General features: G+C 39.7%; 2 protein-coding genes across 8 annotated transcripts in view; one reads left to right on the top strand and one right to left on the bottom strand.

Moving 5' to 3' along the window:
• Positions 1–43,861: 43,861 nt before the first annotated feature.
• Positions 43,862–161,144, bottom strand: cdk8 (cyclin dependent kinase 8). Of its 6 annotated transcripts, none has more exons than XM_063052878.1 (13): positions 160,759–161,144; positions 129,087–129,162; positions 123,609–123,719; positions 116,066–116,206; positions 76,118–76,175; positions 73,616–73,747; positions 69,144–69,287; positions 62,232–62,301; positions 52,689–52,761; positions 50,763–50,860; positions 49,186–49,264; positions 48,678–48,836; positions 43,862–45,857 (listed from the first exon to the last, which is right to left on the bottom strand). In XM_063052878.1, the coding sequence occupies exons 1-13, from the start codon at positions 160,884–160,886 to the stop codon at positions 45,732–45,734; spliced, it is 1,395 nt and encodes a 464-aa protein (XP_062908948.1). In that variant the 5' UTR covers positions 160,887–161,144; the 3' UTR covers positions 43,862–45,731. The 6 variants fall into 6 exon arrangements, with proteins under 6 accessions (XP_062908948.1, XP_062908949.1, XP_062908950.1 ...); XM_063052879.1 differs by having other exon boundaries at positions 48,678–48,833; XM_063052880.1 differs by lacking the exon at positions 116,066–116,206.
• A 26,140-nt stretch (positions 161,145–187,284) lies between these two features.
• atp8a2 (ATPase phospholipid transporting 8A2) overlaps positions 187,285–219,258 on the top strand; it is a 589,180-nt gene continuing 557,206 nt past the window's right edge. For both annotated transcript variants that reach the window (XM_063054225.1, XM_063054228.1), the window contains exon 1: positions 187,285–187,353. The gene's annotated coding sequence lies outside the window, so the exon portion shown is untranslated. The remainder of the gene's footprint in view (positions 187,354–219,258) is intronic.

The raw sequence follows: 219,258 nt of genomic DNA, 5'->3' as shown, positions 1-219,258 counted from the left end.
AATCTCTGGATTGCTGTCTGTGCCACGCATCAGTGAGGGTAAGAATAGCATGATTTGCTAGATAAATGCATTGCTAAGGAACTTGTTCAGGGGTAGGGGGTTCAGATTTATGGATCATTGAGATCTCCTGGGGAAGGTACAACCTGTACAAAAGGGATGGGCTACACCTGAACCTGAGGTGGACCAATATCCTTGCAGGCAGGTTTGCTAGAGCTATTCCAGAGGGTTTAAACTAATTTGGCAGGGGGATGAGAAACGGAGTGATAGTGCTGAGAATGAAGTAGTTGGTTTACAAATAGAGGCAGTGTGTAGTGAGACCGATAACAATGAGAGGCTGATGATAGGGCAAAAGTGCAGTCAACAGGATGAGTTGCAATGTAAAAGGCAGACAAAATTGAAAAGGGTGATGACAGGACTGAAGGTGTTAGATTTGAATACATGCAGTATGCTGAATAAGATAGATTAATTTGTAGCACAGTTACAGATTGGCATGTATGACATTATGGGCATCACTGAAGGATATTTAACGGGGAGCTTAATGCCCAAGGATACACATTGTATTGCAAGGACAGACAGGTAGGAAGAAGGGATAGTGTGGCTCTGTTGGTAAAAAACAATGAAGTCAAATCATTGGAAAGAGGTGACATAAGATCGGAAGGTGTTGAGTCATTGTGGGTAGAGCTAAGGAACTGCTCAGGGGAAAAAGCCCCTGATAGGAGTTATATAGAGACCCTCAAACAGTAGTAATGATGTGGTCTACATATTACAATAGGAAAATGTACATCAAAGAGGCAATGTTACATTAGTCATGGGGGATTGGTGGTAGATTGGGAAAATCAGGTTGGTGCTGGATCTCAGGAGAAGGAATTTCTAGAATGCCTTCAAGATGGCTTTTTAGAGCAGCTCATGATTGCACCCACTAGGGGATCAGCTATTCTGGATTGGGTGTTGTGCAATGAACCGGAACTGATTAGAGCACTTGAGGTAAAGGAACTCTTAAGGGCCAGTGATCATAATATGAAAGAATTTATCCTGCAATTTGAAAAGCAGAAGCTAAAATCAGATCAGTATTCCAGTGGAGTAAAGGGAAGAATTATTTGGAAAAGAACACTGTAGAGATGACAGCAGAGCAGCAGTGGCTGGAATTTCTGGGAGCAACTCAGAAGGCACAAAATATATACATCCCAAAGTGGAAGAAATTCTAAAGCCAGAATGTTACAACCATGACTGAGAAGAGAAGTCAAAGCCAACAGAAAAGCCAAAGAGAGAGCATATAATAGAGCAAAAATCAGTGGTTAGTTAGAGGATTTGGAAGCTTTTAAAAACCAAAAGAAGGCAGCTAAAAAGTAATAAAGAAGGAAAAGATAGAATATGAAGGTAAGCTATCCAATAATAGTAAAGAGTATACCAAAAGTTTCTTCAGATACATAAAGTGTAAAAGAGATGCGAGAGTAGATATCACACTGCTGGAAAATGATGCTAGAGAGGTAGTAATGGGGGATAAGAAAATAACAGACAAACAGAATAACTATTTTGCCCCAGTCTTCACTGTAAAAGGCACTAACACTATGCTGGAAGTTCAAGAGTGTCAGAGGGCAGAAGTGTATGAAGTTGCTATTGCTAGAGAGAAGGTTCTTGGGAAACTGAAATGTCTGAAAGTAGGTAAGTCACCCAGACCAGATGGTATACACCCCATGTTCTGAAAGAGGTGACTGAAGAGATTGTGGAAGCATTAGTAATAATCTTTCAAAATCAGTTGATTCTGGCGTAGTTCCAGTGGACTGGAAAATTGCAAATGTCACTCCACTCTCCAAGAAGGGAGAAGGGCAGAAGAAACAAAATTATAGGCCAGTTAGTCTGATCTCGGTGATTTGGAAGACATTGGAGTCGATTGTTAAAGGTGCGATTTTGGGGTATTTGGAGGCACATGATAAAATAAGCCATAGTGAGCCTGGTTTCCTTAAGGGAAGGTCTTTCATGAGAAGGCTGTTGGAATTCCTTGAAGAAATAACCAGCAGGATAGACAAAGGAGAATCAGTGGATGTTGTGTAGTTGGATTTTCAGAAGCCCTCTGACAATATGTCATACCTGAGGCTGCTTAACAAGTTAAGAGCCCAAGGTTACAAGAAAGATACTAGCATAGATAGAGCATTGGCTGATTGGCAGGTGGCAAAGATTGGGAATAAAGGGAGCCTTTCCTGGCTGGACGCTGATGACTAGTGGTGTTTCACAGGTATCTGTGTTGGGACCACTTCTTTATACGTCATATGTCAATGATTTGGATGGCAGAATTGGTGACTTTGTGTCCAAGTTTGCGATGATATGTAGATAGGTGGAGGGCAGGTAGTTTTGAGGACGTTGAGAGGCTGCAGAAGAACTTAGACTGATTAGGAGAATGGGCAAAGAAGTGACCAGTGTCAGGAAGTATATGGTCATTCACTTTGGTAGAAGAAATAAAAGCTAATACTATTTTATAACTGGAGAGAAAATTCAAAAAACTGAGGTGCAAAGAATTGAATTGACTTTATTACTTACATCCTTCATATACATGAGGAGGAGAAATATTTACGTTATGTCTCCATCTAAATGGCAGTGTGCAATTTGTAGTAATTTATAATAAATAGTATGTATAGCAAGATAGTCAATATAACATAGAAGTACAGTTGTGTCATCATGAGTTAAGCAGTTTGACAGCCTGGTGGAAGAAGCTGTCTCGGAGTGTCTTGGTCCTGGCTTTCATGCTGCAGTACTGTTTCCCAGATGGTAGCAGCTGGAACAGTTTGTGGTTGGGGTAACTCTGGTCCCCAATGATCCTGTGGGCCCTTTTCACACACCTGTCTTTATAAACATCCTGAATAGTGGGAAATTCACATCTACAGATGAGCTGAGCTGTCTGCACCACTCTCTGCAGAGTCCTGCGATTGAGGAAAGTACAGTTCCCATACCAGGCGGTGATGTAGCCAGTCAGGACGCTCTCAGTCGTGCCCCTATAGAAAGTTCTTAGGATTTGGGGGCCCACACCAAACTTCTTCAACCATCTCAGGTGAAAGAGGCGCTGTTGTGCCTTTTTCATCACACAGCCGGTATGTACAGACCACGTAAGATCCTCGGTGATGTTTATGCCGAGGAACTTAAAGCTGTTCACCCTCTCAACCCCAGATCCATTCATGTCAATAGGGGTTAGGGGTTATCCATTCCTCCTGTAGCCCACAAACAGCTCCTTTGGTTTTGTGACATTGAGGGTGAGGTTGTTTTCTTGACACCACTGTGTCAAGGTGATGACTTTTTCTCTGTAGGCTGCCTCATTATTATTTGAGATTAGATCAATCAGTGTAGTATCGTTAGCAAATTTAATTAGCAGATTGGAGCTGTGGGTGGCAACACAATCATGGGTATACAGAGAGTAAAGGAGGGGGCTTAGGACATAGCCCTGAGGGGCACCTGTGTTGAGGGTCAGAGGGGCAGAGGTGAGGGAGCCCAAGCTTACCACCTGCCGGCGATCTGACAGGAAGTCCAGAATCTAGTTGCACAAGGCAGGATGAAGGCCAAGGTCTCTGAGATTCTTGTCGTGCCTGGAGGGAATTATGGTGTTGAATGCTGAACTGTAGTCCAAGAACAGCATTCTCACATAAGCATCCCTCTTCTCCGGATGTGTAAGGACAGTATGTAGGGCTGTGGCTATTGCATCATCTGTCAATCGGTTGTGTTGGTAGGCGAATTGTAGGGGATCCAGTGTGAATGGTAGCAAGCTGCAGATATAGTCCTTGACCAGCCTCTCAAAGCATTTGCTTATTATTGAAGTGATTGCGCAGGACGCCAGTCATTTAGACATGTTACCTTGGTCTTTTTAGTTACAGGAACAATGGTGGGTTTTTTTGAAGCAGGAGGGCACTCTACACTGGGAGAGGGAGAGATTAAAAATGTCTGTAAACACACCTGCCAGTTGTGCCATGCTCTGAGTACCGGCCCTGTGATGCAGTCCGGTCCTGCAGCCTTGCGACTGTCCACTTGGAACTTGGGAGTCCATGTGCTGGATTCCCTAAAGGTTAATGTGCAGGTTGAGTCGATAGTGAGGAAGACAAATGTGATGTTAGCATTCATTTTGAGAGGATTAGGATATAAAAGCAAGGATGTAATGTTGAAGCTTTATAAAGCCTTGGCGAGGCCTCACTTGGAGTATTGAGAGCTGTTTTGGGCCCCTTATCTAAGAGGGGATTTGCTGACATTGGAGAGGGTTCAAAGGAAGTTCACGAAAATGATTCTGGGATTGAAAGGCTTGTCAAATGAGGGGCGTTTAATGGCTCTCGGCCTCTAGTCACTGGAATTCAGAAGAAATGGGGTGACCTCATTAAAACCTATCGAATGTTGAAAGGCCTCAAAAGAGTGGATATGGAGAGGAAGTTTCCTAGGGTGGGAGGAGTCTAAGGCCAGAGGACACAACCTCAGAACAGAGGCACAGCCTTTTAGAATGGAGATGAGGAGTAATTTATTTAGTCAGAAAGTGGTGAATCTGTGGAACTTGTTGCCACAGGTGGCTGTGGGTATGGAGGACAAGTCATTGGGTATATTTAAGGCAGAGGTTGATAAATTTTTGATTAGTCAAGATATGAAGGGATACAAGGAGAAGGCAGGAGTCTGGGGCTGAGAGGAGAGTAAATGTAGCCATAATGAAATGGTGGAGCAGACGTGCTGGGCAAATGGCTTAATTCTGCTCCTATACCTTATGGTCTTATAGTCAACAAGATAAAGGAGATAGTCATCGTCTTCAGAAGAACTCGCACCACTCGCACCTGTCTTGACATCAGTGGAACAGCAGTGGAAACTCCTGCATTGGCCCAGTTTCAAACTCCTTGGAGTGCACATTTCGCCCAGGATCTCATGGCCCTAAAACAGATTCTACAGATTCAGGAAAGCTCACTAATGCCTCTGCTTTCTGAGGAAGCTGAAGAGAGCAGGACTATGCATGGCTATACTAATGTCATTCTACAGATGTACAGCTGAGAGCATCCTAACAAGCTGCATGTCTGCATGATATGGAAACTTCACTACTGCACCACAAAGGCTGTGCAACGGGTAGTCAAACTGCCCAACGCATCACCAGCACCAGGCTACCTGCCATCAAGGATATATATACAGAAAGGTGCCTGAAAAGAGCCGGTAACATCACGCTACCCACCATGCTCATAGACTGTTTGCCCCACTCCCATCAGGAAGGAGGCTACATAGCATCCATACCCGGACCTTCAGCCTCAAAAACAGTTAAATCTTGAAGGGAATCTTGGTAGTGACTATCCCTGGAAGTGAAACCAAGAGGCCTTTCATAGGTGTCAGTTATGTTGGACATCAGGGAATTCACATGCACTGGGCATTCTGCTGCTCCTGCTGGTTGGGAGATGACAGATAAAGTCCATGAGGAACTATCTTGTGGGAGTCTGATCTCCTCAATGCCTGCTGACCTACAGTAGCTCCCAGTCAAATAACACCTTGATTTCTAAAACATTATGTTCCAGTTTCTAGAATCCTCCAATGCCTGTCCGTCAGTATCTCTGTAATCTCCCACAATCCTTTAATATAGCAAGATGTCTAATCCTAGCCTATATTTAATTGCTTTACAATCAGCTGTCCAGACCCTGTGTTGTGGAATTCCCTGCTTAAACATTTTTACCTCTTAACGTTTCTTTCCTTTTTGTATGACAGTCGCCTACATCTGCTTCTTCAAGTAAGTTTCTAATTTGATAACTTGTGAGACATGTCTTAAAGTGTTTTTGTTATATAAAAGGCCCTGTACAAGTACATGTTAGTTGAAATGTACCTGTAACAGTGATTCATGTTTGCTTGTTGTTTCATCCAAGTACTATGATGTGGTCTTGCCCAGATTACACTTCCATCTTAGTTGAAATCACACTGTTAATGGGAGTTTTTGGGTGGGAAACTTATAACATTTAAAAGTAAGTGATTTCCATGCTTTGGAAGTTTGTGAATCTCAAATTAAAACAATGTTTTATTCTACTTTCATTTAAGGTGACTGAATTCATGCTAAAATTGAATTTAGTTTAGATATTCCTCTCTGTTGAATTTCTAATTCATTTTGTGTATTACTAGAAGAGGGTTCTATTCACTTTTCCTGCTTCTTTCAAATTATTGCAGAACCTAAAATTGTCATAAATAGAAATAGTCTTGGTTATTGCAGGAAACCAAGTATTCACACAAACAATCTTAACATTCTCACTGCTCATTAAAAGACTGTTGACCCACTCTATTCATGACACCAGGCAATGTTGCTAGCAAGTGCTGAAATAACCCATATGCATGATGTTCAAAGGTTCATTTATTATCAAAGTATACAACTCTGAAATTCTTCGATTCTCTGGGCAGCCATGAAACTAAGAAAAAAAGAAAGGCAGCGCGATCATCAACCCCCAAATCCAACCTCCCTGCAAAAAAAAAACAAAAACGGAACAGGACTTCAACCCCCAATACCCCTCCTCCCACAAAAACTGAGCAAAACAAATCAGGCTCATCAAGCTCCCAAATTTGTTCTCTCGCACAAAAAAAAAGAACAGAACAGATCATGCACATCGACTCCCCCCACCCCCACCCCCACCCCCAATCTGACATCTACTGAAATCTTGATGTCAGTAATAACCTGCACTTTGGAGAAATTCATAACAAACAAAAAAATGCAATGCTTCCTTGAATTGCTACTGTTTCCCATGGGAAAATTAACAATTAATTGTAAATTAATTCCTACTGGATATCTACTAATCAAGGTCACTTCAACACAGTTTTGTAAATCAAGCATTGAAATGTGTCAATTATTAATAGAAAATGCATGGAATACTCCACCCATAAGTTAGTATTGACCCTAAAATGCCAAAATCAATAACCCAATTTCTTGGAATTAGAACTGTATATTTTATTAGGTAAGAGAGCATCTAGGTGTCTAGAGTACTATTTTACACTGAATTGCATAAGGGATCCAAAAGCACTAAGGCCATCTACTTAACAAATGCATTCTTTTCAACTCTTCAGGTATAGGTATGATCAATCTTCACACAGGCAAGCCTTAAGTAATGTTTGTCATGTGGTGTCACATAATGCATGATGCAGCTCTAGCATTTGGAACTATTGAATGTTGCAAATATAAATCTAAATAACGCTTCTATGATGAAGAATGAAGGGCAAGCAGAAAAGGATTCCATCTTGAGTGAAGCACAAAGAGATCTAGTGCATGAATCTCAAAAAATCAGCAGGCAAGGCAGCAAGTAGTTAAGAGGGCCAACGGTATTTTGACCTTTATTGTAACGGATCGGCAGTTTACAAGTAGGGAAGTTGTGTTTCAATTGTTCAGGAAGCTGGTGAAGCTACATCTGGAGTACTGTTCCTCTTTCCCAAAAGAGTAGTCTTGGAGCAGTTCAGAAGTGATTCTTCAGGCTAAGTCCTAGGGTTGGAAGATCTATCAGGAGAGATTAAACAGGTTGAATCTATATTATTTGGAATCTGAAACATACAAGATCTTAAGGGAGTATGATAAGGTAGATGTCGGAATGTTCTCACTAGTGGAAGGCCACAAATAAGGAGACACGATAAGTGGCAGGTTCTTTCAAATGGAGGTGTAAAAATAATTTTCAGAGAAGGTTTTTTGATCTTTGGAATTGAACAGAGGGTATAGAGACTGGGTCATTAGAAATATATAAAGTAGAGATAGTTAATATTTGAAAGATCAAGGAATTGAGGGTTATGGTGAGCTGGCAGAGTGAGGAATTGATGTCAACATAGATTAGCCATGATCATATTGAATGGTGGGGCAGGCATGAGGAGCACGGTGGCCTACTCCTGTTCCTATTTTGTTTTGTATTCATAGAAACATAGAAAACCTACAGCACAATACAGGCCCTTCGGCGCACAAAGTTGTGCCGAACATGTCCTTACCTTAGAAATTACCTAGGGTTACCCATAGCCCTCTATTTTTCTAAGCTCCATATACCTATCCAGGAGACTCTTAAAAGACCTTATCCTTTCCACCTCCACCACCATCACTGGCAGCCCATTCCACACACTCACCACTTTCTGCATAAAGAATGTACCCCTGACAACTCCTCTGTACCTACTTCCAAACACCTTAAAACTGTGCTTTCTTGTGCTAGCCATTTCAGCCCTGGAAAAAAGCCTATGATCAATGCCTCTCATCATCTTATACACTTCTATCAGGTCACCTTTCATCCTCTGTCACTCCAAGGAGAAAAGGCCAAGTTCACTCAACCTATACTCATAAGGCATGCTCCCCAATCCAGGCAACATCCTTATAAATCTCCTCTGCACCCTTTCCATGGTTTCCACATCCTTCCTGTAGTGAGGCAACCGGAAGTGGGGTCTGACCAGAGTCCTATATAGCTGCAACATTACCTCTCGGCTCCCAAACTCAATCCCACAATTGATGAAATATTCCTGTGAAGAAATATTTGATGAGCATCAGGACTTGTTGTTTGGAGATATGTAGGATATGAGTGGCATTTGTATATGTTCCCTAATGTGTTAGTAATCATTTCCCAGAGAAAATAATAGTTGCTTCAGCTGCAATTAAAAATTTTGCAAGTTGTTGATAATAATGTGTTTGGACTATTGAAGAAATGAAATCTAACTACCTACGATTTTGGAAAATGACAAACGGGTTTTGTAAACAGCTACAATTGTGTAAATTCCAATTTCAAAAATATGAAGACATATTACCCAATCCAGTGTATTGATTTCCAAAGAAGAACGGTTTTTAGAAGAGGCAGGAGATACTATTTTCTCATATTATCAGTATAGTATTTTCCCCTTCTGTCAGTATGTGAAAGAGATCATTGTTAGCATAAACTTTGAAAAGAATTCACTCATCAAGTACATACAAGTGCTTTTGAATCTTTTAAGCACTCATGGTTCATTTTCATTTATATGTCCGATCATTGAATAATACTTATCAATAATTTTAAATGAAGACACGAGGATGATGGACTGGTTTAAATTAGTTGCTTTTTTGCCAAATCCAATTTTTGTCAGTAAATTTTCAGCTTGGCTTTTGCCTTGATTCTTGATACTGTCAACTGTCTAAATCCTGAATATAACATAATTTAAGCAAGCAATCAATATTCCTAATAAAGTTGCGGTAGAGAATAGTAGAAAGAAAGTCCAATTTTGCACCCAACTTTTTGGACTAACTTTTGAACCTGTTTTGGTTCCAAATTGAAGTAATCAAATTCCATTTATGCACTATAATGCTTCCAGCAGAAGGAAAATCCAAGGGTAGAATGGCATTAGTAGAACAGTTACCAATATCATGAGCAATGGTTTTTAGCTGCTGGGACACCAATGTCTTCTCAAGGTCAATAAATGCTGACCTTGCTAGTGACACCCAGATCATGTAGAATGAATTAATTAAAAAATAATCAGAGTCAGATAATATTGGGGATATAATTGGAACACTGCCCAACTTGGAACCGTATTTATTTTGATTGAAATTATTCAACGTAATAGACAGTGATTGAAGAGAAGTTAACAAGCCCATTCAACTCCCTCCTTACATCCATTGAGGGCCCTAAGCACTCCTTCCAGGTGAGCAACACTTCACCTGCAAATTTGTTGGGGTCATCTATTGTACCTGGTGCAGCCTCCCTGATATTAGTGAGACCCAATGTAAATTGGGGGACCGCTTTGTCAGCCACCTCTGCTCCATCTGCCAAAAGTGTAATTTCTCAGCAGCCAAGTATTTGAATTCCTATCCCCATTCCTATTCCAGCATGTCAGTCTATGGCCTCCTCTTTTGTCACAATGAGGCCACTCTCAGGGTGGAGGATCAATGCCTCATATTCCGCCTAGGTAGACTCCAACTAGTTCCGCTTACCTCTTCTCCTCACCTGCCTATTACCTCCACCAAGTGCACCTCCTTCTTCCCTTTCTCCCATGGTCCACTCTCCTCTCCTATCAGATTCCTTCATCTCCAGCTCTTTACCTTTCCCACCCACCTGGCTTCACCTATAAACCTTCCAGCTATCTTTCTTCCCCTTCCCCACCTTTTTATTCTGGCATCTTCCCTCTTCCTTTCCAGCCCTGAAACATCGACTGCTTGTTCATTTCCATTGATGCTGCCTGACCTGCTGAGTTCCTCCAACACTTTGTGTGTCTTTCTCTTGATTTCCAGCATCTGGAGAATCTCTTGTGTTTAAGATTTTAAGAACTTGCTTTAACTAACATATTAAGGTTTGTTTTTAAAAAGAGAAGGTTAATGAAAATTGACTGAACACCTCATATAGAGGAATTTGTTTTGATGTTAAAATAATTACTTTCAAATCATGTTTCAGTGTGGCGAAGCACAGCTCCAATGCCATATTCAAGTTTGCTGTTGACAGCACTGAAAATCCTACAAAAAGTAGTGGATACGGCCCAGTCCATCATGGGTAAAGCCCCCTCCCCGCCCACCATCGACCACACCTACATGAAACGCTGTTGCAGGAAAGCAGCATCCATTGTCAGGAACCCCCACTTAACCAGGATATGCTCTCTTCTCACTGCTGCCACCAGGAAGAAGGTACAGGAGCCTCGGGATTCACACCACAAGGTTCTGGAACAATAACTAATCCTGAACCATCAGGCTTTTGAAACAAAGGGGATAACTACACTCAACTTCACTTGCCCAATCATTGAAAGTGAACCAATTCACTTTCAAGGACTCTTACTCTGACCCATCTGCCTGATGTCCTGATTACAGAACATTCAATTAACAGTCACAATTAAAACGCATCTCAAATCGGCTTAAATAATTAATGTGTGTGGAATGGGCTGATGGCGACGGTGGTGGAGGCGGATACAATAGGGTCTTTAAAGAGACTCCTGGACAGGTACATGGAGCTTAGAAAAATAGAGGGCTATGGGTAACCCTAGGTAATTTCTAAGGTAAGGACATATTCGGCACAGCTTTGTGAGCCGAAGGGCCTGTATTGTGCTATAGATTTTCTATGTTTCTAATTAAAAAGAAACAAAAGATACTTTAAAGAACCAAACACAAGGCAAAATAACCCATGACATTTTTACTTAAAGCTGGCAACTCCATTCCGATGGATGGGGTTGTGGAACTTACCCTTGTCACGTCAAGTACAAGGGAGGATGCACAATACAACTGGCCCCTCAGCACAGTACATTATGCGCTGTGCTGGACATTTGACCTTCAGATCATCTGAATTCCACATTTCAATGCACATATCTGGAAATCAAATGAGCCAACTGTAAAGGAGGACATGACTGGCAGTTCTCCAATGAACTGCTCCGCAGTATTAAGTACTATTTATTTCAATATGAGAAATGGGTTCACAAGAAGCAACTTACCCTGCCAAATGCATCCAGTTAAATTACATTTTAATATAAAATGGAGTCAATGCAGGAATCACAAAGATTTTTCCTGGTCAAGCAGCCAATTACCCTACAATAACAAAGTGAATACATAATTAATTGTGGAAGCAGTCCATTGTACCCCATATGTTCAATGGTGCAATAACAAAAGTGTTGCTTGATTACACCTTTCTTGAACAGTGCCCTTAGACATTACAGTGAATAACAGATTGTCATGGTTGACTCCAAAGCTGTCAACACAACTGAGCAACAGGCACTTTGAAACAAGTTTCCATTATAGCCTGCCTAGTTTCAACTAAAAGCTATGTACAGCTTCTTTTCATTTTCTCTTATCATTGCTCTCTGCCCTTTCATTTTCAGATTGTCTTATTCAGTTAAATGGGTTTGGGGCTTCCCTTTCATTTCTTCTTTGTATTGATAAAATTGTTCATCTATTTTTGTGTTAACTTCCTTCTACTTTCCATCTTCTTTGGAACGGATGCCCTTGGTGCTTTGTGACTGGTCCTCATGCAGAGATCATAACATACTGATCTCTGGGGCTACCAAAAGATTTATTTCTTAAGAGATCCTAATGATTACAATTGAAAATTCCACAATTGGTCAGTCATGCCACAGGTCTCAGCTTTGCTCTGATTAAAATATCAGACTGTCTCCACTGCTTGCAATCTTCACTCTGGATCAAAAATCAATGGTTCAAATCCCATAATGTACTTAATCACATGTAGTTTACAGTATTACTTCATTGCAATTCTGAAGTGCTGCTTTGTTAGAGATATCTGTATTCTTTGTGGCTTTATGTTGGGGCGAGGGCAGCATTGGTTTTGGTGATGCAAAAAGACTAAATAAATTCATCAAAAAGGCTGAATCCGTAGTTGGCTACAATCCAGACTCTTTTGGAGTTAGTGGTGGAGAGAGGGTCACTAAACAAACTGTTATGCATTTTGGACAATCAGGCACATCTGATCTACTGAATAAGCAGTGGAGCACCTTTTCAAACAGACTCATTCAGCTCTGCTGTAACAAGGATCATTACAGAAAATCTGTCCCACCAAATGCAATAGACATATACAACAGTTCATCTCTGTGCAGCCGGAGTACACACATCATAGTACAATTTCCTCTGTTTTATTATTTCATACATTATTATTGCACATTGGTTCATTATTATTGTGTATATTATATTATTATTAGTTAAGTCTGACACTGGTAAGTGTGTTTTTAAATGTTTCTGCTGTAATGAAAGAATCTCCCACTCGGGATCAATAGAGTACATAATTATTATCATTCGTATGAAAAAATTATTTTTCAGTAAACTCTTTAAAACAAGACATTGAAAAGATGAAACCAAGATCAAAATAGAAATACAAAATTCTAGAGACACTCTGTAGATAAGGCACTATCTATGGAACTAGAAATCGATCTATTGAGAAGTCACTGACCCAAAACGTTAGCTCTCTCCCTCTGTAAATATCACCTGATCTATTGAGTATCTCTGGCATTTGCTAGTTTTATTTCAGATTTCCAGTATCTGCAAGTTTTTGATTCTCATTTGAAAAGAAATTCTCCTCAGACCTGATGCAGACACTTGACCTAAAATGTCCGTTACCCTCTTGCTCTACAGATGCTGTTTGACCCACTGAGTTCCTTCAGCAATTTGTATTTTGCTCCAGATCCCTGCATCTGCAGACTTGTGGCTCCATAACTGCAAATTCTCTTCAAGGAATGCTAATACTGAAGAAGTCTGCTTCCACTCTTCAATGGGAGCTCTGTGGATCCCTCGCTCACTGTTCCGCCACTGTTGTTTCTCCTACTTGAATTCTGATGGAGGGTTTCAACCTGAAACATGGAACATCTCCTTTGCCTCTGCAGATGCAAAGTTCTTCCAGCAATTTGTGTTTAGCTTCAAATTTCAGCATCTGCTGTTTCTTGTTTCTCCATTATTCTCCTGGTGTCCTTATCAAACATAATTTTTTCTACCAGGTACACTGATCTTGAAAGTTTGGCATAGCAATGACCTGATGAACATTCCATCATTTTTATGAGAAAATCACCGTGAAATTAATTTATCCTTATATTAGAAGGGAATAGTCAAAGGCAAAGTAAGGAGCACTTCCTGATGCAGTAAGATGCAGTTACCAGTAGTGAGGTGATCAGATTGAGAATCCACAAGAGATAGGAGAGTGTAGTCTTGAGTGTCTATCTCTGAGCAATCTTCCTATTGTATATTTCTTCAATCCCTCAAGCATCTTGTACATTGTTGTGAGCCACCTTGTTCTCTTTATTTACAGTAAGTACAGTCAAGAAGTTAATATACATCTTCAAAAAGTCCCACCATCCAGGCCATCACACACAAAATGCTGGAGGAACTCAACAGGCCAGACAGCATCTAGGAAAAGGGTACATTCAATGTTTTGGGCCAAAACCCTTCAGCAGGACTGGAGAAAAACACAGAGGAGTAGATTTATAAGGTGGGGGGAGGCGAGATAGAAACACAGGGTGATAGGTGAAACCTGGAGGGGAGGGATGAAGCAAAGAGCTGGGAAGTTGATTGGTGAAAGAGACAGAAGGCCATGGAAGAAAGAAAAGGAGGGAGGGGCACCAGAGGGAGGCAATGGGCGGGCAAGGAGATAAGGTGAGAGGGAAAAGGGTGTTGGGAAATAGTGAAGGAAGGGGAGGGGTGGGGAGCATTACTCGAAGTTAGAGAAAATGATGTTCATGCCATTGAGTTAGAGGCTACCCAAACGGAATATAAGGTGTTGTTCCTTTAACCTAAGTGTGGCCTCATCACAACAGTGGGGGAGGCCATGGATGGACATATTGGAATGGGAACGGGTAGCCACTGGGGGATCCCACTTTTTCTGGTGGATGGAGCGTAGGTGGTTGACGAAGCGGTCTCCCAGTCTACGTTGGATCTCACCGATTTACAGGAGGCCATACCAGGAGCACTAAATACAGTAAATAACCCCAACAGACTCACAGGTGAAGTGTCGCCTCACCTGGAAGGACTGATTAAGGCCCTGAATGGTAGTGAGGGAGGAGGTGTAGCACTTGTTCTGCTTGCAAGGATATGTGCCAGGAGGGAGATCAGTGGGGAGGGATGAATGGACAAGGGAATTCCATAATGAGCGATCCCTGCAGAAAGCAGAAAGTGGGGGGATCTTGTTGGAGGTGTCCGAAGCTTTGGAGAATTATGTGCTGGACGTGGAGGGTGGTGGGGTGGTAGGTGAGGACGAGAGGAACCCTATCCCTGGTAGGGTGGTGGGAGGATGGGGTAAGAGCAGATATGCGTGAAGTGGAGGAGATGTGGTTGAGGGCAGTGTTGATGGTGGGGGAAGGGAAGTCCCTTTCTTTGAAAAAGGAGGACGCCATCCAGGCCATGCCATCTTTTCGCAGCTACCATCAGGCAGGAAGTACAGAAGCCCGAAGTCCCACACCAGGTTCAAGAGCAGCTACTTCCATTCAACCATGCCAGGTAGTGTAGCGGTTAGTGCAACACAGTTACAGCTCGGGGCCCCGGAGTTCATTTCTGATGCTGCCTGTAAGGAGTCTGTGATATGCATGGGTTTCCTCTGGGGGCCCCAGCTTTCCCCCCACATTCCAAAGACACGCCAGTCAGGTTAATTAGCCATTGTGAATTCTCCGGCATTTAGGCTAGGGTTACCTAGGTGGTTGCTAAGCAACGTGGCTCATTGGGCCAGAAGGGCCTATTCCACGATCTATCCCTAAATCAAGTAAAAGTAAACTTTTTGGTTCTTGAGCCAACTAGCACAACTCCAATCACTTCAGTTGGATACTTTAATCATTTTTCACTGAAATGGACCTTTTTGTTAGGTTTTGTAACTTCAAAACATTAAACTAATCCAAAGGAAGATATAAGAATCTGAAATGTGACTCAAAGTTCATGTATGCCTTAAGTGAGGCATGCATGTATCACGTGGTAGAGGGATGACACAAGCAATTCTACTTTCAGTACTGGGTTGATGGTGATCTTAAAATCACCACAGATCCTGACAGACCCATCCTTTTTGGCTAATGGGACCACTGGCATTGCCTACAGCCTCCACTCAACCTTCAGCCTCCGTACAATCTAGATTGCAGGCTACTTTAACACAGATGGCAAAAGGAACCGGGCAGCTTTGCAAAACTTGGGTGCAGCATTCTCATTTAACACTATTTTACCCTTGATATGTTTGAATTTTCCAGTGCCATCCTTGAACACTGCTGTGGCATCATCCAATATCTTTCTCAATTCACCTTCAGTTGGCTTTATTGCAGGGAATGTGGCATGCAAATGGTGGATGGATCTCCAATCAAGTTGCAGTTGTCTCAGCCAATCAGATCCCCACAATGCTGGTCCTCCTGTTTATACCACATACAAGCTCAGTGCTGGGCTGCATATTTTGCTCACTGTGCTTCAACAGATTGGTAGCCATCTCAGGGTTCATTTTAAAAATACCTCGTCACCACTGGTATATTTTGTAACTTCAAAACATTAAGCTAATTCAAAGGAAGTCACAGGAGACTGAAATGTGAGTCAATCTTCAAGTTTACTTTAAGCAGGGCAGGCATGCATCAGGTGGTACATGATAATGTATGTAATTCAGGTATAGAACATAGAATAGTACAGCACAGTACAGGCCCTTCAGCCCACAATGTTGTGCTGACCCTCAAACCCTGCCTCCCATATAAGCCCCCACCTAAAGTTCCTCCATATACCTGTCTAGTAGTCTCTTAAACTTCACTAATGTATCTGCCTCCACCACTGACTCAGGCAGTGCATTCCACGCACCAACCACTCTCTGAGTAAAAAACCTTCCTCTAATATCCCCCTTGAACTTCCCACCCCATACCTTAAAGCCATGTCCTCTTGTATTGAGCAGTGGTGCCCTGGGAAGAGGCGCTGGCTATCCACTCTATCTATTCCTCTTATTATCTTGTACACCTCTATCATGTCTCCTCTCATCCTCCTTCTCTCCAAAGAGTAAAGCCCTAGCTCCTTTAATCTCTGATCATAATGCATACTCTCTAAACCAGGCAGCATCCTGGTAAATCTCCTCTGTACCCTTTCCAATGCTTCCACATCCTTCCTATAGCAAGGTGACCAAAACTGGACACAGTACTCCAAGTGTGGCCTAACCAGAGTTTTATACAGCTGCATCATTACATCGCGACTCTTAAACTCTATCCCTCGACTTATGAAAGCTAACACCCCATAAGCTTTCTTAACTATCCTATCCACCTGTGAGGCAACTTTCAGGGATCTGTGGACCTGTACCCCCAGATCCCTCTGCTCCTCCAGACTACCAAGTATCCTGCCATTTACTTTGTACTCTGCCTTGGAGTTTGTCCTTCCAAAGTGTACTACCTCACACTTCTCCGGGTTGAACTCCATCTGCCACTTCCCAGCCCACTTCTGCATCCTATCAATGTCTCTCTGCAATCTTTGACAATCCTCTACACTATCTACAACACCACCAACCTTTGTGTCATCTGCAAACTTGCCAACCCACCCTCCTACCCCCACATCCAGGTTGTTAATAAAAATCACGAAAAGTAGAGGTCCCAGAACAGATCCTTGTGGGACAGCACTAGTCACAATCCTCCAATCTGAATGTACTCCCTCCACCACGACTCTCTGCCTTCTGCAGGCAAGCCAATTCTGAATCCACCTGGCCAAACTTCCCTAGATCCCATGCCTTCCGACTTTCTGAATAAGCCTACTGTGTGGAACCTTGTCAAATGCCTTACTAAAATCCATATAGATCACATCCACTGCACTACCCTCATCTATATGCCTGGTCACCTCCTCAAAGAATTATATCAGGCTTGTTAGACACGATCTGCCCTTCACAAAGCCATGCTGACTGTCCCTGATCAGACCATGATTCTCTAAATGCCCAGAGATCCTATCTCTAAGAATCTTTTCCAATAGCTTTCCCACCACAGATGTAAGGCTCACTGGTCTATAATTACCTGGACTATCCCTACTACCTTTTTTGAACAAGGGGACAACATTCGCCTCCGTCCAATCCTCCGGTACCATTCCCGTGGACAACGAGGACATAAAGATCCTAGCCAGAGGCTCAGCAATCTCTTCCCTCGCCTCGTGGAGCAGCCTGGGGAATATTCCGTCAGGCCCCAGGGACTTATCCATCCTAATGAATTTTAACAACTCCAACACCTCCTCTCCCTTAATATCAACATGCTCCAGAACATCAACCTCACTCATCTTGTCCTCACCATCATCAAGTTCCCTCTCATTGGTGAATACTGAAGAGAAGTATTCATTGAGGACCTCGCTCACTTCCACAGCCTCCAGGCATATCTTCCCACCTTTATCTCTAATCGGTCCTACCTTCACTCCTGTCATCCTTTTTTTCTTCACATAATTGAAGAATGCCTTGGGGTTTTCCTTTACCCTAGTCGCCAAGGCCTTCTCAGCCCCTTCTTAAGCTCCTTTCTTCCTTCCCTATATTCCTCAATAGACCCATCTGATCCCTAAACCTCATGTATGCTGCCTTCTTCCACCTGACTAGATTTTCCACCTCACTTGTCACCCATGGTTCCTTCACCCGACCATTCTTTACCTTCCTCACCAGGACAAATTTATCCCTAACATCCTGCAAGAGATCTTTAAACATCGACCACATGTCCAGAGTACATTTCCGTGTAAAAACATCATCCCAATTCACACCCGCAAGTTCTAGCCTTATAGCCTCATAATTTGCCCTTCCCCAATTAAAAATTTTCCTGTCCTCTCTGATTCTATCCTTTTCCATGATAATGCTAAAGGCCTGGGAGTGGTGGTCACTGTCCCCCAGATGCTCACCCACTGAGAGATTTGTGACCTGGCCCAGTTCATTACCTAATAGTAGATCTAGTATGGCATTCCCCCTAGTCAGCCAGTCAACATACTGGACAGGAATCCGTCCTGGACACACTTAACAAACTCTGCCCCATCTAAACCCTTGGAAGTAATCAGGTGCCAATCAATATTAGGGAAGTTAAAGTCACCCATGATAACAACCCTGTTATTTTTGCACCTTTCCAAAATCTGCCTCCCAATCTGCTCCTCGGTATCTCTGCTGCTACCAGGGGGCCTATAGAACACCCCCAATAGAATAACAGCTCCCTTCCTGTTCCTGACTTCTACCCATACTGACTCAAAAGAGGATCCTGCTACATTACCCACCCTTTCTGTATCTGTAATAGTATCCCTGACAAGTAATGCCACCTCTCCTCCCCTTTTTCCACCCTCTCTATCCCTTTTAAAGCACTGAAATCCAGGAATGTTGAGAATCCATTCCTGCCCTGGTGCCAGCCAAGTCTCTGTAATGGCCACTACATCATAATTCCATGTATGTATCCAACCTCTCAGTTCATCACGTTTGTTCTTGATGCTTCTTGCATTGAGGTACACATATTTCAGCCCTTCTACCTTACTGTCTTTACACCGTTTATTCTGCTTCTCTTTCCTCAAAGCCTCTCTATATGTTAGAACTGGCTTTACTCCATGCACTTCTTTCACTGCTCTATCGCTCTGGGTCCCATCCCCCTTGCAAATTAGTTTAAACCCTCCCGAACCATGCCAGCGAACCTACCTGCAAGGATATTGCTCCCCCTTGAGTTCAGGTGCAACCCATCCAATCTGTACAGGTCCCACCTTCCCCAGAAGAGATCTCAATGATCCAAAAATTCAAAACCCTGCTCCCTGCACCAACTCCTCAGCCACGCATTCAACTGCCATCTCCTCCAATTCCTACCATCACTGTCACGTAGCACTGGCAGCAATCCTGAGAACGCCACACTTGAGGTCCTGTTCTTCAGCCTTCTGCCTAGTTCCCAAAACTCACACTTCAGGACCTCATCCCTCTTCCTGCCTATATCATTGGTCCCAACATGTATCACGACTTCTGGTTGCTTTCCCTCTCGTACCAGGATGTCGTGCACCTGGTCAGAGGCATCCCGGACCCTGGCACCCAGGAGGCAACAAACCATGTGGGTGTCCTTCTCACGTCCATGTATCATGACTTCTGGTTGCTTTCCCTCTCGTACCAGGATGTCGTGCACCTGGTCAGAGGCATCCCGGACCCTGGCACCCGGGAGGCAACAAACCATGTGGGTGTCCTTCTCACGTCCACAAAATCTCCTGCCTGCTCCCTTGACTATAGAGTCTCCAATGACGACAGCTCTCCTCTTCTCCATCCCACCCTTCTGCACCACAGGGTCAGACTCAGTGCTGGAGGCCCTGCCACCGTGGCTCACACCTGGTCGGTCATCCCCGCCAACAATATCCAGGACGGTAAACTTATTATTCAGGGGAATGGCTACAGGGGTGCTCTGCACTACCTGTCTGCTCACCTTCGCTTTCCCCCCTCTGACTGTCACCCAACGACCTGCTTCCGACAGCCTAGGTGTGACTACCTCCCTGTAGCTCTCATCTATGACTGCCTCATTCTCCCTTATGATTCGAAGGTCATCCAGCTGCTGCTCCAGATTCCTTACACGGTCTTCCAGATCACCCAGCCGCATGCACTTCTGGCAGATGGGACTCTGCGGGAGAGGGGCGTTTCCCCCAAGACTGCCACATCTCACATGAGAGGCACATCACGGTCTCAGGAGACATTGTAAAAACTAACTGCGAGCTAGCTCGTCCTCCGCCTCTTCTCATCGAAGCCTCAAAGCTCGATTCCTTCACTGGCCCACTGGCCGCTTTCCCCAGGCCGCTCTGCTTGGGCTATCCCTCTATTTACCTGTTTGAGCTTTTCAAAATGCTTGGTCACCTGACCTCGATTGCCCAATCAGCTGCTTTCTGCTGAGTCTGCGCTATTCAAATCTTGATTGTCTAATCAATGGCTTTCTGCTGATCTATTCAAATCTTGATTGACTTGATTGCACAGACCAACTGCCAAAACTGCCAGAATCTCTCGAGTCAAAGCCTCAAAGCTCCACTCCTTCACTGGCCCACTCACTCACTGGCCACTTTCCACAATAGCTCCTGGAAGCTATGCAGGTGCATGAGAGCCTTACTCCATGAAAATCTGGGCATGGTAAAACAAAAACATCAGCACGTTTATGATGCTGCCAGATTACACTTAAAAATCCGGCTGATTCACCTACTGGTGAATGTATTTTTACATAAGACTTATAATGAACTATTTAAAGGAACAAGAATGCGTAATCAAAAGAATATATACAAGATTACTCAAATACTACTGAAATATTAAATACTCAATACTTTTTGGTCTAATTGTGTTCTTTCTTGTAAAAATTGTGTATAATTTGTTTAACTTATGTTTCTCTTGTGAGTGCTGTTTATGTAATACTATGTGCCTGTGATGTTGCTACAAGTAACCTTTTCATTGCAGCTGTGCATTTTGTACGTGTACTTTAGCGTATGATAAACTCAACACTGACATTGACTTTGACATAAGTGGAAAAAGTTATTTATCAAGATGAAGTATTGACACTAAATATATGCCATAACATATAATGGACATATTATGTTCTTGCTCATACTTGGTGTTAGTATTTACATAATCATAGGACTTTTCTCAACAATTATGGAAATTGAAAATTACCAGCTTTTAAAAATGCCAAAAAAAGGTACAAAATTAAACATTAATTATATATCTGTCATCGAGCACGGCTACCTCACGCTACCCAATACCAGCCCTGGAGATTGGAAGGGCAGGGTACTGGCTGATTTGAACACAGAATAAGTAGGCAGTGTGGTTCACTGGAGCAAGCGATCTTTGTGGGGACATGCACATGGTGTTGATCAACAGTAGAGATACTTAGGACTTGCTGCAGAAAATTTAAAGAGCAAAGATAATTATTCATTTTTGAAGGACTATCCTCATCTTAAGCAGTCCCTTAAGATTGAGGATGACTTGCTTCCACTCCAGTTTTGTGGGTTCTGAGGTAAATGATGAGGCCGTAAAAGAATCAAGGATTCTCCACATATGGGGCAAGAAGTGCCTGATGGGACAGGTGCATCAGTAGTATGTGAGGTGGTGCGCTCCTTTTGCTGTTTTCACAGGGCTTGTGTGTGCTCTTGATATATGGATTCAAGATTCTCAATAAGATACTGAATGCCCTTCTCCACTTTGAACAGTCATGGTCCGTGGATTCTGAAAATTCAGTGGGGGTATTGCATTTCTTTTCAGGAAGCTTTGAGCACACCCTTAAATCTTCTTCATTATCTTCCTGGTAATCTTCTCAAGTGGTAGTGCTCAGAAAAGAAAGTCTCTTTTGGACGTCCAATGTCAGGTATGCAAATGTTGTAGCCTATTATACACAGCTAACTTAGTGTAATTAGGGTATCATCACTTTGATACTGGCAGAGGGCATTGAGATCAGTTCAATTATTCTTCCAATAAATTCAAAGTGAATGTATTAGTGTTATTTTTTCATATGCATCTTATAAGTAGTCTAGGGCTCATAAGCATAAAAGGAAGCAGGAATCAAGAGACTGGGGCAGGTTTTGACCACTGTTTAAGGGCAGAATAGTGCAGCAAGGGCAGGTTGGTAGAAGACTTGGAGTATCGTCAACAGTTTTGGGCCCCTTATCTCAGAAAGGATGTATTGTCATTGGAGAGAGTCCAGAGGAGGTTCACAGTAATTATTCTGAGAATGAAGGGTTAATATATCAGCAGTGACAGGCAGCTTTGGGCCAGTACTCACTGGAATTTGGGGGATTCATTGAAATCTACCGAATGTTGAAAGGACTAGATAAGGTGGATGTGGAGAGGATGTTTCCTCTGCTGGGGGTATCCAGAACTAGAGGACACACCCTCAAAATTGAGGGTCTACCTTTTGGAACAGAAGTAAGGAGGAAGTTTTCTAGCCAAAGAGAGATGAATCTGTGGAATGCTGTGCCACAAACTGTGGTGGAGGCCAAGTCCGTGGGTATATTTAAAGCAGAAGTTGATAGTTTTCTGATTGGTCAGGGCATCAGAGGGTATGGTGAGAAGGCAGGTGCATGGGTTGAGTGGGATCTAGGATCAGCCATGATGAAATGGTGGAGCAGACTCAGTGGGCTGATTGGCCTAATTTTGCTCCTATGTCTTATGGTCTCAGACCTTTGTCTGGTTGAGTAGAAGGCCTGTCCTGTCAAATGTTTCAATGAATGAGTTAATCTTGCTTCAGAGCTCACAGTCCTATCATGCTTAGACTTGAGCAGCATCTGTAAGTTTTGGTTCTCATACTGAGGTCACCAAGGAAATGCCATATTAAGAAAAAGCTCACAGCAGAACATGCAGAGAACACAAGCCACCAATTGTTCAACAGCAGTCACTAAGGAATCCTTCCATTGAGAAGCTTTAAATTCCTTGCAGAATATTAAGCCTTGAGACTGTGCACAAATGAGAGCTGAATTTCTATAATTGGTTGATGCTGTCAAACCACTTGTGTTTTGATGGAGGATCTCTTCATTTATTCATTTTATTGGGATCTTGAGTTCCATCAAGGTCGGCGTTATTTCCCATCCCTGAATGGGGATGAGCCATTCCTTGTACTGCAGAACACCTAACAGTGAAACTACTCCTAAAGTGCTGTTGCATAGTGTGTTTCAGGGTTTAGACCCAGTGATAATGAAGAACCAGCAATATCTTTTCAAATTGAGATGATTTGCAAATTGGAGACACAGCCTTGTTGATGATGCCTGATACTTCTGTGGCTCAGATGTTACTGTCACCTGTCAGAGTGTCATTGCCAGATGCAGTATAGAAGTAGGCCCTTTGACCTATCAAGTCCATGCTGACCATCTACTACCTGCTTATATTAATCCCACATTAGTCCCATTTTTATGTCTATATTTATATCAGCACATGCCTGAATGTTTTGTAGGTCTTGCTGCGTGTGGGCATGGAACTGCTTTATTTGCTGAGGAATTGTGATTACAGTGGAACATGATGCCATCATCAGTCAATATTCCTTCTTCTGACTATGATGGAACGAAGGGCAACGATGAAGAATCTAAAAATGGGTGAGCTCTGGATGCTGGAATGAGCAACTCCTGGAACTATGTACTGAGCCTAGGATATCTAAACTCCAAAAACCACAACTGTCATCTTTTGTACAAGGTAGGACTCCAATATTAGAGTATTTTTCTATTGATGCCCATTGACTTCCATCTCACCAGGGTTCTTTAATGCCACACTTACATATTTTTGCTCTATATCTGGTGTAGCATGGTTCTCATGAAACCCCAAAGGGGCATCAATGAGCAGCTGATTAGTGAGTTGGACATTATTGGGGATGAGGATGTTCCTGGAGCCTCTTCCTCCTCCCAGTGTCTGTTTAATTGTCCACTATCATCAATGATTAGGTGTGACAGAGTGCAGAGCTTGGATTTAATCTGTTGTTAATGAGATTGTTTAGCTCTGCCAATTGTTTGCTGCTTTTATGATTTATCCTTCTCTGAGGATCGTCACCTTATTGCAATTGAGAGGCTCGTGAGTTCCTGAGATCCCAAGTGCAATGCAGTCTGGAGTTTAGCCTCCTGGCACTTAGGTCCTGGTAGGGTAACCTAAGGTGGTAAGGTCAAGGGGGAGGTTCCAGGCAGAGAGCGATTCCAACCAAGACCTCAACACTGAAGCTGGCAGATGATGACACATAACAATGGCAGTGAAGGCGGAGGAAGCAGTGAGGGGTCCCCAGTCATCTTGCACCCCATGCCAATGGGCTGTGACCCCCATCTGACAAGGGTGGTGAGGTGGCTGCCCATGCAATGGTCTCCCCACATTAAACAAAGTCACACACAGCTGTTCTCCATTAAGGGAATCCACCCGTATTCTATACTATTTATCATGCGTGTCGCTCTGCATTGGAGCTACCAGCTAATATCTGCAGGGTAGTTTCCCGGCACAAGTTAGGCCTGGCACCAATTCAGTGACTCTATTAAGAGGATTGGCTGTGAGGGAAAGAAGTAAGTTACAGGTAATTTATTTTCTACTTAATTGAGGTAATTTAAATATACTTAATTCAAATGTTTTAAATATGTATGAAAATCTTAATAGTTGGTTTAATTTGTAATAATTCTTGAGTGTTTTTGAAAGATCACACATATTTTTGTGGAACTGTCCATGAGTGAGAATAACATTGCCCAGTCAGCTCAGAGCTGGCTTTTTTGCAGGAGGTCATGTCAGTGGATCTAATCCAATTAAGAGTTGGCAAGCAAACAGGAACCATGGGAAGCAAGCTGATATATGTCAGTACTGAATTATTGAAATGATGCACTTGCTTCTTTCGGTAGAAATTACAGCTTACTATTTAGAGTCTCATTTGAGTGGCCAGTATTTGCATTGGAATTGGAATTGGTTTATTACTGTCACATGTACCAAGATACAGTGAAAATTCTCACCTAGCATACTGTTCAAAAGTGCACTGAGCTGGTACAACACAGAAAATATTGTAAACACAATAACAGAATGCAGAATAAAGTGAAACTGCTACAGGGTAAATGCAGAACAGATGGGCAATAAGATACAAGGTCATAACAAAGTCAAGAGTCCATCTTATTGTACTGGGGAGTCATTCAATTATAGCGACATGTTCATAAGCCTGGTGGTACAGTCTTTCAGGCTTTTGTACCTTCTGTCTGATGGGAGAAGGGAGCGGAAAGAGTATCCAGGGTAAGTGTGGTCTTTGCTTATGTTGACTGTTTTACTGAGGCAGCAAGAATGGACAGACTCCATGGAAGAGAGGACTGGTTTCCGTGATGTGCTGTGTCCACAACCCTCTGCAGAGCAGTTACCATATGAAGCCATGATGCATCTGATAGGATGCTTTCTATGGTGCAACATTAAAAAATATTAGTTGGATGTGCCAAGTTTCTTTAGCCTCATGATGAAGTAGAGGGGTGTTGAACTTTCTTAGCTGTGAAGTCTACATGGTTGGACCAGGACAAGCATTGGTGATGTTCACTCCTCAGAACTTGAAACTCTCAACCTCAGCACCATTGATGAAAATAGAACACATACACCATGGCTCCCTCCCTCCCAAAGTCAATGACCAACTCTTTTGTTTTGCTGATTTTGAGAGTAAAATTGTTGTCATAACCCTATGTTACTAGATTCATTATCTTCTTCCTATATCCCATAGAAACTACAGCACAGAAACAGGCCTTTTGGCCCTTCTTGGCTGTGCCGAACCATTTTCTGCCTAGTCCCACTGACCTGCACACTGACCATATCCCTCCATACACCTCCCATCCATGTACTGTCCAATGTATTCTTAAATGTTAAAAAAGAACCCACATTTACCACCTCGTCTGGCAGCTCATTCCATACTCCCACCACTCTCTGTGTGAAGAAGCCCCCCCTAATATTCCCTTTAAACTTTTCCCCCCCTCACCCTTAACCCATGTCCTCTGGTTTTTTTCTCCCCTTGCCTCAGTGGAAAAAGCCTGCTTGCATTCACTCTATCTATACCCATCACAATTTTATATACTATCAAATCTCCCCTCATTCTTCTACGCTCCAGGGAATAAAGTCCTAACCTATTCAACCTTTCTCTGTAACTGAGTTTCTCAAGTCCCGGCAACATCCTTGTGAACCTTCTCTGCACTCTTTCAACCTTATTTATATCCTTCCTGTAATTTGGTGACCAAAACTGAACACAATACTCCAGATTCGGCCTCACCAATGCCTTATACAACCTCATCATAACATTCCAGCTCTTATACTCAATACTTTGATTAATAAAGGCCAATGTACCAAAAGCTCTCTTTTCGACCCTGTCTACTTATGACGCCACTTTTAGGGAATTTTGTATCTGTATTCCCAGATCCCTCTGTTCCACTGCACTCCTCAGTGCCTTACCATTAACCCTGTATGTTCTACCTTGGTTTGTCCTTCCAACGTGCAATACCTCACACTTGTCTGTATTAAACTCCATCTGCCATTTTTCAGCCCCTTTTTCCAACTGGTCCAAGTCCCTCTGCAGGCTCTGAAAACCTTCCTCACTGTCTACTAAACCTCCAATCTTTGTATCATCAGCAAATTTGCTGATCCAATTTACCACATTATCATCCAGATCATTGATATAGATGACAAATAACAATGGACCCAGCACTGATCCCTGTGGTACACCACTAGTCATAGGCCTCCACTCAGAGAAGCAATTCTCTACTACCACTCTTTGGCTTCTTCCATTGAGCCAATGTCTAATCCAATTTACCACCTCTCCATGTATACCTAGCGACTGAATTTTCCTAACTAATCTCCCATGCGGGATCTTGTCAAAGGCCTTACTGAAGTCCATGTAGACAATATCCACCGCCTTCCCTTCATCCACTTTCCTGGTAACCTCCTCGAAAAGCTCCAATAGATTGGTCAAACATGACCTACCACTGCATCATTATCCCAATGCATCATTATTTGAGACATGGCCCACATCGGTAGTATCACTGTAAACTTGTAGACAACCAGAGCAGAATCTACATGTTTTTGCCTTTTATAAATTTTCTTGTATAATGGCAAGTTAATAAGTGAAATTTGCATATAATGCAAATCGTAGTAATTTCAGTATCAGGGCAGAGCTGAGGGGAATGCGATGAGAATAAAAACTGAGATTAATGTAGGATACTTCAAATGAATAGTTAATGGTTGGTGAAATCTCTGGGCTGAAGAGACGATTTCTATGCTGTATTTTTCTATAATTCTGTGACTCTGAGGTTATGCTGTGAACAAATTACGGACATTTAGTAGGGAATAACCATTCAGTAGGGAATTTATTTTTACTAACAACTGAATATTTTGTTCTGTATGAGTGACTAATGTGAATTAGAAATGTCAAATTAATAATTTAAATGACAGAATATTCTATGTTAAAGATGCACTATTTATTGTTGCTCATTGTTTTATTCTGTGATTTAGTACTTTCTCATGTGCACAATAATTTCAAAAAAAATCCTTCATTGCAATGTTAATATTATCTTCAATTATGTCTGGTTATTTTTCTTTTATTAAGTTTAGCAATGGTGTTCAAAAATTTTGTTTCCTTCCTTGAACACAACCTTGACTTCAAAAATGATATACGTCAATGTTACTTAGTAAAGGTGTAGTAGTCCAAACATTGACTTCACACCGTTTTGATTTTTGTTATAATTCATATTTGCCTTGAAATTGACTACTCCCTTTAAATTTTCTTCACTTTATTCTTCTGTTTCAGAATATAGTTTTCCAGAGAACATCATAATTGCAAAAGTAACTCAGTTGAAAATACTAAATGATAATTTATTGTCTGGCATTAATACATTTTCTAATGTGGCTGAAGAATTGATTCCATAACATGACCTATATACAGTATGACTACTCATTAAAGTGGCTGCTGGATTGATTCAATAATTCTCCAAAGTCCCTCATCATGAATGATTTAGTGAGTGGTTGAGACAGGAAGAGATGTCAAGCAGGACCAGATTTTTTCCCTTGAGTGTAAGTGAAGGCAAGATTGTAAATAACAAAGATCACGCTATCTCTATTTTCCATCTCTGAGTTTGAAAATTAAAATTCCTCAGCTTTCACTTTCTTTCTACTAATTCTTTGTGACAGTGCACAAAGTGAGGGTAGGTGGGTCTTCAACTACAACATAAAATATGAAAGAAGAAATTACTTTTGGCCTAATATTACCCTACTTATGCCCCTCATATAAAATACACTCTTTGGTGAATGCCACACCCATCTCTTAATTCTGTGGTTCCTTCTGTTTTCTTTCCTTTTGTCTATTTCTTGAAAACACTTACCATTTACAGCAGTGAATCAGATCAGAGACCTGCTCTTCAGAAAACCATGCCCAGTTATGATGGAGGAAAACTATTTGCAGCAATTATCTGATTTTTCCTGATTCTTATGCCAAAATATTCATGGATGCTTTAGAAACTACCTTGGAAACATCACCTCACTACCTCCTTACTTCACCCAATCAATGTTTGGTATATCAGCCAAACTACTGATTTGATTTCAGGAGATGTTCAGACTAGAGACCCACCTACCCTCACTTTGTGCACTGTCACAAAGAATTAGTAGAAAGAAAGTGAAAGCTAAGGAATTTTAATTCACTTTATCTCTTAGCCAAAGATACATATATGTCACCATATACAACCCTGAGATTTGGCTTCTTGTGGGCATTCTCAATAAATCCATAACCACAATAGAATCAATGAAAGATGGCACCGACAGAGTGGACAACCAGTGTGCACTCATTGCATTTGGAGGCTTGTAATTTGCATTCCAGCTGATTCATACATTTAGGCAACTTCTAAACTAAAAGGACAACTTCAATATTATATTTCCTTCCAATAATTTTCTTGAATCTGATCCAGTGATTTCAATTTTTTCTATCTAGTGCAAGAACAGCCAGTACAGCCTGTTCAAACAATGTATTAAGTCCATCTTGCAGAACAATGGGTATATAGGAAAACATACCAGGCATATCCAATACATATGTAAACAGTGTAATAACTTCATTACAATTGTAATTTATCTTAATCTAACCTTGGTGGTGTGTTGGTATTGCCGTGCAGTTTCCTTTGCTTGCACTTTATTCATTGTAGCTCAGAAAGATCCCACCACAACTTTAGGTCCAAACACTTGCGGATGATGACACCTCATCTACAGGCTCACAAGCTTTTTAAAATGTAATGGAGGTTTCTGTCTTTGCCATTCTTTCAGACAATCAATTAGAGATCCTGCCACTCTGGCTAAAATGACTGTTCCTTCCTCAACTTCACTGAATTTTCAGCTAACTACTTCAAATCAATCCCTCCTAGACAGTTCCTATACTTCTTAAGAGAAATAGATCCTGTTCTTGTGAAAAACATGGCTGAGGCAGTCTCTCCTCAGTATCAAGTATGATCAATTAACACAAACTGTCCTATTAAGTCAATTCTCCTCCAAGTAAACAACTCTTATGCAATCACATTCTTCCAATGATGTGATCAAACCTGCACGTAATCCTCTAGCTATGGTCCAATTGTGTTTAAAAGAATTCAATCATACATTCAATCCTCTTATATTCTGCAATGCAATTGATAAAATATCCCATTTACTTACTCAGTTTATCTCCCTGTCCAGTTACCTTCAGGGATCTGTGACTTGAATTTAAGTTTCCTCTGTTAATCAGTGCTTCTCAAAATTTGACATTTTGAGGACACAGTCTATAGAAGTGAGGCAAAGCGCCATCAACTTCATTCACCCTGTATAGATTACAGAGAAGGAGGTGTTTGCTATGCTGAGGCAAATCAGGGTGAATAAATCCCCATAGCCTGACTAGGTGTTCCCTCAGTCCCTATGGGAGGCAAGTGCACAAATTGCTGGTACTCTAGCAGAGATTCAGTGCCTATAAAAAATATTCACCCCCCCCCCCCCCCGACTCTTGGAAGCTTTCTTGTTTTCACATTGAATCATAGTGGATTTAATCTGGCTTTTTTTGATACTGATCAACAGAAAAAGACTCTTCTGTGTCAAAATGAAAACAAATCTCTACAAAGTGATCTAAATTAATTACAAATATAAAACACAAAATAATTGATTGCCCAAGTCTTCACACCTCACCGGTGCAGCCAATTGGTTTTAGAAGTCACATAATTAGTTAAATGGAGATCACCTGTGTGCAGTCAAGGTGTTTAAATTGATTGTAGTAAAAATACACTTGTATCTGGAAGGTCTAATTGCTGGTGAGTCAGTATCCTGGCAAAAACTACACCATGAAGACAAAAGAACACTCCAAGCAACTCCATGAAAAGGTTATTGAAAATCACAAGTCCAGAAAATTTCCAAGGCACTGAATATCCTTTGGACTACAGTTAAGTCAATCATCAAGAAATGGAAATAAAATGGGAGAGCTGTAAAACTGCCTAGAGCAGGCTGTCCTCAAAAGCTGAGTCCCTGTGCAAGAAGGTGACTAGTGAGGGAGGCAAACGAGAACTATGACAACTCTGGAGGAGTTACAATGTTCAGTGGCTTAGAAGGGAGAAGCCGTATACAACAACCATTCCCCAGGTGCTTCACCAATCGCAGTTTTATGGGAGAGTGGCAAAGAGAAAGCTGCTGTTGGAAAAAAAACTCATGTGAAACCTTGGTTAGAGTTTGCCAGAAGGCATATGGAAGACCCTGAAGTCAGCTGGAAGAAAGTTCTATGGTCTGATGAAACCAAAATTGAGCTTTTAGGTCAACAGACTAAACGCTATGTTTGTCATAAGCCAAACACCACCCCTACTGTGAAGCATGGTGGTGACTGTATCATGTTGTGGGGTGCTTTACTGCAGCAGCCCTGGAAGGCTTGTGAAGGTAGAGGGTAAAATAAATGCAGTGGGAAATCCTGGAGAAAAACTAATGCAGTCTGCAAGAGAACCGTGACTTGGGAGAAGATTTGTTTTCCAACAAGACAATGACCCCAAGCACTTTTACAAGAAAGAATCTTCTGTTGATGAGTGTCAAAAAAAGCCAAATTAATCCACTGTGATTCAATGTTGTAAAACAACATAACGTGAGCACTTCCTGGGAGGGGGGTGACTACTTTTTACAGGCACTGAATTTAAATCATCCTTAGCGACAGCAGAGGATTGTTCTGCTGCTTAAAAGAGGCTTTAAATATAAACCAGGAAACTAGGTCAATGAGTCTGACATCAGTTATGGGCAAGTTATTGGAAGGTATTCTAAGGGACCAGATATATAACTATTTGGGTAGACCTAGATAGTCAGCTTAGCTTTATATGTGGTAAATCATGTCTAACCAATCTTGTAGAGCTTTTCGAAGAAGTTGCTAGGAAAGTAGATGTTGTCTACACGGACTTTAGCAAGGCACTTGACAAAGTCCCGCATGGGAGGTTGGTCAAGAAGGTTCAGTCTTTCGGGATTCAAGAATGAGGTAGTAAATCGGATTAGACATTGGCTTTGTGGGAGAAGCCAGAGAGTGATAGCAGATGATTGCCACTGTGACTAATGATGCGCCGCAGGGATCAGTGCTGTGTCCTTTGTTGTTTGTATCAATGATCTGGATGATAATGTGGTTAACTGGATCAGCACATTTACAGATGACACCAAGATTGGGGGTGTAGTGGACAGTGTGGAAGGCTATCATGACTTGCAGAAAGATCTGCATCAGTTGGAAAAATGGGCTGAAAAATGGCAGATGGAATTTGATCTGGACAAATGCGAGGTTTTCCACTTTGGTAGGACTAACCAGGGTAGGTCTTGCACAGTGAACGGTAGGGCACTGAGGAGTGTGGTAGGACAAAGGGATCTGGGAATACAAGTCCACAATTCATTGTAAGTGTTGTCACAGGTAGATAGAGTTGTAAAGAAAGCTTTTGATACATTGGCCTTCATAAATCAAAGTATTGAGTACGAGATGGGATGTTTTGTTGAAGGTTGTACAAGCCAGTGAGGCCTAATTTGGAATATTGTCTGCAGATATGTTGCTGGGTCTGGAGGACCTGAGTTATAAAGTAAGATTGAATAGGTTAGGACTATATTCCTTTGAACATAGAATTTTGAGAAGAGATTTGATAGAGGTATGCAAAATCATGAGTGGTATAGATTGGGTAAATGCAAGCACTGAGGTTGGGTGGGACTACAACCAGGTGTCATGGGTTAAGGGTGAAAGGTCAAGGGCAACATGAGGGGAAAATGTCTTCACTCAGAGGGTTGTGAGAGTGTGAAACGAGCTGCCAACACAAGTGGTTTGGATAGGTACATGGATAGTTGGGATATGAAGGGTAATGGTCCCAGTGCAAGTGTGCAAGTCAATGGGAGTAGGCAGTTTAAATGGTTTTGGCATGAACTGAATAGGCTGAAGGGCCTGTTTCTGTGCTGTACTTCTCTATGACTCCAAACTCTAATTATTGTATGTTCCTTCCCTTAAACCAGTCATTGGCCTTTTGCTGTATATCTCCTTTTTAAAAAAAAACTGGTGTCAAATCAGACTTGTGGACAGTAAATGCAATATGTTCTTTGGTTATTGTTTAAAACTGTGCTAACAGGTATTTTTTTTAATCTTAAGCATAAAAGATAAATAAGGTGCAGTATTAAAAGAAACCTGCCAGTCCATTTCATGTTCTTCCTGAACATTCAATTTAAATTATGATTTTGTAATTGTATCATCTGTAACCAAGGAGACAATAGATTGCAGATGGTGGAATCTGGAGTAAAAATTAAACTGCTGGAGGAAGTCAGTGGGTTAGGCAGCAATTGTCAAAGCAAAGTGATGGCTGATGTTTCTTGTTGAGATCCTGCATTAGGACATGCTGTTACTGACTCCAGCAAGTGAACATTTGAATATTCCTTTTTAATTACTGCACAAGGATTTGATTACTAGTTTTTCCTGCAACTTTCAATATTTATGCCAAGTCTTAACTGTGAACACGAGGAAATCTGCAGATGCTAGAAATTCAAGCAATATACACAAAAAATGCTGGTGAACACAGCAGGTCAGGCAGCATCTATAGGAAGGGGTACAGTCAATGTATCAGGCCAGGACCCTTTGTTAGTCCTGATGAAGGATCCCGGCCCAAAACGTCAACTTGTACCTCTTCCTATAGATGCTGCTTGACCTACTGCGTTCACCTGCATTTTTTGTGTGTTGCTTAACTGTGAAGACCATTTGTCCTCCATTGTATCTGAATTTCAAAATTATTAGAAAGTTTAGACATGTGACTAGCTCAAAACAATTAGATTTGAAAACAAACAAAAAGAACATACAAACATATAGAATAAAATCCAGATCAGATTAAACCCACAGTTTAATTTATTCATTCCAGGATTGTGGAAGCAAATGGGAAGAAAATCTTTTTATCTCATGTAGTGGTGGTTATCAACCACTTGTACGGTGAATATACTTCCTTGCTGGGAGGTAAAAGTTCTGAGATTTTGACCTCGTGATGATGAAGGTACATTGACATGTCACGATGATGTGTAATTTGGAAGGAACTTGAAAGAGATGATGTTCTTTTGAGGCCACTTCCTTTGAGATGCATGAGCTTTGTGGTTTGGATGGTGGTGTTGAAAATGATGAGAAAATTCCTCTGCTTGTTAATGGTACAACCTACAGCCAAGTTGCCCATTTGATTGAGTGACTGAATGTTTAATTAGATATTTGGTTGCTCATTAAGTGGGCTTTTCTGAACTGGTTGCTGTTAAACTTTATGTTGGAGAGATTGTCATCTAAGTAAGTGATGAGAATTCAATCACATTCTAGGCTCTGCTGTTTAAGTGTGGAGAAGGTTTTGGGGCGAACTATGTTCAAAGATATTCAACCTCTGAGTATCCCTCCATCCCTGAGTATTAATCACTGTGTATTCAATAACAACATACTAGTAAAATTCAAGGAGATATGGCTTGACTTTCTCTATTTAGATATGGTCATTGCCTCATGTTTTTTGTATGGCAGAGTATTTACTGTTTTATCAATACTAATTGAATGTTGTTCAAATCTAGCTACAGCTTGTCCAAAGGTTCCCTTGATGTCACTGACATATTACTTCTGAAATTTGGTCCTTTTATCCGTGTTTGGAGCAACAATGTAGTGAGATTGAAAGCCAATTATTCCAGGCAGAACCCAATCTGAGCATCAATGATCTGCTGGCAAATGAAAATAAAAACCACTGAAGATGCTGCAAATCTGAAACAAAAGCAGAAAATGCTGGTAACACTCACCAGGTCAGGTGCAATCCATAGAACATCTTGGGTCTTAGACTTGGTTTCGCTCTTTCCTAATTCTAACAAAAGGTCTTCAATCTGAAATGTTATCTCCATTTCTCTTTCCACAGATACTGCCTAACTTGTTGAGTGCTGCTACCAATCTCTGCACTTACAGCAGTGATAGTGTTACTGGCGAATATGTGCCAGGACATAGAAGATGCTGATTCTGCTGGGCAGAAGGCGATCTTCCCTATGTTTGACCTGATGCCATGACACTTCATGAAGTCCAGAGTCAATGTATCTCCTAAAGTTGTACTTTCTCAACCACTTTTTCCACCGTACAGCCACCAGTTATTTGTTGAGTATTGTTTCTATTTCACAGGCATATAGCCTTAGAGACATAATCTTCACAGAAAAAAACATAAATTATCCAACAGGGGGGAGGGAGGGGGAAACAATCCATTGTAGTGCAAAGTGACCATAGTGTTCCTGTACTGAGATGGTGAATAGGGTTGTACAAGTTTGTTTGTGAACCAAATAGTTGAATGGAAGTTCTTGAACTTATGGTGTGGGACTTCAGGCTTCTATATTTTCTGCTTGATGATAGCAGTGAGAAGATAGCATAGCTTCCTTGCTGGGGTTCTTTGATGGGTGCTGGTTTTCTGAGGCAAACCCATGATTTATTGGGCTGGATCCAGTACTCTCTGCAACTTTTGTTTTTCATTGTTGCATCAAATGCACAGTCCCTGTCAAAGTTCGTTGAAAGTATTCAGTGACATGTTAAGTTGCCTTAATCTTCTAAGAAAGTAAAATTGCCAGCATGTATTTCTTGTATTTGAATCTACTGTATGTGCTGGGTCCAGGACAGCTTATCAGATATGCCCAAGAATTTAAAGCTGAGGACTTTTCCCATGACTTTGACTTTGGTGAGATTTGAACTTGGGATATTGAAGTTTGATGATAAGTTGTCTTTCTTGGGTTTCAAGATATTGAGAGTGTTTAAATTCAGAAATGTTATTTATAATTAAAAATCTAAAATAATCCATAGTGATTATAATTTGTATAAACTTGTTTGGTTCACTAATTTCCTTAGGGAATGAAATTTATTGATCTCACTCACTGTTTTGAATTTAGACTATAGCAAAGTGATTTGTTCTTGATGTAACTCTGAAATATCCCAACAGATGAATCAGCCAAAGGGCCACTATGACAGACTGTAAATAATGCAGAGAAAATCCCTAGATCTCTAAATCTGAAACAAAAGCATGGAGTGCTGGAAGTAATCAGTGAGTCAGACAGCATTAGTGGGGGAGAGAAACCGAGTCAAAGGTTCAGATCTTCAACACCCAATATCAGAACGGGAGAAGTGAGAATTCATGTAAGTTTAAGTCAGGTTGAATGCAGAGAAGAAGGAATGTCTGTGATACAGTGCAGACCGAAGGTAACTACTGTAAACAGTGCCATTGGAGACAAAATATGAAACAAATTGAAATAAAGTAGTCATTTGTGTAAAGAGGGTGTTACAGTAACTGAAATTGTTAAATTCAGTGTTAACTGCAGAGAATTTCAGTGTACCCAGAGAAACAAATCCAGGTGTGTTCCTTCATTGAGAAACATTGGCACAGTGAAGATGGATGACTGTGGAGAGATCAGTGTGAGATGGGATGTGCACTTAAAGTAACAAGCAACTGGAAGCTCAGGGTTACCCTTGGGGATTGGACTGAGGTGTTATGCAAAGCAGTTACCCAGTCTGTACTTGGTCCAACAATGTAGAATAGTTCTCATTGTGAGTACTGAATGCATCTCACTAAATTGGAAGGAAGTACAGGTGAACTGCTGCTTCACTTGGTAGGACTGTTTAGGTTATCTGGATAGTGGAAATAGGGTGTTGCATTTCTACTGGTTAAATGGGTTAGTGCTGCAAGGAACTGGTAGATTTGGAAGAGTGAATTTGAGAATTCCACAGAGAAGTCTCCCTTTCAATTGCTGAAAAGGAAAGGGATGAAAATATGGTGGATTACCTTTAGAGGTGACAGAAACTATGGAAGATGATTGGTTAAATGTGGCTGGTGAGGTGGAAGGTGAGGATAGCAGCAACACTATCTTTGTTCTGGCTGAGAAGGATGTGAGCAAATGTACAAGAAGATGGGGAGCCCTGTCAATTACCATAGAGGAAGCCATGGTAAAAAGATTTTTAAAAATCCTAAAGGCACAAGCATTTCCCCCCGTTTTCACCACTCATTTCCCTCTTGAACATATCTATTTTCTCTCACTTCCCATTCTGTTAGGATTTTTGACCTGAAATGTCGACACATTTTCTCCCCGAGTAAATACAGTGGATTCCATTTAATTGGGGCTGCTTATTATTTGGGATGACTCTTAAAGAACAAAATCTAATTGGGGAAAATAGTTTGGATTCCCTTTGTTTATCTGGGACACTATGCTGCTTAATTGGGCCAGAAGACTGTTGCCAGTTTCTAATCAGCATCAGACACACACATTTGTGTGGCTGTGCTTAGAGTGAACAATTTTTAAATATTGTAAGTTGTGTGTGCTACTTTACCATTTCCTCCAGCAGCTCATCTATCCCTCAACTCCTTGGAGCCATTCATCTGCACAAAGCACTTCTTGCAATGGAGACTCCCCTTTCCCACGGCATTCTGTGGCATTTTTCCTTCTGTTCTGCTCCACAGCTCCCGCCAAAAGACCCCAAGCCGCCACACTGTCCTTCAGAAAACTCTTTGCCACTGCTCTCTAGAAACTTCTCTCGCATGCCACAATTCTGATTGGCTGACTTGCATTCCTAAGATGGGCAACATGGGTCAAAATGCATTTTCCAGCATGGCACACTGCTTTTTACAGAAAACTAGTATAAGCTACCTCACAGCATAGCAGTGGAAATTTTAACCAGGGCATTACGTAACCAATATCAACCAACCTCCAGTGTGAGACCTTGTCCAAGTACATCACATCCACTGGTTCTCCCTTAGATTCAAGCAGTCCAGATTCTTAGACAAATTGATTTCTCTTTCATACCTCCATGCCAACCAACTGCTCGTTCCCTTTATCATTGTTTTTGCATACTTCCTATAGATTGCCACATTTTCTCTGCTACCGATCAGAATCAGATTTCATGTCAGACTTGTTTGATATTTGTTGATTTGTGGCAGCAGTACATAGCAATACATCATTAAGAAACTCTAAATATGTATCTATAAGACTATAATTTAAGTATATTTAAAAAATAAGTAGTGCAAAGTGAGAGCAAAATAAAAAAAATACAATATTTAGGCAGTGTACATGAGGTCCTTGTCCATTTGGTAATCTGACAGTGGAGGGGAGGAAGCTGTTCCTAAAACATTGAATGTGTGTCTTCAGGCTTCTCTAGCACCACCTTGCTGGTAGCAATGAGAAGAGGGCACGTCTTGGGTGATCGGAGTCCTTAACGATGGATGCAGCCTTTTAGCTGTTAAACTAGCAGATCAATAGATCCCTATATTCTTTCTCCCAACTTTCTAAAATGCTGGATTAGAAGAATTCTAATTCAGTCATAATTATACAGCACAGAAACAAGTCTTTGGCCCATCTAGTCTATGCTAACCAAATGCCTCCTGAGCTTGTCTCACTTGTCCATATCAATGTTTCCTATCCATAAATCAGTCTTTTAAACATCGTAGCTACTTTACCACTTCCTCTAGCAACTCATTCCACAAACCCACCTTCTTTGGTGCAGAAAAATGTGATCTCAGGTCTCCAAGTCTCTTCCCTCACCTTAAACTTAATCACTCCAGTTTAGGTTTCCTTACCCTAGGGAAAGTGTCTGCGACTATCCATTTTATCAATGTCCCTTTTGATTTTATAGACCTCTATAGATCACCCCTTAGCAGCCTCTGTTCCAGGAAACAGTCACAGCTTTTCAAGCCTCTACCCATAACTCAAACCTTCAATTACTGCACATCCTTGTGAATTTCTAACAATCCCTTCACTAACTTAATCACATCTTCCGATAGTATAGTAACAAGTAATTATATATGCTGTTCTGAACCACAGTGTTATCTTAATTGTTGATAAATAATTGGATAATTTCAGGTATAAAATTAATTTTTCTCTGTAGTCTAGCCATCTGATTTTAATTTTTTTTTTGCCTGGATACACTTAGGAGCCTATGAAGTGAGCTATTGCAATGTTTGGTGGTCACTCTGAAGCACATAGGTGAGAATAACTGTGCTACATCCTGTCCTCATACCTTGCTACTTCAAAACCAGAGAGATTTGTTTATAAGAATCTCCAACCTATGATTCCAAAGCAAAATGGAGCAAAACTGGTTGCTAAATAGTAATTTATTTTACAAAAAATGTATTTTTCAGTACAAGGTTCTAAAGTGAAAATCTGGATTTAACATTTGAACAATACAAATGATTTTAGTGATAGCATGGTTAACTTAATAGACAACCAGTCCCAGACTTCAGGACCTTGCATCTTGAGACATGGCTTCCCATCTCACCATGGCAGCTGTGTAAATTTAAATTCAAACAAAAATTGTAAAAATCAGGATCATCTTTTAAAATAAAGGATAGTCTCACTATTAGCAACACTGAAACTACCACATTATGATAATAACCCACGTGGTTTACTAATTTGCTATCATCAGTCTGACCTAAACATGATTCCAGCTTTACTAATGTATTTGACTTTTAAATGCCTTTTCAGTCCAAAGACTATTGGGGATGGACATTAGATGCTGGCACTGCCATGCGGTGGCCATGTTCTGTGAACAAACTTGAAACAGAACAGGTGAGCTTTTATTATTTGTGGCATGGTTTTAACAGCTTCTTGAGATAACAAAAGGCTCTTGGATATTTATTCACAGGTACGATGTCATCAGGCACTATCAGGACAACATGACTTTCCTATTACAGTGGGATGTACATGTGTTGGGCCAGGGAATTATTTACCTTGATCCACTTCACAGTTAAGGAAGAATTGAACTTTAAGTAGCTAAGATGTTATGGCACTGCCATTGCACTACAGCCTCTGAAGATGTGTATTTATTTGTACTATACTTGACATTATAAAGAGATTAATGAATCATTGAATTTGCCAAAACAGTAAAAACAGGAATACAGCAGTGAATATTTCTTCAGTAGGATTTGCTGAAGTGCTAGAGCAATTATATTTCTGCATGCCATGGATCAAATTATGAACATCTCCTATTTAGGGATACTTCATGACGGACAAAGAAATATGAAGTTTTACGTTTTAACAATTTCAAAACCACTTGAATTACATTATAAAAATTGTTAATACTTCTGTGACATTTAATATCCACACTACATTTAAGGAATTCACTTTGCCAACCACTTACCTGCTTGTTAAAAACATCAAGAATATTTTTCCAAAGTGAAATCAAATACAAATGCATGGCAGAGACACTATATGAATGAATACATGAGATACAGATGATGCTGGGATTAAGTGATTAACATAAAGCCAGGAGTGTTCAACAGCCTAATATGCTTGTATGGCTATTTATAAAGCTAATCACATGTATAGAAGAATTGAAAGGTTGAGATACATTTTAAATACTGTGGCTAACTAGAATTCTTTAAACCCAACAGGGTGTAAAACATATATATGAAATAAATCACATTATATTTTAGAATGCTTGAAGCAGCTTTACTATTATGTGCATTGTTAAGTTCTTGCCCTTTCAGTTTAATTTTTATTTGAAATCTGGTTTCTAGGTGTTGGTTTCTTTACTTTTGGTACAAATGAACAATTTTCCTCAAATCAGATGTTTGGTTTCCTTTCCACCATCTATTGTCCTAAGGCAGATACATCTGTTCTAAGGATCTAAATAATCAAAGTCTCCTATTTGTTTAATCCCACTTCGTACTACATTTCATTACATTTACACTGCTCTTGAAGTACTTTCACTTACTGATGCGCATCGAAATCAATAGAAAACTGGCCTCCTTTATAAGAAACTTTTTCAAATGGTATTATGGTACCAACATTTGATTTTTAAAAAATCTTCAGATGCCTTGATCGATGAAAACACCTAAGCATAACAGGAATGTTATACCTGCGGAGTAAACTGTTGCAGTAAAAGCCTAATGATAAAATGGTCTAATAAAGGATTAACCTACAGTGCTATTGTTTTATTCCCTGCTCTTTCCCGTTTTTCATCTTCAAACAAGGAAGAGGATGTATTTATATTTCTCAAGATAGATTACAGATTATTTAATAGTACCATAAAACCTACATTATGAAGGAAACCCTTGCTTATTAAGCTTTTTGAGCATTATCAAGGATTATTTAGCAGATTATAAATTCAAATACAGTATAAGAAAAGCTCTTGGGTTAATTCCGGGGGATACTACTGACATTTATAGAAGTTGTGTTAACATTCAATAGAACCTTGGTCCCACTGCACATGCTTTGAGGGGTTCTGGTCTGTCAAATTTGGCTGCAAAATCCTTGTTGTTTACTGCTATAGGTGATCATTTGCTTCCAATTGTTGTTCAACTTGGCCGGTGCATATTAGTAATGTGAGATCCATCAAATGGCACCTTGAAATGGATTCTTAAGTATGCTACATTATGATGTATTGGAAATGTGCAGGGCAAGCAGAAGATAACATCAGTCAGCAGCTGTCTCACTTAGTGTGTGAAGAGCCTCTAGCCATTGTGCAAAACAACATTACTTCCCTCTTCCCCACCAAGGCTACCTACAGCATCTACTTAAGGTTGAAGTCCACACTCTTCTAGGTGCTGTGTCCAACTGGGTTGTAATCACCTGACTGACTTCCACCATCTGCTTATCCACAAAGCACTTTCTTTTTAAGTACAGATTGATTTTAAGCAATGGAAGGCAGCTGAATGTGGTGCCAGCTATTTACAAAACCTGGCTTCTTGCTGATGAGCTAAGACAATCAGCTGCACAATTAATGCTGACTGAATGCCTAAATATTGATAATTAGCAGGTAGAATTAATCTGATACACTGCCTCCACTAAGTGTTAATTGTGTCAATTTGTAAAAAAAATAATTTCTGAAGTAAACTGTATTTTCCACTTTAATTTTGACTTTAAAATTATGCTTATCTACTGCTGCCCATTAAAAAAGAACATTGCTTTTAGTTTAATGTACAAGGGATTAAGAAGCTGTTAATCAACAGTACTGTAAAATGCATGCAACAGATTTCCTGTACCAACGCTGTACCTGCTGCAGGTCTTAATCCTATTAGTGAAAATGAATACATTTTAAGACTCAGTGTATTTACCCCATAAATTGGGAAAAAGAACAAGATTTACAATAGGATCAGTAAAATGGGCATGCATCATTTGGTTCAAGAGAAAAAGGTCAAATCAGCTAATGCAATTTAACTGAAATGGAACTGTAAGAGTCATAGAAAATGTATTATGTAGGAAGCCATTTAGTCCCATCATGTCTGTATCAAATGAAAAGGAGCTAGCCAGTCTAATCCCACCTTCCAGCACTAAGTTCATGGACCTGCCAATCACAGCTCAGTATACATCCAAGTACTTTTTAAATATCATTATGGTTTCCACTTAATGTCATGTAGAATGTTCCAGGCCCCTCTAGCTGAAAACTGATTTCATCATCTCCCTTCCATCAATTACTTTATGTCAATGCCCCCTGGTTTTTGACACTATCAGCAATGGGCAATATATCTTCCCTATTTACTTTACAGGGGTTCCTCAATAAAGTCTTCACTAAGCTGACTGTCCCTCTCAATTAAAAAAAAACTGGCCAGTCGCTCCACAGAGCAAAACTTTCTCAGTCTTGGCAACATCTCTACAGATTTCCTCAGCACCCTCTCTGGTGTAGCCACATCTTTCAAGTAATGCAGTGACCAGAATGGTTATAGAGTCATGGAGTTACATAGCACAGAAACAGGCCCTTTAGCCCTTGCTGACCAAGATGTCTTTTGCCTACATTTGGCCCATATCCCTCTAAACCTTTTTCTATTCAAGAACCTGTTGAAGTGTCTTTTAAATGTTGTAGCTGTACCAGCATCTACCACTTCCTCTGACACTGTTCCACATACCCACCACACTGTGTGAGAAAGCCCTCTAAATCTTTCCCCTTTTTTCATCTGAAAATCCTCTAATTTCAGACTACCCTGTGGTGGTGAAAAACCTTGTTCATACCCATCATGGTTTTATAAACCTCTGAAGTCTCCCCTCAGCCTCAATTGTTCCATGGACAACAGCGCAGGTTTATCCGATCTCTCCTTTTAATTCAATCCCCCAGTCTCAGTAACAACCTCATGAATGTCTTCTGTACCCTTTCCAGCTAAATGACATCCTCCCAACTACAACTGTGTACTGTACTCCAAGTAGTCTCACTAAGTGACATCCTCCCAACTAGAACTGTGTACTGTACTCCAAGTAGTCTCACTAAGTAGTGACGTCCCAACTCCTGCACTCAATGCTGACCAATGAAGGTAAGTGTACCAAATGTCTCTTTACTATTCAGCCTAACTGTATTGCCACTTTCAAAAAAACTATACCGTAACCCCTTGGTGTCTCAGTTCTACAAAACTCCCCTGGACCCCACTTTTACTGAGCATGATCTGTCCTAATTTCACAAAAAATGCCAGGTCATATTAAACCTGACAATGAACTGCCCAAGATCCATCCATCCTTCCTCGCACCCTTAACTCTTGGTGGAGTCCCCGGGGTGCCATCATGACAAGCTTTGCACCAGTCTGTTCCATCTGTCGCGGTTGTATGTCAGAGCCTGGGTCACCGCAAATGTTTTCCCTGTCCATTCTTTAATGTTGTCTGTCCATCTTTTCCTCTGTCTACCTCTTCTTTTCCTCTCCACAGTTCCTTGTAGAACGGTCTTTGCAAGGCCACTGGATCTTGTTACGTGGCCGTACCATCTCAGCTTTCTTTTCTTCACTGTTGTGAGAATGTCTTCATGGGGGCCAATGTGGTGCTGAATGGTCTTGTGGACCTGCTCATTTGTGATGTGGTCTGAGTATGAGATGCCCAAGATGTTGCGATAGCATCTCATTTCCAATGCCTGTATCTTCCTCTGTAGCTCTGCTGTGAGGGTCCATGTCTCGCATGCGTACAGGAAGATGGAGAATACCTATGCACGCAGGAGTCTGATCTTGTACTTCATGGTGATGTTGCTGTCCCTCCATATTGTCTTGAGTTTGGATAGTGCAGTTATTGTCTGTGCTGTTCTTGCCATGACTTCTGGTCTTGATCCATCATCACTGATGATTGCCCCCAGATATTTCAACTGCTGCACCATCTAAGGTTTCTGACCATGGACTGCGATGTCCGTTGTGATGGTAAAAATGTAACGTGTCATAATTGTCCAAGTTAAATTCAAACTGCCATTCTGGATCCTGTTGTAACCTTAGAAAATTGGACCTTCATTGTCCAATTTAGGTGCCATCTGCAAATTTATTTACCATGTTAATATCATCATCCACATCATTAATGCAGATAACAAACAGTTGATGCAGTACCAATCCCTGTGATACACAACCGATCATGGGCCTCCAATCTCATAACCCTTTATTATCACCCTCTGTCTCTGTCCACCAAGCCAATTTGGTATTCAATTGGCTAGCTTCTCCTGGATCCCATGTCATCTAATCTTCCAGACTGGAATCTCACCTTGTCAAAGGCCTTGCTGAAGTCAATAAAGTTCTCAACCAAAAGCACAACATTAGCAATTAAAGGGTGCAGGAGCTGGGGGGAGGGCAGGCGGGAAGCGGGAATGAGAGAAGACGGAGAATCCGTGAGAAAAATGAAAAATGTTGATACAATTTTATTTAGTTCACAAATGATTTTTAATAAATATTTTAACACTTAAAATTTGCACATTCAAGCCATCTTCAACCCAGACAGCATCAATGCTGTTCCTTCATTGATCCACTAAGAGGCACCCTTGAGCTACCCACAGGTGAATCTAAGACAAACTTTCAGGGTTAGTGTACATTCTGCATCTCATCTATTCACTATCCCTTCAATTTGTTTTTTTTAAATCATTGTGGTAGTAAGAAAGCTGTGAAAGCATAACATTACAGAAATAGGCTTTTTTAAAGCAGAATATGGCTGCCTGGCTACATAATTAAACTGGAAATCCCAATTTAGAATAAAAAAGTAAAGTGCTTAGGCAAGCTATGTTATAAGCAAACTCATGATTAAGGCAATAACTATAAAAAGGGGACATTAGAAATCAGTCTGGAATACTGAAACTAATGCTTAAAAATATTATCCACCAAATAAGAGTATTCACAAAATTACTTATGACTGCTGAGATATGTAAACCAATCAAATGTATTTGTTGAAGTGACGAATGGAAAGTTTTCACATTTTTAAACAGCTGGGAAAACCAACAGCAGTGCAAAATGTAATGAAAACTATACAGTACAACTATCCAGCTTAAAGTTCCAGCCATCCATGTAAACAGATACGCAGCAAGCTAGATTCAAATTTTTCCAGTATTCTCTTGTTTCCAAGTCTGAATTCCATCATAATATTTTACTTTTGTAAGCTGGTATCTATGGAATTTTCATTCAAAACATAACACCGTCCAAAGTACTTAATAAAATTTTAGTAGTAAAGTTACTACCATAATTTTCAAAATTTATTTTCAGAATACTTGCTTCATGTAAAATGGTACAATACAATTGTTACATTTTTAAATGAATTCTAAGGCTCTTCTACATCTCACACTCATCTTAAGGGCACTCAATAAAAGCATTTACATTATTTTTAAAAATTGACCCAACAAAAAGAAAATCCACTACACAAACCCAGCTTTATAAACTCATGACAAAATATTTGAGCTGAAGCTGAAAACATGGAGACACCACATGCTTTTTGTTTGCTCACAAGTCAGCAACACATACAAAAAAAAATAAACACTGTCCAAGGTAATTCTCCCTTGAAAATCTGGATAAACATCACAGATGCAATACTCAGTACAGTTCATCTACTGTTGGTAAAATTAAGGGTAGCAGCTGTTTTAAGTCAAAGTCAGTTTGTAAATATGGGGGTAGAATCAGGTGAAGGTATGTTTGAACAATGTAAATGCAAAGTTCATAAACTGCCAGGCTGGAGTCCTTTGGAGGGTATAATCAGTTGATAAATTATGAAGCTTACATACTGCAGTTTGGTGCTGCAAACACATTAAAAAGGTAAAACACTGAAAGACGTGACCAACCACAAAATACAGCCAGATGTGAAATTTGTACCATATAAAGTACATTATGCATAATGAATACCTTGACCATCAAACGTAACTGCTCTTCAAGTACCATTTTAGAAGAATTTTTTCTTGCTATGGTAGAACATTGATAAGCAGCAAGAACATTCACCACCAAAGTTAGAAATCATTGTTGTACATTCACTGTTTAAACTGCTACAATTTGTAACCATAAAAGGGGAAAAAGTAATTGGTCTTAAAAAGCAGGTCAAGTAAACTATAGAAGCAGCATGTCAATAAACACAAACTGTGCTAGAGCTCTCCTTTCAAGTCTATCCCAAGTACTTTACATTGTGGATACACTACTCCATCTGTGGAAACAAAAGGAGTTGGCTAATGTGGTTATACAGTACATTCTTGGGATCTGAGCCACACCAAGGCTGCCAGCCATATGTTCAGTCTATAGCCACAGCGAGGGCCATGATCTTGGGAATAACTACAGCTCAGTACCGGTGTGCCTGGTGTGAGTACTGTGGAGGCTGCTGGGAGGTAGTTGAATATCCCATGCTGCTTTGTGGTTGTGATGTGCTTGGTCCAGGATTCTGATATGCAGCATGTGGATTGGATCGCTTTAAAAAGAAAAATAACAAAATATGTTTTAATACTTAGGGGAAAAAAGCAGAATTAAGTACTATAGTGAAAAACAGATCAATTTGAACTGCTTAAATGATCTAACAGATCGACAAATATTATCTCAACTAAATCCATGTCTTACTGCACAGAAATTTTATTTAAAATACAGGTTCGTCTCAGCTTACAACCACCTGACTTGTGTATAGCTCATAAATATAAATGAGCATTTTGGATTTGCTGACTGTACCTCTTCTGCCATATGGGAACTGGATTCATGGCTGCATTTCCAAGTTGCGAACTGTTAAAGTTATGAAATATTCACAGGAACAGAACCCCGGCATATTCTGGGAACCTGTACATCACTCCATCTACTCACATTTTTTAAAGCAAAGCAGATATCGCATGTTCAATGGAAAACTAACAATGAGAGATTAATAAAATTTGCATGGGAATAAATCATTGTCAATCTTATCTGATGAAACTCCTGAATTGGGAAAAAAAAGTACTAAAAATTAACAATTTGGAAGTATAAAAGGAAGTATACAAAAAAAGTGATATTTTTACAACTTTTTATATCATGTATCTTTAAGGATCTTGCTTTAAAGAAGTACATTCAGACTTTTAAAATCTATGAAAGAACACAAGTGGAGACACCAAGATTGGGGGTGCAATGGACAGTGAGGAAGGCGATGAAAGCTTGCAGTGGGATCTGCACCAGCTGGGAAAATGGGATGAAAAATGGCAGATGGAATTTAATGCAGACAAACATGACATAATGCACTTTTGGAGAACAAATTACAGTAATAGTGGACAAATTGAAAGAGCACAGAGAAAATTTACAAGGATATTTCCGGGACTTGAGAACCTGAGTTAGGGAAAGGCTGAATCAGTTAGGACTTCATTCCCTGGAGTGAGGAGACATTGAGTAGAGATATACAAAATTGTGAACTGTACAGATAGGGTTAATACAAGCAGGCTTTCTCTACTGAGGTTGGGTGAGACTAGAAGGTGAAATGTTTAAAGGGAACATTGGGGAGAACTTCTTCACTCAAGGTGGTGAGAGTGTGGAATGAGCTGCTAGAAGTGGTGGATGGGGGATAGGAGGGGTATGGAGGACTATGGTTCAGGTACAGGTTGATAGGACAAGGCAGATTAATAGATCGGCACAGACTAGATGGGCTGAAAAGCCTTTTTCTGTACTGTAGTGTTCTATGACTATAAAACTATTCAAGAAAATTAACAAGACAGTGAAATCTAATTTTGTTGATTAAAAAAATTCTTCACCTTATTTTGAAAGTTGTTACTCTTTTTGTTTTATTTCAGTTAAGTATGTCAAAAACGAAATGTTAAAGAAATATGGAAATATAGAAACATAGAAAATAGGGCAGGAGTAGGCCATTCGGCCCTTTGAGCCTGCACCGCCATTTATTATGATCATGGCTGATCATCCAACTCAGAACCCCGCCCCAGCCTTCCCTCCATACCCCTTGACCCCTGTAGCCACAAGGGCCATATCTAACTCCCTCTTAAACATAGCCAATGAACTGGCCTCAACAGTTTCCTGTGGCAGAGAATTCCACAGATTCACCACTCTCTGTGTGAAGTAGTTTTTCCTAATCTCGGTCCTAAATGGCTTCCCCTCTATCCTCAAACTGTGACCCCTCGTTCTGGACTTCCCCAACATCGGGAACAATCTTCCTGCATCTAGCCTGTCCAATCCCTTTAGGATCTTATACGTTTCAATCAGATCCCCCCTCAATCTTCTAAATTCCAACGAGTACAAGCCCCGTTCATCCAGTCTTTCTTCATATGAAAGTCCTGCCATCCCAGGAATCAATCTGGTGAACCTTCTTTATACTCCCTCTATGGCAAAGATGTCTTTCCTCAGATTAGGGGACCAAAGCTGCACACAATACTCCAGGTGTGGTCTCACCAAGGCCTTGTACAACTGCAGTAGTACCTCCCTGCTCCTGTACTCGAATCCTCTCGCTATAAATGCCAGCATACCGTTCGCCTTTTTCACCGCCTGCTGTACCTGCATGCCCACTTTCAATGACTGGTGTATAATGACACCCAGGTCTCGTTGCACCTCCCCTTTTCCTAATCGGCCACCATTCAGATAATAATCTGTTTTCCTATTTTTGCCACCAAAGTGGATAACTTCACATTTATCCACATTAAATTGCATCTGCCATGAGTTTGCCCACTCACCCAACCTATCCAAGTCACTCTGCATCCTCTTAGCATCCTCCTCACAGCTAACACTGCCACCCAGCTTCGTGTCATCCGCAAACTTGGAGATGCTGCACTTAATTCCCTCATCCAAGTCATTAATATATATTGTAAACAACTGGGGTCCCAGCACTGAGCCTTGCGGTACCCCACTAGTCACCGCCTGCCATTCTGAAAAGGTCCCGTTTATTCCCTTATATGCGCTTAAAATTTTACATTAAGTACTCCTTTACAATGCTCAAGTTTGATTTTTAAAAAATAGCCAGATTTACTAGTTTTAGGAAAAAAATAGAGAACAAGTGACTATAAACAAGCAGAAGCACAAGAAATTCTATAGATGCTGGAAATGTTCAGTAACAGACCCAAAGTGCTGGAGGAATTCCGCAAAGCAGCATCTACGGAGGGGAATAAACAGCCGACATTTTGAAATGAGACCTTTCTAGTCCTTATGAATGGAATCGGCCTGAAATGTTGACTGTTTATTTCCTTGCATAGATGCTGCCCGATTTGCTGAAATTCACCGACGTGTAATGTGTGTTGCTATAAACAACCAAAGCTTTTAAAAGCAATAGTGAGTTCTGTACCTGGTAATCTGAGGTCATGATAAGTCCACCTGAGGTAGTGGTAGGGGGGACAACTCGGACTTTCTTGAGAGGGGGTCCTTGTGTGTGACTGTTGTCTTGGTTCCCTGGATGGCCACCTCCATTAGTGTGATTATTGCCTTGTTGTTGCTGTTGGTTCTTCTCAATTTATGAAGATAAAATAAAGAGAAATCTGAACCAGCATATTCTAATATTCACAATTATGATTCTATTTGCTGAGCAAAATCTTAAGTAGAAAATTTTACAATTTATTGGACATTAATGCAAGCTTCTTTGCTGTACCAAAAATAAATACTCAGTCAAAAAAAGGCAATTACCTTAAGTTGCCTTTATATCAGAGCTAAATAATATCTACGATACTACATGCTGTCACAGTGCAATTTTATTCGTTGAACTGCAAATACATCAATACATCAATTTAATTCTGTTTCATTTCAAGGAACCAATGATATACAGAAACTTATTCAAATGTTTTGTTCTTTACACCTACCTTTTCTCCTTTATCATCAGGTTCATCTTCTGTAAGAAATTCTCGTTTTGGATAGGGAATCTGACAACCAGCAAATACACTGCAAAATTGAACAGACAAAATACACTGAGGTTCATAATTATACCCAGCAACTTATCTCAATGTGTTTTTTTTATATCTACAGGGAAAGGAAGACAAGAAAATATTATTTCCAATCCCATAATAGAATTTTCTACTGGAGAACTGATACTGTATGTCAGTACAAACCGATTGATGAGGAGGCAAAACAAACTGGTCACTTAATGCAAATTGTTTTTTTTATTGGCAAGGCAATAGAGAGCTGCGGTATTGTTATATATAAATGTTGGCTGTGGAAATTAGTACTCCAAAAAGAGTATGTTTTGTAAATATTAAAAGGCTAGGAATAAAACCTTATGTCGATGAATATTTTTCATCACTTCAGAAAATTACCTATATGATCTATATTAATTATGTAAGTTAACCGATACACCAAACCGACAATAGAATGGCGTAAACAACAGGAATTCTGCAGATGCTGGAAATTCAAGCAACACACATCAAAGTTGCTGGTGAACGCAGCAGGCCAGGCAGCATCTCTAGGAAGAGGTACAGTCGACGTTTCAGGCCGAGTCCTGACGAAGGGTCTTGGCCTGAAACGTCGACTGTACCTCTTCCTAGAGATGCTGCCTGGCCTGCTGCGTTCACCAGCAACTTTGATGTGTGTTAATAGAATGGCGTAGACATTTATTTCATTAAATGGGTTTGGATGCATTGTTTGGGTAGAATGAGCACTTCCATATTTTAAAGACATCTACGATCAGAGTCTTTATTCAGATTGCCATCTCTGAACCTGCAACTTGATGCTCTTCTAGCTGGCCTACCATCTCTGCTGTGTACAGATTTCAGCTCCAACTCTGCTGCGTCTATTCCATTTCCCACCTGCTCAGATATCTTTTATGTCTTTGTTGACCTGTGTTGACTTATTTCTATCAATGCCTCCAATTTAAAAGATCCTCATCTCTCCCCATTTCTAATCTACTCTACCCCTGGCATTTAGGCCCCGAGCTACAGAATTCCTTGATCAACTTGCTCACCACCACCTTTTTATTTATTTAGAGATACAGTGTAGAATGGGCCCTTTGAACTACACTTCCCTAGCAACCACTAGCCTAATCACAGGACAATTTACAATGACCAATTAACTTGTACATCTTTGGACCATGGGAGGAAACTGGAGTAGTCAAAGAAAACCAATGCTTTCCACGGGTAGAAGTATAAGCTCCTTACAGAGGATGCTGGGATTGAACTTTGAGCTCCAACACTCCAGGCTGTAATGGTGTCGCGCTAACTGCTACACTTTAGTGGCACCTAACTTGGTCCATTTTCCCCCCCAAATTTTCATTAAAAAAACCATTGGCGAAAGCTTTTGGCCATATTTCCATCCATTTCTTTGGCTCAGCGTCCATTTATTCTGATTATACCTCTATTAAGCATCTTGGGAAGTTAATCTACATTAAAGGTGTATACAAGTATAAGTTGTTGTTAAAAGGTTTTTGTAACAAATGGAGTCAACATACTCTGATTTTGGGAGTGGGTCTTCAAGGAAGTAGGGGTCCTGCATAGCCTGTTCTGAGGTAATTCTCTTGGTTGGGTCCATTGTGAGTAACTTCTGAAGCTGAAATTGAGTAGAGATTACAAGAAAAACTATTAATTGTGATGGTAGTCACCAAAATTAATGATGACTATGGCATCATTTTTCATACCACCTCCCTCCCCTCTCACTACAGCCAGTTCAAATCATTACATTTGGGAATCATATAGCCAGAAAAGCAGGTGGATTGCTTGATATTTTTCGGACATTCAAATTGATATATGGAGAAAAGTGCAATTGTAATGCAATAGAGTCTAGTTTTTTAAAAAAGATCAGTTGTCAAATATTTAAAGACAACATATGGAAATTATATTAAAATTAAAGTTGCTATCAAAAGTACCATTTATATGACAATGAATTATTATTTAAGTAGAGTTCTCCAAGTGATTAAAATATCTTGAGATGTTAGACAGGGTCTGCATTTAAATCCATGATGCTACTACAATTACGTCAACAATGCAGTTCAACATTCTTGTACAAGGTTTAGCTTAGACCTGCTGACTGTTTCCATTATTTTCTCCGATGTATTTGTTTGACTTGTTTACAATTTTCAGAAACTCCAATTTCTTTATTTGTTTGTTAAACATTAAAATGGTTAATCCATTATGGTTCTTAAATGAGAATCTGCCAGAAAGTGATTTTTTTGTTTGTTTTAGCCAAAGCTCCTTTTAATATTAACAAAACAAATAATAGAATCTCAACAACAACTTAATCATGTGGCACCTTTAATGCAGTAAAATATCATAATGTGATTATTTGACATTGAGCCACATAAGGAGGTGCAAGTGGAGGTGACAGAAAAAGAAATGAATTGGATCAAACAAATGTATTAAAGGAAGAAAAGCGAAGAGACTGAGGAAAGGCTTTCCAAAGCCTTTGGCCCTTGCAGCTGTAAGTAATTGTTCAATGTGTATTATGATTTAAATCAGGGATGTTCTTGAGGGCAAAACTGGAAGAACTTACACACTCAGTGGCCACTTTATTAGGTATATCTGGTCGTAAATGCAAGTATCCAATTAGCTAATCATGTGGCAACACCACAATGCATAAAAGCATGCAGACATGGTCAAGAATTTCAGCTGTTATTCAGATCACGCATTAGAATGGAAAACACGTGATCGAAGTGGCTTTGACCATGGAATGATTGTTGGTGCCTAACAGGGTGATTTGAGTATCTCAGACACTACCGATTGCCTGGGACTTTCACACACAACCTTCTCTGGAGTTTAAAGAGAATGGCGTGAAAAACAAAATATCCAGTGAGCAGTTGTTCTGTGGGCGAAGAAGTCTTGTTAATGAGGAGCTGAGGGGAAAACTGGTTCAAGATGACAGGGAAGTGACGGTAACTCAAATAACTACATGTTACAACAGTGGTGTACAAAAGAACATCTCTGAATGCACAACACATTGAACCTTGAAGTGGATGGGCTACAGCAGCAGAAGACCACAAATATACACTCTATGTTCTTTAAAATTACTTTTTATTCTTAATGACCACCTTTTCCTTATCTCACATGGCAGCATGACAGGATAATCATCTGAAGCCATGCTGCATCCTAATTTTTATTCAACACTACTGGAAAATGCACACTCTGCAAATATTTTAGATTATTCTGCACCTCATTAATGAATAATGATTTACTCCAAATCATTACTCTGCTTGTTTATTTTTATTTGGTTATTTAATATGTTGGATGTACTATAAAGAGAGTAAAATTATGGTGCGTAATAAGTTTACATTATGTTGTACCTTTATAGGTAACATAGGCACGTAATTAATTTGTTTTGCATCTTGAATTTCTTTCTACAACTGTGCATACAATGAGTATATAAAGTTAAATTGGAGACTTACCAAATGAAAAGCTTTGCTATCTGGCTTTACTTTATGTTTCTCCATATATTTGATAAGGCTGCAGTTAGTATAACTGGAAACAAAAAAAAAACACAAATCATTACCACTTTGAAACACTGAGTTACACAAAGAAAAAAAACGTCCTTTTTTTCTATGGGAAGTTAGCATTAGTTTTCCTCACATTTGTATCCACCATAATGGGTTCAGTGGTTTTCGGGAATTAGTGAAATTCTTCATAGGCCAATGAATCAAGAAATTTGGTCAGAAGTGAAAAATTAAAAGGGCTCTTTTAGAAGGGATGCTGGGAACAGGAACCCTGGTGATTGGAAAGCAATAACCAGAACAGGGGCTCCAGTAAATGGAGAGGGAGTGTGTTGCATATAGTTTCTTGTGATCCAGATGCCAAATGATTCGGATTTCTGAATGGTCAGATCATGGATCATCACAGTTTTGCTGTATGTTCCCCAGTTCAATGAAACTGCTAGAATATGAAGCAATTTTAACGTTCTAATAAATAGTGAGAGGAATATGGTTTTAATAAGAATTCTTAGCCACAAATAATCTTGAAATGTAGTTATTTGAATGGTTTGAATGAGATTCTATTATGAAGAAAACTAGTGCTACAGTCTTACGTGGCTGACTTGTCTATTTCTTTTTGTATCACTCCGAATCTCTCTCTCTCTCTCTCTGCCAATGAATCTCACCTCCACACATTTAAATTCTGCAGGAAGCGACCATGGTTTATAAACATAACCACACCTCAGTTCAGATAATACTGTTTCTTACCACTTTCACCTCCACAAATAGAAATATATCAATGCATCTTGTCTACTGCACTTCAATCACTCTGTCTATAACCTTTCTTTTATGGTTTAAACTTTGCATGGTAGATTGTTATAAGACCATAAGACATAGGAGCAGAATTAGGTCATCTGACCCATTGAGTCTACTCCACCATTCGATCATGGCTGATCCCTTTTTTTCTTCTCCTCCTCAGCCCCAGTTCCCAGCCTTCTCCCCATAATCTTAGATGTCATGTCCAATCAAAAAAACCTATCAATCTCTGCCTTAAATACACCAATGACCTGGCCTCCACAGCTGCATGTGGCAACAAATTCCACAAATTCACCACACTTTGGCTAAAGATATTTTTCCACATCTCTGTTTTCAAAGGGCGCCCCTCTGAGGCTGTGCCCTCTTGTCCTAGACTCTCCCGCCACGGGAAACATCCTTTCCACATCTACTCATCTAGGCCTTTTAGCATTCAAAAGGTTTCAATGAGATACCCCCTCATCCTTCTGAATTCCAGCAAGTACAGACCCAGAGCCATCAAATGTATCACTCGTATGATAACCCTTTCATTCCTGGAATCATCCTTCCGAACCTCTTCTGGACCATCTCCAATGCCAGCACATCTTTTCTAAGATGAGGGGCCAAAAACTGTTCACAATACTCAAGGTGAGGCCTCATCAATGCCTTATAAAGCCTCAGCATCACATCCTTGCTCTTGTATTCTAGACCTCTTGAAATGAATGCTAACATGGCATTTGCCTTCATCACCACTGACTCAACCTGCAAGTTAACCTTCAGGGTGTTCTGCACAAGGACTCCCAAGTCCCCCTGCATCTCAGATTCCTGGATTTCTCCGTTTAGAAAATAGTCACACATTTATTTCTACTACCAAAGTGCATGGCCATGCCTTTTCCAACATTGCATTTCATTTGCCACTTTCTTGCCCATTCTCCTAATCTGTCTAAGTCCTTCTGTATCCCATCTGTTTCCTCAACACTACCTGCCCCTTCACCAATCTTCATATCTTCTGCAAACTTGGCAACAAAGCCATCTATTCCATCATCTAAATCATTTAACTACAGCATAAAAAAAAGTGGTCCCAACACCGACCCCTGCAGAACACCACTAATCACTGGCAGCCAACCAGACCAGGTTCCTTTTATTCCCATTCACTGCCTCCTACCAATCAGCCAGTGCTCTAACCATCTTAGTAACTTTCCTGTTATACCATGGGCTCTCAACTTGGTAAGCAGCCTCATGCGTGGCACCTTGTCAAAGGCCTTCTGAAAGTCCAAATATACAACATTCACTGCATCCCCTTTATCTATCCTACTTGTAATCTCCTCAAAGAATTCCAACAGGTTCGTCAGGCAGGATTCTCCCTGAAGGAAACCATGCTGACTTTGTCCTATCTTATACTGTGTCTCCAAGTCCAAGTACTCCAAAATCTCATCCTTAAAAATTGACTTCAATATCTTCCCAATCACTGAAATCAGATTAACTGGACTATAATTTCCTCCCTGCTGCCTTCCTTCTTTCTTAAAGAGTGGAATGAAATTTGCAATTTTCTACTCCTCTGGCACCATGCTAGAGTCCAATGATTTTTGAAAGATCATTACTAATGCCTTCCCAATCTCTGTTGCTACCTCTTTTAGAACCCTAGGGTGAAGTTTATCTGGTCCGAGTGACTTATGTACTCTTAGGACTTTCAGCTTTTTGAGCACCCTCTCCCTTGTAATAGTAACTGCACTCACTTCTCTTCCCTCACAACTTTCAACATCAGGCACACTGCTAGTGTCTTCCACAGTGAAGACTGATGCAAAATACTCAGTTAGTTCATTGGCCATCTCCTTGTTCCTCGTTATTATTTCTCTGGCATCATTTTCTGGTGGTCCTATGTCCACTCTCATCTCTTGAAAAAGCTCTTACCATCCACTTTGATATTGTTTGCTACCTTACTTTCATATTCATCTTTACCCTCCTAATGATTCTTTCAGTTGCTTGCAGTAGGTTTTTAAAAACTTCCTAATCCTCTAACTTCCCAATAATTTTTGGTTTGTTGTATGCCCTTTCTTTTGCTTTTACAATAGCTTTGACTTCCCTTGTCAGCCACAGTTGTACTACTTTACCATTTGAGTATTTCTTCATTTTTGGAATAATTGCGTCCTGCGCCTTGATCATTTTTCCCCGAAACACACACCATTGCCGCTCTGCTGACATCCCTGCCAGCATCTCTTTCCAATTTACTTTGGCCAACTCCTCTCTCATACCACTGTAATTCCCTTACTCCACTGAAATACTGTTATATCAGGCTTTACTTTCTCCCTATCAAATTTCAAGTTGAACTCAAATCATATTGTGATCACTGGTTCCAAAGGGTTCTTTTACCTTACGCACCCTAATCGCCTCCAGTTCAAAAGAACATAAGAGCATAAGAAATAGGAGCAGGAGTAGGCCATGTGGCCCATCGAGCCTGCCCCACCATTCAATAAGATCATGGCTGATCTGTCCATAAACACAGCTTCATCTACCTGCCTTTTCCCCATGACCCTTAATTCCCCTACTATGTAAAAATCTATCTAACTGCATCTTAAATATATTTAGTGAAGAAGCCTCAGCTGCTTCCCTGGGCAGAGAATTCCACAGATTCACCACTCTCTGGGAAAAACAGTTTCTCCTCATCTCCATCCTAAATCTTCTCCCCTGAATCTTGAGGCAATGTCCCCTAGTTCTAGTCTCACCTACCAATGGAAACAACTTTCCTACTTCTATCTTATCTACCCCTTTCAAAATTCTGTCTGTTTCTATAAGATCCCCTCTCATTCTTCTGAACTCCAGAGAGTATAGTCTCAGGCGACTCAATCTCTCCTCATAGGTTAACCCCCTCATCCTTGGAATCAACCTGGTGAACCTCCTCTGCACTGCCTCTAAAGCCAGTATATCCTTCCTCAAGTATGGAGACCAGAACTGCACACAGTACTCCAGGTGCGGCCTCACCAGTACCTTGTATAGTTGCAGCATGACCTCCCTGCTCTTGAATTCAATCCCTCTAGCAATGAAGGCCAACATCCTGTTTGCTTTCTTAATAACCTGTTGTACTTGCAAGCCAACTTTTTGTGATTCATGAACAAGCACTCCCAAGTCCCTCTGCACAACAGCATGCTGCAATCTATCACCATTTAAATAATAATCTGCTCTTCTGTTATTCCTTCCAAAGTGGATGATCTTGCATTTACCAACACTGTATTCCATCTGCCAGACCTTGGCCCACTCACTTAACCTATCTATATCCCTCTGCAGACTCTCCACATCCTCTGTACAATTTGCTTTTCCACTTAGTTTAGAGTCATCAGCAAATTTTGCTACACTACACTCAGTCCCCTCTTCCAAATGATCAATGTAAATGGTAAACAGCTGTGGGCCCAGCACCGACCCCTGCGGCACCCCACTCACCATTGACGGCCAACCAGAGAAATACCCATTTATACCAACTCTCTGTCTTCTACTGGTTAACCAATTCACTATCAATGCCAATACACTTCCTCCAACTCCATGCATCCCTGTCTTATTTATAAGTCTCGTGTGGCATCTTATCGAGCGCCTTCTGGAAATCCAAGTATACGACATCCACTAGTTCCCCTCTATCCACTGCACTCATTATGTCCTCAAAGAACTCCAGTAAGTTTGTCAAACAGGACCTGTCCTTTCTGAATCCATGCTGCGTCTGTCTAATGGAACCACTCCTTTCTAAATGTTTCGCTATTTCTTCCTTAATGACAGCTTCAAGCATTTTCCGACTACAGTCGTTAAGCTAACTGGCCTATAGTTGCCCGTCTTTTGCCTACATCCTTTTTTTAAATAGTGGCATGACATTTGCAGTCTTCCAATCCGCCGGGACCTGCCCAGAGTCTAGAGAGTTTTGGTAAATGATTACCAACGTGTCTACTATAACCGTCGCCAAAACCTTGGGATGCATCCCATCAGAGCCAGGGGACTTATCTACCTTCAGGCCCTCTAGTTTGCTCATCACTATCTTTTTAGTGACAGTGATTTTATCAAGGTCCTCACCTCCCATTTCGTTACATTACATAACATCCAATCCAGTACAGCTGATCCCCTAGTAGGCTCAACGACAAACTGTTCTACAAAGCAATCTCTTAGGTATTCAACATACTCACTCTCTTGAGATCCATTACCAACCTGATCTTCCCAATCGACCTACATGTTAAAATCTCCCATTACTACCATAACATTGCCCTTTTGATTCGCCATTTCTATTTCCTGTTGTAACCTGTGGTCCATTTTCCAGCCACTGTTGGGAGGCCTGTATATAACTGCCATCAACATCCTTTTACCCTTCCAGTTTCTTAACTCAACCCACAAGGATTCAACATCTTCCGATCCTATGTCACATCTCTCTACTGATTTGATGCCATTCTTAACCAGTAGAGCCACACCACCCCCTCTGCCTACTTCCCTATTCCTCCGATATAATGTGTAACCTTGGACATTCAGCTCCCAACTACAACCATCCTTCAGCCACAATTCAGTGATGGCCACAACATCATATCTGGAAATCTGTAATAGTGCAACAAGATCATCCACCTTATTTCTTATACGACACGCATTTAGATACAACAGCTTGAGTACCATATTTGCTAGCCTTTCTGAATCGGTATCCCTAATGACTTGATACTTAGCCTGTTATTTTGTTATCACAAAATAATGCACATATAGTAAAGAATTTCAAAAATCAACTGCACAAAATGAGTTTGTTTGCAGATCCTTAAATTAAGTACCAAAGATTTAACGCCCTCTGCTCACTCTACTTTCATATTAAAAACTCTTAATCCAAAGACGCCTGGAAGAATAAAGGGAAACAGCAAGTCCAAGTCAAATTTGTTCAGGAAGTAACACAAATTCTCAAGTATGACAGAGCAATAATATCCACTTGGGAAAGAGGTGCCAAAGGTGACCAGTATGGTCTGATGGTGACAAGGAGGCATGAGAAAGATTGGCTGTTGAGTAGTGTTGCAAGGCCAATGAATTGATCATGGACTTCAGGAAGAGGAAGTCAGCAGAACACACACCAGTCTTCATTGAGGGACAGTAGTGGAAAGGATGATCAGCTCCAAGTATCTGGGCATCAACACCTAAGAGGAACCATCCTGGGCTCAACACATTGATTAATCATGAAGAAGTCACACCAGCAGCTCTACTTCATTAGAAGTTTGATGCGATATGGTATATCACTAAAGACTAACAAATTTCTACAGCTGTAGAAATTATGACTTGTTGCTTTGCCACTGGTATGGAGGCTCCAAAGTGCAGGATCACAAGAGACTGCCAGGGGTTGCACACTCAGCCAACTTTATCACAAGCACAACCGTCCCCACTATAGAGCCCTCTTCTCATTACCACCATTGGGTGAACATGCTGGAGCACGAAGAACCAAACTATGTTTTAGGAACAGCTTCTTCCCCTCCACCATGAGATTTCTGAATGGTGCACCAAAATTGCCTCATTATTCCTTTTTTACATTACTTATAGTAACTTTTATGTCTTGCACTTCATTGCTACCACAAAACAAAAAATTTTATGACTTTATGTCAGTGATAATAAAAACACAATCTATTAATCGATAAATTCTTCTTGAGTACACCAAAATGCTCATTACCTTATGTCAATAAATCAATCTAAAACAATTAAATCATGCTTTATTCAACTTTTCTCAGTCCCCTTTATTGATACTCAGGAAAGCGCCATTTTATACTGCAGCGATATCAAAATCAACAAAAGGGTACATATTTATCTTCTGCAACTGGCATAATCTCCCTTACAGGCAATGAAACCAGTCTAGATAATGAAAACATTAACCTTTCCACCTTTATAGTTTATTGCCATGAATTTGTCATTTTAATTCAAACTGAAATTATTTATTGACCATAAGCAATCCATCCAGGATTAACATAACGGTGTGTTAAACAGAGATAGTATTAAAATTCAATGATAAGGTTATTACTAAAAATACAGAGATTCATGGACTATATTTTCCTTTACTACTTGGTCTTTGTTTTCTTTATGGGATGTACATGCTGCTGACCACGCACGTCAGCACACCAGAGGAAGAATTACTTCTCTATACTGGGTGCAGAGAAAACTCACAAATGTGTTACCTGGGTGGAAAATTTGAGGGGCCGAATAAGGTGGATTTGTTTTCCTTGCAATGGAGAAGAGGTATGGCCTAACAAGTATACAAAATTACGAACGGCATAGATAGTATAGTTAGTAAGAAACATTTCCTATAACCAAAGATGACAACGACTAGAGAACGGGGATAAGAGATTTAAAGGGAATTGGAGGAAGAATTTTTCACCAAGGCTGGTGGAATCTGGAATGCACTCTCTGAATGGAGGTAATTAGTCTCTCAATATTGAAGACTCTCAATATCTTTAGGTGAGCACTTAAAATGCCATGCCATAGAAGGCTGCAGACCGGGTATTACAAAATAGGATTAATATACATATTTAATGGCTGCCACAGACAATTGAGGCTGAACTGCAGTTGCCTTGTTGTTTGATTGTGACTCTGACTTGTTGGGTTATGTGAGAAATAGAAACTTCCCTAGAAGATGTTTGCAAAATCAGCTGATTTTATGGAAATTAATGAAAGAATGGAATTAATGAAATTATTTACTATTCTTTGTGGAGGTGTGTGACCAGTGGCACTCAGTGAGGGTCAGTGCTGGGACTTCTATTGTTTGTGATATATGTAAATCATTCCGATGAAAATGTAGGTGGGCTGATGAGTAAATTTGCAGACGATGCAAAAATTAGAAGCAGAGAAGATTATCAAAGGGTGTATAAGTATATCGACCAGTTGGTAACGTGGGCAGAAAACTGGCAAATGGAGTTTAATACAAACAAGTCTGAGGTGTGCTCTTGAAGGTCAACACAACAGGAAATTGTATAGTAAATGGCAGGACCCTAAGAACCACCAATGTCCAGAAGAGTCTTGGTGTGCAAGTTTAAAGCTCTCTAAAAGTAGCAGACACAAGGAGATAGGGTGGTAATCATGCTATATAGCATACTTGCTTTTATAAGTTGGGATGTTGAGTATAAAAGTCAGGAAGTCATGCTGCAGCTGTATAAAAGATTGATCACATTAAATTTGACTTATTGGATATGCAGGCTATGAAGTGACACAGAAAACGTTCACCAGGTTGTTGCCAGTATTAGCTGTACAGAGAAATTTCAGCAGTGAATGCCCACAAGTAAATAACTCTTGGGGTAGTATATGGTAACATATATGTACTTTGATAATAAATTCACTTTGAACCTTAAACTTTGAGATTGGACAAACTTCAAAGTTTGTCTTCTGGAGTGTCCAAGAAGTATATAAAGTTAAGAAAGGGATGGACAGGGTAGATAGATACTTTTCTCAAGATGGAAATGTCAAGTACCACAAGTCATAGATTTAAGATGAGAGGGGAAAGTTTAAAGACTGTGGCAAGATTTTTTAAACATACATAGAGAATGTTAATGTGTCCGCGTACAAGTTCTTCTTTGCACCCCTGCATACATTACTTGTGTATGAGACAATAAACTTGACTGCCAAGGGAGGAAGTGGATACAAATATGATAGCAATACTTAAGCAGCAGTTAGACAAGCACATGAAGAGGCAATGAACTACCTGCAGGTAGATGTGTGGTTTTAACTGGCATCACGTTTGGCATGGACATTGTGGGCCTACAAAATATTATGGGTTACACAGAATGCAGCAGCACAGGAACAGGCCCATTGACCCACGATGTCTATGTCAAACAGAATGCCAAATGTAACTAAATCCCTTCCGCCTGCACGTGATCCAAATCCTTTCATTCCCTGCATATTTATGCATCTATCTAATAGCCTCTTAAATGCCACTATTGTTATCTGTTTCTACCACTAACCTGACAGCCTGTTCCAGACACACCACTCTCGGTATAAAAAAACTTGCCCCACGCATCTCCTTTAAACTTCTCACTTCTCACCTTAAGTGCATGTCCCCCAGTATTTGACATTACTATCCTGTGAAAGAGATTCTCACTATCTGCCCTATCTATGCCTCTCATAATTTGATAAACTTCAAGACGGTTTCCCCTCAGCCAAGTTTTTTCCAGCTTCTCCTTATAGCTCACACATTCTAATCCAAGCAGTGTCCTGGTAAACTTCTTTTGTACCCTTTCCAAAGTCTCCATATTCTTCAGTAATGAGATGAGCAGAATTGCACCCAGCACTCTTTGTGCAGTATGACTTACTTGTATACTCAATGCCCTGACCAATGAAGGCAACCGTGCCAATAATCACCTTATAAACCTGCATGGTCACTTTCAGGAAGTTATGGACTTGAACCTCCCCATCCCAACCTCAAATTCCTCTGTACATCAAGGCTAAGGACCCTGCCATTAACCATATACTTTTCTCTTATATTTGACCTTCCAAAGTGTAAACCTTACATTTGCTTGGATTAATCCCTTCAAGAGATGGAGAGCACAGTTCTGCCAGAATTTCCTTTCTGTCCTTTAGTCCTAGTGCTCAATGTAACACCCTGTTATTAATCACATCCAACAGAAAGTGGCTCCAAAAGACACAATGGTTTATGTCTGGTATGAAGTCTCATTATGAAAGACAATTTCAGAACAGTACCTAATTTTATAGTATGCTATTTTTGTATGCATATTAATCAGAAGAAGCAAAATTAAGACTCACGTATTTCTTCTGAAATCTTTCATTAACGTTGAATGTTCTGGCATCTTTTTAATATCTTCCCAATCTTTATCTGGAAAAAGATAAAATGTAAGTTAAATTGCATTGCTGAATAGCTTTTGGAAGTATTCAATACATTTCTCATATATTCCATCTAGAAAAGTGCTTGAAACACATGGACAGCATTGTAATATATGTGTGGCATGGTAGCATCTGGGCGACACTGTAGTGAAGTGGTTAGCACAATTGCTTTACAGTGCCGGCAATCACATTTGGGATTCAATTCCCACTGCTGTCTGTGAGTTTGTAATTTCTCCCCATGACCACTAGGTTTCCTTCAGCTGCTCCGGTTTCCTCCCACATTTCAAAGATATACGGGTTAGAGTTAGTCGTTGTTGGCGTGCTATATTGGTGCTGGAAGCATGGTGATATTTGTGGACTGCCCCCAGCAAATCCTTGGACAGTGTTGGTCATTGACAGAGAAATCTCATTTCACTGCATGCTTCAATGTACATCAGACAAATAAAGCTAATCTTTAAGCTTTAATTCTTTACTATTATAACATTTAAGGTGAAGACCTAAACAGTATGTTTGTTTGATCTATGTTGGGATGAACAATGAAGTATTGTTTCATTTTAACATTTAATATTGATATCAAGAAATGACATTACAGCAAACTAGTTGCAACTAAACTTCCTTTACACTTCCATATCACCAAACTATTTGCCTCCTTTTGGAACCAGAAAAAATCCACAGACAATTCACAATCTACTCAACATCTTATCATAATTTGGGCTAGATTGTAATATAGTGGTGCTAGGAAGTTTGTGAACCCTGTAGAATTTTCTCTATTTTTGCATGAATATGACCTAAAATGTGACCAGATCTTCATGCAAGTTCTAAAACTAGATAAAGAGAACCCAGTTAAATAAATGACACCAAAACATTATATTTGTTAATTTTATTTATTGAGAGAAGTGATCCAGTATTATATGTATTTGTTATAAAAAGTATATGAATCTCTGGGGCACTGCCTTCTACAAAAGCTATTTGGAGTCAGGTGTTCCAATCAATGAGATGAGAGTGGAGATGTGGGTTGTCGAGGTGCCCTACCCTATATAAAAAAAGACACACAAGTTCAAGTTACTGACAGAGTCTGCTCTTCTCAAGAAAGATCTGTTTATGTGTACCATGCCTCAATCAAAACAACTTTTAGAGGACCTTAGAAAATGAATTGTAGAGATACACAAAGCTGGAAAAGGCTACAAAAGCACTTCTAAAGACCTGAGTATTCATCAGTCCACAGTAAGAGAAATTGTCTACAAATGGAAGAAACTCAGTACTGTTGCTACCCTCCCGAGGAGTGGGCATCCTGCAAAGATCACACCAAAAGCGCAATGTGCAATGCTGAAGGAGGTGAAAAAGAACCCAAGGGTCACAGCAAAAGACTTGCAGAAATCTCTAGAACTCGCTGAAGTCTCTATTCGTGTGTCCACTATAATAAAAACACTGAACGAGAATGGTATTCTTGGAAGGAAACCATGGACGATACCACTGCTCTCCAAAAGACATGGCTGCATGTCTCATATTTGCAAAAGACTACTGGATGTTTTACAATATTTCTAGGACAATGTTCTGTGGCCAGATAAGACAAAAGTTGAACTTTTTGGCAGAAATGCACAATGCTTTGCTTAGAGAGAAAAGGGCACTGCACAGCAACACCAAAACCTCATCCCAACTGTGAAGCATGGTCGAAGGAGCACCATGGTTTGGGGCTGTTTTGTTGCCTGGACAGCTTGCATTCGCTGAGGGAACAATGAATTCAAAATTGTACCATAACATTTTACAGGAGAATGTCAAGGTAGCAGTCCGTCACCTGAAGCTGAAGAGAAGTTGGATGATGCAACAAAACAATGATCCGAAAGACAAGAATAAATCAACAACAGAACGGTTTAAGAAGAAGAACATTGTGAAAGCATTCAAAATTAGGCAGTAAATTACTTCTCAATTTTTTTTAATCCTCGGATGGATTCAAGTATATTGCACTGACAAAATTGTTGGGAATACTGCAAGTCCAGAGTCTATTTTATGATTCAATATTGTTATAAAATTGTTTTCCATATGAATAATTTATAACAAAAAATAGTGGAGGGGTTTCTAAAAAGAATTGAGCTAGGATGCATGGTGAATGAAATAAACCAATGTGTTCCCCATATCCATCTGTTAAATTCCTGTCTGAAAAGACTTGAAGTAGAATGTCTGCATAGGAAGTCAGGAGTACTCAGAGTACAGTAGTGAACTAAGTGCAGCTCACATCAGTAAATCTTATCGTTGAAACAGGGACACCATCTCCCTGGTCCGATGCCAATTCCTGGAACATCCGGACAATAAAGACACCTTCACCAGACTATTGTTTATTTGACTACAATTCTGCCTTCAATACTATTATTACGAGCAAACCCATCGCTAAAACTCCAGACCCTGACAGTAAAGGCCTTCCTCTGCAACTAGATCCTCAACTTCCCGACCAACAGACTGCAATCAGCAAGGATAGGCAGCAAAAGCTCTGCCATGACTATTCTATACACCGGTGTTCACTGTGTGTCCGTAGCACCCTACTCTACTCCCTGTACACTCATGTCTGTGGCGAGATTCTGCTCTAACTCCATCTACAAGTTGGCAGAAGATACTATGTAGTGGGTCTCATCTCAAACATTCAGAGTTCAAAGTAAATTCATTATCAAAGTATATTTATGTCACCGTATACAACTCTGAGATTCATTTTCTTGCAGGCATACTCAATAAATTAAATAACCATAATAGAATCTATGGAAGGCTGAACCAATAGGGCGGATAACCAATGTGCAACAGACAATAAACTGTGCAAATACAAAAATAAAGAAAATAAATGCATAAACAAACAATAGATATCAAGAATATGAGATAAAGAGTTCTTGAAAGTGAGTTGTGGGAACAGTTCAGTGATGAGGCAAGTAAAGTTGAATAAAGTTATTCCTTTGGTTCAAGAGCCTGATAGCTGAGGGGTGATAATTACTCCTGAACTTGGTGGTGTGAGTCCTGAGGCTCTTGTAGCTTCTTCCCGATAACAGTAGTGAGAAGAGAGCATGACCTGGGTAATGGAGGTTCTTATGATGGATGCTCCTTTCCTGCAACAATGTTCTGTGTAGATGAGCTCAATGATGGGGAGGGCATTACCTGTGATGGACTGGGCTGTATCCATTACCTTTTGCAGGATTTTCAGTTCAAGGGCATTGATGTTTCCACAACAGAGATGTAATAAAGCCAGTCAGTATACTCTCCATCACGTATCTATAGAAGTTAGTCAAAGTTATAGATGCCAAACCTTCACAAACTCCTAAGGAAGTAGAGGCATTGCTGTGCTTTCTTCATAATTGCATTTACATGCTGGGCCCAAGACAGGTCCTCTGAAATTGTAACACCAAGGAAGTTAAAGCTGCTGACCCTCTCCACCTCTGATTCCCCATTGTGGACTGGCTCATGGTCCTCCAGTTAATAATTATCTCCTTGGTCTTGCTGACATTGGTAAGAGGTTGTTGTTGTGGGACCACTCAGCCAGATTTTTAATCTCCTTCCTATATGTTGATTCATCACCACCTTTGATTCAGCCAACGACAGTGGTGTCATCAGCAAACTTAAATATGGCAATGGAGCTGTGCTTAGCCACACAATCATAAGTGTAAAATAAGTCTCAAACAACAATGAGTCAGAGTACAGGAAGGAAATAGAGAGCTACTGACATGGTAGCATAACAACAACCTTTCCCTTAACGTCAACAAAACAGCTGGTCACTGACTTCAGGAAGGAGGGGAGGTGGGTGGCGAGCACTTGCTACTGCCTGTATCAACGGTGTTAAGGTTGAAAGTGTTGAAAGCTTCAAATTCCTAGGAGTGAACTTCACCAACAGCCAAGAAAGCTCACCAATGCCTCTACTTCCTCAGGAGGCTAAATAAATTTGGCATGATCCAGTCAACCTTTACCAATATTTATCAATGTACCATAAAATGCATTTTGTCTGCATGCATAAAGGCATGGTATTGCAACTGGATTGCAAATGACCATTAAAAAAAACTGCAATAAGTTGTGGACACAGATCAGCACATCATAGGAACTAGCCTGCCCTCTGTCAACGCTGCCTATACTTCTCACTTCCTCAGTAAAGCAGCCAGCTTTAAAGAAAATTTACAAGGATGTTGCTGGGACTGGAGGAAAGAAAAGAATTAGGCCCATCGAGTCTGCTCTATTAAACTCATCAGTTAATAACTCATCAGGGGTGATTGATACGTTCGTGACCTAAGGTAGAAGGAGATGAGTTACTAACTTCAAACTTTCTGCATAATCACCCGAAGAGTTGACCTGCATGTGCATGTAAAGAAAGCTGTATAACTCATCTCCTTCTACCTTAGGCCACAAACTTATCAATCACCCATCTGTGGACACTTTCTGGATGTCCAAGATCCGTATGTTCCACGACTGCTGGAATAAGTGTGTAAATGTAGGAGAGGACTATGTTGAAAAATAAATTACTAGGTTTTCTAAAATTGACTCCTTCTACCTTAGGCCACGAACTTATCAATCACCCCTCATACAATTTCAGACCACTAGTATCATACAGGAATTTGGAGAAACAAAAATTTAGCTTTTATTGAATACAATGCATTTAATTGCATAAAGAGTACTGATACTTTGAAATAGTTCAATTAAGCTAAAAATGTTTTGTTGATTTTTGTTTGTCTCAGTGTCTGAGGCTTCTCGTTTAAGTGCCCAACAATAATCAGCCAGCATTGATGGATTGTAGTTGGTCTGATACTTCTTCTCCATGACTGCAATGTCCTTTCACCATGCTCATCACTGACAGTACCAAGATTTGCAGGGAAGGTCTAAATGGGAATGCAGTTCATGATTTTGTATGCTTGAAGCATGTTGTCAACCAACTGTATATAGTTTGGTGCTCTGTAATTGCTAAGAAATTTTTCAATGTCCTTGAATGCCTTCCATGTGATTTTCTCCGGTCCCAAGGTTCAAGGTTCATTTTATTATTAAAGTATGCATGAACAATACAACTCTCATATTTGTCTTCTTCAGATAGCCACGAAATACACATGAAAAACTAAAAGAAACACAACTCGCAGAACCCAGAATCCCCTACAGAAAAAACAGCGACAATAGCATCTGATCTCACCCCTCTCCGCAGAAAATGTACAGCGACAACTATCCTCAATTCCCCTCCACTGCAGAAAAAAGCAGCAAATCCTTGACCCCCCCTCCCTGTAGAAAAAAACAGCAACAATATAATCCCTGGCCCACTCCCCGCAGAAAAAAACAGCATTACAATCTGACCCCTCCCCCGCAGAAAAAAAATACAGTTACAATATCAACACCTTCCCAATCCCTCCCCTGCAGGGGAAGCAAGTGACCAACCCCCTCACTAGAAGTTCTTTGAAATGCTCATCATTGATAACTTGTTAGATTTGTGGACCAACAAAAATGCCTTCCTTAAACTTGGCATCAGTTATTTTGAATTAAGTTATGAATTGAAATAACAAACATAAGCGACTTCTTAAAAAAGTGCATGACAGGGAAATTTCATGGTGATTTTTCATGATCAGCAGCCCAAAATCCATAAGAAACACCAAAAAATATTGAGGAAGCAAAATCTTTGTTGTCCAGTGTAATTAATATGGAAATGTTCAGATTTTTCATAGCTGTCTTTTCTGGTGGAGATGCAAGGTTAAAGCCATTCACCACTGCCAATCTAAAAGGGAGACCCTGCTGTCACAAAGATGCTGTATGTCACTAAATAATGAAATAAAGGAAACATTCAAAATGCATGAATGAGATTTAATCATGTGATGACCACATCAATTAAGGCAAAGAGCAGTGCACTTTGCACCAACAATTTATTAAGTTATGGGCAGATGTCCCAGCATATTTGTCATGACCACTGCACTCATATTCTTGTATAGCACAAAATAATCTGTATAGGGTCCATGAACTTGCTGCTGTTTTGCCTCACATCTAAGCTTTCTCTGTCTGTTTACCAAAGAAATACTAATGCAAAAAAAAATCCATTTAAGGTCTCCCCAGTCACTTTTAGCTTCATGCATAGATTACCATTCTGATCTTTCAGAGGACTAATTTTGTCCCTTGCAATCCTTTTGCTTTTAACATATCTGTAGAATCCCTTAGGATTCTTTTTCACCTTGTCTGCTAGGGCAACCTCATGCCTTCTTTTAGCCATCCCAACTTCTTTATTAAGTGTTCTCTTACATTTCTTATAGTCCGGAAGTACCTAATTTGTTCCTTCCTGCCTGTACCTGCTCTGCATCTCCTTTTTTTTCATAACTAGGCCCTCAACATATCTTGAAAACCAAGGTTCCTCATTGTGCTAACCACTATGCTACTGTGGAGCCTACGGTAGTATTATATTACAAGTTGTATGAAGATTAAGAATAAATAATGGGTGGCCATTCACACTGAAGAATTACTACAAAACAATGTTTTATGCTTTCTTACAAATAATGGGTGGCCATTCACACTGAAGAATTACTACAAAACAATGTTTTATGCTTTCTTACAACAGAACACCAGGTTATTCTGTAGCAAATTCACATTATTTCCTTAAAAAAATTAGGTTTCTACTTTTCAGGCGTTATAATTTAAGATAGGACATTTACTTTTCCCTTCACCATTGCTGGTTTAGTCAACTAAGTGATACCTATCATAACACAAACTACAAAATAGTGTTTTTTTAAAGATGTGGAGCAATCATAATAATTCTGCTAATCCACAACTACTTCTATATGGAGATTACAGAATAATAAATAAAAGCATATTAACATGGGGAGATCAGTTCAGTGAAGATTCAAGACTCACCTGCTGGAAATCCCATGACATTGAATATTCTATCCAGTTGATCATGATGATAAGGATTACTAGTCTTGATATCTTCTTGACGACAGTGAAAAATAGGCTCAGATGTTAATAGCTCAGCAAATATACAACCAATAGCCCAAATATCTAATAAAATAGGAGAAGTAAAGACAAGTTAGTGGTACAAAGTTCAACATTTTTCATTTTCCAATGCACATCAGATTACTCTTTCCTTTGCTTCTGATATATTTAATGTAAATGCACATCACTGAAATCCAACAAGTCAAATCATTTTCATTCTTTTTCGTGTGGCAATCTTGCTTTGCCTAATTACGTATTTAAACTGTGAAGGATTGCAATTTATAAAGTAAATTATGCATAATTCATCAAAGCAGTATAACTATTTATTTATTTATTTGTTTGTTCCTTCGGAGATGCAGTATGAAACAGGCTCTTCCAGCCTAAAGAGCCACACTGCCCAGCAACCCACCTATTTAACCCCAGCCTAGGACAATTTACAATACAATGACCAATTAACCTAACCCGTACAGCTTTGGACCGTGGGAGGAAACAGGAGCACCCGGAGGAAACCCATGCGTTCATGGGGAGGATGTACAACTCCTCGTTGTGCTAACCACTATGCTACTGTGGAGCCTACGGTAGTATTATATTACAAGTTGTATGAAGATTAAGAAAATGCCAGTTAAATACACAGGAAGTAGTCTTAAATTAAATTTGACACATTTCGGCAGTTTAAAATCGAAATTCAAATTAAATCATTATATATGTTAAGAGTTCAGTATATTATATCTAAACAAAATTTTAATAAGTATTAACAATATAATGTAATACTTGACCACTGAGCAAGAAGGTCAGGAATCACAACACTCAGCACAGTGTCACTAATGTTCTGAGCTGTGTACATTTCAATGCAAGTATTGTAGGAAAGGCAGATGAATTCACAGCATGGAAATATGATATTGTAGCCATTACTGAGGCTTGGTTCCAGGAGGGGCAAGACTGGCAGCTCAGTATCCTGGGGTTCTGTTATTTTTGACATGACCGAGGATTAAAAGGCGAGGGGTGGTGGAACTAGTCAAGGAAAATGCCACAGCAGTGCTCAGTCAGGACAGACTGGAGAACTTGTCTAGTGAGGCTTTATTGATGGAACTGAGGAATAAGAAAGTTATCACCGCATTAATGGGGCTATATTATAGACCACTAACAGGCGGCAGGATTTAAAGGAGCAAATTTGTAGAAAGATGCAGAGTGCTGCAGGAAATATAAGGTTGTGATAGTAAGTGATTTTAACTTTCCGTACATTGACTTGGACTCCCATATTGTAAAAGGACTAGATGGGATACAGTTTGTCAAAAGTGTTCATGAAAGTTTCCTTCATCAGTACATCGAAGTCCCAGTGAGGGAGTCTGCAAAACTTGATCTCCTATTAGGGGATGAGACAGGACAGGTGATAGGAGCTTGTGTAGGGAAATACTTTGCATCTAGTGATCATAATGCCATTAGTTTCAAAGTAAATATGGAAAAGGCTAGGTCTGGTCTGCAGGCTGAGATTCTAAATTGGAGAAAGGCCAATTTTGATGGTATCAGAAAGGATCTGGCAAGTGTGGAATGGGTCAGGCTGTTTTCTGGCAAAGGTGAATTTGATAAATTGTGAGGCCTTCAAAAGTGAAATTTTGAGAGTACAAAGCTTGCATGTGCCTGTCAGAATAATTGGTGAAGGTAACAGGTTTAAGGAACCTTGGTTTTCAAGATATGTTGAGGGCCTAGTTATGAAAAAAAAGGAGATGCAGAGCAGGTACAGGCAGGAAGGAACAAATTAGGTACTTCCGGACTATAAGAAATGTAAGAGAACACTTAATAAAGAAGTTGGGATGGCTAAAAGAAGGCATGAGGTTGCCCTAGCAGACAAGGTGAAAAAGAATCCTAAGGGATTCTACAGATATGTTAAAAGCAAAAGGATTGCAAGGGACAAAATTAGTCCTCTGAAAGATCAGAATGGTAATCTATGCATGAAGCTAAAAGTGACTGGGGAGACCTTAAATGGATTTTTTTTGCATTAGTATTTCTTTGGTAAACAGACAGAGAAAGCTTAGATGTGAGGCAAAACAGCAGCAAGTTCATGGACCCTATACAGATTACAGAGGAGGGATTGTTTGCTGTCTCCGACACTGTGGGAGGCAAGTGCAGAAATTGCAGGGTCCTACCAGAAAGATTTAAATCATCCTTAGTGCAGCTCAGGTACCAGAGGATTGGAGGATAGCTAATGTTGTTCAGCTGTTAAAGGGAGGTTCTAAAATTAAACCAGGAAGTTATAGGTTTGTGAATCTGGCATCAGTAGTGACAAAGTTATTGGAAGGTATTCTAAGCGGCCAGATATATGAGTGCTTGGATAGACAGGAACTGATTAGGAATAGTCAGCAAGGCTTTGTGCCAGGTAGGTTTTGTCTAACTAATCTTATATAGAGTTTTTTGAGGAAGTTACCAGGGAAGTGGAAGAAGGCAAGGTAGTGGATGTTGTCTACATGGACTTTGGCAAGGTATCTTACAAGGTCTCACGTGGGAGGTTGGCCAAGAAGGTTCAGTCACTTGGCATTCAAGATGAGGTAGTATATTGTGGGAGAAGCCAGAGAGTGGTAGTAGATGGTTGCCTCTGTGACTGGAGCCCTAAGACTAGTGGAGTGCCACAAGGATCAGGACTGAATCCACTGTTGTTTGTCATCTATATCAATGATCTAGATGATCATGTGGTTAACTGGATCAGCAAATTTGCAGATGACACCAAGATTAACAGTGTAGTGGGCAATGAGGAATACTATCAGAACTTGCAGCGGGATCTGGAGCAGCTGGGAAAACAAGCTGAAAAATGGCAGAAGGAATTTAATAGACAAGTGTGAAGTGTTGCACTTTGTTAGGACCAACCAAGGGAGGTCTTACACAGTGAATAGTAGGGCACTGAGGAGTGCGGTAGAACAAAGGGATCTGGGAATACAGGTCCATAGTTCATTGAAAGTGGTGGCATAAGTAGATAGGCCATAAAGAAAGCATTTGGTACATTCACCTTCATAAATCAAAATATTGAGTACAGAATGTTAAAGTTGTACAAGATGTTGGTGAGGCCTAATTGGAAATATCGTATGCAAATTGGTCACCTACCTACAGAAAAGATGTAAATAAAGTTAAAGAGAAAATTTACAAGGATGTTGCTGGGACCGGAAGAAAGAAAAGATATAGGAGCTGAATTAGGCCCATCGAGTCTGCTCCATCATTTCAATCTCCTGCCTTCTCCTCATATCCCTTCATGCCCTGACCAATCAAGAATCTATCAACCTCTGCAATAATTATACATAACGACTTGGTCTCCAGAGCTGCCTGTGGCAAAGAATTCCACAGATTCACCACCCTCTGGCTGAAGAAATTCCATCTCATCTCTGTTCTAAAAGAACGTCCCTCTATTCTGAGGCTGGATCTTCTGGTCTTAGACTCTCCCATAATAGGAAATATCCTCTCCACATCCACTCTATCAAGGCCTTTCATCATTTTATAGGTTCCATTGAGGTCACCCCTCATTCTTCGATAGTCTAACGGCCTTTGTTTCGTTTCTTCTGCCTCTCTCCCTTCTTGGAGTGACATTTGTAACTTTCCAGTCTTCCAGTAACATTCCAGAATCTAGAGATTCTTGCAAGATCATTACTAATGCTTCCATGATCTCTTCAGCCACCCCTTTCAGAACTTTGGGGTGTACACCATCTGGTCCAGGTGACTTATCTACCTTCAGGCCCACCAGTTTCCCAAGAACCTTCCTCTCCAGTTATTTAACTTCACACACTTCATGCCCTGATACCTGAAACCTCCACCATACTGCTAATGTCTTCCACAATGAAGACTGATGCAAAAATTTAACGAATTTAATGGGTTAGGACTTAATTCCTTGGAACATAGAAGATTGACAGGAGATTTGATAGAAGTATGCAAAATTATGAGGGGTAGAGATAGGTTAAATGCAAACAGGCTTTTTCCACTGAGGTTGGGTGGGACTACAACTAGAGGTCATGGGTTCAGGGTGAAAGGTAAAAAGCTTAAAGGTAAAAAGGGGAAACTTCTTCGCTGAGAGTGTGGAACGAGCTGCCAGCTCAAGTAATGCAACCGAGCTCGATTTCAACATTTAGAATAAGTTTGGATGGGTATATGGGTGGTAGGGGTATAGAGGGCTATAGTCTAGGTGCAGCTTGATGGGACTAGGCAGTTTGGCACAGACTAGATGGGCTAAAAGGATTGTTTCTGTGCTGTACTTTTCTTTAATAAACTATCATTCAAATTAATTTAATATTACAATTGGTAAAGTACACAAGTAAACCTTTAAATCTTACAATAGACCAATACTTTATTGTGTTTTTCTGATCAAGGAAACTGAGGTTCTAAAACTTTAATATCCTCCACCTTGTTCCAATACTCACCTATGGCTTTAGTATAATGCCTTGCACCAAGTAACAACTCTGGTGCACGATACCAAAATGTAACCACTACTGGATCCAAGTCCGCTAAAGGTTTCAGGGGTGAATTAAACAATCGAGCAAAGCCCATGTCCGCTGTATGAATGATACAAATATGGAACATGTTTCAGTACAGCACGCAGAGGGCAAAATGAACAAATATGTAACAGCACCTCGAAAATATGCTGCTCTAAAGACAATTTTGCTCCTGATTCACGTACATCATTCTTTTTCAGAGATCTCGCAGCGAAAATCAGGAGCAGTCATTTTTTTTTTCTCTGTTACCATTTTGCTTTTCATTTAGTTTTTATTCACATTGCGTTGCTTGAGCTGGATTTCTTAATCAATTTTCAATTGTGCAGATAATAAAAGTACCTTTTGAAACCCAAAGGAAGGCAAGCAGGCAGAAATTGAAGGAACACAGCCGGTTATAACAAAGAACGGAACAACTAGTAAAATAAAGGATTTAACTAGCAACAGGCAGCTAGGATGATCAAGGATTGGATAGGAATATATGATAATTCTAAACATCTCCATCCAATTATCAAAAAAGTTGCAAAAAATTATTAAAATAAAAAAGATGCAGATGAAGGACTGCTGAAATGAAACCAGAAAATTCTGCAGACTATGGATCTGTTATCATTTGTTGGCCTGCAGCCTTCCAGACTGACAGTATTAATTGTTTCTCTTTCCACAGACGCTGCCTGACATGCTAAGTGTTTGCAGCATTTCTATTTAAGAATAATTAAGCAGGAACATTGTGAAACCGCTAGCACATGGTTGTTTAGAAGAGTAGAGCAGCTTAAATATGGAAATATTTAGTTTTATCCACTAATATTATTCAAACTTAAAATTTTCATGGAAAATAAGAGAAAATAGGAAAATAAGAGAAAATAAGAAAATAAGTAAGATTGGTACGATCATACATTCTGATTATGCCCTCAGGATCCATGGATGATTAACCAAATTGTTGTGCAATGAACTGTAGTAACTGGGAAGTACACAATTATAGTAGCTCAGAAGGTCAACAGATTTTCTTTCCTAACAAATTTAAGATATGGATTATTTATAATTTTCAGGTTGATTTCCAACCCATGATTTTTCTCAATTTGGAGAGATTATTCACACATCAATGTCAATGAAACTGGGAAAACAAGCAATGGTGAGAATTCATTTTCGAGACAATACAATGTGTAAACTATAGAAATATACTTTGGAACTCAATTGATGAAAGATTTCCAGTAACCAGTTTCAGATACTAGCTAAGAATACGTTTTTCTTGCACCATTTGGTCTGAAACAAATTGAGGAGCAATGAAGAATTTAAAATAAATCACTGAATTAAGCCCAGAATTAAATATTTAAAATCTTTGATTGTAAAGTGGCAAAAATATAACTTTCAAAATAGTTTCATTGAATTATTATGTATTAATCTGATAAAATACTAGTAGCAGCTTCTAATTGATCAGGAGATAATCTAAAAATACATGCAAACAATAAATATGACAGCTTGTTTTTCAAATTTTTATTCTTACATATTACACTGTACTGCTGCTGCATAACAACAAATTTCACAACATATTTCATATGTATCCAGTGATACTAAACTGGATTCTGAGTCTAATTGTTCTAGGAATGTAACTTCACAAGATCACAAGACAAAGGAGCAGAAGTATGCCATTCGGCCCATCGAGTCTGCTCCGCAGCTCCCCCATGAGCTAAACTATTCACCCATCTCGTTCCAATTTCCGGCTTTTTCCCCATATCCCTTGATACCCTGACTAATTAGATACCTGTCAATCTCCTTCTTAAACATCCTCAATGATGTGTGTGCAACTTCTGGAACATAGCTTTTAAAAATGCCAAAATAAACTAGGAAATGGCATCACAAGATAAACTAATTGGTTTAATTTTGTTTTAAATTGTCAAGTATTCCCCTAGTTAGGTGTTGGTATCAAAATGTGTGCATACATCAGGGCTGAGGAAATACTTCTAACATAGATTTTCTGTTAATCTTTGAAAGGTTGAAGTACTTGATTAAATCACAAAATTGAGATTTGAATTTCATTCTGTAGTGGATATTCACTCAGAAGGGATTTGCTTTAGCAAAAGTAAATAGCTCCAAACAAACCTAACAGATCAGCGTTCTTTCCTATTTTGAATGCAATTATGAATCATCAAAATCAGGAAATTCCACAGCTTGGATGCCATCCAGGACAGGAAAGGAGGCAAACGCATTTTATTTTCCCATTGAGCTACCTACGTATGAGAACTGAAGTTGGCTGATCTGTGGCTTGAGATACAATTCTTTACATAGGAAACAAAATGAGCCAATACAATCGAACTTCTGACATTTTAAGTTTTTAAATAACCTTTGGTCTTGGTTACAGCAACCACATCCAAGTTAGTTACCACACGGAATATAGTAACATTTCATAAACGGAAAAAAAATCATAACACATTATACCTATTTTGACTCTCCCTCGTTCTGGTCCTTCACCCATAACTAAAATGTTTGCAGGTTTCTGGAAGAAAAAGAATAATTTGGGTCAACTGCCATGCTTTATTTAAATAAATTAGTTCCAAATATAAAAAAAATACATTTGTTAAATACTCTTATGAACTAGGCTTAATAATAAGGACATATATCTAGTTTTGATTTAAGGTTTTCATTTAAGATTGTAGTTATATTAACAGATAATTTGGATAGTAGCTTGAACCACCACTTCCCACCTTTCCTTCATCTTAAGCAGTTAGGCTTTCCCCTAGGCCTCTATTCACAGTCAATCAGTTTCAGGATGTTGCTGGAGCCAAGCAACAGACTAAACAGTGAGACAACGATTGATAGATTGCATTAATTTCAGCTTCCGTCTAATGTCAAAAATTCTTTACTCTAAGCAACACAAAACAAGATAAGGCATTAACCAGTTTATTCATATAAACAGAAGTTCATGAGGCAACAGTCTAGAATCGAAGATGATATTTTTGCTGATAAACCATACATAATGTGAAGTGTACGATGAACTGTGGGTGAAGTGTGTGGTTCAAGCATAAAAGGATCATGCCTCACCTAGCTGTTCCAAAAATTGTATTCAGTCTGGGAAGAGGTCATTGTACATAGCTAATGCATGCCACCATTTATGCTCTGTTCAAACTACTTTCTATTCTTCCTCATAAAATGCTTTTAGCAATGACTCTCTACCCTACTGTTCCAGATTCTTTTCATTCTCTTGAAAAAGAGGCATCTTTCATATTTCCCATTTCATTTATTTTGGAGTCCATTTTATATTGACTGGAAACATAACTGGAAATATCTACAGTATTTCCTATTTTGTGACTTGTAGCTCACCCTGTGATTTTCTCCTTCGAAACAGACCAAGTCACTTCACCTTTCCCAATGTTTTGACATCATCCTTGTAAACTACCTTTGCGCCCTCTCCTATGCGTCTGAAACCATTTAATAGTCAGGCAATCTGAAACGGTTACTAATTGGTACACAGTATTCCAACTCACTAAATAAGCAATACAAGTTTATTTAACTTATCAAATCTATCTTTATTGTTCTAGAAATAAACATCTGTTTAAATAGCTAAAAATTTTAACAGAGTTAGAAATTTAAAATCAGGCAAAAATCAAAAAGGATTTACTTAATCCTACCAGCATTAATCCTGTGTTTTTGATTCACCATGACATTGAGATGAGATTGCCCTAGGGTTCGATTGCAGCTGCAGTACAATCTCACCGACAGCGTGGCCAGAAACTATCAAGTAACTCATGGGATGACTATTAACTGTGTAACTGGGTGATTAAAAACTCAGAATTATAATATTTACAAGTTAAATACAAAACAAAATTGCAGAATTATAAGTATTCGCAGCTTTTTACAAATGGATTGCTGCATTTAACACAACAGCTATAATCATCCCAGAAAGTAGATTTTATTGAAAGAGCCAGGCTCCAAATGCATTTCTTTTCTTTTAAGATGCTAATATACTAATGTTCTGCGTTTGTTTTGGAGAGTAAACTTTAAATGTTGCTTTTTAGTACTAATGTAACAGTGGTTTAAGGAGATTATTGTAAAAATGTTTACTAGATATGATTAGTAATCAATTGGGAAATTCTGTAGTTTAAAAAGTAACAGCTTGACTTTAGGAGTGAAAGTCCTAGCATAAAGCCTGAAGTATTGAATGTGGATTACATTAAAGCTGCTAACATTAAATAACCTGTTAAAATAAATTCAAAGCTTTAGGTGGGAAAATTGCAAGTACTAGAAATCTGAACTAAAAGTCAGAAGATAGTAGAACTAAAGGTCAAGCAGCATTCATGAACAGAGTTAACACTTCTGGTCCACGATCAATCAACAATACTTCTAATTAAAAATTTATTTATAGCTTTAAGTTTTTTTAGCTTTCACTGCATGCAGATACAGCATAATGGTTAAAGGTTCACTGCATTTATAATTATTAGTGTTTATAATTTAGATTTTTGTACATATGTGGAGCATTTTTAATTGATGGATCTGGATCTGATTATGGTCTCTACAAATACCATTTAACATTGCCATTCCTTGTTTTTATGATGAAAATGATATGGGCATAATTAATTAACTTCTGACATTGAAGAAGCTAATTTAAAACATTCCAGTGGATTGCAGGCCATGTGCAGAAATGTCCTGTGATGTGACCAAATGGGTTACATATTACATATTTAGAGTTTAGAAGTTACAAGCATATTTGACATTAAGGCAAGGAATTCCAAATACTGACATAAATAATGATTGACAATTCATTAAAGGTGCAAAATCAGAAGAAATTGAAATTTTGATTACGCTCCATTATTAAGTACACTATCATTCATGTCTGCCTGCCTCAGTATAACTGTTACTGAAAACTTCATAAATCGCTTTCTTCTCTATAGATTCTAAAAATTCCAATACCTTTCCTTTTTCTCCTGGCCTCCAAATTAAAAACAGATGCAGGCCGCTCCAGCCAGCCTGTTCTGCTGTTCTGAGACTGTGGCTTTTCCAACTGTAAATTCAACTCTGCAATTCTATCTCACCACCACCGCCAGCCTCTGCCTTAAAAATATTCATGAGCTCTACTTTTATCAATACGATTTCGGTTCTTTGCAGGAATTGAACCTGCTCTCATGGTGTCACGACTGTCCATTATCCGACATGCTAAGAGCGCGGCCTAAGAGTTCGGTTCGCCTTTGGAGGCCCAGGATCTCAGGGCTCTGGAGACAGGTGGATCGAAGATCGGTGTCCCAGACTGGAGTGTTGTGGGAGCTGGAAGATCTTTGGCTGTATGCCCAGAGACCTGAGATCTTTGGGCACAGAGCTTGGAAAAAGCAACGCAATGGACTTTTAACATCGTAAACCAGTGAGTTGTTTGTCTCCCCTCTCGCTGTGAAACGGAGACATCTCTTTCTCCCTTATTAGGGAGAGAGAGAACCTGTGGTATGTCAAATACCAGGTGAACGCGTAGTCTTTGGAGTACTGCAAGTCCGTGTCTTTGCTGTTGCTTTTGCTGCACATTTGAGTGCTCGTTGGCCGATGCTATTTTCTTTGTCGGTGGGGGGAGGGGGGATCGTTGCTTGCTGCCACTTACGCGCGGGAAAGAGGGGAGCTGGGGGGGACTTTGGGGTTCTAACTCTTAACTATCATTCACTCTTTGGGAGCACTCTGTTTTCATGGATGGTTGCGAAGAAAAAGCATTTCAGGATGTATATTGTGTACATTTCTCTGACTTTTCTGATTTCACTAAAGTGTACTTTAAACTTTGAAACCTTTCGAACAGTTCCAAACATTCACGTCCCCCTCAAATCATCCTCTTCACATCTATCCCTGCAAGGGCCCACAGAATCTTAAATGTTTTAATCAAGTCCACTTCTAAACTAAACCAAATACAAGTCTAGTTTGACTAACCTTTGCTCATTACAGGTAGTAGTTCAGGGAAGCTTTACTGGACTGCTCCTCATGCATTAACAAATCTCAAGCAAAAAGACCAAGTACTCCAAATGTAGACTCACCAATGTACTACGTAATTGAAGCAAACTTTCATCTATCAGTTCCTCAAGCAATAAACAATAACATTCTGTTGGCCTTCCTATTTACTTGCTGTCCCAGTATTCTAACTTCTGTCATTTATGCAGTAAGATATCCAGATTCCTTTGTCTTGTAGAGGTCTAAAAACTCAGCATTTACATTAATTTATTTTATTTAGAGATACAGCACAGTAACAGACTGCTCCTGCCCAACAACCTCTCACCACCCAATTAGCCTGTACGTCATTGGAAACCACAGCACGCAGAAAAGCATGCAGTCACGGGGATAATGTACAAACCCCTTACGGAGAGCAAAATTAAACCCAGTCGCTGGTGCTGTATTAGCATTATATTAACCTCTACATTACTGGTCGTTTCATTTATTTTTCCTGCCAAGAAGGATAGTTTCATACTTTCCCTGCCATTACATTCTATTTGTCATATCTTTGTCTACTCGATTAGTATCCCTCTGTACTCTATATCCTCTTCAGAATTTATTCTTTATGTCATGAGATTTAGTCAATCATTCTTTTAGTGCCTTCATCCTCCAATAAACTCAAATAAATTGGTCAAACTTGATTGCTCTTTCTCAAAGCCATTGTTGATGTTGCTTGATTACTTTGAACTTTTCTACTGTAAGATATCTTTAAAAATAGCTTCTAATATTCTTCTACAGCATTCTGTTTCTATGTGATCTCACTAAACTTTTTACATTCTGGAGTTATCCCAGATGATCCCAGTAGGTTGTAGGATAATGAAATTCCTATTAAAGAAAAGAAAGGAAAGAGAAAACTGACAACCCTAGAACAATTAATGTGAAAGTCATCTAGAAAATGCTAGAACTTACTGTAACAAGACAATCACAAAATCATAGAATGATCAAGTTGAGTTAAAATGAATGTTTTCATAAAAGGGAAATAATATTTGTTAAGACTGAGTTTTTTTGAAGATGTAACAAGATGGATAAAAATGAGTAAATAGGTTATAAGCAAGAGAAAATCTGCAGATGCTGGAAATCTGAGCAACACACACAAAATGCAGGAGGAACTCAGCAGGTCAGGCAGCATCTATGGAAAAAAGTACAGTCAACGTTTCAGGCCGAAACCCTTTGGCAGGACTGGACACACACTCACACGCTCTTGATCTTTTCAAGGATTGCAGGTTCCCTGGCCCCTATCATCCCATTTTTACTATGGATGTCCAGTCCCTGCACACCTCCACCCCTGCCAGGAAGGTCTCAAAGTTCTCCGTCTCTTTCTGGACACCAGACCCAACTGGGGGGAGTGTGGGAGTGGAAGGGAACTGGTTGGGTCTGGAGTCCAGAAAGAGACAGAGAGCTTTGAGGCATTCCTGATGGGGTTGGAGGTGTACAGGGACTGGACATCCATAGTAAAAATGGGATGCTGGGGGCCAGGGAACCTGAAATCCTTGAAAAGATCAAGAGCGTGTGAGCGTGTGTTCAGTCCTGCCGAAGGATTTCGGCCCAAAACGTTGACTGTACTTTTTTTTCATAGATTGATTATAATCTGTATTTTCAAAAGGCATTTAATGAAGTATGGAAAAAAATTATTACTTAAGATCTATCACTGGGTTGAGGGAATTATATGATCATGGGTGAAGAATTGTAAAAGAAAAAAAAAGAGGCTAAGATTTTAATAAAATAAAAACAGTTGGAGGAACTCAGCAGGTCAAACAGCATCTGAAGTTGCTGGTGCCCCAGGTTAAGACTCTGCATCAGGATGGAGAGTGGAAGGGGAAGATGACTGGTATAAAGAAAAAAAAGGAAAGAGGTGAGACAAGGGTTAGTAGGTGATAGGTGGCCAGAGGAGTGATGGATGAAAGGCAGAAAGAATCAGGCAGGGAAGGGCAAATGGTGGAGTCAAGAGATGAGTGGAAGCAGAAAGAAGTGAAAAAAAGAGCCAGAAGGGGGAAGTGGAGACAGAAGCTGCAGGGTAATGAGCTAGGGGACAAAGGAGACAAGTACCAGCTTCTAATAAATTAGGAAAGTGATAATGGGAACCATTAGGGAAACTCTGAGGGAAGATAGGCCAGGGTTACTATGTGTGTGGACTGTATGTAATAAAACAAGGAGAGGAAAAATAATGGGAGTACAAATGGTGAATTGGAAGGAGAGCAAAAGTGAAACAAGGATGTAAGGATTACCTGAAATTGGAAAATTCCATGTTCATACCATTAGGTTGCACACTGCCAGGTGAGCTTAGGCGCTCTGCAAAAGGGTCACCTAGACTGCACTTGAATTCATAATGTAGAGGATCTGGCTCCTTTTGCCCATCACCCTTCACTCCGTCACCTATCATCTCTCAACCTCTGTCTTAACTCTCCCTCTTCCTTTTTACACCAGCTATCTTCCATTTCCACTCTCAAGAAAGGAAGGGTGCACCACCAGATTCAGCTCAAACTGCATCATCAAGTTCACTGATGATACTACACTGATTGGCCTCATCAGCAACAATGATGAGTTGGCATACAGAAAGGACATAGAGAGACTTGTCAAATGGAGTGAGAACAACAACCTGAGCCCTAACATAAATAACACAAAAGAGATCATTGTGGACTTTAGGAAGGCAAATGTTGACTACTCTCCATTGCACATAAAAGGCTCTGCCATGGAGAGACAGAAGAGCACAAAGGTCCTTGGTGTGTACATAATGGACGATCTAATCTGAACTCACAACACCTCCTCACTAGTCAACAAAGCACAGCTACATCTAAACTTTCTGAGGAGAGAATGAGGCATGCAAGGCTCTCCACTCCCATCCCAAACAACTTTCTACATGAGCACCATTGAGAGTCTCCTGTTTAGCTGCATCATTGTGTGGTATGGAATTTACAAGGCATCAGACCGCAAGACCTTACAAAGGACAGTAAAATCTACCAAGAGGATCAATGGGGTCTCCTCTATTTGTGACATTTACTAGGAACATTGCAGACAAAGGATCCTAAGCATTGTTGAGGATCCCTACCACCCATCCCACAATCTTTTTGGCCCAATACCATCAAGAAGGTGATACAGAAACATCAGGACTAGGGCTTCTTCCATCAGGTTGCGAGACTAATGAATACACAGCCACCACCGAGGTCTCATTACTAGGACAGTGAGCTGTTTACTGTACTGCTTACGGGTGCTGTGCCTTACTACGTACACGTAGTTTGAACTATATTTTGTTAACTTCTATAAGGTATAATATTTTGGTTTATATGCTGTGTGTGATATATGTTGTGTAGGTGCAATGTGATCCAGAAGAACGTTATTTTGTTTGGTGTGTGTGTGTGCGTGCGTGTTTGTTTTGACAATAAACTTGAACTTGAAAATGGTAGAATAAGCTTTACTGATAAATTTGACTGCTGGCGTCAGGATGTCTTGCTGCAATTGACCACAGGTTCGTACTGTAAGGAAGTCTAGAATCTATTCAGATGGAAGAAACACGTCGGGATAAAAGATAATACAGAATTAGGTAAACATTGGCTCATTACAGCCCCATTCTGTAACCACAAATGCATTTCAGTGGTGTGTTTTGAGAAATGTGAAAGGGTAAGACAAGGACAACTTCACCATGAGCAATCTGCAAAAAGTACCTATAAAATGCAAATATTCAGCTCTTCCCCACATTTTGGCACTGAATTTCAAAATGTATGGGGCATCCTGCAAAGTACTGCAATTTCAGTGTTGATGACAAAGTATAGAATTAGAGAACTGTAGAAGAGATGGGCAAGAAAATACAGAAGACCGCTAAAACTAATTTCCTGTTACATTCTTATAACTAACCAAGAAAGGAAGCTCATTCATCAGATTAGATGATTCAAACTCAGATCTTAAAAGGTAAGAGATCAGTAAGCCGGATCACCATGGCAACTACTTTTCTTCAATTCGAACCCAACTCAGTGCCTTTATTCTTAAGAACACTTAGGCTGCTATCCATTTTCATTGGTTCAGCCTGGAAAACAGTAATATAGTATTTCTATTTCATATGTCAGCAAGATCATTAGGGAGAAAATTAAAATGCTGTAGATCAGGTAGTCTGGGGCACAAATGAAGTTAGTTTCTTGTTAAATCCCGCTATTACAATATAAAACATAGAAAATCTTTTCAGAAAAATATGCTAAACTTCACTGTCACTTACAAATTATTTGTGGCAGTTATTAGAATCAGTACTGAAATTAAATGCTAAAATGACTTTTTTCCAACAAAATGTACAAAGCCTAGAGTGGATGTTGGGGGGTGGGGGAGGGAAGAAAGGTTCAAGGACCATGGTTTTGTCTGGAATTAAAATAAATGTTAGGATGTTGGAGGTCCTGTAGGGCTTAGAGGGTTGTGGGGAAATCAGTAAATGGATTTTGGGGGTTTTTGGGTTGTGTAGGTAGAAGGACAGAAGAAGCATTGGGTCAAATTTTCACAGTAACTCAAATAAACCAAGTAGTAATTGTTAGCATATTTCATTTCACAGAAAGCATATTTTCAAATGCATGGTCCTGAAATAAACAGTGCTAACCAATTCATTTTCTAAGATATATTTTTTATAAGCATCATCACAAGTGTAGACCATGCAAACAGTCCAAGATCAATTCGCTTTTCAGAATTACAAACAAATCAAATCAGACTGACAATGGGATAACAAATGGTTAGCAGAATATGGTCCAAACAATCCCATAAACTAATAACCATACTAATTTCATACAATGTAAACAAAAGATTGACCTTAATGGGTGCTAACACTGAATCACAGATGGTCATAGATTCAAATGAATTTTTTAACACATTCAGTAAATATAGTTTCGAGTGTTCAATAATATGGATTGACAATTAAACTCTAAAAACTGCAGCTAAACATCTATTTTTCAAACCTGTTTTGTAGGCAAAGACTGGTGCTCTGCAAGTTTGTGCCTTCAGTCCCCTACTCTACTCCCTGTACACTCAAGACTGTGTGACCAGATTCTGCTTTAATTCCATCTACAAGTTTGCAGATGATACCACTGTAGTGGGCCATATCTCAAATAACATGACTAAGCACATCATGGAAGCTAACCTGCTCTAGACTCTATCTATATTTATTGCTGTCTCAGTAAAGAAACAAGCATAATCAAAAGCCCCACACACCTTGTACAGGCTTTTCTATCTACTTTTGGCAGAAAATGCAAAACTGCGAAAACATGCACCGCATGGCTCACGGACAGCTCCTACCCCGCTGTGATAAAACTACTGAAAGCTTCCGTATTACGATAGGATGGACTCTTGAACTCACAATCTACCTCTTTATGACCGTACACTTTATTATTTACTTGGCTGTACATTCTCCGCAGCTGTTGCACTATTTTGCATTGGTTTTATTTTACCTTGTTCTACCTCGATGCACTGTGTAATGATTTGATCTGTATAAACAGTATTCAGGACAAGCTTTCCACTGTCTCAGCATGTGACAATAATAAACTTATTCCAATTCCAAGAAAGAAATAAAACATTGTAAATAGCACACACTGCTTACTGAATAATCTTTATATCCAGGGCAAATCATTCAGCAAAGAAGCAGGCCCTTCAACCCAGCTAGTCCGATTTGCCTGCATTTGGACTATATACTTCTTAACAGTTCCTGTCCATGTACTTAGCTAAATGTCTTTTAAATGTTTTTATTGTACACGCCTGAATTATTTCTCTGGCAACTTATTCCACCCTCTAAGAAAAGCTTTTTCCCCACAGGTCCTTATTAAAGTATTCCCCTCTCACCTTAAGCCTAGTTTTTCACTAAAGTCCTGTACATCTGCAGAAACTATAACAGAGTGCAAGATATAAAAATTAAACAACAGGATTTACAACTTAAGTAGATCCCAAAAAGTTTTCAGTTATACATTGGCATGCAAAAGTTTGGGCACCCCTGGTCAAAATTTCTGTTACTGTGAATAGTTAAGTGAGTAGAAGATGAACTGATCTCCAAAAGTCATAAGGTTAAAGAAGAAACATTCTTTTCAACATTTTAAGCAAGATTAGTGTATTATTTTTGTTTTGTACAATTTTAGAGTAGGGAAAAAAGGAAAGGAGCACCATGCAAAGGTTTGGGCACCCCAAGAGATTTGAACTCTCAGATAACTTTACCAAGGTCTCAGACCTTAATTAGCTTGTTAGTGCCATGGCTTGTTCACTGTCATCGTTAGGAAAGGCCAGGTGATGCAAATTTCAAAGTTTTATAAATACCCTGACTCCTCAAACCTTGTCCCAACAATGCAGCCATGGGCTTCTCTAAGCAGCTGCCCAGCACTCTGAAAATTAAAATAAATGATGCTCACAAGGCAGGAGAAGGCTATAAGAAGATAGCAAAGCATTTTCAGGTAGCCATTTCATCAGTTCGTAATATAATTAAGAAATAGCAGTTAACAAGAATGGTGGAGGTCAAGTTGAGGTCTGGAAGACCAAGAAAGCTTTCCAAGAGAACTGCTCGTAGGGTTGCTAGAAAGACAAATCAAAACCCCCTATTTGATTGCAAAAGACCTTCAGGAAGATTTAGCAGACTCTGGAGTGGTGGTGCACTGTTCTACTGTGCAGCGACACCTGCACAAATATGACCTTCATGGAAGAGTCATCAGAAGAAAACCTTTCCTGCGTCCTCACCACAAAAATCAGCATCAGAAGTTTACAAAGGCACATCTAAACAAACCTGATGCATTTTGGAAACAAGTCCTGTGGACTGGTGAAGTTAAAATAGAACTTTTTGGCCGCAAGGAGCAAAGGTATGTTTGGAGAAAAAAGGGTGCAGAATTTCATGAAAAGAACCCCTCTCCAACTGTTAAGCACGGGGGTGGATCAATCATGCTTTGGGCTTGTGTTGCAGCCAGTAGCACGGGGAACATTTTACTGGTAGAGGGAAGAATGAATTCAATTAATTACCAGCAAATTCTGGAAGCAATCATCACACCATCTGTAAAAAAAGCTGAAGATGAAAAGAGGATGGCTTCTACAACAGGATAATGATCCTAAACACACCTCAAAATCCACAATGCACTACCTCAAGAGGCGCAAGCTGAAGGTTTTGCCATGGCCCTCACAGTCCCCCAACCTAAACATCATCGAAAATCTGTGGATAGACCTCAAAAGAGCAGTGCATGCAAGACGGCCCAAGAATCTCACAGAACTAGAAGCCTTTTGCAGGAAGAATAGGCGAAAATCCCCCAAACAAGAATTGAAAGACTCTTAGCTGGCTACGGAAAGTGCTTACAAGCTGTGATACTTGCCAAAGGGGGTGTTACTAAGTACTGACCATGCAGGGTGCCCAAACTTTTGCTTCAGGCCCTTTTCCTTTTTTGTTATTTTGAAACTGTAAAAGATGGAAATGAAAAAGTAATCTTGCTTAAAATATTAAAGAAATGTTTCATCTTTAACTTCATGCCTTTTGGAAATCAGGTCATCTTTTACTCACTTAGCTATTCACAGTAACAGAAATTTTGACCAGGGGCGCCCAAACTTCTGCATGCAACCGTATATATACTTCCTCATATAGCCACAATTGTAATACGAGATTTAAACTGAGGCTTAGAAATCAGATCAGCTCGAGGGGTTATCTACACCCCACTGGTAATTTGAAGCAGCCACTTAAAATAATTTACCGGTACCAGATACCCTTGCTACTGTCCCAAGTATAAAATGAATTGCAATAAATGACTATGCCAGCAGAGTTGAAGAAAACAACCTCACAGCAACAAACCCGTATGTTACATTCACTTCCACCTAGTATACAGATAACAAAACATGTTTGTTTTAACATTTTCTCCAAATTGATAGACCATACTCAATACTGACCAGTGTTCTCCTCTACAAGGGTGACACCACAGGAAGATTAGATAATCACTCTGCTGAACACAGTCTGCAAATGTGACTGAACTCTCAAGTTAACTTCCACTTTCCCAGTCTCACTCTGATGTAAGCTGATGAACCTTATAAATTTATAAATGCAAGCACATCACTGGCAAAGCCAATAATTATTATCCATCCCTAATTAACCTTGGGTGAGGCACCATCTTGAACAACTGCATCTGATGCGACTATTAAACACTTGGATGAGGCGTAACATTTTTTTAAAATTATCTTGTCTGCTCTGAATTTTTATCAACTTAAAACATTCCAGGCAATTTAAATGTTAATAACAAAATATTTTATTTAGTTCATTCCTAAAAGGATTTAAAGGTCTTTGAATATCAGGGATACTTAAAAGTACTGATAAATCCCAACTACATGACAGATAGTAACACTAGGAATGTGAGGTTGCCATCTGAAGTTCTTTTAAAGAGTTGTTTCATGGTGGGGCTTAATCTGGCCCAATTAAATCACCAATAATGCTGATCACTGCCCTGTCAAAATTCAGCATTTTCAGGTTTAGTTTTCAGACCTTCTCAGCTAGTAATTGGTTCAGAGATTTAAATTGGAAAGAACGGGGAACATGGGCAGTAAGAGCCAGGCAGTTGGCCTTATGTAGGAAAATCTGGGAAAAATACTCTGTTTCCTTCTAGAATTGCAACCTGACCTTTTGAGCATTTCATTACAGTTCTTCCAGTAATTACAGGAAAACGTGTGAAACATCGGTACATATTAAATATCTCAACTTATTGGCAATGTTTATTTGAATTATTGGAAATCCTTTAACTTTGTGCTCTCTCAGGCTCTTCATAAAGAAAATCATTCTACAGCTTTCAAATCCTTCCCTGCCATTGATATGAGGCTCACTGTCCTATAATTAAGTGGATTATCCCCATTTCCTTTCTTGAACAAAGGCACACCATTTGCTGTTCTCCAGTTCTCTGGGACCTTACCTGCTGCTAGTACAGACAGAGAGATCTTTGTCAAAGCCTTAGCAATCTCATTCGATTCTTTCAATATTATTGGATATATGCGAACAGATGCTGGAAACTTATCCATCTTAATGCTTTACAGAAGATCCAGAACTATTCCCGCCTCAATCACAAATGTCCCAGCAGATCCTTATCCTTGGTAAATACAGACACAACTTATTTACTGCTTCTGCCACATCCTGACTTCAAGCTCAAATTCCCTCCCTTCCCGAGGGATTCTCCTTGATCCTGCTTGCCAAAGACATTTTATGGTCCTTTTAGTCTGCGTAGGCACTTTCATGGGTTCATATAGCACTATAGCACAGAAAGAGGCCCTTCGGTCCATCTAGCCCACACAGAGCTGTTATTCTGCCTTGTCCCATTGACCCACATGTAAACCATAGCCCTCTATACCCTTCCTATCCACGTACTTAACTATATTTCTTTTAAATGTTGCAATCAACCCCACCTACACCATTACTAATGGCAGCTCATTCCACACTTGCAACACCCTCTGAGTGAAGTCCTCTCTCAGATTTCCCTTAAATATCTCCCAGTCTCGATGCCATCCAATTTACTACTTCATCTTGAATACCAAGCAACTGAACCTTCTTAACCACAGCCTCAATATCCCCGGAGAGCCAAGGTTCCCTTAGCTTGTCAGCTTTGCCTTTTATTCAAGTTCAAGTTGAATTGTCATTCAACCATACACGTGAATACAACCAAATGAAACAGAGTTCCTCTGGGGCCAAGGTGCAAAACACAGAACCACAGTCACACACAGCACACATCATGTATAGCACATATAATTATGATAGCAAAAAAGCAGTTGCCAAAATAAAAGAACAGCCTGTAGCAGTTGCTCATATCATGCAGTACAGCCACAGTTGAGCACAATCCAGCTTGTCTCGCACCGAGCGAACACTGGAGAGCAGCACCAACAGGAGGGACCAGCCTCCCACACAACATGCAATCCAGTGGCACACAGTCAATGGGAGTACACACTCTGCACTCTCAATATTTCCCTTTTGAAGGCTTCCCACTTTGGCAGTGAGCATCCCTTTGCAGTGAAATACCTATCCCATTCAACACCTGACAGATCCTTTCTGTTGCCATCAAAATTGGCTCAAATTTAGCTTCACCAAAGACTATACAAATTCATCATAATATTTCAACTGCTGTGCTCAGTACCCTGATTTAAGAAGGCCTATGTGCCAAAAGTTCCCTTTACAACCTATGATGCCGCTTTCAAAGACTTGTGGATCTGTATTCCCTGACCCCTTTTGTTTAACTGTTTTACATTGCACCACCTTAATGCATTGTAATGAATTTATCTGTATGAAGTGCATGTGAGTTTTTCCACGTGACAATGATAAACCAATTTTATTTATCAATTTGCCAGTCTTGTCCCTCACACAGCTAGGTTTCCATAATGGCAGCAACATAGTAACTTCATGTACTAATCCAGGCTCTAAGTCAGGGGTGTCAAACTACCGGCCCACAAAGGGGTCCAATCTGGCGCACCAGATGATTTGGAAAAAAAAAGTATATTCACGACCATTTATTATGTATCTGTACGGGAGCCGCTCTCTCTCCCACCGCTGTCTGTACTGCCTGCTGCGCCGGCAGCTTGTTGTGTATACTTAGAAAGCAAAAGGTGGCAGTTAACCACCCGCTGTGCATAAGCACCTACCACCCTGCACTGAAGACCACTAGGGCCCCACTTACGTTGTAAGACGCAGTATAAACACACAGAGTGCTCAGGTAAGTAACACCTGTAGCAAGGCTGAGACTGTTTGCTGCTGTGGTTCAAAATGCTTTCCAAGAAAAGAAAAGTTGACATTGAAGGTTGGATATTCAACAATAATTGGAAAGATCATTTTTTCTTCTGTGAGGTCAATGGCAAACCTGTGTGTCTGATATGCTCACAACAAGTGGCTGTGGCAAAAGAGCACAATATCATACGACACTATGAGACGTCACACGGAGAAAAATATGACAAATACGACTCAGAACGCAAAAGGTAAACGAGCTTGAAGCAGCTCTGAAAAAACAGCAGCCAGTGTTCACCAAAAGTCGAAAGGCTCATGATGGAGCTGTCAAGGCCAGCTATATTAGTGCCAACAAAGTAGCTGCTGTGTTGAAGCCACACTGAGAGGGGGAATTCATCAGAGCATGCATGCTGATGGCTGCTGAGCTGGTGTGCCCTGAGAAGAGACAGGCTTTTGGTAATATCAGCTTGTCAAGAAATACTGTGGCAGAGAGAATCAGGAACCTTGCAGGAGATTTGAACAGTCAACTAAAAGACAAAGTGAAGTTACTTATTGCCTTCTCTATTGCAATTGATGAGAGCACCGACGTGACTGATGTAGCTCAATTGGTAATATTTATTCGTGGTGTTGATGCATCTTTGACCGTCACTGAGGAGTTTGTGGAGATGGTGCCCATGACAAACACCACAATGGCAAACGACGTTTCCTCCAGCCTCGTCAAGGCTTTGGACAGACTGGGGGTTGACTGGAGTCACGCTGTCAGCGTGGCCACAGATGGCGCACCGTCCATGGTTGGGAAAAAGGCAGGTGTTGTTGCGAAGCTCAGAGAGAAAGTTCAGACAGAGAACCCACAGCAGGAATTCTGGAATTTTCATTGTATTATACACCAAGAGGCGTGATGTAGCAGGAGCCTGAAAATGGACAATGTCATGGATGTAGTAATCAAAACGGTTAATTTTATTAGAGCCATGGGACTCAACCATTGGCAATTTTACACCCTTTTGTCCGAAAGTAATATTGGACACGGCCGACCCTACCACACTGAAGTCCACTGGTTGAGTGGAGGGGTTGTGCTCAAACGTTTTCTTTTCAATTACGTGCGGAAATTGGACTATTCATGAACGAGAAAGGGAAGCCAATGGCAGAGTTGGATGACCCAGACTGGCTTCATGCTCTTGCATTTTTGGTGGTACAGAGTACTTAAATGTGCTTAATGTTAACATGTAAGGCCGTAACAAACTTGTTACAGAATACCACGATAGCATTTGTGCCTTTCAAATTACAAAGTAGATTAGGCCTGTGGGAGATGCAACTATCCTGGAGCAACCCAGCTCATTTCCCCTCTTTGCAGTCAGTGCGTGTCGCTCATGGGAATAATGACAACATGGACAGGTACAAGGACAAAATATCACAGCCGAAAAGTGAGTTTCGGAATTGCTTCCAAGTCTTCACTCAGCTCGAGAAGGAATTCTCACTATTTTGCTCGCAGTTTGCCATCAATGCAGCATCAGATGTGCCGGAGGAACGCCAAATGGAACTAATTGAAATTCAGTGCAACTCGGCTTTGAAATATAAATTTGAGACTGTGGGTCTAGACTCATTCTATCAATACCTGGGACCGATGTACTCCAAGGTGACAGACTTTGCCTCAAAGATCCTTTGCATGTTCCAGACAACATATCTCTGTGAGCAGGCATTCTCCATAACGAACATTAACAAATCCAAACTGCGCTCACAGCTGACACACAGACATCTAAATGACATTATGAAAATCACAACTGCCCAGAAACTGGTTCCTGATGTTGACAGGCTGGTTAAAGCCAAGAGATGTCAGGTGTTTGGAAGCAGCAAGTGAAAAATAAATGACACTGTTTGATGCACTGCGACATATAAGCAAAATGCATTATGAAATATTGAGTGTCATAATATTGTGATTCATTCATTTTCTGACTATGCTATTATTGTAAATGTGATCACTTCAATAAAACTTAGAGGCTAACTGTGTTCATTGTCTGAGTTTGATTGCTGGAAGCAAGCTAATAAAAATTAGGTGCAGTTGTGTAGCCTACATTTACAATTTGTTTCATTAGGTCTACATTTGTGTCTGCTAATGTTGGATTTCAGAAGGTTTATTAATGGAAAGGGTGTGGCTCCCAAAACAATCTTAGCCAAAATAGCATTGTTTTTTCTCACAACTTTCTTGTAGCCTACGACTGTAAATTAATACCAATGATAAAAATAATGCTTGCTAGGCAATCTTCTTCATAAGAAACAAAATTCGTCAAATGAAACACTTTGTAGTTATAGCAAAGACTGAGACACGAGAGCAGGTTGAAAAAATGAAGGCAACGAAAGATGTGGGAGCACGCACGACAACTGATCCGGCCTGCATGAAGTCGCATTTTGCCGAATCCAGCCCGTGACCTAAAATGAGTTTGACACCCCTGCTCTAAGTTGTCCCTCCTTATCCATAATACTTCAGCATTGAAATAAACATATTTCAGCCCATCAGTACCACCACGTTTATTAACCTGGCCCTTGAAGCCCTTCCTTTCAGTATCTTTTGTTATACTTTCTTGTGTTCAACCCTACCACCTGTTGTCCTGCTGCTGTGGTTCCCACTACCTATCAGTCTATTTAAACCCTCGTAAGTAGCACTATCAAATCTCCCAGCAAGATGTTGGCTCTCCTCCAGTTTATATGCAAATTGTCTTGCTAGTACAGATCCCACCTGCTTTCAACGAGAGCCCAATAATCCATAAATCTGAAGCACTCCTTCCTGCACATATTGAACTGCTTCAGGTATCTGTTTCTTACTGCACCAGCACATGACACGAGTAGTAATCCTGAGATTACAACCCTGGAAATCCTGCTTTATAGCTTTCTACCAGGCTCCTTAAAATCCCTCTGAAAGACTTCACCGCTGCTCTTGCCTATATCCTTACAACCTTTATGAACCTCACCCTCCCCTCTCAAAATGTCCGGTGCCTGCTGCAAAACATCCTTGGCCTGGCACCAGAATGGAAATACACCATCCTAGACTCTTAGAAACTGCACTCCTTACTATCAAATTCCCTTTCACTATCACTCTGCTCGACTTCATGGTTCCTTCTTCCACTCCCCACCCCCCAACAACAATATCTAAAATGGTACACTGATTTGGACTTGTGCCTGTCCAAGGTTTAAGAAAGGAAATATTACATAAGATGTATATTGTACTGTCTGTACTTTAGAGAATTGAGGTTGACTGATAGAAGGCTTCAACATATTAATGAGAACTTGATTGGGTACGGAGAGATAAATTATTTCTGTTGGTTAGAGGTTCTAGAACCAGAAAATGTATTCTAAAAATTAGAGTCAGGCTAGTCAAGAGGGAAGTTGGAAATCTTTCCTCATATCGCTTAACATCTATAACTCACTTGCACAAACAGCAGTTAATTCTGGGACAACAGTTAATTTTAATCAGAGATTGATTAACTTATTAACAAGTGTACTAAGGAACTTGAAGCAACCACGTATAGATGGAGCTAGGTCATATCAGATATTATCTCACTGAATGGCAAAATAGACTGTAGAAGCTAAATAAAAAGTGACATGAGTAGATATCTTTGCTAATTCAGCAAAAAGTGCAACAGTATAATTTTTAATAGATCAGTTCAGGGACAGAGTAATTAACTGAAGTTTTAAAACATCGATAATACTAATGTTCCTGAGTACGGATACAGATTAGTGATAAATGAAACACGGCACAAAGATGATCAAAGTTATGTACAACTTCTCAGATTGATTTCTAAATAGTCACCCAATGTTATACACCATCAAAATAGGATACAGTTGCTTTAGCGCACAGAGAATGTTGTTTTTTAAAAAACAATTTATTCTATTATTAATAATTTCATCTAGCCCCACTATCAAATAGTATCATGCGTGCCAAGACTTCCCATGAACTAGGTTAAAATAATCGGGTGATGATATGATTAATAGAGGACAAACTTCAACAATACCAATTGATTTACATCAGTAAATGACAGACATTAAAGAAAGGCTAAATACTTAAAAGTCACAGTCAATTTGTATATTATAAATTATTTATGTGATGGGTATAACATGGGCACACAGTATTATAACTTAAGACAGAAAAGAGAAGATAGAATTTACCACTGCACACATATGGATGTTCTTTCATTTGTCCGAGAGCCAGAACTCAGAAGCACCAGACTCAGATTAGTTATGCAGGCTTTTCACTTAAATCCTCATAGCCAGCCTGTAATGGTGAGTTATATAGTTTACTTTTCACGCTTATATTGAATAGAAATTTACATACTATCTTCAAAACTTAACTATTGCTTGGAGATGGAATTGAGGCCAAAAACAATTATTTACTCAGAAACACAGAATACGCATTTTTCTCTTGATGCTGAAAATGTTCTGAGTAAATAATACTCTTAATAAGCACCTTATGGTGTTCAGAATAAACCCATGTTCAATGCCAGCGTATGGAGTAATATGCTGAATAACTCTCAACATAAGTCCAATACTTAAAAAATTGTATGTAGCCCTGCATATAGTAAAGGCCATTACTGTTTACATTCAAGAGCCATCAATCTTAGGGTTACAATGTTCAAGTTGTTTTTTTTTAAACCGCAAAAGGATTTTTTTTTAATTGCACAGGAGTTACATTTAAAAAAAAATTTTCTCATCACACCAAGGAATTACTGTATACCGAACATAAAAACATGTCATAGGAGGCAGCCATGTGACTCAAAGTGCCAATGCCAGCTGAAAAGATCTGAAGGTTGTATAAAGCATACATACTTGAATAAAAAATTTATTTTGAAAAATTCTTGCTGATACAACTTCCCCGTTATAGGTCTGTTCCCTTGCAAATAATGACACACCAGGTGTTCATATAGGTACTGCTGAAAGGTAGTTCTAGGAGATTCATGCTCAGTTTTGCAATGGCAAGGAATACATGCTCTGCCAAGAATGAATATATTTTGTAAATTAATTTAAAAAAGTGATTTCTGAAACTTTTGAGCAGGAAGTTCCGTAGCATCTCTGTATGAAAAGAACTCTCAACTGATCCTTTTAATTTTTGTTCACTAACCCCTTTTTGTTCAATAATGGAGATTGGACTTTCCTATTCATCATGAGTCATAATGTCATAAAGTACTACAGCACAAAAACAGGCTCTTCAGCCCATCCAGTCCATTCCAACCTTTTAATCTGCCTACAACCTACACCTGCACCATAGCCCACCATCCTGCTTCCATCCATATACATCTAAATTTCTCTTATATGTTGTGATTGAACCCGCATCCATCACTTCTTCTGGCAACTCGTTCTAAACACATACCACCCTCAAAGTGAAGTAGTTCCCCCTAAAATTTCACCTTTCACCCTTAACCTAGAACCTTTAGTTCTAGTCTCACCCATCTTCAGTGGAAAAAGCCTATTAGTACTTACCCTCATAATTTTGTATACCTCCATTAAATCACCCTCATTCTCCTACACTCCATGGGAAAAGGTCCTAACCTATTTAGGCTTTCCCTGTAGTTCAGGTCCACAAGCTCTGGCAACATCCTTGGAAATTTTCTTTACACTCTTTCAATGTTATTGATATCCTTCCTGTAGATAGGTGACCAGAACTGTACACAATCCTCCAAATTTGGCCTCACCAATATCTTATACAACTTCATCATAACCTTCCAACTCCTGTACTCAGTACTTTGATTTATGAAGGCCACTGTGCCAAAAGCTTTCTTTACGACCCCATCCAAATCATTAATATAAATGACAAGCAACAATGGACCCAGCACTGGTCCCTGTGGCACACTACCAGTTACACTCCTTCAGTCAGAGAGGCAATCATCTACTATAACTCTCTGGCCTCTCCCACTAAGCTGATATTGTATCTAGTTTACTACTTTATCCTGAATGCCAAGCGACTGAACCTCTAGACCGGCCTTCCATGTGCAACTTTGTCAAAAGCCTTCTAACGTCCAAGAAGACAACATCCACTACCTTTCATTCATGAACTTTCCTGGTAACTATCTAAAAAAACTCTGAGATTGGTTAGTTATAACCTACCATGCACAAAGCCACATTGATTATCCCAAATCAGGTCCAGCCTATCCAAATACTTAGACTATGTAACTTCTAATACCCTGCAATAATTTACCTACTACCGGCTTCAGGCTCACCAGCCTATAATTTAGTAGCTTATTCTTAAAAGTCTTTCTTGAGCAAAGGAAGAACATTAGCTGTTCTCCATTCCTCTGACAACTCACCCGCAGCCAAGGATGTTTTAAATACCTCTGCAATTTCTACACTAGCTTTTCACACGGTCTGAGGGGACATCTGTTAGGCCGAAGGGACTGATCCATGCTAATTTGTCTCAAGTCAGCAAACACCTCCTCTCTGTAATCCAAATACGGTCCATAACCTGATAATGGCACCTGGGAGACAACATATCATCTGGGAATCTTTTTCTTGGAACCTTAAAACCTTCCGTCTGTTCCCCTAACCAAGGAATGCCTTATGACTACCGTTTGTCTCTTCTCTCCCCACGCTACCCTCCCCCCCCCGCACCCTGTACCCTTCCCTTGAGTTGCAGAGCCAGACTCAGTGCTAGAGACTTGACTACTGTGGCTTTCCTTTGCTCGGTGATCTGCCCAACAGTATCTGAAACAATATACTTGTCATTGAGGAAAATTATCACAAAGGTTGCCTATCTCCTTTTCCTCTCCTGATGGTCACCCAGTTACCCATTTCGTACATCTACATCTGAATCTCCAGTTAATCAATCCCTCTAAATGCGGCCTACATTTAGACCACTCACCATTTTACAAACATTCCACATCCATTATATCTAGTCCTTTCAATATTCAATAGGTTTCAATTAAATACCCACCCCTCCCCTATATTCCTAAACTCCAGCAAGTATAGACTCAGAGCCATTAAAAGCTCCTCGTATGTTAAATATTTCATTCCCGGGATTCTTGTGATCCTCCTTTGGTACCTCTCCAATGTCAGCACATTCTCTCTTATATCAAGGGCCCAAAACTGCTCAAAATAGTGCAAATATGGTCTGGCTAATGCCTTATCAGCATTACATCCTTGTTTTACACTCTGGTCCTCTCAGAATGAATGCTAACATTGCATTTGCCTTCCTTACTGATTTGGATGTGAATGCATAAGGATTGATCAGCAAGTTTGCAAATAACACAATATTAGGTGGTGTTGTTAGTGAAGGTTATCATAAATTACAAGAAGATCTTTATTAGTTACGGAAGTGGGTCCAGTTGATTGTGAGATGATGCATCTTGGAAAGCGAAACCAGCCTAAGACTTTTACCATGAGCAGTAGACACTAGGGAGTGTAATGTAGCAGTGGGACCGAGGTGTACAAGTGTATTGTTCATTCAAAGTGATGTCTAAGGTAGACAGGGTGTCAAAAAAAAGTGTTTAGTATGCTGGTCATTATTAGTCATGGCATTGATTATAGGAGTTGGAACATTATGGTGCAGATGTGCAAGTTGTTGGTGAGGCCACACTTGGAGTACCATGTAGTTTTGGTCATCATATGATAGGAAAGATGTGATAATTGGAACGAGTATAAAAAAAGATTTATTTACAAGAATGGTACTAGAGAGCCTATGTATAGCAGAGGCTCGTCAGACAAGATCTTTATTGATTAGAACATAGGAGAATTTCTTCATAGACATAATGAAAATCATGAAAGGCATTGATAAAGTAGACAGTAACAGCTTTTTTCACAACATAAGGGAAACTAAAACTAGAGGGTATAAGTTTAGAATGAGAGGGAAAAGTTTTAAAAGGAATCTAAGGAGTGGTTAGTGCGACACTATTAGAGCTCGGGCACTATCTGTAAGGTCTTTGTACATTCTTCCCCTGACAGTGTGGATTTCCTCCAGATGCTCCAGTTTCATCACTCAGTCCAAAGATGTACTGGTTAGTAGGAATAGGTCATTGTAAATTGTCCTGTGATTAAGCTAATGTTAAATACAATGGTGCTAGAAAGTTTGTATAAACCCTGTAAAATTTTCTCCATTTCTGCATAAATATGACCTAAAATGGGATCAGATCTTCATGCAAGCCCTAAAACTAGATAAAGGGAACAGAATTAAATAAATAACACAAAAACCATTATACTGGTTCATTTATTTATTGAGAAAAATGATCCAACATTACTTGTATTTATTGGAGAAAGTATGTGCACCTTTGCTTTCAGTAACTGATGTGACCCATTTGTACAGCAATAACTTCAATCAAACGTTTCCGGTAACTGTTGATCAATCCTGCACATTAGCTTGGAGGAATTTTAGGCCATTCCTCTTTACAAAACTGCTTCAACTCTGGGATGTTGGTGGGCTTCCTTGCATGAACTGCTTGCTTCAACAACATTTCTACAGGATTAAGGTCAGGACTTTGACTCAGCCAAAACAGGCATTTTCTTCTTTTTAAACCATTCTGTTGATTTACTCGTCATTCAGATCATTGCCTTGTTGCATTATCCGACTTCTATTAAGCTTCAGGTGACAGACTGCTACCCTAACCTGTAAAATGTCCTGATACAATTTTGAATTCATTGTTCCATCAACGATTGCGAGCTGTCCAGGCCTTGAGGCAACAAAGCAGCCCCAACTCATGATGCTCCTTCCACTATGCTTCACAGTTGAGATGAGGTTTTGGTGTTGGTGTGCAGTGCCCTTTTCCCTCTATTCAAAGCCATGTGCATTTCTGCCAAAAAGTTCAATTCTTATCTCATCTGTTTTTGATTGAGGCATGGCACACATAAGCAGATCTTTCTTGAGAAGAGCTGGCTCCGTCAGTAACCTGACTTTGTGTGTCTTTTTTTTTTAAATAGTGCAGGGCACCTCTACAACCCACACCTCCAATCTCAGCTCATTGATTGGAACACATGACTCCAAATAGCTTTTGCGGAAGGCATTACCCCAGAGGTTCACATACTTTTTCCAATAAATACATGTGATATTGGTTCATTTTTCTCAATAAGTAAATTAAGTTTAATGTTTTTGTGTTATTTATTTGAGTTCTCTATCTAGTTTTATAATTTATGTAAAGATCTAATCATATTTTAGATTATATTAAAAACAAAAAACTTTTTCAGAGGGTGGTTAGTATATGGAATGAGTTGCCAGAATAAGTGGTTGAAGCTGTATTACAATTTAAGAAGCACTTGGATAAATACATGGAGGGGCAGGGCTTAAAGGGATATGGACTGAATTCAGAAAACTGATTTGCTGGACCCATGGTGGGCACCACAGTTGGCAGGAGCTGGTGGGGCCAAAGGGTTTGTATCATGCTGTACTGCACTATGACTGATTAAAAAAAAAGCTATTCCACATGCTTTCTTAACCACTTTAACGAGTTACATTAACCTCTTTTGGAGATCAATGCACAGATTCCCTATATTCCTCAACATTTCTTACTATCCCAATATTTATTGTTCCTTTGAGGGTGACAATGAAGAATTGAGAAACTATGTAAATTAGTGAACGTTAAACCTGATAAATCCCAAAGTATTTCCCAGAATTTTGGGAGGGGTGGTGTCAGAAATAATGGATGATCTGAGCATCATCTCTCCAGTTCTATTGGTTCTGGAACTGTTCTGTAAAGTGAAAAGTAGCAAAGGTGTGACTGAGAATGCGGAGAAAGAGATACAAGTCAGTAGATGAGAGCATAGCAGATGGACTATAATGTGGAAAAATGACAGATTTATCCACTTTGGTGAACATGATAAAAATGCAGAGCACTTTTTAAATGTTAAGTGATTGAGTGGTAGTAATATTCAAAGGAACTTAGTTGTATTTGTGCATAAGCTGTTGAAGGACAACACAGAGACAGAGATGAAGCAACTGAGTATGTTTTCCTCTATTATGAGAGGATTTAAATGCAGGACTATACAAGTCTTACCCAAAAGAACAATTGTCATAGAGGGAATATAGTGAAGATTTATGGTTCAAAGAATACTGTAGCTGGTTTGTCATACAAGGAGATACTGAATAATCTGGGATAATATTCTCTAGAGTTTAGTAAAATGAGGGGTAGTTGCACCAAGATATAAAATTTCATTAAGCAATTCACAGGTTGGTCAGAATTACTTCAGAATAGGGATAGGCTATTGGGGATTGACATATGAACATTATTACTCAGAAGCTGGTGAATCTTTGGTATTTGTAATCCTAGCCATGTGTGGTGGTGGTGATGATCCATTGTGTTATTTCTAAACACATATTGGTGACACCATAAAGTGCATGGAATCTGGCCCTGAGGCTGACAGAAATCCAGTTTCCAGTCAACAAACACATGATGATCATTACCCTCTATTTCATAGAGCCTACTTGCCACTTCATTTGAATTCTTGGGACATTTACTTTTTGATCAGTTCATCATATAGAACATTAAGTGTCATCAACATTTTCGAATGAAGTTAATGAATATTCAGATATCAAATCTGGTTAATAAATAGTAAGAGCAGTTGTTCTGGCAAATTATGACTTGGATCTGTCCTCTTGCACATCAGTAATGATTTTGATATCTCATGAATGTTTGAGGAAAGATTGCACAGCACTTTTCTGTAAAATCCAACTAAATCACATGTAGGATTTGCTCCCTGGGAGCAATAATGTGATCAAACTTGCACCTTGAGTCATCAAAAATATTTTCACCTTTCCATCTTCATTGAGAAGTTTCAGTTTCTCTCGCAAATAAACTTTCCTCATTATGGAGAACTTAAAATCAGGTCAATTTGCTGCTTCTAAAAGAAATTTGACTCAGGCATTCACTTATGTTATCCTCTCCACCCAGTCATTCCAAAGTAAAATTAATTGAAGCATGTATACTTTGCAAACCAAGGATAATCAATTTTGATTAAGAAAATTAGTTAAGCTCCTTCAGATGCTAGTTATCCACTTAAACTTCATGAAATGATTGAAAGCACAATGGAAATTTTAGTCCTTCCAACAGCCAGGATGATGGACATGACCTATGACAGTTCTGAAATCTTTGTTTTTTTTGTTAGATAACACTCTTGTGATTTTGTTTCAATTCAGCAAAATAGCTAATAGATGCACTCTCTGGCAGACAAACAAAAAGTGCGATAGAAATGAAATTTATCTTATAAATAAAGCAATTTCTCAGAGGAGCATGCCAAAGGAAAACTAGGAAAGACAAGGTGATTTCAAAAATATGCAAAGCCTATTGCGACAGTAGAGCTAACTACTTAATTTGGCCAAATAATTGAAATTTAAATTTATTTTGCAACATTTTAAGAAATGTGCATTTTGTACAGCACTTCAAGGTTCTGGGATATACAAAAACTCCTAAAAGCTGCCAATTTACTTTTGAAAAAGTGTCACATTCTGCAAAACATGACATCCAAATGTGGATAGTGAAATTCACAAAAAGCATCAAGATTAACAAACAGACATACATTTTAATGAGTTCACCAGGAAATTTTTTTTGTTCTTCAGAAGACACCATAGTATCATAATATTCAACTGCAATTATAACTGGTGTTTCTATCTAATTAGGAGAAATGCATAAATGTTTGATTTAGCAGTCTTGTGCAGATATGCACAGGTACCGTAATTAAATTTATTCTTTAGGTTAAGTGGAATTAGAGAGCAGGGGGAAAGAAAGTGTGCACATAAAGTGGCCACTTTATTTGGTACACCTGTTCATTAATGCAATTATCTAATTAGCCAATCACATGGCAGCGACTCAATGCATAAAAGCACACAGACATGGTCAAGAGGTCAGTTGTTATTCAGACCAAACATCAAAATGGGGAAGAAATGTTATTTAAGTGACTTTGACCATGGAATGATTGTTGGTGCCAGACAGGATGATTTGAGTATCTTAGAAACTGCCGATCTCTAAGGATTTTCATGTGCAACAGTCTCAAGGCGTTACAAGAATGATGTGGGGGGAAAAAATACAGTGAATGCAGATCTGTGGGTGAAAATGCCTCCTTAATGAGAGATGGGTGAATTGCCAGACTGGTTCAAGCTGACAGGAATGACAGAGTAACACAAATAATCATGCATTACAACATAGGTGCGCTGAAAAGCATCTCTGAATGCACAACATATCGAACCTTGAAGTGGATGGGCTACAGCAGCAGAAGACCACACTGGGCTCCACTCCTGTACCTAATAAAGTGACCACTGAATATATACGATCAAGTCCTTGATTTACAATTATACATCCAGTTACAGGACATGGTCACACGGTCTGCACTGAATTTTCATAAGAACAATAGTTATTTCAATCACAGTTCCTTTTCCCGAAGCTCTGTATTTCACCACACACCTTCCATCCTTTATCTAATACCACCTTGGAAGACAAAATTTTATCTTTCAGATTGTGAATTGCTGATCACAACTATCCACACTTATCATTGGTTAATTGGCAGTCACCTTCAATCTGTATCCCTTACTGCTGATCTTTTCATTAAATAAAATGACCTTCATCCATTTTACCTGCACACTTTGAACCAACCTAACAAATTACCATTCACAAGGATAGACCGGATAAGCTACATGCAAAGTCTTCCCTTCTGCGTAGCTGACCTTTGTGTAAATACTTATTGAGGTATATGAACTTGATTTTCACATTATTTTTTGTGCTAAAATAGGGCAGTTTACTTAGTGGAAAACTGTTATTGACTTGAACATTTTCATTTGTCTAAATACAAGCAGAGATCTGAGAAAAGGTGATATAGCAACAATTTTGGTCTACCCAGAAACACATATCATCTACACTATAATTTGAACAAGATAGTTTTCCCACAATGATGAAACAGTACTTTAATATGCCCTTGCTCCATTACTCCTGACCTATTTCTGACCTTTTGATGAGGTCTTATCCGGAGACAGATTTTCAAAGTAAGGGTCAAATCATCCTTACCTAACATTTTGTTTTATATCTTTACTTAATTTGCAATTAATCATAAGTTTCTGATAGGATATTAAGGGCCAAAATGATTAAGTGTGCAATTTTAGTGAAGTCAGGCTTAAGTCTAAACTCATTCAAATGCAAAAGCTTCCAAATGCCACAACATCGTGTAGCATTAATATTGATTTACAACAGTGTTTAACAAAGGACAGCCAAATATGAAATCTATAATTCTATGAAGAAATAAAAGGCCGATGGATGTTTTGTGTAAGTAATTTTAAGACACTGGTACAGTGCTACTTAAAATATTATTAAGAAAAGAAAGATGCACGCAATTGGGCGCACAACGTCAAATAGTTAAAGAGGAAAGTTGGGATGTTAAATAATGGTTTTCCTCAAGCAGCATTACAAGCATTTTATGAACATTTTTACTGAAGTAATAATAGGGAAAATTACTTCCATTTGTCATGGCCATGTGGACATACATAAATGATCATGGTTAAAAGAAATATTTAATTATGTACCCAGTCTTGAGGAAATGTGTCTTCTGGAACAAGAGGTGGAGGAGGAGGTTTAAAAGCATTTAAAACACTAATTTAAAAGATAGGATATAGGTTAAAATCAAGGACAGTCTTCACTGTTACATTCTATGATTCAAACTCCCTCAAACATTGTGAGATTAGAGATTACCAATATTTTTATTTACTCTCCTCTGCCTATACAGTATAGTTTCACAATTAAAGTCATAAAATGAAAACATTGGAAACAGACATTTTCTCTTGCACATACAAAACCAATACCTAGTTTGGCTATGTATATATAATTTTTTTAAAATTTGCATTACCAATGATATCCTCTTTTCGGCAGTCCTTCTCTTTGGATAAGCAGCCGGGAAACAAGTGTCTTGCTCAAGGCATGTTTGAAAATTGACACTGCTGATAATGCAGCTCTCCTTCTGTTATTTAGCGTTAGCATAGCTTATACATTCATGTTATAAAATAAAATTTGTACAAACTAACAGGATGACACCTACAGATATTTGATTTCATGGTCGATGTGATGAGATGACATCTTGAGTAAACTATTTGCTGTAAAAAAAAATTCTGGTAGTCAAAACAGGATGGCGAATATTTGAAAAAGAGATAAAGCACTATTGTGTTCTTGAAAAAGGGACTTGACTACTTGACCTCGATTTTCTTTCTGACCACCCGTGAAATAATAGACATTAGAAGCCAAAAACAACAGACTCTTCTTGTGGGCATATCACAAAGTGAGTGAAAGATTTCTTAGCTAGTACATGATTGAAATGTTAAAAACTGATTATTTCATTTCAAAGTGAAAGCATCTAACAATACAACTCAAAAACATCTGCTTTGGGAATCTGAAGAAATCTACACTCAATTACCATCAGCTTATAACCTGTAGCACCAGAGGTCCCAACACACTAGAACAATGCCATACTATGATATGGAATACCAACTGTTCCATGGCTAGACTGCATTTTTAGGAAAACTGATCACTTGGCTGTCCTTCTCCTAACTGCGTACAGGCAGAGATTAAAGAGCAAGGCTCCAAAGATAAGAACAACGAAGAGGCAGTCACGACAGGCAGAGCAGTAACTATGGGATTGCCTTGAGTCAGTAAACTGGGTATGTTCAATGACTCAGAAATGGATCTGAATGAATACACAACAGTTGTCACGGACTTTATAAAGACAGTCACAGACAAGTGTGTCCCCATAAAATCAGTCTCCCCCAACCAAGAGATCTGCAATCTGCTAAGGGCCAGATTGGAGTCATTCAGATCTAGCAACCAAGTAAGATACAAGAGATCCAGGTACGATCTCCAGAAAGCCATCTCACAGGCAAAGTGGCAATACCTGACTAAACTTGAACCACTGAAGGGTGCTCAACAGCTGTGGAAGGGATTGAAGGTATCACCTCTTAGAAAGTGAAATCAAGTGTCAACAAGACTGAACTTCCTGATGAGCTCAGTGCCTTCTGTGCTCATTTTGACCATCAAAACATGGAGGAAGCTTCACAAACTTCCACAGACCCCAATGACTCTATGATTTCAGTCTCTGAAGTCGATGTGAGATCATCCTTCAGGATGGTGAACCTATAGAAAATATCCAGCCCACACAGGGTACCTGGCCGAGCACTAAAGACCTGTGCTGATCAACTGGCTGGAGTATTCAGCAATATCTTTAACCTCTCACTTTGGCAGTCTGAGGTACCCACCTGCTTCAAACTGGCTTCAATCACACATCACACCGGTGCCGAAGAAGAACGTGGTGACCTGCCTCAATGACAATCGTCATTACATTCACAGTAATGAAGTATTCTGAGAGGTTGGTGATGAAACACATCAACTTTTTCCCTGAGATGTGACTTGGAACCTCTCCAATTTGCCTATTGGCACAAAAGGTCAACAGCAGATACCATTTCATTGGCTCTTCACTCAACCCAGGAACATCTGGACACCAAAGAAGCTAACATCAGGATGCTCTTTATCAACTACAGCTCTGCGTTCAACACTATCATCCCCTCAAAACTAATCAATAAGCTTCAAGATCTTGGCCTCAATACTTTCTTGTACAATTGGATACTCGATTTCCTCACTTCCAGACTCCACTCAGTTCCAATTGGCAACAACATCTCCATCAGCACAGGTGCATCACAAGGCTGCTCTACCCATTTACACTTTTGACTGTGGCTAGGCATGGCTCCAATGCCATATTTAAGTTTGCTGACGACACCACTGCTGTTGGCCAATTCAAAGTTGGTGACAAATCAGCAGAAAGGAGGGAGACTGAAAATCTGGCTGAGTGGTGCCACAACACCCTCTCACTCAACGACAGCAGGACTAAGAAGCTGATTATTAACTTGAGCAGAAGAAAACCAAAGGTCCATGAGCCAGTCCTCATCAGGGTATTAGAAATGGAAGGTTCAGCAACTTCAAATTCCTCAGTGCTATCATTTCAGAGGATCTGTCCTGGGACCAGCAAATAAGTGCAATTACAAAGAAAGCCTGGCAGTGCCTCTACTTCCCCAGAAGTCTGCAAAGATTCGGCATGACATCTAAGACTTCGGCAAACCTCTACAGATGTGTAGTGGAGAATATATTGACAGGCTGCATCACAGCCTGGTATGGAAACACCAATGCCCTTAAATGGAAAATCTTACAAAATGTGGTGGATACAGCCCAGTCCATCATGGGTAAAGCCCTCCCCACTACTTAGCACATCTACATGGAATTCTGTTGCAGGAAAGCAGTATCCATCATCAGGGAACCCCACCACCCATCCATCCATCATCAAGGACCCCTATCACCCACACGATGCTCTCTTCTCACTGCTGCCATCGGGAAGAAGATACAGGAGCCTCAGGACTCACGCTACCAGGTTCAGGAACTGTTATTAACCCTCAACCATCATGCTCTTGAACCAAAGGGGAGAAATTCATTCAACTTCACTCGCTGCATCACTAAACTGTTCCCACAACCCATGGACTCACTTTCAGGGACTTTTCATCTCATGTTCTCGACATTTATTGCTTATTTATTTAATATTACTTTCTCTATTGCATTTGCACAGTTTGTTGAATTTTGCACATTATTTGTTTGTCTGCCTTGTTGGGTGCAGTCTTTCAAATTGTATTATAGTTCTTAGACTTACTGAGTATCCCCGCAAGAAAATGAATCTCAGGGTTGTAGATGGTGACATACACAGGTCGACCTTCATTAATCTGACTGCCTGTAATCCGGTTCCTTTGATAATCCAGCACGGATTATGCTTAATGTAATCCTTCTGTAATTCGGCATTTTCACTAATCCGGCACTCCTCAGGTCCCAATGGTGCCGGATTAGTGAAGGTCGACTTGTATATACTTTGTCAATAAATTTTCTTTAACTTTGTGATGTGTGATAAACTGATAAGAAAAATAGCTGGGAGAGTGGAGGATCAAGTAAAAATAACCATTCCAGTTTATGAAATAAGCCAGTCACTGTGGATTTCAGTCTATCCTTCATGTCAAATGCAGTCTACTACCTTAGACTGCCATATGAAACAAGTGTTTTCAAAGACAACGTAGTTAACTTAAACAAATAAGCAGCTAACAACAGGTCACTAGCTTTTGCTACTCAAGTTTTAAATTTATTTTCATTAAATAATCAAATAATTTTAACAGCCTAAATTAGGATTTTTCCTCAATAATGGTAAAATACTTCAAAATTTTCATTGTAAACATTCACTCAATTCCACGCAGTTAATTAAACAAGTAGGTTTCCTTCACTGTGAAAGCCCGCTTTAATTCAGCAAGCATTCAAATAAAATATTTTCACTAATCCCAAATTCTTTCAGGTATATTATTTGCATGCATACATCTACCAATGACTCTCAAAGGTTGCTTTGGCCAAATAACAATAATAAGGAAAACTTAGAAGCACAAATAAATACTGATGTGTAGTGATTATCAGTAATTTCTAATAGTAAACCTGTGTGTGGAACCTTGAGGAAATTATAAGCTAAGGACTATATTATAAAAACAAAGCAGAATGGTGCCCATTCAAAGTTTGAATTTGTAATGAAATGTTTGGAACATGTGTTGTAATAATAAGGAAAACATACAAGTAATTATGTCATTTTGTCGATTTAACCTTTATGATATTCATTCAAGTGGGTATAGTTTATTAAAATGCACATTTTTATTCATGCAGCAACAACAGCAGGACATCATCTTTAATAGATGCTACTGAAAAACTGTTTTTCAATTTAAAATTCACTCAGTTGGCACTGTTATGCATTAAACTCTGCCAAAATCAATTCAGGAAATTTCACATTTTACAAGCATTTATAAAATGTCACCCTTAGAGTCAGGGTACAGCACAGAAACAAGCCCTTCGGCCTATCTAGTGCAGGCCAAAATCATTTAAGCTGCCTACTCACATCAACCTGCTCCGGGACCACAGCCCTCTGTGTCCCTACTATCCATGTACCTATCCAAACTACTCTAAACCATTGAAATCGAACTCACATGCACCACTTATGCTGGCAGCTCATTCCACACTCTCATGACCCTCTGAATGAAGAAGTTCCGCTCATATTCCTGTTAAACCAGGGGTCCCCAACCTTTTTTGCACCGCAGACTGGTTTAATATTGACAATATTCTTGCAGACCAGCCAACTAGCCGGGGGGGGGAGTGTTCAAGTAGGGTTAAGCTCACCTCAGCATGTCTTTTACAATTAGGGTTGCCAACTTGCTCACTCCCAAATAAGGGACAAAAGTAGCAGTCAAATATGGAACATTTGGGTTTACCCTGAGAAAGACTACCATGACCATGAAGCTTTGCGTGGGCACCTCTGTGCGCATGCGCATATGTGCTGATTTTTTCCCTCAAATCAGTTTTGGCTTAATCTTCCTGACTATACTGTACATACATTATTTCTACTTTATATAGGCTGTGTATTTATCATATTATTCCTGCTTTTACTATATGTTAGTGTTATTTTAGGTTTTTTGTGTTATTTGGTATGATTTAGTAGGTTATTTTTTGGGTCTGGGAACGCTCAAAATTTTTTCCCATATAAATGAATGGTAATTGCTTCTTCGCTTTACACCATTTCAGCACGAAAGGTTTCATAGGAATGCTCTACCTTAGCAGGGGAAATACAGGACAAGGGCGGTCCCAGAATGGGAGAAACCAATTTAGCCCAATATACGGGATGTTCTGGCAAGACAGTTGGCAACCCAATGTTCAAGTTCAACAGTGCGTGACAGGGAATGAGGAAAGGTGCAGCTGACTCATATGGTTTCCTCGCGGCCCGGTGGTTGGGGACCGCTGTGTTAAACCACCTTTCACCCTTAACCCATGACCTCTGGTTGTAGTTCTACCCAACATCAGTGGGAAAAGCCTGCTTGCATTTACCCCATCTATACCCCTCTAAATTTTGTATACCTCCATCATATCTCCTCTCAATCTTCTACATTCTAAAGAATACAGTCCTAATCTATTCAATCTTTCTTTATAATTCAGGTTATCCTTAAAATTCAGCAACATCCTTGTGAATTTTTTCTGTACATTCAACTTTGTTTAGACCTCACCAACATCTTATACAACTTCAACATAGCATTCCACCGCCAGTACTCAATACTTTGATTCATGAAAACTAAGGTGCCAAAAGCTTTCTTTATAACCCTATCTACCTATGATGCTACTTTCAACAAATTAAGAGTCTGTATTCCCAGATCACTTTGCTCTACCACACTCAATGCCCTATTGTTTACTGTACAACACCTCCCCTAGTTAGTCCTACAAAAATGCAAAACCTCATACTTGTCTGCATTAAATTCCGTCGGCCATTTTTCAGACCAATTTTCCAGCTAATGCAGACCTCTCTGCAAGTCATGATAGCCTTCCTCACTGTCCACTACACCCCCAATCTTGGTGTCATCCACAAATCTGCTGATCCAGTTTACCACATTATCATCCAGATCATTGATATAGATAACAAACAGCAAAGGACCCAGCACCAATCCCTGTGGTACACCACTAGTCACAAGCCTCCAGTCAGAGGGGCAATCATCTACTACCACTCTCTGGCTTCTTGCACGAAGCCAATGTCCAATCCAATTTATTATCTCATCCTGAATGCCAACAACTGAATCTTCTTGACCAGCCTCCTACATGGGAACTTCTCAAATGCCTTGCTGAAGTCCATGTAGACAACATCCATTGCATTACCTTCATCCCCTTTCCTGGTAACTTTGAAAAACTCTAAAATTGGTTAGACATGACCTCCTGCACACGAAGCCATGCTGACTATTGTTAATCAGTCCATGTCTATCCAAATACTTATATATCCAGTCTCTTAGAACACCTTACAATAACTTTCCCACAACTGATATCAGACTTAATGGCCTATAATTTCAAGGTTTATGTTTAGAGCCTTTTTTAAACAGCAGAACAACATTGGCCATCCTTCATTCCTATGGTGCCTCTCCTTTCACTAAGGATGTTTTAAATATCTCTGCTAGGGCCCCAGCAACTTCTGCACTTGCTCTCGTAGGGTCCAAGGGAACACCCTGAGAGGCCCTGGGGATTTATCCCACCCTAAATTACCTCGGGGTAGCAAACACCTCCTTCTCTGTAATCTGTACAGTGTCCATGAAGCTGATGCTGCTTTGCCTCACTTCTAAACACTCTGTGTCCATCTCCTGAGTCAATACAGATAAAGAATTAATTTCAGATCTCCCCCATCTGTCTGGCTCCACACATGGATTACCATTCTGTCTTCCAGAGGACCAATTTTGTCCCGTGCAATCCTTTTGCTCTTAACATATCTGTAGAATCTCTCAGGATTCTCCTTCACCTTATCTGCTAGTGCAACTTCATGTCTTCTTTCAGCCCTGATTTCTTTAAGTGTTTTCTTGCATTTCTTGTGTTCCATAAGGATCTCATTTGTTCCTACTTGCCTCTACCTGCTATGCATCTCTTTCCTTCTTTATCAGGGCCTCAATATTTCTTGAAAACCTGTTGTCCTTACCTTTTATTCTGACAGGCATAAATAAATTTTGTACTCTCAAAATTTCACTTTTGAAAACCTCCTAATTACCAAATACATCTTTGCCAGAAAAAAGCCTATCCCAATCCACGCCTGCCAGATTATTTCTAATTCCATCAAAACTGGCCTTCCTCCAATTTGGAACCTCAACCCACAGACCAGACCTATATTTTTGCACATTTACTTTGAAGCTAGTGGCATTGTGGTCACTGGATGCAAAGTGTTCCCCTACACAAACTTCGAACACCTGCCCTGTCTCATTTAACAGCAGATCCAGTACCACACACTCTCTCATTGGAACCTCTGCATACTGATGAAGGGAACTTTCCTGAACACATTTGACAAACTCTATCCCATCTAATTCTTTTACAACATGAGATTCCCAGTCAATATGTGGAAAGTTAAAATCACCTACTATAACAACTTTATATTTTTCGCAAGAGTCTATGATCTCTTTACAAATGTGTTCCTCTAGATCCCTAGGGTGGTCTGTAATATAGCCCCATTAACACAGTCATACCTTCTTGAAGTGTCACCTAAATTAGAGGAAAGTTATAAAATTCAACCAAAAATAAAAGACAAGATAATAAAATAGGTCCACATGGTCAAATTCATAACCAGCATTTCAATTTATACACAAATGAACAAGAATGGAACAGAATATAAATCATTCCACCATAAGTAAAAATTCCTTATTCTTCTAAATTTAGATTGTAAACAAGAAGGTTAATCAACATATTTTGACAGTTGGCTGTCATGTACGCATTTGTAATTTATGATATTTTTCTGGAAAACTGATTAATTCAAACAATTTTTCAGGTTTAGGAATTTCTTTCGCAATTCACCCCATTCGGTTTTTCCCAATCTCAGTCTACTTCAACCCAAGAAAAATACTCCTCAAAGAATTAAAGCTTTGTAATGCTTTATACCTTACAGTATAACACAAGACTACAAATTAGCACAATATTCCAAGTGACTGTTTTACATATAAATAAAAAACTCAAGAAACATTAAGAGAACCCAGCAAAACAACTGACAATGCTAGCAAGGTAAAAGACTGGTCAGTGCAACTATACAAAACACACAAAATGCCAGAGAATCTCAGCAGGTCAGCAGCAGCTAGAGAAATGAATAATCAGTCAACGTTTCGGGCCAAGACCCTTCATCAGGACTGAAAGGAAACGGGTGGATGCCAGAATAAAATGGGGGAAGGAAAAGGAGAACAAACTAGAAGATGATAGGTGAAACCAGGTAGGTGGAAGATTGGGGGGGGGGGGGAGAATGAACTAAGAAGTAGGGAGGTGATAGGTAGAAAAGGAGAAGGGCTGAAGAAGGAACCTGATAGGAAAGGAGAGTCGACCATGAGTGAAGAGAAGAAGTGAGAGGGGATCCAGAGTGGGGAAGTCAAGAAGATGGAAGGGAGAGGGCAAAAGATTACTGGAAGTTATAGGAATCAATGTTCATGCCATCTGGTTGGAGGCTACCCAGACGGAATATGAGGTGTTGCTCCTCCAGCCTGAAAGTGGCCTCATGGCAGAAGAGGAGGCTATGGACCAACATGTCGGAATGGGAATAGGGATTGGAATTGAAATCGATGGTTACCGGGAAATTGTGCATTTTGTGAATGGAGCAAAGGTGCTCGACAAAATGACCCCCCGCCAATCTTCACCAATGTAGAAGAGGCTGCATCAGGAGCACTGAGTACAGTATACAGCCCTAAAAGAATCACAGGTAAAGTGATGTCTTACCTGGAAGGACTGTTTGTGGCCCAAAATGGAGATGAGGGAAGAGACTGAATGGGCAGGTGTGGCACTTCTGTTTGGAGGGATAAGTGTCAGGAGGAAGATTAATGGGGAAATCACAATCAGAATCAGGTTTAATATCTCTGGCATATGTCGTGAAATTTGTTGTTCTGCCATAGGAGTACATTGCAATACATAGGAATAAAAAATACCTAAGTTACAATTCAAACTACAGTGAAGTTCAATTAAATAGGACACATCGGGACCAGTACATTTTGGCCCAATTAAGCAGCTGCCCCAATTAGACAAAGTTTCATGGAAATAGTTAAAAAGGCAGAAAAATGTTAAACTACCATTTAACTGAGTGACAAATTATATACTTAAATGAAATACAAAACAAATTAAATGCTATCAATACCGCTACAATACTATAAAACTGTATTATTTCCTATTTGTTATTTGCAGAGGAATTCATCCAGTGTACGATGTCGCATTCCTTTCACTGACTGTAATGAACAAAACCTAGTGTAAATAATGGACTATCTTCACACAATGCTATCAATGACTGCATCCTCCAAATCATCATTTTCATTGTAACATTCAAGATGATTGTCAATACCTTCAAATCCTAACTTGTTAAAGTAGTGAAATAGTTTCACTTTCACTTCCCGCCATTTCTGGTATCTCCAAGCCTGAATGCTTGAAACCACAGTGAGCAAAGCAGTTCTGAGGTGTCTTCCTGCTTCTTTCACACCAACCATCAGTGACAAAAGTCAGTGCTTTTGAACACAAACACACAACTAATGCTATTTGAAACTGTTCACTCTAAGCACAGTGTTGGGTCTCAGCCACACAAGTGCATGCATCTGATGCTAGCTACTGTTTGACAACAATCTCTTGCCCCAATTAAGTAGCTTAGTGGCTCAAATGAGTGAAGGGAATCCCAGCTATTTTCCCAATTAGTTTCTGTTCTGTAAGTGGTCCCAAGTAAGCAGCTGCCCTGACTAACTGATACCCCAATTAACCGGAATCCACTGCATACTTATAGGCATCCGTTAGTCTCGTGAGACCATGGATTTGCGCCTTGGAAGGTTTCCAGGGCGCAGGCCTGGGCAAAGTTGTATGGAAGACCAGCAGTTGCCCATGCTGCAAGTCTCCTCTCTCCACACCACCGATGTTGTCCAAGGGAAGGGCATTAGGACCCATACAGCTTGGCATCGGTGTCATTGCAGAGCAATGTGTGGTTAAGTGCCTTGCTCAAGGACACAACACGCTGCCTCAGCCAAGGCTCGAACTAGTGACCTTCAGATCACTAGATGAACGCCTTAACCACTTGGCCACGCACCAACACCCACTGCATATGTAAAAATTAAATAAGTCATGCAAAAAGAGAGGAGAGAAAAAGAAAACAGTGAGGTAGTGTAGGTGGGCTCACTGTCCATTTAGAAATGGATAAGGGAATCACAGAGAGAATGATCCCTATGGAAAGCAGAGAGTAGGGAGGGTGAGGGTAAAGATGTATTTGGTGTTAGGATTCCATTGAAGGTGGCAGAATTTGCGAAGAATGACGTGCAAGATGGGGAGGCTCCGGAATGTCAGGTTAGGTCCAGAGGAACTCAATCCTTGTAAATGCAGCAGGGTTGAGTATAGCTGTCCGAGAAATGGAGGAAATGCAGGTACAGGCAGAATTAACGGTAGTGAAGGGAAACCCCATTCTTTGGAGGACGACAACGACACCCCTGATGTTCTGGAAAATGATGCCAAATGCAGTGGAGACAAAGGTACTCAGAAAAGGAGATTTCATTTTTTACAGGAGACAGGGCGAGAAGAGGTATAGTCAGATATCCCTGGGAGTCAGTAGGTTTATAAAATATATTGGTCTCCAAATATAATTGTCTCCATAAATGGAGACAGAGAGATCGAGAAAGGGGAAAAGAGGTGAAGTTGAACCAATACAGCCCAACCAATAGATTTATTTTCTAATCTTGGTTTCCAATTCCACCCGCTCCAATTATAAGTAAGTGCCATTTTATATGTTTATCATTTCTCAGGTTTCAATATATCTGCAGAGTCCATGGATATGGTTATTCTTATTATATTAAAATATTCTGTCTAGAACTTAAGTAAAGCAATCACCTTTTTCAGAAACCAATAAAAATCTATCTTAAATCTAGAACTCAAGGCATCAAATTTAATACTGCCCACTAACCTTATATTAGTATTTTTCAACTTATGGTACAAATGATAAATTTTGGCAACATCCAGGTAACTTATTTTGTGACATTGTTATGCTAAAAAAAAGATAAAAATGAATAACTAATATGTCAGATCTGTTACCTTCACTCATACAAATAGGTTTTCATATTATGGTTAGAATGAAACATCAATTTCATTATAATAACTAATAAGTAATGTTGGTAACTGCAATGCATTCTACACTGGTTGACTTTGAAAGAGCAGGCAGCATCACAAATTTTTGGCACAGGAATTTTCTTTAAATTATGTATTGATTGTAAATTAACTCATGGTCATACATATACACAACATAAAATGTTATATTTGATGAAATAATTCAGTTCACTAGAAAGAATGTAGACTGCACCAAATTGTTAATATGGCAAACGAAACCCCAAAAGAAGCAAATTCAGCAGTATCAAATCATTCTGAAATGCCAGCTCTCTTTAAAGGAAAAAATGAAATTATATTTATATTCTTTTCACAATCTTCAGAGCTCTACAGCCAACGAAATACTTCTGAAGTGTAGTCAGCCTAACAATGCAGTAGCTTCAGACAGCAAAGGATAATAAAATCATGATGTAATATTAAGATTGAGGTTTGAATAAGGCCATAATTTCTACTTTCTTAAAAATTGTTCCATTTATTTTAAACAACCTCTTGATGGCAATTGAAGCCTCACTTTAATTCTCATCTAAAAAGGTGGCACTTTCAGCTGTTCAGCACTTCCTCAGTAGCACACTGAAGTGTTAGCCAATGTAGCCACATGGCAGACCTCTGCAAATTTATTAATAAACGTGTAGAGGCAAGAAGACTAAAATCTTTTAAAAAAAACTTGTTCTTTTGAACTCATAATGTTAAATTAGATTTTATCTAAACTTAACAGAAACTATTCTCCCTATTTCATCTTTCTTTTTGAAATGAGTCTTACATAATTAATTATTTGTACAACTGGGGATATATTGCTTTTCTCATAGGAGAAAACACAATGAAAAGTGCAATGAGTGAGGCAAAGAAAGTGAGTTATGGAAGAAATTGGAGATGAAAAAGGAAGAATAATTCCTTTTTTTAATAACAGCTGTATACATAGTATGAAGAAATATAGGGCAAGGTACAAAACAATTCCAACATGTTATTCAGCATTTACTCCAGCTAAAGCCTTATTGCATCATTGCAATTAAGATGTCCAATCTGGAACTAAAGCAGCTAGCAATGAAAGTAGCTTTTATCTTTCAGTTAACTATTCAAGCAGTTATTCCTTTCAAGTACCCTCAGTAAATCACTCACCAGATCTCTGTGTAACACCCAGTTAGCATGCAGGTAGTGAATGCCATCTAGAATCTGATATAATAGGGACTTCACCATCCCTCGAGGTAATTGAACTGGTTTCTTGTTTGCTTTAGAAGCTCTGTGAAATTTGATTATGTGCTGAAAGAAGAAATTAATAAACGGAGAGTCAGAGACTGGGTCCAGATTATTAGTGATCTGCATTCCAGAGAGTAAATTCTTGGCTGTGAAGTGGCACATTTAAACTCTTTTACCTTCTCATTCTCAGCTCTCAATTGAAAATATTTTTCATGCATCCCCCTACTTACCTCTCCCAACAAGTCTGCATACATCAAAAATTATTTCTACCTGAATTAACCTTGGTTGAAGTCCTATCAAGGAAGCTTATGCCTTGACTAAAATGTGTGTACAGATGAAAGAATGCACCATTAGAAAACGTCTGAGTTGTTCTGATCCTAAAAGTGTATTAGGGAAAATACAGAAACCTAGGGGTTACATTTAAAATATATTTTGATCAATACTAATTATCACATTGTGATTCAAAGGTTGAATGAGTAAATGCTTAGGCAAGTCATGTAATAAAGAACATTCAGGTGAGGAAATAGGTCCAATAATGTAACAATGGTAGACACTGGAATGATGTGCAGAAGATTTGTTCAAATTTGCTGATATCCAGAAACACAATGCCCAAGGATTTTTTTAATATAAATAACAACTTAATCTGGAAAACAGATTGTTGCGCACAAGCAGCAGCAGCACCTAATGATACAAATCTCTTTCTGCCAAATGAATCCAACAGCACACAAATGAATACATTTGAGAATATGAACAAAATGTCATGTAAACAAAAATAGTGAAAAATAGCGAAAGATCATAAAGTAATGGCAGCAGAGACATGAGAAAGGCTGTTCCAGACATTCTCCAGACATACTGCTTTCAACAGCTCCACTGGAAGCTGTTCCAATGGGACAGGCTCCACCTGAACCGTGATGGGACCTGGATCCTAGTGAATCTCATAACTAGGGCTATGGATGGGGCTTTAAACTAAATAGTAGGAGAGTGGGTTCAACATATTGGAGACGCAAGAATAAAGTAAAAGAGAAAGTGTGGATAAAGATAAAGTAAAAGCAAAAGACAAAAGTAAGAGTGGAGTGAAGAAAAGTCAAGTGCAAAAGAGAAAAAGATTACAAGATTTTAAAAGCACAATGAGTGTAAGGGCACTTTATTTGAATTCCCGCAGTATTCGAAACAAGGTCAGTGAACTTGAGGCTCAAATCAGTAAAAAAAGGAGGATATGATTTAGTGGTCATTACAGAGATGTGGTTGCAGGGTGGAGAGGATTGGGAATTAAATATCCAAGGATATCAGGTAATACAGAAGGATAGGCAAGAAGGTAAGGGAGGTGGGGTAGCAGTCTTAGTTAAAGATAAGATCAGGGTGCTAGTGAAAGACAATACAAGATCTAAGGAGCAGAATGCTGAATTCATTTGGGTAGAGATTAGAAATAGTAAAGGAAAAAAAATCACTGGTAGGAGCTGTCTATCAACTACCGAATAATAACATTACAGTGGCAGAGGCAATAAACAAAGAAATATCTGAGGCATGTAAGAATGGAACAGCAGATATTGTGGGGTACTTTAACTTGCACATAGATTGGGTGAATCAAGTTGGTTGAGGCAGTCTTGAGGAGGACTTCATAGAATAAATCTGCGAGGACTTTCTTGAACAGCGTGTTACTGAACCTTCAAGGGAATGTGTCATCTTAGATCTGGTCCTGTGCAATGAGACAGGTAAAATTAGTGATCTTGAAGTTAGGGATCCTCTTGGAAAGAGTGATCACAATATGACTGAGTTTCTCATACAAATGGAGGGTGCAATAGTTTGATTTAAAATCAGTATATTATGCCTAAACAATGAAAACTACAATGAGATGAGGGAGGATTTGGCTAGTGTAGACTGGGCACACGGGTTATAGGGTGGGACGGTTGAGGAACAGTGGAACACTTACAAAGAGATTTTTCACGGTGCTCAACAAAAGTATATTCCAGTTAAAAGCAAAGACAGTAAGGGTGGGGAGAGCCAGCCTTGGATAACTAAGAAAATAAAGGAAGGTATCAAATTAAAAGCTCGTGCATACGAAGTCGCCAAAAGTAGTGGGAAATTAGAAGATTGGGAAAACTTTAAAAAGTAACAAAGAACCACTAAGTAAACAAAAAAGAAAGGGAAGATAGATTATGAAAATAAATTAGCAAAAATTAAAAAATGAATAGTCAAAAGTTTCTATAATTATATAAAGTGGAAAAGGGTAGCTAAAGTTGGAGGACGAGAAGGGGAAATTGACATTGGATAATGAGGAAATGGGTGAAGCTCTGAATGACTATTTTGTGTCAGTCTTCACAGTGGAGGACGCATCTAACGTGCTAAACACAGATGTTATAGATGCGATGAGAGGTGAGGACCTCGATACAATAGCTATCACCAAAGAGGTACTGCTGAGCAAACTTGTGGGCCTGAAGATATACAAGTCCCCTGGTCCTGATGGAATGCATCCCAGGGTACTAAAAGAAATGGCAGAAGTTATAGTAGAGGCTTTGGTGATAATTTACCAAAATTCTCTGGACTCTGGGCAGGTCCCAGTGGATTGGAAGACAGTGAATGTCATGCCACTGTTCAGAGAAGTGTGTAGGCAAATAACTATAGGCTAGTTAGTTTAACATTTGTAGTTGGGAAAATGCTTGAAGCTGTTATTGGAGAAGAAACAGCGAGGCATTTGGAAAGAAATGGATCCCACAGGCAGACGCAGCATGGATTCAGCAAAAGCAGATCCTGTTTGACAAACTTACTGGAGTTCTTTGAGGATAATAACAAGCACGGAGGGAAGCAGGTGGACGCTATTTACTAGGATTTCCAGGTGGTGTTAAAACACTTATCCACAAGATAAGGATGCATGGAGTTGGGGGTGATGTATTGGCATGGATAGAGGATTAGTTAACTAATAGAAAGCAGAGAGTTGGGATACATGGGTGTTACTCTGGTTGGCAATCAGTGGCGAGCGGTGTGCCACAGGGATTGGTGCTAGGTGCACAACAGTTCATGATATACATTAATGATCTGAAAGAGGGAACACCGAGTGTAGTGCATCTAAGCTTGCTGATGACACTAAATTGAGTGGAAAAAGAAATTGTGCAGAAGATACGGACAGTCTGCAGAGGGATATAGATAAGTTAAGTGAGTGAGCAAGAGTCTGGCAGATGGAGTACAATGTTGGGAAATGCGAGATCATACGCTTTGGAAGGAAAAGTAGAAGATCAGATTATTATTTAAATGGTAAAAAATTGCAGCATACTGCTGTGCAGAGGGACTTGGGAGTGTTTGTGCATAAATCACAAAAGGTTGGTTTACAGGTGTAGCAGGCTATCAAGAAGGCAAATGGAATGTTGGCCTTCATTGCTAAAAGGATTGAATTTAAGAGCAGGGAGGTTTTGCTACAACTGTACAGGGTACTGGTGAGACTGTACCTGGAGTACTGCGTGCAGTTCTGGTCTCCTTATTTGGGGAAGGATATACTGGCTTTGGAGGCAGTGTAGAGGAGGTTCATCAGGTTGATTCCAGAGATGCGGGGATTAGACTATGAGGAGAGATTGAGTCACCTGGGACTGTACTCGCTGGAATTCAGAAGAATGAGAGGAGATCTTATAGAAACATATAAAATTATGAAAGGGATAGATAAGATAGAGGCAGGAAAGTTGCTTCCACTGATAAGTGAAAATAGAACTAGGGGACATATCCTCAAGATTCGGCGGTGTCGATTTAGGACGGAGAAGAGAAGGAACTGCTTTTCCCAGAGAGTGGTGAATCTGTGGAATTCTCTGCCCAATGAAGCAGTGAGGCTACCTCACTAAATATATTTAAGACAAGGTTGGATAGATTTTTGCATAGTAGGGGTATCAAGGGTTATGGGGAAAAAGCGAGTAGGTGGAGGTGAGTCCATGGCCAGATCAGCCATGATCTTTTTGAATGGTGGAGCAGGCTCGACAGGCCAAATGGCCTACTCCTGCTCCTATTTCTTATGTTTTTATGTAAGAAAGGAGATGGGCAATTTAATGACAGCAGTTGAGAAGTTATTGAAGCAAGCCTACAAGTAAACCAAGAACAGCTAGTTTGTCCAGAGCATACACATTTCCAAGATTGTTAAATCAAGTTGAACAGGAAGATTTGCAGTAAGACCTTTAGACCTGCGCTCAAGAATTGCAATGAACTATCATATAGAAATCACCATACACCTAAATGGCAAAGGGCCTCTCACAATAAAGACTTGGAAGAAAAAAAATCAGAACAAAAAAAAGTTATCACAGAAAACCAAAAATTACATTGCCAACTGTAGTTTCACTCCATCTTCATTGTTAAAGTTTCACTTTATTAGGCTACTGTGTTTATTTTGTAGAATACATCTTATGCAACTTTCATGAAAATTCAGCAAACTATTTCTAAAGCAAGTGTTTTTAATACAATTAAATTCCAACAACATTCAAAATCAGTCCTTTTAAAAAAAATTGAATTAGTAATCTAAAGCATAAAGGGAAATTAACTTGTCAATTACAAATAATTCAGCACGTTTTTAAATGTGTGTCAGTAAGGTGTGCATGAAACCACTGGATTAACATGAAACCCCGTCTGGTTTTGACATTAGTTTGTGCAGGAAATCTAAAATCCCGACCTGGTCCAGCCCAAATGTGATTCCAGACACAAGCAATATTAATTGGCTAAACTCTTCTTTGAAATGGCCAAGTGCATCAAGTCATTAACCTTAAGATTTCTGAATTCCTGCTATAGCGAACACACATGCCCTCAAAGGAACCAAATGAGGCTCATTTTCTAAACAAGAAAAATCAATAATAAGCAATATCTTATTTTGACTTGTATTTTGCCAAAGATGGATGTCTGCAATTTGATTACTGTATGAAAGTGGTAAAAAATTTTAATTGAATAGGTGTTCAATGTGTTTTTAAAACATTACACAAATTTGCATAAATGTACAACTAGAATTACTAAAATAGAAAGGTGTCTGATAACCCTGATATAATTTATCATTGCAGATGATTAAATTCTTGAACTTTCAGCTGAATGCAAAATAATTTCTGCTTGTGAGTGACATTCATAATGATAGTTAACTAGATATTTTACTCTATTAATATATTATATAGATTAATTATTATAATTAAGAACATTTAGAAAATTTACTTTTACATACTGTCAGGAACACATAGGTTATGCAGAGACAAGTGCAAAATAAATAATGAAACAAAACATGCAATTTTCAAATAAAAAACGTAGACTGCCAGATACTACACAGAGTCTTTCACAATTTTACAATTAGCGAAATTAAACTATCTCAGCAAGAAGCAGTTATGGGTTTAAATGTTATATTTGATACATACTAACAAATGCCTACATAATCACCATCACTTTCCAAAGAAAGAATGTTAAAAGCCGAAAAGAAATAAATGGCCTTTCATCATTCTGCATTCACTATCTTAGTTCACCTACAAGGAATTACATGTAAACTTATTTTGATGCAAATGATGTTTTATTCTTAATGAACAGCTTTCTGTGTTAAAATAGGTGGGTAAACTCACCAAAAACATAAACAAAAACATAACAAATGAAATCCTAATGTGGAAAGGTAGTGACGTTGTTTAAAAGTTGAGAGATTAAAAGGGTTTTGCTGTTCAGAATCTTGGTGTTGTACATGAAAGACAGTATGCAGAATCAACAAGTAATTCGGAAGACAGATAGTATAGTGGCCTTTGCTGCATGAGGATCTCAGCACAAAAATGAAGACATCTTGGTCCATTATATACAGTTCTACTGAGACTGCATCTGGAAAATTGTGTACTTAAGAGAAAAATGCACTTGATAAGGAGTGTAGCGAAGATTAAGTTGAACAAGTCTGCACTCTCAAGTTGAGAGGAACAATAGACAAATCTTACTGAAATATATAAAATTCATATAAGGTTTAACAGGGTAACTACAGAGTTGATATTTTTCAAGGAATGAGCACGAGACTGTTACAGCTCAGGGCATTCCATCATTCAGAGTTCAATCCTGGTGCCACTCTACTTCTTCCCCAGAGAATGTGAAGGTTTCCTTCCACAGTACAAAGACATACTGGGTAGGCTAATTTGTCATTGTAAATTATCCCGTGATCAGGTTAGGGTTAATCAGGTTTGTCAAGGTTGCTGGGCAGCATGGCTCAAAGACTGGAAGAACCTACTCCACTCTGTATCACTAAATAAAAAGTCTCAAAATAAGAGATGGGTCCTACAGGAGAGATTGGTTGAAATTTCCTCACCTTGGCAGCAATTCTTTGGAATCTCAGTTCAGATATGTTCGAAACAAAGATTCCGAAGATCTAAAGCAGAGATCAATAGATTTTTAGGTATCAAAGGAAAACTAGTGATATAAATTTAGTATATTAGAGTATAGTACTGAATGGTAGGGTCAGTATGAGCAGACAACTGGCTTACATCTGCTTCTATTTCTTATCTAGAGTCATCTGAAAAGTCAAATTGATCTTTTATGAAGTCTTGAAGACTCCCATCAGAATGTTTATTTCTACTGAACACATGCCAGGAATTATCATTATTCTTTGTTGAAAGATGTGACACTCTTCCTGAAAAATGGAATCTATTATACTGTAACATTACAGAAAGTTCAGATACTGGAAAGAATAAAATTGTACTGTATTGAATAATGCAGGGTATATTTTGATGACAATCTTTTCAACATCTGCAAATATGTAAATAAACTACTAAACTAGCATTTATTACACAAATTCTTATGCAAGTCAATGTTGATTGAAAAGAGCAGGAAAGCATTTTCTAAGAACGTTGTCCTTAAAAAAATCAATAGTAGTTATTTTCACAATTTGTATTCAAAACACCAATATAAATTTAATGGTCAAAAATAAGGCAAGATTAAACCAATAAATGATTCTTGCCAAACAACCAGGCGTGTTTGATGAAAACAAGCAAATTTTATCATTTTATTAATTACCATTCATGCCATTCTGAAAAATTGTGAAAATAACTCATTCAATGTCAGATACCCAAATAATATACATTTCAGCATATCATTCTTTAGCCAGAGGGTGGTGAAGTTGTGGAGTGTGTTATTACAGGCAGCTGTGGAAGCCTTCATTTCAGGTGGGTGTATTTAAGGCGGAGATTGATAGGTTCTTGACTGGCCACGGCATCGAAGGTTACAGGGAGAAGGCCAGGGTAGTGGGGCTGAGGAAGCGAAAACAGGATCAGCCTGATTGAACAGTGGAGCAGACTTGATAGGCCAAATGGCTTAATTCTGCTCATATCTCTTACGGTCTTGTATCATTCCTAATTTGATATAACTATCTATTTTAAAAGATTTGTTATACATTTCCTTTGTAACTAAATGCAACAGTAGAAATACTTCAAGTTCAGTAAGTATAAGCAATAAAATAATATATTACACAAAGCATATTTTCATCCAAAAAGGTAGACCTTACCCAGAGGTCATGTTCAGCATAGTCAAATAAAAGCCACACTTTCCTGTCTGCATGTGACAAAAATACCTTCTGAAGTGCAATGACATTTGGGTGTTTCAACTCCCGCAGCAACTGTGAGAAAAAAAAGACGTGCTACATTAGAATTATAATTGACCTTTCAATTCAAATTAAGTTCAAACCTTTAGAAATTTTACTACTTTTAAGTCAGGTAGTTTTATAATCATGCTATACACCAACTTTGCGATTATTTGCATATTTCTTTCACATTAAAATGATTAAAAGGGAAAAGGAAAAAGCTGTTATAAAAATATGAAATCTTTCTAAAACAACAACAAATATTACAAGCTGCATACAAAATAATCTTAAAAAAAATACACATCCACTAAACCTTTAGCTGTGAATTTTCCAAAGCAATCCAACTGTCTGGTCATTTAGAGCCTTTAACCATATAACCAATTGTCTTGAAAACATAATAGCATCCACACTTTAGGTGCAATTTGAAATTATACATTCCACAAAACTGGTCTTTATCTATCTATCTATTTATTTATTGGGATACAGCGCAGAGTAGGCCCTGTGAGCTATGCTGCCCAGCAATCCCCCAATTTAATCCCTGAACAATTTACAATGACAAATTAACCTACCAACCAATATGTCTTTGGACTGTGGGAGGGAACCAAAGCACCTGGTGGAAAACCAGGCTGTCACAGGGAGAATGTATAAACTCCTTACAGGCAATAGCAGAAATTGAATCTGGTTTGCCTGTACTGTAAAGCATTGTGCTAACCACTACACTACCATGCTGCCCTAATGGAGAAGTACAACTCCATGGTCATTCTTCCAGTGATAATATGTAGATGCTGCCCCTTTGTCATTAAAACTGGGTATTAATACTATAAATACACAATTTCTCCTCATTTCAGCACATACCGCATTTAGTGTTTTCAGGTCTGTACACCTTCCATACTATGAATCACAGACTGGAACTTACAAAACTTAAAGTAAAGAGATCAATATTAGGAATACAACATACAGGTTCAGAGGTGAATGAACAGTGTTGAGATTCGTTGAAACTGACTGTGTATGGGAGTTGTCTCCTTAAACCAACATTATGCCAAGATTGCACTGTATTTGCAGAAAGTAACTTGCCTTCCCATGAACCTTACTGTCATCAGCAAACTTTTATTTAAGATACCAATAACTATTTTAACTAGCCAATATTCCTGCATTGATCTGCAAGGTACTGCATTTTACAGCCTGACAACTTCAAAGTGAAATGTGTAAGTCAACACTTTATTTTCAGTATACCAATATTCTATCCTTACAAGTGTGTTGTTCAGTTGAATGAACTCACGTGCAGTAAATCAGTAAAACTCTGATAAACCGCCCCCTTCCAAAATTCAGTGGTACGAGTCTGCCACATTTTCAGAACTACTGGTTATTACTCCCATTAATACCTTAACATTTCTTTAATAAAAAGCTTTAGATTAGTGCAATTAATTTTCTTATGGCCCAGTGAATTTAAAAGAGGCACTGGAACTGTACCCCTGTAAAGTTAAAATGGGGAATGAGAAACAGGGCCTCAGTGAGTTTAATGGGAGTGTTGGAAACAGAATTTCATGAGCTAGTTGATGAAACATCAGAATTTCCAAACATTTGGATAATGAATTATTAGGAGATTACTCTATGTGGCACAGTAGTAGCATAGAAGTTATAGAACTAGCAACACAGAAGCCTACGCTAACAATCCAGAGACACAAGTTCAAAGCCCCCACTGACAACTGCATCGGATTATCATTGTCCCATGTACCGAAGTACAGTGAAAAGCTCGACTTCAATGCTGTTCATACAGATCAATTCATTACACAGTACATCAAGGCAGTACAAGGTAAAACAATAATTAAATACAGAGTGAAGTACAACAACTACAGAGGGACAATAGGTGCAATTTGAATTTGGAATTTAAGTAATAAAGCCCACATACAATTTAATAATTGCCCAAGAGTAAATTTACTAAAGACAGATTCTTCAAACACAATCACTGGCTACACCTTGTCCCACTGAAAGGACAGATCCACCAGGAGGCAACAGTGCAGGATTCGGCTAAAACACAGAATTACACTGTACAACATCCAGCTGTCCAGCACAAAAACTTGATGTTTCATCATCCGGCTCACTGAATGATGTATACCATGCTCCTTTTCAATTCAGTGTTCTGGTTCCTGCATTCTCCTTAAAATTAACAGATTCAGTGGAAATAATTTTTAAAGCTATAAGTAAGAGTGCTAATAGACATAACAGATACTGGTCCAAAGAAACTGCTGGTCTGGCACCAAAATCCCAAACCTGTAAAATGCTATACCAGATTTGTAAAGGGTACAGTTGTATTATGTACTTTCCAAGAACAGCAAGATTATCGTGGGGGGAGGGGAGGAGAAGCAGGCTGAAGAACAAGTCAAAGTTCTTAAAAAGTTTTGATGAAACAGGTACACAAAAGATTCTGTCCATGAGAAAATGCAATCTAGGGTGCTCATGAAATAATAGGAAAATTTGGTTCTATAACAGGAGAAACAAGAGCCATAAGGTACCACCAATCTTGTCATTGGTTAACACTATATTCCACAATACAACAAGATTTATGATGCCTACAGCTTGTGACTTTCTGGAATTTTTTTTTAATTGCAAAGCTGTAAAATGGATCATAAAAATAACTGCAGTGCAATTAAAAGTTGAAAAGTTGCTCAACAGCAACCACATTAACAATATTTCACAATTATGCTATTTTACATGTATACAACATCAATTTCAGGGTAAAATGACATAAGCAATATCTCAAGGAAAAAAGACTGCAAGGAAATGTATTCTTGTGCTGCACTTCTGTAACTTTTTTTTGCATCTACTTCAGCAAGTTTGGATATTTGTACCTTTGATCACCTGACAAGCTGACTCCAGGAAATGACAACATTGACCCCCATTTCCGGTCAGAAGGTAGCTGGATTGTCAGAGCAACTTCCCAAATTGACCAATGTCCGCTTTCCAACTGTCCCCTTGCTGTTAAATTCTATCCCTTACTGTTCAACTGGGAGACAGAATTTTTCAGTCTTCCAAGTTGTTGGGAGATTCCACCATTCAGCGATCCAAGTGCACTGAATTTTTTGATACTGCTGGACAAGTAATTAGCAAGAGGACTCCAGCTGAATAAGATCCAGCCCGGGTGGGGGAAGAGGGTATGACCACAAGGGCGAGTTGGTGAAAAGTGCCCAAAATGCCAGTCAACAAGGCTTCAATATTTGCTACAAACAAACAGGTGAAGACATATACTTTTTCTTTTACTTGTCCTTAGTTTTCAAACTCTCATTGTGATTAACACAGAAATGCAGGTAACATTTCTCATTTGTCACGTTTAATGGGGTATGGAGAAAATCTTGCCCCAAAAAGAACACAGTCAGAAATATCCACCAAGAGTTTCCAAGCAAACTTGAAATGTAGCACATCATTAGCAGCACATTTGTCAAAGCACCCACAGGGATCCAAATTGAGTCAAGAATTTGAGTCCCTGACCTTAATCACAAACATCACATGTGACAGACATCACACTTGGAACAACCTGGCCCAATATTATTCAAAAACAAATCAAAATATGTGGAACAAATTTTATTACTCTGAATGGGAATAAAAGGTTATGAATTTAAAAGCACCTTTCACAACCTAAGATGTCTCAACACACTCCAGAGTAAATGTTAAACTGAAATGAAATGTACCAGTAAATCTGAGAAAAAATCTTTCAAATTGAAATGAGAAAGTGCACACACACAGCAATATGGTAACGTTCAATAACTATTTTATAGCAGTTGAGATAAATGCCAGCAAACGGGGGCGGGGGGGGGGGCCGGAAAACAACACTTATCATATTCAAATAGTGCTAGGATTTCCACAATGGTCTCCTGAGGAAGATTCGTCATGACATCTAATACTTTCACAAACTTCTATCGATGTGTGGTGGAGAGTATATTAACTGGCGTATTACAGCCTGGTATGGAAACACAAAAGCCCTTGAACAGAAAATCCTTCAAAGAGTGGTGGATACAGCCCAGTCCATCACAGTTAAAGCTCTCCCCACCATTGAGCACATCTACACAAAGCATTATCACAGGAAAGCAGCATCCATCATCGGGAACCCCACCACCCAGGTCATGCTCTCTCTCACTGCTGCCATCAGGAAGGTGGTACAGGAGCCTCAGGACTCATGCCAACAGGTTCAGTAACAGTTAGTACCCCTCAACCACTAGGCTCTTGAACCAAGAGGGGGATAACTTCACTCAACTTCATTTGCCTCATCATTGAAATGCTCCCACAACCAATGGACTCACTTTCAAGGACTGTTCATCTCATTCTTGATATTCATTGTATTGCTTATTTATTTATTTTTCTTTTGTATTTGCAGTTTGTTGTCTTTGACACATTAGCTGATTGCCCAAGTTGGTGCAGTCTTTCATTAATTCAATATATTACTCCATTTTGGAATTATTGAGTATGCCCGCAAGAAAATGTATCTCTGGGTTCTACATGATGACATATATGCATTTTGATAATAAAGTTACTTTGAACTAGGGGAATCCTCGGTTTAACATCTCATTTAAAGCAGCACCATCAATGTCCTAGACTAAATGGTTCCTGGAGTGGGAAATAAACTCTAATGCTATTGCTGTGAGAAGCTAACAACTGCTGTTCAGTTAGATTATGTCTAAGAACTATATACAGAAAGATCTCAAAAACAGCAACGACAAAATAATTCAAGTAAACCTTTGTGCTGCTGCATTAACCTAATTCGGTACTTAGAACTAACCATCTCAGGGAATTCCTTTAGTTAAATGTGCAAACAGACATCTGTTGAATTCGAGTCAAATCAATTTAAAGAACAAACTGTAGCAAGCTTAAATAAGCATGTGTTAACAGAACTAAACTGTCAGAAACTCAAGATTACTTTAACCTGATTAATAATCATGGAACAGGAAACAGAATGTGCTAATGCTCATACTTACTTTCATTCAGAATAATAAATAGTCCAACTTGAGGTTTTCTAGGATTGTTTTCCATTCTTTCAAGTTTTGTGGCAGCAGTGATTTATCAGAACAAATTCCAACTGTACTCTTATGCCCTCGCTCACAAAACAGGACAAAGAGCTTAACTACTCCCTTCATAAATGCCCATTAATTATCAGGAAATTCTATGTCCAGTATGCATTCTATATTCATATGCTATTGCTGTGGTCCATGGACCAATTACTTGTTTGCATCCCCAACAATTTCTGGCAATGCAGTGTTACTGAGCTATATTTATTCATGTCAAAATTTTATTTTCATTCTGATATTTAATAGTAATTTCATTGTTTTCAAGGGATATTTAGCCGCAACCAGATGAAATATCATTTTGCCACAGCATTTTCTTTAAAAAATAAGAACTATGGTGTTTACTTACTGCTATTTCTCTGCAAGCAGACATAGAAATTCCAGTACCCTCTATTTGTTTTAAAGCGTAGTCTTTGTCATCTTTCCTATGCAAAACAAAAATAAAAAAACAATTATTGCAAAAAAGGGTTTTTTGTTGGCAAGAACTCAGTAAAGAATTCTTGTGTCCTTATTAAAAACTGCTTTATCAATCAGAAAGCTACAATTTTCCTGCATTTGACTTTTGTTTTAGAAAAGTTTCAGAAAAGTTTCCATGTAAGCAAAGTACATAACCACATATGTAAATTTTGAACCACATTTGATTATTGTCTACTCAACATCTGAGTTTCATCCTTTGCTATGAAATAAAGCTGAGATTACTGGGCACAATGTATGTTGAAAAATGGCAATTTTTTTCAATTTGTATGCCAGGTTAACCTTTGCTGTCTTGATTTATTATTCTTAACAGAAGTATTTAGAACTAAGTGTGGGACACAACACCTCACCAGATTTCTTTCAGTGATGTCTTCACATCAAGAATGAATAATCATGCATTGTAATACTATAAAGGATAGGTTAGTTCAAAGTTATTTTGGATATTGAAACCACAAGTCAAGGAAGTAAAAGCACAGAGCTCCAAGTTTCTACTCCAGTATTGGGACACAATTAATACCTTCTGCACTTAAGCTTAAGTGTAAGTAGTCGAATATTTTGGATAGGTCGTCATATCATTTACAGTGCATTGGTCAGCTAAATTACACCCCAATCGTACTAGCAGGAATTTGAACCTCCACTATAGAACTCCACAATGAATGCTATAGAAAAGTACAGTAAGGACACGAAGAAGCTGCATCTCTCAAGAGTGTCAGCACTTCCATGTTCATAAGTGGTAATCCAAGAAATAAAATTTCTCATACATACATGCTATTGTCATGTAGCCAAAATCCAAGAGTTTTTTAGTACATCAATTATATTGTAACAGATAGTAAATACTAAAATAAAGACAAAAATTATATATGTGGGAATATGTCCATTCATCAAGTCTCTTTCTATGCTAGAATCTTATTTCCATTTTTCTAGGCTTCCTCTTCCACAGGTTAATATATTTTCTTTATTTCCTGTTCCTTTTAATATTTAAAAAAGACCAGCGAGATCGTCTGCTTTGAACTAAAGCAATGTAACTAAAAAGAACAATAGCATCACTGCAAAAGTCGCTGCTTTCCCTCTTCTGCTGATTGAAAAAGATATCACTAAAATGAATAAGTTCCAAATCTGATCATGAAACAATAAGAAAAGGCAGAGCAACTGTTCCATGATTGTCTCCAGAATAGCTTCTCTTGGCAACACTGGGCAGACAAGTGCATACACAGAACCATGCATATGTACTGTATATTATAGAACTCCTGCTGTAAATTGAAATAGTTGAGTCAGAATAATGCTGATAAATAACACCCCAATAATTGTTCAAACATCTGATGAAATAAGGAACACAAACCAGTGCAGCACCACAAACGTATTAAGATACCAAACCCTGAAATCCATAGAAAGAGCCCACTTCATTGATAATAATGTATCAGATCTAGTCATAAAAGATTAAAATACTGTTCAGATTCCTAAAAAATTTTATTGCTATTCTTATACTGTGCTATTGCAAGTTTCTGTGAAACTTTTTTTATAAATTAGCAGAAACACTTAAGCAAATTTGTTTAGCTTTCTAGTGCAATTACATCAGACCATTACAATAAATGCCATTAGAGGACACTCCTGTTTTAAAAATCTGTCCTCTCACTACATAATTTCAAGATGGAAAGGATATCTTAAATCACATTTGTTGTGTTTAGAATATTCTTACTTTACACCACATAAAAAGATATCATTGTTCATGCATTTGAAAATTTTCTCAGTGCAACCTGCACCTACCCACTGCTATGTCACTAATATTCTAAGCCGGTTCTTCACTAAATGATATCAAGACTCACCTAACACTCTAGAATTAGACTGCTACCTGTAATCTGTGACACACTGGGTATTCTTTTTATACAGTTGCACAAATTGGTGAACTCTCTCGGATTTGGAGACATTTGGTTTCTTTAATAAAATCTTTGCTGTTGCCAAATCATAAATACCTGTGCTTACAATATAAATTTCCAATTAAAAATAAGCAACTTATTAACAGTTGGGAGAAATAGAAGATTTTGGGGAATGATAGTATTGAATGCTGAGCTGTTGTCAATGAAGAGCATTCTGATATATGCATCTTTGCTGTCCAGCTGTTCTACAGTTGTGAAGAGCCAATAATATAGTGGGTAACCTGTTGTGACAATAGGCGAATTGAAGCAGATCCAAGTTGCCTCTCAGGCAGGAGTTGAAATATTTCATCAACAATCTCTCAAGGCACTTCATTGTAATGGATGTAAGTGCTACCGCGTTATAGTCATTGAGTCAGATTACCACATTCTTCTTAGGCTACATCCACATTACACCGGATAAATCCGTAACCGAAGCCTTTTCTCTTCGTTTTGACCCTCCGTCCACACTGAAATGGCGTTTTCCTCCCCTGAAAATGGAGCTTTTCAAAAATGCTCTCCAGAGTGAATAAATCTGAAAACGCCTAATGGCCAGTGTAGTGTGTACCAGGTAACCGGCTCTTTTTAAAAACGCTGTCATGATGTGCCGGAACAGATGGTGGCGGCAGCACAGCATTTCATTGTTTTCTTGAACGCAACCTCCAAGACTACAACAATGGCAACATACATCAAAGTTGCTGGTGAACGCAGCAGGCCAAGCAGCATCTATAGGAAGAGGTGCAGTCGACGTTTCAGGCCGAGACCCTTTGTCAGGACTAACTGAAGGAAGAGTGAGTAAGGGATTTGAAAGTTGGAGGGGGAGGGGGAGATCCAAAATGATAGGAGAAGACAGGAGGGGGAGGGATGGAGCCAAGAGCTGGACAGGTGATAGGCAAAAGGGATATGAGAGGATCATGGGACAGGAGGTCCGGGAAGAAAGTAAAGGGGGAGGGGGGAGAAAACCCAGAGGATGGGCAAGGGATATAGTGAAGGGGACAGAGGGAGAAAAAGGAGAGAGAGAAAAGAATGTGTGTATATAAATAAATAACGGATGGGGTACAAGGGGAAGGTGGGGCATTAGCGGAAGTTTAAGAAGTCAATGTTCATGCCATCAGGTTGGAGGCTACCCAGACGGAATATAAGGTGTTGTTCCTCCAACCTGAGTGTGGCTTCATCTTTACAGTAGAGGAGGCCGTGGATAAACAACAATGGCAGACAGCTTCATGCGTGTGTTGTTTACTTTATTGTCTACGTTAATTTCAACCCCCCACACAACCTATCAGTTTCAGAACAGACAGCAATGAGACTGAAACCAGAAGAGTTAGAAATGTACTCACCAAGTACTTTGACCCATAACTTACTGAATACTAAATAAGTATACTCACTTTGGCCTATTTTCTGTCCTTGCTTGTATGGAGGTGGTTCACCTATTTATGCAAACAACAGGAATACTGCAGATGCTGGAAATTCAAGCAACACCCATCAAAGTTGCTGGTGAACGCAGCAGGCCAGGCAGCATCTGTAGGAAGAGGTGCAGTCGGTGTTTCAGGCCGACGAAGGGTCTCGGCCTGAAACGTCGACTGCACCTCTTCCTACAGATGCTGCCTGGCCTGCTGCGTTCACCAGCAACTTTGATGTGTGTTACCTATTTATGCAAGTACTTCTCTGACAATAGATGTGTAACAGCCTAATGCAACCCTGTATGGAAATACAAGGTAACACTGATGCAGACATGTTTTACACATTTAACAAGGTGCTTTATTAATGTATTGCTTGTGCAAACATTCAATAGATGCAATTGTCACTACTTCCAAAATGTCATTTTTAAGTAGTAGCTTATGTTTGGCATAGACATGAAAATGTTAAGGCCAAAAAAGGAAAATTGTAAGTTTCACTTTTACTTAGGTAAAAATAAAATCACTTTTGCCCAGTAACTCATTTTATTGCACATATTAAATACAGCAAAATAATTCAGAAAGACATGGCAAAAGTAAAGGCAAACAAATGAGGTAACAGCAAATTTCACTTTTGCCCAGTAACAAGCCTTATTGCATAGTTGCAGCTGTCGTCCCTTTCATCGGTGAAGAGACTATGGCTGTAGGAAATGTTTCCGGGCTGACCCCTCTGTGGGAGTGGGGAAGATGTTGGTGGGGCCACCTGGGGGTCTGTGTGTCCGTATGTGTAGCTATTGTAGTGGCTGTGAGGCTGATATTGTAGCGGTGAAAAGTACTGAGGGGGAGCCATCATATTTCTCATCATTGCAAATCTCTCTGCAACAGAGTCGGTCAGTTTTTCAATGTTCGTCATCAGCTGGGTCATACTGTCCTTGAACTCCCTGTCGGTTGCCTCCTTACGCTCCAGTATTTGTTATTTTAGTTTTAAGTTCTCCTGCGCGAGAGCCAACAGCTGTCCATTGTTTGGCAATTTCCTTTTAAGAATTTTTCTAGTCTGTAACTGGACAACGTGCACCAAGTCTTTCACAGTGAGATTCCACACCAAACATGTCGCAGCCGTCACCTGTTGCTTGGTCCAAACTGTCGGAGTCGGGCATACTCGTCCAAGCGGGTGAATTCTGTCGACGGGTCCTGCACATGCCCAGTAGGAGGAGATTCGCCCAAATACCCGTTTTAATGTGGACGGAGGTATTTTCAAAAACACCTGGTGTGGACGCCTATCGTTTTTACGTGAAACCGGCGTTTTCAAAATTATCTGGTCTAGTGTAGACATAGCCTTAGGCACTGGTAAAAATGAAGCCTGCTTGAAGCAGTGGGGTACCTCAGACTGCTGAAGCGAGAGGTTAAAGATATCGGTGAACAATCCAGCCAGTTGATCAATACAGGTCTTTAGTACTCAGCCAGGTACCCTGTCTGGGCTGGATGCTTTCCGTGGGTTCACCCTCCTGAAGGATGCTCTCGTCAGCCTCAGAGCTTGAAATCACAGTGTCATCGGATGATGTGGGAGTTCGTGAAGATGCGTCATGTTTTGATGCTCAAAGCGAGCATAGGAGGCACCGAGCTCATCTGAGAGTAAAACCTTATTGTCACCTATGTTACTTGGTTTTACTTTGTAGGAGATGATAGCATTCAAACTCTGCCACAGCAGTCAGGCATCCTTCAGTGACTGAGGTTTGGTCCAGAATTGCCACTTTGCATGCAAGATTGCTTTCTGGATATCGTACCAGGACCTCCTGTATTTTGCTTGGTCAACAGATCTGAATGCCACTAAACTGGCCCTCAGCAGATTGTGGATCTCTTGGTTCATCCAAGACTTCTGGTTGGGGAAGACTCAATATGATTTTGTGCGGACTCACTTGTCTACTACTCTTTTGCTAAAGTCCATGGCAACAGTGATGTATTCATTCAGATCGGATGACAAGTCCTTGAACACGGCTCAATCCTCTGACTCAAAGCTATCTCACAACCACTCCTGGGCCTCCCATGAGCTCCTTTTTGTTGTTCTGATCTCTGCAGCCTTGCTCTTTAGTCTCTGCTTGTATGCAGATAGGAGGAGGACAGCCAAGTGATCAAGTTATTCAAAATGCAGTCTAGGCATGGAACAGTAGGCATTCCTATTCATAGTACAGCAGTGGTCAAGTGTGTTGGGTCCCCTGGTGCTATAGGAGATATGGTAATGATAAGTGGGCAGATATTTCTTCAAACAAGATTGACAATAATTTGAAAAGTTTCGAGATAAACCGTTTTTTTGTTTGCTGATGGTGGCTTAACATAAGCTTTTGGCGGTATGTAAACTGCTGTCAGGATTACAGAGGAAAACTCTTGGTAAGTAGAATGGTCAGTACTTAACCAATAGATGTTACCGGTCAGAGGAACAAGAGTTCCAAGAGGCACCAAGAGCTTATCATGAAACACATAAGCCTTGTGGCTTCTCCAAATCAGCAGTCCATTCGAATCAGTGTATCGTGAAGCCCTTGGACTTTGCCAATGTATGCAGTGTGTCTAGAGTGAGCTATGTCTCCATGAAACACAGAACACAGGAATTCCTCATTTTCCTTTGATACAACAATCTTGCCTTTAGGTCCTCAATCTTATTCACCAGTGACTGTACATTTGTTAACAAGATTATAGGCAGAGGAAGGTTCATTCCCCAGCATTTCAGTTTGGATTGGAGTCCTCCACTTCCCTTTCAGCTGTAGCTATGTACTTTCATCTGCTTAAGGTGCCGGAGCTGTATGATTGAGAGTTAAGTGTGCCAAGTCCTTCAGAAGATCATGAAATCACTAGTTCATTATATCACTAAGTTCTAAAAGAGGTTTGTTTCCAATCATTAACTTCACTGAATTTGCTCCAGATTGTCTCTCTAGATCAGGGGTCCCCAACCTGGGGTCCACACATCCCTTGCTAAATGGTATTGGTCTAAGGCGTAAAAAAGGCTGGAAACCTCTGCTCCAAACAATTGCACCTTCATTGTTCCACCTAGTCAACTGTTCAACTGGTTATTCACTCATAGGCAAAAGTAAAAGAAAGGAGAACAGATGGGGCATGAGGAAGGAAGAGACAGGAAGCTAAATTAACCTTTGAGAAAACTCATCTCTAAGATCTCTTGATAACAAATTATTTTGAAACTACACTTTGGACTGCAGAAATAAAGCACAGATGCTACTAGATATACATCTTGGCCCAATTAAGCAGCTGCCCCAATTAGGCAAAGTTTCATGGAAATATTTAAGGTATAAAAAAGACAAACTACCATTTAAATGAGTAACAAATTATGTACTTAAATAAAATACAAAATTAATTAGAACACTAACAATACTACAATACCATAAAACTGTATTAGTTCCTAATAGTTATCGAAGGAAGAATTCATCCGTCGTGTTCTAATGATTGACTATAAATGAAGAAAATCAATGCAGACACCTAGTGCAGATAAAAGACTGTCTTCATGCAATTCTTATAACAATTGCATCCTTCAAATCTTCATTTTCATTGCAACATTCAAGATACCTTCAAATTCTTTGTAATTCCTAACTTGTTGAAGTAGTGAAATTGTTTCATTTTCACTCCCAGCCTTTTCTGGCATCTCCAAGCCTGAGTGCTTGAAACCACAGTGAGCAAAACGGTTCTGAATTGTCTTACTGCTCATTTCTCATTAACTACCAGCGACAAAAATCACTGATTTTTGAACACAAACAAATCGTGATTGACACTAGTTGGAAACTTTTTGCCAACCGTCTCCTGCTCCAATTAAGCAGCATAGTTTCCAAAATAAACAAAAGGAATATCCGCTATTTTCTCAATTTAGTTTTTGTTCTTTAAGAGCTGTCCCAAATAAACAACTGCCTTGATGGCCCAATTAACTGGAGTACACTGCACCTATAAAATGTTATGAAAAAGGGAAAGTATTGAGTATGGGCAGTAAGACAAGTACTGCAAGCTGTAGATAAGTAAAACAAAATACAGTAGAACTGTTATTCAATATGTAATACAAGACATTTAGAACAGGAAATATCTTTCCAGTCAAAAGAACGAACATCTAAATTTTTGACGAAATGGCAAGCAAGACTAATGAGGTAGGAACACCGTATTTCCAATTTCCAAAGACTTTTGATAATACTTATAAAGATAAAATTAGGAGATCTGTAATGGATGGGTTGTGAGCTGTTTCTTAGATCATAAAAGGGTAGGCTCTAAAGGTTAAATAATAGTGATGCACAGTCAAAGATGAATTAACATTCTGACAAAGATCCTTAAATCCAACTTGTTGGTTCTGTTTCTCTTTCCACAGTCGCTACTTGATTGCTCTGTTCACCAATTTCTGTTTTTATAATAATAACTTTTTGCAAAGACTTATTGATGGGGTGACTGTTCACCATTTACATGAACTATTTGGAGATTGGAATTAGAAATTAATTTTAAGATTTACAAACAACACAATTTATGTAGTGGCGGATGGAGTTACAATTGCAGAAAAAGTTTGCAAACCCTTAGCAATTACCTGTTTTTCAACATTAATTACTCATAAAATGTGGTCTGATCTTCACCCAAGTCAAAATAATAGACAAACACAATCTGTCTGTTATTAATAAACTAATAACACATAAACAATTGTACTTCTTTTTGTCAATACTGAGTACACCATTTAAACAATCACATTCTAGGTTCAAAAAAGTATGTGAACATCTGGGGTAATGCCTTCTAGAAAAGCTATTTGGGGTCAGGTGTTCCACTCAATGAATGCAGAAAGAGGTGAAAAAGATCACAAGCGTAACTGCAAAAGACCTGCAGAAATCTCTAGAACTTGCAAAAGTCTCTGTTCATGTGTCCACTGTAAGAAAAGCACCGAACAAGAATGGTCTTCATAGAAGGACACCGCAGAGGAAACCACAGTTCTCCAAAAAAATCATTACTGCACTTCTCAAGTTTGCAAAAGACCACCTGGATGCTCCACAATGCTCATAGGACAATGTTCTGTGGACAGATAAGACAAAAGTTGAACTTTTTGGCAGTAATGTTTAGAGGAAAAACGGCACTACACACTAACACCAAAACCTCATTCTGTGAAGCATGGTGGAAGATTCATCATGGCTTGGGACTGCATTGCTTTCTCAAGGCCTGGATAGCTTGCAATCGTTGAGGGAACAATGAATTCAAAATTGTATCAAGACACTTACAGGAGAATGTCAGGGTAGCAATCTGTCACCTGACACTTAATAGAAATTGGATGATGCAACCAGACAATGACAAGGAACATGAGAGTAAATCAACAACAGAATAAATTTAACAAGAAGAAAATTTGTGTTTTGGAATGGCCAAGCCATAATCCTTAATCAATTGAGATGCTGTTGCATGTCTTGATGAGGGCTGTTAATGCAAGGTATTCCAGAAATATTTTTGAACTAAAACAGTTTTGTATGAAGGAATGGTCTAAAATTCCTCCTCCCCATTATGCAAGTCTACCAGTTATTAAATATAAGGGTTCACATACTTTTTCCAGCATGGACTGTGAATGACTAAACAATGTGTTCAATAAAGACATGAAAAATACAACTGTTTGTGTGTTATTTGTTTAGGCAGTGTGTCTATTATTGTGACTTAGATGAAGATCAGTTTACATCTTATGAGTAATTAATGCAGAAAACCAGATAATTGCAAAGGGTTCACAAACTTCTTCTTGCAACTGTATGTAGAGATCTACTATGATAAAAACAAATATATAGTAACTTCTGAGTAAATTTGTAAACTAACTAAATACCTGTCAAATGAATTTAACTGTGAATGGAACATTCCGGCTGAAAGGGCAAAGAAGCCACATTTATCTTGGAAAAGTTGGTGGCGTAGAGATGCAGAGAATTCTGCAGTACTAAAACACAAAACACTGAGGTTAATGGTACAGGTCGACCTTCACTAATCCAGCACCATTGGGACCTGAGGAGTGCCAGATTAGTGAAAATGCTGAATTACAGAAGGATCACATTAAGCATAATCAGTGTCGGATTATCGAAGGAACCGGATTACAGGTAGTCGGACTAGTGAAGGTTGACTGTATATACAAATTAGACTTTTATAAATAACTAGATAGGTTCTAGTTTCCTATCTAGGTTCTAGTTTCCAGCAGGAATTAAGACAAATTGGAAGAATGGGCAAAAAAGTGGCAGATTGGAATAGTGTTGGGAAATTAATATCGCATTTTGGTAAAAAGAACAATAGTGCAGACTATTATCTAACATGGGAAGAAGGTTCAAACATCAGAGGAACTCAGGAAACCTTGTGCAAGACACCCAAAAGGTTAATTTACAGGTTGAGTATGTGGTAAAGGCAGAAAATGCAATGTTGGTATTTATTTCAAGAATAGAATACAAAAACAAGAAAATAGTGTTGAGACTTTATAAAACACTAGTCAGCCCGCACTTGCAGTATTGTCAACAATTTTGACCCCATATCTCAGAAAGGATATGTTGTCATTGGAGGGGGTCCATGAGGATGATTCCAGGAATAAAGGGTTTTAGCAGCTCTGGGCCCGTACTCACTAGAAGTTAGAAAAATTGGGGGGGAGGGGTAAAGATAAGAGGGGGATGATCTCATTGAAACCCACCAAATGTTGAATGGACTAGAAGATAGAGTGGATGGACTCTCTTCGGGGCGCTAGATGGAGTAGGTCGCATTTTGGCTTTGCTCCATTCATTTTTCAATTTCTTTACCACCCTTTTACTATCTACATCAAAGTGTTTATAACACTTTTATATGCTTGAATTCTGAATTTAATCAATGGAAATGACTACCAGAGGAAAAAAGGCATTAGCCGAAGCCAAGGAAACCGGTAATGGAAATGGAAAGAAAGAAGGTGCCTTTGAACAGCCTAAACAGTCTCAACTTACTTTGGAGGCTATCTCAAAGCTCTTGGAGGAAAAACTCGATAAAAGAGTTTCTACTTTGGAAGTATTGTTAAAGGAGAACAAAGGAAGATTGGCAGCACTTAAAGAGGAGAACGAAAAACAGCAACGGCAAATTTCAGAACTTATCGAGGCTGGGAAACAGAGACGGCAGATTGAATTCTTTGGAAAAGAAATCAACTTTGACCACTGGAGCAGTATAAAGTCAAGATTATGCATTTGGAGAGTCATAATCGCAGACAGAATTTGCCAATAATAAGACTCAGTGAAGACGTTGAGAGCGGGGATCTCACTAAATTTTTTTCTCAATTCTTAATGGAGGTCTTTGGCTCTGAGGTTTTTCTTCTCCTCTGATACTCGACTGTGCTCATCGGGCGCTGAAACCCAAACAGCCAGAAGAGTTAAAGACGCGTCCTGTGATTCTTCGATTTCACTATGTGAATACTATGGAGCATTTAATTCGAATTGCTCGTCGGAAAGGAATTATCGAGCAACAAAATCTTAAATTTTGTCTGGTGGTAGATTATTGCCCTGAGGTAATGCAAGAAAGATCGCATTTTAAATCAGTTATGTGGGAATTATATCAAAGGAATTTCCAACCGGCTTTGCTATACCCTGCTCGTCTAAGGGTTGTTCTGCCTGATAAATCGTTTAAATGACTTAAACTCGTGGATGAAGCACAATTTCTTGAGGATCAATGTTTGAGCTCGGATGTCTAATAAATTTACCATTCCTTTATGTTTGTATATATCTGGTTTATTAGGTAATAACCAGCTCATAAATTTGGACATTTTAACTTTGTAGAGCTTTGCCCCGGGGTTGATTCTACTCGTACTTTGTTTTGGCGTATGGGTGTTTATTATGCTTCTATGTTAAGGTTCCTTTCTTTTTCCTTTATTACTTTACTTTTTTATTTTTAAATGTTCACTTTTGAAAATTATTAAGGTTCTGACTTGGTGATTAATTGTTTTCTCTTGAAATATTATTAAAGATTGTATTCATTTCATTTTTTAAGACCTTGTCTTTTAAAATGTTCTGCAAATGGCTGTTTTTTTTAAACATGTGTTTGGCATTCCTTTCGCAATGTTTTGACTACGGGTGGTTTTTTAAATTTTTTTAAAATTTGGAGACTTGCCCTCAAGAGAGATGGGGGTAGGGAGGTTCTTAGATAGTTCTCTGGCTGTCTGTTGATCAGGTTTCGGGTATCTGTGGATGGGGGTGGAGCTATTTTTAGTTTAGTATATTTCATTTGGGCTGATTTGAAACTACAAAAATGTCTGTATTGTCGTAACTTCCGGTTCCTCTTTCAATCTTTTTCCCTCTTCCTGATTCATTAGTTTCCTCTGCAAATGGTTAACCCTTTAAAGACTATATGGCTTATTTAAGGAACATAGATAATATTAACTTTGTTTTTATGGAATACGAACGGTTTGAATCATCCAATTAAACGGAAGAAGGTTTTTAAAGTTTTTCATAGATTGAATGCTCAGATTATCTTTGTGCAGGAGACTCATGTGAGGAAGGAGGATAATCAGCATTTTTTCAGGTTTTTCAGCAATTTCATTCTAACTCATCGACTAAGGTGAAAGGCGTTTCTATTTTTATAGACTCCTTGATCTTATTTGTTCACTATGATACAATCTCAGACCCATATGGTAGATTTCTATTAATTACTGGTTTACTTTATAATCAAAAAATAATTTCAGTTAATATTTATGCACCAAATACTGACTATCCTGATTTTTTAAGCATTTATTTGTATCTCTTCCCAATTTAAAAGAATATATGTTAATAATGGGTGGAGATTTTAATTATTGTCTGAATCCTATTATGGACAGGTCTGTGCCCAATCAGGTACTTCCAAACAAATCTGCTATTTTTATTAATTCTTTTTTGGTTGACTCCTGAATTTTAGATGTTTGGAGGTTTTCACATCCTAATGATAAAGAGTTCTCTTTCTTTTCTCATGTATGACATAATTACTCTAGAATTGATTGCTTCTTTATTGATTCTCAATTAGTTTTGTCTGTCACTGCCTGTGAGTATGATGCAATCACCATTTCTGATTGTGCGCTTTTTAAATTATCACTTAAATTAATTGATGTAACCTTTAGTACTAGACAATGGCGGTTCAACTCTATTTTGTTTCAAAATTTAAATTTTGTTAACTTCATTAAAGAACAGATTGTATTTTTCTTTTCAGCTAACTCAACGGAAGAAATTTCCAGTGGAATATTATGGGATACCTTTAAAGTATATATCCGTGGTCAAATTATTGCATATTCTGCTGGATTGAAAAGACAAGTTAATAGTGAATTAGGTACATTGGTTGATAAGATTTTAAAAAATTGATTTAAAATATTCTATTGCTCCCAATCTGGAGCTTTATGAAGGGAGAGTTGAACTTCAGATGCAACACAGTTTGTTATTAACATCCCCGATTGAAAATCAATTACTTAAAACTAAGAGTCAATTTTATGTACATGGTGATAAATTGGGTAAATTATTGGCTAACCAATTGAAAGCTGCTTTGGCGAAATGTCAGATTAATAAAATTTGTAAACGGGATGGTATTTTGATGGTTGACCATGATGAAATTAACAAATCTTTTCAAGAATTTTATACCAATTTATACCAGTTAGAATTTCCTGATGATTCTACCATAATGCATGAATTTTTAAGGAAATTGAATATTCCAAAATTATCAGTTGATGAACATTTAGTATTAGAGGCACCTATTACTGAAGAGGAAATAAAGAAAGCAATTTTTTCGACGAACTCTGGTAAAGCACCTGGTCCGGATGGGTATACAGCTGAATTTTTAAAATCTTTTTCGGATTTACTTTCTCCCTGGTTATGTAGAATTTTTAAAGATGCCTTATTTGTAGGTAAATTACCACAATCCTTTTATGAAGCATTTATTTTTTTAATTCCTAAAAAAAGATAAAGATCCCACTGAATGTACATCATACAGCCCTAATCTTTGTTGAATGTGGATTCTAAAATCTTTTCCAAAATATTAGCAATTAGATTGGAGAATGTATTGCCACAAACTGTCTCCGAGGATCAGACAGGATTTATTAAAAATCGCTATTCATATTTTAATGTTAGGAGGTTAATGAACATTGTATACACTACTTCATCTAAAACTCCAGAACGTGTTATTTCGCTTGATGCCGAGAAGGCTTTTGACAGACTTGAATGGGAATATTTATTTAATATACTTGAGAAATTTAATTTTAGCCCAAAATTTATACCTTGGATCCAATTGATATATCATACACCTTTGGCTTCTGTATTTACCAATAATCAGAGATTCCCTTATTTTAGATTTTTTTGAGGTACTAAACTGGGCTGTCCTTTAAGCCCTTTAACTATTTGATATTACCCTGGAGCCCTTGGCAATCGCTCTTCGTGATTCACCCGATATATTTGGCATTATTCGTGGGAATGGGACACATAAAGTATCACTATATGCAGATGACCTGTTACTATATATCTCTAACTCAGAGAAATCCATTCCTGCAGTAATAATGCAAATACGAGGAAATCTGCAGATGCTGGAAATTCAAGCAACACACATAAAAGTTGCTGGTGAACACAGCAGGCCAGGCAGCATCTCTAGGAAGAAGTACAGTCGACGTTTCAGGCCGAGACCCTTCGTCAGGACTAACTGGAAGAAGAGCTAGTAAGAGATTTGAAAGTGGGAGGGGGAGGGGGAGGGGGAGATCCAAAATGATAGGAGAAGACAGGAGGGGGAGGGATGCAGCCAAGAGCTGGACAGTTGATTAGCAAAAGGGATGAGAGGATCATGGGACAGTAGGCCTAGGAAGAAAGAAAAGGGAGAGGGGGGGAAAACCCAGAGGATGGGCAAGGGGTATAGTGAGAGAGACAGAGGGAGAAAAAGGAGAGAGAGTAAAAAAAGAGAGAAAAAGAATGTGTGTATATAAATAAATAACAGATGGGGTATGAGGGGGAGGTGGGGCATTAGCGGAAGTTTGAGAAGTCAATGTTCATGCCATCAGGTTGGAGGCTACCCAGACGGAATATAAGGTGTTGTTCCTCCAAACTGAGTGTGGCTTCATCTTTACAGTAGAGGAGGCCGTGGATAACATGCCATCAGGTTGGAGGCTGGAGTCATCCCTCCCCCTCCTGTCTTCTCCTATCATTTTGGATCTCCCCCCCCCCCCACTTTCAAATCTCTTACTAGCTCTTCTTTCAGTTAGTCCTGACGAAGGGTCTCGGCCCAAAACGTCGACTGCACCTCTTCCTAGAGATGCTGCCTGGCCTGCTGCGTTCACCAGCAACTTTTATGTGTGTTGCATGCAGTAATAACACTACTTGCACAGTTTAGTAGTTTTTCTGGTTATAAACTGAATCTTAATAAGAGTGTGCTTTTCCCATTAAATATGCAAGTTCCAATTTATAAATGATCACCATTTAGATTAGTTACTGATTATTTTATTTATTTGGGTGTTAAAATTACTAAGAAGCATAAGGATCTACTTAAAGATAATTTTTTACCCTTAATTGATCATGTTAAACAACTGATTACTAAGTGGTCCCCATTGTCCTTATCTTTGATTGGTCGAATTAATGCTATTAAGGTGATTATTTTACCTATATATCTGTACCTATTTCAGGCAGTATCAATTTTCATCCCTAAATCTTTTTTTCATATTATTGATTCTAAAGTTTCTTCATATATATGGCAGAATAGAAGTCCTAGATTAATTAAGAAATATTTACAGAAATCAAAAAAGGAAGGCAGTTTGGCTTTGCCAAATCTTAGATTCTATTATTGGGCAATTAATATTTGATATTTAACGTTTTGGACACAAGAGTTGGATGAAATTCAATGTTCACGATGGATGAACCTCGAGCGTGAGTCTGTACAGGGGTTTTCATTGGCTTCTATTTTAGGGGCTGCACTTCCCTTTGCGCTTACTAAACTGAATAATCAAATGATAAATCCAATAATTAAACATACAATACGAATATGGTTTCAATTTCGTAAATTTTTTTGGATTGAATAAATTTATCCTGTCAAGTTCTATTACATCTAATTTTTTCTTTTAACCATCAAGAATTGATCAAGCTTTTCTTTTATGGAAAACAAAGGGAATAACATGTTTTCGTGATTTATTCATGGATGTTTGTTTTACGTCCTTTGAACAGTTGTCTAATAAATATAATTTGCCTAGAGCACACTTTTTTTTAGATATTTACAGAATATCTGAATGTCATATTACTTACCTTTCCGATATCACATCAAATTGAAGTTACAGAAAAAATTTTAAGTTTAAATCCCTTTCAGAAGAATTTAATAGCATTTATTTATGATTTAAGTATTAAAATAAGCTTAGGTACTTCCAAAAAAATTAAGAATGAGTGGGAAAGAGAACTTTACCCACAAAGGAATGGGAGAAAATTCTTCAACTGGTTAATACTTCTTCAATGCATGCTAGACACGCTTTGAAACAATTTCAGGTGGTTCATAGGGCTCGTATGTCCAAGGATAAGTTAGCTCACTTTTACAGCCATATAAATCTTGTTTCGGATAGATGTAACTCTGAGGTAGCTTCCTTGACACATATGCTTTGGTCTTGCCCTCTTCCAGAAAAATATTGGAAAGATATTTTTGATATTATTTCAGTAGTTCTGCGTATCGACTTACAAACTCATCCTATTACTGCAATCTTTGGACTACCAGTGATAGACTTCAGCCATTTATCCTCATCAGCTTGTCGTCTAATTGCATTCGTTACATTAATAGCCAGGAGATCCATTTCACTTAAATAGAAAGATTCCAATCCCCCCTACCTTTCATTGGTTTTCCCAAACGATAGTATGTTTAAACTTGGAAAAAATTAGGAGAGGTTCTATGGATCCTTCGGTTAAATTTGAAGAAATTTAGAGGCCATTTATTCAATATTTTCATATGATGCAAGTTGACCCTTTCTGAATCCTTTTTAGTAATTTTTTTGTTCATGTATAGAGGAGCGGAGTTAACAACAAATAATAATTTTAGCCGATGAAATATGGCAGCCCAATCTTCGTTTTTTTTTAAGTTTAGTTTTTTTTTAGTTTACAGTTTCTTTTCTCTTTATAAAATATCTTTTTCATAGCTAGTTACTAAGAGATTGGGAGGCTAAACTACATTTGTTATTTGGAATCTGTGCTTGTACATATTAACTGTCAGTAATGTAACCCCGATCTCTCTGTATCATTATTATTATTGCTATGTTTATTAATTTGAAACTTAATAAAAAGATTGAAAAAGAAAGAAAGAAGGGTGTGGAGAGGAAGTTTCTTCTGGTGTGGGTATCCCGAACTGGGGGGCACAGCCTCAAAACTGAGGTATAACCTTTTAGAACAGAGGCAAGGAGGAACTTTTTTTAAAGCTAGAGTAATGAATCTGTGGAATGCTCTACCACAGACTGGGGTGGAAGCCAAGTCCATGAGTATACTTAAGGCGGAAGCTGATTGTTTCCTGATCGGTCAGGGTATCAAAGGATATGGTGGGATTCAGGATCAGCAATGATGGAATGGAGGAGTCAACTCAATGGGCTGAATGGCCTAATTCTGCTCTTATATCTTATGTTCTCACCTTAAATTCTGACTTTCCTTTGAATCTTGAGTTCCTAATACTAACATTTAGGATTTTAAGGAAAAACTTGCAGATCCATTACAATAAATAATAAACAAGACAACAGGCACAGTAGAGGGTAGTAGGTTGGTTTCAGTCCAGGCTCTGGGTATTGAGGAGTCTGATGGCTTGGGGGAAGAAACTGTTACATAGTCTGGTCATAGACTGCTTCAGTACCTTTTGCCAGATGGCAAGGAGGAGAAGAGTTTGTATGAGGGGTCCTTCATAATGCTGTTTGCTTGCAGATGCAGCATGGTGTAAATGTCTGTAATGGTGGAAAGAGAGACCCCGATGATCTTCTCAGCTGACCTCACTATCCGCTGCAGGGTCTTGCGATCCGAGATGGTGCAATTTCCGAACCAGGCAGCGATGCAGCTGTTCAGGATGCTCTCAATACAACTTCTGCAGAATGTGGTGAATTTGGGGGGGGTGGGAGATGGACTTTTCTCAGCCTTCGCAGAAAGTAGAGACACTGCTGGGCTTTCTTTGCTATGGAGCTGGTGTTGAGGGACCAGGTGAGATTCTCCGCCAGATGAACACCAAGAAATTTGGTGCTCTTAATGATCTCTACAGAGGAGTTGTCGATGTTCAGCGGAGAGTGGTGGCTTCGTGTCCTGCTGAAGTTAACAACCATCTCTTTTGTTTTGTTCACATTCAGAGACAGATTGTTGGCTCTGCACCAGTCCGTTAGCCGCTGCACCTCCTCTCTGTATGCTGACTCATCATTCTTGCTAATGAGATCCACCACGGTCGTGTCATCGGCGAAATTGATGATGTGGTTCGAGCTGTGTGTTGCAGCACAGTCCTGGGTCAGCAGAGTGAACAGCAGTGGACTGAGCACATAGCCCTGGGGGCGGGGGGGGCTCCCATGCTCAGTGTGATGGTGCTGGAGATGCTGCTTTCCATCCAGACTGACTGAGGTCTCCCAGTCAGGAAGTCTAGGATCCAGTTGCAGATGGAGGTGTTCAGGCCCAGTAGGCTCAGCTTTCCAATCAGTTTCTGAGGAATGGTTGTGTTGAATGCTGAACTGAAGTCTATGAACAGCATTCGAACGTACGCGTCTTTATTGTCCAGGTGGGTTAGGGCCAGGCGGAGGGTGATGGCAATGGCGTCGTCTGTTGAGTGGTTGGGACGGTATGCGAACTGCAGGGGGTCTAGTGAGGGGGGCAGCAAGGTCTTGATGTGTGTCATGACAAGTCTCTTGAAACACTTTGTGAAACCAGTGTTCCTGACACAGTCTCCTTTCCATTGGTGAGACCCAACTAAGTTGCGGGGAGGGAATGCTTTGTCGGACACCTCCGCTGCAGTACAGGACATTTCCTAATCACTACTACTATGGCTACAACAACTGCTGAAACACTCCCCTTGACTCAGTAGTTGCCATGTTGTCAAATGACCCGTGGCATTATAAAATACTGTTCAACTGTTCTAATCATGCTAGTTGTACTTCAAATAAAATTTTCAAAGTTCAAATATTATTTAGCCAATCCTTGAATAATTTCACTTTTTGAAAGAGTAATTCTCTCAATATTTGGAATGTAATTCTCTTTATTGTAACATCATAGAAATAATTTATTACCTACTTTTCCACGTCCTCCATTCTTACCACTTCTCCTCCCGAAAAGAGGAAGGATAGTTTTTTCATCCTCATTTGCTATTTCACCAACTTCCACATTCAACAAATCACTCAGTCATTTCTGACATCAACAAGATTCCACCAGCAGAGATGCACTCCTCTTCCCTCTTGGCATTCCAAAGGGACTGTTTATTCTATGACTCCTGGTCAAATTAATGTACTACATTCCATGCTTACAGTGTGGCATTTGATGAAACCAAACCTAAGACGGGGTGCTTTGTTTGTAGATTACATTCAGCCGGCAGGCAACATTAAATTTCCAGTTGCCAACCATTTTAATCCTCTCTTACACTGTGATCTGTGAGTGGTCGTTTGCATTATTATACTGAAGTTCAACTTAACCCAAAGAAGCTGCATCACATCTTTTACCTGAGCACAGTTGTAGCCATGTAGACCAGATATCAAATATATTGGAACTGGTCAGTTCTACTGCAGGTCATCTGCAACACTAGATCAGTTTTGCCTCTGTAACAATGGATCAAACACCTAAGCTGCAAGGCAGTTCCTATGTCTTTCATGTTCTCTCTTTCCTCCTAACCTCAAGAAAACTTCATCAATGCCATGGAAACAGAGAAGGTGAAGTGTCTGTACTCTTACTTCTCATATCTTCTTTCCTTTCCTCAGCCTCGTTTTCTCTCTTTCAACACAAACCATTAATGTTATCTACTCTTCCACAGAAGCTGCCTGACAACAATCTTTGCATTTAGTGTTTTAATTTATCGAGCATTTTCTGTTTTCTTCAGATTGCCAGCGTCTACAGTTGTTTTATTTATGATAGATGTGTGAATTCTTGGTGCATTTAACAGAAGTTGGTGAAAAAACTTGGTCAAAATGGAAATATTGGAATGAACTGAGAACTGATTAACAGACAGAAAGCAAAGAAAGGGAACAAATTTTTCTCGGATTGGAAAGCTGTGGCTTGCAGGATACCACCAGAATCAACACTTAATGATTGAAATGGCCAGAGGTACAAAATGTCATAGTTCCAAGGTTTGTGTTAACACTAAAAATGGGATTGCGGGTAAGAAGAGCCACTTAAAGAGGCATGAAGGACAGATGGAGAAGCAAGTAAATAGGTTAAAACATGATATACAGAATATAATATGGGAAAAGGTGATCATCCTCTTGGGTGTCATCATCATCGGGTGCCATGCCCAGTTTGAGCTTTGACTGCCATGGCCCACACACTCCTATTTCAGGTCAAGTGGATCAGTTCATTGGTATTCATTTTCAATTCTCTGGCTGCTGTCTCCATCATCCTCTTGGGTGGACAAAAGAGAAAATCAGAATTTGTTTTAAATGGCAGAAGACTAGGAAATGTTGATGCTTAAGGGACCTGGGTATCCTTGCCCACCAGCCAATGAAAGCTTGCAAGTATGGGCAGTAAGCAATTAGCAGGGCAAAAGTCATACATTGGCCTTTATCACAAAGGGACATGCCAAGACTCATAGGTACTGCTTTGGTTTCCTTATTCAAAAAAAAAGTCATTAAGGGAGCACAGCGAAGAACTATCAACACTGGTCCCTGAAATAGGTTTGCTCTACGGGCACAGGTCAAGTAGATTAGGCTTGTATTCTTTAGCATTTAGAAGAATGACAGATCTCTCTGAAACATTTAAAATTCTTAGATAGCTCAAAATGGATGCAGGGGAAAAACTTTCACAGGCAGGAGGTATGAAATCAGAGGTAGAGTTTGTTTAAAACAAGTTGATGAATTATATGGAAATCAAGTGAATGCTGGAAATGCTGAAATCTTGATGAATGGCAGAGCAGTTTGTAAAGGCATGATGGCCTACTCCTACTGCTAATTCTTTGTTTTACAATTAAATCTTTTAGGTTTCCCATGATGGTGACGAAGAATATGAAAAGACAAGCTGAAGAATCTTTGTTCATCTTTTTATATAAATGCTGGATTTATGATTCATTGTGACCTCTAAAGATTTAATCCTGTGGTAGTAATCAGTGTAATCAACTTAATTCCATGCACAATATACACTCAGTGGCCTCGTTATTAGGTACAACTGTACGCCTGTTCATTAATGCAAATAACTACGAATCAGCCAGTCATGTGGCAGCAACTTAATACATAAAAGCATGCAGACATAGTCAAGAGGTTCAACTGTGATTCAGACCAAACATCAGAATTGAGAAGAAATGTGATCCAAGTGATTTTGACTATAGAATGATTGCTGGTGCCAGACATGGTAGTTTGAGTATCTCAGATATTGATGATCTTCTGGGATTTTTGTGCACATGTCGAACCCTGAAGTGGATGGGCCACAGCAGCAGATGCTGTTGTACCTAACAGGTGTGCCTAATAAAGCGACCATTGAGTGAATACGGATGCACCGAATGCATCAAAGGCAATTGGACCAGTCAACTTCCAGCTCTAATACTGAGTTGGAAAAGAGCCAAATGTCTAGCTAGACTGATGCAGTACAGCTACAAGACTGGCCTCTACTGGACAATGTGGAAACTGCCTGGGTACGTCCTAAACAGAAAAAGACATTTCTAATGTAACCAACTACCACTACATCAGCCTACTCCAGATCATCAGATAAGTAATGGACAGGATCAGCACGAGCAAACCACACACTGATTAATTACCCATTTTGCTAGTCCTCAGTTAGATTCTGCCAGCTGTCATTACTGTAGATATCCAATTTTGGACAAAACAAATGCGTCAACTTAATATAACAGTCCTTGAAACAAATGATGTGGCCCGGAAAATTCAACAAGAATCACAGAGGAAAATCTAGACAGCCAAGTGGAAAATGACATGGTGCAGTTGTTGATGCAGTTGTTGAGAGGTTATCAATTGGATTGTAAGTTGCTTTTGCTGGAAAATTCTATCCTTAGCATCTTTGACTGCTTTGATCATAATAATTTCTCCATCAAATTAAAATCGGGAGATGCCTCCTGCTGATTACATTTCATTCGGTTCCATTCACAATGCCTCCAATAACTTTATCCATGTCCCATCGTGCAACATCAACTGGACAGCAACCAGGCATACGGTGTTAATTCCCAACATACACATGCCAGACAATGATCATCTTCAACAAAAGTTCTCCAAAACATCTCTGCTAGTCATTATTGAATTTCCCACCACTGACCAGAAACTTAATGGGACAAATTACCTAAGCCAGAGGTGGCAAACCTTTTTTGAGAGTGTGTGCCCAAATTGGCGATAATCTAAAAAAAATCCTGTGTGCCACAATAACCTTGAACAGAGATTATCACTGATTAATGAATTAGTACAATAATTATGGACATTTTAAGGAAAAACTATGTTCTGTTGCTTATTTAAATGAAATTGAGCTTGAAATAAATGAAGCATTTTAAAAACCTTTTCAAAAAATATATTAATCTTTTAAAAAGCAATTAAAAATAAATTGAGGCACTAAACTACTAGTTATTATCACTGAACAAACAACTCCTTCACTTACAAACAACAGCAGAAAAGTATAAGCAAAGCCAATGCTAACTGGCCCAACCGTTTACTATCCAAATACTGATGTGTACATCAGTTCTGCCAAGATTTCAAAACATTATCATCCGACATCACGTGTTGTAACAATCGAGCTGACACCAAGTCAGCGGGAGACATTTCCTGTGAAAACATCTTACTGCTCTCAAATTGTAAAACTAATTCACTGTAGTAAAAATGACTATTATGTTTCTTTACTATGGGTGGGGTTTAAAGAATCCGGAGGTGATAATGCATGCTGCATGCACACAATTTTTTTGTGTGTGCAATCTTATTGTATGCTATTAGTTTGCCACTCCAGACGCTACAGCTGCGCAGAACCCAGTTAAAAGTAAGGATATCATGGAAAATAACTCATCTCCTGATTTCCCATCTTGAAGGCATATTTTGAGTGACAAATCAAAGATTGGGATCAACTTTATTCACCACATATTTGCATGTATTATAAATTTGCTGTGATGTGTTGATCAGGGCATGAGGTGCAAAAAAATACAACATTCAACAATTATAAAAACAATTATATAAAGTTAGAGGGCTTGTACTCGTTGGAATTTAGAAGATTGAGGGGGGATCTGATTGAAACGTATAAGATCCTAAAGGGATTGGACAGGCTAGATGCGGGAAGATTGTTCCCGATGTTGGGGAGGTCCAGAACGAGGGGTCACAGTTTGAGGATAGAGGGGAAGCCTTTTAGGACCGAGATTAGGAAAAACTTCTTCACACAGAGAGTGGTGAATCTGTGGAATTCTCTGCCACAGCAAACTGTTGAGGCCAGTTCATTAGCTATGTTTAAAAGGAAGTTAGATATGGCCCTTGTGGCTACAGGGGTCAGGGGGTATGGAGGCAAGGCTGGGTTCTGAGTTGGATGATCAGCCATGATCATAATAAATGGCGGTGCAGGCTCGAAGGGCCGAATGGCCTACTCCTGCACCTATTTTCTATGTTTCTATGTTTCTAAAATACAGATTAAAATGTGCAAAAATGCATATTAAGGCAGCATGAAGCTTATGCTTTAATAGTGCTGTGGTGCTTGAGCTTTTAGAAACAGCAGTTTGCAGGGTGAGTGGTGTCCACAATGATCTTCATACTTAATTCTATGTCCTGAGCACATACAAGTGAAGGCAGACAGGGCCACTGATCTTTTCAGCTGACCTGACAGTTTGCTGTAATTTCCGTATATTGTGACAGTACACTGCAGCAAACCAGACAGTAATGGCTGACATGAGGATACTATCTATGATGGCAGTATGGAATTGCACCTGCATGTTCTGGGAAAGATGTAATTTTGCCAACTGCCACAAGTACACCCTGTGCTGGTCCAACAAACATCAAGAAGTTTGACACCGCAGTTACAAACTGACTTGATTCACACCCTGTCTACCATCAAAAACATTCATCTTTTCCACCAAGCGCTACACTATGTACCATCTGCAAAATGCAATGCAAGATCTCATTGGGGCTTTTGAAATAATCTCTCCTGAACACACCAGTTCTTATCATCAAGTTCAAGAAAATCGAGCACATCAGAACACAAGCTGTTCAAATTCCTTGATATACCACATACAATATGGTATGTGGTATATCAAGAATGATATGTGGAATGCTTCACTTTCCCCACCCCCTCCAGCCAACCATGTTGCTTAGGACTTGGGAAATGACTACGATATAGCAATTTACACATATCTTCACTTGAAGACTGCAGTGGCAGCTTGTCATGTGCCACCGATGTGGATCTTAGTCAACATTAGACTAGAAGTTTCATACTGGAAAACATCGTGCAAAAGTTTTGCTCTTATAGAGGAAGTACAGAGGTTGCAGCAGTTAAAGCTGTTGTTACACAGTTGTAATGATCTTGGTTTGATCCCAACCTCAGATGCCATCTGCATGGAGCTTGCACATTTTCTCCATCTGCTCTGGCTTCCTCTCTCCAAGAAATGGCAAGTCCACTGGCAATTGTTAAATTCCTCCCGACTTTCAGCTGGATAAATATCGAGAGGGGGCAGGTGTGTTGCAGGAGAGTGAGCGTCAGTGCGGGCATGTTGAGGGAGGGGGGGCTTCAAAGGGCGAGAGCGCAGGGGGGCAAGGGAGAGCAGGGCAGGAAGGCAAGAGAGAGGGGAGGGGGATGATGAGGAGAGAGGAAGGAGAGAGAGAGGGGTAGGTGAGAGGGAGAGAGAGAGAGGTAGGTGCGAGAGAGAGTAGGTGAGAGGGGGTAGGAGAAGAGGAGTGTGGGGTGGGGGCAGAGATGGGGAGGGGGAGAGAAAGTGGGGGAGAGGGGGAGAGAGAGGTGGGGCAGGGAGAGAGGGGTGAGAGAGAGAGAGAGGTGGGGAGATGGAGAGAGAGGTGGGGAGAGAGAGGGGGTGGGGAGAGAGAGAGAGGTGGGGAGAGAGAGAGAGGTAGAGAGAGAGAGAGAGAGGTGGAGAGAGAGAGGTGGAGAGAGAGAGGTGGAGAGAGAGAGGTGGAGAGAGAGAGGTGGAGAGAGAGAGGTGGAGAGAGAGAGAGAACGGGTGGAGGAAATGAGGTGGGAGAGCAAGAGGGGAGGAGGGAGGGCACGTGGGTGCAAGTGGACAGAGGGGGAGAGAGAGGGTGGGATGGATGGGAGAGAGGAAGGGTCGGGCGAGGGAGGGAGAAAGCGATAGACCGAGGGAAGTGGTTACAGGGAAATAGATGGGAAAATTAGAAAAGCACTATAAAGTAAATGGGCCATATGTTGTAAGAAAATAAAACTATGGTGTACAAACATAGGGTCTAACAAGTTGTGATAATTGTTTAGGATCAGGACACATTTAATCACACCAAAATGTATTAATACATTTTTGGATTATATTCTTGCGAGAACCACAAATCACTTGATATCTGAACACTTTATAGACAACAGTTCCTTCACAGACCTAAACTTGGTAATCAAATATGGCAGAAACTGATATTCTTTTCTTAACACTTGAAATGGCAAAAACAGCAGGCCTTTCGGGCTTTCAAATTGACTGGAGGGAAATATACAATACTGTGCTATTTTTGGGCACACATAAGTAAATAGCTAGGCTGTCTGAGACTTTGGCACAGTACTGTAATTTTATTATTGCTCTGTGCTGTTGCCACACAAGAAGAAACAAAATTCATGACAAATGTGAGTGATAATAAACCTGATTCTGATCATCATCATCATCAGGTGCCATGCCCAGTTTGAGCTTTGACTGCCATCGCCCACACACTCCTGTTTCGGGTCAAGTAGATCAATTCATTGGTATTCATTTCCAGTTCTCTGGCTGCTGTCTCCATCATCATTTGTCTTTGTCTTCCTCTTTCTTTCTTCCCTTCAATCTTTCCCATAATTACCGTGCATTCTAACTCCTCTTTCCTAATCACATGTCCAATGAAGTTACGTTGCCTTTTCATGATCTCATACATTATTTCTCTTTTTGTGTTTTCTCTGTTAATGACATCCTTGTTGGATATTCGTTTCATCCATGATATTCTTTGCATCCTCCTCAAAAACCACATCTCTGCTGCTTCAATTCGTTTCCTCATGTTACTAGATATTGTCCAACATTCTGAGCCATATAACATAACTTAACAAACAACATTTCAGTACTCTGAGGCAGGTTGTCATGCCTAGTTTAGTAGTGGTCAGTATACTCCTCATTCTCGTAAAGGTGTCTTTTGCCATCCCTATTCTTCTTTTGATGTTCAAGTCGCACCTGCCATCTGATGTCACCCAGCTTCCCAAGCAGCAAAAGTTCTGTAAATGTTTTATGTCTTCCCCGTTTATTCTCAGCCTGCAGATAGGATTCTCCTTCTTTTTGGATATCACCATGCATTCTGTCTCTTTGCAATTGATAGATAGACCCATTTTTGCACTTTCTTCAACAATTATCTCAATTAAGTTTTGTGGTTCTTCCTCCGTTCTTGCAATTAACAGTGTCATCCGCATATCTGAAATTATTGATGTTTTCACCGCCAACTTTGATTCCCAGGATGTCTCTTATTTTTTGTAATATTGTTTCACTGTACACATTAAATAAATCATTAAGTGATTCTGATATGGGTCTCTATTGTGGACAGAGTGAGAAGAGACTGCAGAGAGGGGAATCATGGTTGGGAAAACGGAAAGGGAGAGGTGAGGGAATGGGAAGCACCAGAGGGACACTCTGTTATGATCAATAAGCCAATTGTTTGGAATCAAGTGACCTTGCCTGGTGTCTCAGGACAGGTGGGTCTGCACCCACCTCCCCCACCCCCCACCCCCTGGCATTCCTTCACTGTGACATGTCCCACACCACTCCTGGAGCACTCCACTGTTGCCATTCCCAACATCCTTTGCTCCCCCCAGATTTACAAACTTGCTCTCCGCTTCACTTTGACAAATACAGTACTGTGCAAAGGTCTACGGCACCCTAGCTACACATGTGCGTAAAACTGTTACACTGTACTGTAGACTCAAGCACTCAACACTTTTTGTATTGACCAAGACATTGCAACTGAAACCACAAAATACTGCACAATTCGTTTCAGTTGCTAGAACTTATGGTCATTTCACTTGTTTAATAAGCTGGTCTTAGGAGGTTAGTGGGCAAAATTAGAGCACATGGTATTGGGGGTAGGGTACTGACATGGATAGAAAATTGGTTGGCAGACCGGAAACAAAGAGTAGGGATTAACGGGTCCTTTTCGGAACGGCAGGCAGTGACTAGTGGGGTACTGCAAGGTTCAGTGCTGGGACCACAGCTATTTACAATATACATTAATGATTTAGATGAAGGGGTTAAAAGTAACATTAGCAAATTTGCAGATGACACAAAGCTGGGTAACAGTGTGAAATGTGAGGAGGATGTTATGAGAATACAGGGTGACTTGGACAGGTTGGGTGAGTGGGCAGATGCAGTTTAATGTGGATAAATGCGAGGTTATCCACTTTGGTGGCGAGAACAGGAAGGCAGATTACTATCTAAATGGTGTCAAGTTAGGAAAAGGAGACATACAACGAGATCTGGGTGTCCTTGTTCATCAGTCACTGAAAGTAAGCATACAGGTACAGCAGACAGTGAAGAAAGCTAATGGCATGTTGGCATTCCTAACAAGAGGAGTTGAGTATAGCAGCAAAGAGGTCCTTCTGCAGTTGTACAGAGCCCTGGTGAGACCCCACCTGGAGTATTGTGTGCAGTTTTGGTCTCCAAACTCGAGGAAGGACATTCTTGCTATGAAGGGAGTGCAGCGTAGGTTCACTGGGTTAATTCCAGGGATGGTGGGAATGTCATATGTTGAAAGATTGCAGTGACTGGGCTTGTATACACTGGAATTTAGAAGGATGAGAGGGGATCTGATTGAAACATATAAGATTATTAAGGGATTGGACACGCTAGAGACAGGAAACATGTTCCCGATGTTGGGGGAGTCCAGAACTAGAGGCCACAGTTTAAGAATAAGGGATAGACCATTTAGAATGGAGTTGAGGAAAAACTTTTTCACACAGAGGGTTGTGGATCTGTGGAATGCTCTGCCTGAGAAGGCAGTGGAGGCCAATTCTCTGGATTCTTTCAAGAAAGAGTTAGATAGAGCTCTTAAAGATAGTGGAGTCAAGGGATATGGGGAGAAGGCAGGAACAGGGTACTGATTGTGGATGATCAGCCACAGTGAATGGTGGTGCTGGCTCAAAGGGCCGAATGGGCTACTCCTGCACCTATTGTCTAGCACAGATGGCTAGGTGGAACTTCTGAAATGAGCTACAAGCTAGCTTTAGTGTGAATGCGCACCAGTGCATTCCAGGCTTTTACATCTGCTTACTACAGCAGAAAAGTGTGACATGCTGTGCAGACATTTCTCTTGTTCCATCCTTGGACTCACAAATGAGTATGGAGCAATCCAGAACTTATTGATCTATGAGTGTCAGATACAATTTGTATTTAGACCTTCAGCTTACCTCTGGCCACATCTGGTGAATCAAGCACAGCCCTGCTCATTTTAACGCAGGATGCAACTTTAACTTTTAAAGCTTGGGGAGTTTATTTTCAATTATGTTTCAATGAAATATTTCATAAATACTTGCTCAGCCTTGGGCAAGGTGTAGCACCTGCTTATCCCCCGATCAGGGTCACGTAAAGCTACGGGAGCAGATGGTGGATGGTCGTATGAGCAGCTGGTGTACATCACAAGTTGTGGTGATGCAACCACTGACAACAGGATGACAATCTCTGTAGAGAATTAATAATGGCTAGGGTCACCCAGTTTGTAAAGATACTGCCCAGAAGGAGGTAATACCAAATCATTTTTTGTAGAAAGGTTTGCCAAGAATAATCACACTAATGGGACCATGATTGCACGTCACATGGTACGTCACATAATGATGTGAGTGATGATTTAGTAAAATGGCCTTGTTTCTACCACATACAAAGCATTAAATCGGTCAAAGGCCAAAAGGGCTATTCTTGGCTAAGGGCCTCAGGACAGAATTGTGTGGCCTAATCCATTGCTGAGACAGCCATGAAATGGAGCTAAGGTCACTAGGGACACTTCCCACAAAAGTTTGATGAACTGCAGATATAGGACATTTCATTCTCAATGCAACTTGCTGTTTGTGCAGAGTCTGAGCACAGACAGTAGGTTGCATTGAGAATGATATGGCCTATATCTACAGCTCATCAATTTTTCTGCTTGCTCAATCTTGCTGCAGACAGACCCATACAAAAATTGGTGCAGTTAACTGGAAACGTCTGTTCTTGCTGGTGTATGTCATGAACCACCTTTTCAAAAACCTTGTGAGAATCACATTTGGCAAAAATATCTTATCCCATTTTGAAAAATTGGCTAGTCATAACTAGTCTTATGATGCATCAAAGGCACTCAGAGCCTGTCCTTCAATTACTCCTAAAAAAAAATCCCTCAGGAAGGCCAAAAGAACATAGCATTTACCAGCTGAAACTAACTTCAGATCAGAGTTTAAATGCAATTACCATACTTCAAGAAGAAATGGGTGCTTCAGATGACTAAGATATAAAACCAAAGGGCTGACTCTTCACAAAGTACCTTTAATCAGGTAGCAGCCATATCATTATTATGGGAAGAAAATAAAACAAATAGAAAAAGTGCATTATTCAGACATCGAGATGACATTGGCAGGGGGTCGGGGGGAAGAGAGAAAGAGGGACTACTACTATAAGGATACTTTATATTTATTTGAAGAACCACAAACCTTGAAGAAAACAATAAATAAATAAGATAAATGTTAATGAATTGGTTAAATAGCCAGTGAAATCATATGGCTGACCACAAATTTCATCAACATCCATTTTTGCCATATGCGTCATGTGTCATGTACAGATCCAACATCTTTTTCAAACATTTTAAGTCCAGACATTGTTATTTTGTAGATAAACATCATGTGTGAAGACTAAGAACAGACAATCAAATCAATAATCATTTGACATGCTTCGGTTATGATGAATATTGCATAGGATACTACAAGAACATCCTGATCTTCTTTAAATAAGTATCTTCAGTTTCACACTTGAACATCCCTTAAAATTCCAAACTCTATTGTCACCTCTACCTTGCCCAAGGGTGGAATGCAGCTAAAAGCCAAAACTGGTCAGGCAATTTTTTTTTAAACCTATTGATGAAGTTAATTTGGAGGAACTACAGAAGCCTGAAGACACACATCTGATGTCCCAAGAACAGCTTCTTCTCCTCCACTACCAGATTTCTGAATGGACAATGAATACATGTACACTAACTCGCTATTTTTGTTCACTTTTTACACTACTTAATTTTATACATATACAACTTGATATAATTTACAGTTTATTATTATGCACTGCAATGTACTGGAGCCGCAAACAAATTTCACAACATATGGCAGTGATATTAAACCTAATTCAGAGATAGTAATACCAACATCACCTCAAGCAAATTCAGCTGCAACCAACTGTTGAGTTAGGCAATAAAAAAAAACATTTTTAAAGGTTAGGTTAGCTTTATTTATCACATGTTTGTAGACACCTACAGTAAAATGCGTCATTGTGTCGAATCAAATCAATGAGGATTGTACTGCGCAGCCCGGAAGTGCTGCAGCGCGAACATCGCATGGCTGCAACTCACTAACCATACACCTTTGGCATGTGGGAGGAAACCAGAGCACTCGGAGGAAAGCCGTCACGGGGAGAACGAAGGAATTCCTTACAGATAGCAGTGGGAATTGAACTCTGATCTTACAGTAACGCTGTAAAGCATTGCACTAACTGCTATACTACTGTGCTACCCTGAAGAATGGTTATCAGTCAATAACAGCATATTAAAAAACTACACTACAGTAAGGGAATTCAGCAATTTACTTGTAACTCGATTTTTTTTCATCAGTTAGGGTCCCCCAATAATAATGATAGTCGTGGGTTATCACGTGACTCTTTTAGCAAGCTGTTTCTCTTTATTTTCATAGATTAAATTATCTCAGTTAAAGCAAGCCACAGAGGTTTATATAGATACAATTTTCTCTCCAAGAACATTAACGGACTATTAAGATACTACCAGGTGTTATTTTATATTAATATTGAAATTGTTGTGAATAAAAATGGTGCAGAAGGAACAATAATAATATCCCCAGGTCAGCATCATCATTTGACAATTTGAATACAATGGCAATGGCAAGAGGAATATTGCTTCAACAATTTTTTTCTCTCCCCCCCCCACCAATCCTCTTTAAATTTATGCTAATAATCCACATTTCCTAATGACACAGGCAAACAATTAAAACGTCGTCATTATCAACACCAAAATTCTACAAAATATAAGTTGGTCATAGGACAGGGGAAAAAAGCTGATGTAAAAGTGTTGAACGAGAAATGGTTAATTGTTGAATACAATACTTATAAAGCCAAAACAATTAATGAGAAATTCTGATGAAAATAGGCTTTTCGTCCCTCTTTTGTTGATTAGTTTTCTTCACACTGTAAATAGCATTGTCCAAAATATATTCTAAAGCCTATAATTTTAAAATGACTAATAATTATTATACGTCTGAAACATTTGAAATATCTTGGACTGCTTAGGAAACGTATTCAAAACATTAATCAAATGAAATGGGTATAACATACTTGATGCATTAAACTTCAAATGTCGTCAGCTAAATAGAAATCCCAAACGATAAAAGCCTATTTGGTTTTGCACACTAATTGAATGAATGTATTTCAATTAATTTCACGTTCGTTGAGATAATTTATAAGCACAACCGGAGAGAACAAATTCAAACCCCTAATTTTTGACTGTTTAACTGACACTTCGAAACACGGGAAATTTTCCTACGCACGATTCTTTCGATATAGAAATTGTTATACTCAATGAAGTAGTCATTTATATAACGACGAAGACTCGACCAGCTGCATCAAACCAACACTGACTTCAATTCTGGATTACATCCGATAAAGTTATTAGGGGGGGGGGGGAAGGCAGCTCCTTCGCCAGTTAAAAACCGAGCAACGACTAGCGTGGCCTAGACATTCTCCGATCTGTGTTGGGCCCTGTACCTACCCGTCTTTCCTTTTGGCTTTGTATACGTGACCGTAAGTGCCTCTTCCAACTTTGCAACCCTCATATTCAAACAGGTCCTCTACTCGCTCACGCTCTGTTGTTAGCTTCATCTTGAAATCATAGTCCATTTTCGAAGTTTTCCGATTAGATTCTTATTTCGTTATTAATAGTATTGTTCAACTAAAGGCAGTCGGCTCTTCCCCTCCGTAAATGGTATTGCAGAGTGTCACACGAAGGCACCATAAAAGCCGCCGGTCGATGTGCCGGCCTGTGGTTTTGGGTAGCTGCTGAAGTGGCCACTGTTACCTTGTGTCGTACCGCCGCTCTTCCCCAGTCCCTTCACACAACGCCGGTATCACACTGCAATACCACGTACGACATTGCTGCACACTGTCGCAAGCTCAACCCACACTACGCATGCTTGTCGTTTGCCGTACGTGTACGTGTGCCTGCTCTGACTCGCTCAGCTCGTCGGAAAGTAAACAGGTGAATGCGGTCGAATTGTATAAGGCGCTCTCTGAATCGAATGGCCTGTGGTCGTCAAAGGAGAAGACAAAATACAAAAACCTTCCCTGACTCCAAGGGCGATCAGATGAGCACCAGTTAGGAGTCGAGGTGGGCCACTCGGCCCCTGCACTCTGCTACAACATTAAGGTTCTGAATTTCTACATCTCGTTTTCTTCCATCTCCTTGCACGTCAAGAATTTATAAATCTCTATCTTAAAAATGTGCAAAGACTTGTCTTCAACTGCACTTTGAGGAATAGTATGAAGAATAAGTATTAACCTATCTGCCCTAAGTAAATAGACGGCCTATATTTTTCGATTCAGAATTGGGTCTATTATAGAAACATAGAAAATAGGTGCCATTCGGTCCTTCAAGCCTGTACTGCCATTCAGTATGATCATGGCTGATCATCCAACTCAGAACCCTGTACCTGCCTTCTCTCCATACCCCCGATCCCTTTAGCCACAAGGGCCATATCTAACTCCCTCTGAAATGTAGCCAATGAACTGGCCTCAACAGTTTCCTGTGGCAGAGAATTCCACAGATTCACCACTCTCTGTGTGAAGAAGTTTTTCCTCATCTCAATCCTAAAAGACTTCCCCTTTATCCTTAAACTGTGACTCCTCGTTCTGGACTTCCCCAACATCGGGAACAATCTTCCTGGATCTAGCCTGTCCAATCCCTTTAGAATTTTATACGTTTGAATAAGATCCCCTCTCAATCTTCTAAATTCCAGAGAGTATAAACCCAGTCGATCCAGTCTTTCATCATATGAAAAGTCCTACCAACCCAGGAATCAATCTGGTGAACTTTCTTTGTACTCCCTCTATGGCAAGATTGTCTTTCCTCAGATTAGGGGACCAAAACTGCACACAATACTCCAGGTGTGGTCTCACCAAGGCCTTGTACAACTGCATACATTCCAAGAAATCCTCATCCTCAGCACTCTTACCAATTTGGTTCACCCAATCTATATGTAGATTGAAGTCACCCATTATAACTGCTGATCTTTTATTGCATGCATTTCTAATTTCCTGTTTAATGCCATCCCCAATCTCATACTACTGTTAGGTGGCCTGTACATAACTCCCACCAGTGTTTTCTGCCCCTTAGTGTTATGCAGCTCTACCCATATCAATTCCACATCCTCCAGGCTAATGTCCTTCCTTTCTATTGTGTTAATCTCCCTTCTAACCAGCAATGCTACCCCACCTCCTTTTCTTTCACGTCTATCCCTCCTGAATATTGAATATCCCTGAATGTTGAGCTCCCATCCTTGGTCATCCTGGAGCCATGTCTCTATGATCCCAACTATATCATATTCATTAATAACTACCTGTACGTTCAATTCATCCACCGTGTTACGAATGCTCCTTGCATGGACACACAAAGCCTTCAGGCTTGTTTTTACAACACTCTTAGCCCTTGTACAGTTATGTTGAAAAGTGGCCCTTTTTGATTTTTGCCTTGGATTTGCCTGCCTGCCACTTTTACTTTTCACCTTACTACTTTTTGCTTCTACCTTCATTTTACACCCCTCTGTCTCTCTGCACTTGTTCCCATCCCCCTGCCACTTTACTTTAAATCCTCCTGAACAACAGTAGCAAATGCTCCCCCTAGGACATTGGTTCCAGTCCAGCCCAGGTGCAGACCATCCTGTTTGTACTGGTCCCACCTCCTCCAAAACTGGTTCCAATGCCCCAGAAATTTGAATCCCTCCCCCTTGCACCATTTTTCAAGCCACGATTTCATCTGATATATCCTCCTCTTTCTACTCTGACTAGCACGTGGCACTGGTAGTAATCCAGAGATTATTACCTTTGTGGTCCTACTTTTTAGATTATCTCCTAACTCCCTAAATTCACCTTGTAGGACCTTATCTCGTTTTTTACCTATATCGTTGGTGCCTATGTGCACCACAACCACTGACTGTTCACCCTCCCACTCCAGAATGTCCTGCAGCTGCTCAGAGACATCCTTGACCCTTGCACCAGGAAGGCAACATACCCTCCTGGAGTCTCTTTTGCAGCTGCAGAAACGCCTATCTATTCCCCTTACAATCGAATCCCCTATCACTATAGCTCTCCCACTCCTTTTCCTTCCCTCCTGTACCACAGAGCCACCCATGGTGCCATGAACTTGGCTGCTGCTGCCTTCCCCTGATGAGACATCTCCCCCAACAGTATCACTGACATATACAGTGCAAGATATGAAAATTAAAGACAAATAACGAGGCAGTATTCGTGGGGGGGAGGGGAGGGAGACTGTTCTTAGATTTTCACTTTATTCCCCCAATGATAGTAACATGAAGAGGGCATATCCCCAGAAGGTGAGGTCCTTAATGATGGATGCTGTCTTCGTGAGTCACCACCTCTTGAAGATGCCCTTGGTGGTGGAAGGGTTATGCCCCTGGTGGAACTGGCTGAGTCTAGGCCTCTGCAGTCTCTTGCAATCATGTCCCTATCAGGCCGTGATGCAACCAGTCAGAATGTTCTTCACTGTGTATCTCTATAAATTTGCAGCAGTCTTTGGTGATATAGCAAATCTAAAACTCATAATGGATTAAAGTTGCTAGCCGTCTTTGTAATTGCATCAATGTGTTGGGCCCAAGATAAATCCTCTGAGATGTTGACTCTTAGGAGCTTGAAGCTGCTCACCTTTTCCACCACTGTCCCCTCAGTGAGGACTGGCAATGTGTTTTTATAAAGTATTTGACACGGTGTGTTTTTGTGCAATAACCCATCAATCTAGTTTTTTCTCATAAGAGAACATCCTCTTCACATCCACCCTGTCCCCGCTATTCAGAATCTTGTATGTTTCAATCACTTCCCTTAATCAGTGTTGACTCCAGTGAACACTGGCATAACCTCTCCAATCTTTTCTCATAAGACAACCGACGTTCCTGATGTCAACCTAGTAAACCTCCGATCTGCTTCCATTCGTATTACATCCCTCTGCAAATGTGAAGGTCATTAATGTACATAGATCTGCTTGTCATGCTTAATGCTCACCTTCCTTCAGTCCACCTGGCTCCTGTCTCACACCTCCCTTTTTTCCTCTCCATTCTTATTCCCAATACTGGACTTCGATCTGAAACATTGATATTTGCTCCCTCCTCCCCGAAAGATACCTCTCAACTTGTTAAGTTCCTCTCGCAGATTGTTTGACGCTCTTTATTTTTATTTTTTATATTATTTCCTTGCCAAAATGCCATTTTTGCACATTATACTCTGCCCACATGAAACTTATATCCCTCTGCAGCTTAAGTATGTTTCTTAATTTGGCAGCTCATCGATGGCCATCAAGAAATTTAGCAAACATATCCTTAGTGCCTTCATCCTAGGTATTTATATAAGTTATAAAAAGTTGAGATCCTCAGGCTGAATGTAATGACATACAATTCATTACATCCTGCCAATAGTGTTGTGTTTTTAACATTTCAATAACATTTGAGTAATCTTATATATACACAGTATGTTTGGTTAAGCATTCTTGTTCATTTAAACAGTTCATTACAGGTTATTGTGTATGTGTAAATGCATGAATTGCATACGTCATCATGCTACCATTTTGGACTCCAGTGTCTTCCTTTGAATTAGTTTAATGTTTTGAAGTTAAAAAGCATAACATTGGCGATGATGTATTTTTAAAATGAACCTAAGATGGCTACCAACCCATTCAAGCGCAGCAAGACATTAAAACTGAAAAAAAAGCGCATCGAGGAGATAGTCGAGTTGGGGAAAAAAGCAGCCCAACATGTGTTCTTTGGAAGGGAAGACACAATCGAGTTTTTTTTAAAGTAAGAGAACGGAAGAATTCACGGCTTATGGGGTGATAATAATCAAATTTTAAAAAGAGCAGAAATGCTGGCTACGTTGGAAGGATTGACGAATTTGATCACATAACAGGTAACTGCCTCATGCATACTGAACTAATTCAACAATAATTTAAAGCAAATGAAATCGCCAATGAGAAACAAGTACCATTTTGCTGACTTTGTTAGGTTTAAAGGCATATAGTTTGGCTTCGAACTTTATCTGCTCTAACCAAACCAGCAGAAATTAGCTTTGCTGATATTGTCAAAGTAATGCAAGAACTTTAAGAACCAAAGCCATTGTTGATTGCACAACATTTTAGGTTTCAGAAGCGGAATCAAAAGGAAGGGGAATCCATTTCAGCTTACGTAGCTGAATTGAAGAGATTGAGCATTGTCAGTTCAGTAATGGGCTTAATGATGCACTGAGAGATTGTTCAGTTTGTGGAATCTTAGAAGAAAGCATTCGAAAACAGCTCCTAACTAATGCACAACTTACACTTAAAAGAGCAGTTGAAATCGCTGTTTCGATGGAAACGGCAGACAGAGATGCAGTTGAGTTGCAGTCAGAAATGAAAAAGAGCATCAACGAGATTGAACAGTCTGAACAGAAACTGACCTGGCTGAACAAATTGTGTCATCGTGTTGCAGGGGCTCACCTTCACCAAGCAAATGCAGGTTTAAAAGTGAAAATTGATTAAAATGCGTCAAAGTAGGACATGTACAAAGAGCACGTCAGGCAGACAAAAATAAATGGGCTGCTCAGGGAAGAGAAAAAGCTAAAAACATCAAGTTCCAGTTTCAAAAAGAGCACTGGTGTCCATGCTGTTGGTTGAAAGACACTCCGCTTAACATATGCAAACTTAAAATCTCCCTGTTACAGCAGAGATGATCTAAGTGGAAACCAGAAAAGTCTCCACGCTGTCTCAGGTCTACATGGCTACCCAAAATGGCTGGAATGTGCAGCAGAAACTCCAGTCCCCTCCCCCCCCCCCCATTTTTACTAGCGCCGAGATGAACTTGCCCATAACAGAGGTGGTTTTTTGTGGGGATTGAGAGTTGTACCATCCAAGCTGAGAGTTAAGGTGTTGGAGGAGCTACATGTCGGTCATAACTGGCTTAATGCTTTGTCTGGTGGCCTAGGATAGATCAGCAGATCAAGCAGCTTGCCATGCACTGTACAGGATGCCAACATATCCAGAAGATGGCAAGAGCAGCACCTCTCCATCCCTGAGAATGGCCTGCATTGCCCTCTCAGAGAATTCAGGTGGATTTTGCCAGACCATTCATGGACACAAATTTCTTGGTCGTGAATGCAACTATAAAGTGACAAGAAGTGTTCCCTGTAGCCTCCACTATAGCCTCGCACACTGTTGATGTATTTAGAAGCCTCTTTGCAGGGACTGATGTTCCAGAACACTTAGTCAGTGACAATGGACCACAGATTGCGGGGAAACTGTTTCAGTCATTCCTGAAACTGAATGGAATAAGGCCATCTACACCATACCACCCAGCTGCAAGCGGCTTGGCAGAAAGGTTGGTCCAGAGTCTAAAGAACGTACTGCAAGCAATTTCAGCAGAACACATTAAACCAACACTGATCCAGAAACTTGTCCATTTCCTCTTTGCATGTTGCAATGCAACACATTCCACAACCAACAACTCACCAGCCATGCTGTTCTTCAGTCATCCCTTGCATTCTTACTTGGGTCTCCTCAAACCCAATCTCCGAAGGAGTACTGTATGTGGGACAAACAACAGAGATAAATTTAAGGCTCCTCAAACAAGAGGGTTTGATGTTTCTCTCCTGGGCAAGCAGTCCTGACGAGGGACTACAGAGGTGATGAAAACTGGCTACTTGGAAAGATTTAGGGCCGAACTGGACCACTCTCCTACACAGTGGAGATTGCATCTGATATCATCTGGAGACGACACATCGATCAGTTGAGGGGAGCAGAGTCAATTGTTAGAGAGGAAAGTTGGCTACTTCTATTAGAACCACTTCCTGCAGTCCCAGAGTTAACTCCTACAACTACCACGGAGGAGGCCCTAGATCCTGAGATTGCTTCACAACTGCTAGTCTCACATACCAAGCAGAGTGATTTCCCCCTTGTCAGGAGAGACATTATTCCTTGAGCAAGAAATTTCTCACAGCAATTAAACTTTTAGGCCTGAATGGGACAATTAAAAATTTTCTATGCTGTGGATGTCTGTATAGAGTAGTTGTATCGTATAATATACTAGGTATATGGTTGAGGTGCATTCTCTATTGAGTTGGAATTGATAGCTAAGCAGGAAGGAGTGATGTGTATTTAATATTTCAATAATATTTCAGTGATGTATACATATATATTCTCTAGAGTCTATAGATTATATAGAGTATCTCAAAAGCAGAGGTGGAGGAATATGCCTCATGATCAACTCTTCCTGGTGCACAAATATATCAGTGCTGTACCAATTCTGCTCATCAGACCTGGAATATCTGGCAGTTAAGTACTGTCCTTTTTATCTACTGCGTGAGATTTCCGGGATCATTTTGGTAGCAGTACACATTCCACCTTAGGCCAATGTCAATGAGGCTTAGATGATCTGAGCAATGGGATCAACATGCACGAAACAGTGCACCCTAATGCCTTCACTATCGTTCTGGGGGATTTTAATCAGGCCAGTCTGGAAAAAAAATCACTAAGCAATTACCATCAACAGATAACTTGCAATACTAGAGGAAATAACACACTGGACCATTGTTACACCGCCATCAAGAATGCCTACTGTGTTATTCCATGCCCTCACTTTGGGAAGTCTGATCACCTGGCTGTACTTCTACTCCCTGAGTATAGGCAGAGACTGAAAACTGCAGTACCAGTCGTGAGGCCAAGAAGTTATGGTCAAGGAAAGCACAAGAGTGCTTTCAGGACTGCTTTGAATCAGTGGACTGGACTGTATTCAGGGATTCATCTTTGTATCTGGATGAGTATGCTGCAGTTGTTACCAACTTCATTAAAACCTGTGTGGATGAGTGTGTGCCTACAAAGGTTTACTGTACATTCCCAAACCAAAAGCCGTGGATGAACCAGCAGATACGTTGTCTGCTGAAGGCTACATCTGTGGAATTCAAGTCTAGCGACCCAGGCCTGTACCATAAAACCAGATATGATTTGTGGAGGGCTATTTCAAGGGCGAAGAGACAATTTCGAACAAGGTTGGAAACAACATCAGATGTACGCAGCTCTGGCAGGGTTTGCAAGACATTACTTCGTACAAAGCGAAACTCAATAGCACGAATGGCACCAATGCTTCACTACCAGATGAACTCAACGCCTTCTATGCCTGCTTTAAAAGAGAGAACACAACTACAGCTGTGAAGATCCCTGTTGCACCTGATGACCCTGTGATCTCTGTCTCAGAGGTTGACATTAAGCTGTCTCTAAAGAGGGTGACCCCTCACAAGGCAGAAGGTCCCGATAGAGTACCCCGTAAGGCTCTGAAAACCTGTGCCAACCAACTGGCGGGAGTATTCAAGGACATTTTCAACCTCTCACTGCTACGGGCAGAAGTTCCCACTTGCTTCAAAAAGGCAACAACTAAACTAGTGCTAAAGAAGAAAAATGTGAGCTGCCTTAATGACTATCATCCGGTAGCACTCACGTCTACGGTGATGAAATGCTTTGAGACGTTGATCATGACGAGACTGAACTCATGCCTCAGCAGGGATCTGGACTCATTGCAATTTGTCTGTCACCACAATAGGTCAACAACAGATGCAATCTCAATGGCTCCTCACACGGCTTTAGACCACCTGGACAACACAAACATCTATGTCAGGATGTTGTTCATCGACTATAGCTCGGCATTTAAGACCATCATTCCCACAATCCTGATTGAGAAGTTATAGAACCTGGGCCTCTGTACCTCCCTCTGCAATTGGATCCTCGACTTCCTAACCGGAAGACCACAATCTGTGTGGGTTGGTGATAACATCTCCTCACTGATGATCAACACTGGTGAACCTCAGGGGTGTGTGCTTAGCCCACTGCTCTATGCTTTCTATACCCATGACTGTGTGGCTAGGCGTAGCTCAAATGCCATCTATAAATTTGCTGATGATACAACCATTGTTGGTAGAATCTCAGATGGCGACGAGAGGGTGTACTGGAGCAAGATATGCCAACTAGTGGAGTGGTGTCGCAGCAACAACCTGGCACTCAATGTCAGTAAGACGAAAAAGCCGATTGTGGATTTCAGGAAGGGTAAAATGAAGGAACACATACCAATCCTCATAGAGGAATCAGAAGTGGAGTGAATGAGCAGTTTCACGTTCTTGGGTGTCAAGATCTCTGAGGACCTAACCTGGTCCCAACATATCGATGCAGCTATAAAGGCAAGACAGCGACTATACTTCATTAGGAGTTTGAAGAGATTTGGTATGTCAACAAATATACTCAAAATCTTCTATAGATATACCGTGGAGAGCATTCTGACAGGCTGCATCACTGTCTGGTATGCGGGGGGGAACTACTGCACAGGACTGAAAGAAGCTGTAGAGGTTTGTAAATCTAGTCAGCTCCATCTTGGGTACTAGCCTACAAAGTACCCAGGACACCTTCAGGGAGTGGTGTCTCAGAAAAGCAGCATCCATTATGAAGGACCTCCAGCACCCAGGGTATGCCCTTTTCTCACTGTTACCATCAGGTAGGAGGTACAGAAGCCTGAAGGCACACATTCAGCGATCCAGGAACAGCTTCTTCCCCTCTGCCATCCGATTCCTAAATGGACATTGAACCCTTGAACACTACCTTACCTTTTTAATATATATTATTTCTGTTTTCTTTAACTATTTTTAATCTATTCAATATACGTATACTGTAATTGATTTACTTATTATTATATTTTTTCTTCTATATTATGTATTGCATTGAACTGCTGCTGCTAAGTTAACAAATTTCACGACACATGCCGGTGATAATAAACCTAATTCTGATTCTGATTGTTTGATTAAGCATTCTTGTTCATTTAACTAATTCATTATGGTTACGTGTATAAATTCGTGAATTGCATATGTCATCGTGCTACCACGTGATATATGCGTGCCTCGCTTAAAGTAAACATAAAGTTAGACCCACAGTCCTGGACTCCCATGTATTCCTTTGAATTAGTTGAATGTTTTGAAGTTACAAAGCATAACAAATAGCTTCAAGCAATTTCCTGCACTTTAGTTCCCTGCTTTCAGTCTCCCTCACATGTTCAACAGCAGTTACATTTGCATTATCTTACTCGCCACTTTTTCGAACACACCAGAATGAAGTCTATCGGATTTATCAGTTTGCAGCTACAATAGTTTGCAAAGTGACGTCACTGATTATTGTAATTTTTCTGAATTCCTACCTCTCTTCCATTTCTCAACTTCCAGCTGACAAAGATGACCCAAGTGCAAAGGGAGAGATACTGAAGCAAATTGAACAGTTCATTGAATTTTAATAAGAACTGTGCAGTACACAAAGGAAAAGTAATAAACACTTGGCTTGTAGGGTCATTATCTAAACTCTCAAACTAAAGCTAAAGCCCTCGGAAACAGCTTTATTTCCATCTTTAATATCTTTTACTTTCCCCTTCAGGGTTCTTTTGAAGACCTTGACCTGGAGTTACACGCTGACTTTGGTTCTTTGCGGGAATGGGACCCGCTCTTGGGGTTCCATAACTGGCCGTTGTTCGGCACGCCAAGGTTTCGGCCTGAGAGTCAACTATTTCTGTACTTGTATTCTGTACAATGAAGTGCTTAATTCTTCTTGCACTTCCTAATTTCCCTTTAATAATTAACAAGGCTTTTTTACTACGTTTCTTTTACATTTCCAGCTACATTTACCTTGTCAACACACACAAGCTGGAGGAACTCAGCAGGCCAGGCAGCCTCTGGAAGAAAGTACAGTTGAAGATCTTCTCCATAGATGCTGCCTGGCCTGCTGAGTTCCTCCAGCATTTTGTGTGATGCTGTTTGGATTTACAGTATCTGCAGGTTTTCTCTTGTTTATACCTTTATCTTGTATTCTATTTTTCCATCCATTTGTCAGTACTTTTCTCTACATTTTGCCCATTCTTCTAAGTTATCACCCATCTTTGATACTTTCTCTGGCTGTTTTAGTTTACCATGGATTGTGGATCCAGTCCATGTGATTTTCCTTTCTGTATAGAAAAGTACCCTTGCATACAAAACAAATATCAGGGATCAGATTTGAGATAGACAGTAACTCCAACATCAACAAAAACACCTTTAAAAGAATTTCTGTACAGATTGCTTGAATATGGTAAAGAGTATGTATCAACTTCAATTTTCAACTTACAAACCACAAGAATTTAATTGCTGATGGCTATCACCATCTCAATGCTGCCTGTGTTCAAAATATCTGCCAAGTTTCCAATATTCCTCTGACGTTCAAGGTAATCATGTGGACTGAATGGAGAAGTTCTGCAAAGGTCACCAAAACTGGATTTGTTTTCATGGGTAGAGAAAATGACTTCATGATACCAAATACATTACATTCAATGGAAAGAGGAGCATAAAATTTGCTGACTCACTTGGAAGTATTGAAGTCTAAATAGTTGGAATGGAGAAAGCAAAAAGCAAGTGTTGAATCTTCTGTAATTGCATAGGAAGCTGCTGAGAAAAGAGGAATCCATTTCAGTACAGGTGGAAGAGTGAATCAAGAAGTTGGAAGGTTGGAAGGGAGTGGAATTTTAGAAAAGAAGGGGAAGGTAATTGTATCTCTTAGTGGTTTACTTACTCCTCCTTCAGACATCTTGGTAAAGGTATTTGAAATTACCGTGATGGCCTCTCGAATGTGAAGGCTTATGGAGTGGAAAGTGACAAGAGCAACTCTTAGCCTTGGTCTCAGTGAGAAGTGACTAGAATGGAAGTGCAGGAAATGGAACAGACATGGTTGATACCCTGTCAACGCTGGTAGAAGGAAGCCAATTTGGGGAAATAGCATCAGACCCCACAATGGAGAATGTAGGCTAACTATATGGTTTTACACAGCATACAGTAGTACTCTGCTGATAAATTTAACTTATGAATACTCAAGGTTTCTTTGTACATCTTAGCTCCTTTTAAATTATTTGGAGTATAGTTAATTATTTAGAGATAGGTATACTCTTTATTCCATTTTGAAAACTTTTAATGTTTAATGGTTGCATAATGGTAAGGAGCTTTATTCAAAATAAGTCCATGTATGTAGAGCACATAAACTGGGCAGGGGAATTCTAGGAAAAACAGATTATAATTATGATATTGCATGGCTCTAATGGATAACTATATATACTGGGGTCAGTTCTCATGCCAACAATTCATTTCCTCTCACCGATGCTGCTCAGAACACTGATTTTTATTGCTCCAGATTCCAGCATCTGCAGTCTCTTGTGTCTTCATCTTTTTTGTCACTTCCGTTAAATGATTTGCTTTTCCTTTCAGCTTGCAGTTGTCATTGCATAAAAAAACTTTTCTCCCTGTCTGAAGAAGCTACCAAATGCTCTGTTTTTCGTGCATATTCCATATTCAGATTTAAAGCGTTTTAATAGATTTTACCAACTTTGGTTACTATACAACATTAATTGTTGTTTCCTGCACTTTGCTGCCCTCTGCTGATAAACCAAAGTTTCCAACATCAAACTGAAATCTTTGAAAGAAAAATTCTGACCAGGAGTACTTTGGAGCCTCCATACAAAGCAGTGGTGCAACCAGTCACAATGCTGTTCACTATACATTTTCTGGAGTATTTGGTGACATATCAAATCTCCTCAAAGTAAAGCTGCTTGATGTGCCTTCTTTGATAAAGTATCAATGTGGTGAATCAGGATAAATCCTCTAAGATGTTGATGCCCTGGAACTTGAAACCCCTCACCTTTTCAATCGCAGAGCCTTCAATAAGGATTGGTGTGTATTCTCCTGACTTCCCCCTCCTGTAGTCGACAATCATTTCCTAGGTCTTGCTAACATTGAATGCAGGATTGTTGTTGCGGCACCACTCAAACAGCTGATCTGACTCATCCCCGTATGTCTCCTCACTGCCATCTGATATTCTGCCAACAACAGGGGTGTCATCAGTGATTTGTGGATGGCATTTGTGCTATGCCTAGCTACGCAGTTATGATTGTAGAGAGAAAAGTGCAGTGGGCTGGCTAATCATGCATCCTTGAGGTGAGCCTGTGTTGATTGTCAGTGATGAGGAGGTGTTATTACCAATGCATTCTGATCCAGTTGCAGAATGAGGCACAGAGGTCCAGGTTTTGAAGCTTCTTGATTAGAAATAAGAGAGTGATGGGCTTGTACAGTGAGCTGTAATCAGTAAACAGCAGCCCGAGAAAGTGGTTGGGGCAAGTAGAGGCACTTAGATATGTACATGGATGGGAAAGATTTAGAGGTATATGGGAAAATGTGAATAGCTCAGGTGGGAAACATGGTTGGTGTGGACCAATTGAGTGAAGGGAATGCTTCTGTGCTGTATAACTCCATAACTTGATAACGATTCATTTCTCATTCCATTAACATCTATAGTAAATAATATTCTCTATTCTTGTGCACTGATAACAGGAGCCATTGCCAGATCCCATCTCATGCTGAAACATTTTATTTTGTGATTCTCCCATTTCACTGCAACTTTTTTTTTCAGTTGCTATTGATTTATTTGTAAATTGAGATAAATGCCTGGATTAGGAGCGGGGTGGGTTAAAATGAGTGGGAGAAATATTGTCAGTAGTTAGATGAGGTAATGATTTAACCTCTACCCAGATGCAGTGTGTTTGGATATGTTCACTGTGCTTCCCATTACTTCTGTTTCTGTTTCCTTTTCACAACATATAAATAAAAAAACAAATAAAGTTAACAGCATACTAGTTAGATGATGTCATGTCAAAAATGGAATCAGGTTTAATAATTATTGAATAATCTACATTTTAGAAGATGGCAACTACTTTTAACTAACACTCAAGTACACGGTGTTTGTAATCTTACATGGCAGTAAAAATATGTACATAATTTTACCCAGTTGTGAATCTGTTCTTACAATCGTAGGAAATATGGAATAAATGTATGTACTTTATTTCTCGCCACTTTAGAAATCATAAAAGCTTCCTTTTGCATTGTAGGTATTTATAGTTCAATGATCCGTGAGATATTGAATTACTGGCCATGGCAATAAGGGAATCACAATATATATACAAACTAGAATGGAATGGAACTGACACTTAAAGCTTACATTATTTCTGTTGTTCTTTGTGCTATTCTTGGCAATAAAGCTTGAAAAGGAGTGAATTTGTATCAATGTAACATTGGTGAATTTCTGAAGTGTATTCTATAAGTCAGAAAAACAACAGGAACTAAATGCCAGTAATGGGGTTGAATGATGCAGAACCACTGATCAATGAAAATTCTCTGTTGCAGTAAGTATTGATTTTTCAGACTTGAGCCGTAAAGTGAAGCTGGCAAGGTTTTAAGGAGTCAGAAAGTGATCCACATTCTGTGGAGCAGTCCAGCCTTGGCATGTTAGTCTAGTTCAAATCTAGGTCATTAGGGATATATAAGATTTTAATAGTGCAAGCTCACCAACACAACTGCTGATGAAGGGCAAATGGAGTTATCTTGGATTTCTCATCATTATCTGGAACTTGTGTATAATGCCCTGGTAAAGGTTTTACTGTTAATGTTGCATGGTACTTCATGTAATGGTCTTTCAGAGGAAATGGTGTTTGGGTTACTGTTGGAGATGAGGAATATGGGCCATCCAATCAGGAGAGTGGAACAGGGAGAAGGTTCAGGTGAAGGCTGGGGAAGTGGTTCTGTGACTGGCACCCATAGTGGGTTTTCACCACGGAATCCAGTGGCTGTTAGCGAGGGACTAACGAGCCACATTTCCAGAGATGCCCAGCAGAAAGGGGTTTCATATGTAATTTGCCATTTGTCATCCTTGCCTATGTTAATCAGAAATATAAGCAAAATATTTAGAAAATACTCAGCATTTTATTCATGACCTTTCATCTTAATGAAATGTTAATTATCAATGAGATGCTGCCTGCCCTGCTGTATATTTCCAGCATTTTTAGTTTTTATTTCAGATTTTCAGCTCTGTAGTTTTTTTTGGTTTTCTACATTAAAGAGGCAGAGGGTTGTTGCTGATTGGCAGGGAGTGATGAATATTTTTCTTGGACTAAGATATTTGTTCTTATTTTCTTTTGAGCAGTAGCTCCAACTAGCACTCTACTGGAAATAATGCTGCTTAAATGGCAGAGTCGATTCTGTTCATCTAGCTGCATAATGCACATATTATTCACTATGCAGCAATTCTAAGAGAAATATGGAGAGCAGCATCAAAATTTTAAAAAGCCATTCTGACTGCAATAAAGCCTCTGGCTCCATTAAATGTGATGGACTATGAAGTGTTCTCCTGAAGTCCAGCTGCTCAGAGAAATTCAATTCCATCATACTTTTATAGGGCACTTAAGTTGTAGTCCTGACCACTTGGTTCTCAATCTAAAGCAATTTAAGTGCAGAATGTTGTGAAGCAAGTCTGCATCATTGCCCTGATGTTGTTTTCTCAATTGATGTTTCTGTAACTTTCTCCAAATACAGGTTAAGGAAACCAGCATCCTCTTCCAGTCCAATATCACTGTGTTGAGGCCCTAATTTCAGTCCAATGGCCAGGCGATATCATTCATGTGCCCAGTTCCAGTCTTCCGAAATTGATATTCTATTCCAAGTTTTATTATGCCAAGAGATTACCTGGTGGATAGAGAAAAATGATTCAAAAACATTTCAAAGCCTTCTTGGGGAAAAAAAGGCAAGATTTACAGTTTTTGTTTTAATCCACCTAGAATTACTTTCGACTCATTTAAATTATTTCTCCTCTAGCTAACTATTTGTATGCTTTCTCCTTTTTTTTCTCTAGAATATTGAAATCTTCATTTTATTATTGGTGTTCCTAAAGGCCTCCTGACTGAAATACGTTCCACTTACCACACTTATTTCACTAGAACTAGTGTACAGGATGCCGTTGTTTTGGAAGGCTGCTTGCCGATATTTTCTTTAGGGCAATTAACAATGGATCAATAATGTTAGCCTTAGCAGCAAATACACACATGCTGTGACTGAATAATTGGAATTGGTTTATTATTGTACCATGCACCAAGATACAATGAAAAGTTCTCATCAGACCTACCAATTTACTGCCTGTTACCCCACTGGCATCTCAGGCAGCATTGAAGGTCCTCCATCTCTGGTAGTATTCAGGGTTTCACCATGTCAGTAGCTTCCTCTCAGTTTTCAGTACTGTCAGTCATGCAAGTCCCAGATGGAGACTCAGGAATACCGTCACACACAGATGTAGAAGGATTCTTCATTGCTGTTTCTGTAACAATTTTGTTTTACCAGTCAGGGTTGTAAGCCCTGAGCTGCACCCCTGAATCTGGATGACCAGTGGACCACTCTTGATCTAGCATCTACTCTTTGACCTGTCTGGCATGGGTGACCCTACCAAGAGCCAAAGCATAATACCCTGACTCCAACCAATATAGATCTTCAGGTCACTGAGGCAAGCAAGGTTGTAGTCCTCTTGGAGGACCCAGTCCACTTATGCCACACATAATTACATCAACCTTAGTAAAAGGAAAACAATTTAAAAAATGGATTTTCATGTGGGAAGCAGATTTGGTCTTTGGATATTTGCTAAATGCTTGATAGTTTTCTTTTCCTTCTCCTTCCAGATCTTTTCTTCTACTAACAGTCGCAAGGCAGCAGGGCCAGAGAGCATCCCAGGGTGCATCCTTAAAGTGTGTGCTGAACAGCTGGCTGGTGTGTTTACAGACATTTTTAATCTGTTTCTCTCCCAGTGCGTAGTGCACTCCTGTTTCAAATCGTCCATCATTGTCCCTGTACCGAAGAAAACCAAGGTAGCATGCCTGAATGATTGGCGCCCTGTCACACCTCAATAATAAGCAAATACTTTGAGAGGCTGCTTAAAGACTTCATCTAAAGTATGCTGCCACCCACACTGGACCCCCTGCAACTCGCCTACCGACAGAACCAGTCTACCGATGACGCCACAGCCACAGCACTACACACCGCCCTCACTCACCTGGAAAAGAGGGATGCTTACATTAGGATGCTGTTCCTGGACTACAGTTCAGCATTCAACACCATAATTCCCTCCAAACTTGACAGGAAGCTCAGAGACCTCAGCCTGCACCCCACCTTGTGCAGCTGAATCTTAGACTTCCTATTGGATTGTTGACAGGTCGTAAGGACGGGCTCCCTCACCTCTGCCTCTCTGACCCTCAACACAGTTGCCCCCCAGGGATGTGTCCTGAGTCCCCTTCTCTACTCCCTTTACACCCACAACTGTACTGCCACACACAGCTCCAATCTGCTGATCAAATTTACAGTTGACGCGACTTTGATCGGCCTTAGTTCTAGCAGTAATGAGACAGCCTACAGAGGAGAGGGTGACACCCTGACACAGTGGTGCCAGGATAACAACCTTTCCCTCAATTTCCAAAAAACGAAAGAGCTGATTGTGGACTACAGGAGGAACAGAGACAAGCTCAGCCCAGTCAACATCAATGGGTCTGCAGCTGAGAGAGTGAGTAGTTTCAAGTTCCTCGGTAAACACGTCACTGATGATCTCACCTGGACTGTACACACCAGCTTTGTGGCAAAAAAAAAGCACAACAGCATATCTTCCACCTCAGGTGACTGAAGAAGTTCGGCATGGGCCCCCAAATCCTCAAGGTCTTCTACAGGGGCATCTCTGAGAGCATCCTGACTGGCTGTATCACTGCCTGGTATGGGAACTACACCAACCGTGATCGCTGGGCACTGCAGAGAGTGGTACAGACAACCCAGCACATCTGTGGATGTGAACTTCTCTCCACTGAGGACAATTACAGCAGTAGGTGCAGAAAGAAAGTCTGGAAGATCATCAGGGACACCAGTCACCCCAACCATAAACTTACAGCTGCTTCTGTCTGGCAACCACTACCGCAGAATGAAACCCAGGGCCAACAGACAACGAAACAGCTTCTTTCTAGAAGTCATTAGACTTTAAAACCCACATGTCTGTACATTGCAACAGTCATAACGCAAAGATTTTTATTCACTCACATTGTGGAATGGATTTAAATAAATTCTAAATTCTATACCTCTGTGATTATTCTGTAATTCAAAGCACGAGTAAATGCATTATTCCATTCCAAACTTGAAGTTTCTTTGATCAATACCACCAAACCACTACTTTGATTTTTTTTTCTTGACTGTATTGTGGCCAAGAATATTAAGATTTCAGTCATCACATTTTTAGAATCATGAAATAAAAGAGTCATTACAGTGCCGAAGAAATCATTGGCTCCATCAGATCCATATGCTTTTGCTAAAGCAATTTAGTTCATCTCACTGCTACTATCCCTGCTGATAGTTTTCTTCTTTTAAATTCAGCTTGAATACATCTGCAGACAAATGTGAGGTGTTGTACTTTGGGAGGACAAACCTGGGTGGTATTTACACAGTGAATGGTGGTAGAAGGATGGATCTGGGATTAAAGATTCATAATTCCTTTAAAGTGGCATCACAGATAGATAGGGCCAGAAAGAGACCTTTTGGCATATTGGCCTTCGTAAATCAGAGTACAGAGTTGGGATGTTATGTTGAAATTGTATAAGACATTGGTGAGGCCAAATTTGGAGCATTTTATGCACTTCCAGCCACTTTCCAATGGGGAAGATATCAATAAGATTGAAAGAGTACAGAGAAGATTTACAAGGATGTTGCTGTGACTTGAGGACCTGAGTTTTAGGGAAAATTTGACTGGATTGTGAGTTTATTCCCCAGACAGTAGGAGAATGAGAATAGATTTGATAGATACAAAATTAGGATGCTGTGCAGATAGGGTTAATGCAAGCAGGCTTTTTCCACAGAGTTTGGGTGAGACTAGAACTAGAGGTCATAGGTTAAGCTTGAAAGGTTAAATACTTAAGGGGAATTTGTTCGCTCAGAAAATGGTGTGAGTGGAATGAGCTGCTAGCGTAAGTGGTGGATTCAAAGATTCCAGTTTCAAAGTACATGTATTATCAAAATATGTATGCAGCGTAGAACTCTGAGATTCACCTTCCCACAGACAGACACAAAGCAAAGAAAACCATGGAACGCATTCAAAGAAAAACATCAACCCCCATGTGCAAAAAGAAACAAATTGCGAAAAGGGCAAAAAATGAGCGAGAAACAGAATATAAAACACAAAATCAAAAGAGTCCAGGCATATTCAGTTCAGTTCAAAATAGTGTTGTGTTGGTCATTATCTTCAGGCTGCCCCAACCAAAATCGCACAAAATAGCAACAAAAAAAGGAGTGCCCAGAAACACGTGGGTAGGTTGTGGAGGATGAAGGTCCAGGTATGTTTTGATAGGACGAGGCAGAATAACATTTTGGCATGGACTAGATGGGCCAAAAGGTCTCTTTCTGTGCTATAGTGCTCTATGACTCTTTATCCATTACTTTTTCAAGCAGTAGTAAATCCCATTTAAAAACTACCCAGAATGTTAAAAAGATTTCTTCATATTATATTTGGTCATTTTGCAAATGTCTTTGCAGTAGTTCTCAAGCATTCTGGCAGCTGTGTTGTACAGAAATGGATAAAAGATTTCCAGACGCTGTTGAACCAGCATTTTATTTATTTATTTTGGAGATACCCTTCCGGCCCAATGAGCCACGCTGCACAACAACCCACCTATCTAACTCTAGCCTAATCACAGGGTAATTTGCAATGACCAATTAAGCTATGGACCTTGGAGGAAATCCACATGCTCATGGGAAGGACATACAAACTCCTGACAGAGCCCACTGGAACTGAACCCCAATCTCTGACGCTCCAAGCTGTGTTAGCGCCCATGCTTCTTGAGGCATATTCTGGACTTAGTGTATAGCAAGATATTAACTTCAAGTAACAAATATTTAGACTTGAACATTAAATTTAAAATGCAGTTCTGGACAATGGGTTCCTAGAGCTGTGAACAGCAGTTAATTTAAAAACCAGACAATGTTGATCAACATTGCCTGGAGTGTGGGTGCAAAGGAGGTGTGAAAGTTATATGTAATTCAAAGGAAGCATTGTAGATATGTTGTAAACATAGAACAGTCCTCCAATCTTTAGCATATAAAATGTCATGTAATGTTGGGTTGAACAGGCCTCTTCCTCCAAAAGGGTCTCAATATGTTGCCTACTGCTTGGTTTTATTGAATAAACCACTTCTGTATCTAGTAGCTTCAATTTTTCTCTCTGTTGACTTTGTACACACCACAACAGTGCTAACTGCTGCACTACCGTGGCACCCCTAAGATAACCGTTTCACGTTTGTATTTTATAGTTCCAAGACCCTCTATACATTAATGCTCTGAAAGGTCTTGCCATTTACTGGATACTTGCATATGACCTCCATTTGCCATTTCTCCACTCAAATTTCCCACTGATCAACATGCTGCCGTATCTTTTGGTCCTCACCATCCACAACTTCACCAATTTTTGTATAGTATGCAAACTTGCCAATCAGACCACCTATAATTTCATCCAAGCAACACACACAAAATGCCAGATGAACTCAGCAGGCCAGGCAGGATCTATGGAAAAGAGTAAACAGTTGACGTTTCAGCCCGAGACCCTTTATCAGGACTGGAAAAAAGGATGAGAAGTCAGAGTAAGAAGGTGGGGTGAAGGGAACAAAAAGTGGTAGGTGATAGGTGAAGCTGTGAGAGGGGGAGGGGTGAAGTAAAGGTTTGGGAACTAGATTGGTGAAAGAGATAAAGGGCGGGAGAAGGGAGAATCTGATAGGAGAGGATAGAAAACCATGGGGGGAAGGGAAGAGGAGGGAGCACCAGAGGGAGGTGATGGGCAAGTAAGGAAATAAGGTAAGAGAGAGAAATGGGAATGGTGAATGGTAAGGGGCGGGGAGGTGGCAAGTATCGGAGGTTCAAGAAATCGATGTTCATGCCAACAGGTTGAAGACTACCCCAGAAGGAATATAAGGTATTGCTCCTCCAACCTGAGTGGGGCCTAATTGCAGCAGTAGAGGAGGTCATGGACTAACATATGGGAATGGGAAGTAGAATTAAAATGGATGGCCACTGGGAGATCCCGCTTTTTCTGGTGGATGGAGGGTAGGTGCTCAGTGAAGCAGTCTCCTAATCTATGTCGGGTGTCACTGATGATACAGGAGGCAACACTGGGAGCACTGGAAACAGTAGGTGACCCCAAAAGGCTCACAGGTGAAGTATCGCCTCACCTGGAAGGACTGTTTTGGGCCCTGAATGGTAGTGAGGGAGGTGGTATAGGAGCAGGTGTAGCAAGGATAAGTACCAGGAGGGAGATTAGTGGGGAGGGACAAATGGAGAAGGGTGTCCCGAAAACCAGCAGAAAGCAGGAAGCAGGAAGTGGGGAGGGTGATGAAAAGATGTACTTGGTGGTGGGATCCCATTGGAGATGACAGAAGCTGATCTCCTGCAGGTCTCTGAATCAAAATATCATATTAGTGTGCAGTTATTTCAAAATGATCAAGATATACAATCAGATCATTGTATATCTTGTAATTCTATTTTAAGTGTGGCCGGTAAAGAAATTTGCATAAACTTGCAACGTCCAATGTTGCTGCTGAAAAGTTTGAATTTTCCAAGGAAACCGGTAATAGCCTCTTTGCCTGGTATGAGATTGCAGTTTTTCCCTTGTAACTGTTTATTTAATAAATTCAGTTTTTCAAATACATCTGACAGTCAAAAACAATAACAGTCATGCCAGCTCAGACGTCGCTTGGACTAACAGTGTCCTCTCCAATGGTAGGGACACCGGGATCATCCGGCTATTGGAACAAACCATACATGGACGAGACTGGACAACATGGCATTAATGGAATGATACTTCAACAGCAACCCACATGAAAGAAGATGCATCAAGCACATGTGAGGACTCTGGCAACCACAAAGACCATCATCCACATTCACAGAAAAATAACTGGTTACCTTGTAATCAAACATTGTCAACAGAGGATTGCCATCACACCTTGAATTGGATGTACAAGCACGATGCACCACAGCAACATCACCACAGAACCAAGCTGATCGAAACACGAGTTCAAACCCCACCTCCACAACTTGCAGATGGTGCAAAGGTAATAGCGTCGCCTTGTACGTGGGAAATGTAAGTTCAAACCTCACCTTGGGGCGTATTGACGCTGGCTGTTGCAATCAGAGAGAAGATCATGGCTAAACTAGCAACTGTCAATCAATCAACTAGGCTCCGCAGACTTAGTGATAAAATTCCAGCAGACAACATGCAAGAAGCAGCCAATGAAACACCACTCACAATTGCAACTTCCAACATAACTGAGACCAATAAAATGATACATGCAGCGGCAACAGCAGTCTTAGAAATGCAGGGCTACAAAATGAACTACAGTGGAGAGTACTGTCATAACCACTCTTGGAGATGATGATTGGAAGCCAAGATAAAAACCACATGGGTGGAGGTCATCAGACTAACTGAGCTGCAGAAAGGTGTGAAGATCAAAGATTCATCTCAGCTACTAAGAAAGTACAGAAGTATTCTATAGCTGAAGCCCTGGAATCTGCCAAGCAACAGTTAACAGTTCTGGCTACCAGACTGCAGCGATACACTAAGGATGCAGAGGCCAAGCAAATAAATGCACTCTTCTGCAAAGAACCAGGAGCAGTATTCACACATTTCCAGAGCAACAACATGCCAGTACCTGAACTAACCAAAACAGCAACTGAGGAGTACTGGGAGAAAGAAGCTTTACATAACACCAGTGCCCAGTAGCTGAAAGACGCACAAGCAAGCCTCTGCAATCTCCCAGGGGAAGAACCAGTCACCATCACTGCAGCAGATGTCCAGCAATGGATAGCTAGTATGAAGAAATGGACATCATATGATCCATGCTTATTGGCTGAAGAAACTACCAGCATTACATACACAGCTAGCAGCTCAAATGAACCAGCTACTTGATGCAGGCTCCTGCCCTGATTGGCTAATTCAAGGAGGGACAGTATTCGTAATGAAGGAGCCTCACAAAGGAGCAACACTATCAAACTACCAGCCTATAACCTGCCTGCCAACAACATGGAAGCTCCAGTCAGGCATCATAGCCACCAAGCTAAAGGAACGTGTGTAAATTCCTGAGCCCTGCTCAGAGGGGGATTGGTAATTGAGCCAGAGGCTACAAGTAGACAGTCATGTGAGAATCCAAGACCAGGCAATCCAGTTTAAGCACAGCCTGGCTCCCAGCAGAAAGCATATGACTCAATGCCCCACACATGGATCCTGGAATGCCTGTCTCTGTACAAGATCAACAAGACACCAAGGACCTTCACCAAGAACACAATGGGCTGTTGGAAGACAATGCTAGAAGTTAATTCAAAGCCAATATCACAAGCAACAATCAGATGTGGAATGTACCAGGGTGAAGCACTATCCCCACTGCTGTTCTGCATAGGCTTAAACCCCCTCAGCCAGATCATCTCAACAAGTGGATATGGGTACAGGTTCAAGAGTGGAGTGACCATCAGCCACCTCCTGTACATGGAAGACATCAAGCTGAATGCCAAGAATGCAAGAGACATTAACTCACTAATCCACCTCACAAGAGTGTACAGCAGAGATATCAGGAAGTCATTTGGACTGGAAAAGTGCAGCCGGATAGTAATGAAAAGAGGCAAATGCATCAAGACTGAAGGAATCAAGTTACTTGAAGGCCACATACCAGGTGTACAGGACAGCTACAAATACTTGGGAATCCTGCAGGTGCATGGAAACCATGATGGGGACACAAAGAAGGCTGCAACATCCAAGTACGTCCAAAGAGTGAGACAGGTCCTAAAAAGCCAGCTGAATGGGAAAAACAGATCAGAGCCATCAACACATTCACCTACCAGTCATCAGATACCCACCCTCAATAGTGTGCTGGCCAAGGAACAAACTGGAAGCTGCTGACATATCAAAACCCAGAAACTACTAACAATACAAGGAGGATTCCACCCTAAGTCCAATGTCGAGTGACTGTACACTGGCCGGAATAAAGGAGAATGGGGACTTGGAAGTGTCAAGGCCAAAGTGAAACATCCATGAGTATGTCAGGAAATTGGCCCCTAAGGATAACCTGCTAGGAGAATACACTAGACACCAGGCAGGGGTCAAGGAAATGGAAGTGGGTGAAGCAGAGCCAGAGGCCATGGCAGGACAGCCCGCTCCTCGTGATGTACCATCGCCTGATATCAGAGGTGGCTGACATAAGAAAGTCCGACCGATGGCTGGAGATGGCAGGGCTGAGGGACACCACAGAGGTGCTTCTCATGGCTGCACAAGAACAGGCACTGAGCACAAAAGCAATAGAAGCAGGGGTCTACCACACCAGACAAGACCCACACTGCAGACTCTGCAAGGAATCCGCTGAAACCATCATAGTAGCACATAGTAGCAGGGTGCAAGATGCAGGCAGGGACAGCATACACTGAATTGCACAACAATGTTGCAGGAAATGTGTACAGAAACATCTGCGCTGAGTATGCATTGGACACTCCTCAGTCCAAGTGGAAACACCCGAGAAGGTAGTGGAGAGTGACAGAGCTAAGATCCCGTGGGACTTCTAAATACAGACTGATAAGCAGGTACTGGCCAACCAACGAGATGTAGTAATATTGGATAAGCAACAAAAGAAAGCAATAGTAATAGATGTGGCAATCACAAATGACAGTAACATCATAAAGAAAGAATATGAGAAGCTGAAGAAATACCAGGGCTTGAATGAGCAGATAGAAAGGATGTGGAAGGTTAAAGCCAGAGTAATTCTGGTGGTGATAGGAGCATGTGGAGCTGTGACACCTGGACTGAGAGAGTGGTTCCAACAAATCCCAAGAACAACGTCTGAGATCTCAGTGCAGAAGAGCGCATTACAGTACTAGGGACAGCAAGGATAGTGCGCCGAAACCTCAAACTCCCAGGCTTCTGGTAGAGGGAAAAATATTCACATGCACCACCCGTAAAGGGTGAGAAAAATTTTATATATATCAGTAACAACAATATAATTGTGTGAGTAGGCTCTAGAGAAAATTAGTAAAGGTTGAAGAATTGTAGTAAGTATCATCTCACGTGGAAAATTATCAGTATTGAATATACATGTAAAAATAAAACTAGCTTTTTAGGTAGTTTTTTAAAAAATAATTTAATTTTTCAGTCAAATATTTTTAAATATGCTATTATATACCCAAATTCCACGTGGCAATAAAGAGTGTGTACTTACCAAGAAAAGCAAATTCAAAATTCAAATTAAATGTATTATCATAGTACTTCTTGGTTATTGTATACCACCCTGAGATTTGTTTTCTTGCGGGTATACACAGTAAATCCAAGAAACTAATAGAATCCGTGGAAGACTGCACCCAACAGGGCAGACAACTAGTGTACAAAAGATAGCAAGCTGTGTAAATACAAAAGAAGTAATAATAATAAACAAATAAGCAATAAATGTTGAAAACATGAGATGAAGAGTCCTTTAAAATTAGTCTATAGATTGTGGAAACAGTTCAATGATGGGGCAAGTGAAGTTGAATGAAGTTATCCCCACTGGTTCAAGAGTCTGATGGCTGAGGGGTAATAAATGTTCCTGAATCTGGTGGAGTGAGTCCTGAGGCTCCTGTGCCTTTTCCTGATGGCAGCAGCAAGAAGAGAGTAAGACCTGGGTGGTGGGGTTCCTGATGATGGATTCTGCTTTCCTGCGACAACACTCCGTGTAGATGTGCTCAATGGTACTCGTGAAGGACTGGGCCGTGTCAACTACTTTCTTCCTTTCAAAACCTGGTATTTGGGATTTAATGGAAGTCGTACTCGTAGACTTTCCACATCCTCGTCTCTCTACGGTTTAGCTGTTTATGGCAGGTGACCCCACTGCAGTAACAGCATCCTTCTTGCCACATTTTAAAAAATATTATGACATGCATGGCAAACAGAGCCAGGCTTCTGCTGCATACTTGCTGATTGGCCTTGCTGGACACAGTCCCGCCCAATCTGCAGCTTGGGACTTGGGGATGGAAGTGGAGTGGGTCTCATTGAGCCATCCTGCAGGGTGTGAATGGTGATTTGTGCGTAGTTAAGTAGGAGCAGAGATAGTGATTGATGTGCCGCACCCCTCCCCCTGCCCACAGACACAGGATAAACGGTTTTGTTGCCTCATTTGCATAATCTAGCATATTTCTCATTCATTTCTTTCAGAGTTCCAATGAAATTACATAATTTATTACTTTATTATTATATTTTAGTAATACTTCGTTAAAACAGTAAACATCTTGGCCCATTCAGAAACTCCTCTGTGGTTCCCAGTTTCTTATGCAAAATCTGGCATAGCCTTTGGAGTGCCATATGGCCCACGTTGAAAACCACTGTTCCAGAGAACCAATTTTTGTCCCTCATTATCCTTTGTTCTAAATATATCTGTAAATGGTGTATAATGGTTATCAGTGTGTTAATACAGATAAGAATATGGCTGAATCTGAAATAGAAAGATCGGGGAAAGTGAATAAGAAATAAAAGGGGCAAAGAGGGAGTATGACGGTTGCCTAGCTGCTAACGGAAAGAGAATCTGAAAGTCTCCCACGGACAAATAAATCGTAATTCATAGAGGGTTTGGTGCAGTTAAGGACCATAAAGAACTTTACACATAGAGACAATATACTAAGATGCTTCTTGCTGTAGTTGTTTTCACTTTGGCTGATCCACATTTGGGGTATTATGGTGGAGACACACATAATATGATGAATGTAGAGAGTTTGGAGAGTAGTGCAGAAGAGATTCACCAGGATGTTTCCTGTATTAGAGTATATTAGCTTTATGGAGAGGTTGGAAAAATTGGATTGTTTTCTCCAGTATTAGCGTCTACCCTCTCTAGTCTCCTAGTAATGATTTCCTCATCACCTAGAATGTTTTCAGTAGAACGAGGCAAATGAATACAGAGCTTGGAGACTTTCACTTAAAGAACGGTCTGAACAAGCGCGACGCTGTGGACACGGGCACGAGCGGCAGCGTGCTTGTCGGGGGTGATCCCATACCCAGCATGCCGTGTTGTTGCGCGCTCATGCGTCCGGCCCTACGTCAGTGCTGAGAGCCGCACGCGCTGTTGCCGGGTTGACGCTGAGATCTGCGGCTGTGAAACAAAATTGGCGTTGCCGACGGAGTGTCGACTCTGAGGTATTACCTTTTTCTAATACACTGGCTGTCGTGCTTTCTTGAGTTTCTTTAAAGAGTAATGAAAAGCACAATTGCCGGAATTTATTTTAAAACACGGAAGATCATCTACTCCTTTTTTTATTCTTTCTTTACCATTAAATGGTTTTGTAGAGGGATCCGTTGCGGATCAAGCTAACGTGATGACCCAGACCCGCCCCTGTTAAGTATTGATTGGATCGCTGTTGTCGCAGAAAATGGCGTCAGAGATTATTTGAATTCCGTGTGGTTAGTTTAGATGTCTATAGCTGAGTTGACGCTTGCAATCATGTTAGGTTGTATTTTGGCTTGCTGCGCTGGGGCCTAAACTGGGGTTTTAAAGCTTCTCTTTGATTTCTGGAAGCATTGCTTATTAAAGGATTTGTTCCTTCTTGATTAACTTTGCGTCTTTAAAATTTCCTGGCTATCCTTGAGTCTTTCTTGCCTGAAAAGACAAAATGTGATTCATGGCATTAATACTACTATTAATTGTTTTGAAAGGAATTATGTGTAAATGCGTTCCCGAATGAGGATGCACTCCTTTTAATTTTTAGTGATGTAGTGTTCCCTAGGTATCTGTGTCTGCCGAATAACCTGAGTATGCCCGCAGGAAAAATAATCTCAGGGTTGTATGTGGTGGCATATATGTACTCTGATAATAAAATTTACTTTGAACTTTGAACCAAGCAATCTAGGGCAATTCAATTTATATTCCAGACAGAAATTCCCCTGACACTTTCAGATCATACATTCTTAACAATTTTTTGCATTGTTACATTATTTTACATTAGATTGTTAACAATTTGGCATCTCTAGTGTCATCAGGTAAACTGATCAAAACCTAAGTAACTAATAAAACAACCTGGTGCTTCTGTCATCTTCTGGAAGGTTTGGTATTCATGAGACAGAGAGTGCAGCTAAGACCATTGATGTACGCTGAGGTGACTCCTAATCTGGAACACAAACCTGTGGTCCGCTCTATTAACTCTGCGGTGATTAGTCGAATGTCGAGCAAGATTAAAATCGTCAAGGACAAGAGCAGAAAAGGAACAGGTGTCTAGTGCATTTGACCGGTCTGTTCTCATTGCTGCTGGCGGGCGGAAGGTGCAGGAGCCTTGGGTCCCATGTCGTCAGGTTCGGGAGCAGTTGTTGCCCAGCAGCCATCGGACCATGGGACGGGCTTTACTCACCTCAGCACAGAATGCACTCAGCAACTGGGGACTCTGCAAGTTGGTGGTGTTTCTTGTTCACTTTTTTTAAATTATTTGTGCGATTGGAGCAGGGTGCTACAGACCTGAACTGAGTGCAGCTGTGGCCTGCAATCGTCGGCACAGCATAGAACTGAATTTGTGGCTGTGGCCTGCAGCAATCAGGCCCCTGGACTGGCTTCACTTGCCTCACCGGCTCCGTGGCTGTAGGCTCACTTACGGGGACTCTGCGATTAATATTATTTGTGTACTTTTTATTGTTTGCATGATTTGTTCTTTTTCCCCCACACATTGAGTGTCTGGTATTGCTGTGCGGGATTTTCTTTAAATTGGTTCTATTGTGTTTCTTTGTCTTGTGACTGCCCACAAGAAGATGAACCTCAAGGTTATATATTGTATAGATATTTTGATAAATGTACTTTTTACTTTGAATTATATAAGATATGCATTTATAGTTAATTATTTAGCACATAATGAACTCAGTTGTTTATTTTAATTTTAGAATCCCAATCAGTTTTCTTTTGCTGTCTTATGTGATGTGCAATTTATTGTTTTGCAGTAGCAGTACAGTGCAAAGGCAAAACTACTGTAAGTTACAGAATAAATAGTACAAACAAATGAATGAGGAGGTGGTGTGATTGGACCATTCAGAAACCTGAAGAAGCTGTTTCTGAATCATTGTGTGGGCCTTCAGCTCCTGTATCTCCTCCCTCATGGTAGTAACAAGAAGAAGCTATGTCTCAGCTGGTGAGGGTCTTAAATGAGAAATGCTGTCATCTTGAAATACTGTGCCTCGAATATGCCCTTGATGGTAGGGTGTGTTGTGTGCTTAATGTAGCTGGCTGAGCCTACAACCCTCTGTAGCCTCTTGTGATCATGTGCATTGGAGGCTGCATGCCAGGTTGTAATGCAACTAGTCAGAATGTTCTCCATCTACAGACATTGTGCCTTTATTGTGATTGTATCAATAATTTGGGGCCAGGGCAGGTCCTCTGAGATGTTGACACCCTACTCACCCTTTCCGTTGCTGATTCCTCAGTGAGTACTGTGTTTGATTTCCTGACTTCCTCTTCCTGAAGTCCACAATCTTCCTTGGTCTTGCTGACATTGAGTGTGACGTTGTTGGGATACCATTTAAACAGCTGGTCCATCTCATTCCTATACGCCTCTTCATCGCATCTGTGATTTTACCAATAACGTTGGTATAATCTACAAATTTATAGATGATGTTTGAATTGTGCCTAGCCACACAGTCATGAGCATAGAGAGAGTAGAGTAGTGGGCTAAGCACACATCCTTGAAGTGTGCTTGTGTTGATTGTCACCAAGGAACAGATGTTAGTACCAATCTGCGATGAGGAAGATAAGGATCCATTTGCAGAGGAAGGTACAGAGACCCAGGTTCTGATGCTTGGTGACTAATACTGAGGGATGATGGTATTGAATAGAGAGCTGTAATTGATAACGGCAGCCTGTTGTATACTTTGCTGTTTTCGAGGTGTTCCAAAGTATAGTGGAGAGCCAGTGAGATTGTTTCTGCTGTAAACCTGTTGCGTTGGTAGGTGATTTGCAGAGGACAATTTTTGATTGATAATATTATTACCCAATTTACTATCTTAACAATTTGATATTTTTCCCTTCAGTTAGGTTGATGTGCTGTATTCTTTGTAATATTTATTCCTAATTTATCACTCACTTTGTTTAATGGTATTATGACTTCATGCTATTGAGATTTCAAATAGTAGTAAATGCATTGGTTTCCAAATTATAATAAATCTCTCATTGTGTGCTCAATACTGCAAAATCTACTGAATAAACTCTGTTTTAAATGGTATTTTTCAGATTTACTTAAAAAAAGTGCTGTATCTGTGATGGTGATATAGCTACCATTTTGTTTTGGATGACGGTGCATACTTATTGTATTCTGTGACTTTTCATGGAATTTATCAGTAGACTTCCGTTTACAGATCAAATGTTTTTTCTAGGGGGTATAATGAAAGATAAGTGTTCAAGTCTCTTCTAGTTACAAATCTGCATTTTTAATGTTCATATTCTCTATTGGCTTCAGTGTAAATTACTTAGAATTCTTGTTCCTCTCAATCATGACATTGAACAGCATGGATAGTATATCACAACATAATTCTGTTTAATTTATTTTGTAATATATTTTGGAATTTAATGTTTTAAATGATGTTATAGGCAATAATGGTTCTAAGTAGTTGGATTAAAATATTTTAATTATGTTGTTATATGTCCTTTTGTAATGATTTTTTTAACTTAATAATAATAACCCAGAAATGGGCTTTGTGGCTCATTGAGACCATGCTGGCTGCTAGGAGGAAACATATTTGCTCCATTGCCTTGGACGCAGTTAAAAATTTATCGCACATTATTTCAATGTGTTTATTTTCCTTAAATTTAAAATTGGTTTAATTATAACTTGTCATCTATTACTTTGTCTATTATACTCCAGGGTCACAGACAGAGGAGAAGCAGAGGGATAATAATAAATTGAACTCTTTCCATTTTCCAGGTTGTAACAGGAAAAAACAGTGTCTTCTCAATTAGAGAGCACATCAATGGAAAAATATTAAACTTTCTATAGTTGTGTAGCTTTAAGAAAATAATTGGTAAATTTAAATATTTGGAAGCATTGAGGGTAAAGGTGGGGTGAGAGGCTAATTAATAATTGGACCAAGGCAGGTTAACTTGATTCATTCTTCATTCTATAACCGTATACCTTGTCCTCATTTTTTAAATTTCCATTATCAATTCCCATATGGGACACTAATGTAAGTGCTTGTGTATCCTGGGTATGGTATAATATTAGCACATCTACCACTGGTGGTGCAACAGTGCTTCGTTTGGCAGACAATTTATAGCTATAATTGTGGTATTGTGCATCCATGACTAGTTTTTATTTTATTGTGGCCATTAACATTTCATTGTCAGTTGCAAGTCTTTAATTTACCAAAGATACTGCTACATATTTCTGTAGTCAAAAGTGCAGCTTTTCATTATTGAGGAAAGTGCTGTCTTACATTTATATTAAAAAATGTTCAAATAGAAATGGCTGCTGGGCAACTTTAAGTAATCAGGATACTATAGTGAGTGATCCTATCTGTGTGACTGCCAACAGGGGAGACGCGGTAGCAGATTCAAGTGGTCAATGATTTCTTCGCAGTGAAGTTATAAGTAAACAGTAGTGTGTTATCTGCACATCTGCTAAACTGAATGCTATTTTGATTATTGAAAGGCTGGAGACTTGTTGGAGAAAAGCAAGTGTTTTTTTGAAAGTTATGCTTAAAACTGAAGGGTATACATCTGCATTGGTGCACAATAATACAAAATGTAGTTGTGATTACTTCTAAATGTATGGTTAATCTTGATCAAAATGTTAATTCTGGGCTAGTGTAGATGATTAACAAGTTTATAACCAAATATACTATCCTTGTGAATTTAAGAGTTTTATGTTGCTATCTTTACATGCAGCAGGTTGCAATAAAGACTCCTTTGCAGGGGCATTTTTTAAAAAAAGGTGTGAATTGTGCTGTTAGAAAACTTGAGTAGATTTGATTGCTTGAAGGAAGTAGTTTCACATAATTGCCAAGTTTGTGCTCAATTTAAAAAAAATAGCTTCAGGAATGTGGAAGAAACAAAGTGGCCTTGATTTCATTTTTTCTCTCTCTGGAACTGTCATTCTAATGATGAGGAGCTTGTTGAGGCATGCATGGCTTGTGTTATGGCATGCAGCTGTGATTTCTATTTGTAACGTAGACCTCAGCAAAATTTGAAAGGGTTAAGGAATCTTGTATATCAGAGGCAATTAAGGTGGCTCTGAATTAACATCAGATGTAGATTTGTATGGTATTGCTGTGGTGAAAGATAAAGACTGAGGGAATGTCATTCATGTTCTGTCTGGGCAGGAGGCAGAGTGAGAGCATGCGTGAGGGAAATGAAGAAGGTGCCAGTGAGGACTCCATTAACCACAACAAAGGGGAGGCCATCTTTCCTGAAAAAGGAATACATTTCAAATGTTTTGAAGTGGAAAGGCTCATCTTGAGAACAAGTGCAACAGAGACTGAAAAACTGAGAGAAAAAGATAACGTTCTCTGAAGTGAAAGGATGGCAGAAGGTGTAGTCTCGGCAGAGTGCGATGTCATTGGATTATGGTAAATGTCAGTAGATAGTTTGTCTCCTAAGATGGAGGCACAGAGATCCAGAAAAGGAAGATAGCTGTTGGAAATTTAAAGTTGATAAAATTGAGTAGTTCTGCATGGGGGCAGGAGGCAGCACTGATATAGTCATCAGGGTAGCAGCTAAAGGTATGGGAATTGGTGCCAAAGTTTGGAACAAAGGCAAGCCATGCAAACGTCCTTTTCAACGCCTTTGATTTGTAAAATGTGAAAGCAATCAAAAGACTAGTTCAGTGCAAGAACAGGTTTTTCCTGGCAGAGGAGAGTGTGGTAGATGGAAACTGGTTAGATCTGTGTTTGTGGAAGAAATAGTGAGCCTAAGGTTCACCTATTTAGATCAGCCATGATTATGTTGAATTCCACATCAGGCTTGAAAGGCCTGATGATTTAATCCAATTTTCTTGAGCTCCTGTGATGCTTGAACTGATTGTATTTAAAAGTCAAATGATCTAGTCAGAGTGTGAAGTATGTACATTTGGAGGTCCAAATCACTGGGTGCATTGTACCGAGAAAACTGATGGAGTTATCAAATTGTCTCAGGTCTGTATCAACCAGATTACAACTTAATTTGAGATCATTTTATGGCTCAGTGTTCTGTTCTCCTTGTGAAACCTTTAATCAGTGGTCTCACACAAATATTATATTTCCTACATTAATTGTAGAAGGACATGTACTTAGGGAAACTTGCATCTAATGGTTAACTGTTGATTAAGACAGTAAATTTCACCCAAATCTACTAACAGCCTGTGGTTTCTGTGAAATAGAATAATGCAAATTATGTTTCCAGTACACATGGTCAATTTCACATCCTCTTAACATCTTTAAAAGCTTTTGTGCCTCCAGACCCTGGTAACTGTTTATGGTAGAAATAGATGTCAGTTTTCTTTTTTACATGTCCACATTGCATTAGGCTGGGGTTCTTTGTATTTGATGAGGATGTCTCCGCAGAAGAGAACAAGGAGGTGAAAGCACAATGCAAAATCCACATAAATTCAACCACTGGAAACATCTCCACAGAATATGATTCTAAGGATACTGCATAGTAAGAAAATGGGTCAAACGCAAAGTCTGTTGAACTTGATATTGTGCCTGATTCTGTCAAAGAAAGAGTCAGATTAGCATCAGTTTATGACAGTAATGCAAGAGATAACTGACGCACTTTGGTGTGCCTACGTAAGAGCTCAGTCCTGTAATAACTGACGCCACATTACATTTCCATTTCCAACTCAATGTGGTTAAAATCAGTTAGATTTATTATGTCTATCTGATATGAAACTGACCACTTGTTTGCATTTCCTTCCATATATGTCCAAGTTTAAGACTCCCACTAAACAAGGAAACATGAAGTTCTACACAGCTTGCCAAAGATTTTTTGTCTCTTCTCTGACTTGGGACTTCTCATGGCATTCAGTGACATTGCCTTCCACAAATTCCCATCTGAAGAATAGATATCCTTCTTTTTCAAAGAAGGGGGCTTACCTTCCTCCACCATCAATGCTGGCCTCAATGACATACATTCCATCTCTTGCACGTCTGCTCCTACCCCATCCTCCCACCACCTTGCCAGGGACAGGGTTCCTCTTGTCCTCACCTACCACCCCACCAGCCTCTGCGTCCAACACGTAATTCTCCGAAACTTCTACCATCTCAAATGGGATCCCACCACCTGGCAAATTTTTCGCTCCCCCCGCCCCACACATTCTGCTTTCCACAGGGTTTGCTCCCTATGCAACTCCCTTGTCCATTCCTCCCTCCTCGCTGATCTCCGACCTGGCACTTATCCTTGCAAGCGGAACAAATGATACACCTGCCCTGACACCACCTCCCTCACTAACATTCAGGGCCCTAAACAGTCCTTCCAGATGAGGTAACACTTCACCTGTGAGTCTTTTGGGGCCATATACTGTGTTCGGTGCTCCTGGTGTGGCCTCCTGTATATTGGTGATACCTGCTGTAGATTGGGAGATGGCTTCACCGAACACCTGTGCTCCATCCACCAGAAAAAGTGGGATTTCCCAGTGGCCACCCATTTTAATTCCCATTCCAATATGTCCATCCATTGCCTCCACAACTGTTGTGATGAGGCCACACTTAGGTTGGAGGAACAACAACTTATATTCTGTTTGGGTATCCTCCAACCTGATGGGATGAAGATTGATTTCTCTGACTGAGTAATGCCCTCCACGCGGTCCCTTCCTTCACCATTTCCCATAACCTTTTTCTTTCTCTCACGTTATCTCCTTGCCCGCCCATTGCTTCCTCTGGTGCTCCTCTCCCCCTTTTCTTTCTTCCATGGCCTTGCTCTTTTACCAATCAACTTCCCAGCTCTTTACTTCCTCCTTGCCCCTCCAGGTTTTACCTATCACCCTGTGTTTCTCTCTTCCCTTCCCCCCACCTTTTAAATCTACTCCTCAGCATTTTTCTCCAGTCCTGCCAAAGGGTTTTGGCCCAAAATGTTGATTGTACTCTTTTTTCTAGATGCTGCCTGGCCTGCTGAGTTCCTCCAGCATCTTGTGTGCATTGCTCAGATTTCCAGCATCTGCAGATTTTCTTTTGTTTGCCCTACATGTGCTTATTTGGCTACCATGTACTGTGACATCTATCCATTGAGTCTTAGTCAGATTAGAGCTGGCATGCAACATAGCCTATTTATTTGAATAAAAAGGAATCTTTTACTTTGATGTGATTATACCAGAAGGGTGAGCTAACAGGGTGGAAGGCATTTAAAAGTGAGATGGAAGGAATTCAGTGTCAGCGTATTCTAGTAAGGGTAGAAAGCTGAGATAGTAAGATGGAGGAACCTTGCTGTTGATCAGTGACTTTTGATCAGGAAAATGCAGCAGCCAAAGTTATTCATGGGAAATTAATGCTAAATGATTCCTTTGAGGTTTATAGGGGATATAAGAGAGTAGTAAGAAAGAAATTAGGAAGGCAGCAATAAGCCAGGAAATTACTTTAGCAAGTAGCATTGAGGAGAATTCTAAACCTTGTAAAATATCACAAAAGAAAAAAAGTTAGCTAATGAAAGAGTAGGTCTACTCTGCAACCAAAGGGTTAATGTACGAAGCCAGGAGATATGTACAAAGTATTTCTCATGGGTAGGATGTGGTTAAGTGAGGCCTGTGCTGATGTTCTGGAACATGTCTATATCAGGAAGGAGGAAGTGTTAGAAATATTAGCACACTTTAAGATGGATAACTCCCCGAAGCTGTATGTTATCTTTCCTTGGATGCTCAGGCAAACAAAGGAGGAAAGGCTGCCAGGGTTGGGCTCTGGTATTTTTGTGTCCATATTAGCCTTGTGTGGGGTACCAGAATTACAGGAGAGCTGCTGTTTTCTTCCTTATTTAAAAGTGCTAAGTCTGGAAAGTACAGGCCAGTGAGCTTTGCATCACTGATATGGAAGTTGTTGGGGGAAAAAAAACTGAAGGATCAGATTAATGTTCACTTGTAAAGGTAGGGATTGATTAGGAGTGAGCATGGCAGGAGTGATCATGTCTCGCAAACTTGAGTTTTCTGATGAGGTAACGAAGTCTACATTAAAACTTTTTGACAAGATCCTAGGTTTGTCCAAAATGATATGCTACATGGGGATCTGAGGTATACTGAGAAACTGGATCCAAAATTGAGTGATGATATGAGGCAGAGGATGGTAAGGGGATGGGTGTTTTTTTGACAAGGTCTGTAACAAGTGATCTATGACAGGGATTGGTGCTCAGACCTTCTCTGGCATCCGTTAGTCTTGCGAGACCATGGATCTGCGCCTGGAAAGTCTGGGCAACGTTGTATGGAAGACCAGCAGTTGCCCATGCTGCAAATCTCCCCTCTCCAATGTTGTCTAAGGGAAGGGCATTAGGACCCATGCACTTGGCACCAGTGTTGTCACAGAGCAATGTGTGATTAACTGCCTTGCTCAAGGACACAACACATTCCCTCGGCTGGGGCTCGAACTCACGACCTTCAGGTCGGTAGTCCATTATCTTAACCACTTGGCCACATGCCCACTGCTCAGACCTTAGTAATTTATATAAGTGACCTTTATGAGATCTCATTGTGCATGGGTGGAGAATGAGGGGATGAGTGAGAAGCTGGGAGGTGATGAGAGGAAAAGGTAAAGGACAGAAGAAGGTATCAGCTGGGAGAGGACAATGGACTATGGGAGAAAGGGAAGGAGGAGGGACACCAGAGGGAGGTGATGAGCCGGTGAGGAAAAGCGAAGGGGTAAGAAGAGAAACAGAATGGGGACTGGAAAAAGAGAGAAAGTGGAAGGGGAGAGAAATTAGGAGAAGTTAGAGAAATCACTTTCTCCTACCAATCACTTCCCAGCTCCTTACTTCATACCCCCTCCTCCAACCACCCACTTTCTCTCTTTGCTTTTTATTTTGAGAAGCTGCAGAATCTGTTATGTTTATAATTAGGTTTTGACTATACTTTGTTTCCTAAGCTGAGACATTGAGTATAAGAGTTGCAGCTATACAAAATGTTGGTGAAAGCATTTGGTGTATTGTGTATAGTTCTAGTCACCACACTGTAGGAAGGATTCATCAGGATATTGCGTGGAATGAAGGGCTAGTTGTTATAAGGAAAGATTGGATAGACTGGGCTTGTTTCCAGTGGAACATGGGAAGCTGAGGCATGACCTTGTTATAAACACGAAGGGTGGATGGTCACAGTCTTTTTTCCATGGTATGATGGTCCAGAACAAGAGGCCACAGGTTTAAGGTAACAGACATTTAAAGGAGATCCAAGAGGCAACCTTTTCGACACAAAGATTGGTGATCATCTGGAGTGAGTTGCCAGAGGAGTTGGTAAATCTAGATACAATTACAAAGTTTTAAATGTATTTGGATAGGTACTTAGACAGGAAAGGCTGAAGTGGGTTTATAAGGCCCATTCCTGTGCTATAATATTCTATGATCCTCTGAAGCTGAAATCTAGGCTTTGCAGTGTCTGGAACTCTCAGCCTTTTATTTTTGAGGTGTGTTAATTTAGCCATTTTGGCTAAGGATTGGTTTCTTAAATGTGGAGATCTCAAATGGAAGCTAAGATATGTCATCTAGTGTGCATGTCTGCCTGCAAGTAATTGCAGACTCTTCATCCATGTCTTTCACATTTGCTTGCAGGGCTATGCCATTGTTGAGGTTGAGAATATTAACTGTCGTCACCATTTACGTATGTGAGAAAACTTGGATCTGATTTTAGTTACAAAATTGCTTAGAACCATCTATAGGATGATATTCTGTTTGGCGTTTGTGCAGCCTTGCATTGTAACTTCACAAAAGTAGAACGTACATTCTATTGGAAATGCTCTTGAACAGGAAACTTTGTCTCTCAGTCCTGAAGAAGGGCAAGTTGTGCCTGAAATGTCAACTGTTTACTCTTTTCCATAGATGTTGCCTGACCTGCTTAGTTCCTCCAGCATTTTATATGTATTGCTGCTTTTGTTTTGCAGTAATGGATGTTGAAAGTCAAGAGAACTTCTCAGATTTTTAATGCAAGTCTCATTAAAGCACTTGAAATATTAAGCTCTGTTAGTATTTTGATGCAATGCTGAGGGAAGTACTTTGCATTGAGATAGTAAATAGAAGACCTATCTATTGGTTCTCCTGGCACTATTTGAAGAAGAGTAGTGATTTTCTCATCATTCTGCAGCCAAACATGAACCGAAATGTAGCCATTATTCAGTTTACTGTTTAAGACCTGTTGATGTAGATGTATTCAATGTGTCATCCTTTTGTGACAGTTATATTTGTACCCTGTTATTCATTGGATTGTAACTGTTTTGGAACATTCCTGATATTTTGTAAATGTTATTTTTTTGCCTTGCTTTTAATTAACATCTTTTTTTCCTTGATTTTCATGTTTATTTTTATTTTATTTTCATATTTGTATTTCTATATTCTAAAGTACTTTGAATTACATCATCTATATGAAAATGCCCAATAAATAAAGTTGTTATTATTATTCTTAATTTTCCTACCATTTCCAGCCTGGCAAATGCTGTATACTTGCTAATTGTGTAACTTTACATTTTCTCTTCAACTCTTATGATTGGGCTTTGAGTTGCAACTGTCTTAGATCAAGTTATAAGTATTCTTCTTAAGCCCTTCACCCCTAGTGGACATTGGCTGCTGACAGCAGCTTGTTAGAGTCCTCGGTCCTGGGCCAGTCTTTCAAGTTGTCCCCAGATGCAGCCCATCATCTTGGATCCTTCTGTTGGCATTTCTGTAACTCTGGGTTTTTATGGGATGAGGTTCCTAGCCCCATACCCAACCTTCCTTTCGCACCGGGCTTGGGACTGCTCATGGTGGAGTTAGATAGAAGTATGATTAAGTTTTAATATTAGAAACTGAAAAATAGGACATTTTTACACTTAAGATGCTGACTGCATTAGTTGACAATAGATCATTTATGTCCTAGTTTAATTTTGCAGATTTTTGCACATTTGGAATAAATGTAAGTCAATCAACAAAATAGTGACAGCTGTTAATTACAGTTTGTGATTTATTACATATCAACAAGCAAGAATAATAGAGTTGTTATAGTGGCACCTTTAGGATGCCAAACAGGATCACAAAGGTGTTTGCAAACTAAGTTTGATACTGAGTCACAGTGTGAAATAACTAAGGATGACCAGGAGCTTAATCAGTGATGGAAATTGTAAGAATCTTAATGAATAGAAGTGGAATTTTGAGGGGAGAGTGTGAGAGTTTAAGGTCTTGGCAACTGTAAGTAGGGTTGCAAATTACTGGGTAACTAAATATGGGATGATCACGAGTCTAAAATCAAGGACAAGTTGAGACCATGGAGGGCTACTTTGGTAGAGAAGTCAGTAGTAGTGAAACCCTCGAATAACTTGAAAATAGTGATGAGAATTTTAAGTCAAGGATTATCTTATCTATATGCCAGAAGTTGTCTATTAGCAAATAAATGGTAAAAATGAAATACATAATTAGAATGGGTCTATTGAGGGTAAAAATCAGAACTTGCATGTGGATGCTGAAGGCACTGTTAAGTTCTAAATGAGTACTTAACATCAGTCTTCATGAGGGAAGAGAGTAATAGAGAAAGTGTTAGTGAAAGAAGGACACAAGTAAAAAATTAATAGCATAGGAGTACTGTATTAGGAATGTTAGTGAACTTAAAGTAGATAAGTCAACATGGATTTCTGTGTGGTCTGTTGTGTCTAACCAGTCCTATAGAGTTTTTCACAGAAATTACCAGGAAAGTTGACGAACAAAAGGCAGTAGACATTGTCTGCATGGACTTTAGCAAGGTCTTTGACAATGTCCCGCATGGTGGGTTGGTCAAGAAGGTTAAGTCACTTGGCATTCTGGATGAGGTAATAAATTGGATGAGACATTCGCTTTGTGGGAGAAACAAGGAGATGTAGTAGATGATTCCCTTTGACTAGGGGCCTGTGACTAGTATGGTGCCACAGGAATTGGTGCTGGGTCCATTGTTTGCCATCTATATTCAAAATCTGGATGATCATGCAGTAAATATGATGAGCAAATTTGCAGATAACACCAAGTTTGGGAGTGTAGTGGACAGCAAGGAAGGCTGTCAAAGCTTGCAATGGGATCTGGACCAGTTGGAAAAATGTACTGAAAAATGGCAGATGGAATTTAAGTAGGTAAGTGCGAGGTGTTGCACTTTGGGAGGACAAACCAGGGTAGGACTTAAACAGTGAGTGGTACGATACTGTGGAGTATGGTAGGACAGAGAGATCTGGGAATACAGATTCATAATTCTTTGAAAGTGGTGTCACAGGTAGATAGGATTGTAGCTTTTGGCACTTTGCCCTTCGTAAATCAGAGTACTGAGTACAGGAATTGGAGTATTGATGTTTATGACGTTGTTGAAGCCGAACATGGAGGCATTGTATACAGTTCAGGTCGCCATCCTGCAGGAAACATATCAATAAGATTCAAAGAGTGCAGAGAAAATTACAAGGATGTTGCCAGTACTTGAGAACCTAAGTGATAGGGAAAACATGAATAGGTGAGGCTCTTATTACCTAGAATGTAGGAGAATGAAGGGAGACTTGATGGAGGTATACAAAATTGAGGGGTATAGATAGGGTAAATGCAACCAGACTTTTTCCATTAAATTTGGGTGAGACTGGAACTAGAGATCATTGGTTAAGGGTGAAAGGTTAATTAAGGGGAATATAAGGGGGAACTACTTTACTCAGAGGGTGGTGAGAGTGTGAGCGAGATGTCTGTGGAGGTGGTGCATGCGGTTTGATTTCAGTATCTAAAAAATTTGGATAGGTACACCAGCAGGTTTATGGAGTGCAGGAGCAGGTTGATGGGACTCAGCAGAATAATAGTTTAGCACACACTAGATTGGCCAAAGGGCCTGTTTCTGTTCTTAGTGTTTTATTCTATGTCTCTATACCTAGATGAAACAGAATACATTGTAGGATTCTGAGCAAAGAATGGGAGGAAATTGGAGTGAGGGTACTAAACATAATCTTCCTGTTTTCCTTGATGACTCTGGGTTGGTGTGGGGCAGATGGTGCCAAATGGCTACAGCATTGCAAATGTTACTCACTTGTCCAAAACAGGATTAAGGATAATCCCTGTAATTTAACCTCCAATGGTTGAATAACATTTCGAAATGTTATTTTGGATGTGGTTAATATCACAATTAGGAAAATAGACTTAATGAGGCAAGCCAGCATGAGTTTGTTATTTAAAGCAATAGGAAAGATATTTAACCAATGACAAAATATTTGGATGAGGTAACAAATAGAGCTATGAGGATAAAATGGTTGATGTGGTATATGTGGCCACACAATAGACTTGTTGCTGAAGTTGAAGCACTCAATATAAAGGACATTGACACTATGACTCCCAACTTTGCTAAATAACAGTCCACAAAAGGTGGTATATAGTTCGTTGTTTTCCACAAACTTGAGGGAGGCAAACAGTGACACTCCCTCAAGAATTGGTGATGTAGTTATTTTTCTTGACAATCTATACTTGTGATCTAGTTTATGGTACAAGCCACAATATCTAGAGTTGCAGATTACATAGAGATTGGCTGTATTGTGGATGTTGAAGGATAATAGGCTGGGGAAAATGGTGGGTGCATGGGAAATGAAGAAGAATGCAGGAAATGATGCATTTTGGAAAGAAGAATATACTATTCTGTTTTATAGATTGTAGGTCTACTTGGACTTGGAACTATGTTCAAAACATTGAAGTGGCAAGTCAAGTTGAGAAAGTAATTAATAAGATGTAGCCAATTCTAGGTTTTATCTGTGGGGGTATAGAGTATAAAGCAAAGAAATTATGCTGACCCTTTATAAAACAATGACCCATTTTCAACTAGAGTTTGGTATTAAATTCCAATCATCACATCATAGGAAGGATATGATGCTGTTAGATTCAAGAATTGTGAGACATTCCTGGAATGAGGTACTATACTACATTTGGAAGGATGGATAGAGAAGCTTTAAAGAAAAGGCTAAATAAAATCAGTGGTTTGCAGAGAGGGGATAGTGGGAGCTTGTTCCTTTTGATGGAAGGGTTGAGAACTTGAGGAATTAATTTCTCCTGTGTGAATTTTGGGAAAGACTGGCCACAAATGGAGTGGAGGCAGATTTTATTAGTGCCTTCATGAAGAAATTGATTAACGTGGTGAAGAAATATTTGCAAGCTAAGGTGGAAGAATTTGGGTGGAACTTGTGAGTTACACTGACAGAGAACTAGTGTGGACTTCATGAGATGAATAGCCTTCTGTGCTATAACCATTATATGAATCTGTCCTTGGAAACCTAGGAGTGATTGTGAGCAGGTATGAGTTAGGATATTTATGAATGGTTAACTCAGGAGGGCTAGCCAAGTATGCAATAGAGAAGACAGGATAGGAGCTTCAGCTGTACTCAAAGCAGGGGTAGAGTTAGATGTTGCAGAGGTGGATGTGGTCAGTAAGTGATGTCATCTGAAACTTTTGTCAGTCAGAAATGATATGACAAGCACATGATCTGCTTCAGTGTCAATTTAATGCCAGGGAGGTGGATTGAGTTGGTTTTGCACTGCAGGAGATCATTTGGTCTATTGGGCTCACGCAAGTTGCCTGCAAGAGTCACCCAATCAGTTCCATTCCCCTTATTTTACCCAATAGTTTTGAAAGTTCTACTGTCTATATCAGGGGTAGGCAACCTTAAGCACAAATGATTTTCTAGCATGCGTTATTCATTAATGGGAGGCAAAACATAATTAGATGTATTTAAATGGATAATTCCCATATTTCAAGTTTTCTATGGCATTTATCTGGCCCACCATCTGCTCATTAATACGTGATCCGGCCCACAGAGGCAAAAAGGTTGCCGACCCCTGATCTATACAGTTCCCTTTTGAAAATAGCTGAATCTGCTTTTACTCCCCTTAAAAGTAAGTACTTCCAAATTCTGAGTGTTGAAAACATGCAGTAGTTGTTCATTAATTCACCCTGTTTATTTTGCCAATCATGGGCAAACCGGTGCCCTCTGGTTGTCTACCTGTCTGACAGTGGAAATGTATAAAGATTCCCTTTATTCTGTTTTACCTAGACATATATTCTGAACACTTCTATCAAATTCCTTTTGTGACATCTGGTATTCCAAGAAGAACTATCACATTTCTGTAATATAGCCATATAACTGCACATTCTCAACTAAGATTATTCTGATGTATCTTCTCAGCAACCTTTGTAGGGTCCCTTCATGTCCTTAATATAGCACTGTGACCAGAACTCAATGCAATATGTTAAGACCAAACAGCTTATTTTATAATTGAATTGAATTTATTTCTTGCATCCTTCACATACATGAGTAAAAATCTTTACGTTACATCTCTGTCTGAATGCGCAATGTGCAAATTACAGTAATTTGAAATAAATAGTAAGTACAGTAAGATGTACAACAGAACAGTCAATATAGCTTAGAAATACAGTTGTGTCAGTGTGAATTAATCAGTCTGATTGCCTGGTGGAAGAAGCTGTCCTGGATGGTAGCAGCTGGAACAGTTTGTGGTTGGGGTTACTTGGGTCCCCAATGATCCTTTGGGCTCTTTTTACGCACTGTACTTTTACTTTCTGCTTTCAACATACTTCGTTGCTTTTATATCATATGTGCTTATTTATAAAGATGAGAGTCTCCTTTTTTTATTTGCTTTGTGTGTTGTCATCTTTACAAACTTCTAAGATGGTGGGTCTGTGGAGTTAATTGCCATGGATGGCTATGGAGGCCAAGTCATTGGGTATATTTGAAACAGAGGTTGATAGGTTCTTGATTAGTAAGGCATCAAAGGTTACGGGGAGAACACGGGAGAATGGAGTTGAGGGGATGAAATAAATCAGTCTTAATCTAATAGTGGAGCAGACACGATAGGCCTAAGGACCTAATTCTGCTCCTGTGTGTTGTGATCTATTTACTAGAGTCCCTGTTTCTGCAGCCCCCGTTAGAATTATATCCTCTCTATTTTAACACGTTTGCTAATCCATGTTGTCAAAGTGTCTCAATTTATACTTTGTGTTCTGCTTGCTCATACCACTAGCTGCATTCTTCTCTTGTTTGTTTCATCACATACCCTACTTATTACATAGTTTCTCATCAAGTGATGAAAAATGCACTGCACGTCAAAGTATTTTAATACAGTATAAGAAAAATCAATGCTTCTAGTATGCCGTTGCATACCTACCCCCAGCTCAAAATTGTAACTAAGCCAATTTTGTATCCATATTACCATAGTCACCTATTCTATGCATTTGTTTTGCAGACGAAAGTGGATGGTGCTAGTGGCTAAGAATTAGAATTTATGATAGGTTAAAAGACAATTGCTTTAATTACCACGTTTAGTTAAAAGGAATTTCTTGCTCATATACTACTGTTTATTGTAGAACTACTGCAACCCTTTGGAGATAAAGGAGGGTTAAGGGAAATGACTGAGTCAAAGTGGGGTGTATTCAATATGTGAGTGGAAATTTCTGTTGTTTTGGATGATATTGCTCAGGTACATAATCAGGAAGGAAAAATGGGATACAGCCAAATATAGGAAGGTACACAGTACAGAATTGAACTCTTTAGCCCTATGCTCATCTATGCAAGCTGAGATATATATCTGCACTAAACCCATTTGTTAGTGTTAGGCTTGTATCCCTCATTTTCTTTCCAAGTACCAACCCAAATAAATGCCTTTTAAACGTTGTGATAGTGTCTGCTTTCTACCATTTCTGCAACTCATTCCTTACAGCCACCACTCTCTGTGGGAAATCTTGTCCCTCAGATCTCCTTTAGATTTCTCCTCTTTAATCTTAAACCTATGTCTTTCATAGTTTTATAAACCTCTGGTCATCCGTCATCTTTCAAAGTTCCAGAGAAAGTAAACCCAGCGTGTCCAGTCTCTCCCTACATAAAGCTCTCCAGTTGAGACAATATCCTGGTGAATTATCTTATGCACTCTTTCTAATGCTACCTGCATTCCCAGTTTCAGGGTGCTATGAAATTGCACCACACGGCATTTTGCACATCAATGTTTTTCAGGTCGGTGCCATTTATTATCCTGTTCATATTTGATGTCCCAAAATATACTCAGTGGCCACTTTATTAGATATCTTCTGAACTTAATAAAGTGAACATCAAGTATATACTTATTGTCCTCTGCTGCTGATTTACTTCAAGGTTTGATGTGGTGTGCATTCAGAAATGTTCTTCGCAGATCTCTGTTGTAATGCATGGTTTTTTGAGTTATTGTCATCTTCCTATCAGCTTGAACCAGTCTGGCCATTCTCCTCTGACCTTTCTCATTAACAACAACAAAAACAACAGGAATTCTGCAGATGCTGGAAATTCAAGCAACACACATCAAAGTTGCTGGTGAACGCAGCAGGCCAGGCAGCATCTATAGGAAGAGGCGCAGTCGACGTTTCAGGCCGAGACCCTTCGTCAGGACTAACTGAAGGAAGAGTGAGTCCTTCAGTTAGTCCTGACGAAGGGTCTCGGCCTGAAACGTCGACTGCGCCTCTTCCTATAGATGCTGCCTGGCCTGCTGCGTTCACCAGCAACTTTGATGTGTGTTGTTTCTCATTAACCAAGTGTTTTCACTCACGGATGTGTTTTGATTTTCACACCATTTTCTGTAAATTTTAGAACGGGGTAGGCAACCTTAAGCACAAATGATTTTCTAGCATGCGTTATTCATTAATTTGAGGCAAAACATAACTAGATGTATTTAAATGGATAATTCCCATTTTCAAGTTTTTTATGGCATTTATCTGGCCTACCGTCCACTCATTAATACGCGATCCGGCCCATAGAGGCAAAAAGGTTGCCGACCCCTGCTTTAGAGATTGCTGTACAAGGAAATCTCAGGCGATCAGCAGTTTCTGCGATACTCTGTCTGACTCCATCTGGAACCAACAATTATTCCACAATCAAAGTCACTTAGATCACATTCTGCTCTTTGGTTTGAACAACAACTGAACCTCTTGACCATGTCTACATGCTTTTATGCACTGAGTTGCTACCATGATTGGCTGATTAGATATTTGCATTAGTGAGCAGGTGTACCTAATGAAATGGCCACTGAGAATGTATTACCTCACACTTGTCTGTGTGCAATTTCTCCTCCTAATTCTGTATACCATTTCTCCACCTAACTTTCCAACTGATCCATATCCCTTTATATATTTTCACAATATTCCTCTCTTCCACCAATTATTGTTTCATCAATAAAATGACCAATTAGTCCATCTACATTCTTATCCATTTCCTGTATATGCCCAGGTGCCCCAACCATTTTGACCAGCTTACTAAAGTCCATGTAAACCACTTGGAGCATGGAATACTAGAAGCAGTGGTGCAAGTGTGAGAAGTGAATCATACAATGACCTTCCCGGTTTGAGAGATTAGAATAGAACTCGGTGAAAGGTGTCCCTTTGGCTAGTTGACATTTTGAAAGCATTGGAGGAGGTATGGTGTCAGTATGGATATAAAAACCGTAGCTAGGTGTAGTAATGTAAATAAATTGAAATAGCTTTATTAAAATGATTCCAGGTTGATGTAAAAGTGACCCTTTTAATCTAGGGATGAACTTCTGAACATCAGGTAAACTATTAAGAAACCCTGTTTTTTTTTGAATAGTGATATGAAATACTATTTAACATCATTTGCCAAGTTAACTTTTTTAAGCCTCTGAATATATCAGATTTTGATTTTAATAAAAAATATTAATCTCAAAAATCAGCAGAATTCAGGGTGAAAGTAGCACCAGCTGGCCACCTATAAAATCTTTTGTGAGATATCATAATTCATCTCTACAGACCGAAGTATAAAGACAACACCATCTACTCTTCTGCAACTGCTCAGAGATCTGGTAAGTCACAGTATAATTTCCATGTGTTTTCCAAATATAATGTATATTATTGTAAAGCTCATTGTCCACTATAACAAGCATGCAAGTGTAGGTGGAAAGTATTGCAAATCCTCCAATGTCATACATTTTATTCCTGCTGATTTGTAAGTGATCTTTTGTCATTTACAATAATTTTACTGTAATAATTTAAATTTGTTCACTGTTTATAACCTGTATTAAAATCATAATTTTTCCTTTTCACAGATTCATCTCTGGATCCACGTAAGAGTAACATCGTGTTCGAAAGTATGGAGGACACTTCAAACACCGATGTTGAAGTCTCCTTACAGGTGATGATCAACTATAGCACGAAAAATTCAAATAGGCAGTTTGCCTATTGAGTAATAAGAGAAGCATGTCCTCAGTAGGGGAAATCGCCACAGGCTTTCTTTGGTTGTTTTGGTGGAAACTGATAGTTTTTCTTCCCCCTCCCCCGCCCCCCCCCCCAAATTTCAACAAAACTCAAAAACACCAAGGTTTAAAACTTTTAAATAAAATTTAAAAACTGAAAACCAATTGTAATCTTAAACATTTCCAGGCTTGAAACAACAAATTATGTTATGTGACTCTTCTAGCAGTCCAAAAAGGATGACAATGTTGGTCATGTCTTGATTTCATCATTGCTGAAGTGTAGTTGGGAGATTTGAGAGGACCAAAATGCAAAGGCATAGGTGTAATTTGAAAGAAAGAGATAGATAGTGTGATTAGTTTTACCTTTCAGAGAGCAAGCAATTTATCGTTTCTTTTCCAGAGCTGTAAGAGGAAATGGTATACATATACAGTGCCATATCATGTCCCCCCAAAAAATCCTAAAATACTTCACAGTATGTTTTTCTTGTTCAAGGGTTCACACATGGTAGTCAATTTGTACATAACAGGCTCTCACAAACAAGTAAATGTAGGAAATTGTTGCCTTTGGAATGCTATTAAGCAGTTATTATCATGAAATTAATGCAGGTTTCTGCCAAATTTTGTGTGTGAGAACTTGTGTTCATTACTTTGAGCAGAGTTGATTTACTTTTGGAAGTAAAGGTGAACATAAAACACACATTTCCGTTTGTCACCTATTTGTGTTCTAACCCAAATCTTAAGCATTTTTAAAATGCTGTATTCCCTTTAAAAATAAAGACTTAATGTGTTTTTGTTGGTGTTTAGTTGACTTCTTCCAGATGAAAATTTTATGGATAAGGAATGAAATGGAGAATTGTGTATAGAAATTGTTAACTTCATTATTGATGTCAATGTGGCAAATCCATTTTAGTCCAGCACATTTTTCCTGGTATCTAAAAACATTAGTAAGATTATAAAGCTAATGCAACGTATGCTGCCTTTCATCTTGCCTTTTCCTGATGAACACATAAAATTATACCCATGCATTAGGTGTCTATTATTTATTCCTTATTTACCAATCAGTTCTGCTATTAGCCACATCTGTTTTCAATTAGCATACCAGTTTCATGTACTTCACTGTGACAGTACTGAATTGTTCCTGCTCTGACAATAAACACCCAAAGTTGCATAATTAGAGTGACAGTTAAACCTAACTTTGTATTGAGTTGTCCAGGTGAGATCACTAACATTATACCACCAGGATTTCTGCAGAACAGCCTTTTTTGATTTAGTCACTTGTTTCTTCTTTCCACTGGTTTAGAATAAAAATAAATTTGTGCAGATTCATCTATGTCAAGTTGGCATGACTCCACGAGTGTCAAAAAGTTGTCATTAATATTACCAAGATCCTTTGAGAATTGTGTTTGATAATAAATTTCCTCTCCAGATCTAGTGTCACTTTAGACTAATATTGTATTACTGTACTTATGACAGGCTGCTAAGCTATTAAGAAACATTTGTTGTTCTTCCTTTTATTATGCTTTATGGCTAAATGGTTAGTGAGAAGATAAAAGTAACTGTTTCATCATGAAGTGTTTTGTGTATGCTGAGACAGATTTCTCCAAATGTATTGCACGTCTTTTAAGAACTATTACACACTTTTAGGTAACTTAGAGTCAGGCTAAGACTGAACTATGAGATACAAATCAATTCTAGTGCACTTTATTTGCCATGGAAAATACATATGAGTAAATATTAGAGAATGCTGATAGTTATATTGGAAATGGCATAATTGATCAAGGAAATTCACGAGCAATGAAGATTTACTGCAGATAAAGCATAAATCAATTTCACAATATTTTTTCTCATAAAAATAATGGAATGTTGATCATGTTACTGTTGTGCCAAAGTTTCAAGATTAATGTATTTGGTATTAAAAAAAAATTAAGTTTCATAAGAACACCAGGAGAATAATGGAGAAACAAGAAACAGCAGATGCTGAAATTTGAAGCTAAACACAAATTGCTGGAAGAACTTTGCATCTGCAGAGGCAAAGGAGATGTTCCATGTTTCAGGTTGAAACCCTCCATCAGAATTCAAGCAGGAGAAACAACAGTGGCGGAACAGTGAGCGAGGGATTCACAGAGCTCCCATTGAAGAGTGGAAGCAGACTTCTTCAGTATTAGCATTCCTTGAAGAGAATTTGCAGTTATGGAGCCACAAGTCTGCAGATGCAGGGATCTGGAGCAAAATACAAATTGCTGAAGGAACTCAGTGGGTCAAACAGCATCTGTAGAGCAAGAGGGTAACGGACATTTTAGGTCAAGTGTCTGCATCAGGACTGAGGAGAATTTCTTTTCAAATGAGAATCAAAAACTTGCAGATACTGGAAATCTGAAATAAAACTAGCAAATGCCAGAGATACTCAATAGATCAGGCGATATTTACAGAGGGAGAGAGTTAACGTTTTGGGTCAATGACTTCTCAAAAGATCGATTTCTAGTTTCATAGATAGAGCCTTATCTACAGAGTGTCTCTAGAATTTTGTATTTCTATTTTGATCTTTGTTTCATCTTTTCAGTATCTTGTTTTAAAGAGTTTACTGAAAAATAATTTTTTCATACCTAATGATATCTCTGACAAAATAGCACTTTGGAATTGCATTGAAGTAATATTGTAAACTACACGTGATTAAGTACATTATGGGATTTGAACCATTGATTTTTGATCCAGAGTGAAGATTGCAAGCAGTGGAGACAGTCTGATATTATAATCAGAGCAAAGCTGAGACCTGTGGCATGACTGACCAATTGTGGAATTTTCAATTGTAATCATTAGGATCTCTTAAGAAATAAATCTTTTGGTGGCCCCAGAGATCGATATGTTATGCTCTCTGCATGAGGACCAGTCACAAAGCACCAAGGGCATCCGTTCCAAAGAAGATGGAAAGTAGAAGGAAGTTAGCACAGAAGTAGGTGAACAGTTTTATCAATACAAAGAAGAAATGAAAGGGAAGCCCCAAACCCATTTAACTGAATAAGACAATCCAGCAATGAAAGGGCAGAGAGCAATGATAGGAGAAAATGAAAAGAAGCTGTACATAGCTTTTAGTTGAAACTAGGCAGGCTATAATGGAAACTTGTTTCAAAGTGCCTGTTGCTCAGTTGTGTTGACAGCTTTGGAGTCATCCATGACAATCTGTTATTCACTGTAATGTCTAAGGGCACTGTTCAAGAAAGGTGTAATCAAGCAACACTTTTGTTATTGCACCATTGAACATATGGGGTACAATGGACTGCTTCCACAATTAATTATGTATTCACTTTGTTATTGTAGGGTAATTGGCTGCTTGACCAGGAAAAATCTTTGTGATTCCTGCATTGACTCCATTTTATATTAAAATGTAATTTAACTGGATGCATTTGGCAGGGTAAGTTGCTTCTTGTGAACCCATTTCTCATATTGAAATAAATAGTACTTAATACTGTGGAGCAGTTCATTGGAGAACTGCAAGTCATGTCCTCCTTTACAGTTGGCTCATTTGATTTCCAGTTATGTGCATTGAAATGTGGAATTCAGATGATCTGAAGGTCAAATGTCCAGCACAGCGCATAATGTACTGTGCTGAGGGGCCAGTTGTATTGTGCATCCTCCCATAAGTTCCGCAACCCCATTCAACAGAATGGAGCTGCCAGCTTAAAAATGTACATGGGTTATGCATTCTTCTTTATTTTGCCTTGTGTTTAGAGATACCTTATACTGTACTTTAAAGCACAAAGTTTCTTTTTAATTAATTATTTAAACTGATTTGAGTTGCCTTTTAATTGTGATTGTTAGTTGAATTTTCTGTAACAAGAACATCAGCCAGATGGGTCAGAGCCTAAGGAATTGTTGTCTATGACCAAGTTAGTTGTTGTTTATTGCTTCCTTTACCTCATAAGAGGACTCTGGGATGGAGCAGATCAGCTTTGTTAGCCCTCTGTGTCTGGGCCAGATTAGTATGGGTGGTGGGCCACATTGAGTCATCTCATTGTATATATCAGTCTTTCATGATGCATACATAAAACATAAATGTTTAATTCAAAAATATATACATTTAGTTGGTATACAGATTTACCAGCTTCTGAAGATGTTGCCTAAATGATATCCCAGAATGCAGAATTTTAACTGTGAAGCTAATTTTTTAAATGCATTCTGTTACTTTATCTCTTTGTTTTGTGTTTTCTTTATTAAATGAAGCAAACTCTAACTCTACATAATCTTTCTCAGATCTTCAGTTTTGAATTTGATTTAATTCAGTACCAGCTTTGTATAACTTTGTCTTTAAGAAGCCAAAAGCTTCTTGTTCTGTGCTATTTAAAGCTGATGTAAACTGGAGTTTAACCTTTATTTGGGCCAGTTTTAGCATATTCTAGAGCGAAATTGTGGCTTAATATTGAGTTGTACATTAATGCACCAGTTACTCAAAACCATTTTCTAGCATTCTAGAAGTGAACATACAACTAGATTTAGACTGTGGTGTACCTTTTACGTATTAGTTATAATACTATTTCCTTCTCCTGGCTTGCAGTGCTATGTATAATCCTAAATTTGGTACAAAGTTTTTTTTGTCACACATTAGTACAGAATTATGGAGTATTGTTTAAAGTTCAAAGTAAATTTATTATTAAAGTGTGTGTGTGTATGTATGTATATATATGGTAATAACTGTTCCTGAACCTGAATATGGTGTGAGTCTTGAGGCTGCTGTAACTTCTTCCCGATGGCAGCAGTGAGAAGAGAGCATGACTGAGGTGATGAAGGTCCTTTATGATGGATGCTGCTTTCTTGTGACAGTGTTCCGTGTTGATGTGCTCAATGGTGGGGAGGGCTCTCAGTGATGGACTAGGCTGTATCCACTACTTTTTGGAGGATTTTCTGTTTAAGGGCATTGGTTTTTCCATACCAGGCTGTGATGCAGCCAGTCAGTATACTCTCCACCACTCATCTATTATAGTTTGTCAAAGTTTTAGATGTAATATTGAATCTTCAACAAGCGTCTAAGGAAGTAGAGGTGTTGCCATGCTTTCTTCCTAATAGCATTTACTTGCTGGGCCCAGGATTGGTCTTCTGAAACAATGACACCGAGGAATTTAAAGTTGTTGACCCTCTCCACCTCTGATCCCCCGATCATAGGAGATAAAATTTTTGCTTTACAATGTGCAGAATATCTGGCATAAATGATTGAAGTAATATCTGTTCATAAGTGCATATTCCAGGCTCTTAAAGAGCTCAAATTCAAATTGCAACAAGAGTGATTTAGACTTTTTGTTTCTTCCCCCACGTGTTCAGCATTTTGACTTTGGAAATGAAAGAGGAGTGAGCTGGGATATTGAAAATTGATCAGTTGCACCTTTTTTGTACTTTTGCGCAAAAATCATAATACACCTCTCTTGCTTGGAGCTTCCAAGTTCTGTACTTCTATTTTAATTTGAAATATTTTGCATCTACATTATTTATGGTAGCCGTCTGTCAAAAATACATATTTTCTGACTTGTATGTGAAATTTAGGATGGAGCAAAATTCCCTTATTTAAAGAATTGATGGAACAGCAAAAATACTGTCATGAATCTTTTTTACAGTGACAAAAATTTAAAAAACTGAAACATCATTTGAAAGAAATGCTTTTAACATCAAAACATATTCTTCTATATGAGATGACCAGCCAATACTCATTAGCTTTCTCTTTTAACAAACATATAAACATATTAGCTAAAGCAAATTCTAAAAATCTTATCAACTTTCCTTCAATCATTTTGGATTATATTGACTAAATTCAATCAAAAATAAAATGTTTCAAAGTTGGATAGTTTTCCAGTTACTGTATATTATCTTTCTCTGATTTCTTTTTTCAAATTCATTCATTCTGGGTGTCACTGGCAAGGTCAGCATTTAGTGACTTCGAGAAGGTAGTGGTGACCCAGCAGCTAAAATCACTGAAGTCCTTCTTATGAAGGTATTCCTGTAGTGCTGCTGATAAATCCTGGGCAAACGTCCTGTATGTAGTGAGACCTAGACGAAACTCAGCCATGCTAATTACACAAAGCTAACAGACAATAACCATCTCCAACAAGAGAAAATTTATCTCTGACATTCAGAGCAGAAATGTGTTAAATTGCATGCCATTAATGTTCTGGGGCTCACCATTAACAAGAAACTTGGACCTAGCCCCATTGATAATGTGAGTATAAGAGCATTCAGGAGGCTAGGTATCCTGTGACAAGTGAGTCACATCCTTGCACTTTAATTGTCTGCAATGCGCAAGTCAAGAGCATGATGGAATACTCTGCTCTGGTCTGGATGAGTGTATTTCTGACCACACTTAAGAAGCCTAGCATCATGCAAAACAAAGCAGTCTACTTCATTGGTACCCCATGCATATTCCTATTTCCTGTCCTACCAGTGCAAAGCATCTGGTTAGCAGTGGTCCATTTGCTTTGCGCAGAGGTAGGGGAGCAGAGTTTAAAAATGGAGCATTTTGTGGGGCTCGGCACATTAGCAGCAGACCAATCAATTTGCATTTCATTAGCAGGAGCAAATAAAAGTAAAGCAGGGTCAAAGCAGAGCAGCCATTGTGTGAGGGGACCAGTGCAGGAGTGGGAACTTGAGGCTTTGGCAAGGAGGCCCAGGTGAGTAGCTGGTAAGGCTTTTGTAGTTGTTGAATTAAAAGTCACTAAATTACAGCTAATTAAATAAAGGGATGATGCAGGATCAGGTAATGTGCTGTAGCTGCATGATGTGGGAACTGGTGGACCCCATTGTGATTCCTGGTGACCACGTCTGCAGCAAGTGTTGGCTGCTTGAGTAACTCGGGCTCAAAGTTGATGACCTGGAATCTGAGCTTCAAACACTGCGGCACATCATGGAGGGGGAGAGTTAACTGGATTCTCTGTTTCAGGAGGTAGTCACAGTCATTAGATTAGCTGCCTCAAATTCGGTCTGTGGTCAAGGATAAGAGGGTGTGACTACGAGTGAGGCAGGAAGTGGGATCCAAGAGACAGTGCTGGAGGAGCCTCAACCCTTGAGCTTGCCCAACAGGCCTGAGATTTTTGCTCCCTGTGTGGATGACAGTGGGGGCTGTAGGAAGGATGAGCAACCTAACTGTGGCACCATAGTTCAGGGAGCCATTCAAGAGGGGGGAAAGAAGAGCGGTGTAGTGGTAATTGGGGATAGTATAGTCAGGGGTATAGACAGAGTTCTCTGTCGTGAGGATAGAGCGTCCCAAAGGCTGTGTTGCCTGCCAGGTGCCCAGGTTTGGGACATCTTATTTGACCTGCTGAGGAATTTGCAGTGGGAGGGGAAAGATCAGGTTGTTGTGGTCCATGTGGGTACCTACGATATAAATAGAATGAGGAAAGAGGTTCTGCTGAGGGAATTAGAGCAGCTGGGGACTAAATTAAAAAGAACCAAAAAGGTAGTAATCTCTGGATTACTAGCTGAGCCACATGCAAATTGGCATAGAGTCAAGAAGATTAGAGAGTTAAATGCATGGTTCAAGGATTGGTTTGGGAAAAATGGGTTTGAATTCATGGGAAATTGGCACCAGTATTGGGGAAAGAGGGAGCTGTTCCAATGGGACGGGCTCTACCTGAACCGTGATGGGACCTGGATCATAGCAAATCTCATAGGGCTTTAATCTAAATAGTAGGGGAGTGGGTTCGATAGATTGGAGAAGGATGGATAAAGTAAAAGAGAAACGTGTGGATAAAGATAAAGAAAACACGAAAGATAAAAATGAGAAAAGTAAGAGGGGGTGAAGAAAAGTCAAGTGCAAAAGAGTAAAAGGTTACAAGATTTTAAAAGCACCATGAATGTAAGGGCACATTATTTGAATGCCCATAGTATTCGAAACAAGGTCGGTGAACTTGACACTCAAATCAATAAAAGCGTGTATGATTTAGTGGCCATTACGGAGATGTGGTTGCAGGGTGGAGAGGATTGAGAAATAAATATCCAAGGATATCAGGTAATACGGAAGGATAATCAGGAAGGTAAGGGAGGTGGGGTGGCACTCTTTATTAAAGGTAAGATCAGGGCAATAGTGAAGACAATATAAGATCTAAGGAGCAGAATGTTGAATTCATTTGGGTAGAGATTAGAAATAGTTCTAAGTACTATACTTCCTTCCTTTCCAATGCTTCCTCCTATATATATTTTAGATTCGATAATTAACCTTAATCCATGTCAGAAAGGTGCATCGGCTATGATTTATAATATTATTATGAAACTCAGGAAAGCTCCATTTGATAAGATTAGGGTAGATTGGGAACAGGAATTGGGGCTTACCATTTCTGTGGATGATTGGGGGCAGATTTTACAATTAGTTAATACTTCTTCTATTTGTGCTAAACATTCCCTAATTCAATTTAAAGTGGTGCATAGAGCACATATGTCCAAAGATAAGTTAGCGCGTTTTTACTCGCATATTAATCCTTTCTGTGATAGATGTTCGGGGCAGATAGCCTCTTTAACTCATATGTTTTGGTCTTGCCCTACTTTGGAAACTTTTTGGAGAGATATTTTCAATATTATTTCTAAGGTATTAAATATAGATATCTCTCCTCACCCTATTACTGCTATCTTTGGACTACCTAAAATTTCTAGTAATCTTTCCCCTTCAGCCCGTAGAATGATTGCATTTCTTACTTTAATGGCGAAAAGATGTATTTTACAACATTGGAAAGAGCTTAATGCTCCAACTACCTTTTTTTGGTTTTCTCAGACGATTTTATGTTTGAATCTGGAGAAAATTAGAAGTAACCTTCATGATTCTTCATTTAAATTTGAACAGATTTGGGGACCTTTTATTCGATATTTTCATTTAATGTAATATTTACCCTTCTTGTTTTTTTTTACTGTTTCAATGGAGGTCGGGATTGAGGACGTGATTTTAAGTTTAACTCTGTTTGGTTTCAAGTTAGCCCATTGCTTTGCTTTGCTTTTAGTTAGTTGCACGGTGGGTTTTTTTTTGGGGTTTTTTTTTCTTTTTTTCCATTGATATATATAAAATCTAGTATACTATTATGTTATTTTGGTTTCTTATGCTTAAATTACATTGTTGGTAGTATTTTCTTTTTGGTATTGTTATCTTTTGGAATTTTATTATACTTTAACATTGTATTAATGTTTATATGGCTTACCTTTTTTGTATACTTACTCAATAAAAAGATTTAAAAAGAAAGAAAGAAAGAAATAGTAAAGGGAAAAATTACTGGTGGGAGTTGTCTATCAACCACTGAATAACAACATTACAGTGGCACAGGCAATAAACAGAAATATCTGAGGCATGTAAGAATGGAACAGCAGTTTTGTGGGAGACCTTAAGTTGCACATAGATTGGGTGAATCAAGTTGGCCAAGGTAGTTTTGTGGAGGACTATGCATCTGTGAGGGCTTTCTTGAACCACATGTTACTGAACCTTCAAGGGAATGTGATATCTTAGATCTGGTCCTGTGCAATGAAATAGGTAAAATTAGTGATCTTGAAGTTAGGGATCCTCTTGCAAAGAGTGATGACAATATGATTGAGTTTCTCATACAAATGGAGGGTGCAATAGTTCAATCTAAAGCCAGTGTACTATGCCTAAACTATGGGATGAGGGAGGATTTGGCTAGTGTCGACTGGGTACACAGGCTATATGTTGTTGATGGTTGAGGAACAGTGGAAGACTTTCAAAGAGATTTTTCATGGTGCTTAACAAAAGTATATTTCAGTTAAAAGCCAGGACAGTAAGGGTGGGGAGAGCCAGCTTTGAATAATTAAGGAAGTAAAGAAAGCATCAGACTAAAAGCTCATGCATACAAAGAGTAGTGGGAAATTGGAAGAGTGGGAAAACTTTAAAAAGCAACAAAGAATCACTCAATGAGCAATAAAGAAAGGGAAGCTAGATTCTGAAAATAAACTAGCACAAAATATAAAAATGGATAGTAAAATTTTCTATTATTATATAAAGCGGAAAAGAGTGGCTAAAGTGAATGTAGGTCCCTTGGAGAATGAGATGGGAGAATTAGTCATGGGTAATGAGGAAATGGGTGAAGCTTTGAATGACTATTTTGCGTTGGTCTTCATGGTGGAGGACATATCTAACATGCCAAAGAGAGATGTTATGGATGCGATGGGAGGTGAGGACCTCGATGCAATATCTATCACTAAAGAGGTACTGCTGAGCAAACTGTCGGCCTGGGTACTGAAAGAAATGGCAGAAGTTATAGTAGAGGCTTTGGTGATGATTTACCAAAATTCTCTGGACTCTGGGCAGGTCCCAGTGGATTGGAAGACAGCGAATGTCATGTTACTGTTCAAAAAAGGATGTAGGCAAAAGGCAGGTAACTATAGGCCAGTTAGTTTAACATTTGTAGTTGGGGAAAATGCTTAGCTATCATTAAAGAAGAAACAGCGAGGCATCTAGAAAGAAATGGATCCATCAGGCAGATGCAGCATGGATTAAGCAGAGACAGATCCTGTTTGACAAACTTACTGGAGTTCTTTGAGGATATAACAAGCGCAGTGGATAGAGGGGAGCAGATGGATGTTATTTACTAGGATTTCCAGGTGGTGTTCAATAAGGTGACGCATAAAACACTTATCCACAAGATAAGGATGCATGGAGTTGGGGGTGATGTATTAGCATGGATAGACGATTAGTTAACTAATAGAAAGCAGAGAGTTGGGATACATGGGTGTTACTCTGGTTGGCAATCAGTGGCGAGCGGTGTGCCACAGGGATTGGTGCTAGGTGCACAACAGTTCATGATATACATTAATGATCTGAAAGAGGGAACACCGAGTGTGGTGTATCTAAGCTTGCCGATGACACAAAATTGATTGGAAAAGCAATTTGTGCAGGAAATACGGAGAGTCTGCAGAGGGATATAGATATATGAAGACCAACGCAAAATAGTGAGTGGGCAAGAGTCTGGCAGATGGAGTACAATGTTGGGAAATGCAAGATTATACACTTTGGAAGGAAAAATGGAAGGTCAGATTATTAAATGGTAAAAAAATTGCAGCATGCTGCTGTGCAGAGGGACTTGGGAGTGTTTGTGCTTAAATCGCAAAAGGTTGGTTTACAGGTGCAGCAGGTTATCAAGAAGGCAAATGGAATGTTGGCCTTCATTGCTAAAGGGATTGAATTTAAGAGCAGGGAGGTTTTGCTACAACTGTACAGGGTACTGGTGAGACTGTACCTGGAGCACTGTGTGCAGTTCTGGTCTCCTTATTTGAGGAAGGATATACTGGCTTTGGAGGCAGTGCAAAGGAGGTTCACCAGGTTGATTCCAAAGATGAGGGAGTTAGACTATGAGGAGAGATGGAGTCGCCTGGGACTGTACTCGCTGGAATTCAGAAGAATGAGAGGAGATCTTATAGAAATATATAAAATTATGAAAGGGATAGATAAGATAGAGGCAAGGAAGTTGTTTCCATTGATGGGTGAGACTAGAACTAGGAGACACATCCTCAAGATTCGGCGGTGTAGATTTAGGACGGAGAAGAGGAGGAATTGCTTTTCCCAGAGAGTGGTGAATCTGTGGAGATGGCAGAAGTTGTGGAGAATGATGTGCAAGATGCGGAGGCTAATGGAGTGTTAGTTAAGGAGAAGAGGAACTTTATCACTAGCAGGAACCTGGAGAGAGGGCGGATGTTCAGAAAATGGAGGAGATGTGAGTGAGATGGTGGAGGAAGGGAAACTCTGTTCCTTGATGAAGGAGGATATC

Source organism: Mobula hypostoma, chromosome 7, assembly GCF_963921235.1.
Source record: "Mobula hypostoma chromosome 7, sMobHyp1.1, whole genome shotgun sequence".
NCBI lineage: Eukaryota > Metazoa > Chordata > Chondrichthyes > Myliobatiformes > Myliobatidae > Mobula > Mobula hypostoma.
The sequence above is the reverse complement of the archived record's forward strand: the minus strand, read 5'-3'. Positions and strand labels throughout refer to the sequence as shown.

Bases quoted from the DNA above. Each gene is read 5' to 3' on its own strand.
- cdk8 (XM_063052878.1), bottom strand. From the start codon at position 160,886: ATGGACTATGATTTCAAGATGAAGCTAACAACAGAGCGTGAGCGAGTA. The intron at 73,748-76,117 runs GTATAATGTGTT...TCATTCATACAG, and splicing joins ACGAGGGAGAGTCAAAATAG to CGGACATGGGCTTTGCTCGA. The intron at 52,762-62,231 runs GTGAGTCTTAAT...TTTTGTTTCCAG, and splicing joins AAAGATTTCAGAAGAAATAC to TTATACTAACTGCAGCCTTA.